The sequence below is a fragment of the Chlorocebus sabaeus genome, chromosome 11 (assembly GCF_047675955.1).
Source record: "Chlorocebus sabaeus isolate Y175 chromosome 11, mChlSab1.0.hap1, whole genome shotgun sequence".
Lineage (NCBI taxonomy): Eukaryota > Metazoa > Chordata > Mammalia > Primates > Cercopithecidae > Chlorocebus > Chlorocebus sabaeus.
This window is the reverse complement of record NC_132914.1, coordinates 109,828,609-110,116,966: the sequence shown is the minus strand read 5'-3', so window position 1 is coordinate 110,116,966 and position 288,358 is coordinate 109,828,609. Positions and strand designations below refer to the sequence as shown.

The following is a 288,358-nucleotide window of genomic DNA, read 5'->3' as shown; positions in this document are numbered from 1 at the left end:
GTTAACCAAACAGCCTCTAGAACCCCATTATGAGGGCTTCATACCTGCTAGACATCTGTCCTTGGGAACATCATCTGCCCTCTTTGCGCCTCAATTTCCCCATCTGTAAGCTGGGGAAAGTGGCAGCTCTTTCATAGGATTAGCTTGATGATTAAATAATACCTGCAAAGTGCTTAGAAGCAGGGGGCACAGGTCATCTTTTGAGGCTCTGTCCCTTTCCCCTTGTTCTCAGTGACCGGGGAACTCAGATTCAGGGAGAGGAGCAGAGGAGAAAGAGACTCAGAGAGGAAACTGACTTGCTCAGGGACACAGCAAAGCAGGGACCTAACTGGACTCAGGTTTTGGTCTGCTTCTGTGTAAACACAGGCCCCGGAGTGGTCAGCGGGTGGGAGCCTCTGTGTGTCCAGTTTCTCAGCACACTTGTGGACAGCCGTGGGACCATATGAGGCACTTGCCAAGCCCCTCAAAGGCAAGAAAGCACGCCCCAAGTGCGTGAGCCAGAAAGGAGAGATACATGCAACTCCTGTGCCCAGAGCTTTGAAAACAAAACTCGCAGAGAACTCCCAGACAGCTGCCTTGGCCCAGAAAGAATAATTCACAGAGAAGGCAAACATCTTCAAGATGTCAGGTGGGGGACCAGGGCCCTTCCATGCTGGGATGGTTAATTTTATGTGTCAAGTTGGCTGAGCCCAGGTACCCAGATATTTGGTCAAACATCCTAGATCTTATTGTGAAGGTATTTTTTAAGATGAGGTTAGCATTTACATTGGTAGACTTTTTTTCTGAGTAAAGCGGATTATCATCTGTAAGGTGGTGGGCCTCATTCCATCAGTTGAAGGCCTCAATAGAATAAAGACTGAGCTCGCTCAAGAAAGAGGGAATTCTGCTGCAGACTGCCTTGGCCTCCACTTGCAGCAGCAACTCCTTCCTGGGTCTCCCACCTGCCAGTCTACCCTGCCGATTTTGGATTTGCCAGCCTCCACATTCACATGAGCCAATTCCTTAAAATAAATACCTCAAAATAAATATACATACCCTGTTGGTTCTGGAAAACCTCAATTAATGCTCATGCTCATTAAGGGCCTTCCCTGCCCTTATCCAACTTCTACTGCAACACTGAGAGGTAGGCAGGCTGGGCAGGAGTAGTCTTAAGGCTCCTTTCTCACATGAGAACGTGGAGGCTCAGAGAGGTGGAAACATTTGCTCAGCAAGTTGTCTGGCTAGGTTCTAACACTAACAACCGCCTGACCCCAAAGCCTGTGCTTTATTTGTTATTTTAAAAAACACTTTATTTTGAAGTAATTTGAAACGCTGAGAAAATTTACAAGATGCACACAAAGAACTTCCTTAGACTTTTTACCCATCATATTTCTACCACATTTGCCCCTCATTTTCTTGCTATTTATACATTTTAGGAGGCTTTTGTTTTGTTTTGTTTTTGAGACAGAGTCTTGCTCTGTCGCCCAGGCTGGAGTGCAGTGGCGTGATTGTAGCTCACTGCAGCCTTACCCTCCCAAGCTCAAGCAATCTTCCTACTTCAGCCTCCTGAGTAGCTGGGACTATAGGCATGCACCACCATGCCTGGCTAAATTTTTTAAATTTTTTGGTAGAAACGGGGGTTTCTACCAACATGTCACCATGTTGCCCAGGCTGGGTTTGAACTCCTGGCCTCAAGCGATCTTCCCAACTCAGCAACCCAAAGTGCTGGGATTGCAGGCATGAGCCACCATGCCCAGCCCTTCATGAGTATTTTTATTCCTGAACGATTTGAGTCCATGTTGCATGATTTATGTCCCTTTACTCCTAAATGCTTCAACCTGTATCTCTTAAGTACAAGAATATTGTGTTACAGAAGTACAGAACAATGGTCCAATTCAGAATTTTAGCATTGATGTAATGCCATCATCTCTTATAACATATATAATAAATATAATTTTATATAATTTATATAATATATAATTTATATAATATAGATAAGTATATATTTATTATATAAATATTGCATAAATATATATTTTGAGACAGAGTCTCACTGTCACCCAGGTTGGAGTACAGTGGCACAATCTCAGCTCACTGTAGCCTCAACCTCTCAGGCTTAAGTGATCCTCTTGCCTCAGCCTCCTGAGTGGCTGGGACTACAGGCACACACCACCATGTCTGGCCAATTTTTGTATTTTTTGTACAGGTAGGGTCTCACTATGTTGCCCAGGCTGATCTTGAACTCCTGGGCTCAAGGGATCTGCCTGTCTCAGCCTCCCAAAGTGGTAGGATTACAGGCATAAGCCACTGCATCCAGCCATAAATATATTCTTATACTGAAAATTTTACCAATTATTCCAATACTTTTCTTTATAGCATCCCCCCTGCCAACATCTAGGCTCACACATGACATTTAGCTGAAGTATGTGACAGACATGTTTCCTGGGAAGCCCACTAGGAAAACAATGGGGATTTTTTTTTTTTTTTTTTTTTTGAGACGGAGTCTAGCTCTGTCGCCCAGACTGGAGTGCAGTGGCACAATCTCGGCTCACTGCAAGCTCCGCCTCCTGGGTTCACTCCACTCTCCTGCCTCAGCCTCCTGAGTAGCTGGGACTACAGGTGCCCTCCACCACGCCCGGCTAATTTTTTGTATTTTTTTTTTTTTAGTAGAGACAGGGTTTCACCGTGTTAGCCAGGATGGTCTTGATCTCCTGACCTTGTGATCCACCCACCTTGGCCTCCCAAATTGCTGGGATTACAGGCGTGAGCCACCGCGCCTGGCCAATGGTGATGTTTTTACTGGGGGAAGTTTCCTCGGTGTTCATTCTTGAGGTATTTTAATGGTGTAAGTTGAGTAATTCCCTGCTTGTGGCCCATCTAGTCTGTCCCTATGGACACCAAGATTTAAGGGTCATCTCCATGTTCTGTAGGCCAGGCCCTCCTGGCCAATCCTGGGCCCTACCACTCATGGTGAGGACTGTGTCCCCTAACAGGTGCTATCTCCTGGCCTCTGTTACTCCAGGGTTCCACCATCCCCTTTGCTATCAGTGAGCCTAGCTCCCAAGGGTCCTCACCCATCATCCTGTGATGGCATCTCTTGCAGAAGAGGCTCTCTGAGCTTCTCTGTGATGCTGGCTGGTGTCCTCTTCTTGGTCCACTCCTCGTGGCCTTGGTAAAGGGGAATCTTGGTTCCCTGGGTCTTATGCAGCCTTCCCAAGCATTCTCACTTCCCTGACCTTTCATGTCATCTGCCACCATCTCCCCTGCAATTCTGGCATTTGGATCTCACTCAGCATGACGTCCTACTTTTTCTCCTCTTCTAGGAGCCCTCCTGGCAGCAAGTTCACACCTGCTCCTGGAGTCCTTGCCAGGGTGTGCAGCCCTGAACTTCCAAGACTTCCGAATCAATAAACCCTTTCTTATCTGGCCTCACACTACAACCCCTTGATCGAGTACCCTCAAGGTCCACTCCTGCACATACTTACCCGACTTCTGCTGGTCATGCTGGCTTGGCTCTCCAGCTACTTTGGGATACAGGCCCTTTCCTCCCCTGTGAGGCCCATCACATCCCTGGCTGGTTTATGCTGGAATTTAAGCCTAGTCACAACCCTTGTGGGCAGGAGAGGAGGTGGGCATAGGGACAAACATCTTGTGGATGAGATGCCTCCGTAGGGTTTCCAAGCAAGGGAGGAGGGTTAGCTCTTAACAGGGAGGGATGGATGGGTCACTTCTACAGCTCTCAGGAGTCAGAGGAATCTGGGGATTCAAGATTCTCAGTGGGACCGGGGTGGTGGCTCTTGCCTATAATCCCAGCACTATGGGAGGCTGAGGTGGGCAGATCACTTGAGGTCAGGAGTTCAAGACCAGCCTGGTCAACATGGTGAAACCCTGTCTCTACTAATAATACAAAAATTAGTCAGGCGTGGTGGCATGTGCCTGTAGTCCCAGCTACTCGGGAGGCTGAGGCAGGAGAACCACTTGAACCTGGGAAGTGGAGGGTGCAGTGAGCCGAGACTGTGCCACTGCACTCCAGCCTGGGTAACAGAGCAAGACACTGTCTCAAAAAAAAAAAAAAAAAAAAAGATTCTCAGTGGCATCACCCTGAATGTCCCCATTCTATGTGTCAAGGCCCTATTCTTTTTTACCATGTAGGGTCCTGACCACATTGAGCAGACCTGATTATTTTGACAGCATATCATCACTTTCTCATCTACCCACTAGGATGGCTATAATCAACATAATCAATGAGTGTTGGCAAGGATACAGAGAAACTGGAACTTCCATTCACTGCCAGGGGTGGGTGTGTATAAATGGTGCAGCCACTGTGGAAAACAGTATGGCAGTTCTCAAATGGCTAAATGTAAGAGTTATCACGTGATCCAGAAATTCCACTCCTAGGTATACATGAGGGTTAATTTTATGTGTCTACCGGACGGGGTTAAGGGATGCCCAGATGGCTGGTAAAATGTTATTTCTGGATATATCTGTGACCATGTTCCTGGAAGAGATTACTATTTGAATCTGTAGACTGAGCAGAGAAGACAGCCCTCACCAGGGTGAGTGCGCATTTTCCAATCCACTGGAGGCCTGAATAGAACAAAAAGAGGAACAGCAATATTTTTCTCCCTGCGTGAGCTGAGGCATCTGTCTTCTCCTGTCCTCGGATATTGATGCTCCTGGTTCTTAGCCTTTCAGACTTGGATTGGGACTTATTCCAGCAATCTCCTGGTTCTCAGCCTTCTGAATTGGTCTGAAACTACAACCACTGGCCTTCCTGAGTCTCCAGCTTGCAGATGGTGGATCACAGAACTTCTCAGACTCCATAATCACACAAGTCAAACCTTCATGATAAATCTCTTTCTATATATCTCTCTCTATTCTAATGGCGCGGTTTCTCTGGAGAACTCTGATTAATACAGCACACAGATGCTCCTTGGCTTGTGATGGGGTCATCAATTGTGGACCGCCTTTTATACCCAAGAAAAATGAAAACATATGTCCGCACAAAATCTCATACAAGAGTGTCCATAGCAGCTATTAGTCATAATAGCAAAAAATGCAGCAAAATAACAAAAAAATGGAGAGTATCCAAATACCTATCAGTGGAAGACGGCTAAACAAAATGTAGTCCATTTATGCAGTGGAAATGTCATTCGGTAATAAAAAGGAATGAAACACCAACATATACTATAACACGAATGAATCTTGAAAACATGTTAAGTTAAAGAAGCCAGACACAAAAGACCACATATTGTATCATGCCATTTATATGAAATATTTGCAATAGATGAAATACACAGCAGATTGGCGGTTTCTAGGGATTAGGGAGAGAATGGGTTGGAGGAATGGGGAATGACTGCTAATGGGTTTCAGGGTTTCCTTTTAGGGTGATGAAAATGTCTGGAATTACTATGATGAATGCATCTGTGATATGGCTCTAGTTATGAATATGCTGAATATAAGTTTTATGAATAGACACCAAGTATAAATCTTACGAATATACTCACACCACTGAATTGTACACTTTAAAAGGGTGAGAGCTTTATGGTATTGACTTATATCTCAATAAAAACTTTTTAAAAATTAAACACACACACGCACACACCAATTTCTTTGGAGTCCTGCATTTCTTAGGATTCGGTTCTGGACTTGATCTTCACTTTCTCTGCCTTCTGGCTGCAAGAAATGCAAGCCTCTTTCACCACCAAGGAGGCCCTCTGGCTCTCTCACTTAGCTTTCAATTGCTGATTGATTGCATTTAGCTTTTTATTACTTTTTTCCCCAGAGTCTTGGAGAGAGTCACCCAATGCACTGGTCTGTTTATTTACGTACCAGCGCTATGCTGTTTAAATATCAGAGGCTTCATAGTATGTTTTAATATTGGCTAAGACTAGGCCCTGCTCAGCACTCTTCTTTTCCTGTGTTTTCCTAGCTATTGTGTGTGTATTTTTCCATAAGAACTTTAGTGTCAACTTATCTGGTTCCATAGAAAAGCGTATGTGGGTGTTTTTAGGGTGACAAGTCTATCAATCAACTCAGGGAGAACTGACATCTTTATGCAGTCAAGTCTTTCTACCCAAGGGTGTGGCTAGACCGGGAAGCCCCCAAAAGTTCCAGTGGGGCCAATATGTCAACACCAGGGTGGCCATTGCCAAAGACTGAGGGCCTGGAATGAAATACACCCCTTTTCAGATCAGCGAGGCCTCCTCTCTGCCCTGCCCAGATGACAACCACTCCTTGTATCATGCACCTGAGCTGCCCTGGTTCCCACCATGTCATAATTACCCTAGTTCTGGAGCCATTTTACGGGGAGGCCCAGAGTCTGTGTGGTGAGAATGGAAGGCACCCAACTGCGACCCGCCACCTGGTCTACTCAGGAGCATCACTGGCTTGCGACACCCAGGCCAGGGCCACTCTGCTGCTGGACACCTTGGCAGAGCAGGTCGCTGCTGCCCACTAGAGCTGACCCTGAGCTCTTGGATGTGTGTGTGGCAGCAGCCAGGGCCAATCCAAGAGGTGGAGGTTGGGGTCCTGAGAGTTCTAGCCTTGGATTACTAGGCAGTATCGATGAGGCGAGTCTAAGAAGGTGCCCTTAGTGTTGGTTCAGCACCAAGATGGGGGACAGGGATGGAGGCCGTCACTATGGCACAGGTATTAGAAGCCCTGTCCTCTGTCCCTTCACCGACTCTAATCTCTGTAGGCTGAGCCAAGCAGGGCAGAGAACAGGCTCTAGGTGAATCAGAGGAGCTGCCCTTGGTCGCTCTCCTCTCTCCAAGAATGACAATAACGAGGGAAGGCTCTTTCCATCCCATTCAATCTAGCATTCTTAGCAGGTAAGTTTTAACAGTGGTTTGTTAAGAGTCAGGCTGTCTAAGACACTCCCGTGGGGCAGAGAAGGGATGTTCAGTGGCTTCCTTTCTTTGTTTCCTGTTCCTTCCTCTGAGATAGACCCACTCCCTCATCCACCCAACAGACGGCCAGGATGCATCTGCTGGGGACTCCGCCCCTTGGCACTTGGAACCCATTCAATCATACATGTCTCAGACTCCTCTGCAGCCAGAGTTCTGGCTGTAATTTAGATTCTGCTAAGAAAGGGCGGTGGGATCTGTCTTCCCGCAGCTCTGGCAGCTGGCCATCCCTGATGGATGTTTGTGGTTGCAGGAATCTAACCTAGGTTTCGACTCCAGTTTTGTGCATGTGAGGCAGTGATGGCAGGGGCAGTGGTGGCATTAGCAGCAGCAGTGGCGGCTCTCTGACCCCTGATTCGGCTACAGTGGTCTAATCTTGAAACCAATAGTCTGGTGGTGACCTCTGCCTTCTGCTCCTCCAGCCTTTCCAGTGATTTAGATAAAATCCTTTCTGCCTAAGATTCCTGGAGTGTTTTCTGTTTTCTGGGCTGAACCTTGACTAGTGTGGACACTGTTGTTGGACTTGAGGTGAGGAGAGCCTCCTGGATGGACCTGGTGGCCTTGCTCTGGAGGGCAGAGAGAAAAAGGCTGAGCATGGCTGTTTGGCCACTGGCTCAGGTTTAGGCTCCAGGGATGCAGAATCTCAGCATGTTAGGAGAGAAAACAGGAACGCAATAAAAATTCAAGAAGGCAAACTGAGCCACAGCATCAAGCTGTGTAAACTAGGGAGGAGTGCAGCATAACAGGTGAAGAAAAGGAGGCCTCCCATGAAGAGGCATCCAATTAGTTGTCCAATAAGAGGGTCCCAATAGCATGCATGTCCCAACTCCCTCTGTCTGCGTCTGTGGCAGACAAAGTAAGCCAATATGGGCATACTCTCCTGCTAGCAACTGAGCTCAGAGGGCTCCTCAAGAGCCCAGACATACACTGTAAACCTATGAGCACCTTCTCTTTTCTGCATCCAGTGCAGACACTGCTAATCAATCACGGCACTTGTACCACCACTTTCCTCTGCTGCATCCATGGCAGACATCACTAATTGATTAGATAATTCTTCTCAGCTAATTGGCTATTCTTTAAAACCCTTCAGAATATAAGGCTCCAGGTAGCCAGTACCAAATGGCTGTGGCAGATAAATGAGATGGAAACTCTCTGCCATCCCTATATAAAGTATTTAGATTTGGGAAGAAGGAGGGGCCAGTGGGAGGAAGGGTTGGATTGTAGCAGGAGGAAGGATGTGAGCTAATTTGCATGGGCAGAGAGGAGTCAGGGAGGAGGGGGCATTCTCAGCTGGGTGGGAAGCAGCAGTGGTCGTGGGAAGCAGGATAGAGTCAAGGCAGTGATAGAGAAGCTGCAAATGCAGGCTGGTGTCAAACCATGGAGTCCGGATCCTAGTGTGCAAGTCATGGGAAGCAGGGGAGTGTGTGAGCTGGGAGAGCAGATTCACTAAAACACACATGCATACATGGGTACACACACACACACACACACACACACACACACACACAATCTCTCTCGTCTGGCAGGGGACCCTGAATTTCCTTATGCTGAGGGCTGGTGTCCATCTTCTCTTCATCCAGTAGGACCACTGATTTTCTTGACTTCACACAGCAGCCTAGGGAAGTATTATAGGAGATGTTGGTAACCCCATCCTTTCTGCAGAAGCTGAGACCACATAGCCAGATGGGAAAATGGAAGCACAGGGGCACACCTGGGGCCATCACTGGGTCCTGCCCATTTAGGAGGAGTCATGTCCCTCTCCTGGCCATGCTCCCCGCTCACCCGCAAAGGGTACTTCCTTTGACACCACAGATCTCTCACCTTCACTGGCCATGGCTGGATGGGGATGCCATTCCGTCCCACGCAGCACAGGGCAGACATGCAGGCTGCAGCTTCCTTGGCCAGCAGGTCCCAGCGGGCACTGTGGCCCAGGTTGCCTGTCGGGTCAGCCGGATCCAGGATGATAGGCCTGTAATTCCCACCCAGGGTCAGTCTTATTCCTGGCAACATCTCAGTGTCCACCTGTGGCACCGATTGGACTATTTTCCCTTTTCACCTAACACTTTGCAGGGGCTAGGGCCAGGCTCAGAGATTCCTCAGAGCTCCCAGCACACACTAAGGGCAGGTATAGAAAATAAGACATACATGGCCACTTTGCCATTCTGTATTCAGGCAAACATTACTAACCAACCACAGTGCTACCGCTTACCCCTTCCTTATTCAGGGGAGGCATTGTTAATCAATCACAGCACTGGTTCCACAGCTTTCCCTTCCTGCATCCATGATACAGGTTGAGTATCTCTTATCTAAAATGCTTGGGACCAGAAGTGTTTTGGATTTCGAATTTTTTCAGATTTTGGACTCTTCGCTTACCAGTTAAGAATCCCTAATTTGAAAATCCAAAATGCCCCAATGAGCATTTTCCTTGAGCATTTTTTTTGGTGGTCAAAAAGCTTCAAATTCTGGGGCATTTTCAGATTTTGAATTTTTGCATTTGGGATGCTCAACCTTTGTTCACCACTAGTTGGTTAGCCCACTTTTTCCAGCTGCGTCAAATTACAACCTCAGAAGCTTTTTCCACACGTCATTCTAAGTAGCCACTACCCACTGACTGGAGATGCATCCTGAGTTTGCAAAAGCATCTCTGTTACCTCTGTACCCATTTCCGAGGTAGGCAAAATCCCAAAGAATGAAACATGCTTATGGCACCTGGGTGGGTTCACAGGTAGGGTGGTCAGATTTAACAAATGCAAATACAAGGCTGGGCACAGTGGCTCATGCCTGTAATCCTGGAACTTTGGGAGGCCAAGGCGGGCGGGTCACTTGAGGCCAGGAGTTCGAGACCAGCCTGGCCAACATGGTGAAACCCCTGTCTCTACTAAAAATACAAAAATTAGCTGGCCATGGTGGTGTGTGCCTGTGGTCCCAGCTACTCAGAAGGCTAAGGAAGAAGAATTGCTTGAACCCGGGAGGCGGAGGTTGCAGTGAGCCAAGATCACACCATTGCACTCCAGCCTGGGCGACAAAAATAAACAGACAAACAACAACCACCACCAAACCAGGATGCCCAGTAAAATTTGATTTTCAGATAAACATTGAATAATTTTTAAGCATAATTATGTCTCATATATGGCATTGGGCATACTTACACTAAGAAGTTATTCATTGTTTATCTGAAACTCAAATTTAACTTGAGGTCTTGCATTTTATCTGGCAACCCTATTCCTGGGTGACCACCAAATTGACTGCTTGTCCCTCAGGTCCTAAGAATATAACTTCTAGAAAGGACTCAGTTCCAGGAAGAGTGTTTTCCTGTCTCTGCTCTGCAATCTAGAAAGTGGGGAGAGTGAGTGATCCCAGGTCTGAAATTCCGGAACATTGGGGGTAGACCCAAACCTGGGCTTCTGAAGCTGCTGTTTCAGGAAGTCTCCAACAGTCTTGTCCTCGGTGTTGTAGTTGATGGTCCAGTAGACACAGAGCTGGCGATACTGGGTGACCAGCTCCAGGACCGTGCGGAAGCCCTCAGCCATGTTGAACTGGGGGTCCTTCCCGCCCTGCTCCCAGGCGTACACAGTCAGGAGTTCCAGCCCATGCTTTGGGGGTAGGGAGCCTCTCCCCTTGGAGATCTTGTGACACTGGAGGACGAGGACAAAGATGTGTTGGTTTATATTGGCACTGAGGAGGTACAGAAGGGACTATTCTGGACTTGACAAAGCAACCCCAAAACTTTTATTGAGCACTACATGTGCCAGATACCTTGCTATGCATTATCCCGTCATACCTTGCAACATAGTTTTATCACCCCCATCTTACAGATAAGAAAACTAAGGTCCCACAGCTGAGATATAGCACTCTTTCTGCTCTGCTCCACCAACCCAGGTTCCTGGCCAGGGCTGGGCCCTGCCTCCTCCCAGGAAAGTGCTTCAGAGGCAGAGCCTAGGGCTGCTGGGGAAGGTGGCCCACCCATGTGCCGAACCTGCTGGTACCAGTGCTTCACCAGACGGATCAGGCTCTTCAGCTTGGTAGGGCGAGAGATGATGAAGTCCCGCTGCAGCTCTGTGAAGCAGGTGGAGTACTCGCCTGCATTGCTGTAGCTGTGGATGAGGTCGACGTAGACTTGAGAGCTGGGCCTGGAGCCAGAGACCAGCTGGCCTGGAGGTGGGGAGACGGTTACCATCACTCTGGTTCCCACAGTGTCCCAATGGGGCCAACTTAGAAAGAGCTTCTGAGATCTCCTACCTCTTGGGTGTTTTCCTGAGGGGGGTCTGGGATCCACTGGCAGGCCACAGGGTGTTTTTAGGTGGAACACAGATGTGGCATGACCCACGTTAAATCGCTGGTGACAGTCTTACTCCCTTTTCTGCTCCCTTTCAAACCATCTGCTTACCTGTCTTGGAAAAAGTCTCAGCTGGGAGCTAGTCTGTCTTTAACACCTCTCTAATACTTGCTTATCTTTCTCTCTAACTGGGGGAGGGGAGGCCTCAGTCTTACAACCTCCTGCAGGTAACAGAGCTACATTCTGGTTACATTGCACTTAAAGGCATTCCTTAATATCCAAATTCTCGCTCTCCGAACTGAGGAACTGAATAGATTCAGATAAATTTCTGGGCTGGGTGCAGTGGCTTACGTCTGTAATCCCAGCACTCTGGAAGGCCACTGCAGGAGGATCATATGAAGCCTGGAGTTTCAGATCAGCCTGGGCAACATAGTGAGATCTCCATCTCTACAAAAAATTCTATAAATTAACCAGGCGTAGTGGTATGCACCTCTAGTCCCAGCTTCTCAGGAGGCTAGGGCGGGAGGATCACTTGAGCCCAGGAGTTCGAAGCTGCATTAAGTCATGATCACCCCACTGCACTCCAGGCTGGGTGATAAAGTAAGACCCTGTCTCTTAAAACAAAATTCTGCATGAATCCCTCCCTTGGCTACCTGCTCCCTCAAACTCAGAAACTAAATAAATTCAGATACAAGGGATTTTCTCACTCTGAAAACTGCTAACCAAACTGAGAGTTGAAGAGATATGAAGAGAGTTGTGTCTATTTTGTTCAAGGCTTTATTTCTGGTCCCTGGAAGAGCACTGGGCACAGAGTAGATGCATGTATTGAATGAACTGAATGAATAGATCTGCAGCAGGTGGAGGAGGTGGATGGCACACAAACCACTCAAAGCTTGGAATGTGCAAGAAACATCAGTGTCCTTACTGTCAGATGTGAGATAAAGACACTGGGGCTCAGGATGGGGAAGTCCCTTGTTCAAGGTCATCTAGTATATTGGTGGAATTGCTGGGACTAGAACCCAGCTTGAAGCCACTGTTAGCCCACAGAGTGCCTGTGCAAATTAGAAAAAGGTGCTCTCTTCTTTAGATACTTTGCAGGAAAGTTGTGATGAACATACACAACTACAGTGCCTGCAATGATGGGAACAGATGTGGCCTGGTTGTGCACTGTGCAACCTCTACAACTGTGCATGGCAGGCCTGCCTCTGTATTTTCCCCTCTCAGGTCTATGCCAGGGCACCTCACCTAGGGCGTCAAAGGCTGGCAGCACGTCAAAGTCCACACTCTGGTCCAGCATCGTCTGGGATGTCAGTGAGAAGCTCAGCACACGGGGATTCTCCCATTTGGAGACTTCAAACTTGACCTCGAACTGCTGCTCCCGTTGACATGCCTCCAGCTGGGCTCGGATCTCAGATATAATCTCGGCCCGCTTGTTCCCCTGCTCAGTGAACTGGCTGAAGCAGCTGAGGAACACCACGAGGTCGGCGTCTGAGCGGCCTCGCAGGGCTGTGCCTTTGGCTGAAGAGCCACCCTGGAGAGGACATGGCAGGTGGCTCAACCCTTGAAGCACGGCTTGGCATCCTTTTGCCTGTGGGTTCTGGACTATGAGTTAGAAAACCTACTGTGTGACTTTTGACAAGTCACCTAACCTCTCTGTTACATCTTTAATCTGGTATGACTGTAAGAAAAAGAAGCGTGCAGGAGGTAAGTTTAAACCCTTCAACAAATGCAAAATTTCTCACTCCATCATGTTTTCTGACTGGAGAAGATTTGAGAAGTGTTTTGTTTGTTGGTTGTTTTTTTGGGCCTGAAGCTCCCAAGCCTGTCTGCACCTGGAAGGCTTTTACAAATGACCAACGGCTGGCTCCCACCCCACAGGACAGTGATTTAAGTTTTCCTGGGTTGGGGCTTGGTCATCAGCATATTTTTTAAAAACTGTGATTCCAAGGTCAAGCCAGGGAAGCCAGGGTTGAGAACCAGTGAGCCAAGCCACTCTCCTCAAGTGTTAGAAATCAGGAAGGTGAGGATCAGAGAAGGGAAGGTACATGCCTATGGTCACACAGCAAACCAGCATCCCTGGCACTGTTCACTGGTTGACTTTATGCTAACACTCTTTCTGAGCCGATCTGGGTCTCACTTGTCTCTCCAACTGTGGACTAAGGCTGTATCCAGTGCCGTGGACAGTGTGACCTTTTGTACACCCCCAGTGTCCTTTCCACCTGGGATCAGCATCCTGGTGTTCTATGGAGGGACCACCCCTACCCCACACTCAGCCCATGAGGTCTAGGCGGGGGCCACTTCACTGTGTGACCCGGTCTTGGCCATCCAGAGCATCATGTCTCCCTAGTCCCAGTAATTAGTTTGGGGGGTGATAGGTTACCCAAGGCAAGCCAATGAGACTCAATTCCAAGACTTTTATTTGGATTTTAAGAAAAAACAAATTCCCCTTTCTGGAAGCTTAGAGCTGCCAAAGACCACCATATGTTAAGGGCCTATCCAAGACATTAAAAAGCAAAACCAAGAACTGGAGAGAAAAACTGAGTCCTGAGGATGCTGCCTGGTCTCCCGTATCTAGCTATGCCTGTAAGCAGCCCTACCCCCAGACTTTCCAGTTACATCAGTCAGTACATTCCTTTGCTGCCTCTTTCGAGTTGGGTGTCACTAGCAACCAAAAAAGACTTGTTGGACATATCTGGGCCCTCTCTCTGCCATCCCCCCATGATCACTTTCTGGCTCTTTCTCTATGCCTGGCTTTTTGCTGGTTGCTACGAGGGCGGAAGTGGGTCAGGCCTGGCCCTGGGCTGGGAGAGATCACCAGCTTGCAGGACATTGCTTGCCTACAGCTCTCTGAGGACTCACCTTGACCACCTTGATCACTTTGATGGGAGAATTCCGGAAGCAGTTTTCCTTCAGAAATGAACAGATGGTATCAACAGCCTTGTTCACCTGGGCCAGGAACTGGCGGTTGGGCTGGAGAAATTCACTGATGAATTTGTCGAGGTCTCCAGCTGGGGTTTGGTAAAGGAGGGCTGGCTGCAGAGAGAATCCAGGCAGGGCCAGCTTGAGACGGGACTCCTAGTGCTCACCCAAGCCCTGCCCCTTGATGTCCTCTGAGGACAAGACTCCCACTGTCTCCCATGTCGCTCTTTCCTTCTCAGCTGGTAGGTAGGTTCTGAGGTAGCATCAGAAGGACCTGAGATTGAATTTTGGTTCTAGCATCAATACACAGTCTCAGTTTCCCCATGTTTAAATGAGTGCAATAATGAAGCCTGAGTCTCAATGGATTGTCTTGAGTATCAAACGCTGGTTATGAGACCCTGCTGCAAAATAGTAAAAGTGATAAAATCATGTCCTTTTGGGAGCTGCAAGCGGCTTATGTCTCAGTTTTCCTAGAAGCAGGGCCCATGGTGGGAATTCTTGTGGATATGATTAATTGGGGCAGTGCTTGGAGGAGAAGTGGAACAAGGGCAGCAGCAGAGGGCAGAGAAGAGTCTCAGCAAAGCTGGGTGCTCAACCAGAGACAAGTGTTTGCCTGATCCCACAGGGAGCCCTGGACCGTGAATTGTATCAGAGTCGGTTCCGCCTGGAGACAAAGTTGGGCCTTTTGTAACCCTGTGTCACTCAGGCACTGGCTGGGACGTAGCAATCTGTGCATTTCACGGAAGGCAAGTCTCCAGAGAAGGGGTGGCTATGAGTTGTCAGGAACCAACACTCCTAGCAGCGGGGGATGGGTGCACCGGCAGGTTAAGGGAACCTGACTAGAAGGCAGGGGCAGGGCCCCCTGCCCCCCAGGACCCTCTGTCTTACCATCACATCCCAGGGCGGCATAGATGTCCCATCTCTACTCAGAAAGCAGGCCTGCATCCCCAGCACTGCTGCTTCCTGGGCCAACAGCTCCCAGCTACCCTGGCCCACATTCCAGGTGGGATCAGCAGGATCCAGGACCAGAGGTCTGGGGGCACAGCAAGAGGGTGGGTGGGGAAGGTGGGAGTCAGTGAAAGACGAGGTGGGTGGAAGGGCTGAAAAGGGGTGTGAGGGCTGGAAAGAGTGTCAGGACCTCAGGGTTGGCTCAGTCTTGCCCAAATGCAGAAGCAGTCTCAATTGGCTGCCTTGGTTGGAAAGCTATTGGGTGGCCCCTTCAACTGAGAAATACTATTTTATCATGCTAATAAAACTGGCCCTGGTTTCTTTTGGGACTCCTTATGTCCACATTTCCTCAGCAAAGAGTCCAGAGGGAAGCAGAGTGAGGAGCGGGATTCCCACCCCAAACCCTACCTTGGACCCCTCCTGGATGACTGACTCCAGGGTGACGGTGGGGAGGAGAAGTATAATTAAGCCAGGCAAAGGGAAGCGGGTCTTCACCTGGGTTTTCGGAGCTGGCCAAGAAGGTGCATTCTCATGTCTGGGTCCTCAGTGCTATAGTTGACCGTCCAGTAGACACAGAGCTGCTGATGCTGCTGCACGAGCCCTAGCACTGTCCGGAAGCCTTGGGCCATGTCGAAACAGTCCTTCCCGCAGCCCTGCTCCCAGGCGAAGATGGTGAGGAGCTCCAGGGCATAGGCTGGGGGCAGAGAGGCAGGGGCTGGCCGTTTTCTTTTGTTCTGAGCCACAACCTGTGTCACCCAAGGTCAAGATGCGTGATTAGTGGATGTGAGCTGAGTGTGGCCATAAGCACTTGGGGCAGGAAGGGAATATAGAAAACAGAAGTGCAGAAAGAATAGAAACTTGCTGATGCTTCTCATTTTACAGGTGAGTAAACTGAGGTTCAGAGGAGGGTAGTGACTTGTCTAAGGTCATACAGTGAGACTGAGAGCTCAGATGTGGCTTTTGCCCAGTATCTCCCCTCAAGGAATTTGGAAATTTGAAACATCTTGAGTGTGTAACTCTAATTGAAGATGGAAGCATTGACGAATCCATCCATCACCAGCCTTTAGGAATATTTTAACATTCATCACATAGCATAGGGTGGTTGTACAGGAATAGGGGCTGCAATGTATCCATCTTGGTATCCCAGTGTCCATCACAAGAGTTAGTAATAGCAGGTGCTCGATAGATGTTTGTTGAATATAGGGATGCATGAATGCAAGTCAGAATTCAGAGAAGTACTTAGTAAGGGAACTCCGAAGGATGCTCAGAATTTAGTGCAACTCAAAAGAGGTAGCAAGGCTGGGGCGCGGTGGCTCACACCTGTAATTCTAGCACTTTGGGAGGCCAAGGTGGGTGGATTACTTGAGCTCAGAAGTTAGAGACTAACCTGGGCAACATGGTAAGACTCCTGTCTCTACAAAAAGTACAAAAGTCAGCCAGGTGTAGTAGTGCATGCCTGTAGTCTTAGCTACTTGGGGGGCTGAGGCAGGAGGATTGCTTGAGCCCAGAAGGTTGAGGCTGCAGTGAGCTGTAATAGTGCCACTGCACTCCAGCGTGGGTGACAAAGTGAGACCCTTTCTCAAAAAAAAAAAAAAAAAAAAAAAAAAAAAAGAAAAGAAGAAAAAAAAGGCTGTGAAAGATTGTATTGGCTGATGTAACCCAAAAGCCCTGGAGTAGACTGCTTTCAGGCACAGGTTGATCCAGGAGCCCATAAGGAGTCATCAGCTTTTCTGTTCAGATCTTTTCTGTTCAAGTGCTCTGGTTTTTCTGTCTTGGACAGGTCCTTACCATATGGTGGTCACTGCCAGCTCTAGGCTTCCAGAAAGGGGAGTTTTCTTTTCCAAAAATAGAGATGTGGTGGGGGTATCATAAGCAAAAGTTTGGAGGTGGGAGAAAATCAGAGAAAACATTTGCAGTGTCAAAAGAGAGAAGTGGATGGGCTAAAGAGGGACAGTGAACCCCAGGTACAAGAAATGAGGACTTTAGAGTTGACGGAGAAAAGATTTTTTCTAACAGTGACTTCCAGATCCGGGCAGGAAATGGAGGATGGAGGAGGCCGGTCCTTTTGCTTTGGATGACCAATAAGAAGCCAAGGAGGCCGGGGGCGGTGGCTCAAGCCTGTAATCCCAGCACTTTGGGAGGCCGAGACGGGCGGATCACGAGGTCAGGAGATCGAGACCATCCTGGCTAACACGGTGAAACCCCGTCTCTACTAAAAAATACAAAAAAACTAGCCGGGCGAGGTGGCGGGTGCCTGCAGTCCCAGCTATTCAGGAGGCTGAGGCAGGAGAATGGCGTAAACCTGGGAGGCGGAGCTTGCAGTGAGTGAGTCGAGATCCGGCCGCTGCACTCCAGCCTGGGAGACAGAGCGAGACTCCGTCTCAAAAAAAAAAAAAAAAAAAAAAAAAAAGAAGCCAAGGAGGGGAGACGTGGGTGTAGGGGAGGAACTGATTGGCTGGGGTGGTTGCCATGACAGTGGCGGCTTCCTGGGAGGAGCCAGGGGCAACTCACCTGGCGGTACCAGTGCTTCACCAGCAGAATCAGGTTCTTCAACTTGGCGGGGCGAATGTTCACGAAGTTCCTCCGCAGCTCTGCGAAGCAGGCCTTATGTTCGCCCTCCTGGCAGCCACTGCTGAGGAGCCTCGAGTAGACCTGGGGATTTGGTTTGGTGCCAGAACTGAGCTGCCCTGTAGAAGTTTGAAACACCCTGAGTGTGCAACTCCAATCGCAGACAGCAGCATTTACCAACCCATCCATTCACCAGCCTTTATGAACATTCTAACATTAATCACCTAACATTGTAATCAGTAATACACTATAATATTGAATAACAATCAGAGCTATCATTTCTTTCAGTATCAATTCTGTACTGGATGCTTTTTAATAATTTTTGCTAATCCATCCGGTAACTGCACGGTGGATAATCTTCTATTTATTTATTTTTTAAAAATTTTCCCTGAAAGCTGAAAGATGGATAATCTTGACCCAGAAAAGCTGTGTCACATAGTGGTTAAAGGAGTGAGCTTTGGAGACAGATAAGCCTGGGTTCAAATCCAAGCTGTGTGATTTTTACCTCTTTGGGTATAGTTTCCTCATCTGTAAAAGGGGGATCATAAATAGCACCTGTCCTTCTAAGGTTATTGTAAGAATCAATTGAAATCTACATGTGAAGTGCTTAGAACAGTGTGTAGAATACATCATGTGCTCAATAAGCAGTAATTATTGCTATTATTAACGTTATCTTCCAGAAGAAGAAAAACAAGACAAAGAGAGGAAGCTACAATTGAGTCTCATCCCTCACTTTCGTAAGGCTGGCCTCTAAAATAAATGCCTTCTTCATGAAAAGTGACTGCAAAAGGTTATCCACTGGCAGAGAGGGGCTTTAAGGAAGCTTGTTGCTAGGGCTCTGGGTGGGGGAAAAAAGAAAATCCCCTGTGAGAAACTGCGACCCCCATCCTGTGCTAGATGTGGATGTGAAGTCCAAATGTACAGTATCTGCATGGCGAGGAAATCCCAGACTGTTGAATTAATGCATAATCTAGCCTGGGAATTAGTGAAACTCTTGGAGTCCAGGTAGAAGCGAAATGAAAACTTGGTCCCACGGGGAATATTCTCCAACCCAGGGCACAAGGAACCTCCACAGGAAAAGCAAAGACAACAAAAGCTCCACAAACCCCAAAGATCAGTTCACAATAAAAAATTACGAACCATATGAAGAAATGATTGACCATGAGGGAGAGTCAGGTGACACAGCAAATGGGAAAATTAGCACCTCAAGAATTTGAGTTAATTGGACAATCTGAGACACTAAAATAAGCATGTTGGAAGTTATTAAAGACATCAAAGACACTGAAACTACAGTGAAAGAATTGAAGCCTATGAACAAATAACAGATTGATTTAAGAAACAGAGAAACACAACTTCTAGAGGTGAAAAGTCATTGAAATAAAAAAAATTAGGGATAAGCAGCAGAGTAGACATTATTTTAATAGAGTTTATAAACCAGAAGACAGGTCCAAGACACTGAAATACAGGCAGCCCTGACAGACAAAGAGATGGGAACAATGAGAGAAATGACAAGCGGCCAGGCGCACTGGTTCACACCTCTAATCCCAGCACTTTGGGAGGCTGAGGAGGGCAGATCACGAGGTCAGGAGATAGAGACCATCCTAGCTAACACGGTGAAACCCCGTCTCTGCTAAAAAAACAAATACAAAAAAATTAGCCGGGCTTGGTAGCGGGCGCCTGTAGTCCCAGCTTCTCAGGAGGCTGAGGCAGGAGAATGGCGTGAACCCGGGAGGCGGTGGAGCTTGCAGTGAGCGAGATCGCACCACTGAACTCCAGCCTGGGCGACAGAGCGAGACTCCGTCTCAAAAAAAAAAAAAAGAGAGAGAGAGAGATGAAAAGCCATGGAGGATGAGATAAGAAACTATCTAACAGGAGTTCCAGAAGTAGAGAATAGAGAAAATAGGGGAGAGGCAGTATTCGAAGAGCTATTGGAAGACATCTCCCTAAAACTAAAGGAAGAATTGAGCTCTCAGATTCAGGAGGGACAGCACATTTCAAAGAGGACACATTAAAAAGAAATCCATACACAGATACATCAAAGAGAAGCTGAAGAATACTATGAACCAAGAGAAAGTCTTAAAAGCCAACAAAAGGGAAATCAAAACAAAATGAACAAACAAAAAACCACGAACACAAACAAAAAAACAGATCGTTAACAACAAAAAATCAACAACTGACAGAGACTTCTCATCAGCAACAACAGGTAAGAAGACAGCACAACTAAGGAAAACAAGTGTCAAGCATTCCATTCGAGCATGGAGGTGAAACAGAAAGGGCTTTAGACAAAGTCTGAGAAAAACTTGTCACTCATAAACCCTTTCTGAAAAAGTACTAAAAGATGTATTTCTGTAAGAAGGAAAATGAATCCAGAAGGAAGAACTGGAAATCAAGTAGCAATGGTGAAAAAATTTGTTAATTATATTAATAGGTTTTAATTTGCACAGACTGTGAAAACAAAAACAAAAGAAACAGTTTCCCCTATTATTAGTGACTGGTAGTTTAGTTCCAAGATACTATTAAACCCATGTAAATTATTATATCATTGTTGCTTGTTTCATTTTTGTCTTTTAGCTTTGTGCTGCTTATAAAGGGTACAATTTAATAACACGTACTAGGAAATAAAGAGTGGAGAGGGTACATCAGGAAAATGCCGACAAAAGAGGACTGTGGCTCTGTTAATATCAGACAAAAGGCTTTAAGACAAAGATAACGTTGAGAAGTAATGAAGATTATTACTTAATGATAAAAAGTACAATCCAATAAAGTATAATAATTATGTGCGTATATGTTCTCAATAACATAGCCTCGAAATATTAGAAGCAAAACTTCACAGAATTGCAAGGAACAATGGATAAGTCTCCATTCTGAGTAGGAGATTTTAAGATATCTTGCTCAGAAATTGAGAGACTAAACAAAAAATTATCTGAGCAAAAGGTCATAAGCTAGATCTAAAGAACCTATATAGAAGTCTGCATTCAGCAATGAAAGCATGCGATCCTTTTTTTTTTTTTTTTGAGATGGAGTCTCACTCTGTCTCTCAGGCTGGAGTGCAGTGGTGCAATCTCAGCTCACTGCAACCTCCACCTCCCAGGTTCAAGTAATTTTCCTGCCTCAGTCTCCCGAGTAGCTGGGATTACAGGTGCATGCCACCACTCCAGGCTATTTTTTTTTTTTATTTTTATTTTTAGTGGAGACAGGGTTTCACTATGGCCAGGCTGGTCTCAAACTCCTGAACTCAAGTGACCCACCCGCCTTGGCCTCCCAAAGTGCTGGGATTACAGGTGTGATCCACCATGTCTGGCTGGAAAGCATGCATTCTTTTCAACCATGGGCAACCTAAGAAATGCCAACAAATTCCAAATAATTGATATCACATGTTTTCTGACTACAGTTTTAAAAAAGATAATAAGTAAATGTCAAAAGCAAACAAAACCCCAAAACATTCATTTGGAAAGCTACTTCCGAATATTCATGGATGAAACAACAAATGATGTCATAATTAAAAGTACAAAATATTTAGACCGGAATGAGGATAAAAATTATACATGTCAAACAAAAGATTTACCCTGTAGCTAAAGTGGTACTGAAAGGGAAATCAGTAGCTTTAATTGCGTTGACTAAAACTGACAATTACTAAGCTAAGATTCACCTCCAAAAGTCAAAAAAAAAAAAAAAAAAAAAAAAAAGAACCATAAAGTAAACCCTTTAAAATAAGGAAGAAAATTATAACATGAGAAATTCGATAAGATTACTAATATCCCCATTGGTATTATCCTCATTTTACAGATGAGGACACAAAGACATATTTTTATCTTAACTCAAGCACAGGTATATTACGAAGAATGCAAAAATCACATCAATGTTTTCAAGATAAAATACAAGATTTTGCAGAAATCTGGTTTTGTCCCCAGGCCCCTACTGCTAGCCACATGTCCACTTGGCTTAGCTTTTGGGAATATTTGTGGAAGGGCTGAGCAGTAACTGCTCTAGGCAGTGGCTGAGGGAAACTACCAGATGCCTGTGGGAGGGCCAAGCATCTTGACAGCAGGACCACAGATCCAGGAGGAACTGGGCTTTCTCTGCCTTTGTCTGGCACAAGTCCAATATGTTTAGTCCCCAAACTGAGGCTGAGAGAGGGGTAGAGGCTGGCCCAGGTCACATAGCAAGTCGGTGGCTGGGCTAGAATTGGAAATCCTGTGTTGTTCCCAGTGATCTTGCCCCCAACCCTGGAACAGTCCAGGAACCCCTCACCTAGGACATCGAAGGCAGGCACCAGGCTAACATCCATCCAGTCTTCAAGATCTATGGATGTCAGGCGGAACTGCAGGGCCCCAGGCACGCTCTGCTCAGGAAACTTGAGGCTCAGACCAGGGACTGGGTTCTGCCACCAGGATTCCAGCAATGCCCGCATCTCACTAAGGATCTCTGCACGGCGGGCCCTCTGGTCCACGTAGCTCTTGAAGCAGTCGAGGAAGATGACAAGTTCAGAATCACAGCCACCCTTGAGAGCTGTGCCCCGGCCAGAGGAGCCTCCCTGGGCAGAGAAAAATAACTCAGAATTTCATACTGTCCAATTCTAGTGGCCTTGCAACCTGGCAGGCGACTTAAGTGAGGTGAGGGTGCTGGGGAGAGACTGTGGCCACATGGCTCTAGATGTTGAAGCCACGCGGGAATGTGGGTCCAGGGTAGCCAGGCTTGAGATTTCAAGAGAAGCAATTTTAATATGTAAATCCATGATTTTTTTTTCCATAGAAACAGGGTCTTGTTCTGTCACCCAGGCTGGAATGCAGTGACATAATCATGCTCACTGTGGCCTTGAACTCCTGGGCTCGAGTGATCCTCCTGCCTCAGCCTCTCAAGTAGTTGAGACTACAGGCACATGCCACCATGACTGGCTAGTTTTTACATTTTTTTTTTTTAAAGAGACGGGGTCTTGCTATGTTGCCCAGGCTGGAGTGCAGTGGTTATTCACAGACACGATTATAGCTCACTGCAGCTTGGAACTCCTGGGCTCGAGTGATCTTCCTGCCTCAGCTTCCCAAGTATCTGAGACTACAGGCATGCACCACCGTGCTGGGCTAAATCCATAATTTTTATTTTAGTTTTATTTTTGAGACAAAGTCTTGCTCTGTTGCCTAGGCTGGAGTGCTGTGGCACTATCTCAGCTCACTGCAACCTCCATCTCACGAGTTCAAGTGATTCTCCCACCTCAGCCTCCTGAGTAGCTGGGACTACAGGTGTGCACCACCACGCCCGGCTAATTTTTGTATTTTTAGTAGAGATGGGGTTTCATCATGTTGGCCAGGCTGGTCTCGAATTTCTAACCTGAAGTGATCTGTCCTCCTTGACCTCCCAAAGTGCTAGGATTACAGGCCAAGTAAGCCACCGTGCCAGGCCTATAGCCATGATTTTTAAATGTTGGCAACTAACTTTTTAAAAACTCAAGACCGCAGGCAAAACGAATTCTGCTTTGCAGAACACACGTTCGCAATCTTTGCTCAGAATGGGTACAGAACTGTGGTATGACTCAATTTCTGAGACCTGTGTGATCAGTGTTTCTTTCGGCAAAGCTTCCAACCTGAGGATTTGGAAAAGAAACTCCTAAACATTGTCAGAGCCACTGTTCTGTGTCTGGGATCTGACGTCTCTACTCTCACTTCCAACACAAAACAACTGTGATGTAGTTACAGGTGGTTGCAGATATGGGGAGTGAGGCTCAGACGGTGAAATGAGTTACACAGCCAATAAACAGCAAGAACCAGGATGGAGCCCTCCAGGAGCAAGTCTTGCCCCAAACTGGGACCCCCTATTTATCCCGATGATTAGGCCAGTCCTTTTACTTCCAGCTCCCACAATGTGGGGGCTGCTGACAAAGTGGGAAGAGGGAATATTACAGGCTGGGCACTTCCTGCACGTTTCACACACTTTCATCTCATTGAACCTTCCTCACAGCCCCGGAAGGAAGGTACCAATTTACAAAAGAGGAAGTAAAAGCACAGTGCTCACTTTATAAAGGAGGAAATGAAAGCACACGGAGATTGTGCTCGAGACCCCGCCCCCCCGCCTGCCATACCCCTTTCCAGGGAAGCTAAGGATGCCAGGACTTTCTCTTACTGCACAGAAATCCCTCCTGTCCATCTCCGACGTAGAAACGGGACTTCCCACCTCCTAGGCAACAAGCTGAGAGTCACTTCCCAAGCTGAGAGTCACCTCCCAAGCTGAGAGTCACCTCCCAAGCTGAGAGTCAGCCCCAGGAAACCACTAGGTGCTCTGAGGCCATTTCTACTCTGCGTTTTCACTCCCTCTCCTGACAACCTCCAAATCTGCTTTAGCACACCCAGGTTCCCTCGGTCCATCCACTCCTGGTACCCCCGAATTTACCCTGAGGATAAGGTAGCTCAGGACTTGTCTCCTCCCTGAATCTGCGAGTGTCCTGGGATCACAGTGGCAGTGTGGCTGTATTTAAGTGACAAAAAGTGACCTGGAGCCGGGGCAACATGGTGAAATCCCATCTCTACAAAACATGCAAAAATTACCTGGGCACGGTGGCTCACACCGGTAATCCCAGCACTTTGAGAGGCCAAGGCAAGTTGATCACTTGAGCCCAAGAGTTCCAACCAGCCTGGGCAACACGGCAAAACTCTATCTCTATTTAAAAAATGCGAATAATTAGCCAGGAGTGGTAGAGTGCGCCTGTAGTGCCAGCTACTTGGGAGGCTGAGGTATGAGAATAACTTGAGCCTGGGAGGCGGAGGTTGCAGTGAGCCAAGATCGTGCTACTGCACTCCAGCCTGGGTGACACAGCGAGATCCTGTCTCAAAGAAAAAAAAAAGTGACTCAGAGCAGTAGTTTGGCGTTTAGCCTCAGTTTCCCTATCCATAAAACAGGTACAATAATACCTACCTCACTGAATGTGGGGATGAAACGAGGTAATACTCATTTAATGAGATAATTTTCATTGTTATTTGGTAATGTCTCGATAAATTGGGCTATTCTGGCTGTTACAGAGTATTATTACTTCTGTATCCTTAGGGTCTGGCATAGTGTGAGGCCCCCAGCCTGTCTGAATGACTGGGTGAGTGAGTGAGTGAGTGAGTGAGTGAATGAAAACGGATGAGAGGCAGCCTCTGAGAACAGAGATGCAGGAATCAGGCTACTTGGATTTGAATTCTGGCTGGGCCTCTTACGGGATTGGATATGTCACTGTGCCGCTTTGTGCCTCAGTTTCTCCATCTGTCAAGCAGACTTGAGAGTACCTACGTGGCTCGTATGTTCAGGGGAATTAGCACAGGGCTGGCACATTGGAAGTGTTTGTTAAAGAAATGAATGAGAGGTGCACAAGTGGATAAAAGCCACCCCCACCTTAAGGCTATGTGAGGCTTAAGCGTCCTCCCAGGACTGTCCCCTTTGGACACATAAAGACCCCCGAGGCGGCACCTCACCTTGACGATTTTCAGCACCCGCGGGGCAGGAGCTCCGGGGCGGCCCCTGCGCTCCCTCAAGGCAGCGTCCAGGGCGCCCAGGGCGCGCCGCGCCGTCTCTGTGAACTCCTTCCGCGGCTGCAGCCTTGTGGCCACGAACCTGTCCAGCTCGCTGGCCGGGGTGCGGTACAAGTCCATGGCCACCTGCCGCAGCTGCAAGGGGAAGCAGGGCTCTGGCGCGGCCTTCAGATTTCTGGTTTCCCTGCTCGGCTCTCTGCACCACGTCCAGCTCGCCAGGACCTAGGTCCTCTGTCTCGGGAGTGGCGTGAAATGGGGAGCGGCACTGCAGGTCCTGTCTTCCTTAGGTTTCACTCCTCCTCCCCAAACTTGGTAAATTCCCTGCTTTCAGTTTCGTTTCTTTCTAGCAGCTCCTGGATCTGGCACGCGCTTCCTGGTTCCCTTACCAGCTACGACTTCCTCTCCTTCCTCTCCTTGCTTCCAGCCGTCCCTGCAACCACCAGCTGCAACGAACTAATCACAACCTAACAAAGTATCTTGACAGAAGCAGGTCCACAGAACGTATGGGTACATACTGAGTAACATACTCTGAGCATTTCAGAAATGTGCAGGTTTTACATGAAAAAAAAAAAAAATTCAGGATTTAATAAACGGAGAACTCCTGTGTTGCTGTCTGGCTGAGGGATGTGTTCTAAACACCACTACCACCACCAATGATAAATAAAGCACACTTGGAGACTCTCACTGACTCCTCCCAACGACCATGGTGTAGCTGCTATTATCATCACCCATTTGACAGATGAGGAAGTCAAGGTACAGAGGAACTAGGTAACTGTCCAAGGTAACACAGCTGGAAAGTTGTCTGACTGGGTTCAAACCCAGCCCAAGCCCACAGAGCTGCCTTCTTCAGAAGCCAACTCTTCCTAAATAATTTATATGTGTAATGCAGTTCCAATAAAAATTCCATTTTTAAAAACTTCAAACACACGATCTAAAGTCTGTCTGCAAGAATTAAAAATTATTTTGGAGGAGAAGGGAGGAAGGAAAGTCAGTCAGTTTAGAATGGTACCTTGCACAACAACACTACATATTAAAACATTGTAAAGCTGCAATAGCAAAGTCCTCTTGGAACTGGCACAAAGCTAAGCCGACTGTAAGCTATAAGCTGCAGAGTGGAGATTTGAATCCAGGACCATTGCGCTTCTATCTTCATGGCCTGTCTCCTCCTTTTTCTGCTTATTTCTTGCTGCTTCTCCACCCAGGTTCCCAGAGACTGCACGCCTGAGCTCTCTTCCAGGCCTGGTCCAAGCCGTAGCCTATCTTCTCCTCCTCATCTTACTAAAAAACTCACGGTCCTCTCTCCTGTCTGCTCCGGGACCCGCATTTACTCTGCCTCTGGGTACGTTTCAGGTAGTAGTCTTAACTGACGTCTTAACTGACGTCTTAACTGACGTCGCATGTTAACTGAAAGGAAATAGATAGGATTAGAGTGTGAATTTCAGAGGTCATGGTCAACTAGAGGGAGAGACGCTGGGTCTGTAGTATGTACATCACAACATACGTAGTATGCAGTATTTTGAGTAGTGAATGCTGCATCACTTGAAATATTCAAGTATGGGAAGGAGACTATTTTGTAGGCTAGGTGTTGTGGCGGGGATTTAAGTCAAGGGATTCAGCAAGATTTTCATGCTTGTCCATTAATCACAGTCTTCTTCCTGAGTCACAGGCCACTTTAGAAACTTTCTATTCAAGATAGTGGATTGAACACAAGCTCAAAATTCTATTAAAATAGCAGCAAAGATATATTAAAAGCATAATGGAAATCAACAGGGTTGGAAACTGAGAAAAAATGGAGTCAAGGGAACAGGACATTTGAGGCATTTTTAGAAGATGGAACGCAGAAGGGTCAATATTGGGTCAGGATGGTGGACTGAACATATACACAAGCCTTCAACGTTCATCCCAGGCCTCTAGAGGTGGCAGGAAAGAGATGGAAAAACTTTAATAATGTCGCTGGGTCCTAACCAGAGGTGCCCTAGATAAACTGGAAACTGAGATCCCTGACAGAGATACAGGATTGGATGAAGGAGGAAATTGCAGCCAAAACGCATAAAGGAGGGGGTACCTATGCAGAGTGGAAAGGATCTGAGGAGCTGCAGGCTCTAGGCAGTGGATTGAAGGAGAAGAGACCCTAGGTTAACTGTCACGGTTGTCAGTTGTGCTGTCATAGTAATGGCAGCCTCTAAAGACATGCGGTCTCCCGCCCCAACCTTTCTGTGTTGAGTAACACAGAAGTGCAGCAGAGGTGCCTGTTTAAGGAGGGAGCAGTGAGGGTGGGGCAGAGAGGCAGGGAAGTGCCCAGCATACCTGGCCACATCCGGAAAGAACAGGAAGCCCTGTATGCAGAAGACTCGTTCCTGGCACTTCCCCTTTTCTCACCTCTGCCTCCAGATGCAGTAAGAAGGTACCAGCTTCACGGGGAGACAAGCAGAACATCCCCAGTGAGCAAAAAGCACACATCCAAAGGTGCCAGATTATTTTGGGAGATTGAATGCTATGGACATAAAAACTCACATGTAAGGACATTAAAATAATCAATAAAGGAGAAGGAGTCTTCTATGGTCTGAATTTGTCCCCCAAAATTCATGTGTTGGAAACTTACTCCCCAGTGCAGCACTTGGGAAGTGGGGTCTCACAGGAGGTGTTTGTATCATGAGGGCTCTGCCGACATGAATGGATTATGGCCACTATGGAAAGAGCTTGCAGGAATGGGTTCATTCTCTTCTGCTTTTCTGCCATGTGAGGACATAGCGTTCCTCCCCTCCAAAAGACACAGCATGTTTCAAGGTGTCATCCTGGAAGCATAGAGACCAGGCCTTAACCTGCTGAAGCCTTTATCTTGCACTTCTCAGCCTCCGGAACTGTGATAAATAAATTTCTGTTCTTTGCTAATTACCTAGTGGCTTTCTGTTTTAGAAGTACAAATTGCACTAAGATGGTCTTAGAAATATATAATTAACATCCTCAGAGGGGTTAGGTATTATATCCATTATAATTATTCATTGTATTCATAATTATTCATCATATCCATGAAATAAGAACAGTTATGAAAATCAACAACCACCACCATCATATTGGAAGTGAAAAAATAATGCAAAATAAAACCAAAGATGAACAGAAAAACCAAACCTTCTCCATAGATGGGCTGAATAAATATACCTGAAGATAAAATTGGTAAACTGGAAGATGGAATGGAGGAAATTACCCAAGATTACAGGAAAGGAGGACATAGAAAAGAAAGGTATAAAAGACAACTTATGAGATGTGGAAAACAGATCCAGTCCTTATTCTTATAAATATTTATTGAGGCCGGGTGTGGTGGCACACACTTCTAATCCCAGCACTTTGGGAGGCCAAGGTGGGTGGATCACCTGAGGTCAGGAGTTCGAGACTGGCCTGGCCAACATGGTGAAACCCCGTCTCTACTAAAAATACAAAAATTAGCTGGGCATGGTGGCAGTCACCTGTAATCCCAGCTACTCAGGAGTCTGAGGCAGGAGAACCACTTAAACCCCGGAGGCAGAGGTTGCAGTGAGCTGAGATCGTACCATTGCACTCTAGTCTGGATGACAAGAGTGAAACTCTGGCTCAAAAAGAAAATAAATAAATAAATAAATAAATATTGAGTGTTTTCTTTATGGTAGGCCCTTGTCTAGCACAGAACATGTGTGGTAAGTGAAAAGGCCTCTGCTCTCATGGAATTTATATTCTAACAAGAAAAGATATACAAAAAATTAATAAGCAAATAAATGAGAAAACGTTGGATTCATGGTTAGATAAAATCTTAAGCAGAGGGTGTTTCTTGGGGCTCTTGGAATTAGAAGGCATATCTGGACAGGTTGGGTGTAACAAAATGTCTCAGAATGTCTGTTACACATTCTGTTACTTAGTACTGTCAAACATATTGGTTGATACAGTAGCAAATCATCTACTGTTCTCCTTGGAAAACTATTGCTTATTGCCTATGTGTAAAAGGTGCCAGTATCCACCCACAGATACTCTGTCTTTTTGCCTGTCTGCTTAGCCAACTCACTCACCACCTTGTACTGTCCCAGGAAGAAATTGCCACTGGTTTCTTTTTCAAAAAGAGTCTTCTTTCTTCCTTCCTTTCCTTCCTTTCCTTCCCTCCCTTCCCTTCCTTCCTTCCTTCCTTCCTTCCTTCCTTCCTTCCTTCCTTCCTTCCTTCCTTCCTTCTCCTTTCCTTTTTTTTTTTTTGACAGCGTCTCGCTCTGTCACCCAGGCTGGGGTGCAGCAGTGCACTCTTGGCTCACTGCAACCTCTGCCTCCTGGGTTTAAGAGATTCTCCTGCTTCAGCCTCCCAAGTAGCTGGGATTACAGGTGACTGCCACCATGTCTGGCTAATTTTTGTATTTTTAGTAGAGACGGGGTTTCACTATGTTGGCCAGGGTGGTCTCGAACTCCTGACCTCAGGTAATCCACCCACCTTGGCTTCCCAAAGTGCTGGGATTACAGGCATGAGCCACCGTGACCGGCAGAAAAAGAATCTTCTGATGCATCAAAAGAATAAGATGGATTCATGGATGGATAGAAGGATGAAGAAATTGTAGATATTCTATCAAGCAAGTGCAGTAAAACATGAATTGTAAAATCTATGTGGTGAGTATGTGAGTGTTCGCTGCAAAATTCTTTCAATGTGGCTATTTGCTTGGAAATTTTTCTTAATGAACTGTTGGAAGAAACTGGCAAACTATGACCCAAGGGCCGCATCTGGTCCAGCCTCGACTTGTTTTTGTACTTTTTTTTTTTTTTTTTTTTTTTGACAGAGTCTCGCTCTGTAGCCCAGGATGGAGTGCATGGCAGGATCTTGCGTCACTGCAACCTCCACCTCACTGGTTCAAGCGATTCTCCTGCCTCAGCCTCCTGAGTAGCTGGGATTACAGGCACCTGCCACCACACCTGGCTAATTTTTGTATTTTTCCTAGAGACAGGGTTTCACCATCTTGACCAGGCTGATCTCGAACTCCTGACCACAAGTGATCTGCCTGCCTCAGCCTCCCAAAGTGTTGGGATTATAGGTGTGAGCCACTGCACCCGGCTGTTGTACTTTTTAACACATTTAAATGGTTAAGAAAAAAATCAATAGAAGAATATTAAAAATAAAAGAAGAATATTTTGTGATGTGAAAATTATGAAATTCAGTGCCCATAAACAGAGTTGAATTGAAATGCCGCTACACCCATTTGTTTATATGTTGTCTATGGTTGCTTGCATTATAGCAACAGCAGAGATGAAAAGTCCAACTGAGGTTGGATGGCCCATAACGCCTAAAATATTTACTGTATTGCCCTTCACAGGAAAACTTGGCCAATCTAGCAATCGCTGGGCACGTAGGCGGGACTTAATGATAGCTGCAGTGATTCTCATTTCACAATTCTGTTTTGTTCTTCTACATCAACACTAAGAAACCTTACTCATGACACTTATGATTTTCAAAAAATATTTTATTTAATCAGCTGGCAGTACATGGGGGTTGAGAGCAGGGGTAGAGTGAGGTTCAAGGGGGGAGCCATTGACCAAGGAGGGAACGACAGTAAGACAGTGTGTTCTTCCAGGAGCTGATGCCACTTGGAGTCACAGTGCTTGAGAAATTGCGTAATAGGCTGGAAATGGCAGATTTCTATGTTGATTCTTCATCACAACTAGGAATTATGTGCATTACCTCCATTTAACAGATTATGAAACTGAGGCTCAGAGGAGCTAAGTGACTTGCCTGGGACTGTACAGCAAAGCAGGGCAGGGAATGTGTGCCTATGGAGCTTAATTAAATGGACAAGGAAGCACTAAGACAGCAGGGTAGAAATTAAGAGCATAGGCTTTGAAGGCTGGCAGTTTAGAGTTTGCATACCAGCTCTGCCACTCACCAGTTGTGTGACTTTGGGCACAATGACTTCAACCTGTCTGAACCTCAATTCTCTTATCTGTAGCAACGGGGAAATAATGCATTCATAGGTTTAGCAAAGTGGCTGGCATCAGATAAGCACTGAGTAAATAGCAGTTGTTTTGTTTTTATTACTTTTATGTTACTGTGTTTTTTGTTTGTTTGTTTTTGTTTGTTTGTTTGAGATGGAGTCTTGCTCTGTTGCCCAGGTTGGAGTGCAGTGGCACAAACTCAGCTCACTGCAACCACCACTCCCCAGGTTCAAGCGATTCTCCTGCCTCAGCCTCCTGATTAGCTGGGATTACAGGGGCTGGCCATGATGCTCCGCTAAATTTCATATTCTTAGTAGATATGTGGTTTCACCATGTTGGCCAGGCTGGTCTCGAACTCCTGGCCTCAAGTGATCTGCCGACCTTGGCCTCCCAAAGTGCTGGAATTATAGGCATGAGCCACCGTGCCTGGCCATGTCATTGTTTTTATGATGATTATTAAAATTAAACCACAGCATCCTTTTCAGTCATACATAGCTAACTCAAGACTGAGATCCCACTATTTGTGTAAATCTACCTAGTATTTTTTTCTTAAATTTTATTTTTTAATGAGGGAGAGAGAAAGAAAGAAGGAGAGAGGGAGGAAGAGAGGGAGGGAGTTCACATGTATGCATATGGGGGCATTGAAAGCAGAGCTGGAAATAGATGCTAATTTTAAGTAGAGAGAGAGGTTGGGTTGCAATTAATTTTATGAGACGTCTGTTTATTATTGAAGATTTTCCTTGCTGTGATTCCTGCCTCCCTAAGCAACCTGGAAAATATAGGATAATGAGGCTCCTCTTGTCTGCTGCAAATTCACCACATGTTCACTAATTATTGGTGTAGTGCCTTCTGCCAACCGGTGTCAGGTTTACCTGAAAATGAAAAAAGGAGTGTGTGCTCACTCTCATATTAAGCAGCCTGTCTGCCCAGAGAGCATCAGTGAGAAAAGCCTATAGAAGCATCTCCGCTCTGGCAGTCAGGAGACCCTAGGTTTTTTTCGTGTTGTTTTGCTGTGCAGTCCCAGGCGAGTCACTTAGCTTCTCTGAGCCTCAGTTTTATTATCTGTCAAATGAAGAGAATGCAGGGCAACAGTTTTAGATGTTTTGGAGTCAGATGGTCTTGAGTTTGAGTCTGGAACCTATCTGTACCACATGAGCAAATGAGTGCCCTCTTCTGAGTCTGTTTCCTCATCATTGAAATGGATTTTATTTATCAAACAATTACCAGATGCCAGGTATCATTCCAAACACTTTATAAATATTAACTCTTTTTTTTTTTTTTTTTTTTGAGACGGAGTCTCGCTCTGTCGCCCAGGCTGGGGTGCAGTGGCCGGATCTCAGCTCACTGAAAGCTCTGCCTCCTGAGTTTACGCCATTCTCCTGCCTCAGCCTCCTGAGTAGCTGGGACTACAGGCACCCGCCACCTCGCCCGGCTAGTTTTTTGTATTTTTTAGTAGAGACGGGGTTTCACCGTGTTAGCCAGGATGGTCTCGATCTCCTGACCTCATGATCCGCCCGTCTCGGCCTCCCAAAGTGCTGGGATTATAGGCTTGAGCCACCGCGCCCGGCCAATATTAACTCATTTAATCCTTGTACAAATCCTATGAGGTAGATGCTATTGTTAGGTTCCTTTTAGAGATAGGGAAACAGCATAGAGAGGTTAGGAAATTAGCCCTATGTCACAGAGTTGGTAATTGGTAGAGCCAGGATTTGAACCCAGGCAGTTGGACTCTAGATTCCTTGCTTTTAGCTCCTTTCTCCTTCCATCATGCTCCTCCACCTCACAAGGTTGTGATGTGAGAATAAAATGAAATAATGAATGTAAGCTCCCTAGCGTGTGTCTGGAAAGTTGTAAATGTCAGTAAGTGGAGACTGCAATGGTTATGGTTATGCCTATTAGTGGAATGAGCTACCCAGGATGCCCCAAAACAAAAGTAAATACAATTCCAGACTGCATGAACAGAAGGCCCAGAAAAAGCATCTCTTTATGTGTGTGGGTATGTGTGGAAATGGTGACCCAGAGACTTTGGCCAAGATGGTGTAAATATGGAACCCATCAGTGAAAAATCTGGGGTTGGAAGCCAACCATCCTATTTTCCCGAAAACCAGTATATCCAGAAATGTCGATCAGCAGCCAGCTAACCAAGGAGAGTGTGTGTGTTAGAGAAGAGAGAAAGAGAAAGAGCTCCCTGAATGAATGTGTGTTTCACTGAGTGAATGTGTGATGTCAGGGTGTGGGATACTCCCAGGGGAACATAACATTTGAAGGCACACAGTTTGATGGAGTTGATGCCTGCATCAGCAGCCTGTTGCTATTAAAATGAACCCTCATTTTGTTCAGATTTATTCTGGCACTAGGCTCAATATGTCACTTTATACAGTGATCCTGAGTTCAGTGGATTTGCCTATGGTCAGCACAAACCCAAACCAGGAGGGACAGGCATCCACAGTTGTGAGGCTGTCCCTTTAGGCATGATACAGTCTTTGGTCTTCAAGTCATAGGATTCAGTTCAGTAAATGCAAAAGTGTCTGTAATTTTGGACAAGCTACAACTATGCTGGATTCTGTTTCCAGCATCCTTGCTCCCAAACATAGATGGTTGCTGTGAACTGTGATGTGACCTCTGACAACTTCTCCCTACATTAACACAGTGGAAAAAAAATCAGAAAATCTGATAATTCTTGCTTGATATAAGTGAAAAAGACACTTATACTGCATCTGAGCCATGCTGCAGCTTGGGCGACTGTTTGTTACAGCAGCTAATGTTATCCTAACTAATACATTAAACTTTGTCCCATGTGATATACCAAGATCATAGTAGTCCTGCCATAATCATGCACGTTCTATAGAGTAAGGTTGATTTTAGTACAAAGCTGTCATGTGGGAGACTGTGGAGACCTCACCATTTGTGGGAGAGAGCAAAGATGGTGAATAGAAGTCTCCTATGGCCAAACACAAGATCTTTACTTTCACAGGATTCTGGGAGTCACATGGCTAAGAGTAGGGAGAAAGGCACTTCTTAAATTCACCGAAGATCTTATGCTCTGAATGATGTGTGACCAGAGAATTAGAATTGTTGCTAATTTCAGGTATATAGTGATGTTGTGGGAAGTCAGGGACCCCGAACAGAGGGAACTGCTAAAGTCGTGACAGAAGAATATAAATTGTGAAGATTTCATGGTCATGTATCATTTCCTCAATCAATACTCTTATAATTTCCTAGGTCTATCTTTACTTTAATCTCTTAATCCTGTCATCTTCATAAGCTGAGGATGTATGTCACCTCAGGACCCTGTGATGATTGCGTTAACTGCACAAATTGTTCGTAAAGCATGTGTGTTTGAACTATATGAAATCTGGGCACCTTGAAAAAAGAACAGGATAACAGCGATGTTCAGGGAACAGGGGAGATAACCATTAAGTCTGACTGCCTGGGAACCAGGCAGGACAGAGCCTTATTTCTCTTATTACTGAAAATGGGTAAGAGAAGTATCACTGAACTCTTTCCCAATAAGGAATGTTAATAATTAACAGCCCTGGGAAAAGAATGCATTCCCAGTGTGGGGTCTCTAAAATGGATGCTCTGGGAGTGTCTGCTTTATGCTGTTGCAGATAAGGGATGAAATACGTCCTGGCCTCCTGCAGCGCCCTCAGGCTTGCTAGGATTAGGAAATTCCAGCCTGGTAAATTCTAGTCAGACCAGTTCTCTGCTCTTGAACCCTGTTAAGATGTTTATCAATGACAATGCGTGCACAGCGGGACATGAAACTTCATTAGTAATTCTAGTTTCACCCTGACCTTGTGATCTAACCCTGACCTTCTGCCCTATGATCTTTTTGTTGCCCTTGAAGCATGTGATCTCTGTGACCCACACCTATTCGTACACTCTTTCCCCTTTGAAAATTGCTAACAAAAACTTGCTGGTTTTACGGCTCAGGGGGCATCATGGAACCTGCTGACATGTGATATCTCCCCTGGACACCCAGCTTTAAAATTTCTCCCTTTTGTACTCTTGCCCTTTATTTCTCAGACCAGCCAACACTTAGGGAAAATAGAAAAGAATCTACTTTGAAATATCGGGGGCTGGTTTCCCCTGACACAGTATGATATTCAAGCATCATGTCATACTCCTCAAACACATGCATTTTTTTATTAACATAAAATTTTAGGCCGGGTGCAGTTGTTCATGCCTCTGTAATTACAGAATGCTGGGAGGTGGAGGCAGAAGGATTGCTTGAGCCCAGGAGTGCAAGACCAGCCTGGGTACCTCACTATACCTGGGTATACTGAGAACTGGCCATTGCCCCCCACAGGCTCCTGCCATCAGATTTATTAGCCCTCTAATAAATTATTAGATCATTTATTAGATAATTATAAGATAAATAGAAGTCTATTGATTAGACCACTCATAAATAGTGCCTGTTACCTCATCAGACAATTGTCCCTGAGGAGTCTCTTGCTCATCTTTGCAACCCCAGCACTGAGCCAGAACATGGCCCATGGCAGACCTTTGAGAAATATTTTTTGAATAATCATCATAATAAGCTCTAACTTCCTTCAGGATAAGCTATATGTGAGGTACTGGCATAAATCCATTATCCAATAGCTCATTCAGTTCTCTCTATAACACTAAGAGCCACAATTGCACCCAGATTTATTTATGGATTTATTTATTTACTTATTTCTGAGACAGGGTCTTGTTCTGTTGCCCAGGCTGGAGTGCAGTGGCTAGATCATGGCTCACTGCAGCCTTGATTAATGATGGGCTTAAGCAATTCTTCCTCCTCAGTCTCCTGAGTAGCTAGGACTACAGGCATGAGCCACCACACCTGGCTAATTTTTTTTATTTTTATAGAGACAGGATTTCACTCTGGTACCCAGGCTGGTCTTGAACTCCTGGGCTCAAGCAATCCTCCTGCCTTGGCCTCCCAAAGCATGACCTCCCATTTGACAGAGGAGAGTCTGTTTCACCAAGGAGTTAGGTAAGTGACTTGACGTCTCATAAGATTCAGAAGCAGGATTTGAGCCCAGGCAGTCTGACTCCAGAGCCCTGGGTTTGATCTGCCTGAAGGGAAGTTTGGAGAGGGGCAATACTGGCCTGTGGCTGGCTGGGAGAGGGGACCCTGGCACCTCACAGACAGGTGTGAAGGCTGTGCAAGGAGGGGATTTGTGTGAGGAAAAGGGGGAGGGTCTGGGAGAGTTCATGCAGGGCCTCAAAGATAGTGGTACATCAAAATTCACCCCCTCATTGAGCTAGGAGACCTAACATGAAGCTGAGTGTGCAGAGTTCACCCATCAACCCTGGACCTCAAACTTGACATTGAACGTTTCCTCATTTTGAACACTTCTACTGTGTCCTAATTTCTTCCGTGAACTTCACTCTCATTTCTGTTGTCTAAACGTTAATTCTTCTTAGTTTTGTTTTCTCATCAGGGAGGAGCTGAGGAAATTTATCTCTGGGGGCTCAGAAATTTCCAGCTCAGGTGCTTCAATTTTATATGATAGTTTCCCTTGTCCTTACACACTTGCTCCTCTGTTTCCAAATCTTGTGAATTTGTCCTTGAACCAGCAGCTCCAAACAACAGCACCCCAGAGCTTTCTGTACCCTGTGCCTTCCAACTTTGCATAAACTATCAGAGCTTAGCTGAGAGAAATACTTGTCAAAAGCTTATTTATTTATTTTTTTTTGCAAGAAAAGTGTCTTTATTATTTCCCATGGCCACAGAAAATTAAGAAAAGTATAAAGATCACCTGTAATGCTATAGCCAACTATCACCACTGAAAACGTTTAAATCTCCCATGAACCAACCATTACAAAATGAAATTAAAGAAAGTGTGCCAAGTATGATAGTACTGAAACAAATACCTAGGAATACATATGACAAAAACCATGAGAGACCTCTCCAGGGAAAATGATAAAACGTTGTCACTGTCACTAAAGAACACTAAACTTAATGAAAAGAAACTCCAAGTTCATGGGTCAGAATCATCAAATTCTATAGGGATCTATATATCTATATATATAATATAGATGTTATTCTTCCCAAGCAAATCTGTGTAATTCTAATCAAATGCCTCCCCATATTTTGGGAGGAGCTTAACAAATTGAGTATAAAATTAATGTAGAAATAAAAAGGGCCAAGAGGAACCAAAGACTTGATAAAAAGAGAACAGAGTTCTCCCAAAGATACTAAGAATTATAAGGCTATAGTAATTAAGACAAGGTTGTATTAACTCAAGGACACAAAGAATCGACCAATGGAAAAGAGCAGAGTCCAGAAACAGACTGCCACTTAGAGGGACTCTGGGAATATTTAAGAGGTGGTTTTGCAAAGAAGTGGAGAGAGCATGGTCCCTTCAACAAAGGCTGCTGGGATAACTGAGCATCCACATTGGAAGAACTGGAACTGAACCCCTTCCTCACAGGCCGTATGAACATAAATGCCTTTTGTTGTCTGTGCGTTTGGTGTCACATCCATGAAATCACTGGGAAGACCAATGTCATGAAGTTTTCCCCATGTTTTCTTCTAGTAGTTTCAGTTTCAGGTCTTATGTTTAAGTCTTTAATCCATTTTGAGTTGATTTTGTGTGTGGTGTAAGGTAAGGGTCCAGTTTTATTCTTTTGCATGTGGACATTCAGCTTTCCAGATATCATTTGTTGAGGACACTGTCCTTTCCCCATTGGGTATTCTTAGCAGTCTTGTCAAAGATCAGGTGGCCATGTATGCAAAGCACAGGCAGCAAAAGCAAAAATAGGCAACTGGGACTACATCAGACTAAAAAGCTTCTGCATAGCAAGGGAAACAACAGGCTGCAAAGACAATCTATGGAATGAAGATAATATTTACAAACCATACAACTAATAAGGGTTAACCTCCACAATATGTAAGGAATTCCTACAACTCACTAGCAAAAAAATTAATAACCTGATTTAAAAATGGGCTAAGGATTGGAATAGATCTTTCTCCAAAGAAGACATACAAATGGATAATGGGTATATGAAAAGATAGCCAATGTCACTAATTATCAGAGAAATACAAATCAAAATCACAATGCAGTATCACCTTACCCCTGGTAGGATGGCTATCATTTTTTAAAGAAATGAACAAAAGATAACAAGTGTGAGGATGTAGAGAGATGGGAACTCTTGCACACTGTTGGTGAGCCACTGTGAAAAACAGTATGGAGGTTCCTCAAAAAATTAGAAATAGAACTACTGCTGGGCGCGGTGACTCACAACTGTAATTCCAGCACTTTGGGAGGCCGAGGTGGGCAGATCATGAGGTCGGGAGATTGGGACCATCCTGGCCAACACAGTGAAGCCCCATCTCTACTAAAAAATACAAAAAATTAGCCGGGCATGGTGGCGGGTGCCTGTAGTCCCAGCTACTTGGGAGCTTGAGGCGGGAGAATGGTGTGAACCCGGAAGATGGAGCTTGCAGTGAGCCGAGATCGCGTCACTGCACTCCAGCCTGGGCGACAGAGCAAGACTCTGTCTTGAAAAAAAGAAAAAAAAAAATTGAACTACCATATGTTGCAGCAATACCACTTCTGAGTATTTATCAAAAAGAATTGAAATCAGGATATCAAAAAGATAACTTGCATTCCCATATTTACTGCAGCACTATTCACAATAATCCAGTGGAAACAACCTAAGCAGGAGGCAGAGTCCCCTTGGGAAAGGACCCTGTGACACCATAGCATATATAGTAATGGTTTCCCCCAAAGGACCTATAGCCATTTATTCAGAGGATGATAACACTGGAAAAGGGGAATCACTCAACATTTCTAAGACTGTTGAGCAGAGGATCAACATTGATAACGATGCATGAAAACCCAAAGCGTCATCATATTCTGTCCTCATCAGAGTAGGGGTATATAGGAGCCAAGAATGAAAAATGGAGCCCTGGCCAAGTCAGGCTTGTAATATGCCCACTGTGTCTATGGACCGACCTGGTGATCATTTCCCTGTCCCCTCAATGTATATTCAAAAAGGACATGCTTGGTAAAAGACACTACCCCACATTGGCCTGAGTGTTAAGTGAGGGCTATCACAGTGAGGAAGGTCATGGGGATACCTTTGAAAATGTCACCTCCCTGGCCAGGATAGTAAATCAAAACCGCTATTACATCTCAGAGCCAGGGAAGTACAGAAATTAGCACCTTCTTATTAAATCCTAAAGGGCTCTGCAACTGGTATAGACTTCAGTGTAAGTTACCGCTCTACTTGGGCCACACCAGCCTGGCAGGCCCCATGGGGTCCAAAGTGTTGGTCATGGGAAAAGATGTCATTCAGAGATTATGGCAATATCTAATTAGAGAATTATAACACAGACCCCTCCAGGACTCTGGAGCAAGCCCATGTCATTTTCAGCAAAAATGTCTATGCCCTTTGAAAAACAATCCTGGGGCACTCCTGGGTGCTGTTGTAGATGGAAGGCTGATCATGTGGCCATGTGGCTCTTTGATCAAACAACCGATTACTGATTCCATAAACCTGCTGTTGGTTGTGGCACTGCTATAAAATGAAACACTCTCAAAAGGCAACATAAGTGCATTTTCCATATGGTAAAATACAATGAAACCATTACATTGGGATATCCACACTCGCCTATTGGCATGGAGTGTGCGATGATAGATTTTATGTGACAACTTGACTGGGCTAAGGCTGCCCAGATAGCTGGTAAAACATCATTTCTGGGTGTTTCTGTGAGGGTGTTTCTGAAAGAGATTCACATTTGAATCAGTAGACTGGCATCATCTAATCCAGTCTACAAATAGGACAAAAAGACCGAGGAAGGGTGAATGTGTGCTCAGGTTGAGCTGGGACATTCATCTTTCACTGCCCTTCAACATTGGTGCTTCTGGTTCTCATGGTGCCAGAGCAGGAAAACATAGGAATTCAATGAATGAGGACACATTGAGACCATACTGCAGTGATTAAGAACATGAGCTTTAGAGAGAGAAGGATTAGGGGTTCAAGTTCAGACTCTGCCCCTGACCAGCTGGGCGATCCTGGGCAAGCACTGCAACCTCTTAGAACCTCAAGTTATTCCACTTACTATTATGAGAATAACAACAAAACCCATCTCACAGGGGCAAAACCCATCTCACAGGGGTGCTGGGGGACTAAATGGAAGAATATAATCTGGACAGACCAAAGACTACTTGCCAGCCACCCAAGTGACCGACAACTCAGGTGATCAGAGCATTCAAGTTATTTTGTGAGTATTTATGAGAGTTTTATATTTTAGAGTATTATGAATGATATGCTGATTCTTGGTCCCAAGGACAGTGTAACAATGTGGCAATGTAAGTCAGTATAGTCGAATCTTTAATCCAGTGATTTACCTTGGAGGGCAGAGCTGTCCAATAGAAATACATAATATAATGCAAGCCACATGTGTGATTTCACATTTTCTAATAAACACAATTAAAAAGGGAAAAGAAAGAGATGAAGCTCATTTGATTTAACTCAAATATATTTAAAAATTGTCATTTCAGCACACAATTAAACAAATTACCAGTTGGCAAGAACTTGGCCTTCTTTTCATTTGTACTAAGTCTTTGTAACCAAGTATGTATCTTGCACTGGCAGCACACATAGATTTAGACTAGCTATGTTTTAAGCATTTGATACATGTGGCTAGTGGCTGCTGTGTCACATAGAGAGGTTCTAGAATTTTTCTCAGAGATATGCAGAAAGGATAAATCAAGGATGCTTATTTCAGAATTACTAGTAATAGGAAAACCATCTAATATTAAGATGTTTTGCACAAATGTCAACTCCATAAGGACAGGGATTTTTTTTTTTTTTTTTTTTACTTAAAAAATTCTGGAAGCCTTGGCTCTGCAGGGTCATGAGGACAGGGATTTCTGTCTGCTTTTGTGCATTGCTATGTTCCCAGTGCCCAGAGCTATGCTTGGCACATAGTAAGTGCTCAATAAATACTTCTTGTTGAATCAATGTATACACACACGTGCGCACACACACACACACACCTAGATAGGCATCTGTACTTCTTGGCGGCTCTGTGCCTTGAAGTTAATAAACACCCAATAAATGGTATTTGCTTTATTTTTATTGTTATTGATAATACATCAGACATAACCCTCCCATCAGGTTCACAGAAGAAAGTCAAGGCTGGAATTTCATTCTCTTATCTAAATCTCTCTGTTCTCTCTCAGGGAATATTTTCAGAGAATAGGTGGAATGAAGCGAGGCTGTAGGGAATGTTATCTATGATAGGAGAGAGGACATAGAAGGCTAGGAGTCAGGAGACCTGGGTTCTGTCCTGGATTATACACCAGCTCACTGAGGACTTTTGTCCTCTCTGGATCAAGCGTCCCACCTGGAAATGAAGGGGCTGGTCCAGATAACACTGGAGCCCTTTTCCCTAAGATGCACTGGCATTCAGAGGATGGTGCATGTCCAGTTCTCTTCTGCCTGTCGAGTGGATGCTGCCTGGAGTGTGCTGGGGCTATGAGAGAAATGAGGGCACTCATATGTTTGGATGTAACCATGTTGCTGATACATCCTGGGATCGTAGGACTCATCGTCTTCACTGTCGCTTTCAGCCTGAAAGGGTGAGACACATGATCTCATCAGGGAGTCTTCCTACCTTGCAGCTGGAGTCAGTGAGCATTTACAGTGGACACTGTGACATGTCATCTGGATCCCCCTTTGAGGAAAGACTAACAAACCCCAGCTGCTGGGATGGTGGGCAGCAGACAGACTTCAGCCCTCAGCCCGTTTAGGGGTTGCCTCAGCTGCAGAGAGTGTTTTGCTCAAGGCCATGCCCTTTTCCAGGTGCCCAGGCATAGTGAGTGGTCCATGTAGGGGTGTAGAGGCCTGGCCACTTCTGTCGCCGTGGGGCAGCTCTAAAGGCCATTCCAGCTCCAGGGCTGTCCTTGAAGTTGGCTGAAGCTGGCATTTGCTTTGCATCCCTGTTCACTTCTCCCTATACTCTTTCCTTCTTTCTTCCTATCCTTTCTTCCCCTCCTTTCCCTGAGTGCTGGTTCCAGTGGCTCTCCCCCAGAACATCCTGCACACTAAATTCCATCCACACTAAATTCCATTTCTAGCCATCTGCAACATCATCAATCCCCTGGAATCAGATAGATTCCTGCTTCGAGGTGGAAAGATCCAAGACTGGGTCCTTTGCCCCTATTTAGCCCAAGGCACTCAGCTGCTCAGAGTCTCCCACTGGTCAGATGAAAGGTGAGGATGAGACAAGGCTGGCTGTTTAGCACCGTGACATAAGCACTGGCTTTAGAGTCCACTGAGTTTGAATCCCATTTCCACCACTCGTGATGTCCTTGAGCAAGTGACCTCACCTCTCTGAGCCTTTGTCTCATCTGTAAGATGGGAACGATAGAAAACATACCTCATGGGACTTTTCAAATGACTAAAAACAGAATGTCCATTCGACTCAGCAATCCCACTACTGAGTATCTACCCAAGGGAAAAGAAATCATTATATCAAAAGACACCTGCACTCATATGTTTATCGCAGTGCTATTCACAATAGCAAAGTCATGGAATCAACTTAAGTGCCCATCAGTATGGACTGGATAAAGAAAATGTGGTATATCTACACCATGGAATATTATGCAGCCATAAGAAAGAATGAAATCATGGGTGCAGCTGGAGGCCATTATCCTAAGTGAATTAACCCAGAAACAGAAAACCAAATACTTAACATCTGCTAAAGATGGGAACAATAGACACTAGAGACTCCAAAAGGGAGGAGGGAGGGAGAAGGGCAAGGGTTGAAAAAACTCCTTTTGGGTACTCTGTTCACTAATTGGGTGACAGGATCAATAAAGGCCCAAATTCCACCATTACACAATATAGCTGTGTAACAAATGGCACATGTGCCATCTGAACCTAAAATAATAAAAATTTAAAAAAAAAACATGCCTCATGGGATTGTTGTGAATATTTAAAGAGATAGTGTATATTAAAGGGCTTAGGACAGAACCTGAGCCCGAAGCAGACAGTCAGTAAATGGTGCTACAGATTATTATTATTACTTTTAGGGGAATGAACTCTGGACAAGGGATGTGAAGATTCCAGAAACCCTCAATTGTGACCAAAATGACTGTTAAATATGGAGCACAGCCTGGAACTATATGAATACAAATGGCCTTGGCAAGAGGTAAGTTCTTTGGAAAGAATGGTCTCCAGCTATATGTCTCAAGCTGCGTGGAGAGGGGCAGGGATGAATGGCAGGGAGGAAGCAGGAGGTCTCACCAGCAGAATCCAGGGGCTCACGGGGGACCCATCCCAATTCTCAAAGCATGGGTAATTCAGCCAGGCCTCAGCCTCTTGTGCCAGCTGCCTCCAACCCGTTGGGTCTCCACCACCCAGGTTTCCTGTAGGGTCCGCCGGGTCCAGAATCACAGGCCTGCAGAGCAACATTTAGAGAGGGACAGGTGAGAAGCTGGGGCTCAGTCCAGGGAGTCCAGATGCTCCTTGGAGAGCAAAATAGTAGCCTGGGATGGACTAGGACTCAGAGCACGAGGAAGGGCTCCCTGGGGTATGTCCCCAGCGCCCTATTCCCCAGGGGGCCGTGAGCATGAGGAGAAGGAGCCTTGCACTTGTGCCTGACAGATGTGGGTTTGAATCCCACCTCTGCCCTTTATGAGTGATGTGCCCTTGAGTAGGTCACTTGAACTCTCTAAACCTCAGGATTCTTATCTGTAAAATGGAGATAGTTCCACATACGTATCTCAAAGGCTATGGTGTGAGGATAGAAAAAGCCCAGTTATGTGAAATGCTCAGCACAGTGACTACAACATAACATACATGTCAGTAACATTGATAATAATTTTTACTATTATATTAGCATGTGTTAGTCTTACAGCAAGCTTTCAATGCCTGGGAGCAATTACTATCACTGTTGTTGCTGCTGTTCTTATTTCAGTTCAAATTCCAGCTATTTTACTCATTTTCTGTTAAGGGTTGGACAAGCTCTTTACCTCTCAGAACCTCAGTTTACTCACCTGTAAAATGATAGTGCCTGCCTCACAGGGTTTGAGGTAGGTGTTTAAATCAGGTGGCAGTAGTAAAATGCTCAGTACGAATGACAGGCAAGAGGAGATTCTCACTAAGTGGGGAGCCCTCCCATCTTCTCCATTTCCAAGGCACAGTACCTGTGTCCAGGTGTTTGTTTACATAGGGGAGCTAAGCCACGTGGGGATAGCATACCTAGGTTTCCTGAGCTGCCTGCTCAGGTACTTTCCAATAATGGGGTTTTGAAAGTCATAATACTTTGTCCAGTAGACGCAGAGTTGCTGGTAGTTTATGACTAATTCCAAGACTGTCCGAAATCCCCGGGCTGTGTTGAAATATGTTTCCATGCTCCCTTGCTCCCAAGCATAGACTGTCAGGAGCTCCAGGGCATACTGAGGTGGCAGCTTCCCAAGCTTCTTCTTACACTGAGAAGAGGAAAAACAATCAGAAAAAAAAATTGGTTTGCTCAACTTTTGTGTAAAGTCCATTTCTCATGGGTCAAATCCAGCCTGCCACCGGTTTTTATAAAGTTTCCTTGGAACAAATCCAGGCTCATTCATTTATGTATAGTTTATGACTGCATTCATGCTACAAAGGCAGGGTTAAGTAGCTGCAACAGAGGCTGTGCAGTCCACAAAGTCTAAAATATTTACTCTCTAGCCCTTTGTTTTTTTTAAAAAAGTGTGCTGGCCCCTTGTCAAGAGTGCTGGATTCTTATTGATGTGAGTTTGAATCCTGGCTTCACCATTGTCCGATTCTAAGTTGATGACTTAAGACTCACAGAACTCATTATTTTCATCTGCTAAGTGAGTGGTCATAATAGCACCTATCTTATAAGGATACTATGAAAATTAACTGAGAAGAAGGACTTGTAAGTTCCTAAGAAATGCACAGAAGCAAATGAAGTTCTTTCTGGAGGAGTATACATAATCCAAAATCTGAAATTATTTCACACATAATTTTCAAATACAATGACCAGCACATATGCAACCAGGCACAAAAGGAAACAAAACACTAAGAGTTATGACCAACAGAAAAAAGAGAAATAGTAATAAACTTACAAAACTTTAAATATTGAAAGACTGAATACAGACTTTAAAATAACTAGGAACCCTACAAGGAAAACTACAAAACATTGCTGAAAGAATTCATAGACGACACAGACAGATGGAAACACATCCCATGCTCATGAATGGGTAGAATCAATATCGTGAAAATGAGCATACTGCCAAAAACAATCTACAAATTCAATGCAATTCCCATCAAAATACCATCATCATTCTTCACAGAACTAGAAAAAACAATCCTAAAATTCATATGGAACCAAAAAAGAGCCCACATAGCCAAAACAAGGCTAAGTAAAAAGAACAAATCTGGAGGCATTACATTACTAGACTTTAAACTATACTATAAGGCCATAGTCACCAAAACAACATGGTACTGGTATAAAAATAGTCACATAGACCAATGGAACAGAACAGAGAACCCAGAAATAAAGCTAAACACTTACAGCCACTGATCTTCAACAAACCAAACAAAAACATAAAGTGGGGAAAGGACGCCCTATTCAACAAATGATCCTGGGATAATTGGCAAGTTGCATGTAAAAGAATGAAACTGAATCCTCACCTCTGCCTTTATATAAAAATCAACTCAAAATGAATCAAATACTTAAATCTAAGACCTGAAACCATAAAGATTCTAGAAGATAACATCCAAAAAACCCTTCTACACATTGGCTTAGGCAAAGACTTCATGACAAAGAACCCAAAAGCAAATGCAACAAAAATAAAGATAAATAGATGGGACTTAATTAAACTAAAAAGCTTCTGCAAAACAAAAGAAATAATTAGCAGAGTTAACAGACAGCCCACAGAATGGGAGAAAATCTTCACAATCTATACATCCAACTGATATCCAGAATCTACAAAGAACTCAGACGAATCAGTAAGGAAAAAACAAACAACCCCATCAAAAAGTGGGCTAAGGACATGAACAGGGAATTCTCAAACGAAGATATACAAATACCAACAAGCATATGGAAAAATGCTCAACATCCCTAATTATCAGGGAAATGCAAATCAAAACCACAGTGTGATACCACCTCACTCCTGCAAGAGTGGTCATAATAAAAAATAAAAAAATAATAGATGTTGGTCTGGATGTGGGGAAAAGGGAACACTTTTACACTATTGGTGGGAATGTAAACTCATACAACCACTATGGAAAACAGTGTGGAGATTCCTTATAGAACTAAAAGTAGATCTACCATTTGATCCAGCAAACCCAATAGTAGGTATCCACTCAGAGGAAAAGAAGTCATTATACAAAAAAGATACTTGCACACACATGTTTATAACACCCCAATTTGCAATTGCAAAAATATGGAACCAACCCAAATGCCCATCAATCAATGAGTGGATAAAGAAAATGTTAAACACACACATACACATGCATACACCATGGAATACTACTCAACCATAAAAAGGAACAAAATAATGGCATTCACAGCAACTTGGATGGAATTGGATACTACTATTTTAAGTAAGTAACTCAGGAATGGAAAACCAAACATTGTATGTTCTCACATATGTGGGAGCTAAGCTATGAGGAAGCAAAGGCATAAGAATGATACATGGGACTTGGGGAACTTTGGGGAAAAGGTGGGGGGTGGCAAGGGTTAAAAGATTACACATTGGGTACAATGTACACTGTTTGGGTGATGGGTGTACCAAAATCTCGGAAATCACCACTAAAGAACTTATTCATGTAACCAAACACCACCTGTTCCCCCAAAAACCTATTGAAATAGAAAAATTAAAAAAACATAGTTGTCTCTCTGTGATCAGTGGTTTGAATGAGGACAGGAAAGGAGAGGTATCAGGTATCAGAGCCATATATGTATACACATGAATCTGTGTGTGCTCATGTTACAGAAAAGAAGTGCAAATAAAACATAAGATTAACAAATAATAAAAATTAAAAATAAAATAAGTAGGAATATCATGTTCACAGGATAAAATAAGAACTTTCAATAGTTAGCAGGGAATTAAAAGCCATAAGAAGTAACATGGTAGATACAAAAATATGAAATAGAAATTTTAGGATAAAAATGGCAACTGTAATTAATAGTGCAACAGCAAATTAGATATAGCTAAAGAGAAAATTAGTTAATTGGAAGGTAGATTAGAAGAAACTATTCAGAATAAAGCATGGAAAAATAGACAAAAAGATGAAAAATACAGAACAGAGTATAGAGATATGAAAGATACAGTAGGATCTAACATACATTTAATTGGAATTCCGGAAGGTGAGGAGAGAATGAGGGAGAATCAATCTTTTAGAAGGATGGCTGAGAAGTTTCAAAACTGATTAAAGATATCTATCCACAGATTCAGGACTCTTAAAGGAATCCCTATCAGGACAAATAATAGGAACCCATCATTGAGACACAGCAGACTGAAGCTAAACAAAATCAAAGACAAAGAGAAAACTTTTACATGCAGCCAGAGGAATAAGATAGGTTACCTACAAAAGAGCTGCAGTAAAGACTGGCAACTGACTTTTTAATGATGACAGTTGAAGATGGAATGATATATTTAATGTACTGAAATGACCACCCAGCAAAAGCACCCTTCAACAATGAAGGCAAAAGCATGACATTTTCAGACAAAAACTGAGAGAGTTTACTACCAATAGACCATCATCAAAAGAAATCCCAAAGGATGTATGGTCATTTAGGAAAATTACCCCAGATGGAATGTTAGAGGTGTAAGAAAGAATGAATAGTGAAGAAAGTGGTAAATCTGTGAGTAGATTAATTAAACATTTGGCTGTAAAACAATAATAATACTTCGAGGCACTTGAAAATATAAAGAGACTTGAAATATACAAGAAATGTAGCATACAAGTTGGAGGTGGTGATGATGGTGGTTAGTGGAGTTAAAATACTGTAATCTTGTCTTGTTTTAAAGGAGAAAAGCATCAAGAAAGAAAGAAAAAGACAACCCTTGGCTGTGCAGGACTCTCATAATCATTGTACAGCAATTAGTATTCCTCCCTTCTTTCCACTAAATGTAAGTAGCACCCATGTCCTCCCATTACCACGGTTACCAAAAACACCCTCATTAATTTTCAATATGTCCCTGGGGGCAGTGCTGCTTTTGTCAAGAACTGCTTTTGTAAGTTCTACAATGCTCAGGCTCCATGATTAAAATTCATGGAACAGCAAACACTTAGAAGTCTAGCAACTAAATGATTGTCTTTTTTTTTTTTTTTACCTAGAGGTGTTACTTTTAAATTGAAAAATGTATCCCTGATTATTTTCATTCATTCATTCATTCATTCATTCATTCATTCATTCAAGAAATATATATTGAATGCCTATTATTATCAGGCAAACTCTTAAGTCAGTAGACCGAAATTTGAGTTTTTGTTTGTTTGTTTGTTTGAGGCAAGATCTTGCTCTGTCATACAGACTGGAGTGCAGTAGCACAGTCTTGACTTACTGTAACCACCTCCTCCCAGGCTCAAGCGATCCTCCCACCTCAGCCTCCCCAGTAGCTGGGACTGCAGGTGCTCACCATCACATCTGGCTAAATTTTTAGTTTATTTTGTAGAGATGAGGTTTTGCCATGTTGCTCAGGCTAGTCTTGAACTCCTGGGCTCAAGCAATCCACCTGCCTTGGCCTCCCAAAGTGCTGGGATTACTGGTGTGAGCTACCACGCCCAGCCAAATTCAAATTTTACTTCTGCTACTTATTGGCCGAATAAGCCATGTGACCCAAGGAGTTTCTCTTGTTGCAAAATGGGTTTCATAATAATACCTAACCTTATCTAACTTACAGAATCACTGCTAAAGTTGACTAAGATGCAGGGCATTTAAAAGTGAACAGAAAATTGTATCACATCTGCAAAACATAGATAAGCTAAGCACATAATACATGTTAGTTTTTATTATGTGTACTCTTGTGGTGGCTAAAAGATGCCACATTAATCAGGACCGACTATATGCCATGTTACTGTAGCTGTGGCATGCTACTCATTGCAGATGAGAAAGCAGAAATAACAGAAAGGTTAAGTTGCTTACTTAAGGCCAGCTAGCCAGTAAGTGGGAGGAAAGAGCATCTGAACATATATTTGTTTGAAACTCTTGTTTTAACTTATCCACCTTCTGAAGAGTGTGGTTGACTCTCTCTCTTTCTTTGCCTCTCTCTCTCTCTCTCTCTGTGTGTGTATGTGTGTGTGTGTGTGTAGCATTGATTCATTTATTCAACAATTATTTACACCTATTATGCACCAGGCTGTTTTAAGTTCTGGGGATATAGCAGTGAACAGAACACCAAAATCCCTTCCTTCCTCTCTTCCTTCCCTTTCATTCTCCCTTCTGTTGCAGCCTCCTCCCTCTACCTCTCCACCTCTTTTTCCTTTCTCTCCTCTTTCCCTCCCTCTGTTTCCCTCCACCACTTCCCCTCCTCTTTCCTTCACTCCCTTCTTTCTCTGCTCCTCCAACCCCCGCTCTACTCCCAGTTGAGACAGGACCTGCCAGGCCTGGTAGGAGGGCCATACATTTTGGTACCAGTGCTTGACTAGGCGGATGAGGCTCTTGAGCTTGGGGGGGCGCTGCTTCAGGAAGTTTCTCTGTAGTTCTGTGAAGCAGGTGGAGAACTCGCCCTCTTTCTGCAGGGAGACGCACTCCTCGATGAGCTCAACATAGATTTGGGGGTCAGGTTTATAGCCGCCAGTCAACTGACCTGTTCGGGCAAAACCCACAATTTAGGTGTCAGCTCTTCTCAGAAGTTCCTTCAGTCACTCTGAGGGGACAATCTCCCTGGCCATGGGATTTGATTGGAAAGTGCAACAAACCCAGGACTGGGAATCCTGAGGTCCATTCCCGATCCTCCCTCCTGCCCTCTCCACTGCCATCACCCCATCCAAGCCACCACATCACTCGCTGGAACTATGGCAGCAACCTCTTTACAGGTTCCCCCACAGCCTGTTCTCAACCTGGCACCTAGAGAGAACTTTTAAAATCTGATCATGCTGCTTCCTGCATCCCACAACATCTGGAATTTTAAAACCCAGAGTCCTTATGGTGGCCAATGATGTCTAGTGTGATCTGGTCTCCGGAACCTCTCTCACCTCACCTCCTCTCTTGCTTCCTTTGCCCACTTTCTACTTCTTTGACTTTTTCTCTCTTCTTCAAATGTGCCACGGTCACTGCTGCTGCAGGGCCTCTGTACTTGCCGTTCCCCTTCCCAGAACCTCCAGATCTTCCCAAGTTTCACTCCTTCTCATCACTCAGGCTCAGGGACCCTCCCTCCGGATCCTGTCTAAAAAAGCCCCCTAACTCCCATGGCTGTCTATTGTTTCATCCTACTTCGTTTTTGTTTTTTTTTTTTTTCCCAAGATGGAGTCTCGCTGTGTTGCCCAGGCTGGAGTGCAATGGCATGATCTTGGCTCATTGCAGCCTCCATCTCTTGGGTTCAAGCAATTCTCCTGCCTCAGCCTCCCAAGTAGCTACGATTACAGGCGCGCACCACCATGCCCAGCTAATTTTTGTATTTTTAGTAGAGATGAGATTTCACCATGTTGGCCAGGCTGGTCTTGAACTCCTGACCTCAAGTGATCCCCCTACTTTGGCCTCCCAAAGTGCTGAGATTACAGGTGTGAGCTACTGTGACCAGCCTTCTCCCTCTTGTCTTTTACAACCATTGTACTCTAGCCCCCAACACAGGAGATGGCACAAATGAGAGAATCCAAAACTTTCTCACACCCTGGTGTCTTTGGAGTGTCAGCCTTTTATTTTTATGGCTGCCCTAGCACTAAAGGAAACTGTGACAGTACCTTTAATTAAGTACTAATTACTTGATAATTAATCACTAATTATTGTTTAATGACCAACTATTAATTAGTAGCCACTAATCAGTAAGTTCAAACAATTTAATAGTAGCTGTTTGTTTGGTTTGTGACAGACGTCATTGCATTTCCCTCAACGAATTAAAATCTGAACTATTCCGTGTCCCTCTCTGAGTTCACTGTGGTGTTCTGAGGCGCCTTCATATACAGCTGGGAAATTCATAGTTTTGATTGATTGACTGATTGAGACAGGGTGCTGCTCTTGCTCTGTGCCCAGGATGGAGTGCAGTGGCACATTCGTGGCTCACTGACACCTTGAACCCTTGGCTGTCCTCATGTGATCGTTCAGTCTCAGCGTCCTGAATAGCTGCGACCACAGGCATGTACCACCACACTTGGCTAATGTTTTAAAATTTTTAGTAGAGATGAGGTTTCACTTTGTTGCCCAGGCTGGTCTTGAGCTCCTGGGGTCAAGCGACCCTCCCGCCTCAATCTCCCAAAGTGTTGGAATTACAAGCATGAGCCACCACACTTGGCTGGAAGTTCCTATTTTTGAACACCTATTACTTATCAGAGCTGAACGTAGATGATCATTTACCAGTTAAAATAATGATATGATATAGGCAGTGTGGTTTTACCAAATCTCCTGATGTGGCGAGGGAGCCTCTGAGAGGTTACACTTCCTGTCCAAATGTTTCTGCAGATTATAAATATCTATCTCCCAACGTGCTGCATACGTTTGATGAGATCTCATGTTGTGACAAAGATGAAAGTAACATGAACTTTAAGCCACATCTTTGCTGCCTGATTTTAGAAAGATAAAATTCACACATTTTGCCATAAACAGAACCAGTAAGCCTTGCAGATGTTCTGTAAGAAACGTCTTTGTCCTCACATTATGCCAATTTGCTGTTTAGTGTCTCTCCTGTGATAGATCAGGACCGTATTCATTCTTGCCCTGGAAGAGATCCTAAGGTCTCCTCCCACCCTGCTTTAGAGGGATGCCCTGTTGGGGCAAAAAGCTCTCAAGCTGTGGGAGATTTCTGCTCAGAAATGGGAAGAGGGAGAAAAAGAAGCTGGGAGCTCTCACCCAGGGCATCAAAGGCAGGCAGCACATCGAACTCCACCCCCTCCCCGAGCTGGGGCGAACTCAGCACGAAGCTGAGCGCGCGGGGATTGTCCCAGCGTGGAGCCTGGACCTCAAACTTCACGGAAAATGCTCTCTCTCTTTGACAGGCTTTCAGCTGTTTCCTAATTTCCTGGATGAACTCTCCCCGGCGATTTAACTGATCCTGAAAAGTCGTGAGAGGACTGAGGAAGACAACCAGGTCAGCGTCAGATCGGCCTCTGAGGGAGGTGCCTTTGCCAGAGGAGCCACCCTGAAAAAGAAGACAAGAATAATAACTGACATTAGTGAGGCAAACCTCCCTAAATAAAATGACAGGAGCAATCACTAACATTATGGAGCATTAGCCACTGTCCTGAAGGCATCGCATGTCTTAAACTCCTATGATGCTCGCAATGATGCTATGATTTGGGTGCCATTATCATTAGTCCCCATTTTACAGATGGGAAATGGATGCTCAGTGAGATAATATATCAGCCCCATCGCCCAGCTAGTAGGTGGCAGATACAATTCAAACCTGGGGGCCTTCTTCCAGGATCTGTGTTCTTTTCCCATTGTCCTTTACTATGCCCAAGAGTACCTTATGCTGGGTGGTTCACACTTACTATTTCACTTAATCTGCACGGCCCTGTGAGGTGTTGAGGGGAAGAGGAGGAAAAATCAGTTAGGTAAACGGTCAAGGCTGGGCCCTGGAGGAGCGGCCTGCCTGAAACTGGCGCATGAAGTGGGGCTTACCTGAAACAAAGCCACAGTCATACGTACAAGAGAAGCGACGCTTTGTGCTTTTGCCTAGAGACATACCCACAGCTGCATAAGGTAAGGGGAGTTGCACAGCTTTACTGACAACAAGTTTCTCAAACAGTTACAGGGAAGAGAGCAGTTTCTTGTAAAAGTTTTTTGCATTCATCTGCGATCCGGCAATCCACTCAGACTTCCCTCTCCACAGCAGAGAGAGCTTTCTTCTTTTGCTTACTGAACTTTTGCTCCAAGTTCACCTTTGTGTCCATGTTCCTTAATTTTCTTGGATGCAGGACAAAGAACCTTGGGTACTAATTCAGACAATGAGAAGCTGCTACATTAAGGTGCATTGGCAAGACTGCAACAGTATGGGGGATTATGGCTGAGGAAACTGGGACACAGAGCAGTTAAGTGACTCGCTCAAGATCTTGCAGCCAGCAGGTGCTATTTGTTTTCAAAACATATGATTCTTCACTGCAGAAATGGTGAGCCCCTAGCCTGGCCACTAATTAGCCAGCGGTTTACCAGAGCTGGGCTTCAGTTTCCCTTTTTCTGAAATGGGCATGGCCTAGGACAGTGGTTCATAAACTTTAATGGGAAGGTCGGGGGGAGGGTCACTTGTTAATAATAGGGATGTAGCATTTCACCTCAGAATCTATTTTATCATACTGTGTGGATAAATAAGAAACCACCAGCCCAGAAGATCTCAGCTGTCTGTACTCACATTTGCACCCTGGGTTCTAGGTTTCCCTCTCTCTCTCTCTCTGTCTCTCTCTCTCTCTTTTTGTTTTCTCTCTCTCATTCTCAATCTCAACTCTTGTGCATTCAGCCACCCCTCCCCTGGCCAGGCAGGCCTGGACTTACCTTTACCACCTTGGACACACGTACAGGGTAGGAGCTACCTCGGAAGCACCTTTCCTTCAGGAACCCACAGATGATGTCAATGGCATGGTTGATTTGCGTGCGAAAATGCGTGTCTGGCAAGAGATAGTCTTCAATGAACTTGTCCAGAGATTTGGCTGGGGTTTTTCTGAGATCCATCATCGACAGGAGAGACAGTGGCAACAGAACTGGCTCCCAGACCTGTTCACTTTTATCTCTTCTGCTGACTGAGCCTGGGCTGCTGTTGGTTTCGTTTTCCTCGTTTCCTCGGAAGGGAGGAGCCGTCTTTTCATTATCCTTTTGCAAATCAGGCATTCCCCTGATTCCAGTGCTGAATTTCATCTGCTTGCTTTCTGCTTCCTGAAACTTACCCTTTGTCCTTAAAGCAGCAACTAGCAGCCCAGCCTTTCTCTGAACTCTATTCTGGAAATGCATTTTAACCCCCAGCCAACATAAATCATATTTAACAGATTTTGTGTTTCCTTCTTTATCTTTTTGTTGTTGTTGATGAAATCATTTCACAGTTGTCTGTGGTATTTTCCAGCAATTCATGCCCATTGCAAAAAGAAAAAAGTCAGAGAAATCAGGAAGTGGAAAGATCATCTATGATTCTAAAACTACAAAATTGCCTCTATAAACATTTTGATATAGAGCTTTCCAGATTTTTTTTTATGTTAACACACACACAAACACAGGTCTCTTTTCTTTTTCTTAAGAATGGTATTATACTATGCTTTTTTCCCTTTCAATTAGTAGATTTTTACTTTATTATCTTTTGGAGACAGGATCTTGCTTTGTTACCCAGGCTGGAGTGCAGGGGCATGATCATGACTCACTGCAACCTCAACCTCCTGGATTCAAGCGATCCTCCTGCCTCAGCCTCCTGAATACCTGGGACTACAGGCATGCGTTATTGCACCCAGCTCAGTTTCTATTTTTTGTAGAGATAAGGTCTTGCTATGTTGCCCAGGTTGGATTTTGTTTCTCACAGCAGTGTTAGGCTTACAGAAAAATTGAGCTGAATGTGCAGAGAGTTCCGTAAGAGCTCTCTCCTTCTGCCAATAAGTTCCTCTATTATTAACAGTGTGTGATACATTTGTTACAATTGATGAATTGATATTAATACATCATAATTAACAAAAGTCCATTTACATTAAGGTTTACATTAAGGTTCACTCTTGTGTCCTGCAGTTCTGTGGGTTTTGCCAAACATAACAGGTCATGTATCCACCATTATAGCATCATGCAGGATAGTTCTGAGATAGGAGGTGGGACTCAGCTTCAGAGGTGGGGCTTGACTCAGGGCCAGATTGAAGACTGGCTGGCATGAGCACCAGCACCATGAACAGTTTCTTCATTCCCTGGCAATGACCCAGAAGTTACCACCCTTCTTCTAGAAATTTCTGAATAACCTGCCTTTACTTTGAATGTATTTAAAAGTGGGTATGAAAGTGACTGTAGAACTGCCCTGAGCTGCTGCTCTCCAAGCACTGCCTGTGGGGTGGCCCTGCTCTGAGTCACAGAGCTATAACCCTGCTGCCTCAGTAAACCTTTTTCTTCCTCCTCTAGCTCACCCTTGAATTCTTTCCTGGACAAAGCCAAGAACCTTCCTGTACGACGTCCCAATTTTGGGGCTCCCCTGCCCTGCTGTGCCTCACCTGTTCATCCCTCTCTGAGTTAGATCTTTCTTCTCCTAATATACGCATTCAGCGCTATAAATTTCCCTCTAAACACTACTTTCACTACATCCCACACTTTTTGATAGGCTGCTTTTTCATTTTAATTTAATTCAAAATCTGTTTATTTATTTTGTTGAGACGGGGTTTCACGCTGTTGCCCAGGCTGGGGTGCAGTGGCACAATCTTAGCTCACTGCAGCCTTGACCTCCCGGGCTTAGGCGATCCTCCCACCTCAGCCTCCCAAGTAGCTGGGACTACAGGTGCATGGCACCATGCCTGGCTAATTTTTGTGTTTTTTGTGGAGACGGGGTTTCCGCATGTGGCCCAATCTGGTTTCGAACTCCTGGGCTCAAGCGATCTGTCTGCCTCAGCCTCCCAAAGTGCTGGGATTATAGGCGTAAGCCACTGAGCCTGGCCCAAAATATTTAAAAATCTCTCTTGAGACTTCTTCCTTGCCCCATGTGTTATTTAGAGGTGTGTTCTTTAATCTCCATATATTGTGGAATTTTCCAGCTATCTTTCTTTCATGGATTTCTTTTTCAATTCCATTGTAGCAAAGAGCATGCTTTGTATGACATATCTCTGTTGAAATTTGTTACAGTGTGTTTTCTAACCCAGAACATGATCTATCTTGGTGAATGTTCTGTGTGAGTTTGAGAAGAATGTGTTTCCTGTTTTTTGTTGGATTAAATATTTTGTAAATGCCAACTATCTTTCTTATAACCCCTTAACCTCTTAACCACATTATTCATGAGTTGACACACTCCACTCCTACTGTATAAGATGTTGACTTTGGCCTAAGACTAAATGTCACCTTGGGGGTGGGGTGCTGTCTTTACAATACTCACTTCATTTACCAGTTGAAGATTCTTGCTGCACTCTATGCAAAAGTTAGGCCGAGTATGATAAAGCAAACCACTCATACCATGATTCACCTTTAGTAAAAATGGGAAACTAGAAAAACATTATGTTTCAAAAACTATAGTGCACCTGTTGTTACATTCTAGTCTTGCCTAATGTTTTTCAATTTTTATTATTTTCTATAGTTTGGACTGAATTCTAATTTTTCTTGGCTACAAGTCTCCAAAATAATGTTTTAAATTTTTTCCTTCTTTTTTCCCCATTTTCCCTAATTTGGAGTCACTGAAAACTAAGTTGTGCTTTTATAAAGCCCTGCAAACTGGAGCTAGACAACTTAAACCTCAGAAAAAAATAACGACATATTTACAGACAGAAGCTACTTTCATACTTATTTGCTGATGTGTGAACTTCGGAGTACTCTGGCCTGTATCTTGATTTTCCAGGATTGTTCTTTTGTGTGTTGTTGCTGTTTTCCCTTCCTCTTCCTATTTCCTCTTCATAGGACATGAGACTTTACAACCTTCTAAAAATGAGCTTTCCTAATAACTCGGGACCTACCCCTGTAGCAATAAACCATCTTAGCCAAGTTTCATCCTCAGATGAAACCTGAGAGTAGAGACTCATTTTCTTCTAAAATGCTTTCTCTGAAATATTTTTAAAAACAAAAGGGAGGAAACGTGAGAGGAAAATATCTTGGGGCCCCAAAATCACTCAGCTAAAGGGAAAAGCTGGGAACTGCTCAGGGCAAACCTGCCTCCTGTTCTATTCAAAGTCACCCCTCTGCTCACTGACATAAATGCATTTTGGATTGCCCCCTTCAGAGAGGCTAATCAGAAACTCAAAAGAAACGCAAAAGAAGGCAACCATTTGTGTCTTATATACCTTGGAATCCCACTCCCCGCTTTGAGTTGCCCTGCCTTTCCAAACCAAACCGGTGTTCATCTTACATATGTTGATTGATGTCTTATGTCTCCCTAAAATGTACAAAACCAAACTGTGATCTGACCGCCTTGGGCACGTGTCATCAGGGCCTCCTGAGGCTCTGTTATGGGTGTGCGTCCTCAACCTTGGCAAAATAAACTTTCTAAACTAACTGAAAAAAAAAAAAAAAGATTCTGGCCGGAAGCAGTGACTCAGGCCTGTAATCCCAGCACTTTAGGAGGTGGAGGCAGGAGGCTCACTTGAGCTCAGGAGTTTGAGACCAGCTTAGGCAACATAACTAGATGCTGTCTCTAAGTAAATAAATAAATAAGACTTTGCTCCCATAGTGAGACCCTGTCTCTAAATAAATAAATAAAATTTTGTTTGCTCCATAATGTCCTCATGGCAATTGCAGTTGTCAAATATTTTTGATTAAAAAAAAATACACACACACACACACACACACACACGCGCGCGCGCACACAGATGAGTGGAAGAGAGAGCTGTCCTTAGGAAACCAACATCAAATTTTTTGAAAAGATGCAATAAAGGCAAGCATTGCATAGAATTAGCTAAGAGTGACATGATCCCATAGAAGATTGAGAAAATAAGTTGGAACAAATCCACTTATGTCCAGGATTATGCCCTCATGCCTTTGCAGGTGGCTTTAAATTATTGTTTCCTTTAAAAAAACAGAAACAGGAAACTATAGACCACTCATTCTTGTGCTTTGAGAGAAAGATAGGGCGGGACTCCAGTCAGTGGGCCTGTCCTCAGCAAAAAGGTCTTGGTCTTTAACTAATTTGATTAGGAAACAAAGGCACATTTGTGGGGTGTAACAATTAACATAGAGAATCATGATACTCTAATGTCTACCTGTGTAGTCAGAGAACAAAAAGGGAAAGTGACTTATTCAAGGTCACACAGCAGATATGGACAAGAGCCAAGCAAAAGATACCTCTTTTTTTTTTTTTTTTTTTTTTTTAAACAGAGTCTCGCTCTTTTGCCCAGGCTGGAGTGCAGTGGCACAGTCTTGGCTCACTGCAACCTCCGCCTCCTGGGATCAAGCAATTCTCCTCCCTCAGCCTCCTGAGTAGCTGGGATTACAGGTGCCTGCCACCACGCCCAGCTAATTTTTGTATTTTTAGTAGAGACAAGGTTTCACCATGTTGGCCAGGCTGGTCTCGAACTCCTGACCTTGTGATCCACCCACCTCAGCCTCCCAAAGTGCTGGGATTACTGGCATGAGCCACTGCACCCAGCCAAAAGATACCTCTTATATGCATACTTTTGCTTTCACGGTGCTCTTTTAAAAAAGTATTATTATTTTTATTTATTTATTTCTTGAGATGGAGTTTTGCTCTTGTTGCCTAGGCTGGTGTGCCATGGCACGATCTCAGCTCACTGCAACCTCTGCCTCCCAGGTTCAAGTGATTCTCCTGCCTCAGCCTCCCGAGTAGCAAGGATTATAGGTGCCCGCCACCACGCCTGGCTAATTTTTTGTATTTTTAGTAGAGACAGGATTTCACCATATTGGCCAGGCTGGTCTTGAACTCCTGACCTCAGGTGATCCACCCACCTGGCCTCCCAAAGTGCTGGGATTACAGGCGTGAGCCACCGTGCCCGGTCAAAAATTATTTTTAATTATTATGAATACATAATAGTTGTACATATTTATGGGGTGCATGCAATATTTTGGACACAGGTGTATGATGTGTCACGATCACATCAGGGTAATTGGGGTGTCCATCACCTTGAATGGCTTGCTTAACCTCATCAAGCCAATGTCCCTGGCGGATCTGATTGAGCTGAGCAGGGGTCAGCCTGGCAGGTTTCAGAGCACTGAGTGTTTAATCCACTTGGCCGTAAGCCCAGCCGCGATTGGGCCTGCACTGCTTTCACCAGGAACCACCAGCCCTGTGACCTGCCCCTTTTCCTGGCCTCCCCTTTGTCATCCCTGATGGGAGACTAGACCTCAGCAACTTGGTCTTGCTTCTGACTCCTACTCGGAACAAACATCTCTAGCTGTTGGCTGAATTTCTGTGGGCACCAGCAGGAAAGTCTGCCCCCATCTGTGCAGGGACCTTGGCGATCTGATTTCTGCCTCACCTGAACCTCACCCACTTTCGGCTGCAATGTCCTGTGTTCAACCAATGCCAGTTCAAGAGCATTTTCCCTGTATGCAAGCTGTGCGAGGGAGCCCAAGTTTAGGGGCTGGCAAGTGGAGGTGGCACTTGTCAAGTCTCTACTATGTGCCAGGGACTCTCGATGGACTGTACCATTAACATCTCTCAGCAACTCTTTGAAATATGTATGACTCCAGTTGAGGAAACGGATACTCAGTGAGGCTAAATGACTTGGCCAAGTTCCCATAGCTAGAAAGTGTCAGTCAGAATTTGAATGCTGGACTTAATTAAAATTTTGGCTGGTGTTCTTTTCGGGGCAGATGCTTTCCAACACACCATATAGCCACTTACAGAGTGTTTTACTTCAGTGGGGTCAGCCAGGGGTCGGGGTTGGGAGCAGCACAATTAGCTAGACCAGGTGTACTAATATTTATGAAAACTTTCCTCCTATGTATTCATCTCAGTCTGTTAGGCATGTCTGCATATAAATGAAAATCAAGCAATTTAAGCACGGAAATTAGGCTTCTTTTTAACCGCCAGCCATGACTGACTGGTGGTGGCTCCCTGGAACACTGGGTTGAGAGGGACTCAGAGGCTGCTTGTAGGTTCTGTAGGAAAGATGCCGTATTGATCAGTGATGTCTGCCAGGAGCACAGGGAGAATGGCAAGTGTCTCCAGCTGTTCCTGCAAGGCTGATTAGCACCTCTCTCCACCTAGTGGCAGCTAGCTAAATTGCCACCAGGATAAGCTGATCAACTCTTTGGGTAGTGGTTTTCAAAGTCATGATGAAGGTGGAAATCACAAGGCATCAACCAGGAAATACTTTCTTTTTTTTTTTTTTTTTTTTTTCTTTTTTGAGGTGGCATCTCACTCTGTCGCCCAGGCTGGAGTGCAGTGGTATGATCTCAGCTCACTGCAACCTCCACCTGCCAGGTTCAAGTGATTCTCCTGCCTCAGCCACCCGAGTACCTGGGACTGTAGGTGCCTGCCACCACACCCGGCTAATTTTCGTATTTTTAGTAGAGATGGGGTTTCACCATGTTGGCCGGACTGGTCTCGAACGCTTGACCTCAAGTGATCCACCCACCTCGGCCTCCCAAAGTGCTGGGATTATAGGCACGAGCTGCTGTTCCCAGCCAGGAAATAGTTTCAACTATACACCTTGTCCTCGGGGTTTAGCAGAATCTGTGGGGAGGTATGGGGAACATGCGTAGTTTGAAAAGAAATCTCCCAAGTGAGACTAACATGCCAGCTTCTGCTTTTGAGGGCACAACAAGGAAATGGTCTCACGGAAAAGAGAAATATCTGTGGGATCGAATTGATAGCTCCTTCCTGAAGTAAGCAACATTACTGATAAATTGCTTAAGCACTTTGGGGATGGATTACAGTGTGATTCAGAATTCGAGAGGCCGGGTGTGGTGGCTCACACCTGTAATCCCAGAACTTTGGGTAGCCAAGGCAGGTGGATCACCTGGGGTCAGGAGTTTGAGACCAGCCTGGCCAACATGGCAAAACCCTGTCTGTACTAAAAATACAAAAATTATCCAGGTGTGGCGGCAGGCACCTGTAATCCCAGCTACTCAGGAGGCTGAGGCAGGAGAATCGCTTGAACCCCGGAGGTGGAGGTTGCAGTGAGCCAACATTGCACCACTGCACTCCAGTCTGGGCAACAGAGGGAGACTCAGTCAAAAAAAAAAAAAAAAAAAAAAAAAAAAGATTTTTTTTTTCTGGAAAGTTAGTTACTGATTCAGTTTACCTTCAGGACTATTGAGAGTCTCCAATGAGAGACTCATTGTAGGTTGGAAGGTGCTAGAATGCAAGGGAGGCATTTGATGGTCCATGCTCATCAATCAGTGTGTTAAGGACACTGGACTCTGGGAGTCCAACAATCAAACTCCTTTCCTGGCATTGCCTTTGTGAAACATTGGACATGGCATTTTCTTCTCTGGACCTTGGTTTCTTCATCTGTCTAAAAAGCGAGTTGATTGAACTAGGTTGCGGCTGAATTTTGTGTTCTCTTTTAGCTTTGGCAATTTCTGATTCTGCGACCACCTGGGACTTTTTCCAGGTCTTGTAGCAGCAGGAGGAGGATGAGGATGTTGCCTTCCTGTTTATTGGGCACCAGCAACAAGTATTCTTCTAAAAGGGTTTGGAGTCAGCCAAGTTACCTTAGGCACACCTGCCCAAGATGAAATCCACCAGAAAGCAAACTCCTCGTGGGCAGAGAACACATCTGTCCCCAGTGGCTGGAACATAGTAGATGCTCATTAAATACTAACTATCAGAATAGCATATGTCCTGGTGGGGAGGAAGACTTTGCAGAAACCAGAAAGGAAAAATGCAGACCACTTGTTTTCCTGGATGTTCCTACTTTATTTTTGGCTACATCATCACAAAGAAAGATGCTGGGTGGTTGTGCATGCACCGGAGGACATGTGTGTATTCTAGGCAGGGAGGTGGTTACATTTGTCAGGAAGAGCGTGCCCCCAGACTAGGGGCACTGTGAGCTTGCTGCATGCTGATTCCAGCGCCTGCACCAGCATCAGGCTTGGGCGACACAGCCAGCATGCTGTCTCCTAAGGGGAAATGGGAAGGGAGGTGGGCTGAGAGTAGGTGCCAACAGGGACTAATGGGGAAAGATAGGGTCAAAAGGAAGGGTGGTGGCCAGGAAGCTGTTGGCCACTTTGGGGAAGGTGAAGAGCTCGATGTTTAGAAAATGGTTATTCAAGGCAAGAGATGAGTCCTCCCATGAATTGTGCAGGGAGCTGAGGGTGGAGGGCGTTGAAAAGTTAAGAGATGTGAGTTGGGGGAAAGTGAGAGTTTCAGTGTCTGTCTGATGCTTCTGTAGAGAATGTCAGGGGTTTGGGATGACTGGGGGTGCTTTTCATGAGGGAAGACCTCATTGAAATTGGGAAAATCAAATCTTTCTCTCAGGGCACTGAAGATGCCTGACCTCAACCTCAAGTGTGTAATGTTTGCCCACACTGCATTTTCCTCCTTTTTAAAATATATATTTTTTATAGGAAGAAAGTGAAAGATTGATGATAAGCCCAAAGCTTTTGGCATCAGGCCTGTCTCTCTCCATTGTTCCATAACCATGATGTTATTTGATTCTCCCAGGAAGCTCAGTAAAGAGAGTGCGGGAGACAGAGAGACAGACAAAGAGAGACAGAGAGACTGGGGGCGGTTCTGAGTGAAAGACAGGACGCAAGAGAGTCAATGAAACAGAGTCAAAGGGCACTGGGGAGGAGGGTAACCTGTTCATTTACCTAAGAGCAGAGAAAGGAGAAAGGCTGGAGGCTTTGGATGAGGCTCCCTCAGACCCATAGCCCTGGTCTTCTAAATGCCTCCTGTGCCCACCCAGGGAGCCCATGGAGAGCCCCTCTATGGGGCATCTACACAGCTCAAGGGATGCTGCCACGCACCCAGGGCAGTGCCAGCCACTGGCCCAAGCCCTGGGAATGTCTGGCTCTGCCAACAGGAGAAGTGGGCCACTTAAGAAGTGTGGGCCCAAGTGAAATCTCAGATTTGGGCCAGTTTCTCAGTTTCCTGGTCAGGCTGGTGAGAGGAAGGAGGTGAGGCTGGGTTAACATACACTTTTTTGCTGTTGTTTTTGCGGTGTTACTGCTTTAGAGAGAGAGAAAGGCAAAGGGGAGAAAGGCAGGGAGAGAAAGGAGAAAGCAGAGGCTGAGAAAGACAGAATCTACTATGATGAAAGGGAAAGAAGAGGGAGGAGGAGAAAAGGTGACAGAGGAAGGGATTTTTGTTGTCGTTTGTTTTTGTTTTGCTAGGAAGCACACAGGTGACACTCAGAAAGAGGAGAGCGTCCAAGCCCCTTGGTGAATTCTGTGCATTTGCATCTTGGTGCACTTGGAGCAGGGAGGGTGTGTTCCTGAACACAGCAGTCTGTTTTCCTGGCAATCAGGGTGTGCATCTCAGGGGGCAGTGGGAGCCTGGAGCCTCTATTTCTGCCCCAATGCTTGTCCTCACAGCATTGTCCGGGTCTGCTGACAACTGAGAGTATACGGAGACACGACACAGGGAATGAAAGGGAGGGGGTGTGTGTGTGTGTGTATGTGTGCATGTGTGTGTGTGTTCAAGGCTAGGAGGGTCTACAAACAGTCCTAAATGATGAAGAACCTTTGTAATTTACCCAAACTGAGAGGTTATTAAATGATCAACCTCTTTGTAAACATCTCCCCAACCCCATCCCCATTGCTCCATCCCAGGGACCAGAGAGGGGCTATATTCAGAGCCCACATCCCAGCATCAGGGAGGAGGGAGTCTTTGGCAGCAGTGCCCAACATGACGGGGGCTCAAAGGCAGGCTCAGGGAGATCAGCAGGGTATGGGGGGAGGTAGGCATAGAGAAGAGAGATCAGGGTGCGGTGGGCAGCTGGGGCAGGCTGGGGGGGACCCGGGACATGGAGTTGGGGACCTGGGCACTAGCCTAATCACTTGACACGTGGTTCTCATTCTGTAGCTGGTGCCAGCGCTCTATCTTCTTGTCTTTATTTTTCAGACACTCGTACCAGTGTTTTAAGCGCTCTCCCTTAGCAGAGATCCCCAGCTGGCAGCCTCCTGGAGGATAAATGGGAAAATAGGAGCAGGTGGTCAGAATAGAGGTCATTCTAGACCCAAATGTGTAGTTGGGGGAAAAACTGTACCAAGCAGTGACCCCCAGCAACTTGGGATCCATACTCTACAGAGAGTTGTTGTTATAATGTTGTTGTTGTTGTTGTTACTACTGGCCTTCTCTGCCTCAGGAACCTGCAATGGCTCCCTACTGTTCCACCAAGTCATAATTTCACTGTCGATTTTTAAAGACTTTTTACAAATCACCCTTCTACTCACTGAAACTTATCTCCCACTGCATCTGGGAACTCATCGTCTGTTTCCAAAGAGTTTCATTATCCTGCTCAATCCTGTCTTTACCCCTTAGCTGAAGCTCTGTCCCTTGCCTGGAGTCCCCACCCGCCTGCTTCATCTTTAATTGATTTTCTTCCTCATGATTCAGAGAGGAACTAAAAAATTAAAAATTTTATCCTGGACATGCAAATAAATTAAGAATTCTTTTGCACCCTCCTTTCTGCAGAGAACGCACATCTCTCCTATGGTTTAATTACCCCACTGGATGTGATTTGTTCAACAAATAATCAAGTTTTCTAAGCCCTTTCATGTAAAGACATCCCCAAATTGGACCAAAGTCAGGACCATGGGTCTCAAATTAGCATTTGAACAATGTGGTTGCCAAAAGCAAAGCAGTGACCTCAACTCTCTGTAGCCCTGGATAAGGCTCTCCTGTTCTTGGGAGGACAGAAGAGGGCGTTTTCTCTGGAGTTAGGAACACTCACCGATGTAATCATTGGACTTGCCGATGTCATAGTCCCAGACCGAGATGTCCAGTGACTTCTTTGCCAGGTCACTGTGTTTGATGTCATAGAAAAACTCCTGGATGCAACAGAGGAAGACATGTGAGTACAAGCTCTCTGAACCCACAGCACTAGGAGGTAAGAGGCGGGGTCCTGGAGGTCATGGGTCAAGGAGAGAAGCTTGAGCTGGCATTCTGGGAGCAAGGAGGTCTTCCTGCTCTGATCCTCTGCCCAGGTCCAGTGATTCCCTTCCAACAAACACTCTATGTAACAAAGCACTGTCATCCTCTTGTCAGTGAATTCTCTGCTTGACATTGGGAAGGCTGGTGAGGTTTTTCTAATAGAGCTCAAGTTTCCTTGTAGGTAAATGGCCATGAACTCAGTCCTTCCCCTCTCGTAGCTTCTGAAGGGGCATCCCTTTTTTTATTGCTTAGAGATTTAAAAGTAGTTGAAGTGGCCAGGCACAGTGGCTCACGCCTATAAGCCCAGCACTTTGGGAGGCCGAGGTGGCAGATCATTTGAGGTCAGGAGTTCGAGATCAGCCTGACCAACATGGTGAAACCCCATCTCTACTAAAAATATGAAAATTAGCCAGGCATGATGGTGGACACCTGTAATTGCAGCTATTTGGGAAGCTGAGGCAGGAGAATCGCTTGAACCAGGGAGGTGGAGGTTGCAGTGAGCCGAGATCGTGCCACTGCACTTCAGCCTGGGTGACAAACAAGACTCCATCTCAAAAAAAAAAAAAAAAAAAATAGCTTTTCTGCCTAATTACAAAATTCATTTATGGTCATTGCTGAAACAAAGAAGAACCTCCCCCCACCAATTCCCTGTAACCCAACTACCCAAGAATAACCACTGTCAACATTCCCCCACGTGTGTTCACAGTGATGTATAAATTTTTTGTTAATTAAGTAATGCTGAACATACAGTATTGTCACTTCCTTTTTCATTTACAACTTTGGGCAAAAACCAACTTAGCATATTCTCAAATATTCTTCAAACATTTTTCTACATCATTGTTTCAAATGGCTCCATTTAATGGCTATGTGGCCATGTGGCTATGTGGCTATGTGGCTGTGTGGCTGTGTGGTTGTGTGGCTCTGTGGCTCTGTGACTATGTGGCTCTGTGGCTCTGTGACTATGTGGCTCTGTGGCTGTGTGACTGTGTGGCTGTGTGGTTGTGTGGCTCTGTGGCTGTGTGGCTCTGTGGCTCTGTGGTTGTGTGGCTCTGTGGCTCTGTGACTATGTGGCTCTGTGGCTGTGTGGCTGTGTTTTACAAAGCTCAAACTTATGGCTGTGTGGCTGTGTGGCCATGTGGCCATAACCTAAGCCCTAACAGTTGGGTATTTAAGTTATTTCCAATTTTTCACTATCATCAAAAATACCATAAAAGTCACCCTTGTAGCAGCTGGGTGTGGTGGCTCATGTGTATAATCCCAGCACTTTGAGAGGCCAAGGCTGGGTAGATCTCTTGAGGCCAGGAGTTCGAGACCAGCCTGGCAAACATAGTGAAATCCAGTCTTTACTAAAAATGCAAAAAATTAGCCAGGTATGTGGTGCACACTTGTAATCCCAGCTACTTGGGAGTCTGAGGCAGGAGAATTGTTTGAGCCCAGAAGGTGAAGGTTGCAGTGAGCTGAGATCGCACCACTGCACTCCAGCCTGGGTGATAGAGCGAGATCCTGTCTCAAAAAAAAAAAAAAAAAAAAAAAATCACTCTTGTAGCTATATCATCGCATAGGTTTTAAAAAAAAAAAGTAACCCTTGTAGCTAAATCATTATGTATGTCCATGATGATTTACTTAGAATAGATTTTGAGAAGTAAATGTTTGAGTTTGTAACATTTTAAGATGGAGAATAGTGGCTATACTTGCTTTGTATATGTATATACATTTCAGAAATTGATAATATATTTGCTTCATAAGAAACGAAGTAGGTGCCAACAAGGCTGGGGTAGGAGGGGGATTTTCATTGGATACCCCTTTGTGCTTTCTGAATTTTGAAATATGTGACTGCACTACCTATCCTCCAAATAAGTGGAATTTAACTTTTAACATCTGACAGTTTTGAAAGTGTTTTAGCAAACTTTCCTTCAGAGGTTTGCTTTATCTCCAGTAGTGTGTGGCTTTTCCCACATGCTCACCAACGCTGAGGACCAACATTGAAAAATATTTTTGCATCAGTTTGTTATGCGATATGGTGTCTGGTCTTGATTCACGGCTGAGTTTATTCAGATTTCACGTTTTGTGGCTTACTCAGATTCCAGGAGAGTATAGGGCAGGACAGCTACAAATGGCTCCTTATTCAAAATCCATGATATGAGTTAGGAAATCAGGGGTTCAGCTGAAAGAGGGGCCCAGAGAGGAAGGGCTGAGCTGACTGCTCAGTGATTATTCTGAACTCTGTTTACACAGCACATTCCCCATGTGGGTGCATATGGGCACATGTTTTTCTTTTTCTTTTTCTTTTTTTTTTTAAAGCAAACAATACTAAACCTATTGTGCTGTAACTTCCCTTTCCCACTTTGCAATATGTGATTAAAATCAATATTAGCCAGCTCTGCCCCAACATCAGATCTCAGGAGCAGGGCAGAGAAAGGAGATTCAGTGGGTAGAACAGCACCCAGGGCTGCTCCAGGCAGGCATGGAGCATGAACATGGACTCATTCCTGCTCTGGGCATGGAGCGAGGCTCAGGGATGTGACTCTGGGCTCAGAGCTGGTGTCTCATGGCACTTTGAGACACTTGTCATGGCACTTCTTTGTCTTTATTTAGGTCTAGATCAGAACCATACATGTAGTTTAGATTAGAACTCATTTAGTCTTCCACTCTTTCCTCCATTCAATCCTTCATTAATTTCACAGATATTTCTGGATCCCTACTGTCTGACAGGCTTGCCCACAGAAAAGTTAAATCCAGATTTCAACTGGATTTGGAAACTAGAGGGATGCACAGTGTCTGGAAACATAGAGGAAGCAAATCTACAGGAGGTAATTCTTATGCTGAGTCCTGAAGGATGAGTAGGAGTTTTCCAGAGAGGAAGAGAGGGAGAGGATAGTCCAGGAAAAGGGAGCAGCAGGTGTGAAGAGACCTGCATGGAGGTGGGTGTCACTTGAGGAGGGGGTGTATAGATAAGGCAGGGATTTAGGTGAGTTTGAAAGGGCTTGATTGTCATGCTAAGAAATTCTAGAGCCATTGTTGAGTTATTGAAGCAAGGGGATGACAAATTCAGATTTGTATTTTACAAAGCTCAAACTTATGTGGCAGAGGTGCCAAGCACACAGAAATGAGTCAGGAGTCTACTGCAATCGTCCAGGCCTGAAATGTCAGGGTCTGAGGCAAGACAGCAGCAGTGAGAAGGGAGAGGAAGGAGCACATTCAATGGGTGTCCAAGCAGTGGTTTCAATAGGACTTGATGCACTGGACGGACATGAGGAGTGAAGGACAGGGCATTGTCAACGGGGTGGATGGTAAAGAGCATCACTGTACTGATTTACTCCCCCGAATTTCAGTATTAGAGACTACTTGAATTGGTGAAGATGTTGGAGACGAGTTAGTTCAATCTCTTCCCAAACACTGCTTCCTTCCTATGACATTCCTAATCTGTGGGCTTTTGTCTTAGGCTTGATTTCTTCCAGTGACAAGGAACTCATTCCTGCTTCTTTAGATAATTCAATCTGATCTATCACAGAAAGGGTTTTTTTTTTTTTTTTTTTTTTTTTTTTTTTTACTGTGACTTACAACCTTCTAGTAGGAATCTGTGCCTCTCTAACACACAGCAAGTATCCCAGAGCATGATAAAGAATGGGGCAGCCTTACCTCATTGAATTCGGGATTCAGGGTTTTCTTTTTAATTTGAGTCTTGTGTTTGGCCTTCTTTCCCATGTCCGGTTTCAGCCAGCTGGGAGGAGACACAAATGCTATTATAGATGACGTTTAATGAATAAGAACAGCCTCTTGACCCCAAAGGCCCCTTCTTTATCAGGATGAATTGATGAATAAATCGGAAAGGGATCAACACTGATATGACCAATGTGCATTAGAGCATCTGCTTGGTACCTGGCACTTGACTGAGCACCTTAGGCATATTTAATCCCCACATGACCCTAGGCGGTAGAACTATAACCACTCAGTTTACAGACACAGAAAATGAGATCCAGAGAGGCTGAAGTGTGCCCTAGCTCACACAGCTGGGATTGAATCCAGATGTTACATCTAGAGTCTGTGTTCTTAGCGTGCTCACTTTCTCCCCATAAATCAAATTGATGGTCATGCTGGTGGTGCCTGGCATTTTGCCATCTATCCCACCTTTGGCTGCCCCCAATTCCTACAGAGATGCTGGGTGTATGCACAGAAAGAGGAAGATGCAAATCTAATTATTGTCACTCCACTTTCAAAACTATGTACTGGATTCCTTTTGAACTCAGGGGAGAGTTCAAAATCCTTCATGTGGCCTTAGGACCCTGCGTGTTGGGTTTCTGCTCCATCCCAGCCTAACCTTACGTCATCTTCCTCACCCCACTCCTTACTTCTCCTTTCCACCCAAGCGCCTTTGAGCAAACTGTTTCTTCTGCCTACAGGGCTCTTTTCCAGTAAGGCCCAATGTCTAGTATATAGTAGGTATTCAATCAATATATTCTGGGTGAGGCTGGGTATGATGGCTTGTGCCTGTAATCTCTGCACTTTAGGAGGCCAAAGCGGGAAGATCACTTGAGCCCAGGAGTTCCAGACCAGCCTGGGCAACATAGCGAGAGCCTGTCTCTGTAAAAAATAACAAAAATTATGTGGGCACAGTGCTGTATGCCTGCAGTCCCAGGTACTCAGGAGGCTGAGATGGAAGGATCTCTTGAGTCCCAGAGTTTGAGGCTGCAGTGAGCTATGATCACACCACTGCACTATAGCCTGGATGGTAGAGTGAGACCCTGTCTCTTAAAAAAAAGAGAGAGAGAAAAAAAAACACAAACCAAACCAAACAAAATATTTCCTGGGTGAGTAAACACAATGGGCTAAACACTCCTAAGGGCTAAGACATTTGGATTCTGATTCAGGTTGTCACCAGATGAGCAGCTTTAAACGTGAGTGTAATTTCACTGTGCCTCCGTTTCTTGACCTGTAAAGAGGGCGAACATCTCATTCTCATCTACAGAAGTGATTTTGAGGCTTTTTTTTTTTTTTTTTTTTTTTTTGAGATGGAGTCTCACTCTGTTGCCCAGGCTGGAGTGCAGTGGCGTGATCTCGGCTCACTGCAAACTCCATCTCCCGGGTTCACGCCATTCTCCTGCCTCAGCCTCCCGAGTAGCTGGGACTACAAGTGCCCGCCACCATGCCAGGCTAATTTTTTTGTATTTTTAGTAGAGATGGGGTTTCACTGTGTTAGCCAGGATGGTCTCGATCTCCTGACCTCGTGATCCACCCACCTCGGTCTCCCAAAGGGCTGGGATTACAGGCGTAAGCCACCGCACCCGGCCGAGGATAATTTTTAAGAAGAGACAAAAATGAGGAATTAAAAGTTACCAAAGAGCTAAGCAAAAATAATGGGAAGTTCTGCTTTTTAAAAATCTTTATTAGATCAGAAACTACTTAGTGGTCTCCCATTTCTTCTCCCATAACTGCACCCAGTAGGTCAGCTGCTTCACTGGTGACCACGGCAATTCCACTTCTTCTGGAAGGATTGGGTGGGTGGGGGAGGGGGTGGTAGGGAGAATTATTTAAGAAAACCCATCTGCACATGGCTGGCTGCTAATGGAGTGCTGGACAGCACCCCTCGAGCTCATTTTCTCTCTTGGGTCATATGAGGAAATAAAATCAAATTACTCTTGGAAACCAAACTTGTCCCTGACATGTGCGTTCTTTGTTAACTAGACCTTCATTCAAAGGAGATCTGAAAGACAGCCCACATGAATCTGTTCTTTGCCCATGGACTAAAGGGAAGTATTGCTTTCTGCTATCAGAGGCAATGGAGGTGGGGGGAGTGTCTCCCAACTGGAGAGAACATTAGTAAATACTATTTGCCATGACAGTGATGGTCATGCCAGGACAGTGATGGTGGTTTTTTATAACCATAATGGCAGGTATTTATTGAGCATTTACTGTGTACCAGACCCCTTGAAAATCTACCTCTCAGCTTGCATTCTCCAATTGCAGGGGGTAAAATTGACGAACGAGCTACTGGGCTCTGCATTCATGATGTTCTTGCTGAAGCCACGCTTCCCACAAGCTATTCTTAGCCAATAACTGACCCTGGCAGGGACGCTAGGCAGTCCCATTTCTGGGAAATGCAGGACTCCTCTGATGGGTGACTGTGCTCAAGGATTCTACATCACCTTGGATGAAACAGTGCAGCTTCCTTGGAGCTACACTGTAGCCTAAGATTGTTTCTACCCACACTTCCTTCCTTCTCTGCTCCACAGGGATCACACCTGCAGCAAGATCTGTGGTCTCTATGGCTCCCCTCTGGATTCCCCCTTATCTTCTCTGCAGGCATTTCCCCAACAAATCTCTTGTACAGCTTATCTTCTCTTGGTGTTTCCTTCTTGGAGGACCTGAACTAATACACAGTATTACTCTGTCCATTTTGCAGATGAGGACATTGAGGCCTAGAGATGTTAAGCCATGAGCCCCAGGTCACATGGTTAAAGCATACTGGAGACTCCATGCTCCATGGAGATCCATATCCACAGAAACATACATGTTGCTGCCCCAAGGCCAGCAGAATTCTACTGAGGTGCTAAACATTTCTGTACCAGGCTCAATTCTGGTTGCTTCCTTTGTGCTATCTCATTTGAGCCCTGAGCCCACTCTTGGAGATAAGTGGAACTCTTGTCTCTGTTTTACCAATGAAGAAACTGAGTGAGAAGCTAAGTAACTTGCTTAGAGTCCACAGCCAGCAACTGGCAGAGATGAGTTGGGCCTGATGTCAGACACAGCGGTGGCTCTGAGATTGCACTTGGCAGACCTCCAGCTACAGGAAGCGTAACTGACCAAGACCCTGGGTGCAGTCCTTGGAAGTCCATGACATATTTGTGCCAACGCCATGCTCCCAGTCAATGACTGGGCCTGGCAGGGATGCTAAAGTCGGGCCACTCCTATGAGACACAGGACATGTCTGATGGCCAGTTTTGGCTTGAGGACTCCCTGGTGGCCTTACTGAACTTGTATCTGGAATACTTCTCTCCAACTTCCCTACCTATTCCCCTCATCAGGTCAGACTTGCATTGTAGTCTAACATCTCTCCCTTTCTCCCCTGACTCCCCCCAGTCTTCCTGGAATGAGCATTTCCCCTGATAAGCCCCTTGTCTGCTTAATCCTATTTTGGCATCTTCTCAGAGGATGTGGACTAACACAGATAACAGAGTCTTTTTATTCTCCGTGATTGAGATTACTGGAATAGACCCCAGATCGAAGGCATTTTTTTTTTTTTTTCTGAGCATTTCCAGAATGACACTGGAAAACGCCAGATGGCCTCTTTGGGGGTGGACGTCTGAGCAGTGTGAGGGGTGTGCGGCCAACTCCTGGGAGCTACAAATGGGGCTACGACAGCTAATCAGCATCATTGTAGAGCCATCAGCAGGCCCTCGAGAGGACAGAGTCACAAAACTTTGCATGTGGGCAAGTGACACACCAGTTTGACTGCCTGAGACTCCAGACCCACATACTTGCCAGTTCTAGGCATTTGTTTCACTGTGACCTTGGGCAGGTTCCTTGCCCTCTTTGGGTCTCAATGTACAACAATCCTGGGGAAACTCTCTGGTTCTCCTCTTCCAAGGATCCAGGACTCCTTTGGGGCCCACCTGTAGCCCCAAGGCATTGACTTACAGCTTGACAAATGGGTCTGAGTAGCCATTAGCGTCCATGGCAGCCAGGTGCACACAGCGTATGATACCCACAATGAGGCCTCCCTGCTGGGTGCTGTACATGAGAGAGACCAGGATCTTGCCACGCTCCTCGATGTCACCAACACGCTCCACCTGCTGCATTGGGGGAAAAGGCAATGTGGGCCTTGGAGGGGAGGGGCCAGGCAATGTAAATGGCGAGCATTAGGAAAGAACCTATGAAGGGCAGGCAGAGCTCCACCAGCTCTAGGGAGCCAGCACCAAGGACAGCAGATGGCCTAACCTCCAAGGAGGAGCCAAAGGTGAAAGTTGGGGACCAGTCTCAGGCACATGGGGACCAATGGCTTCACTTTGACTTAGACATGGACGAACTCTGACTGTGAGCACAGATTAAACTTACTCCTGGTCACTGATTGGCTTTGGCTCTAACCCAGGACTGACCCTTGACCCTGGCCCCAGACAGATTCTTGCCTCTGCTCTGAGACTCCCTTAATGCAACCAGTCTTCTTAAAGGGCAGTCCCTGGAGTCATATGAGGGACCCAGGCAGACAACATGAAGGCTTAGTTCGGTTTCTACCAGGCACACAGCTCAAAGAATGCACCCACTCCAAGAAAGGAGTGGGCCATTGCTCTAGTCAGTAGAATTGTCTACAGAGCATCTGACAACAAGGCCAAAAACCTGGTGGGCATTCTAGGTATGAGAGAAAAGGGTTGCCCCCTCCTCAGAGGCTTAAGTGTGGAGAGGATGTCCCTTGTCTCATGCTCAAACAACTTGGGCAAAGGGTCTCTCTCAAAGCAAATCAACTCCAGGGTGGTTGCAAGAGAATGGGTGAGGAAGGGGCCAGGGAGGGAGAGAAGAGGAAGATGCTAGCCCAGCCCAGCACAGACCCCGACTGTGGCTTCAATTCCTTCTCAGTGCTCACCTCCTCCTCATAAAGGGCCATGCCTCGGGCTGACCCGGTGGTCCCAGCACGTTTCATCTGAAAAGAAGAAAACAAATAAAAGATAACATTGTCTATGGAGCTCATCTTCCTGCACAAGAAGGACCAGAAACCCCTCACACTTCCATTAGCATCCAGAGCCATGGAAGTGGGTTCTTAAGCTACTGTGGCCCTCCTGTGTTCTCCCTTTTGGCTGAAATTTATAAAACACAGTCATATGGCAAGCTATGTGAATGTATAACAACCTATGATATAGGTTCTGTTACAATTCCAATTTTACAAATGAGGATCCTGAGGGTCCAAGTAGTTAAGCCCCTTATGCAAGGTTACACAGCCAGTAAGTATCAGAGCTCTCCACACACAAACAGAAAAGATTTCATTTTCTCTGGTTGAAGTGGCTCAGGGGTCTTGGGGTCTGACCCACCAGGTGCTTTTCCCCTTCATGGCCCCTGGGGCCCTTTTGCTGAACTCTAAGGTTCTGGGAAACAGAGTTAGAAAACCATTGGTTAAATCCAACCTCCCCACTTTGGAAAGGAGGAAACCTGAGGTCCAGAGGGGAGGGGCCCTCAGTGGGATATAATGGGGGAAAATGGTGGTGCAAGGGTTAAGGTTTAATGGCAAAGAGCAAAAGAAGATGATCAGTAGTATTCTGCGGCTGCTACAGCCCTCTGGCTGTCCTGCACCTTCATGTTTCTGGGGCTGGCTGTGTCCACCATAGCAAGATGGGCAAACCCAAAGGCTGATGACCCAGGCAAGGGCCTGGCCATTGTCCTGGTCAACTGGACTCATGGAGTTGGAGAAAGAAGAGAATCCTTAAGACCCAGCTGTCACCAGGCAAAAGCCCAGAAGAAATGCCTCGCTCCTAGGGATGTCTTTAAGGATTTATTTTGAGCCTGGAATTCAGTAGAAATCCTTCCTTGCAATTTTCCTTGTTGAGCCTTGTTCCTTTGCCTGAGTTATAAAACTACGGCATGGCATGCAGATACTCCATCCTCAGGCTGGCCATCTGGTGAGAAGATGCTGCAGGATTTCCCCTCCTGCACCCCATAGCTTCCCTGTGGAGAGCAGGCAGGCTGCCCAGAGAGACCAGGGGTGCTGGTGTTGTAGGAGAGCGGGGCTCTGGCCAGTGCCCAGAGACTTTGGAGACTTGCTACCCTCTCCGGGCCCAAGTTGGCCCACACTTAAGGCAAGGCAGCCTGAATTATGTCTAAAAATATAGATTGTTGAGTCCTACCCTACCCCACTAAAACAGAATCCCCATGGGGGACCCCCACAAATCTTAGTTTGTAAAGCTCTGGTTTTAAAATCCCCCGGTTAATTCTGAGGTGCAACCCCATTGCAGAACCTCATTTTGATCCCTGTTATTTTCCTCAAAGAGCAAGAATTACATCTGACAACAATGACAATTCTAATACTTCATATGTATTGTCACATTCAATCCTTAAAAGATCCTATGAGGTTAGCACCACAGTATCCCATTTTACAGATGAGACATCTGAGGCCCAGAGAAATTAAATAATCTGCCTCAGGTTATACCCTAAGTGGCAGAGCCAGAATTCACACCTGAGAGTCTGACTGCAGAGCCCATACTCTTAAACTCTAGGCTATGCTTCCTCCTATTTATCTACATGGTGCTTTCTGACTTCATGACTGACAGGTGGGTAAGCATTATTTCCTACACTAACAACTGTTAATTTATGAGTGCTCACTATGCGCTAAGTTCTAGTTCAATTATGTTATTTTTTAAAACACAACCCTCCCAAGAGGCAGGTACTGTTATAACACCCACATTACAGACAAGAACACCGAGGCTTGGAGTGGTGCAGCCCCCTGGCCAAGGCCATAGAGCAGCAAGTGGCAGAGCTGGCTCTGAACCCAGGAATCCCGCACTGCCCCTATCATGTTGTCCATCCAGTTTGGCCAAGAAAAACTCATGTTCAAAGTGATGCTGACACAGGGTTTGTGAAAGGCAGAGAGAGCATACAGCCTGAGGTTGTGAGCTGGAATCTTGACTCTCCTCTGCAGACCTGCTGCAGTGCCTCTGCTACCCAATACCCTGTGGATCTATTTCCCCCAATTCAGACCCAGAGGAAGGCAGCCCCTCCAATCTCCCCTCCTCCCATCAGATCCTCAGGGTAAAGTCACTCACAGGAATCACTCGCTCTAGGCAGATGTTGAAATTCTTCCTCTGGTTGGGCTTCAGTTTCTTGAGAGAGAATCTGGTCTCACCAATAAATTCATTGTGGCCAAATTTGTCCTCATCACAGACAGAGATCCTGCCACCAACACAAGGGGTAGAGAGAGAAACAGGAACAAATATTGAGATCCTGCTGTGTGCCAAGAGCTGCAGCTGATGCTGGTAAGGAATGTGTGATGTACATGGAAATAATATGATTTCCTATTTATTTATTACTGGGCCAAGTACCTTTAATTTCTTCTTTATTGCAGTATAACTGACATGCAGTAAAGCACATAAATTTAGTTTACAGCTTGATGAATTCTTGCATATGCATATACCCATGTAATTCCCACACAGGTCAAGATATAAAACATTCCAGAGACTGAAAGACCCTCAGGATCCTTTCTAGTCACTGCCTTTCTCAAAGATAGCCACTCTCTTGCCTCTGGCCACATGAAGTCATTTGTCTGGTTTTTGACCTTCATATAAATGGAATGATATAGACTCTTTTATGTTGGCTTCTCTTGCTTAAGATTATGTCTGTGAGAAGCATCCATGCACAGTATAACTTATCTTTTTTATCACTGTATAGTATTCCACTGTGTGAATATACCATAATAATTCTGCTGTTGATACAGGTTTTTTCTAGTTTTGAGTTATTATGAATAATGCTGTTATGGAATATTTATGTTCATGTCTTTCAGTATATACTTGTACATATTCCTATTGAGTATTTTCCTAGGAGTAGGGTTGCTGGCCATGGACTAGGCATAAGTTTAGCTTCAGTACAAATTTCAAAACAGTTTTCCAAGGTGGTTCCACCAATTATGTCCCTACCAGCAGTTTATAGAGGTTCTGGTCACTCTTTATTCCCTTTGACTTCAATTATGTTAGTCTCTAATTTTAGCCTTTCTGGATGGGTCATAGTATGTCACTGTAGTTTTAATTTACATTTCCCTGATGACTAAAAAGTTGAGCCCCTTTTCATATACTTTATGGCCATTTGAGCATCCTCTTTTGCAAAGTCAGGCTAGGAACTTTTCTCATTTAATTTTTCCTCTTTCAAAACAACTGCATTTACCATTTAGAGAAGATACTGGGGCCCAGAAAGATTAAATAACTTTTCCCTAATAAGAGGTGGAGCCAGGGTTTGAATCCAGGTCTCCCTGTGTCCTATAGTAATATATTGTCTTTTGTTATCTACCTTACACAGCATTGAGTAATAGTGGCACAAAATGGGCAGGTCATAAGAAATGTCCCTTAGGACAAGAGTCTCCAACTCCCAGGCCACAGACCAGTACCAGTCTGTGGCCTGTTAGAAACCTGGCTGCAAAGGAGGAGGTAAGCAGAGGTTGGCAAGCACTACTGCTTCAGCTCCACCTCCTGTCAGATCCACTGATTCTTATAGAATCAGCACTAGATTCTTATAGAAGCATAAACACTTTTGTGAACTGCACATGTGAGGGATCTAGTTTGCATGCTCCTTATGAGAATCTAATGCCAGATGATCCAAGGTGGAACAGTTTCATCCTGTAACCTTCCTTCTCCCTACCCCAGTCCATGGAAAAACTGTCTTCCACAAAACTCTTCCCTGGTGCCGGAAAGTTTGGGAACTGCCGCCATAGGAGACGAAAAGGACCAGTCATGGCATGATAATTTATCCTGACATATACTAAGAGAGGAAAGGACTTATTGTCCTCCAGTGGCATGGGAGGCATTCTTGGGGGACAGGAAGGGACTGTAAAGGTATCACACTCCTTGACCACCAACATTAGTTGAACAAATGTTCAAAGTCCTGGAGGGCCCGAACACCCTCGTAGCTGAGTCCTGCACTGTATAACACTGGAGAAGAAACTCGTCTCTACTGAACTAGTTGGGGCGTAAACAATATCATCCTTCTTCAGGGCAATGCATCTCCAAAGACATAAGAGAATAATCACTGCTTTTGACCCTGTCACACCACTTATAGGAATTTACCTCAAATATATAATAAGGCAAGTACAAAAATATTTAACTACAATGGTCCAAAAAACAGTTAGAAAGAATAAATGAGATCTAGTATTTGATAGCACAACCGGGTGACTATAGTCAATAATTTAATTGTACATTTAAAAATAGTGAAAAGAGTATAATTCAATTGTTTATAACACAGGGATAAATGCTTGAGGTGATTAAAAAACCCATTTATTTTAATCCATTTAAAAAACTAATGAAACACGATTATTACACATGGTATGCCTGTATCAAATTATCCTATATACTTCATGAATATTAATATATACGCCTACTATGTACCTACAAAAACTTAGAAATATATTTAACTACAAAGATGTTTGTCACAATATTGTTTGTAACTATGAAGAAAGCAGAAATAACAAATACTGTACAATAGAGGAACTGCTTAAGAAAATTATGAAATAACCATCAAATGTAATGGTGTACATTAGAGAAAGTGTTGTACTTAGTCATTAGGGAAATTTGAAACCACAACGTAACACCAGTGCACACCTACCAGAAAGGCCAAAATGAAAAAGTGTTGATGAGGCTGTGAAGCAACTGGAACTCCCATGCATGGCTGAAGGGAGTGCACACTGGCACAGCCACTATGGAAAACTGGAAGTTACTACTAAAGCTGGACATACACATATCTTATGGCTCAATCATTACACTTCTAGGTATATATGCAAAGGAAATGAGTGCACCTGTGTACCTAGAAACAGCTACTAGAATGTTCCTAGCAGCACTATTTGTAATAGCCCCAAACTAGAAACCACCCAAATATATCAACAGTAAACTGGATAAATAAAACTGTGTTATATTCATGCAATAAAATACTAAACAGCAACAAGAACGATCTACAACTACACACAACTTAGATGAATACACAGGTAGAATGTTAAATGAAAGAATATAGATACAAAAGAGCAACACAATACAATTTCATTTATATAAAGTACAAAAGCAGACAAAATTAACTTGTTCTGTTAGATGTTAGGATATTGAATACCCCAGGGGAGTATTCAATAGGAAGGGGCCACAGTGGGGGGCTTCTGCAGCCTAGGAATGTTCCGTTCCTTAAGCCCAGTATGTTCACTATTGTGAAAATTCATCAATCTGTGCACTTATAATATGTGCATTATGCTAAATGAATGTTATACCACAATAAAAATATTTACTTAGAATAATGTTGCAGCCAATTTGGAAAGCAGTTTGCATGTCTTGTAAAATTGTTTTGAAAAAATCACATATCCCATGATCCAGTAATAATTCTCTTTGGTTTCTGCCCTAAGGAAACACTCATATGTACACAAGGGAGAATGAAGTTGCTCATTGCAACTTTGTTTGTAGTAGAGAAAAGCTGGAAACAATTTAAATGCCCACCTGTAGGGAATTGGCTAAATAAACTGGTAAACATTTACACAAAAATTTAAAACATGCCAAATAATACTGTACATTGTTTATAGACACATAATTATGAAGTATAAGACACACTTGAGAATGACACTCCAATAATTCAGGATGGTGTTTAGCTCTTGGGAGAGAAGGAAGAGGACAGGACAGGGTGGGATATAGAATATACAAAAGGAGCTTCAACTTGCATAGGAGTGCTTTATTTCTTAAAAAAACAGCTGATGCAAACACAGCAAAATAGCAAGATTTTTAACAGATCAAGTATTGGGTGGGTTCATGGATGTTTGTTTTAGTATATGCTACACTTTTCTATTCATCTGTAATATTTAAGAATAAGGACATTTAAAAAAGTCTGTGATAAATACATTCTATAGAATATTCTGAGGCAGTTAAAAATTAGGTAGATTTAAACGTTTTTTCACGGCTATAACACCAAGATATATTGTTAAGAATAAAAGGCAAGTTCCATATACATATATATATACATATATATATATATCTCCATTACTTCTAATGGCAAAAACTGCAATTACTTTCACACCAGCCTAATAATTCAACATTGTAGAAGAATATGAAATGGTATCAATGTATTCTTGAGTGATACAGATATATTAATGGGATGATCCATTGTAATACACATTTTTATAAGCACTCAATTTTATTAGGAAAAAACTTTCACATACACACCCACACATGCACCCACACCCCACACACACCCTGAACGAACAGATACCAAGATGTTAACAGTAAACAGTTTCAACTTATCTGTATTTTCCAAAATTTATACCAAAAATATATATCATTTTTTGGTAAAAGTAAACAAGCAAGAAAAAAAATAAACTATGCAGAGACCTTTTTAGAGTGAGGCCCTGAGGGCCTCACCCGAATTCTCAGTTCCACCCACCCTGAGTCTCCCCTTCACCTCCCTTTCTGCCCTCTGCCTGGCAGGTACCTGAGGGTCTTCCTCTGCATGTCCTCATCGGTGATGCCGTGATAGACGAGGGTCTCATTCCAGACGGGGTTCCGGGTATTCCGCAGAGTTTTTGTACGAAGCTTGTTGGACTAGAGCCCCAGAGAGATGGAGAGAGACACCTACTTCAGTGGGGAGCCAGTTCTGGAACCCCATCGTTTGGGCTGACATGGGGTGGGTGGGTGGTTTTCCCCGTAGGAGTATCCAGGGGCTTAGTTATTCCCAAATGCATGTTCTCAGGGAGTGGGGGACATCCTCTAGGATCATGGCCACAGAAAAATGGATCAATGCTTGACACTGGGTCCCCTCTCCCTCCATGCACTGAGCCTCCTCCTTGAACTTTCCCTTAAGAAAGCAGAGACGTCTTCCTTTGAGAAGAAATCATTTATAGGTCAGGGAGTCCGAAACGAGAGTCACCCATTCCCATCTGGGCAGGGGATATTGGGATGGCTCTCTCTGTTCCCCCCAAATAGTACCCTTCATGCCTAAAATTCCTTAGAGGGGCCAACAGTTTTCATTTTACTCTGAGACAGAGAAGGCTAGAAATGCAACTATGCCCAGAAGAGGTGGGCTGGTGACAAATCTCATTCATGCTAACATGCAAATGATTCACATTAGATTCTTCAGCACAGCAGTTTTGGTTATTAGGAGTGGGTAAAGGAGGGCATCTAGAGGAGAAGCAAACATCACTGGGGAATGAGGAGGAGCAGGGGCCAAACACTTCATCATTTGACCATGGCCAGGTGATGAACTGTCTTTCCTTGATCCAAAGAAGTGTGAGACAAAGAGTGTGTGTGTGTGTGTGTGTGTGTGTGTGTTGAGTGTGGGGGGCGGTGTGCACGTGCGTATACGTGTCCTCTTTTGTCTCATGGAGCATTTGGTACTTGCAGGGGTATTTAACAGGCATTTTCTGAAGATCATTTGACAGATGTACTGTCACCTTTGCCTTTAGAACGTCTATGTCAAATTAATACAAAGCACAAAACAAAACCCAGGCAGCCACACTTCCATTTCCAGCCATGTACTCTGGGTGGGCCAATCCCCAGAGAGGAGATTTCACCCCAGAGCAAAGCAATGCTCAGCCCGTGAGCTGGAGGGGAGAGAAGGGTGGGAGGGCCAGGGCTTCAGAGAATATTCTCCGAAGGGCTTAGTCCTGAAATGTGCAGAGAGTAGCTCATTTCTATTGAGACATGAGGAGTGTGTGGTTGGGGGTATAAAATGTATGACGGAGGTGAGCCAGAGCCAGCAGTGGGAGAGCTGCTGAAGGTGTTCGAGCAGATGAAGGGCATCATCAGGGCATCTGCTTCTCTTCTGGCATTGGCAGCTCCCCAGATTCCAGGTTTCTGAGTTGGAGAAATGGGCAGAGCCCCTGCCCAAGGGAGAATGACCCCTGGAACATACTTTACTTGCTCTGCAATGGCTTTGCTACTCACAGAATGAGGTGGGGTTAGGGATTTGGGGCAGATAAGGGCTATTTTAGGCTCTGAACTGAGAACCCTGGGTATCTGCCAGGGCCCATGCACCCGGTTTGCAGAGAAGCCCAGGCCATATGGTACCTTGCTGGCTCCCGGCAGGAGGTGCAGCTTAACATAGGGATCAGCCAAGCCATTTGAATCCATGGGCTTCAGGCCCTGCAAAAGAAGGAGGCAATGGTGTGAGGGCCTCAGGAGGGCCCAGTGCTCAGCTGTCATCGGCAATGGGCACAGCCCCCTGGCATCTGTCCTGCCTGTTGGTCCACCCTGTGTGCTTCCTTCTCCAAAGAGAGAGAAGGGAAATGCAGTATCATGGAAAGAGTGCTGGGACAGGAGACAGGGTTTCAAACCTGGCCATGTCACTTCCTGGCTATGTGACCTTAGGCAAGTTTCTTAACCTATCTGAGCCTCAGTTTCCCCACCTGTCAAATGGGGATGAGAACAGTACCTGCTTCATAAAGTGCTGAGATTTAAATGCAATTCCACCTGCAAAGTGCTGGATCAAGGCTGGATTGTTATTGCTAGGATGGGAGGAGATGTCCCAGAAGAGTAAAGGCAAGGTTAGGGGAAGGAGGAGACTCCTACATTCTGGCCCTGACCCCTGCATTATCTTCTGAAACTTCAGTGTCTCCATCCATCAGGGCTGGGATGAGGCTCAGATGAGATACTATAAGGAAGTTTGGGGTAAGTAGAAATTAAGTTGATTTGTTAAAATGAGCAATCTCCAAATTCCTGGGGCTTAGACATACTCTGTCCATCCTCTACGTTCAGACCAGGCAGATGTCCCACCTCTGGGGTCCTGTCATCCCACTGCACAGCACTTATACCATGCACAATTGACCATGAACAACACGGGTGTGAACTGTGTGGGTCCACTTACATGAGGATTTTCTTCCACCTCTGCCACCCCCGAGATGGCAAGACCAACCCCTCCTCTTCCTTGTCCTCCTCAGCCTACTAACATGAAGACCATGAGGATGAAGACCTTCCTGATGATCCCCTTCCACTTAATGAATAGTAAATACATTTTCTCTTCCTTAGGATGTTCTCAATCAACATTGAATTTTCTCTCTGCTAGCTTACTTTATTGTAAGAATACAGTACATAATACCTAAAGTATACAAAAGATGTGTTCACTGATTGTTTATGTTGTCAGAAAGGCTTCCAGGCAACAGTAGGCTAGTAGTAGTTAAGTTTTTAGGGAATCAAAAGTTATACCATAGATTTTCAGCTGCACAGGGATTCACTGAACTCCCACATTGTTCAAGGTCAACTGTATTGTGTCCAGTGATCTTAGATCTTGTTTCCCCCCTTGTTCAATGGGGCTGGCAGCAACTCCTGCTTCATGGGGCTCTTAGAGGATTAAATGGGATCTTGCTGTAAAGATCAGCTCCATCTCTTATGAGCTGTGTGACCTCAGGCTTTAACTTCCTAGACCTGTTTCCCCATCTGTACAATGGGGCTATTAAGAATCCCTACCTCAGAAGTTTCTATGAAAAGGAAACAAAATAATATATGCACTTACTTCACTGCGTTATTGGCGGGGGTGGAGGGGCAGTGTTAAGTGCATCTAAGTGCTTGCCATAGTGACAATAAATAGGTGTCCAACAAATGCTGATGCATACTTGGTGCCCAATAAATGCCGATATATTATAGGTGCCCAATAAATGCTGCTACATAACAAGTGTCCAATAAATGCTGACACATAATTGGTACTCAATAAAGAAGTGACTTGGGCAAAGTAATGTATTGGTCTAGGAGTTATGTTAAGCATTTTGTACCTCATTTATCATTCAAATTGAGACATTTGAAGAGTGAAAAAGGAAGCACTTAATTATTATGGCAAGGCAACAGGCACAGAAGGGAACTGTCCTGGAAAAACTGGAACGTGTGCCCACCACTATCCTTATGGGAGAGACACTACTATTATCCCTGATTTACAAATAGGCACACTGAGACACAGAGGGGTTAAGTCACTTCCCCCAAGTCACACAGCTAGGAATGGTCAGGGCTGGTATCTGAACCCAAGAAGCCTGGTTCCTGAGCCCCTGCTTGTTTTTCTGTGTGGCCCAGGCTTGGGGCTTTGCAGGGGAGGGGTGCAACCCTAGTCAATTACTTTCTGGGGTTTGCACTGGCTGCACCCAGCTTTTTCCCCTGGGGTCTGGAATCAAGTCAGCTCACTCCTCCGGAGCCTGCAGCAAGGCTGTCCCGCCCCCTTGGAAGCCCATTTTAGTGTCCCTGTGTCTCGGCTGCTGCTCCAGCGTGACAGCTGCTTCAGCAGAAGGGGCCTCAGGCAGACACAGAGATGAGGCCGTTCCATGGATATGTCAGCTGTGGAGCCAGGCTGTCATCTCCTCCCGGGCAGAACCTCCACCATCCCCTTCAGAGACACTGCTGGCCCAGGCAGATAGAGGCCGACTCTGCCCTTGAAGCCTGGCTGCATGTCCTCCCAGGAAGTGGCTGCAGATAAGTGAAACCCCTCTGGGACCATCCCTGGAGGAGGAAGGCCTCCCAGAAAGGAATTCGCCTAATTACTGTGACTCTTCTCATCACCGTCACTATCATCGATAGACAAACAACAACAGGAGACAGGCCTGGTTACCCGTCCCCATCTGAGTCTCCTAGCCACGCCAGAGCATCCTGAGAGGTCCCCTGCTTGGTCCCCATCACCCACCTTGGCCTTAATGATGGTGCACTGCAGGGAGCTGTTGTCCTGGTCGTAGAGAAGGCTGAATTCCAGGGCACCCAGCGTGGCTGAAGGGGGCAGAGACAGGAACCAAGATAACGAACATTCAGTCACTCAGCAAACATTTCCTGAGCACTTACTGTGTGCCCAGGCTGGGCTATGAAGTGAGACTACAGAAGAGAGGAAAACTCAGTTTTTGCTGTGAGTAGCTCATCTTGGTAGACCCTGCACTACCTTAGAGCGCTCAGGACATCTGTGATCATTTCATCATCTGTGCACTTGCCTAGGTAATAATACCTTTCTGTCCTGATAGATTGAGAACCCCATGAGGGCAATAGCTGGGATTATCTTGTTGACTGCTATGTTCAACACACGGCCCATAGTCGTAAGTGCTCACTTATTTGCTGAAGGAATAAATGAGTCTCAGCATTTGCTGTTCCCTCTGCCTGGAATGCTCTCCCTCTAGATCCTCATATGGCTTTCTCAGCTTAAATGTCACCTCCTCAGAGAAGCCTTCCTTGATCACTCTCTAAAGTAGCTACCATCGTAGTCACTCAATATATTTTATTTCCTTTATGGTGCTCTGTCTCCACTCGAAATGCATTCATTGGTATGTTAACTGTCTCTCTTCACTTGAACGTAAGCTTCAGGAGAATAGCTGGCATGTCTATCTTTTTATTTTCCCATGATATCCCCAGCATCTAGAACAGTTAGAGGCACTTAGTACATGCTCAATAAGCCCTTGTCAAATATAGAGATGAGTGAGTATGTGAAGAGTACAGGGTACAGAGACAGGTTTGTAATAAACTACTGGGATAAGTTAAAAACAGGGATGGACATGAGGCTGGGAGGACTCATCTATGCTTGGTGGGTTGAGGACATTTAAGGCTGATGGAAGGAGCAGTAGCCAGTTTTCCAGGGAAAGACCAGGATGAGGGAAAGCAGAAGGGTGCATAGACAGGGCATTTTCAGAGCAGAACCAGCCTGTGGCTGACAAGGTGGGTGGACTCCTCTCACTTCTTTCTCCTGAGACCGCAGACCCATGACCCATGGGAGAGCACAGGGCACGAAGGGGGACAGCTGATGTTCCATGCAGGCCTGGCCTCTGATCTGCTACAGCTGTGTGATTGGCCACCAGCCCCTCCTTGCACTGACTGGATGTGCTTGGACAAGTCCCTCAACCTCTCAGAGCCTCATCTCTCAATCTGTAAAATGGGAGTCATAAAAGCAACTATGCCCAGGCTCGTAGGGAAGATTAAATGGGCAAATGCACAGAGTACACTCAGAATAGTGCCCAGCACAAAACGAGTGCCCAACACGTGTTGGCTTTTATTACCTCTGATGTCCATAACGCATAATAACAATTCCTCATGTGTGTTTAGCCTTATGTAATAATGATTTCCATTTTATGAAGCACCTTCCCAGAAGGTATCTCAGTTTATCTGTCCCGTAGCCCAGGGGGAGGTGGTGCTGTGCTTTTCATCTTACAGTGAGGAGAAATGACATGGCAGGCCAAGACCATGTTGCTGGTCACAGCCTTTGATCTGGTCCTTCTGTGTGGATCCAGTTTTTCCACTTGATCAGAAACAACTGGTAATGTCCCTACCTACCAACATACATTGGATGCAGACACTTGCCATTTCTGCCTCCCTCCAGCTCACAAAGGCTGCCCCAGGCATACCTGGTGAGGGTGGGGGTGTTGTGGGGAAATGTCACTGGTGTGTGTGTGTGTGTGTGTGTCTGTGTGCCTCCCTGGAACTTGTGGCCTGGTTGGGATAAGTACACTGTAGGCATTTTAAAAGGATGCAAAAGAAGATGCCCAGTAAATTTGAAATAATGATTAATAAATTACTTTCAGAAGATACACATTAAAGAGTTTTAAAAACTGTTAAAATATGCATTCACACCTAGGACCAAAACTACTGAGTTATATAATAATTCTGTGTTTAACATCTTGAGGAACTAGTAGACTGAACATCGAGAATATAGTTAATGCCACCGAACTGCAGTCTTTAAAATGATTTAAATGGTACCATTGATGTTATTTGTATTTCACCACAATAAAAAATACATGTAGCACTTAACCTTTAGGAAGTTGATATTTTGTGAATTTAGAAACACAAATCTGCACTTCTGTCACTTGGTTAATATGTTTATTAGGTCTGGCATCTTAGGGGTCTGGGGATAGACAGGGCTGTCCCTGAGCCATTCCTGTTTTTCTGGGCTTGGCTTCTGAAGTGATTTTTCCAAGATACCTCTCCCTTAGGCACCACCTACTTGCTTCATCCGAATCGTAGCTGTTGGCTTCCTCCTCCTCCTCCTCTGGGGGTGGCGGCTGGCGGGTTGCGGCAGGTTGGGGGGCAGCTGCAGATGCCTGGGAATAGGGCCCGGAGGGGTGGCTCATTCGGTCCTCTCTGGCTCCAACTGCTGGGTAGCCCCCAACTCCCCCTGTTCTCTCCTCTCGGGGTGGGGCAGCGGTTCCGGGGTCGCTCAGAGCCACCTCTGCAGGGAGATAAGGACAGGAAACATGCAGCTGAGTCCCTGTTTCATAACAGCAGCACCTAGGGACATTTTTAAAAGATGCAGATTCCCGGCTCCACCCAGAATCAGTGGACATGCAGTGGGGCCTTGGGATCTGTGTTTGACAATAAGCCCCTCAGGCTGATTCAGATGTAGGCAAAACAGACCTCGTGGGGGTACAAATCAATGGTGTGGACTCTGGAGCCCAGACAGCCTGGGTTTGAATCTTGCCGTGTGACCTGCAGCAAATTACTTAATGTCTCTGAGCCTCAGTTTCTTTATCTGTAAAATGGAAATTATAGTATCTGAAACTCCTCAAATAATAGTATTTTTTTAATGAACAAATATAAGTGCAGCACTTAAAACAGTGCCTGGTGCCTGAGAAAGCAAAAAGTATCTCGTAGCTATGACTGATACATATGATGGCGATGCATATCGATGATATATGTTAACAGTAATCACTGTCGCTCAGTGTGGGCTTAGTATATTCCAGGCAACCCACCAAGGTTTTCTATGTATTCGTTTGTTTAATCCCCCCAACAATTCTGTGAGGTAGGTCCTAGTATTATTCCCATTTTATAAATAAGGAAACTGAGGCTCAGGGAAGCTAAGTAACTTGCCCAAAGTCACACAGCCAGGAAGTGAAGGGGCAGGGATTTGAACCCAGGTAGTCTATGCTCTAAACTATACATGTTGGCATTTCTATCTAGCTAACCTTAGTACGGACTATCTAGAGTTTTAGACTCGGGGGGTTGTTCAGGTCTCATCCAACAGGTCTCAGGGTACAGGCTGAGCCAAGTTCTGCAGCTGCCTGCTCACTCTCAGGGAGGTAGGGGAGAGGTGGCCACTTGGGCAGGCATGGGAGGAAGCAGATACTTGCCTGGCTTCTGATCTGGAAAGCGTCCTGCTGGCCCAGGACCCGGTCTGCTGCCTCCTGGGGTCCCTGAGCAGAGAGAAGAGAGAAAGAGAGATGCAGCAGAGGGGGTGGCATCATTTGGGGGTTCGCCTTTTTCTTTTCATTTCACAGGGGTGGACACAGGCCCGAAGGCAGAAAGGTACCCGAGGCTGCAGGAACAGTCCCACTGGGAGGGGAGCTTTTGGACTTAGAAAGGCCTGGATCCAAGCCCCAGTGCTGTGGGAACTTCCTGAGCCTTGACTTGCTGCTCTGTGAAATGGGGGTGTTGGTCTTTGAGGTGGGAAACACTGGCGAATGAGGCGCCATCACTTTCTGCACTGGGTGGGTAAGATGCTCCCCGCCTCCTCCTCCTGCTCCCTGCCCAGCTTCTTGACCCAGGGGATTACTCGTTCTAAGGGTGTTAGAAGAGCATGGGATTTAGTTGTGGCTGCAGCTTTGCAGAAAACCCAGCATGCTCTGCAAGCTGGTATAGGGGTCACAGCCCAGTGACAGCCTGGGCAGGTGCTAGCAGGCAAGTGGCAGGTACCTGGCTGCCCAGGTTGAGGTGGTGCTGGGCTCTGCACTGAGCCTGGGGCAGGTCTGGAGGCCTGGACTGAGTTGGCCCGTCTCAAACCTGCAGAGGAAAGAAAAGAAAACAGCCATTGTGTGTCACACACACAGAGCAGAAAGTAGCTTGGGACTGCTCAGCTGGCACTGTGGGGTGAGCCCCTTGGACTTTCGCTGGAGGCAGCTCCTCACTCGCTCAGCTCTTTCTGACTCTTCTGCCTTCGGTGTGTTCTTTCCTCTCAATACTCAGACTCTGGTGAGTCCCAGCAGCAGCACAGATGTTAAAAAGCACAGGTTCTATAATCCTCCTTCCACCTGTGTGACCTTGCTCAAGTGACCTGTCCTCTCTGGGCCTCAGTTTCCTCACCTGGTATATGGAGATAATCACCTAGCTGATAGAGCTGTGGGGAAGATACAATGATACAAACAGGCAATGCTCAGAACAGTACTTGGCATGTACTAAAGACTCGACACATGTCAGGTGGTGAGATTATTTCATTATTATTGAAAGAATGTGTCTCTATCTTCATAGGGACTTGGCTTTGCCTTCCTGCTGTTTCCTATATGGGCTGTGTGACCTTGGGCTGGTCACTCACTCTCTCTGAACCTTAGATGCCCCATGGAGGCAACAGTTCCACTTAACTCATAATAGTAATGAATTAACATTTATTTAGTGCTTGCCATGTGCCAGGAACTTTACATATAAGAACTTCTTTAATTTCTACACTAATAACCGCTAATAACTTTATGGGATGGGGCCTTATTGTCTCCATTTTACAGATGGGGAAACTGAGGCACAGAGAAGTTACTGAGCTCATCTAATGTCTCTTGGCTGGTTAGTGCAGAGCCAGGGTTTGAATGCTGGCAGTTGGTCTCTGGAGTCTGTGCCAGAGACCCTTACATGAATGGAATAATGTGTGCAGCAGTTTCTGGTACCCAGAAGGTGTGATGTTCTGGGAAGAAAGCCCTGCCCTGTCTTACTTCACTGGGCTAGATGCCGTCTTTCCTGAATCCAGCACTTTTGGCTGGATGGATGCTTGAATACACATAACAGAGGGTGCTTTACCACCTCTTCCTGGGAGCTTATGAGTCACCAAGTCTTGTCCCAGGTTCCTATGTTAGCACTGCCATTTGTTTGTTCATTTGAGGCCTCGTTCATTTGTTCATTCATTCATTCATTCATTCATTCATTCAACAAGCATCCACTGGGTATCTACCAACTGCCAATCCCTGTGCTAAGATGGACAAAACACCATCTTATATCCTCCAGGAGTGCACAGCCCAGTCACAGGAAGGAGACAGACACTGAAATGATGAGTTTATGAGGCAACAATAGCCAACAGTCATTGAGTTCTTCAAATGCACCCCTCATGGGCTACATGAACGTCACCTCATGGAAGCTTCACAACTCAATGCCATGCATGGTATTGTGTTTCCAATTTTGCAGTTGAGGTAGTGGGGGTTAAATATGCCCAAGGTCACATAACCAGGAAGCCCCTAAGGTAGGACTTCTGTCCAAGTCTATCTCAGATCTTGTTGAATGTATAAATGACACCTGAAGTCCATCAACAATAGAATAAGCTACTCCAAGAGGAAAGGAGTCCCCCCTTACAGAGAGTATGTGGGTGATCAAACCCCTTTCAGAATCCTCTGAAGGGATTTCCACACTGCGTGTGAGGGAGGACCTGAGATTCCAGGATTAAGCCCTGGAACAAGGGAGTTTTACTGATAATTTGTTTTACTGAGCTGCTCTCAGTCCCTCAAGTGGAACTTATAACAGACCAGCTAGGAGCATTGGCTCTGCACGTGAACTGCCTGGGTTAAACACCAGCCCTGCTATTACTTTTATGTGAGCTTGAGATTGTTTTAACCTCTCTTTGCTGCATCTATTATGTGAAGACGACTACAATAGTACCTATCCAAAAAGAGTTGTTGATTGCATCAATATGGCCCATGCAAAGGGTTTAATCACATACGTGGCAGAGAGTAGATGCTCAATAAGTTTGAGTTGCTATTATGATTATTAATTCAAATATGGAAGCACTTGAGAGCCTATAATCAATTAGGAATCTTAGTATAGGCTGGAAAATGATGGGAAAGAGATAAAATTATGTTAGATGCTCCAAATATTTGGAAACATAATAAATTAATGGAGAGAGACATGTCCCTGGTATTATGACGGAAAGTGATTCAGGCTATAATGCTTTAGACAGTGGTAAGTCCTGCATTAGGGCTGCGTCTCACTACCCTGGGAGCTCAGAGAGGGTAGCAGCTAACACAGCTCAAGGTGGAGCAGGTGGATGCTAGAAGCTAGACCAGGGGAACATTTACATTGACTCCTGAGGGACAGGGGATTCAAATCCAGTTCAGAAATGTCCTATGACCGTCTTTGTCTTCAGAAGACAAAATAATATAGATGTTAAAAGCAGGATCTGATATGCGGAAATTAACTCGAAGTGGATCAAAGACCCAAACATAAGGGCTAAAACTATAAAACTCTTCGAAGAAAACATAAAGGAACTTCTTCAGGATCTTAGATTAGGCAATGATTTCTTAGATACGACACTAAAAACACAGGCAAGAAAAGAAAAAAAAAAAGATAAACTGTGCTTCATCAAAATAAAAGTCTTCTGTGCATCAAATGACACTATAAAAGAGTGAAAAAACAACCCATAAAATAAGAGAAAAATGTGTAAATTATATATCTGATAAGATATTAATATCCAGAATACATAAAGAACTTCTATGACTCAACAACAAAAGACAAACTATCCAATTTAAAATGTGTTCAAAGGACTTGAATAGCTGTCTCTCCAGGGAAAATACACAAATGTCCAAAAGCACATGAAAAGATGCTCAATATCACTAATCATGAGGGAAATGCAAGTCAAAACCACAAGGAGATGCCACTTCACACTCATTGGGATGACTATTATTAAAAAGAAAAACAAAACCCAGAGAACAACAGATATTGATGAGGACATGAAGAAATGAGAACCCTTGTGCATTGTTGGTGGGAATATAAAAATGTCTCAGCCACCATGGAAAACGGTATGGTGGTTCCTCAAAAAATTAAACACGGAATTACCATAGGATCCAGCAACTTCACTTCTAGGTATATACTCAGAAGAATGGAATGCAACAGATATTTGTATGTCAGGCACACAATGACATCATTTACAACAGCTAAAAGGTTGAAACAACCCAAACTTCCATCGATGGGTGAATGGATAAACAAAATGTAGCATATATATGTGTATATATATACACACTATATATATGTATATATACATGTATATACATACACACCACTATATATAGTATATGTACTGTATGTATAGACACTATATATACATACAATATAATTACAACATATACTATATATTGTATATTATATTATATATTATATATACTGTGTTTCTATATATTCTATTGTATATATGTATACTCTATTATGTGTGTCTATCTGTATACTATATAAATACACAATAGAATATTGTGTATTCTTAATTTATGCCCAGTGTTCCATTATTGGAACGCTAAACTTGTAGGAGTTATTTATATCCTACTACTCAAAGTTGCCGTCAAGGTCTGATTTTTTACAAAAAAAAAATTGCAACCTCCAGCATAAATGGGTTAAAAAGGAAAGAAATTCTGACACACACTACAACACGGATGAAGACATTAAGCTAGGTGAAATAAGCCAGTCATGAAAGGACAAATTCTGTATGATTCTACTGATACGCAGTACCTAGAGTAGTTAAAACCATAGATACAGAATCAAGAATAGTGGTTACCAGGGGCTGGGCAGAGAGAAGAGTGTGGAATTATTATTTAATGGGTACAAAGTTTCAGTTTGGAATGACAAAAAAGTTCTGCAGCTGCATAGTGGCATAGCTGTGAACCATGTGAATGTACTTTACACCACCGAATTGTACACATGAAAATGGTTAAAATGGTAGATTTTAGGTTATATATATTTTACAACAATCAAAAAATAATTTTAAAAGGCATCACCAAAGGAAATTTAACCTCTGGAAGAGAAAAGAAAAAGTACAGGCTTTGATGTTGGACATACATGGAATTAATTCTCATTCTAACCAGTTATCAGCTGTGTGACCTAGGGCAAGTGGCTTCACCTCTCTGAGGCTCAGTTTTTCCATTCCGTAAAATGTGAATAACAGAAGTCTCATGTGGATTTTCGAGTTGTGGCAAACATTAAATGAGACAATATATGTAAAAGAACTTGAGATGGCATTTGGCACATAGTAAACACTCTATAAATATTTCGTGATGTTGAGGATCTGAGAAATTCCTTTCTCTGTTCATCTAAACCATAGGTTCATTGTTGGGGGAGGTCTGGGTAGATGATGAAGCACAAGGTATGTGCCCAGCTCTGTTGCCAATAAGAGGAAGTGAAGTGCTAAGCTCCAAACACACAATGCAGGAAGAGAAGACCAGACGTCAACATGGGACCTAAATATTCAGCCAATCTGACTTAGACCCAGACGCAGCCCCCTCCTGCAAAAGAAATGAAGCTGCTTTGAGGTCTCAGACAAGGAGCTATGGAACAAAGATGTTTCACTATGGTAGACATTTCCTTCAAAGTCCCGTGCTCACTGACTCCCACCAATGGGCACTCTTGCCAAATAAACCCACCATGAGTGAGGCCAGAAATGTGAGGTACCCAATACGAGCGCCTGTCAGTGACATCCTGGCCATGCTGACCTATGCCATATGCCCAGACAGCAGAGGCCATTGCCAAGGGGAGAGTTGGAGAGATCTTTGAGAGTGAAGCATCCTTACTTTGTTCAAAGCCTAGGGGCATTTTTCCCCCAGGTTTTTTTTGTTTTTGTTTTTTGTTTTTTTTTTTTTTAGGCGGGGACAAAAACATCATGTTTTCTGACATATGGTATTACATCAAGAAAAGGATCTAACCAAAATTATGGATGAGCTAGAGCCAGAATTGTTTCTGAATCCTGTCTTTCCTCTACTGTAGACTAGAACCAGTATCTAGAATAGAACATGGCACACAGTAGGTACTCAGTAAGTGCTGCCTAAGTAAATGAATAAAAACACAGTCCCCCTCATTCTTTTTGAGTCTCCCTATTCAGAGAACTGTCTCTGGATTTGCCCATCTTGCTCACCTGCTGGGCTCCGGCTGGAGTCTCCAGCACCTCCGCTGTGGTCCCAGCTCTCTGAATCCCGGCTAGATGAGCCCATTCGTGCCTCAGAGGCCCTGCGCACGGGAGGCCCATAGCTTCCTCGCCCGGGAGCAGAGGCCGGGTCAGGGCCTGGAAAGAAGAGCATGAATTGAATGGAGAAAGGGCATCGAGGGAATTAGGCCAATTCCTGTCTCAAATGACAAAATAGAGTCAGCAGAACCCACCTGTCTTCTGACCTGGGCCCCTCCTATCTTCACTGTCACCTGGAGAAAGAAAACACAAATTATGAGGATTCCTGGTTTTCTGGTGTCTGGAAAACCAGAACTTAAGAAGCCTACAAAGGGGTTCATTGACTATTACCCAAGAATATGTTTCAAAAATTAAAAGTCTTCCTCCCAACTTCCCCTTTGATCTAGCTCCTGTTTACAATTTCACTTTTTTTTTTTGCATGCATAAACACATACGAGCATACACAGGCTTTATAAAGAATAATTATGCTATACAACCTTCTCAGCCTAGAAGAACTAGGAAGAAGGAATCTTTTAGTGGTGAAAACTGGGGACTCCTCAGGAATGCAATATATGTTGACAATTTGGTGATTCTCTGCAAGGAGTAGAAATTGCTCATGCCTTGTCAGGAAGAAAACATTTGTTGAATGCCTTTTAGGTGGCAGGCATTGTGCTAAGTACTTTGATAAGTTATCTTACGAAAAATGCAGATGGACACTTCAATATTTGAAACCTTCAACTATACCCTTCCTTTCAGAAGCACTGCCTGCCCTCAATCTGGAATTGTCATTTAGTCCAGATTTTATCACTTAGTGTCAATTGAAATTATCGCAAGGGCTTTATCTGGTCAGTCCTCGTGGTCTAGTCCAACTAAAATGTATTTTTACTATGGTTGTTTCTTAAAATTTTTACTGTTTTGCTTCTCCCTCTTAATCATTTTAATAATTAATCATAATACTTGGATAATAGTGATAATGTCAATAGTAGCAATTTGGTAATAGTAGCAGTAATTTTCTTTTACTGATTTCCTTCTATTTATCTTTCACTTTTAATTAGTCCAAGTCAGACTTGCTTATGGATAGTAGGAGAAATATTAGGGTCCAGGAAGGCCTTCTCAGCAAGCCAAGTATTCTCCCAGGCTCCAGTGTGATCTTGGTGGTGAGAGTCTCTCTCAGTTCCTAATTTTAATCTCTACCTCTTGTACACTAGATATTCCACCAGGAATGACAGCGAAGCCTCTGGGCAGCTTGGCATTGCTGGAGAATTCCTTGTGCTACCCTCCTGATAAGAATTTATGGTGAACTATGAAGGAGATATAGAAGTCCTAGAACCAAGTCCAGAAGCTGACTGTCCAACAACTGGATGGAAACACAGACATGATGTCAGGCCATCCCTCAGGTAGACCAGTTGGCTAAGATCTGTCCTTGGTCCTGAAAGAAGCACCTGCTTTGTCCTACCTCGAACTGGAGCCCGGGCCGGGTGCTTGGGCTCAGGAGCAGGCTGTTCAGGGGCAACAGGCTCACTGACAGGCTGCTGGGGCTTGGTCTTCTTTATAGGCATAGGCTGTGGGAGGAGCTGTTTGGGGAAGCCTTTGAAGAACCATGCTCCAGAACGCTTCCACACCTGGGGAGGAGAGACAGGGATTGAAGATGTGGCAACCAAGCACTGTTGCTCTTACCTTCATGAGTGCCCATTTTCATCTTTCCTCCTCGTCCAAAGCACACTGACACAATAGCCAGCACACTTTTCTCACTACTACAGAGCCCTGCACAATTCATACTTATTCAGTCCATCCACCCTGAACACTCAGTAGAAAGGGCTTGAGTTTACCCATGGAGAAAGTGGAGTTTGGGGGCCGGGTGCGGTGGCTCAAGCCTGTAATCCCAGCACTTTGGGAGGCCAAGACTGGTGGATCACAAGGTCAGGAGATTGAGACCATCCTGGTTAACACGGTGAAACCCTGTCTCCACTAAAAGATACAAAAATATAGCCGGGCGAGGTGGCGGGAGCCTGTAGTCCCAGCTACTCAGGAGGCTGAGGCAGGGGAATGGCGTGAACCTGGGAGGAGGAGCTTGCAGTGAGCTGAGATCCGGCCACTGCACTCCAGCCTGGGCGACAGAGCAAGACTCCGTCTCAAAAACAAGAAAAAGAAAAAGAAAAAAAAAGAAAGAAACTGGAGTTTGAATGGAGAAAATGGAATATCCAAAATCTTAAGGATGGGTCCAACAGTACACAGCCAGAGAATGGAAAAACAAGGGCTCAACTTCAAGTCTTCCATCTCTTAAATGTGGCATGCTCTCCACTACACTGGTTGCTGTAAACAGGGTGATCTACCTACAACTTCCCCAAGACCTCTGGCCTTTCTCCTGGCCCTGGGGGTCAGGATAGAGCAGCACACCTAGGATGGTGTGTGAAACATCTTCCATTGCCCAGTCAGATTCATTCTCCACCCTGCTCTGTGCCCCAGGAGGCTGACCAGTATGTACTGCACTAACTGGACTCCACGAAATAAACTTTGACCTCTGTCTTCAGGTTTATTTGGTCAAGGAGAGCACCAGGGATTACAACAAAGCCTCTTGAAAGCTTGGATTGCTGAAGAGTTCTCCGGACAAATAAAGAGTTTGTAGTTAAGAGGAGGGTGGGACTATGGTATTTATTTCCTTGGCTCCCCACAACCCACCACTAGTTGGACAGTGACTGCATTCCTGTTAGGCTACACCTATCTTCCAGTCTGGTAACCACTCCCTCCTCTATCTCTTCAGTCTTAGGAGGGGAAACAGCATCCCTGTTTTTGCTCGTGCTAGGGTGACTCATCAACCCTTGTTGATTCCTCTTAGCTCTGCCTGGACCTTTGTCAATAACACCTTCATCAAGCCCTGGATTAACCTACTGAAGTGTGCCAATGCTTTCCTGCCAGGCCCCTGACAGATACTGAGGAGAACATGGTTATTGAAACATGGTCTCAAAGGCAGAACTCTGTAGCAGTGGGTGGGGGATGAAGAAATTGGAAGAAGGAGAAAGGACTTAATTGGGGTAAGATGAGTAAGAAGCAAAACTGGGGAAGAGAAGGATGCCATGGGAGAAAGAAAGAGGGACAAAGTAAAGAGAAATTGCCGAAAAAAGGATGTGAAGTATGAGAAACAACAAAATGAGGAAAAGGGAGAAAAAAGTGTAAGGATTAGAGGAAGAAAAGAACTCAAACAAGAGAAGAGTATGAGGAAAGAAAAAATGGAAATAAGAAATGGAATAGAGACACAGAAAGGAAAGATGTTGGGAGAGGAAGACTCATAAGACTCATAAGACTCAGAGAAATGGGGTCAAAGAAAGAGCAGAGGCCAGAGGGCAATGAACAGAGAGGGAAGAAAAGAGGATGGGAAGGAAGGAAAAAAAGTCACAGAAGCAGAGGAGGAGAAAAGAAATTCCTCCAAATAGTGTGAGGTTGTTCTGTCAATGTTCACTGCTGAGCTGGCTCCTTTCATACCAACCTCCTAAGGCACCTCTTAAGCTGGCCAAGAAAGGAGGGTGATCTAGGCACCAGATGGGACCAGGGCACTCACCTCCCTCTGCTCAATGCAGATTTTGCAGAGCCACACAGAATGCAGGCGGTTGTTGGTCTCCACTCCGCACTTGGTGCAGACATTCTGTGGATGAAACACAGGCAACACACTCAGATGAGCCATGCTCATGGGAGGCACGGCAATGTCACCCCCTGCTTTCTCTTGGTGGATGTAAAGAGGAAGAACTTGCCTCCATTTCTCACACTTCCTTCCATGAGCAAGGCCAGTTAGAACAAAACTCCAATTTGAGTCTTATTTCCAGTAACAAGAACTTGAGTCATTCCCAAGCACTGGATGAAGGAATTCTCTAAGTGTCCCTGTGGGATCTGAATTTTCATCATCCACACAGGGGAAATCACTGACATACTTTTTTTCCAAAGACAAATGACCATATATCCATTTCGTGTCTTAATTTATTTCCTCTTTATTTCCAAAATGGACCTGACACAACCTAGACTATGACTAGAAGTTTAACTCCCCAAGGAGAAGAAAGTTATCTGAGAAAATGCCCCATGACTGTGTGATGGAATACTATATTTTTTATTGAATTTCCTAGAAGTTAAGACAATTAGGAAAACTTAATGGGTCATAAAATTCTCACTTTTGAGTTGACTGGCAAGTTTTTCAGAATAGATAAACTCTTCCCAAAATTTCATTCTACATGTCAAATGTGACATCAAGCTGGAGATGATGACATTATAGATGTCTCCAGCTGGGTTGTTCAACTGAACTCTTGGAGTCTGGCAGACCCCAGGACAGTTGTATCTCTGCTCCCAAGCTGTCAAGTGCAGACAGTTGAAGGAAAGGTTAGAGGGTGAACAGAGTTCAGAAAGACTCCCCTTTGAGAACAAATGCTTTGGAAGCTAAATGATTCTAACTTGGCTAAACAGAGGCTTTCTAAGTTTCTTGTATCATAACCCAGGATACGAGAAAACTGAAAGCACTCCACATACACACAAGTATAAACATGTGCTTAGCATGCTCTTTAAACTGACACATAACTTGCTAAGGTATAACCAGGATAGCTGCAGTCTCAATCATAGCTCATGTCCTGCCACAGGCTCCCTAGTTCACCCTGGATGGACCTCAGCTCTAAGAGACAGAAGGATCAGAGTGGCTTCCCAGGAGGAACCAGGATCAGGGTTACTTTGGAAGACAGTAGGGCATGGAAGCATCCCAGAAAAAAACCGTAACCTGGCAAGTGATCTTCAGGATCCAAGTTACACCCCCCAAGACCCAGTGACCCCTACAGCTGGAGCCTAGGACTTTCCCCTCTGCAGGTGCTGCACAGGGAAGAAGGGATAAGAGGATGATGGTACCTTCTTACAGTCCTCACATACTACACAGGCAGAGCCCAGCATCCCCAGCTGTTCTCCACACAGTATGCAGCGGTTCACCCCATCCCCAGCCACGTTCTTCCTCATGTTTTCCAGGCGGTCCACCAGGCGCCTGGAAGCAGAGACAAGGTAAATAAGGACCTTGTAGGACTGGGGACCACCAGCATACCCCACAGTGTCAGGTTTATGGTTTTCACCTTCTTTGAGTCACACGCTCTTGTGCATCTGATGACAGTTGTAAACTCTTCCCCAGGAAAAGACACATGCACATAAAATTCTGACACATTTTCAGAATACCAAAGACCCCCTCCCAAACCCCTCAAAGTCCCACCTGTTCTACCGACTTTGGATTAAGAACCTTATCTAGTCCTTTCTATCTCCTGTCACCTCCTCCCAGAAACTGCCTTCTGAGTGCTAGATTTATTTAGATCTATTTATCTGTCTCCATGATGTCTTCACTTGGATGTCTTCACAAGCATCTCAAACTTATGCTTTCAAACTCAACTTTTCATCTTGGCTGTTCTCCATCCCCAGCTCCAGCAAACCTGCCTCCCAGTCTTGGGAAATGTCGCCACCATCTACATACTTACTCAAACCAGAAACCTTGTGGGGGGCCTTCCTTGACCCCCTCCTCTCCTGACATTCAATGACCCAACCAAATTCTTGGGCCCCACCCCAGCCCAACTGAATTAGAAATTCTGCCCCGAAATTGTCAAGTGCAGACAGTTTAAGGAAAGGGTAGAGGGTGAACAGAACGCAGGAAGGCTCCCCTTTGAAAACGAATGCCCTGGAAGCTAAACAGCCATTCTAATTTGGCTGGATAGAGGTCCAGCAATCTGCATTTTATGAGTCCTCCAAGGTATCCTGACGCATGCTCAAGAATGGCTTTGAGAATCATTGCTCTAGTTACACTGATCTTTCAATTTCAGTTCTGTCTGCTTTAGCATCAGAGCACATTCAGTTCCTTGTACCTGGAACAAACACACACATTTGTGATCTCTCTCTGTTGCACATACACACACTTTTATATTTTCCCTGCCTAGAGTGTCCTCAATTTTTTTTTTTTTTTTTTTTGAGACAGAGTCTCACTCTGTCACCCAAGCTGGAGTGCAGTGGCATGATCTCGGCTCACTGCAACCTCTGCCTCCCGGGTTCAAGCAATTCTCCTGCCTCAGCCTCCCGAGTAGCCGGGACTACAGGCACACATGGCCATGCTGGGCTAATTTTTGTATTTTTAGTAGAGACGGGATTTCACCATGTTGGTCAGGATGGTCTTGATCTCCTGACCTCATGATCTGCCTGCCTCAGCCTCCCAAAGTGCTAGGATTACAGGCATGAGCCACCGCGCCTGGTCCAAGTGTCCTCATTCTTTAGAATAGCACTCCCTCTTGAGAGCCTCCTCAGACTACCAATTTTATCCACTCTACTAGCAACCTGGTACTTCCTCATAGCATTAGCTACCTTTGGAATTAGCTACAGGGATTATCTGCATTAAGTAATTAGCTGATTGTGAAATAATCTCTGGTTTGTTGCAGGGCTATGAGTTCCCCCGGGCCAGGCACCTTGTCTGTTCTGTTCCCTGCTGTGTGCCCAGTGCTGGATCAGTGCCTAGGCTGTAGTGAGGATTTGTATATGCTGGTTGAATCAATGAATGAATGAATAAGAGCAGCTCACTCCCCACACATGTATCTAGCAAAAGTAAGCGCCTTGAGTGTCAAGCCATGCATAATAACAGCTTACAATTCAGTGGTACTCACTATATGCTTAGCATGGCATGGAGTGCATTGCCACCCACTTCCAGGAGGGAGGTACTACCATTTATGCCATTTTGCAGGTGAAGAAAGTGGCACAGGGAAGCTAAATGACTTACCCAAGGTCACACAGCTAGGAAGCGGCAGAGCCAAAACTAGAACCCATAACTGGACTTGGTGGCTCACGCCTGTGATCCCAACACTTTGGGAGGTCAAGTTGGGTGGATCACCTGAGGCCAGGAGTTCGAGACCAGGCTGACCAACATGGTGAAACTCCATCTCTACTAAAAATACAAAAAAATTAGCTGGGTGTGGTGGTGTGCATCTGTAGTCCGAGCTACTCAAGAGGCTGAGGCAGGAGAACTGCTTGGACCCAGGAGGCGGAGGTTGTAGTGAGCCGAGATGGCGCCACTGCACTCCAGCCTGGGTGACAGAGCGAGACTCTGTCTCAAACAACAACAAAAAACCCCCTAGAACCCATGTCTCATATGCATGACCCCAGCACTTCTTAAGTTTAATGTGCACGCAGATGACACGGGGATCTCTTAAAATGCAGATTCTGAAACACCAGGTCTGAGGTGGGGCCTGAGGTGCTGCATTTCTAGAAAGCTCCCAGGTGGTGCCACATGATGCCACTGGTTTCAGACCACACACTGAATGACGACTGTGGTATCCTGTTTCCACTTCGGCGTTTTTTTGTTGGCGGGGGGTCACTTCCCACAGCTTGAAGCCATCTCCTTGCCCATCCCTCAAATAAGGACTCCTTCTAGACACACAGCCAGTGAACCCAGATAGAGCTGGACCCCACCCACCCCTCCATGGGCTGGGTCCCAGCTGTGTACATACATGGCAGGGGAGAGCTGATGGGAGGGACTGGGGCGTCACAGCACCCAGAGGGCCCCTGGTAGCCCTGCCTGGCAGGCACCTAATGCTGACTCTCCCCATGGCCCTCGTTGCTCTTGCCACACCCTCAAAGTGCTCCGAGTTACAATGCTATAAATAGCAGCTTCTCCCTTTGTGTTCCATTCGAGAGAGGTGCTGCCCTGCCCAATGAGGCAAAGGCAGCCTGCAGGCTCTGGAGCCTCCGCTGTGACCCAGATTGCACAGAACCACTTGAGGAGGCACGATGCGCAGAGCTGAAGACAGCATACTCTTCTCGATTCTTCCTCATTTTCCCCCCAGCCACCCCATCTTCCCTAAAAGTTATTTCTATAGGATGATGGGAGCGGGCAGGAACCAGGAACAAGCTCCCAGTCCACAGTCTCAGAACTCCTGTAATAACAGTAGCTGGTGTTTACTGAGCACTTACTATGGGCCAGGCACAGACTTTTATTTAAATTTTATTTTCTCATTTTATTTATGTAGTGTTACTATTATTTTTAGAGATAGGGCCTTGCTGTGTCACCCAGGCCAGAGTGCAATGGTGTGATCACAGCTCACTGCAGCACTAACCTCCTGACTTCAAGTAGTCCTCCTGCCTCAGTCTCCCAAGTAGCTGAGCTGGGACTACAGGCATGCACCACCATGCCTGGCTAATTTTTTTTTTTTTTTTGAGTGAGTCTCACTCTGTGGCCCAGGCTGGAGTGCAGGGGTATGATCTCGCATGCCTGGCTAATTAAAAAATTTTTTTGTAGAGATGGGGTCTCACTATGTTGCTTAGGCTGGTCTCAAACTCATGGCCTCAAATGATCCTCTTGCCTTAGCTTCCCAAAGCATTGGGATTACAGATGTGAGCCCTCCACAGGGATTTTCTTAATGACTCCTCCCAGTCACACTAGAAGCTGAGGATTACTTTTGTTTCCATTTACTACATGAGAAAACTGAGACACAGAAAGGTTAAGTGGTTTATGCCAGTTACACAGCTAAGAAGTGGTGAAAGCTGGGACTCAGACCCAGGCAGTCGGCTCCCAAGTCCCTGTTCTTAGCTGCTACACCATGCTGCTGTGCACACAGCCATGTGCCATGTAGAGCCATGGGGATCGCCTTGAACAGGCCAACCTCCACCCTGCTCGATTTCCCTGCCTTTCCCTCACCAAAGGCCCCTCAATCATTAGTAAGCACCAAGCTGCACATATGCAGTTACCCTGGCTGGTTCCAGCCCATCCACCTCTCACTGCCCGAGGTTGGGACAAGCCAACCAATGCTCCATCACTGTGTTTCTCCAAAGAACCCTCAACATGCGGCTGACAGATCTTGATTTTAGCCTGGGCTTTTGCCTCTCTGGACTTGTTTCCTCATCTGGAAAATAGGAGGCATTGGGTTGCATAGGTGGTTGTCAAACTGTGCTTCATGGTACCCCGAGGGTTTCATAGAGCCAGTTCAGGGGCCAACCTCTGTGGCAGCATGGTGGGAGAGAATTTGAGGGGTTACCACACCTCATTCCATACAGAGCATGTCTGCATTGATCTCTTTTGTTTGTTTGGGCTGTTGAATTAGATTTCCTTTAGAAAGTTGGTTCCAGGGTTTTAAAAAAACAGTTTGAAGTTGACTAGAGCTGTTAAATGTCAGGATGCCTTTCAATGCCATAGAATTATAAAATTTTACGAGACAATGAAGTGGGCTCATGGAGGCAGGGGATGGCAGTTGCATGGAGACATTTTTCTTATACACAGTTGCTCCCAACTATTTTCACCTTCATCAGCTGCCTTAGTCGGAAAATGGATTGTGTTCTTCTCACTCTACCATTGGGGTCTCAGAGCACAGAGAGAGTGGGCCGCTAGCCTGGGTCACTCAGCCACAGCTAGAATCTGGTTCTCTGCTTCAGTCAATCATCTTTGCTTTCCATGAATCCCCACAGCCTCCTGCCTCAAGTCAAGCTTTGCCAAAGCAGCTCAGGAAGAGGGCGTGGGACAAATCCAATTCTAAACCGCATTGTGCTTTAAGGAAACTTAAAAGGGTTTTCTGCCTCTTCCTGGAAAATGAAGGCTGTAGACTTGCCTGTCACTTGCAAACCCACACTGCAGCCTCCCCACCTAGTGCCTGTTCCTTTCACCATTAACTCCTGGATGCCAAAAGGCCTGATGAACACACGTTATTCAGGGAGTGTCTCATTATCTCCTATCAGCAGCAGCAAATGGCACAGAAATGCAACAGAACTAAGATTATTACTCAAATGTCTCAGCTGAGGGACCCTCATTATTCATGAATTTAGTACAGACCAATAAAGAGGATGCATGTGAGGTGGGAACACGCAAATCCTCCTTCTCCCTCAGAAGATCAGGAATGATCAGGGAGCTTCCTGCAGCCTGCCTGTTAGGGCACCCTGCTGCCTCAAATGCTGCAGCCACAAAATGGAAGACCCCAACAGCCTAAGACTTTAAACTAGGGAATAAAACTTTGCAAGAAGCCAAGTCAAAATTGGGTCATGGTGGACCATGTGTCACAAGTGGGTCTTTATCCTAGTGATAAAACATTTCAGCATCTTCACCCCAGAAGTAAGATGTTTTTACCAGTCTTGGCAGGGAAGCCCTAGATGTGTAAGGGAGACGCTCTCTACCCTCACTGCATGTCAATCAGCCAGTGTTAAGAAAAACACCAGCGCCCGGCCCTGACTCTAAACCTTCTCAGCTATGGATCTAATTCTGCCTGGATATCAGTATTTAAGCATGAAGTCCTGTTGAGAGCCACTGTGTGGGGGAAATATTACCAAAATGTATGGTATATCTAGATCATCTGGGGAGAATGTTCAATATTCAGAGAATAATTCTATGGGGTTGCGGGAGGCCTAGCAACCTGCATTTTAAAGCGGCTCCCTGTTTGAGTCTGCTGGTGAATTCCTGGCTACACTTTAAGAAATACGAAAGGAGGTGGTGAGGCACATCCCATGGAAATACATTCTTCTTGCTGTGTTAAGTGGGAAAAAAACAAAAACCCAGAGTGCAGGATTGTGAACAGGGTGTGAGTTTGGGTTTGAAACGTGCTCACCTGAACATCTCCATTGTGTGCACCCAAATATGTATATATACATCATGAAGGAAACACATCAAGATATTCACAGCGATTATCACCAGGTAATGAGGGATTATGGATAATTTTCACTTCCCTCTTTAATGCACCCAACTCACTGGACTCCTCCTCTATACTCTCTTGACTTTCTTAAAATGAGCATGTATTACTTTTACATCGGAGAAGAAAGTGCATTTTTGAAGATGGAGATCATGTGGCCAATGGTTAAAAGACATGGGTTTGAATCCTACCTCTTTTCCAGTCAATGACCTTGAGAAAACCTCTTCTAATAAGAGAGGTTAGAAGAGCTGCAGCTCAAGTTTCCTCTCATGTGCAGCATTCTGAATTCTCAGATCCTGAGAGAGAAACACTGAGATTTCTCCTTCTTTTTTTTTTTGAAATGGAAGGACCCTTGATGACTAAGAGTAGACCTTGTCTGCATTGGCTGCCTGGTGTTATTTGCCTGCCTGGTTTTGTTTACCTATCTAATGTCTCCATCCCTTTCTCTCACATGAAGTGCCCAATTAGCTGAACCCTGTAAGTGGCTGACACCCACTACTATGTCTCTACATGCCTGATTAACTTTATGATGACTACTCACACCTGGCATCCTGAGAACATCCATCACCAGGCTAGGTGCTTAAGGTGAGCTGTTGGTTACTCAGTGAAGTCGGGCGGGCACATCCCAATTCCCAGGATGCTCTCAGAGGCACCAGGAGTATGTAGGAGTATGTCCCCTCCTCTGGGCACCAATGGATGGACTCTGGAGGTGGTGGGAAGCAGGTTCCCAACTTGGTCTGGCCTTGCTATCCCAATGGAGGCAGACGGGCTATTCATTCACTTGACAAACATTTATAGAGCACCTACTATGTGCCTAGTAGACAGTGAGGATGTAACGGTAGCAAAACAACAAGATCACTGCCCTCATGGAGCTGGTGTTCAAGTGAGAGATCGGACATTGTTTAAAAAATCATGTGGCCGGGTGCAGTGACTCACGCCTGTAATCCCAGTACTTTGGGAGGCCGAGGCGGGTGTATCCCGTCAGGAGATCGAGACCATCCTGGCTAACATGGTGAAACCCTGTCTCTACTAAAGATACAAAAAAAAAAGAAAATTAGCCAGGCGTGGTGGCAGGTGCCTCTACTCCCAGCTACTTGGGAGGCTGAGGCAGGAGAATGGCATGAACCCGGGAGGCAGGGCTTACAGTGAGCCAAGACTGCGCCACTGCACTCCAGCCTGGACGACAGAGCAAGACTCCGTCTCAAAAAAAAAAAAAAAAAATCACGTAAATTGCCATAACCATCATAAGTCCCCTGAAGGACAAGTATGAGCAGCTTTGAGAACTCACAAGAGAGAGACAGGAACAGTCAGGACGGGTCCTCAGAGAAACCAAGGAATAGCATATGCGAAGGAAGTGAGAGGTGCTCAGCATGGCTGGGAGGCTGAATGGTGGGAGATGAGGCTGGAGAGATGGCAGGGACCACTCCATGCAGGGTCTTTTATTGAAGAGTGATGGGACAGCATGTAAGGGCTTTCAGTGGAGGAGACTCAACCTCCCACCCCGCCTTTTTTTTTTTTTTTTTTTTTTTTTGAGACAGGGTCTGGCTCTGTCACCCGGGCTGGAGTGCAGTGGCTTGATCATAGCTCACTGCAGCCTCAAACTCCTGGGCTCAAGCAATCTTCCCACCTCAGCCTTTCAAGTAGCTGTGACTATAGGTGTGTGCCACTATGTCCGGCTATTATTTTTTATTTTTTATAGAGATGAGGTCTCAATATATTGCTTAGGCTTGTCTTGAATTCCCGGGCTCAATCAAGCAATCTTCCCACCAAAGTGCTGGGATTACAGGTATTAGATACCATGCCCAGCCCCATTTAGAGACAACACTTGAACAAATGAATGGAGCCCTTGGGAGGCTTGGTGCAGTGAGGGTTTCAGATGCTGCAGCTGTTCCAGGTAGAATGAAGCAGGCAGGTTTCTGGTCTTTCTCCACACATGGAGCTGAGCAGGTCCTTTGAAACTACAAGGTTGGTCCAAATGGGTCTAACTCAATGGTGGTAAAAGAGCATATCAGAAGGAGGGCCACAAAATGTCACTGCATGCCAGCAGGTTTCAAGGAATCACTCGCTGTATTAGCTTTCTGTGGCTGCTGGAACGAACTATCACAACTGAGGGGCTTAGACCATATACATTTATCTTAGCAGCTCTAGAGGTCAAGGCTAAAGTCGAGGCATTGACAGGGCTTCATTCCTTCTGGAGGCTCTAGGAGAGCATCTGTTCCCAGGCCTTTTCCAGTTTCTAGAAGTCAGCTGCATTCTTTGGCTCATGGCCCCTTCCTCCATTTTCAAAACCAGCAGTAGGGCATCTTTTAATCTCTCCGTGACTCTGATCTTCCTGTTCCCTCTCACAGGAAACCCTTGTGATGACATGGGGTCCACCTGGATAATCCAGGATACTCTCCCCATCTCAAGATTCACAACTATCACATCTGCAAAGACCCTTTTGCCACTGGAGGTAGCATACGCACAAGCTCCAGGGATTGGAATGTGGACATTTTGGGGGAGGCCATTGTTTTGCCTACCACACCCACATTTTTGCCCCATCAAGTCACCCAGAGCCTGATTTGGGTCTGAATCCAACTTTAGCCCTCCTCTGCAGAACAATTCCTCCCTGACTGGCTGTGGATGTCAGACAAGTCAAGCTTCTGACTCTGTGAGGTTCCAATCGCTTTCTTCAGGTATTTACATGCAGCCCCAAGAAAGCATAGACTCCCTATACACAGGCACGCCAACACAGACACAGACACACACACACCCCTGCAGACGTGCACACTTTCAGTTACGATGCAGGGGTTGGGGTGCCAATTCTGGAGTGAGCTTGCCTGGCCCCATATCTGGACTTCGCCACTTCCTAGCTCTGTGACCCCAGGAAAGCTACTTAACCTTTCTGAGCTTCAATTTCTTTATCTGTAAATTAGGGAAAACAAAGCCCTTACCTCTTAGGATTGTTGCAAAGGTAAAATGAGATAGTTTTTTTTAGTTTATAAAATGCCCGGAACATGGTAACGATTCAGTAATGGTTGCTGCTAATTATTTATTCTGGAAATTTGTGGGTTTTATATATCCCTGTACTCACTTTTTTTCTGGGTATCCAGGATGCTATCATCTGCCTGTGAAATCTGTCTTTCTAAAGCGTTTAAAGGGGCTGCGTTGATTAGAAATTTATAGGACTCAAGTGCCTATCTCTAAACACACACACACACACACACACACACACACAGATGACACATGCACCCACACATATACACCTACAGGCACGCCTGCAGAGGCACGTGTACATACGGCTATGAGTGCGCATGCACATACACACACACACGCACATGTATTAGAACCTACATGCAAGAATACACTTTTACATGCATGTCTGTACACACTGTGCTCTTACAGAGAGATCAGATCCAATCAGCTGCCTTCTTCGAGTAAGGTCATAAGCCCAGGACCGACCTCTGCTTATTTCTGATGCTCAACCTCCCACAAAAAGCCCCAAACTGACCTCAGAAACATTCAAGGAACTACTTTTGAGCTTTCCTGTACTGCTGCAACATCTTGATGAATGTTGAGGAAAAGGTTAATGGATGTACAATTGTGCCAGAAAGTAGGCTTCATGTGGTGTGCAGCAGAGCCTGGGAAAGACACCCTGCTTTCCCCAGTGTGATGGGTCTATGTGCCAATCTCTGAATCAGCAGAGGAAATGGCTAAAAGCTGGGGTTCCACCAACTCATGGGACAGAGCCAGAGCAGCTGCCTTTAGAAGCAGTGGTTGACCACGATTTCACCATTCAGAAAAACGCAGCAAAGTGGGAGAATGGGTACGATGTCATGTTGTCCTTCTCTGTCTCTCTCTGATCTTTGCCTCTTTCTCTGTCTCTGTCTCTGTATCTGTCTCTGTCTCTCTCTCTCTCACACACACACAGACACACACACCACACACACATACCACACACCACACCATCAATTCCAGAATCCCTGCTCGCTCTTCACCTCACCCTAATTGCCAAGTAGGGGGATATTACTGTTGAGTTTATTAAAGTTGGCACTTTCTGAAGTCAAAATTGGACCATCTGCTGTGAATGGGGAAATGGCTGCTCTGATGGGGGCTGGCCTGAGGCTCTAATGCCAGGGTCTCTCAGGAACCTGTCCTTAAATGACTGAGCTGCTCCATCAGGAAGCCACATGCCGGCATGCAGGGCATGTGCATTTCAGACTCATTAATTCTCCCTGTTGTTTGTTACTGTCACCACCTGGGGAGCCCTAGATCTCAGTCTCCTTGAGGGATTGGTGAATGGGATTCCTGCCTGGGCCTCGGCACTTTGGGGAAAGAGGTCACCTCGGTTCAGAGTTGGAGACGAGGGAGCCAAGAAAGACCACTGGAGGGCTCAGCTGGGCTAGTGCAGTCCATGCTGGGCAAGGTGCTGTGTCATGACACACCCAGGAACAGCAATAGTTGTGGTTGCTGTTTCCGAGTGTTTACTGTGCCAGGTGCTGTGCTAAGTACTCTGTATGCATTGTTTTCCTTAAGCCATCAACAATCTGGGAGAGAAGCTCTATTATTCACTCCCATTTTACAGATGGGGAAACTAAGGCACACAGAGGGGAACTCACTTGCCCAAGTGTACACAGCTCAAGAGTGGAAGAACTGGATCTGGAAGTTAGGTCCAGCTGCCCAGATGCTAGAACGACATCTTTGTTTCATGTCAGTGCTTTGGTTGGGGTTCTTTCTGACCCCTCTCCCTGCTCTTTCCTGTCATGAAAAATAGAGTTGGGAAAATGTGGTGCTGAGGCCTGAAGGGGCCAAGGGTCACTGTGGTAAACAGGAATGAACTGTTCAACTGAATGAAGAAACATATGAAATGATCAATTAACTTCGATAAATGTTTGAGATATCCTATAATTACTTCTCTGAATCCCCAAAATCGTCCATCAATTGCCTTTCCCACCTGTACTCCCCAAAAGCAATAGGATAAAGTGGAAAGACAAATTCAAGTTCAAAGTCTGGTTTGGCCACATAAAGGCTGTGTGCCTCTGGGCAAGTGGCTTAACTTCCCTGAGCTTTGGTTTACTCAGCTGTAAAGCAGAGATGATTGTCTCTCAGCGAGGACATTATGAGGATTAAAGGAAATATATGATATTTGAAAGTTCCTAGCACAGGGCTTGGAGATAAATGTTTGTTTCTCTATGGAATAGCAGAATAGGAGCCCAATCCTGGAGCCAGCCAGCCTGGATTTATAATCCCAGTCCCCCCACTTATTAACTGTGTGACTCTGGGCAATCTGCTAAACCTCTCTGTTCTTCAGTTTCCTCGTCTGTGAAATGGGAATGATTGTAATATATTCTATTGCATAGGATTCCTGTGAAGATTACATAAATGAATCTACATAAAGCTCTGAGCACAGTGCTGGCACATGATGCCAATAAAAGCGGTTTCTTATGATTATTTTGCTAGAAGTTGAGTATGATTGCAAGAAAATCACAGTCCGTTTCATCTCCCATTCCTTCTCCACCAACAAAAGGACTAGAGCAGTGGTTCTCAACAGGGGGTGACTTTGCCCCTTGGGGGCATTGAGCAGTGTCTGGAGACATTTTTAGTTGTTGCAACTGGGTAGGGAGTTAAACCAGGCATCTTAGTGGGTAGAGACCAGAGATGCTGCTGAACAGTCTACAATGCAAAAAACAGCCCCCACAAAGAGAATTATCTGTCCCCAAACATAAATAGTACTGAACCTGGGAAGCCCTGGGATAGAGGGATTTGAAGACTACCCCGTCCAACTTCCCATTTTACAGATGAGGTCAGGGAGGCCATGAGGGAGGCCGTAAGGGTAAAGTGGTTTGATAAGCATCTTAGTTGGGTTTATGGTTCACTGAGTATACATTATTCATTCAACATGTATTTGTTCTCTCTTTTATGGCAGGCATCGAGCTAATTAAGGAATCCAGAAAACTTCTATTTTGATCTTTTTTTTTTTTTTAGACAGTCTTGCTCTGTTGCCCAGGCTGGAGTGTAGTGGTATGATCTAGGTGGCTCACTGAGACCTCTGCCTCCCAGGTTCAAGCAATTCTGCTGCCTCAGCCTCCCAAGTAAAAAAATCTTTGCTTTTGTATGAAAAAAGAAAAATTCCCCAAATGTCTTGATTGGGTTAAGTTACTTTCCTTAATGTGTTGCACGTCTTTTCTTTCTTTCTTTCTTTCTTTCTTTCTTTCTTTCTTTCTTTCTTTCTTTCTTTCTTTCTTTCTTTCTTTCTTTCCTTCTTTCTTTCTTTCTTTCCTTTCTTTTTTTCTTTTTTCTTTTTTGAGACAGAGTCTCTCTCTGTCACCCAGGCTGGAGTGCACTGTCACGATCTCGGCTCATTGCCACCTCTGCCTCCTGAGTTAAATGATTCTTGTGCCTCAGCCTCCCGGGTAGCTGGAATTACAGGCATGTGCCACCACACTCAGCTAATTTTTGTATTTTTAGTAGAGATGGGATTTCACCATGTTGGCCAGACTGGTCTCAAACTCCTGGCCTCAATTGATCCCCCCGCCTCAGCCTCCCAAAGTGCTGGGATTACAGGCATGAGCTACTATGCCCAACCGTATTTTCATCTTATACAAACAGATTCTATAACATGTTAGGGCTAGCTGGACATTGGAAAAAGCACTGGTCCGATCCCTGAGAAAACTGAGGTACTACTCAATAATTCCCAACACTGGGGGGTTCAGAGTCCCCCCAGACTTGATGAAATCTATGTTTCTTGAGAAAAAAATGCACATAGACACATACATAAATATGTTGATATTATCAGAATGCCCACAAGTCCCTGATCCCATCCATAGAATGTTTAAGACTTTAGGTTTAAATGTGGGAGAGGAGTCCTCCTTTAGAAAGAGGAGAGTATGACCTGGCTTATGGTCGGCTTGTCAAGCCATAGGACAGATGTCTGCCTAATTAGACGTAGCAAGTTCCAGGCATCATTATTCACTTCTCCCTCTGTCTATATTTTGGAAAAAATATGTGCCAAAAACACAGGGGAAGGTGGAATCAAGATGGGAAGGTGATAGGGGTGTGACAGATCCTGTCAACAAGAAGTCTCTCTGACTTCCTCCTCCATCACGGCGTGTGGATGCCAAGGTTAATGACAAATCCTAATTACTTTTTTGGGTCCATCTGTTTAAGGAAGCTGACCTCGAATGGAATCCACCCAGCTGCCAGTCCCTTCACAGGCAAGTATGTGAGCAAATGCCTTTGAGAGGCTCTGGACAGACAGAAACAGAATAAGGATAAAGAGGGCCTTACCAATGCCAGGGAGAGAGGTGGAAATGCAAACCAATTTTGGAGGCAAACGTCTAATTCCAAACTTAATACATTCTAAAAGTCCTGTGAGTAACCTAGGTGTGGCTTTGCAACTCACAACGGGGCCCTTTTATGCTCAGGAGAAGTACTCAGCAGCCACGTGTGTCTAGCCTGGCACCTCTGACCACTGCTGATAGGATGAGGGGCGGGCATCTAGGGCGAGCTAGGTCAATCAGAGTTCCTTCTCTGGGAATTTGGGATTGAGACTAAGAAGAGCTATAAAAACTGGGAGGCTCTAGCTAGCATGGTTATATTTTCTAATATGTGGGATGAGAAGTAGGCCTTTCATGAGGCTAGGCTGTGTTCTTGTCCTCAGATCCCTGGAGAGATGTATGAACCCTTATATTAAATTTCTCTTTCTGCATAATGGGATAAAGATAGCCACCAGTAATGCCTTCCTCCTCTGCATGCACATGACAGTTATCATATAAGGAGATAGGATCTATTTCCTGTCCTCAATAGAAAGTGATACCTGCCAGTTCCAGACCTCACTGTTAAGAGACCCGGCAACACCTATCTTTGTTCCCTTGGGATCCAACTGCCATGTAAAGGATCTCAGGCCAGACTAATGAATAAGAAAGGATGAAATGCAAAGAGAGGGGCTACCTGAAGAGCACCAAGGTACAGACATGGGAGTAAAGCTTTCTTGTACCTTCCAGCCTGGCTGAACCACCAGCTGAATGCAGCTGAGTGAGCAAACCCAGCCCATGTCCCCTGGAACAGAAAACCTGCCCAGCAGAGCTCTATCTGAATCCTTAACCCATAAAATCATGAAAAATAATACACTGTTTTGCTCTAAGCCACAAAGTTTTGGGTGGTTTGTTATGTTGCAATAGATGACTGAAACAACCTAGCTGGAATTAGTTTCCTTTCTTGTAAGCAAAGTGTCCTAACTAATATAGAAAGTCTGTAGCAGTCGGGCATGCAAAATAAACTCTGAAATCCCACTTGGCACTTATATAAGAAATGTGGGGGCAAAATGAGGTTGGTTAATGAGTTTCTCTTCTGGCCATCCTCTCTCCCTCCTGGGATGCTGAAGAGAACAGAGCTGGGTTGTGAGCTAAGTGGTGAGTGAAGATTTAGATTCCTCCTGGCAGAAGCACATGAGCTCCATGGAATGAAGCGGCTCTGGGTTGCTATGCATGGCCTGGGGTTCCCTGGGGCAGCTAACTCTTGCAAAACTGCCCCAGGGAGGCAATGCTTCCTGGGAAGCCTGAGGGCATTTCTCTCCTGGAACTCTCAGAACCACAGCAGCATGCATACTAGCCCTGGCAGCTTTGGAAGGTACGGACAGGTTAATAAGAGCTGGAAATAATCATTGGGCCAGCACAGAAAGGGTTTCAGCTTCCAGTTCTCAAAATGTCCCCTCCAAACCTGAGTAATTAAAATTTCCATGCTCTGCAGAGCCTAGGAATTTGGGAACACATCTTCAGGAAAAACATCTGAGACATTTAAGAGCATAGTTCCGAGAGTCAGCCAAATAGGGATGTGTACCTTGCCTGCATATAACCTTGGGCAAATAACCTAAGTTGGCTGAGCTTCAGTTTCCTCACCTGCAAAATGGGGATAATAATAGCTTACTTGACAGGGTTGAGAGGAGCAGTTAATGAGTTAATTCAAATGAAGTTTTTAGACATGGGCTTGGCACATAGTAAGTGCTTAATAAATGACACCCATCATGATGATTATTTATCATGCTTATTAACAGGGATTTCGTAACTCTCCCAGACAGCTTTCACTCAGGTAATAAAAAAGAACATTCAGCATCGTAGGGCTGATGTCCAGACCCAGTAAGGGACAGAGCTACATCGGAAATTTTAACATAGAAGGAGCTCATTTACTCTGAGAGGTACAGCCAACAGTAGGGTGTGAGGCCCCTCACCAGACACCCCCAAAATACTGTAGAGTCTGCGCAGAAAGAATCCTGAGAAAGAGACTGAGTCATTTGATGGATGGGGAAACTGAGATTCCTAGAGCTCACTAACTGAGATCCTCATGTTCTGCAATGGGAGCCCCAGTTAGCACCCCCATTTTCAGTTTGGCTCCATGTCTGATGTTTCACTTGGCTTTCATCTGACTCCTCTCTGATCCCTTCCCAGGGAAGTGTGGGTGGAACAGTAATCAGGGCAGGTTTGAGCTTATAAGACACAAATAGCATTGGGTTTGCCTCTGGCGATGCTACCAGCAAGGGCTGGCTGCAGGAAGGGTGCTGTGGAACAACCACAGCCAGAATCTTCCGGGACTGTCCTCCCCACTCTGGGAAGCCAGGCAGAAAACACACTGTCTCAGCAAGTCTTTGGGACATTCTGTCACCAAAGACTTGGCCCAAGCTCCCCTGGAAGCCTCTCAAATCTCCTTCAGGGGAAGCCAGGGGCTGCTAGAGTTTCAGGACTTGCCAAACAGGAGTCTCAGGGCAGACTTCTAGAACAAAGGCTTCAGCTAGTGTCAACAATCAGTTTTCTCTTAAAAAAACAAACAAACCTCACAATTAAATAATTGCCACTATTTATTAAGCATGTACTTTGTACAAGGCACCATAATAATCCTTTGCATGCTAATTAAATACTCACCTAGATGTATGTGATAATGTTATCCCCATTTTGCAGATGAGAAAACTGAGGCACAGGGAGGTAAAGTGGCTTATCTAAGGGCACACAGCGGGTAAGTGGCAGAACTGGAATTTGGATCGAGGTCTCCCTGACTTGGCAACCCCAGTTCTTAACCACAATGCTCTGCCACCATGTCACCAGGTTGGTAGGGAGAATACAGCAGGACATTGAAGATAAAACAGGGACCCCATTTACCCTGTTCTATATCATTTAAGCTGGGATCTGCTCAGTCCACAAAGACCTGCTTAACCTGACCCCCAGAGGCAGCCCAGTGGCCATGTTGATACAACAGGGCTTGGCACGCCTGGCTGCAGTTGATTGGACAAGGGATAGTATCTGACATAAGACAGTCAGAGTACTTTCCCTGGGAATTTGGACCCTGGATAAGACTATAAACCCCCAAGCCTCTTGGCCACAGGCAATGTAGAAAGAAGTTAGGAGACAGCCTCATCTTCCATGTTCATTCATTCACTCACAAATATTTTGCTGTGCACCTGTTATACACCAGGCTTTGGGAATACAGCAGTGAACAAAACCGGCAAAAATATCTATCCTTAGGAATCTTAATCTGTTGGGGAGAGACATACAATAGTTAAAGAAAATATGTGAAATATAAAATGTGATAGCTGGTGATAAGTGCCACGCAAGAAAAAGGTTGAGCAGAGTTCTTGTTTTCACTGTTTACCTTTAACATACATACATTTCCTTCCCTCATGACTGAGGCCCATCATTGTATGAAGACACACACATATGCACACACACACATGCACACACACATACATGCACATGTGCACACACACATGCACATACACGCACACACGCATGCATACATGCATACACACACGCATACAAACTGCCAGCCTGGAGAACTTTCCACTCCTGAAATATCTTTTAAAAAGCAAAGCAAAATAAAAACCTAACCCCATCAGCAAGCCTCTCAGACCCATCTGCTTGGTGACCACCTGAGGAGGCTGACAGAGGGTCAAGTGTGAAGCTGACACATCCTGTGACACATCCTGAGGTTTGTTTGTCACTTGTCAACAACACCTCTGATTTCCCCAGCCTGCCCTAAGTGCAATTATCTGGATCAAATTAAAGGCACCCACTTCCTGCATCCCCAGAGCATCATTTTCCATCCAAGAACCTCATTAACCCCCGGCTGAGGGTCTGGATAGGGAGATCAGTGGGCACCTCAGTGCCCAAATCCGTTGTAAGCAGTTGGCAATGGCTGCCCCCGGCAGGAGGGCTTGGGGAGGGGCACAGGGTGGCGGTGGTGTCCCAGCATCCTGCCTTCCCATTTCCTGTTTGATATTTGGATCTAGGAAGACTACTCCAATGGCCTCTCTGTATCCCGGCAGCCAAAGTCTCCATTTATACCAAAAGCTCCCCAAACACATACCCTCACTCCCTTCTCTAAGTTGTTCTCCCTCCCCGATGATGCCCCACACGTTCCCCAGTCCCCCAGCTCCAGCCCACACCCATGCCACTCCTTGCTCTCTGGTATTGTCCCTGCTCATTGATTTTGTCACTCTCATCCACTCATCACACATCCTTCCTATAAGCCTTGCTTCTCTTCCAAACATGTTTTCATTATCCCCTCCCTCTGAGCCCCACTTTCCCCTCCTTCCTACCATTTATCAAACACATAGTGTCACCAGAGCCTGGGTCAGGAACTGTGCATGCATCACCTCAATGCTTACAAGAGTCTTATAGGATAATTATTGTTATTTCCCCCATTCTGCCAGTGAGCAAACTAGGGCTCAGAGAGGTTAAGCAACTTGCCCAAGATCCACAGTAGGCAAGTAGGGAGCTGGCATGGGACCCCGGGTTCTTGGAGTCCGGACCCATCAGGTTAACCTCTGCTTCCTCACTCACATGCTGTCTGACCCTTATAGGACTGGTTTCTCCAATTGTCTTATATAACTAATTTCAAACATGCTCTCTCTTTTACACACTCTTTTTTACCTACTCTCTGCCCTCCTAACCTTGCCCTCAGCTGTACCTTCTGACACCTACATGGCTCTCATTTCTAGAACACATCCCTATGCAGCTGTGATTAGCTGAGACACCTCATGCTCACACCCACCCCACTTCTTGAAGCCTCCAATGACATCTCCCCTTTCCCTATCACAATACCCCTCCCCCTGCCCCTTCTTCAATGCACCCTCAGGCAAGAAACTCCTCACTCGCAGCCCACTCTCTCCTCTAGTCCCTTTTCTCTTCTCCCAACTCTCCCCCCTCATGCAACAAAGCCAGTGGGGAAGTCGGAGGGGGTGCAGGGAGGTGGCCCCATAAGTCACAAATGGCAAAGCCCAGAGGCAGCCCAGCACACCCTCCTGCCTTAGCGGCTCTGGGGTGAATCGGAAGTGTAAGCCTCACCCGATTCGCTCCTGCTCCATCTCTTCCATTTTCTCAGCTCGAGCAATCACCCTGTTGATGATTTCTTTCTCCTCATCGGTCAGCTCTTCCTGCTTCCTCTGCCTGTCAGGCTGACCACTGGGGTGGATGGACCAGCCTGCCTGGAGCCTGAAAAGAAATTTGGGAAGGTGTGAGGGTGGAGGAAAAATAGTAGTTCAAATTCCTGCTAGGAAACTCACTGCCTGGGAAACTGTGAGCAAAAGGATTATAGCTCTCAGAGCCTCAGTCTGCTCCTCTGTGCAATGGGACACACATACTTCCCTCTTAGGCTTCTGATGAGTTTATTTTGCTTATATGCTTAGTACACAGTAGATACTCCATGACATTGTCAAGCAAGCTCATGGAAACCTGGAGAGTAAAGATATTTCAGAAAAGATTCTGGAACAGTAGACTTCTGTCAGCCTGACAGGCAGAGTCTGAAGCCCTGGGTCCCAGGTTGACCACAGCATCTGCCTGGCAGAGAGATGGCTTTTGGGGGCCACAGAGTGTTTTAAAATAAGTTTAAACTGGTTGCCAACTAGGTTGTAAAAATCTCTTGAATTCACATAAATGTCTAGATTTCCAGCCTCAAAGGCTCTTGTAACATTTTGGGTTCTATCTTGTGTTCTTTTTGCCTTTTCTTGTCTTTTTAAGCGAACACTGACATAACATCTATTGGTGCCCACATTACCTAATTATCTCTCACACATGCCCACTGTGTGCCCGCATCAGCTTATTATCTCTCATGCAAGTCCCCCGTGTGCCTGCATTACCTCATTTAATCCTCACATCACCCCTACAAGGCAGGGGCTGTTTGTGTCCTTATTTCCTGGTGAGGAGGCTGAGGCAAGGGGAAATTAGAGCACTTGCCTAAGGTTGTGTGGCTGACAAGTGGCAGCAGCAGGATTCAGACCCGAGCATCCTGCATATTTACCCTCCACAAGATGGAAAGAATGGGACCTGTGCCCGGCAGTGGTTCAGAGAATCGGAGGCTGCTGGGAGCAGAGTTAAGGCTGTGGTCTATGACAAATTAGTATCCTCTCCACTAACACCATGGTCCACGCCCCAAGGCTCTGAGGTGTATCACTGGAGCGGAAGGCAGGGTTGAACACCGCTAGAAATTCTTGTCCCTATGAGGGAAAAAAATCAGGAACTCTGAATCCTCAGGAGCCAGCCCTGCATTAGCTGCCAGCCTTGGTCCCTTCTGCTAGCCTAACCACAGCAGCAGGCATGAAATTGCCTTTTGACATTGGAGGCTGGAAATTAAAAGCCCATCTTCCTCCCTCCTCCCCCTCTTCTGCCATCCCCCTACCTTAGCTAGCTTGCTCTGAAGAGCAGAGAAGGAAGAGTTTGAAGGAAAAGGGAAGCAGATATCTTGGGGCAAGTCTTGTTTCCAGAAAGGGAAGGAGGACGTGGCCTGGGGAAATTCTGCTGGAAACACACCTTGCCTTCCCACGTGTGGCCTTGGATGGGACACCTCTGGGATGAGCACATGCTAACACTGCTCAAACCCCTTGCTCAGAACTCTCCAGTGGTGTCTCATTGACTTAGAATAAAACCCAGAACTAGGCAGAAGTGATGGTTGTACAACATTGCGAAGATACTGAATGCCACTGAATTGTATGCTTTACAGTGATTACTTTTATGGTATGTGAATTTTACCTTAATAAAATAAAATCCAGACTTCTTGCTTATTCTGCAAAGTCCTACCTGGTCTGTCCTTTACCTGTGCCTCTGTCCTCATTGCCCCTTGCTCCCCCTGGTCACTAGGCTCCAGCCGCACTGGCCTCTCTGCTCAATCTTAAACACCCAAGTCTTCTTTTTGTCTCATGTCCTTTGTACTTGCTGTTCCCCCTGCCAGGACACTTATCTCCCTGGATCTTTCCTCTCATCATCCTGGTCTCAGAGAGGCTGTCTTTGATCTCTCATTGCCCTGGTTCACTTTCTCCATTGCACCCGTCTCTAGCTGAAGTTATCTTTCAAATTTTTTCTTGTTATATATTTATTACCCCTTTATCTCCCACCAGAACATAGATTACAGGATGGCACGGAGCTTGTCTGGCCCTGGTTCTCTATTGTGTCCGTGGCATTTAGATCATTCTCTGACAGCAAGTACATAAAAAGAGGTTTTGAATAAGACCTGGTCCCTGGAGGCCAAAGGAGATGTTAAATGCCTAATTATACAGGTGACATGCAGGGAGACTGAAGCAATGGAGGTTACTCATCCTAGAGATTGGGCAGAACTTCTTGAGGAAGCGAGGAGAATTCATTGTGATCCTGGTGAAGATGAAGCTTTGGGGCCCCCTGTTTGCACAGGCACCTCCTGAGGCCCTAGGATGGGCCCTAGCAATGGTCATGTGATTAGGAAAGTTTGCAGAAGCAAGGTGGTTCTCTTTTTGATCTTGAAGAGGGCCCCTTAAGTATATAAGCTTTGGGCCCCACAAAGCTATGGCTGACTTCTGCTGAGACATCAAAGATAAGCTAAAGGGGTGATGGAAGGTAGGGGAGAGATTGAGTCTGGCAAAGGGCACCAAACTTTCTTTGCAAAAGCTGAAGTAGAGCAAGCAGGCAGCATGCTGGAGGGAAAGAAGACCAGTATGATGACCAGCCTCTAGGATGGTCCCCAGAGGTCCCTGCCTCCTGTTATTCATACTCTCCTGTGTGTAGTCCCCTCCCATGCTGAATCAAGGCTGATCCGGTGTGACCAACTAAATACAGTGGAAGTGATGCTGTGTGGCTTCCAAACCATAAAAGACACTGAAGCGTCCACCATGGCCAGCCACCTTGTTGTGAGGACACTTAAACAGCTCCATGGAGAGGCCCACTTGGAGGGGAACTGAGGCCCCCAGCCAACAGCGAGCACCAAACTGCCAGCTATGTGAGTGGCTCCTCGTTCCCCTATGAAGCCTTCAGATAACTGCTGCCCCAGGTGACATGTCTGCAGCTGTATGAATGACCTTGTGCCAGGGCTGCCCAGCCAAGCCACCCTCCAATTCCTACTCACAGAAACTGTGAGGGATAATCAATGGTTTCTGTAATTTTAAGCCACTTTTTTGAGATGATTTGTTATCAGATAACTAGGAAACCCAGCCCAGCAGGAGGATAGAGATAGACTGGTAGCACCCACCCCACAGTGTCTGGATTCATGTTCTATTGCTGCATGACACATTCTTACAAATGTAGGGGCTTAAACTAACACACATTTATTTTCTCACAGTTTCTGGGGGTCAGGAGTCTGGGCTTGGCTTAACCGGGTCTTCTGCTCAGGATTTCACAAGGATGCAATCATGGTATGGGCTGGGCCGTGTTCTCATCTGGAGGCTTGAAAGGGGAAGAATTAGCTTCTAAGCAAAAATTCATTGGCAGAATTACTTTGCTCGCAGCTGTATGACCCAGGGCCATGGCCTTTTGTTGGCTGTTGAGAGAGTCCCTACCCAAGGTCCTAGAGGCTGCCTACATTTCCTAATCATGTGGACCTCTCTGATCCCATTGTGTGGGCCACTTCCTTCATCAAGTCCACAAGGAGAATCTCTAGCTCCTGTCACCCAAGACAGAGTCTTATATAATATAATGTGATCCCAAGAGTGACAGCTCATCCCCTTTGCTGTATTCTATAGGCTAGAAGCAAGGCTCAGGTCCTGCCCACACTCAGGGTCAGGGCATTACACAAAGGCATGAACACCAAGAGGTGGGGATCACTTTGAAGTCTGCCTGCTGTGGCATTCCTGGCAGATATCCTTTCATCCTTGCTTGAATGCCTCCTGTGATGGAGGCCTCACTCTCTTTATGCAGAGTCTGTGCCATGCTGTTGGGAAGATCTTCCATTTGGTGTGCCAATGCCCCTCAGCCTGCTGTTTCTTCCTGTTACTTTTAAAGGATACAGTGGACTCCTGTATAATGAAGATCACCTACCCTTCCCAAAGAGCCCCAGTCATAACGGAATTCAGCCATTCCCAAGTCTCATCAGTTTTCCATGGAAATGGACACTTCACCTGCCCCTATTCTCCCTTATTTGCCGCCGCATCTCTTCCTGGATTTCTCTGTTGATCCTCCTTTATTTTCTGCCATTACAAAGCAGCTCAGTGACCAAAACTGAACACATGTGAGATTCTAGGCCTAGTCCCCAGTGAAGACCCTCCAAGGACACATTCCTGCAGCTCACAATCTGGTCAGGAGCCAGCCTGACCTGAAGTCAATGGCTCACACCCCACCACCACACCATTGCCAGTGTTACTGTGCACAGGAAATGCAAGCATCTGAACACACATGGCTCCAGAGACATAAGCAGGGCTGGGGGTCCCCAAGAGGCCCCGCCTAGGATAATTGCCTCCATCTGCAGACTGCAGATGAGCAGCCCTGCGGGAGGGTGCTGGCACCTTTCCAAACCCTTCCCCCATCCTCTGCTCCAGAACACGTAGTTGACAAACAGCTCATCGTGTTCGAAAATGTCGCCGATTGGTCTCAGTGGGAATCTGCAAGCCTCCTGTGGATTTTCATGTTTTAATTCCAGAAGCAAACAGACAGAAACAAGATCAGTTTTTCAGACCAAAGCTTTTGCTCTCAGGGGACAGAATGGGCTTGTCTAGGTCTTCCTGAGTCGAGGAGCGATGTGAGCACAAGGTCGTCAAGAATAGGGTCCTTGGGATAAGACCCTTGCCAAGGGCTTCTGGACACAGGATGGCAGCTCTGTGTCCCTAAGACCAGAGCCAGAGTCCAGCGTTGGGATCTTGTTAAAGACCGAAGCCAGAGACCAAAGTATTGTTCCCCTTGGACAAGTTAGAGAATTGTATCCAATCCAGAAAATACCCAGTGGGCCTACTATGTGCTAATTTGAACCCTTGTTGACTTGGCAGAGTTAATGAGTGGAATCCTGGGTCTGACACTTGTTGTCAGTATGTGCTGGGCCTCTGCTCTGCTTTGAACATCAGTTTCCTGGTCTGTTAATTGAGAATGTTAATAGGGCATGCATCACAGGGTCCTTGGGAAGATTAAATATGAAAGTGCACGCCAAGTGCCCAGGAAACAGCAGCCCTTGCTATTGTGACCATCCTTTTAATCTACCAGGATGCCCTAACTTTTTAGTGAGGGATGAATTGCGCCAGGAACTTTGCAAGCAAACTGAGATGTGCTCCACAGTTTCGTGGGACTGCCTCTCCAGGTGAGTGCTGGCATTTTTCACAGTAACTCATTAGCTAGCTGCTGGCAGAGTAGCCCTTCAACCTAAGCAGACCTGGTGGCTGCCTACAATGACAGCCCTGGCTGCTATAAAGATACAGTAACCTAAGAGAGGGGATGCAGGAGTAGGCTTTGGGGTCATATAGCTCTGATTTCTTTTCTGGCACTGCCCTCCCTGCCTGGATATGCAACCTTAGGAACAAGTTACATAGCATCTCTGAGTCTTAGTTTCCTCATCTGTTAAAGGGAATACGTACTAGTGAGCTCATCAAGCTCATATGAGGGTCAACTAGACCATGTATAAAAAGTGTTTAGCGTAGATCCTAGGACTTGGTAAATGCTCCAAAAAGGTGAACTTGTGTTTTCTTTATCTTCTTATTAAATATTTTTGGTATGAAACTGTGTCTCAAATCCTTGCCACAGTGGCAATTCAGTGAAAAATTACCTAATAGCACTGCACATATAGTGGGCACTGAATCTGAATGAAAGAAAGAATGAATAAATAGAATGTTTTGATAGGGAGGAGTAGGGAAGACGGATGGGAAGACAGTGACCCAGGGTGGGAAGAAACCAATGGAATGGAACAAAACGTGCAGCCTGGATCACTGACTGGCATTTGAAATCAGGAAGCTCTTTGACATCTTAAAGCCATGGTAGTAGGAGTGTCCAAATCAATTCCTTGCCCATCTGCACAAACGTGAGCCTAGTTGATTTAGCTATTCAGGAGAGAGAGAGACAGAGAGACAGAGAAAGAGAGAGAGAGAGAACGAGAGAGAGAGAGAAAGAGATAAGAGAGAGACCAACTAACCTAGCTGACTTTAAGTGGCAGGAATGAATGCTGGAGAAAATGAACTTTCAGAAACACCCTTCCTGGACCAATCCTTCCTGCAGCTCCCAGATTTCCTTTCTCAATCGGATACGCTAACCCCAGACCAGAATCTACTGAGATATTAGGATGCAATGGAAAACAAAGCAAAACAAAACAAAACAAATCAAACTTGAGCTTTAGATTCAGAACAATCTGCATTCAAACCCTGGCACTGTGTGACTTAGGGGAAAGTATTTTATCCCTCTGGACTCTAATCTCCATCTGTCAAATGGAGTTAGTAATAATATTTATGTCATAGGGTTTACATTTAATGTCTTGTTGAATTTTTGCAATACCTTTGAGGTAAACATTATTCTCCTCTCGAGTATACCAAGGTTCAGAGAGGTTAATCACTTGCCTAAGGCCGCACAGCTTGAAGTAGCAAAGCCAACTCCAGGGGGGATGTCCTGTGCTCTGAGCCACCATGCTATCCTGCCTTTCTAAAAGGCAGCCAGATGGTCCAATCTCACGTTCTATCTCCCAGGCCATAGTCAACTCTTCCAGATCCCCTACCCCCCTCATCTTAATTATTCGTGGCTCTTCAGTTTAGAGGAAGCTTGAATCTCAGGAACTTTTGACTGTTGGTTCCAAATATCTTTTTGTATATTTTTTCCAATGAGGTGTGTTTTGTTTTGTTTTGTTTTGTTTTTAAGAGACAAGGCCTTGTTATGTTGTCCATGCTGGATTTGAGCTCCTGAGCTTAAGCAATCCTCCCACCTCAGCCTTCCAAGTAGCTGGGACTAGAGGTGTGCATCACCACATGAAGCTTAATAGGGCTTCATTCTGAGCATCACAGTAGATTGGTCTAATTAGGGGAATGTAAAGTATAGAGACACCAAGAGCCCATCACTGGCTTAAAATGCTGATGGTATGTGTGATGTGAATGGGGATGGAAACAAGCACGTTCCCCCAGATGATGAAGAACTTGGGGGCTCTCTAGGGCCTGTCTACCACTAGCTAATCTGCAAAGAACAATGTGCCACGTCCTGGCTGCAGGAAGAAATGCTCAGAGCTGCCTTGGAGGTGGAAGCAGTGAATTGGTTGTATGCCCCTACCCAAAATACACCTATTATTTTAGAAGGCACCTTACTGCCCACTCCAGAACCTGAACACCTTTACTGGGAAAAGATAACATAAACCCTATCTGGGTACTGGTCTGAACCTATAAAAGCCTCTGGGCAGTGCAGAGGGGTGGCCTGTGATAGAGTTCATCACTTCTCAAACTTTAGCATGCCTAAGATTCACTTGGTGAGCTAGCCAGAATGCAGATTTCTGGGCCCTTTGCCGAAATTTGGGTTCAGAAGGTCTGGGGTGGGACTTGAGAATTTGCATTTCCAGGAGAGGAAGGAATAAAGTTGGGATGGTTAATGGGTACAAAAATACTCGTAGATAGAAGGAATAAGATCTAATATTTGGTAGCACAATGAATAGGATGACTATAATTAACAATATTTTATTGTATATTCAAAATAACTAGAAGATTAGAATTAAAATGTTCTCAACACAAATAAATGATAAATGTTTGAGGTGATACGTATTTCAATTACCCTGATTTGATTATTCCACATTGTATATAGGTACCAAAATATCACATGTACCCCAAAAATATGTAAACTATTTTATGTCAATAAAAAAATTTAAAAATTTAGAAAGAAAAAAAGAGACAAACATTGGGGAAAAAAATTAATATGTAGTATTTTAGTAAAAGCATGAAATATGCTTTATTGTAAGGATGGCCCCAATATTTCACTCTTCTCTGTATACATGCCATGTGAATTTGAAATGGATCACCGGAAAGTCAGGGTCTATTTTCTCTTCTTTCTTTTTGAGATTGTGTCTCACTTGGTCGCCCAGGCTGGAGTGCAGTGGCACAATCTTGGCTCACTGCAACCTCCACCTCCTGGGTTCAAGTAATTCTCCTGCATCAGCCTCCTGAGTAGCTGGGACTACAGGCGTGCACCACCATGCCCAGGTAGTTTTTTGTGTTTTTAATAGAGACAGAATTTCACCACGTTGGCCAGGCTGGTCTCAAATTCCTGACCTCAAGCGATCTGCCCACCTCGGCCTCCCAAAGTGCTAGGATTCCGGGCATGAGCCACCACGCCTGGCTCTAGCATCTGTTTTGCTACTCCTTAAATCTAGCCCAGACTTAGGACTTGCTGTGGGCAATAAAATGCAGGGGAGTGATGTTGCACTAGTCCAGAGGCAATGCCTCCAAAGGCCTTGTGTGTTTCTGTTTACTCTTATACCCTGCCATCACCATGGGAAAACCCAGGATATCCTGTTGGAAGGTGACACATGTGATATCATGTTGGAAGAAATGTATCATTCCAGACATGGTCATCTTAGATCAGCCAACCCTTTGATGCATAAATGAGCCTAGCCAAAGTCCATAGAGTCAGTTACCAAGCCCAGATGCCTGAGAACAAGTAACTGTTCTAAGCCACTCAGTTTTAAGATGGTTTGTTACACAGCAAAAGCTAACTGATACATTTTTCACCATGGCAAAAAAAAAAGAAAGAAAAAAAAGAGTGAAACTTGTTAGACTTTCTACACTTATTTTACAGTTTACCATTATGTTAAATCCCAGTTGTATAATGTTTACCATACTATTTTTAATGCTTTCAGCCACTAAAGGTCTTTATCCAGCTCCACTCTTATCTGTCTCAAATATTTGGCTTCTGAATAAAGTATTATTCAAAGAAAGACTTTCACTGCTAAGAAAAAGTCTAAAGACCACTGTAGGTAACCTGCTCATTTTCCCAGATGCCTGAGACTCACAAGGAGAAAGGGAATTGCCGAGAATCATGAGTAGAGAGAGGATGGTCCAGGACTTGAGAAACCAGCCTTCTCGATGTGCTTCATCTGCTACCAGAAGGCACCTGCTCAGGTGTACCACGAGGGGGTCAGAATGAAGCCACCCACCAAGGCCAGCATCAGTGGACCCCGACACAAAAGGAAATTAGCCCCAACTCAAGATGGAAGCCCCTCATAGACGTTTCCCCATGAAATACTGCAAAGGGCAGCCTCCCATATCTTTCCTGCCTCCCACCTTGATTCTTCATTGCATGCACACAATAGTCACATAATAAATACTCTCCAGATGTCCCTATTAATAAATTATAACTCCCTAAAGGAGTGGGATGATAGAAAAGCTGTCGGGGCATGAAAGCTCTGAAGCATTCAACAGCAGAGGTGTGCAGAAAATTAATCCTTTTTCTTTTCTTTCTTCTTCTCTCCCTGCCTTCCCCTTGGATGCCAACATGGGCAGGTGTCTGCAGGAAGTCTCTTTAGAGCACAGTGAATGGGATTTTAATGAATCCTGAAGGAAAGGAGGGGCAGCTACACCACAGAATGTTTTGCCCATGACTAGCTGGTATAAAGGCCGCTTTGGATGAAATTTACCCCATCCAGACTAATGGGGGGTGCAGAAGGGATGCTGTGGGTCCCTCACGTCCTCAGAATGCCAAGGGGACCTGGGGCTCCTGTTAACCTTTTTAGCCAGACTGAATTCCATTCTGTTCTTATAAAATCCCACGTTGTCTCTCACAGTTGGGCTTGGCAGATGCCGTGTCCCCCACTGGGAGCTCCTCTGTCTCCTCCACCTAGTGCTCCTCCCTCTCCTGGTCTCAGCTTACACATCACTTCTTCCAGGAAGCTCTCCATCATCACCCTCAGGTCTGAGCTAGGTGACTGTCTTTGTGCTCCACAGTCCACTGTGATTCTATGATTATAGCTCCGCACATACCGGAGTGTATTTGTTGGTGACTGGCCCTTTATTTGTTTGTAGACTCCACTAGACATACCTTCATACTTGGCTAGCTGCGTCCCTGGTGCTTAGCATGGTGCTTGGTATTTAGTAGGTACACGGTGTAAGTGTTTATTAATAGAGGAAGGGAGGAAGGAAGGGAGGGAGGGAGGAAGAAAGGGAGGGAGGGAGGGGGGAAGGAGAGAGGGAGGGAAGGGAGGAGGGAGGGAGGGGAGGATCTTGGGGATGAAGGACAGAGGGGAAGAGGATGAACATGCTACCTTTCAACCTGCAGCATTCGTGAAACCTCTAAGAGACTTGAGAGCCTCTGGAGTCATGAACTTCTCTCTTGTGATGTTCATATTTGTAATCTGACAATGACCCAGCATCTCTCTCCAGCATGTCTGAATAATATACTCATGATTTCATAGAAAGCAGATCTTGCCTGTCCAGGGTCCTGTCAGCCAACAACAGAGCTTATAGAGCATTCAAATAGTCTTTACAAGGCAGCTTGTTGAAAGCTCTCATCTGACAGATGGAGAAACTGAGGCACAGGGCAGGGAGAAGAGTTTTCCTGGGTCTCCTGGCTACATATTAGCTGTGATAACTAAATCTTTAGAGCATTCTGGGTCTGATAATGTGGTTATTTGGGTCCAAAAAGGCTGGAAAAGTTGTGCAAGAGTTGTGTCTATATAAAAATAAGTTGTGTCTATATAAACATAAGGGTAAGGCAAGGCTGTAATTCACACCTTCATCTAACTTTGCTTGGTTAAGCTTTACAGTTGATGAAGCTTCCTGCAAACATCTCATTTGATCCCACCACCAGCCAGTGAGGAGGGAGGGGCAGGGTTACTGTGCCTATTTTACAAACAAGATAACCAACGCTCAAGGAGGTGAAGGGCTGTGTCCCAGGCCACAGGGACCGTGAGTCCCAGAGTCCCATGATTGCGGGGAGGGGAGGTAAAAATGACTTTCCATAGTTTCTGAATGTGTGCACGCAACTGAAGATGGGGCTGCTTTGCAGTCTGGCTGCTCATTTATTGGACCCGGCATCCAATCTGTCATGCGTATTTAGGAAATGAATCCAATTAAAAACACAAAAGTTGTGAGAAAAGATAGGGCCTCTGCGTCAAAGGTATTTTGCTGGGAAATCAGGATGACCTCTGATGAGGTGACAAAGACCAAATGTACAGCACATAACAATCCAGAGCCCTGCCCTGTTCATCATCATCTTTTATTCATGGTAGCAGGTATTAGAGTTAACATTTTCCTTATCGCAGAACAGTGCTCCCCAGCAAAATGTTGCAGAAACAAGGGCGCTGAGTGGCCAATAAACTTGCTGAAATCCTACACATCACTAACAAGAATTGAGGGTTAAGAAATGTCTTGTATCCTTTTATCAAGTTTGGTATGAGTTGTTTTTTTATTTTATTTTTTAAATATTTTTTCCTAAGGTGGGTGTGGGTATTTTTTATATTTTAGCTTTTTAAAAAAATATTTAAAATTTGCTAGTTCCTTTTTTAACTATCTCTCTTCAGGGGCAAGCCACCTTGATCAGAGAAAGAGATAAAATACAGTTTGTAAAAAAAAATAAATAAATAAGTGTTATAAAATACTCACTGTTCTTTATCACTGAAGGAAGGCAGAGTAAGGAGAGAAAGAAAAAAAATGAATAAAGTTAGGTAAGAAATCGTCACAATATCAACACTGTCTGGACGCAACTCACATAGTTTGAATAATAATGACCTACTTCCATTTTGTTTCAGCCATTATCTAAAACAAGGCTGCTTCAACATAGCGTTATGAAATCCACATCTTTGATTAAATTGACCAGCCAGTTTGGCTTATTAATTAACTAAGCTGATCATGTATGTATTTGAATAATGGTTTGAGGCACTAAAAAAAAATCACTCAATGATCTCATGGCCATCATCTTTCTTGGTTTCTGTTATTGCAAACACTGGGGGACAAGGACCACACTAGGTAGAGCAATGGGCCCTGAACAGTAGACCTTGTAGTTCCCCAGTTTGGGAAAGCAAGTTCTTCCACTCTAGACTGGAGACCAGCATCTCCATTTACGAGGCATGCAACCAAAAGCAGGTCATATCGTCTCTTTGTGCCTCAGTTTCCACCTCCCATGTCTGGCACTCTCTGGTTTGCAGACTTGAATGCTAGACAGAAGTATCAACTGTCAAAGACCAGCATTTCTCCCCATATATTCTTAACATGAAGAACTGAACCATTGCCCTAACCAAGCAAGGAGTAGACGCATTCATTTCTCTCAAATTCCCCTGTTGTTGGTTTCAAACGTGATCATTAAATTCAAGGACGGTGAGAGAGGAAGACATTTGAAAATAACAAAAGCAGGAAGCATGTCTGGCTAGCCAGCAGTTAATTATGACTAGATTTGTTAATTTACTGGAGAAAGACATTATAAGTGTCTGCATTACTTCACCACCACTGCAACAGACTAGATAGCATGTGTGATGACTGTAATTCACCCATTAGCATTTATTGGAAAATAATTTTAATATCTGAAGAAAAGGCAGCAGCAATCAAGCCAGCCAGATGCATTCAGAATGCCAACATGTTTCATGGGAGCCCAGGAACGCTTTAATGAAATGGCATCCAGACTGTTTGGATAATTTTAATGTAATTGTAAGGCAAATTGTTTGGCTTCATATCGACTAAAGTAAACTCTGATGGATGAGATTTTAATTAACTGACATTTCTTAAATAAAATAAATATTTTACCCCATCCACCCTTCAGGCAACTGTTTATCTTACAGAGACACACTTTCTGGCTGAGGAAATATTCTCTGCAAAATAAGTTTGGCTCCAAGAAGACATCGTGAAAAGGGCTTTGGAAACTAGCAATTTCCTATGAAAAAGGAAACCAACAGAGTTCAATAGTGTCTTCAAAACAGTAAAACTTGTAGAACTGGAGGAGGTATTAGATGGAAGTAGTAAACAGACATGAGACATTTGCTTTGGAGTACCTGGGTGGACTAAATATTCAGAAAGACCCTTCACCAATATAAAATTAGATCCTAGAAAAATTAAAGCAAACTTTAAAAAAAATGCAGCTCTGGGATTTCTAGAAAGTAAGGAAATTCTCCAAACGAATAAACCAAATAGATTTAATTAAAATAAAAAACTTTTTCTCTTCAAAAGACTCTGTTATGGAAAAGGAAAGGTAAGTAACAGACTTGGAGAGAGTATCTGCAACATGGATATCCACAAGGGATTTTATCTCTAACATAAGGAAACTTGTAAAACTTAATAAGAAGAAGATGAATTACCTGATTTTAAAACTGGACAAAAGATTTGAAAAGATACTTCAACAAAGATTTATACAAATGGAAAAAATTTATATTAGTATGTCTAACATCATTAATTATTAGGGAAATGCAAATTAAAACCACAATGAACCACTATACACACACCAAGAAGGTTAAAATTAGAAAGACTGATCATACCAAGTGCTGCTGAGGTGGTAGGGAAGTTGGAACTGTCATCCACTTCTGGTGGAAATTTTAAATAATACAATAAACTGAAAAACAGTTTGACAGTTTCTTAAAAAGTTAAACCAGCATCTACCATATGACTGAAACACTCCACTCTTAGGTAATCACCCCAAAGAAATGAAAGTATGTGTCTATACAAAGTTTTATTTGTACTAGCCCAAACCCACTGTTCATCAACGGATGAATGAGTAAATGAACTGTGGCATATTCACATAATGGAATAATATTCAGAAATTAAAAGAAACAAATATTGATATATAAAACAATATGATTGGATCTCAAAATAATTACACTGAGTGAAAGAAGACAGATAGCTCCCTTATACAAAGGGTACACACTGGATGATTCCATTTATATGAAGTTCCAGAAAAAGCAAACAAATTTATTGCTAAATAGTGATGACTTAGGGATGGGTCGGGAGAGGGAGGGATAAGAAGGAGGAACTATAAAGGGTAACAAGGAAGTTTTGGCAATGGATGTATATGTTCATTATCTTGATTATTGTGATGATTTCATGGGTATACACATGTTTTTTATGGCTGATGGTGGCTCATGCCAGTAATTCCAGCATTTTGGGAGGCCAAGGCTAGAGGATCACTGGAGTCCAGGAGTTTGGAACCAGCCTGGGCAACATAGCAAGACCTTGTCTTTATTTTAAAAAAAAACTTATCCAGATGCAGTGATGTGCACCCACAGTCCCAGGTTCTCAGGAAGCCAAGATGGGAGGATTGCTTGAACCTGGGGGATCAAAGCTATAGTGAGCTGTGGTTGTGCTATTGCACTCTGGCCTATGCAATAGAGTGAGATACTGTCTCTAAAAAAATAAAAATATAAAATTATCAAATTGTACTTTAAATTACCCTAATTGTGTACTGTTGAAGGTATATTAATTATACTTCTATAAGCATATTTTAAAAAAGGAAATTCAGCAAACTGAATCCAGAACAGGGAGCTGTGAGCAATAAACCAATGCAAATACCAACATTACATTCCAGGGGCTGACGTGGAGATCCTGACAGGTGCAGAAGCTGAATTGGAGATACTCACATGGAGCCAGGACCCTCAAAGGGAGCAAAAGTGTTTCTGGATGACCAGAGCATCTCACTCCTGGCAGAAGCAAGTGTAAATACCTCTGAAGAAAAATGTTCCCAAGGTAGGTCCCTAGGATTCTCACAGACTGAGCATTCAAAGTGCAAGTAATTATGAGTGAAAATCTGCAGGAAAGACAAACAACAGACCTACATGGTCAGAGGCTTCAGGCAGTGGTGTGCTGGTAAATGTTTAACAACTGACTCTCTGGGGAAAGAGCCCCGTGGAGGCTGATTTCAAATGCCAACATGATGTGACTAAATGAAAAGCTGGGAATAAATGTACAGCAGCATACCTTTATATAGTATTTCCACCTTACAGGCATAATAGACATAAATAACAGAGAATATCAAAATGTAGTAAAACAGGTCAGGTGCAGTGGCTCACACCTGTAATCCCAGCATTTTGGGAGGCCAAGATGGGCGGATCACCTGAGGTCAGGAGTTCAAGACCAGCCTGGCCAACATGGTGAAACCCCGTTGGGAGGGAGACAAAAGAATCGCTTGAACCTGGGAGGTGAAGGTTGCAGTGAGCCAAGATCGTGCCACTGCACTCCAGCCTAGGCAAAAGAGCAAGACTCTGTCTCAAAAAAAAAGATAGTGAAATAATTGAAACGTGTTTAATTTTGAATATTTATCACCATTGTGTGTAATATGATTTAACTATAAATATACATTTATTCATTTCAGGGAAAGGGTCTCTTTCTGTTACCCAAGCTGGAGTGCAGTGGCATAATCATAGTTCACTGCAGCCTCGAACTCCTGGGTTCAAGCAATTCTCCTGCTTCAGCGTCCTGAGTAGTTGAGACCACAGGCATGCACCACCACATCCAGCTAATTTTTAAATTTGTTGTAGAGATAGTCTCACTGTGTTGGCCAGGCTGGTCTCAAACTCCTGGCCTCAAGTGATCCTCCCACCTTGGCCTCCCAAATTGCTGGGATTATAGGTGTGAGCCACAGTTCCTGGCTAATACATATCTTAATTTTTAATAATGGCCATATTTATTAACTGGCTCACAAAATTCCTAAAAATTTAACATCCATTCTAATGAGCTTTTATGGTACATATCCAGCATGCCACTGAATCAGGTATAATTATTAGATACAGAATGTGAAGTTACTGTATGTGAAATACTTAAAGAAATTAAATGTGGATTAAAACAAGCAAGAGTCAAGAGACTAAAAATGGTTAGGAAGATACTAAAAAGAATGAAAAATAATTTTAGAAATAAAATATGTAACTGCTAAACTCTAAAATACAATGGGTGGTTTAATGGCCAATTAATATGCTTTAAGACAGAGTATAGCCAGGATGAAAGACGTGAAGAAATTACCCAAAATACAGCAGAGAGGTAAAGAGATATAAAATATGAAAGAGAGAACAGACAGAGCAAGACCCCAACTCAAAGAAAAAAGTGAGACAGAGAATAAGCAACATGGAGGTCTAATATTTATCTAATCAGATTCCAGATAGGGAAAATAGGGAGAACCGAAGAAAGAAAAATATTTCAAGAGATAATGCTGAGAATTTTCTAGAACTAGAAAATTTCTAGATTTTTCATGTTGAAAAACATGAATCCACTGTTTCAGGAAGCACAACACACACCAAGTAGAAAAAAACAATAAGAAAGATACACTTAAGCACATCGTTCTACAGAACATCAAAAAGAAGGTCTTACGTGGAGAGAAAAATCATCTACAGAGGAAGGGCAATTTGTTGACTTAAGACTCTTAACAGACACTTGAAAGCACAACCAATCCTTCAAAGTCCACCTAGAATGCTGCAACCTTCAAGAACAAGGGATAAATCGATGTTTTAAGATACACACAGTCTGAGAGAGCTTACCAACAGAATTTTACCAAATGAAAAGCTGTACTTCAGGAAGAAGTAAAGTGGCCCCAAGAAGGACCAAGATTCAGGAAGATTTGAACATTGAACCAGAAAACTAGAAGACAGGAAAAAAATTTTTTTAAATGCCAGTATAAAATAATAATGTCTAATATATGGAGTTAAATAAAGGATTAAACTAAGATACTAGAGAAGAGTCGTATGTAGGTAAGGAGGGTCGGAATTAAGATGTTGTTACAGTGTTTTAAGCACCTTGTGTTACCTAGAGGAAGACGTTGAGACAGTGCGTAACTCCAGACATGATTAGCTATGAATGGTAATACTTTAAGGATAGCCATGGAAATCGTAGGAATGAACCACATGACTTTGAAACCAATAACGAGAAAAGTAGAATTTGTAAACCCCCAAGCCCAGTTAACCAATTAATAAAAATAAAAGGCAAGGAGAGAAACAAAAGAACCATAGAAAAGGAGAGACCAAAACAACAAGAGAGTAGAAAAGTTAAACTATATAATAGATCAGCAAACTATAGGCTACAGGCCAAATACAGTCAGCTGCCTGTTTTTATTTAAAAAAAAAACAAAAACAAACAAACAAAAAAAACCATTTTCATTGATGTGCATGTTGCCTATGGCTGATTTTGCACTACAGTGAAAGTGGAGTTGTTGCAATGGAGACTTTATGGCCAGAAAAGCCTGAAATATTTACTATTTGGTCCTTTATAGAAAGAGTTTGCTGATAATTACAGTATCTGTAAATGGATTAAAATCATCACCTAAAAGACAAAGATTACCGCACTGAATTAAACAATAACAAAAGAAAAAAAATCTGGCTAAAAATATCCTTTATATTCTCTTACCTGAAATGTAAGAGGACTAAAAGATTAAAAATAAAAGGATAAAAAAATACTAAAGAGAGCTGATGTTGTTTTTTAATATCACAAAAGGGAGTTTAGGACAAAAAAATCATTATTAGAGATAAAGAGAGACATTACATAATGATAAAAGGTTCAACTTTTCAGTAATATAGGTCAACTCCAAACCTGTAGCCATCTCACAAAACCACAAGGAGAAACTGACAGATCCATGGTAACTGAAGGAGATTTCAGCATAATACAAGTAGACTAAAAAGCCATAAATGTAAAAACATGTTATAAACACAATTAATAATCTCATTTTGATATGTGAGTGACCTTACAAACTATAATTATAGAATGCACATTTTTCTTATGTACTCATTGAGCATAGCCCAAGATCTGGTTATAAGCCAAATCTTAACACATTTCAAAGATGAAGTATCATATGGGTCATATTCTCCAACCGAAATGCCATTAAATTTGAGTTTAATAACGAAAATAGTAATAAGTTAAGAATCCTCAAACATCTAGAAATTTTTAAATATACCTCTAAGTCACTCTTGGGTTAAAGTAGAAATCATAAGAGAAATTTTAAAATACATAGAAATGAGAAACAATGAAAATACTATATGTTGAAGCTTGTGGGATCATTTGAATGTGGTACTTTGTCGATCATATTTATAATTACTAATATTAGAAAAAAGGGAAGTTTTATATTAATGAGGTAAGTACACAACCCAAGTATTTAGAAAGTAATAGAACACACTTAAGAAAATGAGAAAGGATTATTTAATAGAAATTAGAACAAAAATTAATCAGACAGTAAATGACAGGGCAATATTAAATAATAAGAAAGGCATTCCCATTTCAATCTCCTTTCCAACCTCACGTACTTCAAGGAGAAAGTGCTCATATGATTTTAACACTTCTCTATCACTTGCTAGTTGCCTTTTTAAGTGGGAAGCAAGTCTCAGGCTCAGAGCCTCTGTGAGGCTACAGTTTATAGCTAGAATGTAATAACATTGTTTTTTTTAAATTATTTGTCTTCATGGTTACCTTTGTTCATAGAAAGCATGAACTAATTATCCACTTACATCCATTTGTGATTAAAAAAAACTCTTGTTAGAGTGCTTACATTTTATAAGTAGCCAATTAAGAGAAAATAACAATAATGATATTTCATAGATGAGGAAAAAATTGTAAAAGTGGTGCTCGAATGACCAAGTTTAGGGAAACACTGCTCTCCAACAAGGAAAAATCTTTGCTAAAAAGCCTTTGTAGGCTAGGGGTAGTGGCTCATACCTGTAATCCCAGCATTTTGGGAGACCAAGGCAGGAGGATCACTTGAGCCCAGGAGTTTGAGACCAGGCGGTCAACATAGCAAGACCCTATCTCTACAAAAAGAAATTAAAATTAGCCAGGCATGGTGGTGCATGCCTGTAGTCCAAGCTACTCAGGAGGCTGAGACAAGAGGATTGCTTGAGCCCGGGAGGTCAAGGCAATAAGTTATGATTGCACCACTACGTTTCAGCCTGGGCAACGGAGCAAGACCCTGTCTCAAATTTAAAAAAAAAAAAAAAAAAAAAAAAAAAAAGCCTTTCTCCATTCTTTGGGCAAGCCACAACAACTACACCCTGACACTTATTCTTGTTACAAAAATAACCATATCTTCAACTATCCTGCCCAGAATTTAAACTCTTAAACTGACCCTAAAATACTGTCTAACAAAAGATTGACAGAAGTCCACAGTTAAGGAAACTTAGAGGTCATCTATTCCAGGGAGACCAGCTGGGATGGGTGGGTAACAGAAATGTCCAAAGTAGGCCAGGTATTGGAGACCAACAAGGAATGATGGGGACTGTGGAAAACTGGAGAGATCTTGTCAGTCTAAATATATGAGCTGCTACTTATCTTCTGCTGAACTGTTGGCAAAATTGCGGTCCAGTATTGTCAGGTCTTCTGATATTTTGAAGTCATGTCAGAAATCTGGACTTTCATGTGAAATCTCCCAATTTTTACATGATCAGGCCCAAAATATAAAAAAGAAAAAAACCATACACACACACTTCTGCAAGTCAGAGTCTGCCAGGTTGTAATCTCTGATCTAGTGCAACTTCCTTATTTGACCGATGAGGGAACTAGGACCCCGAGAGGGGAAGGTATTCGCCTATTATCCCACAGTAAATTAGCTCATATCCAGAACTAGAACCCAAGTCTGGTTCTGACCACCAGGTCAGTTCTCTCTCCAGTCCACCAGGCCACCTAATCTACGGAGCATGAAACTCAGGATTTAATCTGTTCTTCCAACCTTGCAAAATAGTCAAACTACGGGAAACATTTTCATGACTGAACTCCCATTAGGTTCCTCTCCCCCTTCCTCAGGGAAGGAAGCTATTCCTTCTTTTTTTAAAGCGTAGAACTGTCAAAACCTCATCGACTCAAAACAAGCCACTCCCAGGAACATGCAGCAACTTACTTTGATTGAAGCGGCCGGTCACTGGGGTACATCCAACGGTTAGAACTGTTGCTGAACACGGTGTCAGTCATGGTAGACGTCTAGTGCTCCTGGAAAACATTAATCCAGAGAGGACATCACCCCATCATTCAGCCACTCCTTAGTTCTCAAGTCCCTGCTTTATGCCACACACCCAGTGAGATAGAGAAGAAAGAACTAAATCTAGTTTCTCCATTTTTCAGATGGGGAATCTGAGATCCTAAGGGGGAAAAGTGTCTTGCTGGAAGTCACAGCTACCCCGTGGCAAGAAATGGACCAGAGGGAAGAACCCCTCACCTAAATCCAAGCTCCTCCATACACTGTTGTGGGGATGTTGAGGGAAGGCCACCACACCCCCAGCAGTGTGTGGGCCAGAGTTCTTAACTCGAATCCAGGGTGTTTCTACTAAGCAAGTCATCTGACTTAGTTGTTGTGGCGTCATCCCTGCCTTTTTTTTTTTTTTTTCATTTTCTTTTTCTTTCTTTCTTCTTTTTTTTTTTTTTTTTTTAAATTATACTTTAAGTTCCGGGATGCATGTGCAGAACGTGCAGGTTTGTTACATAGGTATACACGTGCCATGGTGGTTTGCTGCACCCATCAACCCATCATCTACATTAGGTATTTCTCCTAATGCTATCCCTCCCCTGGCCCCCCACCCCAGGACAGGCCCCGGTGTGTGATGTTCCCCTTCCTGCGTCCATGTGTCGCTGCCTTTTTTAAAAAAAATACTCTATATCCAAACTATCAGAAAATGGTATTGGCTTGATCTTTAAAATAGATTTAGGATCTGCCTACTCCTTTCAGCCTGCATCGCTACTATGCTGATGCAAACTGCCACTATCCCTGCCTGACTTAATGCAATTGACTCTCCTTGGTCTTTCTCCATCTACCCTTGTCCCATTTCATTCAGTATTCATAATAACCACAAAGTAGAGACACCCCAGTATTCACCAGCTGATGAGCAGATTAACAAAATGTGGTATATCCATGCAATGCAGGATTGTTCCACCATAAAAACAGATATGGTATTGACATATGCTATAATGTAGGTGAACCTTGAAAACATGATGCTAAGTGAAAGAAGGCAGACACAAAACGCCATATATTGTGAGATTCCACCTATATAAAGTATACAGAATAGGAACATCTATAAAAGATTAAAATGAGATCAGTGGTTGCCCAGGCTGGGGGAGGTGCTGGGGGTGCAGGGTTTCTTTGTAAGGACAGTGAAAATATTCTAAAGTTGATTATGGTGATGGATCCACAACTCTGTGAGAATACCAAAAGCCATGGAATTGCCCACTTTAAATGGGTGAATTATATTATCTGTGAGTTATATCTCAATAAAACTGAAAAAATAAAATGGTGCCACCACTTTGGAAAACTGTTTGGCAGTATCTGTTAAGCTAAAAGTCCATCTACCATGTGGCCCAGGAATTCTACTCAGGTACACACCCCAGAAATATGCTCAGGTATATACCCAGGAAAAAAGTGCTTATGTTCTAAGACATGTACAAGAATGTTTATAGCAGCTTTATTCATAATAGCTTAACACTGGAAACAATCCAAATGCCCATCAACAGAGAGCAGATAAGGCCGTTGTGGTTTATTTGTACAGTGGAATGCTGGTGAGCAATGACAGACAAGCTTCTGATACAGTAACGCCATGTAACGCCATGGATGAACCCATAGATGTTATGTTTAGTGAAAGATGCCAGGAACAAAGAGAACACACTGTCTGATTATATTAACACAAGAGTTAAGAAAAGACAAAGCTATTTGGTGGTGACAGAAATCAGGGCAAATAAATTGCTTACTTTGGGGAGGCTATTGATTCAGAAGGGGCAGGAGGGGGCCTCCGTGGGGTGAAGATATTCCATATCTTGATCTGGGTGGCCACTAACCAGGTATATACATCTGCAAAAGCCATCAAGCTAAACTCTTAAGATGTGTGTACTTCATGTCCTTCCCTTCATCCCCCAAAAAGCAAGTCAGCTATGTCACTCTTTTGCTCAAGTCTTCAATGGCTCCCTGTTGCTCCTAGACTAAAATCTAAACCCCTTAGCACAGCCTGGCTCCCTGCAGCCTCCTTCTCTTTTCCTCCCACTCTTCTCACGCCCTCTTTCCCAGCCCCAAAGGCCTTCCTGCTGCTCCCTCGATATCCCCCCCCCCAAATTCCCACTTGCTCTTCCCTCAGCCTGGAAGCCTTCCTGCAGATGCTTGTTCGGCTCACTCTCTCCCTTTGTGTAGGTTTGTTCCTAAATGCCACCTCCTCCAAGAGGGCCTCCCTGACCACTCAGTTTAAAATAGCTCCTATAGGGGGGTCACTGTAGGGAGATCTTCAGGATAAATAGCTAATGCATGCAGAGCTTAATACCTAGGTGAGGAGCTGATAGGTGCAACAAACTACCACGGCACACATTTACCTGAGTAACAAAGCTGCACATCCTGCACATGTACCCTGGAAGTTAAAATAAAATATATGTATTTTTGAAAAATAAAATTATCTAAATAAATAAAATAGTTCTTCCTCCCGCTTCTCCACTCTGGCCTCCTTTACTCCGATTTATTTTTCTTCCTAGCTCTTATCACTAGCCCAATTTAATACCAGTTGTTTATGTTTATGTTTGTGTCTTTGCTTAGAGTTTGAATCCCCCTGCTAATATGTGCATACCTTTTTCCATTTTGTTCACTGCTTAGTCTCAAACACTAGCATAGTGTCTGGCACCTAGACGGTACGTAATGAAAATTTGCTGAATGTGCGGAAGAGTCTCCATCAACACTGTCAGAGCGGCTGAACTCAGCCAGGCTTCAGTTCTCTCTGAACCTGCCCCCGACCCCACCCCTCTGAAGGTCTCGCCAAGAGTCAGAGGGAAGAGACCACATGGAGATTGCAGTAATTATTTTAAAAACAAATAGAAAGCAGATCAGCATGTCTAGGGGGTCCTGATTTCCCTGTAGGTCTTGTTGTCTGTGATGCTAAATAGATGAGAACTTGGGAGGTGAACACACAGTGGCCTCCCTCTCCTGTCCTGTATCTTTGTAGTTATTCAGTCTTTGTGTGGGAGAAACCGGAGGGGAATGCTGGTTGGACCCGTAGCAGAGAAGGTCCCTTACACTAAAGCTATTTCATCTGCTCCCATGTGGTTAACACAATCTTCCCAGATTAATGTGGGCATTTCATTGTTTCCACTTCAAAAACAGAAAGGAGAGACAGCTCCTGTTGTGAAGGAAATTTGCTGAAAAAGAACTTTAATGTCTCATTATTGCCTGTGGTGAGAGCTGAGCAGACTTCCCTGGAGCCCCCCACCTGGAGGACCCCTGGCCCCTGCTGAGTGCAAAGAGGCTCAGTCCCTGAGCATGAGCTTCCTCGGCTGCTGTTGGTCTAGAAAGCTGAACCTGTAACTGAAGGTTTCATCTGCTGCTTTGCAGCAGAGAGAAGACACTGGCCTTGGAGACCCTGGGAGGAAGGTAGGTCTGGGGTAAGGGAGACACATGATCACCTCCCAGGAACTCTGATCTCCAACTTCCATCATCCTCAGGGCAGCATCTGGCCTGCTCGCACTCTCCTTTGTTCAGTCATGCACACCAGGGCTGTGTTTCCCACTAAAATTCCACCTGCAAAGTCTAAACTCACTGGTTGACCAGCCAGTGGAAACCACCTAGCTCCATCCCTCCAGGCCAAAAGCCACCCTGGACAGCCCTGGTTATTTCAGCTTGGCCACTTGGGGCTCTCAATGCACTTAACATCCCAGGATTGGACTCTTTATCTACTGCTTACCCCAGTCTACCAGGCCCGGACCAGAAGAGGAAAATGTTCAAGCAATCAATGATATTTGAACAACTAGAGAAATAGGCCCTGGGAAAGGAGGGCATGTGTCCACCGGCAGTTCTGGGATGGAGGTGGGGATGCAGCTGGGCGGAGGTACCCTAATAGTCACTGTTGATTCCTCATCTGGATCCCCCCTACAGCTGGTGCATCCTCCCATTCCCCACCTCTAGGAGTATTAGCCACGAAGGGCTACACTAAGGGCTTATAGCAGCACCATTTTCCAGAGAATCGCCCTCACCCAACAGGAGCTGCTTTGCCCGGAGATACCAAGGAGCAGCACAAAGCCAGTGGCTAATGAACAAGAGGAGGGTAGAAAAATACAGCCCCTTTCTCCCAGGGTAAGATGGCTTTGTGCCACCATCACACTCCAGAGCTCCCCAAGGATGGGGCTGAGGCCAGATTTCAGGTGAAGCCACGCCCTCACCTAGCTTCCTCTGCTGCCCTTTCCTGCTTTCCTCATTCCCTAGCAGGTTCCTCCTCGGAGCATCCCCTGAGTCTATCACTAGTACAGGAATGCACATCTCAGGTTCTGCTACTAGGGAACTTGACCTTGTGTGGGAGGAGACAGGAGAATCTTAGGGAAGCATGGTTCTGCTCCATGAGCTCATTACATCACCCCTAGTGGTCACACAGCCATTTTCTAATCCAACACAGCATGATCCTAAAATGCTCTCCTAAGATGTTTTCCTACCGGCCTGCAGATGATACTTCATGAAGGCCAACTCTTCATGAGGAGTTGAGGGTGAGTCAACAGAAATGGAGACAGTCTACTGGTGAACCTCAGACATTCTCAAATCACTCCCCACTTTCCCATCACTCACTACAGAGAAACCATCGTCATAATAGACTGGAGGCCTGAGGCCCAGGGAGGACCAGAAGAAGGAAACCAACCATGGATACAAGAAGCAAAAGTATAAATGTAAGTGTCACATAAATAGTGCCAATTTCCAGCCCTAGGACCACTGCAGAAGCTTGGCGTCGCTGAGCTGATAAGTTTAAGTAAGCACCAGTCACACTCCCTAGCACACAGCAGACACTTGTAAAGTGGGAATTCTCTTTTCCTGCTTCTCCTATACTTACTGTGTACAGGATGATGACTTACCATTTTTTGAGTACCTACTGTGCACCAAATTCCATACCTACATTATTTGCTTTACTCCTTACAATCCTACTCCAAGGTAGATGGTATTATCCTCATTTTACAGGTAAGAAAATTCAGGCTCAGGGTGGCTAAGCCACTTGCTCAAAATCACACAGCTACCAAGTAGCAGAACTGGGGTTTGAACCCTGACTCCAAAGCCCATGTGCTTACTCACTACTCTGTTCACACCCGTTCATTACCCCTGGGCTTTGGATTGTTGGGTTCTGATGAGTATCTAGAGGATTGGTGATTGTCCATTCCTGGCCCTCTGGCCCCTGGGTGCATTCTCACCTCTCAGCCTCAGAGACAAACAGATACCTACCCCTCCACCCCACCTCAGCCCTCTCCCAGGCGACTCTGAGAGATCACATACTTTGGCTTGGGTAAGGCCAAGGCAGTGGCTTAAATCCAGCCCTGCAGCTGCAACTTCAGAAGCATAAAATGACTTCCTCTCCTGAAACCAGAGACTTCAGCTCTTCTTTCTAAGCTGGACAGAAACTCCCCTACAGTCCTTGTACAAACTCTAAAGAATCATCTACTTTCAGTAACAAAAGAAGCAAAAACAACAACTGAAAGTTCAGATATCAAGGGCTTACTCCACACTAAGCACCTTTCAAGTTTATCTCCTCGATCCTCGCAATAGCCTTATGAGGTGTGTGCTCTTCTTATTTCATTTTACAGATGGGATAACTGAGTCAAGGAAAGTTTGAGTGAACTTTCCAAGGTCCTGCTTAAATTCCTTCAATCAATCTAAACCTCTAATAATAAGCACTGGATAGTTGGATGAATCTGAATCTTAGACTGAATCTTAGACCTGGAATCTCAGACTGCCACAAAGACTCTGTCCTAACCCCAGATAACCCAGATTCCAGGGTCCTCCCTTCTCCTCCTTTGCCATTGGTTCTGCCTGCTTCTCCCCTGGCTCTCTTTAGCATTGCTTGCTAAGGAACAGCAGTTGCATCCCCCAGAATCTCCAAGGTTTTCTGCTAGTTGTAGTTGAATGGAAAAAACAACACAAAGCCTATTCCGTTTCTGAGCTGCTGTGGCAGGTGTCTGAACGTGACCCAGCGGGGTTGGGCTGGCAAGGGTTTTATGCAGCACTTCAGGGCACTGCAGGGAACCGGCAGGAGCTGCAGCTGTCTGCGTGGAGTTCAATGCCACAGTTGGCCTCCCTATTCCAATGGTCTTGGAATTAAACCAGATGCTTTGCAGCAGAACCTACAGCCACAAGTTTGGACAATGCCCAGACAGTTCCATCTCTCGATCTCTTTCCTTGCCCCTCCTCTCTTCCCCTGAGTGCAGTATATCACTGCTCAATTAGGTATCTGGAAAAACTCACTGTGACTATTTGATGGGGTGGGAAATGTACTTAAACAAAGGGCCTCAAATTGGGAGAAGCAGGATTGTCCATGAGCAAAATCCAGGCTGAAAATGTTTTGTTTGGCCCATGAAGGATTTTTTTAAGGGTAAAATTCAATCAATATTTTAAAAGCACAGGATTTAATTAAAAACACAGATTGCCAGCTTCTCTTGGGAAATCAGAAGAATTAAAAAATATTTATGAAACATTTACTATTACTATGTGCCAGACACTGTTCTAGGCACAGGAGATATAACATTAAAACGAACAAAGACAAAAATTATTGTCCCCATGGAACATGCCTTCTAGTAGGGAAGACTGACAATAAGCAAACAAGTAGAATATTAAATGTGTCAGCTGGTGGTGACTGCTTTAGAGAAAAATAAAAGAGGGAGGGTGATTGGGAATTGGGGGGAAGAAGTGTGGTTTTAAACAGGTGGTCAGAGGGAGCCTTACTGAGAGATGCTATTTGAGCTAAGACCCAAAGTGGGTAATAAACTGAGCCACAAGGCCATCTCGGGGAGAGCATTTCAGGCTGAGGAAAAAGTAAGTGCGAAGGCCCTGGGGCAGGCATGTGCTTGGTAAATTGGAGAAATGGCAAGGAAAACAGAGTGGTTGGAGTGAAGAGAGCAAGAAGGAGCTGAGATCAAAGTGGTGGTAGGGGAGGCATGTAAGCTTCCACCCTGAGAGATACAGGAGACACAGAAAGCCTCTGAACAATGATGCAAGCTGAGTATATTCTATTCCATCTCAAATATGCATCCAGATTTGACTATTTTCCAGGCTGTTGGGATTTCTACACACCCTCACTATGACAAGGACACTTGGAACACCAAAGAGAAAGATGGCGATCTCCTGCTTTGTCTACTGTGGTTGATGGACTGAGTGCCCCTTCACTTGCCTGCCCACTGGTGATTCCTGCCTTCTTTCATGGGACCCCAGCAGCCCTTACACATCCAGTCCCATCCAGATGGTATAGGCTGCTGTTGGCTTCTCCTTGTTCCTAGAGCGACAAGAGCTTGGCTCCTTCCCTGCCAAACTGGTTGGTGCCAGAGACAAGGACAGAGACAGGCCTGGGAAGTCCTAGAGACAAAGGCGACTTTGTGTTCCTGGCCTTGAAACAACAAAGCAAACTCACGGTCCCCTCCATATGGTTCTCCCATTGCCATATAGCAATAACGGATGTTGCCTGCCATGAGCCTTTAAGTAATCCCACAGGACAGTCCCCATTTCACAGATTTTACAGTAGGCACAGAGTTCATCCTCCACTGCTCTGCCCTTACAAGCTGCATGGTCTTGGGCAGATACACAATGTCTGTGGGCCTGTTTCCTCATTGATAAAATGAGTATGGTCATCCCAGCACTACCTACTTCATCATAATGGCTACTTAGGTTGTGCCTGGCCCTGGGCTAAATGCTTGCCATGGATGGCTTCATTTAACTCTCCCAAACACCCATTAAGGAAGGCACAAGTATTATCTCCATTTTGCAGATGGAGATACTGAGGCTTAGAAGGGTAAGTGACTTACCCACTCAGCTGGCGACCAGCAGATCTGGGATTTGTACCTACAGGATCTGATGCCAGGTTGCATGTTTAATCACTCTACTATGCTGCCTCCAGGACTGTTGTGAAGAGTGGGATTTGAAGATGAAGGCAAGAGAGACAACGTGGTACTTGGAACATAGTATGTGTTCAGTAAACATTAATTATTGTCACTATTGTCATTATCTCCATCATCATCCATCAGTGTTTGTTCTCTCCAGCAGCTAAAATGGACCATAACTTCCATGGTGTGATTGGAAAAGCACTAAATGCTTCCATAGCTTTCATGGTGCTCCAAATTTCCTCCACCATCACTGCTCCCTAAAGGTGCATCTGGTTCCCTCTTTCTCCCCTAGCTCAGGAAACAGAGAGGTAAGCTCACTGCAGATGGCGTGTATTGATCACAAAACATAGCCCCATGTATTCTTCTGTATCCCTGTCCTTTTCAGCTCCTACCATCCAGCAGTGAAATCTATTTCCCCACCCACGGAATCTGAGTTGGCTCTGAGACTTTCTGTGGCCAATGGCACACTAGAAGATGTGTTGCATTAGAGGCTTGGAAATACTAGCCCTTCAGAGCCTGGTCTCTTTTGCTACTTTTTAGCAACCCTGCAGTCACCATATGAGAAACCAGACTAGCCTGCTGGAGGATGAGCTATCACAAGGCAGGAGGCTACAGCTGTCCAAGCTACTATGGCTGCCCTGTCACATACCAGTCAGTCCCAGCCAACATACAGGATGACCACAGACACACGAACAAGCCCAGCCAAGATCATCCAAGTTTGGCCTAACTGAACCCAGCTGAACTCAACTCAACTGCCAACAAAGAGAATCATAAGGTAAATAAATGGTTGTTGTTCTAAGCCACTATTTTGTGGGGTGGTTTGTTACACAGCAAAAACTGGCTGGTGAAGCAGCCTCTTGCAGTGAGACAATTGCTGGTTTCAGACCCAAAGCACTGGGATCCAATCTTACCTCCCCTTTTTATTCTCTGCATGACTTTAAGCAAGTTTTGCATCTGTAAAATGAGGATGTAAAAATTCCTATTCTTGATCAGGCATGGTGGCTCACACCTGTAATCCCAGTGTTTGAGAGGCTGAGGTGGGCGGATCACTTGAGGCTGGGAGTTCGAGACCAGCCTTGCCAACATGATGAAACCCTCTCTGTACTAAGAATACAAAAAAATTAGCTGGGCATGGTGGTGCATGCCTGAAATCCCAGCTACTCAGGAGGCTGAGGCACAAGAATCACTTGAACCCAGAAGGTAGAGGTTGCAGTGAGCCGAGATCATGCCACTGCACTCCAGCCTGGGTGAGAGAGTGAGACTCCATCTCAAATATTTGTATATATTCTTCTTATGCCTATCTTGCAGGGTTGTTGGGAAGAACCAATGAGTTAATTCATGTGAGGGGGTCTTGTAATCTAAAGTGTTTTCCAAGTATAAGTCAGGGAGGACACTGTTAGTGTTATTTGAGGGCAGAACTGGGGAGAGAAACAAAGGTCTAAATCCTAGGTGTTTGCTTAAGCCTGAGTGAGACACTGCAGTGGATGTCTAGGGTAGACATCTATTGTTTTTCCCTATCCAGCATTTATCTGGATAGCCTTTTGTTAGGTAAAGTCACCCCAACTGTGTTTTGGGAAACCATTCACTCTCAGTATTGATCTGTGTGGTCCAGGTGGGGCTCATCCAACCCTAGTCCTTAGAGGTGGGCCAATGACCTGTGCCTGGCCCATCAGTGTATTATACTCCCTAGGCTGCTGTGACTGGTTCAAGGATAGGTACACGACCTGAGTTGGTCTTTTGCTGGAACTATGTGGAAAGAAGCATTCTCTTTCCACTGGGCTGCTAAACTGATAGAACAACGCAGATAGCAGTCTGTAGCTGCTATTGATAACTTTTGTCAACACACAATAAAAGCCTGGAAAAGGATAAAAGCAGAGCTGGGAGATAGAGACTGATTCCTGATGATGCTGTTGGAATGCTGGATCCAGCCATACCTGAATCTATCAATCTATCATGGCCTTTTTGGCTACTATGGACCAGTATGTCCCCTCCCCACCCTCTTTATTTATTTATTTATTTTCTTCTTAATTCGAGAAGTCAAATTCAAATCCAATGTGAATCAAATTCCTGCCATTTTCCTGAGTTTTCTCTGTGTATCTTCTGGGTGAGACCAAGCTACCTTGCAGCAAACAGGGATTCCAAAGACAATCAGAATTGACTGAGGCATGGAGAAAAATACACCTTCAGCAACCCCCTTGAATCCTTCCCTCCTCTACCTCAGAGGCACTGCCATCCAAGCTCCTTGGAGAACAGAAAGTGTTTCTAATAAATCCCCACCAAGGCCCGCTGAGACCCTACAACGACAATTAAAATTCAGGGACAATAAACAACACTAATTAAAAGCAAAACTAAGTACTTAATAAGACAAATGAGGTGGCAGTATTAAAAGTCAGGATGAGAGAGCTGGCATTAATTAAAAGCAAAGACTAATTTCTTCCCTCCTCTAAAAAGGCTGCGTGTAGGGGGGTGAGTGCACGCACACACACCTGTGCATTTCTAGACAAGATTTATATTTTGTAAATGTATAAAATTCCCTGGGAGCCGACAGACTGTGGGATTGGTGCTGCCTGGGGTGGGGGTGGGGTGTCTTCCCAGAGAAGGGAACATTTGGGCTGGACCTTGAAGGCTGAGCTGGGACGTGTAAGAATAAAGGATGGAGGAAAGGATGGCGAAGTGAGTAAACAGGGTTCAGAGGCTGCAATGGGCATGAAACACTTAGGGAATAGAAGGACCCATGGGGATGGATCCTGGGTAGATTGAAGACAGGGAGGAAGGGGAAACAGGGCTAAAAAGAGAAAGTGGGGCCAGTGCTGAATCCCTATTTCTGTGGATCAGAAATGATAGTGCATAGCATCTCCACTCAGCCAACCCCAACTTCCATTCGAAGATCCAGAGGCTAAGATCCCCTGCTCTTAGCAGACAGCTCAGCAAGGTGACTAAGGGTATGGGTTTGGAGTTCAAGTCCATTCTGCCATTTATGAGCCAGGTCACCTTGGGCAAATTTACTCACCTTCCAACACCTCAGTTTCCTCATCTGTAAAGCAGGGACAAAAACAGAACCCACCTCTAAATGGAACTATGAGGATTAAATGAAATCACTTCTCTGAAGTCCTTAGTCTAGAGCCTGGCACAAAGCACGCCCTTGTCAAGTGGAAGCTATCCTTAATTTATTATGAATAATAATCTCAGTCATGTTTTCCTAAGAGATGGGAGTCCATTTCCTGTACTGGAATGAAATATCTCAGGCTTTCTGAAACCAGAGTAAGTACATGGAGGAAAACAATAATGGATTATGGAAATAAACACAATAGTAATACACTAATAATAATATAATAATTCTCAAGCATGGGTCATTTGTTGAGCACCATCGTTGCCTTTAGTGTTAATGACTAAATGTTTCTGGCCTTCTACTGTGTGGTGAGATTGGCCCTCCCTTTCCCTGGGGAAGCTGGGAGTGGCTACATGACCTGTTTTGGCCAAAGAAGGTTTCCAAGTGGAAGCTTCAAAGCCAGTGCATACTTCACCACATTACCCTTTTCCCATCTTGACAATCATGTTTGTATGAAGACAGAGCCTTCCTCAGCCTGGGTCCCAGCTCTGAAGACATCCCCTGCTATCTCACCATATCCAAGTAGCATGAGTGAGAAACAAATCAGAAACTTTGGAAATGGTTAACACAGCACAACCTAACCCAGTCTGTCTGTGTTTTCTACGGGCCAGGAGCTGCACTAAATGTTTCACATGCAACGTCTTATTCTGTCTTGGTAATGATCATAGAAAACAGGATCTTTCATGACCCACTTTTACAGATTGGGAAACTGAAGCCCGGAGGGGTAAAGTCATTTGCTGGAAGATGTGCAGCCAGGAGGTTACAACAGGGTGTGCATTTGAAATGAGCCCACAGAAATAAATACAGTACATGACTCCACTGGAGGCAGGGCAGAGCATCCAGGATTGATTGACCTTCCTGAGGTGAATGTCTCCTGCTAGATAGGGGAACCCAAAACTCTTCCTTCCTCCCTGGGTTATGGGAGTCTCTGTGAGCCCTGTGTCTACAAAGCCTTAACACCAGACACCGATCAACAGAACACTCTTCACGGCTCCCTGCACGGTCCAGACAATTACCTAATTCCTTGATAAGGCGGAAACTTGCTTTTGTCATGCTGTTAATCTGGCTTATCTCTGCCCCAGCTACACTGTGGTAAGCAGGGAAAAGGCAAAGGCTCAGGATTGATTTCAGCACTCAACACATGCGCACACAGACACACTGGCCCCATACAGAAAATGTGATTAGACAGGTCTCCATATTAAAACGAGTCATTTAGCTTAATGGCCCCTGGCTGCCACTCAGGCCCAGGCTGCAGTGAAATTCATTCTGATTAAAACTCAGCTGGAGTTGACTTCTCTGCAGCTCTAAATCTGATCATGCCACGGAAGGCCACAAACGGCGTCCTGCTCCCTCCTCTGCCTCAGGGACAGGACGCTCACAGCAGAGAGGGGCATTATTCTCCTTAAAAAGAATGGCAGCAGTCCTGGTCCTCACATCTGAGGAGCATTTTCACACATTTTACATGGGAGAAATAGCATTCCCATTTTATAGGCCAGGAAATTGAGGCCAAGGTTTGTCAAGGTCATGCTGGTAGCAGGTGGAATATCCAATGACTCAAATATGGGTTTCTTATAAATGAGGCTCCTGCCCATCCTGCTCTATTATTTGTTGGGTTAAACATATTAATTTGCTATTTTTATAGTACAAAAATGCTTGCATAATGGCAGCATCATGTGGTTCAACTTAATAATAAAGTAGCTTTGCTGGATAATTTCTATTTGCTCCTCCAGACCCATTCATCCTCCATCCTGCTCTGTGCCCTGGGAGGCTGACCCATGTGGGAGCACTAGCAGGCTCCCTGGCCCTCTGGCTTCTGGTTGGGTTTGTCTAATGGGAGGCACCAGCAGGAGACTGAAGGGAGGGAGGAGAGACAGGCTGGGGTATATTCTTCTGAAGGTCATAGCTCTTGTCAGGAGGACCTCTCCACCCAGTCCTTTCTCTCCTGCATCCACTTATGTTTCCTCCCAGCCCCTCCAAGCCTAGAGATGGTAAGGACTTGCCCAGATAACACAGCTAACAATTGACAGCGCCCCACTTGGAGTCTCAGTCTCAGCAGTGTGGCTCCAGAACATGTGCTCTTGGCCAGCTCACTATCCTGCCCTGAGGGTCTGCATTTCACAGTTCTGCAGAGGTGAGACGTAGTGTAGAAATGAACAACACCAGTCTTCAGGTAGGCAGTTTTCACATACAACCTTATTTTATCGTCACCACTATCCTGTGAGGTAGGCTCCAAAGTTATTCCCATTTCTGACACTCAGAGGGGTGAATTAACTTACCCAAGATGACCAGAAAGGAGTGGTGGAGCCAGTGAGTTATAAACCCAGATGTTCTCCCTTTAATACCAGCAGCCTTAACCGCTAGTCTAGATAACCACTCTTACAACCCGGCCACCTAGCCAGACCTGGAACCACTGAGTAAAAGGTATGGTAAGAGAGAATCTGGCATGAGATAAGAAACAGCTTTCTGAGGAGGCCTGCCCAAGATGGCCAAAGAGGAACAGCTCCAGCCTCCAGCTCCCAGCGTGAGCGACACAGAAGATGGGTGATTTCTGCATTTTCAACTGAGGTACCAGGTTCGTCTCACTGGGGCATGTCGGATAGTTGGCACTGGTCCACAGGTGCAGCCCAACCAGCGAGAGCTGAAGCAGGGCGGGGCATTGCCTCACCTGGGAAGCGCAAGGGGGAAGGAAATTCCTTTTCCTAGACAAAGGAAATTGAGACACACAACACCTGGAAAATCGGGTAACTCCCACCCTAATACTGCGCTTTTCCAAGGGTCTTAGCAAATGGCACACCAGGAGATTATATCTCACACCTGGCCCAGAGGGTCCCACACCCACGGAGCCTCCCTCATTGCCAGCACAGCAGTCTGAGATCTAACTGCAAGGTGGCAGCGAGACTGGGGGAGGGGCGCCCGCCATTGCTGAGGCTTAAGTAGGTAAACAAAGCCTCCGGGAAGCTTGAACTGGGTGGAGCCCACCACAGCTCAAGGAGGCCTGCCTGCCTCTGTAGACTCCACCTCTGGGGACAGGGCATAGCTAAACAAAAAGTAGCAGAAACTTCGGCAGAGGTAAATGTCCCTGTCTGACAGCTTTGAAGAGAGCAATGGATCTCCCAGTATGGAGGTTGAGATCTGAGAATGGACAGACTGCCTGCTCAAGTGGGTCCCTGACCCCTGAGTAGCCTAACTGGGAGACATCCCCCACTAGGTGCAGACCAACACCTCACACCTCAACACGGCTGGGTACACCCCTGAGACGAAGCTTCCAGAGCAAGAATCAGACAGCAACACTCGCTGTTCAGCAATATTCTATCTTCTGCAGCCTCCGCTGCTGATACCCAGGCAAACAGGGTCTGGAGTGGACCTCAGGCAAACTCCAACAGACCTGCAGTTGAGGGTCCTGACTGTTAGAAGGAAAACTAACAAACAGAAAGGACACCCACACCAAAACCCCATCAGTACATCACCATCATCAGAGACCAAAGGCAGATAAAACCACAAAGATGGGGAAAAAGCAATGCAGAAAAGCTGGAAATTCAAAAAATCAGAGCGCATCTCCCCCTCCAAAGGAATGCAGCTCATCGCCAGCAACGGAACAAAGCTGGATGGAGAATGACTTTGATGAGTTGAGAGAAGAAGGCTTCAGTCGATCAAACTTCTCAGAGCTAAAGGAGGAACTATGTAACCAGCACAAAGAAACTAAAAACCTTGAAAAAAGATTTGATGAATGGCTAACTAGAATAACCAACGTAGAGAAGTCCTTAAAAGAACTGACAGAGATGAAAACCATAACACGAGGACTACGTGACAAATGCACAAGCTTCAGTAATTGACTCAATCAACTGGGAGAAAGAGTATCAGCGATTGAAGATCAAATGAATGAAATGAAGCAAGAAGAGAAGTGTAGAGAAAACAAGAGTAAAAAGAAATGAACAAAGCCTCCAAGAAATATGGGATTATGTGAAAAGACCAAATCTACATCTGATTGGTGTGCCTGAAAGTGACGGGGAAAATGGAACCAAGTTGGAAAACACTCTTCAGGATATCATCCAGGAGAACTTCCCCAACCTAGTAAGGCAGGCCAACATTGAAATTCAGGAAATACAGAGAATGCCACAAAGATACTCCTCGAGAAGAGCAACTCCAAGACACATAATTGTCTGATTCACCAAAGTTGAAATGAAGGAAAAAATGTTAAGGGCAGCCAGAGAGAAAGGTCGGGTTACCCACAAAGGGAAGCCCATAAGACTAACAGCAGATCTCTTGGCAGAAACTCTCCAAGCCAGAAGAGAGTGGGGCCCATATTTAACATTCTTAAAGAAAAGAATTTTCAACCCAGAATTTCATATCCAGCCAAACTAAGTTTCATAAGTGAAGGAGAAATAAAATCCTTTACAGACAAGCAAATGCTTAGAGATTTTGTCACCACCAGGCCTGCCCTACAAGAAATCCTGAAGGAAACACTAAACATGGAAAGGAACAACCGGTACCAGCCATTGCAAAAACATGCCAAAATGTAAAGTCCATTGATGCTAGGAAGAAACTGCATCAACTAATGAGCAAAATAACCAGCTAATATCATAATGACAGGATCAAGTTCACACATAACAATATTAACCTTAAATGTAAATGGACTAAATGCCCCAATTAAAAGACACAGACTGGCGAATTGGATAAAGAGTCAAGACCCATCAGTTTGCTGTATTCAGGAGACCCATCTCACATACAGAGACACACATAGGCTCAAAATAAAGAGATGGAGGAAGATCTACCAAGCAAATGGAAAACAAAAAAAAGCAGAAGTTGCAATCCTAGTCTCTGATAAAACAGACTTTAAACCATCAAAGATCAAAAGAGACAAAGAAGGCCATAACATAACGGTAAAGGGATCAATTCATCAGGAAGAGCTAATTATCCTAAATATATATGCACCCAATACAGGAGCACTCAGATTCATAAAGCATGTCCTTAGAGACTTACAAAGAGACTTAGACTCCCATACAATAATAATGGGAAACTTTAACACCCCACTGTCAACATTAGACAGATCAACAAGACAGAAAGTTAACAAGGATATCCAGGAATTGAACTCAACTCTGCACCAAACGGACCTAATAGACATCTACAGAACTCTCCACCCCAAATCAACAGAATATACATTCTTCTCAGCACCACATTGCACTTATTCCAAAATTGACCACATAGTTAGAAGTAAAGCACTCCTTAGCAAATGTAAAAGAACAGAAATTATAACAAACTGTCTCTCAGACCACAGTGAAACCATACTAGAACTCAGGACTAAGAAACTCAATCAAAACCGCTCAACTACATAGACACTGAACAACCTGCTCCTGAATGACTACTGGGTATATAATGAAATGAAGGCAGAAATAAAGATGTTCTTTGAAACCAATGAGAACAAAGATACAACATACCAGAATCTCTGGGACACATTTAAAGCAGTGTGTAGAGGTAAATTTATAGCACTAAATGCCCACAAGAGAAAGCAGGAAAGATCTAAAATTGACACCCTAACATCACAATTAAAAGAACTAGAGAAGCAAGAGCAAACACATTCAAAAGCTAGCAGAAGGCAAGAAATAACTAAGATAAGAGCAGAACTGAAGGAGATAGAGACACAAAAAACCCTCCAAAAAATCATTGAATCCAGGAGCTGGTTTTTTGAAAAGATCAACAAAATTGATAGACCACTAGCAAGACTAATAAAGAAGAAAAGAGAGAAGAATCAAATAGATGCAATAAAAAATGATAAAGGGGATATCACCACCGACCCCACAGAAATACAAACTACCATCAGAGAATACTATAAACACCTCTTTGCAAATAAACTAGAAAACCTAGAAGAAAGGGATAATTTCCTGGACACTTACACTCTCCCAAAACTAAACCAGGAAGAAGTTGAATCCCTGAATAGACCAATAGCAGGCTCTGAAATTGAGGCAATAATTCATAGCCCACCAACCAAAAAAAGTCCAGGACCAGACGGATTCACAGCCAAATTCTACCAGAGGTACAAGGAGGAGTTGGTACCAATCCTTCTGAAACTATTCCAATCAATAGAAAACGAGGGACTCCTCCCTAACTCATTTTACGAGGCCAACATCATCCTGATACCACAGCCTGACAGAGATACAACAAAAAAAGAGAATTTTAGAACAATATCCCTGATGAACATCGATGCAAAAATCCTCAATAAAATACTGGCAAACAGAATCCAGCAGCACATCAAAACGCTTATCCACCATGATCAAGTGGGCTTCATCCCTGGGATGCAAGGCTGGTTCAACATATGCAAATCAATAAACATAATCCAGCATATAAACAGAACCAAAGACAAAAACTACATTATTATCTCAATAGATGCAGAAAAGGCCTTTGACAAAATTCAACAGCCCTTCATGCTAAAAAACTCTCAATAAATTCGGTATCGATGGAATGTATCTCAAAATAATAAGAGCTATTTATGACAAACCCACAGCCAATATCATACTGAATGGGCAAAAACTGGAAGCATTCCCTTTGAAAACTGGCACAAGACAGGGATGCCCTCTCTCACCACTCCTATTCAACATAGTGTTGGAAGTTCTGGCGAGGGCAATCAGGCAAAAGAAAGAAAGAAAGGGTAATCCGTTAGGAAAAGAAGAAGTCAAATTGTCCCTGTTTGCAGATGACATGATTGTATATTGAGAAAACCCCATTGTCTCAGCCCAAAATCTCCTTAAGCTGATAAGCAACTTCAGCAAAGTCTTACGATACAAAATCAATGTGCAAAAATCACAAGCATTCTTATACACCAATAACAGACAAACAGAGAGCCAAATCATGAATGAACTCCCATTCACAATAGCTTCAAAGAGAATAAAATACCTAGGAATCCAACTTACAAGGGATGTAATGGACTTCTTCAAGGAGAACTACAAACCACTGCTCAGTGAAATAAAAGAGGACACAAACAAATGGAAGAACATACCATGCTCATGGATAGGAAGAATCAATATTGTGAAAATGGCCATACTGCCCAAGGTAATTTATAGATTCAAGGCCATCCCCATTAAGCTACCAATGACTTTCTTCACAGAATTGGAAAAAACTGCTTTAAAGTTCATATGGAACCAAAAAAGACCCCGCATTGCCAAGACAATCCTAAACCAAAAGAACCAAGCTGGAGGCATCATGCTACCTGACTTCAAACTACACTACAAGGCTACAGTAACCAAAACAGCACAGTACTGGTCTAAAACAGAGATATAGTCCAATGGAACAGAACAGAGCCCTCAGAAATACCACACATCTATAGCCATCTGATCTTTGACAAACCTGACAAAAACAAGAAATGGGGAAAGGATCCCCTATTTAATAAATGGTGCTGGGAAAATTGGCTAGCCATAAATAGAAAGCTGAAACTGGATCCTTTCCTTACTCCTTATACAAAAATTAATTCAAGATGGATTACAGACTTAAATTTTAGGCCTAAAACCATAAAAACCCTAGAAGAAAACCTAGGTAATACTATTCAGGACATAGACATGGGCAAGGACTTCATGTCTAAAACACCAAAAGCAATGGTAACAAAAGCCAAAATTGACAAATGGGATCTAATTAAACCAAAGAGCTTCTGCATAGCAAAAGAAACTACCATCAGAGTGAACAGGCAACCTACAGAACGGGAGATAATTTTTGCAATCTACTCATCTGACAAAGGGCTAATACCCAGAACCTATAAAGAACTCAATCTAATTTACAAGAAAAAAACAAACAACTCCATCAAAAATTGGGCAACGGATATGAACAGACACTTTTCAAAAGAAGACATTCATACAGCCAACACACACATGAAAAAAATGCTCATCATCACTCGCCATCAGAGAAATACAAATCAAAACCACAATGAGATACCATCTCACAACAGTTAGAATGGCAATCATTAAAAAATCAGGAAACAACAGGTGCTGGAGAGGATGTGGAGAAATAGGAACACTTTTACACTGTTGGTGGGACTGTAAACTAGTTCAACCATTGTGGAAAACAGTATGGCGATTCCTCAAGGATCTAGAACTAGAAATACCATTTGGCCCAGCCATCCCATTACTGGGTATATACCCAAAGGATTACAAGTCATGAAGCTATAAAGACACATGCACACGTATGTTTATTGCGGCACTATTCACAATAGCAAAGACTTGGAATCAACCCAAATGTCCATCAGTGACAGACTGATTAAGAAAATGTGGCACACACACACCACGGAATACTATGTGGCCATAGAAAAGGATGAGTTCATGTCCTTTGTAGGGACATGGATGCAACTGGTAACCATCATTCTCAGCAAACTATTGCAAGAACAGAAAACCAAATGCCGCATGTTCTCACTCATAGGTGGGCATTGAACAATGAGATCACTTGGACACAGGAAGGGGAACATCACACATTGGGTCCTATTGTGGGGAGGGGGTAGAGGGGAGGGATAGCATTAGGAGATATACCTAATGTAAATGACAAGTTAATGGGTGCAGCACACCAACATGGCACATGTACACATATGTAACAAACCTGCATGTTGTGCACATGTACCCTAGAACTTAAAGTATAATAATAATAATAAAAAAGAAACAGCTTTCTAACCATCAGACCCATCAAAATGGAGACATACTACTTTGATAGATAATAGGCTCCCCATCATTGGAGGTAATCGAGCACAAACAGCAAAACCACTTGTTGGGGCTGTCAAAAAGAGGGCGATGAGCTTTCCTGAAACTACCCCTTTCTGTATTTGAAAAGGAATGGCTCAAGTTCACAGACTTTTCCCTCTCATATGTGGTTAAATTCCCCACGGGAATTTAACGGGGCATTTGACTTGGCCTGACCCTCTGATCAAGCCAGAAGAACTAGTTCCTGGTTACACAACAGAAAGCTGAAGTATCCTGGCCTAACATAGGCCAGGGAAGGGCTCTTCTTGTCTTCTCACTTTGCTACAAACACACGCACATACACACACTCACATCCCCACCCACGCCCCACATCCTCCCCTACACACTCGTGCACACTCCCACATAAATACACCGCACACACACACACACACACACTCACCTTACTCCCACATAACACGCCCCACATCCTAGTTTACTCCATACCCACCATACCTGCGCTGCAACCACTCTCAACTCCACTATACACATATACACACACACACAATCATACAAACATGACACCCTCATTTTCACCCACAGTACAAATTTCAACACACCATCTCCCATCAAGGGCAGTGAGCAAGAGCCCAGGCTTTAGAGTTACACAGACAGACCTGTGTTCAACCCCCAGCTAAGCAGGCTGAGCCTGGGCAAATTACTTAACTTTTCAGAGCTTCTGTTCCCTCATCTGTAATGTGGGGGATGTAGCAGCACCCACTTCATGGGGTTGTTTGAGGTTGCAGCAAAAAGTAACACAGCGAGCACCTAGTCCTGTACCAGCCCAGGCAAAACCCTCACTAGGCATCGCCCAGGTGTTCTTCCAGAACCCCTCCTCTCCTGAATCTCATTTTAGCACAGTCTCTAACCACAGGAAGTACACTTTCTGCCTCACACAGTCTAGCTGTGTTCACTTCCCTGGGGTGTGAATTTTAAGAAATCCAAGGCCACTTTAGAAAAAGTGAAAAGCTTCTCTTAGTTCTCATGAATAATAGATCTTCAAGGCCTGCCTCTATCCATTCCCTTCTCCTTTCCAGGCACCAGGTGGGGGAAAGAAACAGAAAATAAAACCTTGGCCAGTATTGGCTGGAGAACATGAATGGACCACAATCTTCCTCTTCTTCTCTTCTTGCCCCCATGAAAACAACCCTCAAAACATTAGGTACTGTAGATGAAGAACTCTGCAATTTACAAAGCCCTTGGTCTCCCCAGTCACCTAGGCGGGCGGGTGTTACGACTCAAATCACTGGAGGCAAAAGAGTGCAGAGGCTGAGAGGTGCTGAGCTGTCAGGATTCAAGTCCTCACTCTGCCTCTCTCTAGTTATGTGATGTTAAGATGGTTACTTAACCTCTCTATGCCTTTCTTTCATTAAGGATGATAGCAGTACCTATCTTATAGGGACGTTAAAGGATTAAATGAGTTAGTACTTGTAAAGTGCTTAGAACAATGCCTGACTCATGGTTAAATAAAGAGGATGAAGTTACCCTTGTCGTCATCTCCAGATATCAAGCCTGCCAAATAGAGCTATAATGGTAGTTATCACTTACTGCATGCCAGGGATTGCACTAAGTAATTTGTATACATTGGCTCAAAGAAGGTTTGCGAAGAGAGAGAAATCAGAAGGCCAGAGCTGTAGTTCAGCACCATAGACAGCAGCACATACACATTACTCTTTTCCTCCTCTCCCCAGTTTTAGGGAATGAATAAATATACAAAGGGATTTTTCTGTGTGTGGGGTGGGGGGGGGGGGGGAGGAGGGGAGAGAGAGAGAGAATGAATCAGAAATTGATACACTTTCTACAAGCTGGAATCCACAAACCATGTACCATTTTGACTTGACTTACTCTTCTCCTTGAGATTCATGCAGCTATCAAGATGGCATAGAATGGTGTAAAACTTTTTTCACACCCTGAAATGTTGGTTTCTCCCTGTAAGCCCTACAATCCTAGCTCAACTCTCATCTGTCCCATAATGCCTTCTTCAATCCACTCTTTCTCCTCTGAATTTTTAACATATTTGGGATTCAGAAGTTCATGGCTTAGCCTTCGCTGGTTCAAGAAATCATCCTCCACAAGACTGAAAGTTCCATGGAGGTATGGGGAGTGGACATGAGTTCCTCCTTCTCCTGGTACTAACACCGTGGTTTGGTTTTGTTTTTAAAGGAACCATCTTTTCCCTCAGACCATGGTGTTCTGGTCTCAATTCTTAGCTCCAGGGGTTCTCACATGACTCTGGCCTCACCAGTCAGCATATCCCCCCTTGTTACTACATATAATTGACTCAAAGTTGGATTAGTTCCCCAATCCAAACCAATTAGATTCAATGCTTAGACTTTTGTTGCAATCCCAGAAAGGAGAGGCTCTTTTTTTTCTACTAAACTAAAGTTGGATGAGGCAAACTTGGACTTGGTGGGTTCTACCAGGGGGAGAAGTCTGCCTGAAAGGGAGGCCAACCCAGAAGAAAGCCGAATGATGAGATGGTGAGAACTCAGTTCTAGCCTATTGTTGAGCCTCTGGATCCAGTCATGCCTCCACCATGAGGGGACCCTTCGATCACATTAGCAAATAAATGGTATCACTTGAACTAGTTTGAGTAAGGTTTGCAATCAACATAGTCATGATGAATGCAGAGACATACACACACACAGTCAATACTCATTATTTGTGAATTCCATATTTGCAAATTTGCCTACTTGCTAAAATTTGGAACCCCCAAAATCAATACCTGTGACCCTTTCATGGTCATTCACAGACATGCACAGAGTGACCAAAATGTTTGCGTCACCTCATATGCATGCTCCTAGCTGAAGGTAAACAAAGCAGGTCTCCACCTTGTTTCAGCTCCTATGCTGTAATCAAGTCTCTTTTCTGGGGGGGGTCTATTTAGTTCCACACTTTTTTTGCATTTTTGCACTTTTTGTTGGTAATTTTGCTGCTTAAAAATGGTCCCCAAGCATAGTGCTATTGAGTGTTCCTAGGAGCAGGAAGGCTGTGATGTGCCTTACAGAGAAAATAATGCATATGATACAATTTGTTCAGAGCTTTCGAACTGAACAAAGGCCTCATGCTATTGGCCACAAGTTCAGTGTTAATGGAATCAACAGTATATTAAATGAGAGTCTTCACACAGAAATACACATAAAACAAGGTTATGTATTGATCAGTTGAAGATATTGGAAGCCTGTTAATGGAATCAATAGCGTATTAAATGAGGTGTCTTTAAACAGAAACACACATAAAACAAGGCTATTGATCAGTTGAAGATACTGGAACCAAAACTCGTAGGAACCCAACCCTGTATTTCTCCTAGGACAATGTGGTTCAGTACTAGATCAGTGTTTGTGGCAACTTTGCAGAACATAACTATCATGAGTAACGGGAATTGATTCCCTCTCTCTCTCTTTACCTCTAGATTCCCTCTCTCTCTCTTTACCTCTACATATATACACACACACACATATATATGTATACACACAAAAAATGTATTATATGTAAAACAAATAACATAGTATAAAGTATTATATACATAATACTATACAATATACAAATGTATGCAGTACTAGATTAATCAAAAGGCATTTTTACAGTTTCACTTTTCCTCTTACAATGAAGAATAGTAAGTGGGACCGATGTTAGCAATTTAGGCTGTTATCTATTTTATTTTTCCAAATATGGTGGAGTCAAGGAGCAGATAATAAGATAGTTGATGCAAATAGCCAATTTGGGAGGAAAAGTGCCAGGAACATACAATATACCATCCTTAGGGGTTGTTTTGGGGTCAACTTCTCCCACAAGAAACTAACAGTGCATTTCGACCCAGTTCCTCTGCCATCACTTTTGTGGGGGCAGAAGGAGGTAAAGTGGAAGAAGAGAAACCTGCCAAGAGTGAACACATTGGATTGGGGATTTACGAGGGACAGAAAACTCACAGGGATCATCCAGCACATGGCCTTTCTGGAGTCTGATCAGATAACGAACCAGGGCCGAGCAGTAAATGGGTTTATAAGTGTACTGTCAATCTCCAGCATCCGCAGAGCATGCTCAGAAGTGGAAGGTCTGCAGCGAGCTAAGGGTGAGTGAGGGGTAGTTGCAAGTGGTTCATCCCCAGCCAGGCTGCCAGTTTAGTTTCTACAATAAAATTGGTCACTGATGGGGGCTGCATTTGAGGGTTTAGGAGGGTTCCCATCTTTCAAAGCTGAGGACAAGTGAGGACTGAGTTCATTTGGCCCCGATTTTCAGCTCTTTCTTGAGGAAAGAAAGGAAAACTTGAAGGTCATTTCCTTCTTAAAGAAGTGCTGAGACTTTGCAGATAGATTTATTTCTTAGTTTGGAGTCCGAAGAATCAAGAAAGGAAGCTGAAATGTCCCCAGCCAGCCTGTTTACTTTTTCACGTAGTTCTTGTTCATTGAGGAATCTGGGTATACCGACGCCATAGAAATGGAGTACCAAGCTCTTATCATATAGAACTGAAGCCAGCAGGAGGAGGCAGTGTGGTAAGGGTCAGAATTTATAGGTAAGAGGAGGCGGGGAAAGGTGATGTTCAACTCTGCCTTAAGCCACTTCACCCCATGTTTCTGGAGATACTTTTAGTGCCTCTCCTTAGTAATTACCTTTCCTAGAGAGTCTAGGGACCTGTATGACATGCAGTGGTTAACTCCAGAGCTAGTCCTGGCTCTGCCCCTTGCTAACCTGGAACTCGGCAAGTTCCTTAACCTCTGTGCCTCCCTTTCCTTGTCTGGAAAATGCTGGTTATAATTGTACCCTCTTCCCAGGGCTGGTGGAAAAAGGGGATGAAATGAGGCATGCAGAGCTCCTGGCATGGTGCTGGCTCATAGCAAATACTCAAAAACTGGTAACTCTTACTGTGGAGTAACAATATGCTAGCATGTAGTCCTCATTGCCAACCATAGCCCATAAGGTTTGAATCTATACCTATTTTCCCTTGTTTTTTTCTGCCCTTAGCGCTTCATGTCAACCTCTCCTCTCTCAGGGACAGTCGGCCGGGCGCGGTGGCTCAAGCCTGTAATCCCAGCACTTTGGGAGGCCGAGACGGGCGGATCACGAGGTCAGGAGATCGAGACCATCCTGGCTAATACGGTGAAACCCCGTCTCTACTAAAAATACAAAAAACTAGGCGGGCGAGGTGGCGGGCGCCTGTAGTCCCAGCTACTCCGGAGGCTGAGGCAGGAGAATGGCGTAAACCCGGGAGGCGGAGCTTGCAGTGAGCTGAGATCCGGCCACTGCAGTCCAGCCCGGGCTACAGAGCAAGACTCCGTCTCAAAAAAAATAAATAAATAAAATAAAATGCTTGTATAGTGAGAGTTCTTGTGGCCCCAGATCCCCATGATGAGAAGAGGCAGAAGAGGCCACCAGAAGGAAATGGTCAAGAATGGTCAAAAGATACTGACATAGCCCAGGAAACTCTCATGAGCTCCCATTGACAGAACATACAACCACCCTCAAATGTTTCACAAAACAAGAGCATTTGTTTTAAGCCTTATGATTTTGTTGCAAGTCCCATCCTTAGTTTGGGAAGTTTAGGGTCCATTATACAGATGCCAACATTGAGGATCTGTGAGCTAAGATAATGCACCAAAGTCAGGCAGGTGGTGAACAGTCACATCCTAGTTCTGCCCTAGGATCACCTTGGAGGCAGGGTTAAAATGTCAATGCAAGGACCCCATCCAAACCAACTAAAGAAGAAACTCTAGAGCTGAGTCCTGGCATAGCTATGCTTCTAAAGTTCCCCAGGTGTTTATAATGCATAGCCAGGGCCAAGAGCCACCTGCCTGCAATCCCACCCTTCCTTCAAGCCAGTGCACCTCAAACTTGAAAGCACATGAGAATCACCTGGAGGGCTCCTTAAGGCACACATTCATACCAGCTCCCCAGACCCAGAGCTTCTGATTCAGGAGGTCTGGAACAGAGCCCAAGAATTTGTATTTCTAGTAAGTTCCAGGCAATACTGGTACTGCTGATCTGTGGATCGCATTCTGAGAACCGCCACTTTACGCAATGCTAGAAAATCAAACCCAGGAGACTAAATGTTCTGGTTCATGGTTTCCCTTCTAGCAACGCTGTCCTGTCCTGAATCAGAGCCAGTAACTCAGGCGTGCTGCTCAACCTCTACCAGAAACTGGGGAAAGTCAGGGGAGGCTGAGGGCTTGCTGCCTTTCCGTTTTCTTGTTTCTTTCCTTTTAAAAAATAATCCACCACTTAAGAGACTGCCCCTGAGCACTTACTGCTTGCTCTTCCACCAGCGGCCCAAGCCCTTGCCTGCAATGCAGGTCTTCTTAAATATTGAATAAGCCTGCCGCTCCACCAGCTGCCGCGGCTGGGGCTGAGGTAATGTTGATATTGACAAAGGCTTAATGTGATTAATCAGGTTAGAAAGATCAGGCTGCGGAGCTGGTTTCATAAAAGACCTTCATGTTCTTCTCCATCACCAAAATCCCCAGAGCCTCCACACTTTCCCTGCCCATCCTGCATCCCTTCTAAGGCTTGGGGATTTTCCCCTCTTTGCTGGTGTTGCTGTTTAATGACCCATTAGGTTAGTTAGAGTCATCTGGAGAGAGGGTAAGGTTTTGAATAAGCGCAAAGATCATTAGGTTGATATCGTTAGTGTTTATTTATCCAACAGATACTTACTGAGCACCTACTCCATGCCAGACACTAGGTGACAGTGTACTGGAGATATAGTGGTAAATAGAACAGTCAAATTATCCTGTTGTGGTGGCGCTGACATTCTAGTGGGGGGAAATAGGCGATTGACAAAATAAATAATTAAAGTAGATAGCAGGTACACAGTGCCAAGTGCCAGGAGGGAAAATGGAGAAGGAGGAGGTAGAGTTCTGGGGAGGGAGGTGCAATTTTAAATAAGATGACATTTGAAGAAAGATCTGAAAGAGGTGGGTAGTGGACAGAAGGTGGAAAGAATTAACAGGACCTTTTCCAGAACATCAAGCTCAGAGATTTCATCATCCTCATCAAAATAACAGTGACTAATGTTTGCTGAGCACCTACAAAGTGCCAAGCCTTGGTCCAAGCAAACACAATATATTGACTTGGTAAATTCCCAAAACAACCCAATAAGGTAGTTGTTATTGTTATCTTCATTTCCCAGATGAGGAAACTGAGATGCAGAGAGATTTAGTAACTCGTTCAAGACCACAGAGCAGCAGAGCTGGAACCTGAACCCAGGTAGATGAGCAATTATTTCTACCCCCTTCCTCTACTCTGAGCCCCCTGCTTCTCAGGAAGGGGCCTCACATCTGCGGTAGATTGCAGAACAAAATCTCCCTCTGGGTAGAGAGGGGTCCTATTGTCTTCTTCATTTCCAGGGAGTTGGTGCTATGAAGAGTGGAGGATAGAGGGTTCAGTCTGTAAATGCAGCCCTTTCTGGACCAGTTTGAAGTTTTCATCAAGCCTCCCCAACTTTGCGCCTTTGTGTGAACCCTGCGCTGCAGGCAGGATGGCCTTTTCAAAATATGGATCACATCAGGTCACCCTTCTGCTTGTGACACCCCATGGCTCTCAGAATCAAGACAAATTGCTTGATTTGTCTTGATTGCATGGCCCTGCAGGCACTACCCGCCTCATCTCACACCCGCCTCATCTCACACTCTAACCATGCTGGCCTTCTTTCAGATCCTGCACTGCTACCTCAGGGCCTTTGCACATATTGCTCCCACTGCCAAGAACACTATTCTTTTCTCCTCTCTTTACTCAATTAACTCCTATTCATCCTTCAGATCTCAGGTCAAACATCACTTCCTCTGGGAAGCCCTCCAAGATTAGGTCAAATTTCTTTGTGAATTGTGCCCCTCTCTTTAGAATCTTTGCCTTCATTTATCATTATACAGCTATTTTAATCATTTTCTGCCTGCTCACGGGAAGATACCACATCTAAATTGTTTCCTACTACATCCCAACACTGAGCACAGTGCCTATCACATACTATAAACGACCAACTAGAAGAGGAGGATTCCCCCCAACCAAATATTCCTCAGAAAACAAAAAATCAGCTCCTTCTTTTTGTTTATTTATTTTTTTTTAATGTTTGAGATGGAGTCTCCCTCCGTCACCCAGGCTGGAGTGCAGTGGTATGATCTCGACTCACTACAACCTCCACCTCCCGGGTTTAAGCAATGCCTCAGCCTCCTGAGTAGCTGGGATTACAGGCACCTGCCACTATGCCTGGCTAATTGTTGCATTTTTAGTAGAGACAGAGTTTCACCATGTTGGCCAAGCTGGTCTCGAACTCCTGGTCTCAAGTGATCTGCCTACCTCAGCCTCCCAAAGTGCTGGGATTACAGGTGTGAGCCACTGTGCTAGGATGAAAATCACTTTCTGTCCAGGTTCTTCAAACGTTTTTCACACTGTTAAGCATTCTCTTTCCTCCCAATTTGCTTTCTTTTTAATAACAAAATAGTTTAAGCAAATTCTTTCTCAATTTTTTCAACCATCATGCAACTCCAAGTGGTATCTCTTCCTTTCCTATTTGTCAGCAAAAGGTATTTGCAGTAAGTGACTTTTACCAAAGTTATAAAACCTTCCTTATTTTCCTGGTTTCATTATTTCCTCAATATGTATCGGTGGTGAAAGAACAGTTGTATGGATGAATTGCTTATTTTATATAACCATGTGGTTCTAAGTATGTGAGTACAATACAATTAACGAATCAAATACTAATAGACATTTGACAAGTCCACTTATATCCCTAATGGGTTATTTATTCAAGTTGAGCAGAAAATTTTTTGGAGGGAGAGACAGATTCATCATTTTCTTGGGAAAATATGAACATTGTAGGTTATATTTGGGGCTGTGATTTACATGCTAGTAGATGGTCAATAAATATTTATCAAATGAATAGATGAATAATTGTATGTAGGTTGAGGGAGGTCCCACCTAGCAATTCACCTAGACATTCACTTCCGAATTATTTTCTTTTTTAAAAAATGAACATGTACTTTTAACCTCACACAACTGCCCTCTAACGTACATTTGGGTCTCAACGAGCAAACTCTGTCTTAGGAATATTATCTTCAGTTGGGCTCCAGAAGGCAAAACAATCAAGAGTGATGGGACTCAGGCTTAAGTCAAATCAGGAAGGATGACCTCGCTAACTGGCCCTTTCTGACAATGCACAGGGCACCTCTACGGGTGCAGAGTCCTCTCACTGGAGAAACTCAAGCCCATTTCCCAGGCAGTGAAAAAGAGGATTCATCCTCCTCCCAGAATGATCCATGAATCATTCCTGAATCACTCCGGAAACTTTTTACACTGCAGATTCCTGGTGTGACCCTAAACCTTCTGAATCAGAATTTCTAGGGATAGGTCTTGAGCATCTGCATTAAAAAAAAAATACCCCAGGAGATTCATACACACACTAAAATGTTATAACCACTAAGGTTTGTGATTGGACAAAAATAGCACCCAGACATTTGAATTTCTTAGATGAGTAAAATTTTCTTCCAAATTTAGGGCTATCCACTTGCACTGTTGTTGTTTTTATGTACAAAAAAGGGGCACCAATCTTTTGTTAAAAAAATGCTACCATACATTGCCAATGTTTTGTTTTTTAAAAATATATTTTAACGTTAAATGAGCAGAAAAGAGATAACGTCAGGACAAATGTTTGTTTGGTTTTTTTCCCTAGGAAAACTCGATCGGCAACATTTTGCCCACCTATAAATGCCTAGTTCTTCTCCTTTTGCCAGGGTCAGTGGAAACTTTGTCACAGGCCAGATCTGAGTTTGGAAACCACCAGCGTAAGCAAAGAAACTTCAGGAGCCTTTCTGAATTAGGAAAATCCAAAGATGAAAGAAAGAGTGTGTATTGGCTGCCACGAAGTAATGATGACAATGAGAGTGTCCTAAGAGGTCCATATGTAGGAACCCATTTGATCTTTACAAGAACCCTAGAAGATATCTTCTGTTATTAACAGCATCTCCACTCTGCAGCTGGAAGAAACTTAAGTACAGGGGGCTGTGGTAATCAGTCAAGTCTGCACAGCTAGGAAGGGGTGAAGTGGAGACTTGGGCCCAGGGAGCCTGGCTTTCCGTGCTGAGGTCCTAACTGTTGTGGTGTATCACCAGGCAGCCAGCTGTCACGAGGGCCACACATGCCTGATGCACACATGCATCCCAGGCTTCAACCAACCAATGGATGGGGCTAAAGAACAGAGAGCCCAACGGTTTGCTGATGGCTCATATAGGGGTGTGGTTTCAACTTTCCACCCTCTAGGAAGCAAGCACTGTTGGGTGGTCTGTGGCTTGGAGCAGGTGCAGTGACCACTTGCACCCACCTGGAAGTGCTCACAGCCCCACCTGATGGGATCCACCGGGAAGGATCCTGAGACCACCAAATTCACTGTCTGTTTTTTTTCCAGCCTGTCTGTGACTGTGGTTGGCCCGGTGGATCCACTATGCTTTGGAGCTTTATGGCTTGGCCACTGTCATCCCTGACGACTGAACCTGGTTTTTGTTCCTAACTAATCTTGTGATCTTGGGAAATTGGTTTGCCTCTATGGGGCACAGTTCCTTCATCTGTAATGGAGGAAGTAATTCCAACTCTCCTCTTCAAAAAGTTATTGTGAAAAAAAAAACTGAATCTAAAAGTAATGTTTAAAAAAAAAATTCAAGTCCTATACAATAACAAACAACTTGCCATGTATCCAGCAGTGTCTGAGTGCTTCATGTTGTATTAACTCATGGAATTCTCACAGCCACTCTATGAGGGAGGTACCATTATTATTCCCATCTTTCAGATGAGTAAACGGAGGCCAGAGAGGCCAAGTAACTTGCCCAGGATCACAGGATGGCAAGTATCACAGCTGGAATTCCAATCCAGGTGGTCTGGGGACAGCAGCTGTGCTTCTAAGGACTGTGCATACTGCCTCTTCCTGGCCAGTGTGCCCAATCCTTTACTGGAATGATATCCATGCATTGGATCCAAGCTGGAAGGAGCTAAAGACCAGAGAATCGATTTCTGTAGAGCTTTATTATTTACTTTTTAAAAAGCACTTTTAAGTTGCTTTATCTTCACAATTGCAAATAGTAAGTAGACAGTGTAAATTGGGGGTACTGAGGTCTCCTTATCTTCTATTGCCTGTGTCCTTGTCTGAAAAATGGTAATAATAATAATAACAATAATAATAATGATAATAATGATGTCTCCTTCCCAAGGCTTCATGAGGACTAAAGGAGGTCAGTCATGTACCCCAAAGGGCACGGCAGTCCACACAGAGTGCTCTGTGACTCCATGAAGAAGCATATGGACATCTATGGGCCTTAATTCATGCTCTCCCTGATCATTCATTCTCTCCCTCTCTATCTGGAAGAGAAGGAAAGGATGAATTATCAGGCACATCTGGAACTTGTGCCCAAATGGATAGACTCTTAACTCAGTGCCCTTTCTAGCAATAGGGTGATGTAATGCTGGAAGCAGGTCAGGAGCCCCTCTGGGCATCAGTTGGTGACCTGGGGCTGCCCTCACAGTTGGTGTCAACCAGAAATGACCACCCCATAGTGACCAGTTGGGAAAAAGGCTCCCATCCAGACCTGCTGCCATGACAACCAGAGGAAGAATTTTCCGATCTGGAGTCTTCTCAATCCCAGGCTTTGGATAGCTTCTGGGGGCCTCTTTGGCCACTCAAGGACTCCCACTTCCAGCCGCTGTAGCATTTTACCCTCTGAGCATGTTCAGGACAAAATGAGCCTTTCTGCTTTCACCCGTCTATTCCCAGAGGCAACTTCGGCGTTACATGAGGAAACCCAGACTCTGGGGAGAGGACAGAGGCCCTGAGGAGAGGACAGAGGCCCTGAGGAGAGGACAGAGGCCTTGTGGAGAGGACAGAGGCCCTGAGGAGAGGACAGAGGCCCTGAGGAGAGGACAGAGGCCCTGAGGAGAGGACAGAGGCCTTGTGGAGAGGACAGAGGCCCTGAGGAGAGGACAGAGGCCTTGTGGAGAGGACAGAGGCCCTGAGGAGAGGACAGAGGCCCTGAGGAGAGGACAGAGGCCCTGAGGAGAGGACAGAGGCCCTGAGGAGAGGACAGAGGCCTTGTGGAGAGGACAGAGGCCCTGGGGAGTAGACAGAGGTGGTGAGGAGCCAGTGTGGCTACCCCAGATGGGAGCAGGGTCTCTCCACACAGAGTGGGAAGTAGCCATTTAAGGGGGGGTGGGGGCAACGTCTCAGCCTGAGCCAGGGACCACTCCCAAACACACACATGGGCACTCACACATTCCCACACACACCAGTCACACACACATGCTCACACCATACCCCCTACGTTCACAGTACCACATACACACACTCACACACATACGCACACAGCACAGCAGGCAGACCCAGCCGAACTTGGAAGGGATAAAAATATCTATTTACCTAACCTCCCAGGAGACTGTTTTAAAAAAGTTTCATCACACAATGCACATTAGCCATCATCTTATTTCACTCTCAAGCAGGTTTATAAAATGAATACTAGTGTTATCCCTCATCTTACAGAAGAAGAAACCGAGGCTCCAGAGACTAAGTCACTTTGGCAAAGGTCACACAGCCAGTGGGTAGCAGAGGCAGGATTCGAACCCATGTCCACCCAGCTCCAGAACCAGCTGCTCTCTCCTGCCTCCCTCTACGCATGCGTGGTGTCTGATGTCATGAGGATACTTAGCATTTGTTAGGCAAAGAATCAAAGTGAAAGAGTGAAGCGTCCACCTGTGTTGCCCAAACGATCATTAAATCTCTATTAAAATGAGTCTTCCTGTCCTGAAAGAATCCCAGCTGGCCAGTGCAGGGAAAAAAATTTTCAGAAATACTCTGGGTTGCTGGAGGGAAACTCATATAAGAAAAATGGAGAACAAACTGGGGGATTGATGCCTTGGAGAAAAGCAACAATTAGAAGCAAAAGATTAGATGCCCACCTTGCAACATGGATGGATCTTAAAGACATACTGCTGAGTGGAAAAGAAGTGAGAACTTATGAGAGCTATAAAAATACGTGTTTTGAAGGGACATATACAAGCAAAAGAAATACGCATAAGCAGAGTAGAATAGGGTTGTCTATGAATGACGGGGAATGGGGTATGAGGCAAAGAGAATAAATAATGAAAAACGGAGGAAGAGATGCGCAAGGATCAATGATGGCTGTGTACCAGGAAGGAAAAAATAACTCAACTCTCATCATCTCACACCCTAACAAAGATTCTTCTAATCTATGAAGCACAAGAGTCCTCTGTGAATAACAGAGAGGCTACAAATGAGGCCAGTTCCCCTCTCATTATAATCAAAAGCACAGTCCCCCTCCGGATCACCAACACGAGTGTACACCACTTATTTCTTCCTCGGGAGCTTTCCTCGAAGCACTTATCCATTCTTCAGATGAGAAGACATGACTTGACCCCTCTGCAGAAGTTGGCCAAGGCTGGCTACATAGTCCTGCCCGGTCAGATAAACCCTTCCAAGGAAAAGAAAAAGGAAGAAAGAAAATCTACAGAAACAGTGGTAGGTTCTATCTGAAAGGCAAGCCTGCTGCTTGCTCTGTGTGAAGAGTCTCCTTCCCCGCCAAGGGCCCAGCTCCTGCTCCAAATGCTGGTTTCTCCTGCTTTCGTCCTTAGGTGCAAGCCCAGTCTGGCTGGTTCTTTTCTGAATGGGCCTAGCTAACTCCCGGAACAATAGGTAGGTCTCTAAAGATCAGAGAGGAAGCTGCAGACACCAGAAGCTCATGTCTTCCATCACATCCAGCAGCCTTTCCCACAGCCCCTAGAGAAAGGCTTGGCCAGACACCCCAGCTGGCCACTTCATGGGGTGTCATCGCCTTCGCCAACTTACAATATCCTGCTTCATGCTGATAGATTAATCCAGCCATTACTCATGGGAGAGAGAGAGGAAAAAAAAAAAAACCCAAGCTGCTGCTTTTTCTTCCGGGGAGAAGGGAACTGTGCATTTTAGCCAGCAGGGAATGGGCATTTGTGGAGCTCCCTGAAAGGCCTTGACTCTGCACACACTACTGGGGCCTTGCCTCGTAAGCCATTGGCCCTTGGTTACAGCCAAGGCCCCTCTCCATGTACCTAGAATCACAAGCGCTGCACCATTGCCAGGAATAGGTCCCGTCCCACTGGAGTGGACCCTGATTCCTCTGGCCTTCTCCCCTTAAGTCTGATCCATCAGTAAAGCCTGTCTGCACTCGTGCAGAATTCACCCCAAATGTTGCCACCTTCTTATCTGCCACCACCTGGTCCCTGCCCCATCACAGCTCCCCTCACTGCTCCCCTGGCTTCCACCCCATCTCCCATGCTCCCTTCTCCACTCAGAGACCAAAGCAATCATTACCAACATTGTAAATTAGGTCACATCACTCTGGCATAAAACCCTCCCTGCAAAATAAAATCAGACCCAGACTCCTTGGCTACCCTAGGAGGTCCTGCCTAACCAGGGCCCTGTCTCCCTTTGTCCCTGCCATGTGACCCTCACCCCACTCACACCAGCCATCTGTCCTTCATGGACACCACAGTTGTCTCTGCTTTTGCACTTACTGCCCCCACCTCGCAGGTGTGGCTCATCCTCCCTTCACCCTCTATGCATGGCTGTTTACTCCTAGAAACTCGGCCTCTGCTGGCTGCCCTTTTTATAAATTAGTCTCGCCCCTCTGCCCCCCAACCCATCACTTGTCATTCTCCATCGAGTCTTCCTATCTCCTTCCTTCATGGCACTTCATGTGGTCTGGAGTTTTCTTGTTTATGCGTTTGTTTATTGGTTTTGCCACCCACTGGGCTGTCGGCTCCAGGGGGCAGGGAACTCTGGCTCCCTCACTGCTGAGTCTGCAGTGCCTAGAACAGTGTACAAGACTTGTCTGGAAAGGAGGGAATGGCGGAATGAGTCTGCAGAGAGCAGGTGTTCTCTAAGTGTGGTCCCTGGGCCAGCAGCATCAACACTGCCTGGGAACTCATTTGGTGTGCAAATTCTTGGCCTCCATCCTAGTCCCACTGAATCAGAAACTCTGTTTTAACAACTCCTGCAAGGGGTTCTGATACAGGTTCAAGTTTGAGAAGCTCGGGCATTGAACCATCTGCAGTCTCTACCCGATAACCCCCGGGTGACCAATGAGCGAATAACTAGCTGGGTGGTCAGTCTGGTCAGGGACAGGGGTTAGGTAAGGTGAAAGGAGTAAGTCTCCTGCCCCTGATTGACCTCTGAGCTCTGAGGGACAGGCCTTTGTGTGTCTAGATAGTCCATGCCGGAGCCACGCAGAGATTGCCAAGCCTAGGAGGGCTTCAGAACCACTGTGTGCCACCAGAGCAGGAAGGCAGGCAACTCACCCAGAAAGCTGAATCTTTGGCCTTCTGAAAATTCTACAAAACTCCAAGCATTTGGCTTGGAGGTAAGATGACCAACTCATCACACAGTTTGCCCAGGCCTCTCTCCATTCTTTTTTGTTGTTGGTTTGTTTTGTTTTAGACACAGGGTCTCACTCTGTCACCCAGGCTGTAGTACAGTGGCACAACCACAGCTCACCGCAGCCTCAACCTCCTGGGCTCAAGTGATCCTCCTATCTCAGCCTCCCAAGTAGCTAGGACTATAGGCGTGTGCCACCATGCCCAGCTAATTGTTTAACTTTTTTGTAGAGACAGAAGTCTCACATGTTGCCCAGGCTGGTCTCAAACTCCTGGCTTCAAGCGATCTTCCTGCCCTGGCTTCCCAGAGTGCAGGGATTACAAGTGCAGGCCATCGTGCCTGGTCTGCCTCTCAGTTTTAACACAACGTCCTATATCCCAGAACCCCCTTCAGCTCCAGGCAAAGCTGAATGGTTGGTGACCCTACTTGGAGCCCTCATCACCTGGAGTCTCAGGAATTCACAGATGCATTTCCTTGACAAGTAATTTCTGTGTGTCTTAAAGATGGGACGAGGAAGGCAGAGGAGTTAGGAGAGGAGGAAGATGGAGAGAGAGAGAGAAAAGAAAAGGAGGAGAGGCCAGGGGCAGAGGAGAGGGAAAGGGAGAGAGGGAAAGACGGGGAGAAAAGAGAGACTGCAAGGAGAAAGTAGGGAATTATTTAAAGGGTGGGAAAAGTAAGGAAACAGGGGCAGGGAAAAGAATAGAGAGCGGGAGAGATAAAGACAGAGACTTAGGAACTTAGCACCACAGTGACAGAGGAAAAACATAGGCAGGCAGAGAGGGAAAGGGGAAAGGGGGCAGGGAGGAAGATGTGCAATGGAGCGGACCACACAGATGCTGTTTGGCAGCACCTTGCATGAGAAGCCTTCCAACAAACTTCGAGAAACCATCTCTCTTCTCCGCAGCCTCAGAACACCACCCTACCATCAATGGCTGGCACCAAAACCTGCTTACATAATATGTTCTCTGCTGAAAACTGCTTCCATTCACAAGTCACCACTCGTCATTGTGTAGGTGCATTAAAGAGGAAGACAAGGAAAAGAAAGAGAGGAAAAAGAAAAAGGCAGCTGAATGAACTCACTCAGATTATATTGAGAGATGAGAAGATACTTCCCCCCTCGCTCTCTAAATAACTCCTTCACGAACCAAACATCATTATGATGCTGTCAGATGAGTTTCCTCTTGTTGATTAATTGCAGGGGGTGGTAAAAAACCCAGCTTCCTGAGGCATGTTATCTTGCTCACTGGATGGATTACTAAACCAGAGTCTGACAGGGCTCCGTTACAATGAGATTTAAGCATGTGTTATATCATTAAAACCAATGACAGCAAGACAATTACTTCGAGGAAACCACAGTGACATTGCATACAGCAGCCTGGGCCCTCAGCACTGCTGCCTCCCCTCTTTTGCTGGCCCAAATGGGGAGCAGTGTTGGGCTAAGAAGAATCATTTTTGGCTGGGTGCAGTGGCTCACGGCTGGAATCCCAGCAATTTGGGAGGCCGCGACAGGAGGATATCAAGGAGTTTGAGACCAGCCTGGGCAACACAGGGAGACCTCCATTTCACAAAAAAATTAAACAATTAGCCCAGCATGGTCATGCCTGTAGTTCCAGCTACTTGGGAGACTCGGACAAGAGGATTGCTTGAGCCCAGGAGTTCCAGGCTGTAGTGAGCTATGATCATTATGCCACTGCACTCCAGCCTGGGTGACAGAGCAAGATCCTATCTCAAAAAAAAAAAAAAAAAAAAAAAAAAAAAAAATCGTTGTTCCCTCTCAAAGCCACTGCTTGCAAATCCCAAAGACCTGGCCTGGTTGGACAGCTGATTACGAAGGCCTTGCCACAAACCTACCTGAGAAACTGAGTTCTGGGGTCCTGCCTAGCAAAAAGTGACTCCTTGGAATTGTCTGAGGTTAGCAGGGAAGGGGAGCAACATGCTAGATCCAGGTCGTGCTCCTGTGGGATTCAGTAGCAGAAAGGAAATAGTATGTGCAGGAGGCAATGGGCCTGCTCTTACCCTGCTCAGCCCCTTGGGGGATGATGGCGGCAGCTTGGCAAAATGTTAGAAGCTTACAACATACTTAGAACTGTTATAGTTAACACCTGTAAAAGTATTTTGCATTTTTTTAAAAAATGCCTTCACTTACAGCAGTGGGAGCCCTCCACTCAGAGTTTCTGGTGCAGCAAGCCTGGATGGAACCCAAGAATTTGCCCTCCTAACAAGTTCCCAGGTGATGCTGATACTGCTTCAGGGTGGGGAGAACCACACTGAGAACCACTGAGTTAGATGGACCACCTGATTCAGGCTAATCAGGTGACTCCGGGCATCAAGAGCTTTTTATCCCCCCAACAGAATGTAAATCCAGCAACATCCCCCTTTCTCTGTCCTTTGCCCCTCTTTTGCCTGCAAGTCTAGTAATGCAGCCCCCTCCCCCTGCTCCAAGAAACCAAGCCTGCTTCACTTTTAGGAAAGGCTCTTATAGTTTCTCATTAAAGTGTAAATGACTAATAAGGCTGGATGCATTAACTTACTCCAAAGCATCTGCTCTTTAACCAAGAGCAGACCCTTAAGAAAAAGAATAAAACTTGAATGATGGAAATTTCAGGTATCAGTAAACTGAATGTCTTCAGGTGACTCAGGGAGCCCTCTTTGTGCCACACCCTCCCGCCAAAAGATCACATTATGTAGGTAGGCACTTACTTTATCTAAGCCCCAAAAGGGATCGTGTCTTTTTTTTTGAGATGGAGTCTTGTCCCAGGCTGGAGTGCAGTGGTGTGATCTCGACTCACGGCAACATCTATCTCCCAGGTTCAAGCGATTCTCTTGCCTCAGCCACCCAAATAGCTGGGGTTACAGGCACACACCACCACACCCAGCTAATTTTTGTATTTTTAGTAGAGATCGGGTTTTACCATGTTGACCAGGCTGGTCTTGAACTGCTGACCTCAAGTAACCCACCCACCTTGGCCTGCCAAAGGGCTGGGATTACAGGCATGAACCACCCCACCTGGCCAGGATTGTGTCTTTATTGCCATTTTATTCCCAATGCCCATCATGGTTCCAGGCATACTGTAGGTATTCAATAAATGTGCAATGCATGATAAATAGCAATGGGCACTCTGGCAGGAAGAGAGAGAGGCCTGTCCTTTCCCTGTAGCAAATCTGAGACAGGAGCCAAGTCCTTTCAAACCTTTCACCAATGACTCATCATAATCAACAAACACTAACTGAGTACCTACTGTGTGCAGGCCTCTGGCTGGACCACAAGCCCCAAACTGACATGTTTGCTAGTAAATTAATTGAGCTTCATTCATTCATTCATTCACTCAGTAAGTCATTGCTGAGCACCTGCTGTGTGCTGACCCAGACACCAAAAAATGAAGACAGCACAGCCTTGGCCCTTAAGGATCTCACCCTGTAGCACCTGAGGACTCCTACAAAGAAGCGCTGTAGCAGGAAAAGCACTTCCCAGGGAAGGGAAGGAAGGCTCAGGTTTCCTAGAGAAAATACATTGCTCAGAGCTTATAACCTGGGATGATTCAGCAAAAACCTCCCAGGGACTTGAAGGAACAAAAGACTGAGTGGTCAACAGGACTTCTTCTGCTAGAACTCTTCTCTGGGGCCTAACCCCCAGGCTCATGACTCCCCTGTTAGTTGTTCAGAGCCTCACAAGCCAGAGAGGGAGTCATTATGCTCATTTCACAGAAGAAGAAACTGAGTTCTGGGGACCTCCACCAACTGGGGAACTGCAGTGGGGAACAAGAGGAGCTGGCAGCTCCTGTCTCCAAGCTTTGTCCTCCCTCTTGTGAGTCACACAGCTACACAACTAGCCCAAAGAACTCACCTTCCTTTACCTCACCCTGCTCTTGTTTCGGTCAGGGGTGATTTTGCTGTTACCATCACCAACATCGCCCCCATTACGAACATCTGTTGGACATTTACTCCTTGCCAGGCTCAGTATAAAGTGATCATGAACTCTTAAAATTCTCACAACTGCATTCTTATTCCCATTTTGTAGATGGGGAAATTGAGGTCCAGAGAGGTGAAGTGACACAACCAGAAAGTGCTAGGACCAGGATCTAAGCCTAGGAAATTTATTTCCAGAGCCCATCCTCTTAATCCCTATATTATGCTACCCCAATAAACCTAACTGAAGCAACTGAGGCTCAGAGAGGTTGAGGGCCTTGCCTGAAATTACACAGCAAGGAAATGTCAGAGTCAAAATTAGAAATAAGATCTGACTGCCCCCAGAGCCCACACTGTAGCCCATGGCTGGTTAAGGAGGCAGACAGGTGTGAGGCACAGAAAGAAGGGGGCTATTTCTGCAGTGCCTCCTTCACTCTCTCAGCACGTCAAGGCTCTCCATCCTGGGTGGCAGCTGAATTATTTAAAATCATCAGCTTCAGCCCACCATGACTGGGTCCCAGAATTATTTTTATCCCAGATTATGGCCACAGCTCTTAACAGAAATAAACCACACTGTTTTCTTCTCGTTGCCTTCACTTCAATTCCTGACTTATCTGCAATTACAATCAGCTCCCCACTGAATGAGGGTGAAGGGCAGAAGACAGGTCCATGTGTCATGGTGGTTTTCATTGAAAAGCCATAAACTCTGTAGGACCCATTCACAGAGAGGGGAAGAGTTAGAGCATCATATCACATCCTACAAGGAAAGCCCAACAGCAGCCACCGCAACCGAATGCACATCTTCAGACAAAGCAGCCAGTGTCTGTACAGGGCAGTAAGAAGGAGAAAGGCAGAGTGAGCTGGGGGAACTGACTTTCCAGGCTACCCCTGTGGAATCACAGAATCTCTGGCTGCTGCCTCTCTCCTGCCAACCAGAAAGGAAATGTCCACATTTATCTCCATGGCTAAGCTTCCTGATTACCAGCACGGGCTGGAGAGACACTGCTGAACATCCTTCCTCTGTGCCTCAGGCTGGATGGGGGGAGTAGGGACTGCTGGAGCCAGGAGTGAGGGGATGATGCCTTGGTCTTCATAATTGTGGGTTTATATGTTGCTGCCATAACTTACTGTGTGGTCTTACGCAAATTGTTTTTCTTCTCTGGGCCCCCCGGAAAGGGTTAAACTAAATCAGAGGTTCTGAACTTGAGGGGCTGCTCACATGGGCATTACAGAGGATCCACCAACCCCCGATGTTGTGTGTTGTGTGTATACACATCTTTTCAGAGCAGAGACTCTCCAAGGGGTCCTTGCTGCTACTCCTGAGAAGAGTCTCTATGGAGCCTTCAAGTGCTGCAAAATCTACATCTCTGTGCCTCTGAGGCCATAAATAAAGCAGACCCCTTTCCAGCTGAGCTCAGGATTCTAGAAATCTGGCAAAGTTCTCACAAGAGACTCCCCCATCCCCATTCACCCCAAACAGGGCCTCTCCCCGACACAGGATAAATTCTCAAGCACAGTGCTAACCCTTCCTAGAAATGTGGGCGTGTGCAGTCACTCACACTCACACACATACCTATCTCAGAATCAGAGAACCCCAGAACTGGAAGGGGACTTAGGGCCACCCAGACAGACTGCCCCATTGCATAGATGGGGAAACCAAGGCCCAGAAAGGGGAGACAGCTGGGACTGGAACCCAGGTTTCCTGACCCAAGTCCAAAGCTCTTTCCAGAAGCTTCTGTTTCCCTCTCCCTGGTGCACCACAATGCACCACTTCAAATGTGACGGGGAAGGAGGGAGGGCGGCCTCTTGGATCTTGGCCAACCCTAAGGAAGTGAGGCAGCGGCGAGATATTTGGGAAGTGTCCACATCTGGGCACCCAAGTCTTAGCTATCCCAGCTGGGCTGGCATGTACCGATTGACTAAACCAGTTGTTAAAAGTATTAAAACGTTAAAATAAAATAAAAATATGAAAATATTAAAATTAAATGGGGAGGCTCCCCTGAGGCCTCTGTGGCTCTCTTGACAGCCCCCTAAGATCCCCCCAAACCTCTCCATAATCTAGCAATTAAAAGATTAACACTCAGTACAGCAGGGCTCCCTTAAGATCCCCTATTCCAGGACCCTAGCCATTCTGATCAATTAGTACCAAATTTCAATACTTTAAATATCACCCATAGCCAGATCTGTGGTTCTTTATTCGAACAAAATTTCCATACATTCATTATTCACACTCAAGGCTTCCCAGTGAGGAATCTAAGGCAACTTCCTCCTCAAGGTCACCCAGCAAGGGAAACTAGGAAGAGAAGTTAGGGATTTTGAGGACCAAATCTTTGGCACTAACCACCGGACTACCCTACCCTTCTGCCTCATATGTCCTTCCTGAGCAGGCACATGCTCTGGGATTTCAGCATCTCTTCTTGGCTATGGGGCTAGAGAAAAAAGGAGTGAGTGAACCCTGCTTATATTTCAGGGTTGCCAATCTCTGACTGTTGTTTTATTCCTCCCACCTCCAAGAGCAAGAATCTAAAAAGGAAATCCTTGGGGGTGCAGAACACTGAGGTGGCCCCTGAGATAATAGCAAAGATGCTAAAAATAAGGGCATTCATTTCCAGAAAAGTAGATGTAATCAAAGCAGAAAGCAAGGTGAAATCCCCTTTTGATGGGTCACAGATTAGCATCAAAGGCATTTCAAAATTAAATGTGAGCTTTTGGATTCAGTTTCAAGGTACTTCCACTTCCCACTCACTAACAGGTTGGTGCAGCCTTTCCCCATCAGGATCTTGGAAAAAGAAACTAGTGCAGGGGGATGGTCTACCCTGGAACAAAACTGAAGCTGGAACCTGGAATCTTTCCCCAGAATTCGAACAAGCTTTGTTCCCCTCCTTCCTTCTGAGACGAACTCAAGGATAGAATCTCCCAAGCTAGTGCCAGGATGCTCCCCCAAACAATCACTTACAGGTTACGCCACCTGTGAAAATAAAACATCATCTCCTCTGCAGGCAGTGGTTGCTCCCTTCTGGCCAGCCTGACCACTCATCCTAAGCAGAGTGTGGCCCTTTCCTGGCTCCCAGGTCTCCCATCTCAGGAAATCGAGAACAGCCAACCTCGCAAAAACCATCACAATTAAATTATTCAGCTCTTCCTGGAATTGGGTACAATCTAAGCTCTGTCCTGTGCAAATCTTACCCAGTGTGCTCAGGCAAGAGTTACCCTTCCAGTCTCAGGTGACCCCCTCCCCTCCAGGGATAAGCACTCACTTGCTAAGTCAGAATACCCAGAGTCCCTCCATGCCAGACTAGCCACCCCCACAAAGGGTTAACTCTTTCAGAGAACTGCCGGCTACTTTCACCAGGTTCTGCTGCAAAGGAGAGGGCAAACTGGGCAGAAGCCACAATCCTGATCGCATTGCCTACAACATGAGGACATTTTACCCCCTCCCTGGGCACTAAGCCAAAATCTCATTTGGCTTTGGGATGCCGCTTAGGTGATAAAACACTGCAGAATGTAGGCAAATAAGCATAGTCGTTCCTCGATACCCTTCTCCTCCCAACTACCCTTTACCCCACCAGCTCATGCACACACATCACAATTGGGATTCTAATACCCCTAGCCCATCTGCACAACCAAGGAGAATATCACTTACCGCGACGCGGGAGGATTGCAGGGGGAAAGGGTGAACCAAATTCTTGCCAACTCCTCCCTTCCCTGCCGGGTAGGAAGACGCTAAGTCTCAATGACTTGGTTCAAAAGCTCAGCGGAGGTGCCTGAAAGAAAATTGTTCATTTGACTCTCCTACTCTTCCCAAAATAAAATCAAAGCACCAGTGCACACACGCAGACACACAGACACATCAACTACCCCTAAATCATGCAGGACCAAGACAAAAAGAAATACCACTGCCAGAAGCGGAGAAAACTCGGACCAGCCAGTGAGTCAGTGGACAAGGGACAGTGGCTCCCTCAGACTGTCCTCCACATGCCTCTCTCTCTCTCTCTCTCTCTCTCTCTCTCTCTCTCTCTCTCTCTCTCTCTCTCTCTCTCTCTCTCTCTCCTTCTGCCTTCCTTTCCAGTTCGCGTAGGCAACTCCGGGCTGCTGGCAGTAGACGAATCAATTGCTTCCCCAGAGCCGGTTTCTGCCGCGGCTGCCACCACTACTGCAAAGCCCTGTGTGAGCAAGGGAAGCGGGGCGGCAGCTTCCCAGTGCAGGGGGAACCGAGCGGGAACCAAGCCTGCCTCCCACCCGTGATTTATGTGTGCGGTGCCTGGAGAAAGAAAGGTGGGAGGCCGGGAGGGGAGGTTGGGCGCACCAGAGATCCCAGCTGGTCGAAACGGCAACCAGGGGATTGGCGGTCAGCACCACGGACAGCGCTAAGATGCGGTGGAGGAGGAGATGGGCGGGAAGCGAACCCCTAGGCAGAGAAGTTAAGTAATTGGATGGTTAGAGCAGAGAAGGGGAAGTCCGGAGGGGTGGGGGACGGGACTTCTCGACATCACACAGTCTAGTCGGTGACAGCTTACCTACCACACACTTGTTCTAATACCGTCGCTCACTCTCAGAGCAAAGGAGCTATAACTTCGCCGCCCCTGTCTCCCACACGCCCCCAGTCCTGCATTGCTCCTCTCTGCTCAGACAAGAGTTTGGCCCCAGTGTGCGGGGCTCCCTAAGTGGTTTTTCCCCTCAAAATTTTGCCCAGCTGACCTGTCCTCACCCCCATTGCTGCAGATTTCTGACCTGTACCTGGAGTTTCTCAGAATTCGGGGCAGAAAAGCTGAGGCGTAAGAAACGGAAATTTCTAAGGGGCGGGATGGCTTAGTTGAATAAGCACTTGACAATTTTCTGGAAGCCAGATACAGCCCCCTTACAACCCTAGAAAGTCATTTAATGTTTCCAAGTCCCATCTGTAAAAATGATAGTATAATGACCTCATTTTTCCTAAAGATAGGAAGCAAGAGGTTAAAATGCAACAATAAGAATACTCAAGCTGTGAACCACCATGATTTCATGATCCATAACCTGTCCTGCAACACAAATGTTTGGACAGAGCAATAAAGGAATTGACAGCCCACCTAGGATGGCATGGGCCAACCTCACCCTTCAGCATGTGGTTTGAGTGGAATGAAGGGAAATTTTAAGTCTAAATCAGACCATTGAGCCTTGGCCAAAGACCCTTCCCTGAAAGATCCAGACTGGCTTTCTGAAATGAAATCACTATATGGACAATGAAATAAAAGTATCAAAAGGGGAAATATGTAAAGAGGAATGGATTCCCATGGCTCCCAGTGCCCCAGCACTCAAGCGTCCTATTCCTGCTAACTTTGGGAAAGGGCTCATGTTGGAAAAAGGCCAGGAAATATCAAACAGAACAAGATCTGCTTAGAACTTCTCTGCAAAGTGAAGGAGAACTCTCTCTATTGGAGACTCACATCTAAAGCTTCCCATCCAGATGGCCCAGGGTTAACTACCACATTTGTCACTTACTTCTCCCCATGAGACACAGGAGTTAAAATGAAAACATTTAGAGCTTCATTTTAAAAACAATTTTTCAAGACAGTGTCTCTGCCAGGTGCGGTGGCTCACACTTGTAATCCCAGCACTTTGGGAGGCTGAGGTAGGTGGATCACCTAAGGTCAGGAGTTCGAGATCAGCCTGGCCAATGTGATGAAACCCCATCTCTACTAAAAATACAAAAAAACAGCCGGGCATGGTAGGGTGCACCTGTAATCCCAGCTACTCGGGAGGTGGAGGCAGAAGAATCACGTGAACCTAGGAGGTGGAGGCTGCAGTGAGCCGAGGTTGCACCATTGCACTCCAGCCTGGGCAACGAGAGTGAAATTCCATCTCAAAGAAAAAAAACAAAAAAGATAATGTCTCACTTTGTCACCCAAGCTGTAGTGCAGTGGTGCAATCATAGCTCACTGAAACCTTGAACTCATGGGCTCAAGTGATCCTCCCACCCCAGCCTCTCCAGTAGCTAGGACTAAAGGTGCACATGAACATACCCTGCTAATTATTATTTTTTTTATTTTTTGCAGAGATGGGTCTCACTATATTGCCCTGGATGGTCTTGAACTCCTGGCCTCAAATGATCCTCCTACCTCAGCATCCCAAAGTACTGGGATTACAGGTGTGAACCACTGCATCTGGCCTAGAGCTTCATTTTATAGATGGTGATAATGATGATGATGATGGTGGTGGTGGTGGTGGTGGTAGTAATTGTCATCATGACGGTAATCATGGTGATGATTATAGTGATAGTGTTGATTGAAAATTATTATGCTGATGATGTTGATGGTGATGATTATGGTGCTGGTGGTGGTGACAATTATGGCAGCTATTGAAAACCTACTGTGTGCCAGCCCTTCTGCTAGGAACTTTACATGTATCATCTTCCGAAGTCCTCACCATAACCCTTTCAGGGCACTAGTATTATTCCCATCTTGCAAGTGAGAAAACTTAGAATCAAGAGATAAAATTCCTTGCCCAAGGCTTCACAGTAAGTTATAGACATTGCATTCAAACTCAGGGTTGTATGATTCCAAAGAACATGCTCCAGGATGTCTCTCTCAGAGTCCATTTCAAATGCATTCTACAAGTTTGAGGGAAAAATTTCATGGAATATCTTCTGGGATGATCCTGTGACATAAATTCAGTGTCCTCACTTTACAGATGGAGAAACTGGGAACAGAGAGGAGAAGTGACTTGTCCATAGTCAAAGAGCTAGGAAGTAGCAGAGTTGAGTATAGAATGTAAGCCTTTCAGATGCCAGGACCTGTGGTCTATTGCCTAGGGTAGTCCCAGGCACATATGAAACCCTCAATAGACAATTTCATTTGTTTTATTTGAGAGAGAGTCTCGCTCTGTCACACAGGCTGGAGTGCAGTGGTGAGATCTCGGCTCACTGCAACCTCCACCTCCTGGGTTCAAGAGGTTTTCATGCCTCAACCACCCAAATAACTGGGACTACAAGCATGCACCCCACGCCTGGCTAATTTTTGTATTTTTAGTAGAGACAGGGTTTCTCCATGTTGGTCAGGCTGGTCTCAAACTCCTGACCTCAAGCGACCCACCCACATCGACCTCCCAAAGTGCTGGGATTACAGGTATGAGCCACCACACCTGGCTGCCTCAATAAACATTTGAAGAGTGATTCAAGAAGCCCAAGGAGAAATGAAAGTCATCTAGGATCTGGTGGTGGAATCAGAACTCAAATAGTTCCCAGGCCTCTTGGCTTCCAATCCCAAAGAATTTCTCACAGCTTCTCTGGCCATTAGGCATGTATTCTGGGAGGGCCTCTCATGAATTCAGCTCTCCCTTAGGGAATGCCAATAGCTACCAGCTGCTGCATACCTAGACACCTGCATGCGTCAGGCATTGTACTAAGCACTTTACAGTGATTATCCCCACACTTCACAACGACCTGAAGTGGGTGCTGTTATTGTCCCATTTGCAGACAAGAAGACGAAGGTTCAGACAGATGATGTGAAGCCCCCAAGCTCACACAACCAGGGAGCAGCAGAGGCAGCGATGCAAATCTCAGGTCTGTCTGACTCCAAAGTCTGTGTTTTCATGACCCTGTCAGTTTTTCCTAAACCAGCCCCCCTAGAGACCCTGTGGAAATGAAAAGAGGCCTCAACTGACCCTCTACTCTGGTTTCAACTAGAACAGTTAGTGGTGCTTTTAACTGTTTTGCATACTGGGCATCTGCCCAAGCCTTCATTGAAACAAGGACTTTGCAGCAAAATTAAAAAATAATAATATGGTTGAAACCGGAACTCTGCACCCTCTCTGGTGAGCATGCCATCTAGGAACTAGCCTTGCCTTGTGAGGGGACCTTGCCCCACCCTGCCCACCTCCCTGGTCACCACTGCCAAACCCCTTTTCTGTCCCCGGTGCTTCTGTAGAGCCCTTTGTTCAAAGAACCAGCTGCTGCTGTAAGCTCCACCAGCCTGTAGCACTGCAGCAGGGAGACACATCGAAACCCAGACTCCTCAAGGCTGAGCCCAGCCAGGCTCTGACGCTCTTGAGGCTTCATTCAACGATAGAACATTGTGAAGATTCCTCAGGCCCCAATTCAGCAAGCTGCCTTGCTCTACCCTTGTTTTATGGAGCAGAGGCAGCCCAGTAAGACATTCCATCACCCCAAAGAGGATGGGAAATGATGATGGTAGTAATAGCTACAGCAACAAATGTTACCCACTACCTCCTGCACAATTCGTATATGTGCAGCAGCATCATCTCCTCCTCCCAAAAATCCTGTTTCAGGATGATAATGGTTTCATTTCTGTTTTATGAAACTGAGACTCCTAAAACAACTAGCCTGAGGCCATTGAGTTCATAAGTGGTGAGATTGGAATTTGAACCAAGACCCTGTGAATTTATGATCATTATGCTATCTGGCATTCCTAATTCCTAATCATCTCTCCTTTTGCAGGGGGCATGTGCTTACTATTTAGCAGGTGCCCTGCTTTATCTCCCCAGCACTATTTATGACTGACAACAGAGAAAGGAGGTTGTGCTGCGCTATTTACCCATTTTCAAGATGAGGAAATCAGACATGGAGAGCTCAAGTGACTTGCCCAAGATAACACAGCTAGGAAGAGGGGGAGAATGGGGTGTGAATCTGAACAGTTTATCTCAAAGTCTTCTGTGCTTTTCTGTCTCCCAAGGAAATGGTCACTGAGATAGCCCAGAAAAAGACAATGCTCCCATTTCACTTAGCAAGTGTGGTAGACAAAATAATGGCCCCAAAAGTTGTCCACATTTTCATCCCCAAAAGGGGTTAATAGATTACCTTAAGTGGCAAACGGGACTTTGCAGGAGTGATTAAGTTGAGGATCTTGAGGTGGGGAGATTATCCTGGGTTATTTGGGTGAATCCAATGTAATCACAAGGGTCCCTACAGGAGGGAGGTCGGAGGGCCAGAGTCAGAGAGGAAAGGTGTTGATGGAAGTATAGGGGGAGAGAGAGAAAGAGAGAGGGGGAGAGAGAGAAAGAGAGGTAGGGAGAGGTATGAAGATGCTTTGTTACTGGTCTTGAAGACGGCGGAAGAAGCTACCAGGTAAGTAATGCGGGCAGGCTCTAGAAAATGGAAAAGGTGAGGAAAAGAGTTTCCCTGAGAGCCTCCAGAATGAACACAACCCCACGACTGACACCTTGGTTTGAGGAATTCTGACCTCCAGGACTGTAAGATAATTAATCTGTGTTGTCATCAGCCACAAAGTTTGCGGTTACTTGTTACAGCAGCATAGGAAACCAATATAGCAAGTCTGCCTGGGGACCCTACATTAAGAAACCCAGAGCAAATCAGCTTTAGGAGTCATGACTGAACTCCCTCTGAGACAAAGAACCCAATGCTTCAATCATACTGCAACCTGTTCTGAACAATACCATGTGCGTGCCCTACAAGAGAAAGGACACATGCTCAAAGCTTTAGCCTGAACACTGGGCTTTGTCGCTGGATGACACTGCTAGGGCATCCATGCCTTCTTCACTCCCTCCTCCTTCTCCTTTAAGAGCCTCCAGGGAAATGCTACTGTCAGGGACACAAAAGGGAAGAAATGTCACAGGGCAGCTTTCCAGGAGCACAACTCATCACAGGGAATCAAAGATAGAATAAGTAAATGAAACAGAGAGATTGGTGTGCAAGGAAAAGAGAGAAAGAACATGAGACAGAAAGAGAGAGAAAGGATTGCTGGGTCCCTGAGATTGGCCTGTGTGCACTGACAAATCCCTTCCCACAGGCAAAAAGGGAAACACAGGGAGGCCCACTAACCTCCTTAGGAAAAGACACAGTAGGACTTGGCGAAGCAAGCTTTCAAGACAAGTCAACAAGTCTTATTTATTAATCAGTCAATTCTGCGTTATCAGGCAAGGCTCTGCCAGGGGAAGGGAACTTGGACTTGCCTTCTCCGATATTCAGAGCTTGATTTCAGCTCCCCTACTTCCCAGTTTGGGACCTTGGCATGTCACTGGCATGCTCCGAACCTCAGTCTCCTCAACTGTAAAATGGGATCACAATACCTTCCCCACCCATCTCCTGAAGCAGCCAGGATGTTTCACTGAGCTAATGAATAGGAGTGAGTTCCATATACTCTAAATGATGAATAGCAGCTACCATTTACTAAGTGTCTACTGTGTGCTGCGTGCTTATCCAGACTCCTATCCTCAAGGAATGTAGTTAAAATGTCCAGCCGAAAATGACCATAAGTAAGGGGAAAAGGACAGCAACAGCAGAGATGGCATAGTGCAATGGTTAAGAGGCCAGGTTCTAGAGCTAGGCTGCCAGTGTTCAAATCTGACTCTGCTACATGCAAACTGTGACCTTGAGAAAGTTACTAAACCTCTCTTTGCCGCAGTTTCTCTATCTGCAAAGCAAATGATAGCACTTCCTCATATGGTTGTTGTTAGGATCACATTAGCTAATATATGTTAAAGCACTTAGAGTAGAGCCCAGCATATAGGCAGCCCCACGCCTGTCATCTTTATTCATTATCATTGCCATTGTGATTATTACTTATTATGGAAGAGAGGTATCTTCCAAAGAGCGATACATGCTGTGCTGAGATCCAAAAGGTGAAGTTAGGTGGTCTAAGGATGTTTATTTTTTCAGTGTTCAGATGTTACATTTTTACTTTAAAGTACATTAGAAAATTATTATATTCCCACTTACAGCAGTGGCATAATGTCATTTCCATCACCTCCATAGCATTATCTGCCCTGAAATCTGAAAATCAGTCAGTCCTGAAATCATTCTTCTGGGTATGCTAAGTTTGCCTAACTACCCTCTGCCCCCTGCCATGCAGCCGTATCTTTTTTTTTTTTTTTTTTTTTTTTGAGATGGAGTTTTGCTCTTGTTGCCCAGGCTGGAGTTCAATGGTGCAATCTCGGCTCACTGCAACCTCCGCTTCCGGGTTCAAGTGATTCTCCTGTCTCAGCCTCCCAAGTAGCTGGGATTACAGGCATGCACCACCATGCCTGGCTAATTTTGTACTTTCAGTAGAGATGGGGTTTCTCCATGTTGGTAAAGCTGGTCTCAAACTCCCAAACTCAGGTGATCCGCCCTCCTCGGCCTCCCAAAGTGCTGAGATTATAGGCTTGAACCACCTCACCCAACCACAGTTGTGTCTCTTAAGGGCAGCTTCCCAGTTAAGCCAGTAAGTACCAAAACACAATCTTAGGCCAAAAGAATAAAGTAAGCACGTAGGACCTTTCCTCTCCCAGGTGCTCTCCAGAATCGGAATCTGTTTCTAGCCTGTAACAAACACTTACTGAAGGCTGACTGTATTTTCCTCATCTGAACTCCTGCAACAAAACCTCACCTTCTCCCTGTGTCCACCCTACATATAACTGGCTCCCCCACCAGACTGGACATTCCAAGAACACAGCCCGATGTTGTGTATTTCTGAGTTCTCAAGGGCCAAAACAAATCTGATGCTTGGTCAATATTGAATAAACAAATTATTCTTAGAACTGTTGATGCTTGCAACTTTTGTCTTCCTGGAATCTCATAAAACTTACTGGTATCTGACCACCCCAGATTGCATGTTTAGTTACCATAAATGAGATACGACCATAGTTCACAGAATTCTGCAAAGAGCCCCTTATCTTCAAAATGCTGCTGTCTTTGAACAATTTTAGGGGGACCTAGGCTAGATCACCTCAGAAGAGCAATACTGGAGTGGCTGCTGCAGGGAGAAGACTGAATAAGATGGGAGAGGCTGGAAAACCTGCCTGGGGGTGAGGTTGGACCTGAGCTGGCCTGAATTCGAACAAGTGAAAAGAACAGTAAGGAATAGCAGCTTGAGGAGAAAGTTCAGATGCCTTTATGCCCACTAAGGTATTAAGGTTGAAGGGGCCTGATATTTGCTGGAAGATTCTACATTTTCTACCCACCCCCACCCCAGCTTTATTGAATCTACATTTTCAAAAGGAGCTTTAAGCTCTGATGGGAAATGAATGAATTCATAAAGGAGTGACCCCAGGCAGTGTGACTGGAGATGGGGAAGTCAGAGGGAGATCTATTTCCAGGGAGGTCTTTCAAAGCACTCCTCCAAGAAGATCCTCTCGAGACCCTAGTTTGCTTTTCCCTGGAAATGAGTAAACCAGATTCCTCATCTCTGCGGGGGATATATAACTGTCAAACCTCCTAGAAATAAGCTAGTATTAAGGAGGGAGCAGAGGAAAAGCTGGCTTCCCACTTAGTGGCTAAGACACTCACCAAGCGCCTAGCAGAATAATTGAGAGGGCGCTGGCTTCGAGTCCCACCTTTTCCACTTGCCGGTTGTGTGAGCTTGGGCAAGTCACTTTACCTCTCCGTGCCTTAGCCTCATTGTCTGTAAAATGAGGATACTAATAACAATATGTACAACATTCATTTCTTGGGATTATTCAGTGAGATAAAATATACAAAGGGCTTGGCACATAGTAGGTGCCCAACACATTAGCTACTACTATTATTATTACCTTCACTTTATTCATTTTTTTATTGTTATTCTATGTCAGATGCTGGACATACCAAAATGACTAAGACTCCACCCTTCCAAGCTACCGGCCAACGGAGATACAGAATAATGTGACAGGAGTGTGACAAGTGTGGCAAGAGTTTTAAAAGGGATGTGGGACACAGAGCACAGAGAATGTTTCTTTCTATTATGCAAGTGAGGTGGGAAGAGATTGGACAAGGTTAACTCCACAGGAGACCAGGGAAGTGGGGTAGGGGTTTGGGGGGATGCAACATAACCAGTCTCTCAATGCCCTGAGCACCTCTTCTTCCCTACTCCAGTGCTGACTCCAACATCTGGGGAGTTTCTCTCCTCCAAGGAGATTTCTCAGCCTCACACTTACGTAATCCTAACGTGACACAACAGATATCCAGCAGGCTTGAAGAACAGAGAGACGAGCTCACCCCACGATTCCCACTTGGCCAAGTAGGGAAGGCAGTGACAAGTGTTGCAGAAATGGTGAGAGCCCATCTCTCAGGCAGCAGATTAGCAAGCAGATGAGCTGACGGGCAGGTGGCAAGGGAAACGGGCACAGCCTCTCTGGAGGGTGATCTAACACTGTGTGTCCAAAATCTTAAGACATTACACATACCTACCAGGTGACCCATGAGACTCTGTCCAGGAATTTAACCTAAGGAAATAATTCAATGTATGTGCAGAGATGATCATCACAGAATCTCTTACAATAATGACAAATTGGAAACAAGCAAAGTGTCTGACAACAGGGGGTCATTTAAATAAATAGTGGCATATCCCATACCAGGGGAAGTGAAGCAGCTCCACACCAGAATAGTCTTGTTATAACCATGAAAAGCTGTAATCTCTTTATTAAAAAGAAAATAAGGAGAAATAGAAAATATGACTCCATTCATAAGTACGGTCCCTGGGGAAGAGAGAAATACTAAAAGTCCCTTCCACATGCATTTCCTATTCTTCCTTCAAGATCCTGGTCAGTAACTCAACTATTCACTCAACAAGCATATGCTGAAGACTGATTTATGCCTGGTACTAAGAACACAGAAAGACGGAAAAGTAATACCATCCCTGTTCTTGCCAAGCTTAGAGATCAAAAGGTCACCTCCTCCAAGGAGATCTCCCTGATTACACCAGTCCAGATTGAAGCTCCTCTTTTCTGATTTCTGGTAGTCTCCCCAGAGTTTATGAAGGATGATAACAGCAAATTCCCAAGACTTCAGCTAAGTTCTTTACATTCAGGATATTGTTTAACACTCAGAGCGACCCTGGAAAATAGATCCTAAAATTAATCCCCATTTCTCAGATGAGAAGACTGAGCCTCATGCATTAGCAGGTAATCAAGCAGGGGCTTAGCTCACATTCGTCCCATGTCAGAGCCTATGCTCCTAAGCATTGTGTTGCATTGAGTAAACACTGAAGGGCCTACACGGGACAGGAACAGAGTATCTATCCACTCTCCCCAGGACCCATCCCGAACTGCTCCCAATATGGTTGGATCCTCCTCTTCTCTGCCCCCATGGCACATAACTCAGCTTCCATAATAGCCTGTCTCCTTCCATCATGATCCCCAGTGTGGGGAAGTGGGAGAGACATCTGACCACCCTGAACTGCATATTTAGTTATTGGCAATGGAATATGTCAGTTACTAAAGGATTCTGCAAGAAGCTCCGTGTTTTCTAGATGCTTCCCTCTTTGAATACAAAGACCTGGAGTAGATCATCATCCCAGATCAACGCCAGAATTGCTGGCTATAGCTGTTCCTTGAGGACAGAAACCATGTCTGTCTTGTGTATCTAACATGATGGCCTGGCACAGAATAAATACCAAATAAGTAGCTGATGAATGAACGAATGATTGAGTGGATAAATGAATGGATGAAAACGGCACCATTTTACAAGTCAATTATTTCCTAGGTGAGAGGTTCTTCCTCTGGGCCAATGCCAATAGCTCATTGATCCTCCACCAACATGACCACACCCAGGAAACTACAAAGAAACTGAACAGAGGGAAATTCAGGCCCCCCATTCACCCAAGGACTCTCTCATGGTCCTGAGCCACACAGAAGAGGAGGCTTGGGGAAAAAAATGGGAAGCGATGGTTGCAGGGAGGAGATCAGCTGCAATCTCCTGACCAGAGTTGATGGTTCTAAAGTCGCAGCCACGTGGACCATTCCTGTTTAATCACATGACAAACCCAAGAACCACTCGCTAGCCCTTTCCAGCAGAGTAAATGAACAGAGAGAAAATCCCAGGGGACACAAGTCTGGCTGCACTTGGAAATGCCTGTTGGTTTTTCAAGGGAACCAGGTAAGTTACAGAGGATATGGTTTTTGTTTGCTTCCCTTTGAGATGGAGTCTTACTCTGTCACCCAGGCTGGAGTGTAGTGATCTTTGCTCACTACAACCTCCCCATCCTGGGCTCAAGCGATTCTTCTGTCTCAGCCTCCCCAGTAGCCGGGACTATAGGCATGCGCCACCAGGCCTGGCTAATTTTTTTTTTTTTTTTTTTTTTTTTATAGTACTAGTAGAGACAGGGTTTCACCATGTTGGCCAGGCTGGTCTCAAACTCTTGACCTCAGGTGATCCGCCCGCCTCAGCCTCCCAAAGTGCTGGGATTACAGCTTGAGCCACCATGCCCGGCTACCAGAGGATAATTTAATAAGTTTCAAGTCATTCTTAACTCAGTCTTGCAGGGTATCGAAACACAAAATTGTGTCTCCTTGTTGGCCATCCTGACACCCCCATAGGGAGCCGCAGGGAAAGGAAGCAGAGGTTCTGAGACACTCCACCTTCATTGGTAAAATGGAGGAACAGTGTCTACTGCCTAGATGTTTGTAAGGATAAAACAGGATTAAAACACAGGAAAGGGCCCATGTGGAGCTCAGCAAATAGCACGTGTTCAACAAATGCCTGCTGAATCTGAAGGCAATAAAAATCATCATGAAAATGCCAGTGTTATCTGGAAGAAATACTCCTTTCTAATTTGCAAGATTACGTTTATCCCCTTATCCTTAACAGGGGAAAGAGATTTGAGAGAAAGGACACAGGATAGGTAAGTTTTGAAGGGAGAAGAGAAAACCTAGGGGACACGAGATGTTTTCACAAAAATGAGGCCTACAGAGGGAAAGAACAGGCACTGGGGACTCCAAAAGCAGGGAGAGTGGGAGGGGTGAGGATTGAAAAATTACCCATGGGGTATATTTTTCACTTTTTGGGTGATGGTTACACTAGAAGCCCAAACCTAACCATAATGCAATACATCCATGTAACAAACCTGCCCATGTACCCCTTCAATCAATAAATTTTTTTTAAAAAGATGAAGCTTGAAGCCAACATGAGCCCCCAAAAGAGAGGTATTATGAGAGTGCTGGTTACACAAAGGGGAGAAAAGGAAGAACAGACAAGGAATACAGAAAGAGATACTGAAGGAAAAGTTTGCCAGTTTCACTGAAGACCTCAGCAGGGCTGTGTTCACTCTGAAGACTCTGGGGACGAATCTGTTCCAGGCCTCTCTCCCAGCTTCTGGCAGTGGCCGACAGTTCTTGGAGTTCCTTGGCTTGTGGCTGCTTCACTCCAATCTCTGCCACCACCACCCCATGGGCTTCTTCTCTCTGTCTCTTTTATGTCTGTGTCCATTTCTCTCTTTGTATGACGACGTCAATCATTTGGATTTAGGGCTCACCCTAATCCAGTATGACCTCATCTTAACCTGAGTGTTTATATCTGCAAGGACTCCATTTCTAAATAAGGTCACATTCTGAGGTTCTGGGTAGACATGGATTTTAGGGGGACATTATTCAACCTCCCGTACAGTGGAGGTGTGATGGGTATGGAGATGGTGGTCAGGGTGTGAGTCCACTTCCTCACTAACTAGTGAAGCCCCCTAGAAGAAATCATAATCAGCCCTGCCTCCCCTTCTCCATCTATACAATGGAATGGGGTGATGATCACATTATCAAACTAAGCCGACAGCTAAAAAATCACCTTTTAATCTATATGATACTGTATGAATATGAGTTATTATATAGTGGCCATGAGAAAGTACCTCGCAGACCTGCAGCTACAGGAAGCTTAATTGGCTGAAGGCCCCAGCTGCTGCACTCTCAAATCCACCAGTGCGAATGAGGCCATGCTTCCCATGGGCAGCTCCCAGTGAATAACAGAATACTGCAGGGATACTAAAACCGCCCTCTCTCTGGGAGACATAGGACTCCTCCGACAGAGACTTTGGCTGGAGACTCCTCGACGCCTTGCTAAAGTGCCTTTAGGCCGCATGAGAGTCTAGGACACTTGCTCCCAGCCTTCTTTCCCTCTCCCCTTCATTTGGGGGTCCAGTGGCTCCTTACGCCTTCTCTGGCTGCCTCCCTATTTTCTCCCATCAGCCTTTCCCTTAATTAAATCCTAGCACATCTATTCCTGTCCTGGTGCCTGTTTCCTGGAGGACCCAGACTAGCACATTGTCCCAAAGACTTTCTGCTACCTTTTCCAGGTGAGCATGCATTCCCTGTTACTGATTGTCCTTCTGGTAAACCACCCCTTCCCCACAGTCAGTCCATTAGGGTGGAGGTTTGGGTGGAGCTGATGCCTCCCTATACTCCAGGAGTTAGCACATGTCCATGCCTAATTAATCCATCTGTCTCATCCCCTGGCCACAATGATTAGTGCGAAGAAGGGCATGTGGCCCAACGCAAGCCAATGAGATTCCTATCTGAAACTTTTGCAGGCATTCTTAGGAAAGAGGCATATCATTTTCACTGGGGTTGCTAAGCTGCTACAATGTAAGCTTGGGGCTGCCAAGTGTCTTCTTTGTATCCTCCAGCCTGAAGTTGAGGCCTATGCAAAAGAGAGAGAGCAATGTAAGAAACTGATTCCTGATGCCATTATATGAGCACCTGAATCCAGCCATGCCTGAAGCCCCCATACTTTTCCATAATGTAAGACAATACATTCCCCTGCCTTTTGTTAGTGTCATTTTGCTTTGCTTTAGCCTATGTGAATTGTGTTCCAACTAAAAAATTTAAATTCATATATTTCCTGACATTATTCTTCAAAGTGATGGCCAGAGAATGAGATTATGGCTTCTGGAACTACAAAGTCAAGTAAACATCGAGGATGGGCAAAATGGATTCTTTTAATTCTATGTGTGAACTACTTTCAGGGTGTCAGAAGGATTAAAGAGAAAAAAGAAACAACCAAAGAAGCATCAGTGGGAGCCAGTTTGGCTTTAGGCTGCTTTTTAAAGAAAGCCTCTCCATAATTAGGATTTCCAAATATAATCTCTCTCTCATTTGACAGAACCCAATACCTAGACAGCTACTTCTAAAAATAAGGGAAACTAAAATCTGTTTTTTGATGAATCACTAACACATTTCATCTCTGGCTCTTCTTGTGTTTGGGGAAGGAACTCAAAAGAAGGTGTTTCCCTTCTTTTAAAAAATTAAGATTGGTAGGAATTTCTGTCAATAAATTTGTTATGCTCTTCTCCCCAAATGTGAATTCTTTCTGTAAATGCTGGTGCCTCCCATATGGAAGAGAAGCTGATGTCAGGCCTATGAATTCACCACTGTTGAGGTTTATCCTACATGACAAAAAGCATTTTGGAGATTCTTTCCTTGTCAATAAACAGGAGCTCCAACAAAGCCAAGGCCCAGCAATACCTTTTCTCCTAGCTCAGCCAAAAAAGCACCCATCCTGCTGCGGTATTGTGAGCAGGACTATAGAATTTAGCAGAATTGCAGCCTGCGCTCATTTCTGACTCAAGGCTCAATCTCTCTCCTTTGGAAGTAAAAATAAACAATATCCTATTCACGTTCAGCTGCTAGCATCATTAATTAACATAAGGAAACCAAACCTCACTAGGCAATTAATTCCCCTTTCTTGAGTAAATGCAGATGGCAAACAGAGGGTCTGTCTCATGTCAGGACCCTTCTGCCCCTACTTCAGAGGTATCTCCATCCCTGGCACAGCTTTGATGGCAAAAAGCAGAGGCACCTACATGTTCTTTAAATAGATCGCTGCCTTGCTGCCTTGACAGTTAATGGCCAAAGGATGCTAACACACAGTGGCATCTGCATTCACAAAATCAAGGAAGTTTTCCATCAACCGACTTGCTCTTTTAATAAGAGAAAAAGCAATCAGGCATGGAGAAGCAGAAGCTACTAGGGGATTTGAACCTCTGAACTGCATTGAGCAGATGCACAGGGATAAGGAAGACCCAAATTAATAATAACATTAACATTGATGATCACAACAGCAGCAGCAGCAATGGCTAATATTTGCTGAGTGTCTCCTGCAAGCCTGACTCAAAATCACTGCTTTATATGCATGATCTCACTGAATTCTCACAATAACTCTAAGAAGTAGGTGCTAATATTATCACTGCATAACTAGATGAGTGTGGTAGATTGGTTGCAAAAATGGCCTTAATTCTTCCCTTCTCTGTACCCATGCCCCTTGCAATGTGACTTCACATTGCAATGTAATTTTGTAGCTCTGCCCATCAAGAGATGGAGTTAACTTCTCCAACCTTTGAATTGAGTTTGACCTGTGCTTCCTTTGGCCAATAGAATGCTATGAGCCTGGACTTTAAGAGGTCTTGCACTTTCTCTCTCTCTCTCTCTCTCTCTCTCTCTCTCTCTCTCTCTCTCTCTCTCATCCCTTCCTCTACCATGACATTAATCCAAGCTAGCCTGCTGGAAGATGAGAAGCCACATAAGATAGAACCAAGGCTTCCTAACCAGGGCCATCTTACACCAGCCAGTTCCCAGAGACTCACCAACTAATTGCAGACCCATCATCAAGCTGAGCAAGATTAGCCAAGTTCCTCCCAGATCAGCATGACTGCCCAGCCAACCCATAGACTAGTGAGCAATAAGAGTGTGTTTATTGTTATATGTTATATATACGGGGGTTTTGTAGTTGTTTCTTACACAGCACTCTTGTAGTAATAGATAACTGATACAATGAGGAAACTAAGTCATAGAGAGATTAAAGTGACTTCTTAGTAGACTTCTTCACTCATAGTAGGTATTCAATAAATATTAGTTAAATGAGTAAATGAATGATTAAATGATTTGGAAACCAAGTCCAGGTCTGTCTGACACCATGGTCTGGGCATTTGACCATAAGCTATACCAGAATGTACATTTCTATCCTATGCCAGTTTCTTCCCTTTTAAAAACCACCCAACACCGTACCTGACCCAATAAATCCTCTTTACTTTCGTTTCTCCCTCACCCCTGATTTCTCCTCAGCCAATTTAACATAATCCCTGCTTTAGTATAAAGTCCCCAGAGAAAGGGGGAAATGTAAGTAGAGATAAAAGACATGTTTGACACAATTATAATCTACCCCCGGAAAAGGACCATGTTTCATTGCAACCTTTCTCTGTATTTTATGTGTTAGATATAGCTGGATTTCCCCTACCACCACTGCCCCATTTTTTAACTTTATCTTTTAGCTAGTGAGTTTAGACCATTTGTATCTATGATGACTACTATATTTGAAGTTCATTCTGTCATCTGATTTTGTATTTTCTGTTTACTCTGCTTTGTCCATGGTTCCCTTCCCTGCCTTTCCTGTCTTCTATTTCTCCCACTGCTAGTTTAGAAGTTATGTTCTTTGCGTATTCTTTCAGTAGTTACCTTCCATTTTTTAATATGTTTATGTGACTCAATCTAAAATGAATCCATTTCTGCACCCTCATCCAAGACAATATAAAGGTCGTAGAGCAGTTGAATTCTAATCTCTCTCCACTGACATACACATCTAGCACTGTCTTTCTCTATCCCTCAAAGTAGTTGCCCCTGGATTCCCAGGATCTAACACAGTGCCTGGCACATGGTACATTCACAGCAAATTCTTGGTTGAAGAATGGATCCTTAGCATCTGCTTATTATTACACTTAAACATATGTTATGTTCCCTTTTTTTTGGTATTCATGTTTGTTTTATTCGATAGCTTTTGTTTTTTTCCAAACTTTTTTTCATTTTTTGTTTTTGTTTATAGTTCTGGGGTACACATGCAAGATGTGCAGCTTTGTTACACAGGTAAACATGTGCCATAATGGTTTACTGCACCGATCAACCCATCACCTAGGTATTAAGCCCAGCGTGCATTAGCCATCCTTCCAAATACTCCCCCTCCCCTTAACCCCACCCCTCAACAGGCCCCACTGTGTGTTGTTCCCATATGCTATGTTCTTATAGATAATTTTATATTCTTCAAAGGATTTTCTTTTTTTATTTTTATTTTTATTTTAAGTTCTGGGGTACATGTGCAGGTTGGGCAGGTTTGTTACATATGTAAACATGTGCCATGGTGGTTTGCTGCACAGATCATCCCATCACTGAGGTATTAAGCCCAGCATGCACTGGCTATTTTTCCTACTGCTCTCTTCCCTCTACCTCACCCCGTGACCTGCCCCAGTGTGTGTTGCTCCCCTCCCTGTGTCCATGTGTTGTCATTGTTCAGCTCCCACTTATAAGTGAGAACACGTGGTGTTTGGTTTTCTGTTCCTGCGTTAGTTTGCTGAGGATAACGGCTTCCAGCTTCATCCATGTACCTGCAAAGGATACAAACTTGTTCCTTTTTAAGGCTGCCTACAAAGGATTTTCATTCTCACCAACCCAAATCTTTCAAAGTAACAAGTGGAGCTATTATAATGAGGATGTGAGGCTAAGAAACTTGGTGTCTTGAGAGAGTCACAAACCAAGGAGAGGAAGCTCCAGAGAACCCAGTTCTCCAGACTCTCAACCCGGTGCTCTCATCCATATCCAGGACACTGGCAGCTGGATAAGGTTTAATGTTCTCTTTCCATAAATATTTTAGTTACATTTAATCAGCAGAATACATTATGTGTCAGTGACAATCTGGGAACTTCTCTTTGATGCCTAAGAGAATTCCCCAATCGTTCCAACCATTTGTTCTTATTTTAAAAATTTTAATCCAAAATATCTATCTATCTCTATACATATGCATATACAGATATACCTCTCTATATATCTGTGTGTATATTTATTATTATTGGACAGCATGGCTTGTTCCTTTGTCAGGACATGCTATGTCCATCTTCTTGTTTCTTGGCATCCTTTACTTCCTACTACCTTTTTCTTTCTCTTTTTTTTTCTTTTGCCCAGGCTGGAGTGTAGTGGCATAATCTCGGCTCACTGCAACCTCCGCCTCCCGGGCTCAAGTGATTGTCCTGCCTCAGCCTCCCGAGTAGTAGCTGGGATTACAGGCATGAGCCTCTATGCCCAGCTAGTTTTTTTTTTTTTTTTTTTTTGAGGCGGAGTCTTGCTCTGTCGCCCAGGCTGGAGTGCAGTGGCACTATCTCGGCTCACTGCAAGCTCCGCCTCCTGGGTTCACGCCATTCTCCTGCCTCAGCCTCCCAAGTAGCTGGGACTACAGGCGCCTGCCACCACGCCCGGCTACTTTTTTTGTATTTTTAGTAGAGACGGGGTTTCACCGTGTTAGCCAGGATGGTCTCGATCTCCTGACTTCGTAGTTTTTATATTTTTAGTAGAGACAGGGGTGCCACCATGTTGGCCAGGCTGGTCTCAAACTCCTGACCTCAGGTGACCCGCCTGCCTCGGCCTCCCAAAGTGCTGGGATTACAGGTGTGAGCCACCATGTCTGGCCCCTACTGCCTGTCTTTACAAAGCATTCTTGTGATTTGACTTTTCCTTCCCAGCAGCAGCTTCAGTCCTGCTCCCACCCCGACCTCTCACTGTGGTCCATTAGTGAGGCGGGCAATGAAATCATTTTATCCACCAACACCAGGAAATGCAAAAATGGAATGTTGAATATAAACATCGACTTAAAAAAATACACCCCTGGCCGGGTGTGGTGGCTCAAGCCTGTAATCCCAGCACTTTGGGAGGCCTAGACAGGCAGATCACGAGGTCAGGAGATCGAGACCATCCTGGCTAACACGGTGAAACCCCGTCTCTACTAAAAAATACAAAAAACTAGCCGGGCGAGGTGGTGGGCGCCTGTAGTCCCAGCTACTCAGGAGGCTGAGGCAGGAGAATGGCATGAACGCAGGAGGCGGAGCTTGCAGTGAGCTGAGATCCGGCCACTGCACTCCAGCCTGGGCGACAGAGCGAGACTCTGTCTCAAAAAAAAAAAAAAAAAATACAGCCCTACCCTCTGCAAAGAGCTTTAATCATTCTCTCCAGGGGATTAAAATATTTCAAAGTAGCAAATGAAAACTAATTTAATCTCTCCATTTAAATATGTTTCATCAGCCTATACTTATTTTTTTAAAAAGATGACATTGCTGAAAGTGAGAAAAAAAAAAACAAATAAATTCAATTTGTATTAGCAATCAAAACTTCACAATTTCAAAGCTGGGGTCAGGCCCCGTAATGGAAAAGGAAGGGGGATCTTTCCTGCACCAAGGAATCATGTCCACTGTCATTAAGTTTTATTTCTCTTTTACTTTGGCAAAACCCCATCCTTTAACAAAAGGGATGGGGTTATACATTTTCTCCTCCCATTTACATTTCTGTGCAAGCCCAGTTCACAACACAAAATCATGGAACCAACCCAAATGCCCATCAATCAACAAGTGTATGAAGAAATTGTGATATATATATACACACACACACTATATACATAATGCATATATATAGACCATGTATATATAATATATATGATGGAATACTATGCAGCCATAAAAAACGAATGAATTAACAGCATTTGCAGTGACCTGGATAAGACTGGAGACTACTATTGTAAGTGAAGGAACTCAGCAATGGAAAACCAAACATTATATGTTCTCACTGGTAAGTGGGAGCTAAGCTATGAGGACACAAAGGTGTAAGAATGATACAGTGGACTTTGGAGACTTGAGGGGAAGAGTGGGAGGGAGTGAGGGATAAAAGACTACAAATATGGTGCAGTGTATACTGCTCGGGTGATGGGTGAACCAAAATCTCACAAATCACCACTAAAGAACTTACTTATGTAACCCAATACCACCTATACCCCAATAGCTTATGAAAAATATATAAATTAATTAATTAAAAATAAATAAATTTCTGTGCAAGCCTAAGAGAATGATGCCCCAAATGACAATATTACTAATAATAAATAATAATCACTAATAATTATTGAGCACTTACCACGCACCAACCACTTCTCTAAGTACTTGACATGTGATATAACACATTCAATGTCCTCACAACTCTTGTGTGGTGGGCACCATTGTTATTCCCATTTTCCAGAAGAGAAAACAGGCAAAGAGAGAGATGACATACCTAGGGGGTGGAAGAGGCAGGACTTTAGTGCAGGGACTCTGTCTCTGGTGGCCATGGTCCTAACTGCTCCATGGTACAGTCCTCAAGGCCACCCCGTTACTGTCCCCTGAGGTAATCATTGCCCCGGCTATCTTCTGTTTATCTTTCAGACCCCTCTCTGCCCTTGTCCACTGGGCCCGGGGAGGTTGGTCCATGTGGACTGCATCTTCAGGCTCCTTGTCCACTGGGTTAAGCCAATGGCAAGCCCTGGCAGGAGAGGAGGGGGTAAGAGGAAGGAGTGGTTGGGGCATTCATTCCCTTGCTTTCTTCCTGAGTTGTCACTATGCGCTGACCAAGTCTCTGGGCCAAATGCCACAGCTCCTCTCAGGTGGCCCCTCCATACAACTTTCTCTTTCAAGGTCCAGGCGACTTCTCCTGCACTTCACAACAACATAGCCATGGCCCCCTGCTGGTGCAAGTCCCCAGGCTGCTGCACCACCTACTGCAGATCCCCTACGCCTATTGACGCCTCTGTAAACAGGCCCTTTCACACTCTGCAGACTTCTGGCGTTGAGTGTCTCTCTGCTCCTGCCAAGCCCCTGGCTAACATGCCTGTCCAGGATAATTCATCAGAACTTCTTGACTATCAGTTCCCAGGCAGCCAAGAGCCTCAGTCACCAAAGGAAAACAGACTATTGGTACCCTTAGGAAATGGGCATCGGTTCATGCCTCTCCTGATACAAAATGAGAACATAGCTAAGTCATTCTTCCTCTAATTATCTATTGAGTGCCTTCTAGGTATTAGACGCTGCACTGGGGATACATTTGTGGATGGAACAACCAAGGCTGTTCTCCCTCACAGAGGGAGAGAATCAGAGGGAGAATCGGGTCATGAACAGAAGAGCAAAAAACCCGGACAGTGTGATGACTGTGGTAAACGTGACAAAGGAAGAGAATGGCACACCACAAGAGCTTCTGATATTTAGACCTGAAGGATGAGTAAAGGAGATGGCTAAGCAGTGTGTGTGTGTGTGTGTGTGTGTGTGTGTGTGTGTCTGTGTACGGTAGTTAGGGGCATACAGTATTCCACACAGAAGAAATAATGCATATAAAGGCCCCAGGGTCAGCAAGACTTAAAGAAAGGTGATTGGGACAAAAGTCACGTAGAGTATAACCTTAGCTATTGTTTCTAGCACCCCCAGGCACCAGCAGGCACCAGCACCAGCAGCCAGGCTTTCCACAGCCCCCGAGGGGGCACTTAGAAAAGTAAGGAGGGGGGCATTACCACTATTGCAGTGACTAGGAGGTTGCTCCTGGCATTTCGTGTCTGGGGCCAAGGATTCTAAATGCCCTGTAATGCACAGGATAACCCCTCGCCTTGGAGACCAGTGCTGCCCTAAATGTAAATAGTGCCCCCTTTGTAAAATAATGTCATCAGCAACTCATCCCTGAGGCCCTCTAAGGAGAGGCCCTCTGTGCCAGCTCTGATACCAGCAGGAAGTGAGGAGGGATTGGGTGACCTGCAGGGAGAGGTACAGAAGTGGATGTGCATCAGAACATTTTTCTCACAGGATAAAACCAGGAGCATAAGGGAAGGAGTGAAGAGCAAGTAAGAGAGGGCTTAAGGAATTTTCTTTTTCATTTTGGAATGAGAAGTAAACATGAGAGAAGAACATTCTAGAAAGTAGCTGTCATCATTGTAGGGCAATGTTTTCAAACTCTTTAGACCAAGACTCACAGTAAAAATTATACGTTTATGTAATAACTCAGTTTATACACACACACGCGCAAATGTGTGACTTATGTGACTGAAGCCAGAGTTTCACAAAACTACACTGGCCCTCAAGTAAGTGATGTTCTTTGTATTTTTTTTACAAAGTGATGTCTTTGTAAGTGATGTTCTTTGACATTTTCTATTCTATGCTGACTTCTACCCACTAGATAGGTAGGATTTTACAACTTACTAAATAGATTTCATGTCTATTTAGAAACAAACTAGGTGAGCGTATTTTAAAGATTAGAAATGTGACAACACATTGTGTTGGTAAGCATATGAAGAAGTGAACCATCTTGGATACTCTTAGTGAGAGTGAAAATTAATGAAATTCCATCAATAGGCTATTTGGCAGTACTTATATCAATACTTTAAATGCATATCTCTTTGACACAGCACTTCTATTTCCAGGAATTTCTTACAGATTTATTCAAACATATGCCCAAAGATGGATGTAAAAGTATATTTATTGCAGCATTGTTTGTAGTGACATCAGATGGGAAGCAATATAAATGTCCATCTAAAGGGGACTGGATAAATGAATTATGGAACATCTTTATTATAGAATACTAAGCAACTGTGAAAATAAATGAGGCAAGTTTAAACAAACTGAATTGGAACAAGATCCAAAGTGTTTCATATAGCTGAAAAAGCAAAAGCGATATACTGATAATTCTTGAGGCCAAATGGTAAGTACAGAGGGATTTATCACACTATCCTCTCCTGTACATGTTTGAATTTTTCCATAATTAAAAAATTTAAAAGACAAGTGTCCAAACTATATGCTCAGTATGCTACTATTTGTATTTAAGCAGATTCACTTAAATAGGTAACAGGACACATATGAGACTGGAAGTAGACAGGGTCTCTAGCAAGAAAATTAGGGAACAGGGCCGGGCGCGGTGGCTCAAGCCTGTAATCCCAGCACTTTGGGAGGCTGAGACGGGTGGATCACGAGGTCAGGAGATCGAGACCATCCTGGCTAACACGGTGAAACCCCGTCTCTACTAAAAAATACAAAAAACTAGCCGGGTGACGTGGCGGGCGCCTGTAGAGTCCCAGCTACTCGGGAGGCTGAGGCAGGAGAATGGCGTAAACCTGGGAGGTGGAGCTTGCAGTGAGCTGAGATCCGGCCACTGCACTCTAGCCTGGGTGACAGAGCAAGACTCCGTCTCAAAAAAAAAAAAAAAAAAAAAAAGAAAATTAGGGAACAGATGTGGGGGAAAGGGTTAACCTGTATTCTTTCTCCTCCTTTAATTTGCAACCACTTGTACCTTTCCTCTCTGTGTGTATATGCATAATTTAAAATAACATAGACACAAAACTGGCTTGCCAATCTCAACAAGGAGAAACACAATTTTATTTGAAATCAAAATAATCAAAATAATACCTGAAAGCAACAAACAAACAAATTCACTGAAAATAATATACTTCTAAATCTGACCCCTGCCCCAAGCCCCACCACCACACTACCGTTGGGGGCATCCCAAGCATTCAAGTAAAACATGCAATTGTGTTCAATTATATTTTCTGTCAAGCTGTTGTTTCTTTGAATGAAGATGGAACAAAGACTGGGCCACATGAGACCCCAGTTATAGCTGGGTAATTACTGGAAATGATTTAAAGTTTAACTTATTTAAGTCCTCTACTTTAAGAATGACAGAATTGCCAGACATGAGCCTAGCAATTGCAACACTTTGGGAGGCCAAAGCAGGTGAATCACTTAAGCCTAGGAGTTCGAGTCTAACCTAGGCAACATGGTGAAACCTCATTTTTACCAAAAACAAAAATCAGCCAGGCGTGGTGGTTTACGCCTGTAATCCCAGCTACTCAGGAGGCTGAGGTGGGAAGATCACTTGAGCCAGGGAGGCAGAAGTTGTAGTGAGCCAAGATTGAGCCAGGGAGGCAGAAGTTGTAGTGAGCCAAGATCTTGCCACTGCACTCCAGCCTGAGTGACAGAGCAAAACTTGTCTCAAAAAAACAAAACAAAACAAACAAAAACAAAAAAAGAGAAAGAAACAAAAAGAAATTCTAAAATAAATAAATAAATAAAAGAATGATAGAATTATGAACCAATCACTCCATTTCTCAGTGTCTGCCTGAGGGGAGGCTGGAACAAAGATGTGCATTACAATCTGGTCTGTAATAGGGAAAAACTGAAAATAGCATAAACATTCAATAATACCAAAATGACTAAATAAGTCATGATACATCTGTATTATGGGATGCCATGAAGCTATTTAACAATATCAGAAATATATATATATTAATGTGGAAAGAACTCCAAGACACAATGTTGGGTGAAAAGGTACAATATTATAGTATCTGTTCAGTTATTGAAGACACACAGTCACAAAACAATACTGTATGTTAACATACAAATGCATACAGATCATCTGGAAATATATACATCTATCATATGACAGGATACTTCAGGGACACCAAGGAGTTGTGGCCAAAGAGGATGTGAGCCTTAATATGTAAATCTCATTTTTTATAAGAATGTACTTCTGTATTACTTGTGTGATCACACATTATTTCAGAATGTACCCTTCAGTAAAGGGTTCAGAAAGAATAGCCTGACCCCAGTCCATGTGGTCAGTGAACTTAAGAGTTATTTTTCGAATCTAAAGTCTAGAATCTGCCTCCCAATCTAAGAGTTCTTTCCACTACCAATTAGTTCCTCATCTTAATTTTGAAATCAACAAAAATTACATTTCCTACTCAAGAGAGAATAAGGCAGGACTTTCAGTCCCACCAGACACCAATGAGGAGATAAATGTTTTTATGCACTAAACGTAACATGGTTAGATCTCTTCAAGGTTAGCTAAGACAATTAATTTCAAAGCCTTCCAACTGACATCAATACACAAATTGGCTTCCACGTCAGCTCTAGAAAACTAATCTCATTACAGTGAAGAATTCAGTAGCAGGTTTGGTCTTGTTACTTTAAAAAAGACAATTTACTTCAAAGTGAGATGAAACTATTTTCTAGAGCAACTTCATAATCATACCACAAGAATAACATTTGTCTCTAAAACCAGCACCCAGTGGGGATAAACTGGAAGGAAGGAAGAAGCCTCAAAGAGGCATCAAGTTAAAATCTGCAAGAGACACCCACGAGAGGAAAAGGAAAAGACTGAAGGTCTCAGAAAGTTTATTATAGGTTACCATAACAGCTAACATTTATTTATTCAGTCAAAAAATATTGAATACTGACTGTGCCAGGCACTGTGCTAGGTACTAGGAATACAGTCATGAAGAAGACACAGAAATCCTGTGATCACGGGGCTAACACGAACATGAAGCTGGCATTAAACATAAGAGTAACAGGAAACAATAACCTGGGAAGGTTAATAGGGTGTACCAGGGTAGGAGGGTTTTTTGTCTTTTATATAAGTTATTTTATTTTTTTTTTTTTTTGAGACTGGGTCTTGCTTTGTTGCCCAGGCTGGAGTGCAGTGGAGCAATCCTGGCTCACTGCAGCCTCAAATCCCTGGGCTCAAATGATCCTCCCTCCTTAGCCCCTTGAGCAGCTAGAATTACAGATGTGTGCCACCATGCCCAGCTAACTTTTATATTTTTGTAGCGATAGGGCCTTGCTAAGTTTCCCAGGCTGGACTCCAACTCCTGGCTTCAAGCAGTCCTCCCACATCAGCCTCCAAGACTGCTGAGATTATAGGCATTAACCACTGTACCCAGCCCTCTATTTATATAGTGAGTGGTCGGCGAAAGTCTCAATGAGAAGATGATGCTTGAGCAAACACCTGAAGGAGGCCAAAGAGCAAGGCCAAACAGCTCTACAGGAAGTGTGTTTAAGGCAGAGGGAATGTAAGTGCAAAGGCCCTGAGGCAGAGACATGCCTGGCACAGGTTTGAGGAGCAGCAATAGGCCAATGTGGCTGGAACAGAGAGAACAAGGGGAGAATCCCAGAAGAAGAGAGAGGAAGCCAAGAGCCAGGTGGTGGAGAGTGCAATAGGCCACTGTAACGACCTTGGCTTTTACTCCGAGACAGAGCCCTTGAAGAGTTTAGAGGGCAGGAGTGACATGAACTCACACACCACTGAATATTCTGATGGGGAGCAAGGGGAGAGGTGGGAAAACCAGTGAGGTCACTACAATAATCCAGGGGAAAGATGGTTTATCATGTGGTTACTGTGAGTTAGGGACTTTGCATACCATATCTTTTATTTTATTTTTTAAATTGACACATAATTCACATACCATAACATTCATCATTTTAGAGTGTACGATTCAGTTGTTTTCAGTATATTTACAAGATTGTACAACCGTTACCACTATCTAATTCGAGAGCATTGTATCATCCCCAAAAGACACCCCATATCCATTAGCAGTCACTCCCTATTCTCTCTCCTCCCAGCCCCTGGCAACCACTAATCTACTTTCTGTCTCTATGGATTTCCCTCTTCTGGACATTTTATACAAATGAAATCATATAACATGTGGCCTTTTGCAGCAGGCTTCTTTCACTTAGCATGATTTTTTTAAGGTTCATCATGATGTAGCATATGTCCATGCTTCAGTTCTTCTGATGGCTGAATAATACACTCCATCTTATTAAATTCCCACCAAAGTCCTGTGAGGATGCTACGATTACTGTCATACCCAGTTTTCAGATAAGGGAACTGTAGCACAGAGAGGTCAAGTCACTTGCCCAAGGACAAACCAGAGAGCAGAAGGGCTGGGATTTGAACTTGGAAGTCTGACAGCAGTGCTAGCCCACTGGACTGTTTTGTTAACTGCCTTATTGAATGGTGGCATCACTAAAGCTCCTAGCCAGGCCCTCACTGGACTGGGGAAACGGAGGCCCCGATTTCATACAGAGTCAGGCAGAGCTGTGACTGAGACCCGAATGCCACACCATGCTGTTCAGTGTAGGTTCCACACCAGCATCCCGTTGTTTCCCAAGTGGGCCCTTCTCATCCTGGGTGGTGCCAGATAAGATGGGGGAGAGTGGATCTGCCAGAGGGTGAGATCAAGGAGGACAATATGCGGTGGGAGAGGATGCCAATAGTGTTGCTGTCCCCACAGCTGACCTCAAAAACATCAGCTCAGCTCAACAAATACTATGCCTCTACTGTGGACTAGATACGGTGGTCAGTAAGACACGGTCCCTGCCCTTAAAAAGTTCCCAGGGCCACTGGGGAAACCACTATCCTGATATTATATCAAAGAGGAAGCTGTAGGGCCCCTGTCTTTGCCATCTTTGCATGAGTGAGGAGCCTGGCACGGCACTGGGTACGCAGCATTCTGCCAACAGACATTTCTGAGGAGCATCTACATCCTTGGAACGTCATCCACCCTCCTCAGCTCTTTCTCATTAACCCTGTTTCACCTATAACCCTCCTTGAAATGCGCCATTGTATGTGCTCTGGGAGCCCCAGCCACATACGTTTGGGAAAGAGGTGATCACCCCACTCACCCAGGTCCAATCAGATTTCTGCTGCTGGGGGTTTGAATTTTGGATATAGACGAGCTATGCTGCTCCATAGCGAGGAGCGGCAAATGCTGTCAGAGCTCCATGCAGACTTATCCCCTTGGATCCCTTTATCATTGTTGTGACTCAGGGTGACACAGAGAGCCTAACATGTCTGGGAGTTCCCTTAAACTATGACTGACAGGTGTAGGAATAAATACTCCAGCTCCCTCACCTCCTAATGAGGACAACACCCAGGCATGACTGTAGTATCTACAGTGCCTCCTGCGGGTTTAAGCCAAGCTTGCCTTCCTTAGGATGGCTTGGCACCACCCCCTTTCCTCCCCTTGTGATACCTTTTCTCTATTCCCCTGCCAGTCTCCCATGGGAACACTCCCTAATCAATCTTTTTCACATGTTTCAGGGTCTACACCTGGGAACCAGCCTAAGACCAGGGGTTGAGGTGAGCTAGAGAGTCATGTAATAATCACTAGCCTTTCTTGAGTACTTCCTATGTACCAGGTAGTTATAAGCACTTCACACATATTTACTCATTTATCTCACAATATCCCTACGAGGCAGGTGCTATTACTGTCCCAAGTTCACAGATAAGGAAAATGAGGTGTTTGGTGTCGCCATCCATACAACATGAGTATGGAACGAGTTCAAGTTCACACAGCTAGGAAGCGGCAGAGCTGAAATCTGAACCCAGGCAATCTGAGTCCAACTCTGGGCTCTCAACTTCTAGATGATCTACTTCTCTTGTGTAGGCTTGGGGAGCAAGAGCTGGCATTTGGGGGTGCCATGAAGGACCAAATACAAGCAGATTCATGGAGAGGTGGTATCTATCTACAGAGAATAAAATGAAGCAGAGAAGCACTGAGAGTATGTCTATGGGGAAGGGTCCACGGTGACAGTTAGGACTTTTGAGTTGTAATGAAGCCCAGCCATAGTTCCTGCCATTGAGTTCTAAAAGGTTCTAAAAGGTTTTCCTGGTTTCCTGTAACAACCTCCATTTTCATCTGAGCTAATATGAATGGACCGCTGCTCCTTGGAGCTAAATCAATTCCCATAATTGCCCAATCAATGGGTACTAAGATGAGTGAGGTGTGGTTCCAGTCCTGCAAAGGTCTATGGTCCAGCCTCAGTGTGAAGATTTCAGTTATTTTTAAGCCAGTATTTATGGAAGGTTTATATGGAAAATTACATGAAGCAGTACATTGAACATTTTACAGGCATTGAGTCATTTCATTCCATGAAGTGGATGCTATAATTCACTCCATTTTACAGATAAAGAAATCAAGGCTCAGAAATGCTACGTCCCTTATGAAAGATCACAATGTAATATGGAACAAACCCAGGACTTCAGCTCAGGTCTGATAGGCACTAAGGACCACAGTTTGGGCTTTCCTGCATTGCTTGTTCATGCTTTGTTTTGTGAGGTACAGTGGGGAACTGTGGGGTCTTTACTTAACCAAATCTACTCTTGTGGGCAAAAATAACTCACAAGTCAATCATAACTTGTCAGAGCCAAAATTCAGGCAGCCTACCTTTCTTCTGGAAAACTGGAGTTTGGGCATAAAATAGCAATCTTACACACACACACACACACACGCACGCACCATGACTGAAACATTGTACCTTTCTCCCTGCCACTCCCATGATCGATATCTCTTGACTCCCCACAGATATGCTCCCCCCTGACTAGTTGGGACCATGCAGACATGCAGCAGGAGTGTTTGATGAATGGAGAACATTTAGTGAACACAGAGTCTTCAGGAAGAGGTGGCATTCCTCCCTCACAACAGCAGCTGAAAAATTTCTTTACAAGCCAAACAAAGCCCCTTTATGGCTCGGACAATTATACAGAAGCAGCTTGCTCCTAATAGTTTGAGGAACAGGTTAATACCAGTCAGACACCAACCAGGAAAATAGATATCACGCTAAGTATTTCAAGCAGATGAAACTTAATGCAGGAAATTGGCTATGGGGTGATGAAAAAGGTCAGAAGCTAAGAGGGGACGGTGAAGTCACCCAGAGATTAGCTACATCAAGAAGCCACAATTGTCTGGGTAGACAGAGGGAGAAGGAGGTAATGCCAGAGCCCAGGGGCCAGGGCCATAAGGTAAAAGCTGAAACTGTAGAGATATAGCCATTGCAAAAAAAAAAAAGTCTCTCAGGTAGGGAGAGACAGGGAAGGTGGAGAGGGGTAGATGAAATAAATAAAAATATTTTACCCTAAAAAATATTGCTTTGAAATGGCTGCCACAGGCCCAGCAGACTAGAAAGGACCTGCAAAGTTATCTTTTGTTGGGGAAATCTGTAGAGAATCTACATTAATGCAGCCAGATCTTCCCTAGTCTGGATCTAGGAAAGATTAACTGAGAGTTTTATACCTTCAAAGGTGTGAAAGAAACATTTATCACCTATTCCCTCTGAGGGTTGCTACCTGTGAAGTTTTATCTACATAACAAGACCACCTTTGCTAGTCAAGCTTCCTCTTCTCGCACTCCTATAACCTGTCTTTCCAGTAAAACCTGACTTACTACCTTAACTTGTGTTTGGTCATTCTCTGAGCCTGCATTCTTTCTTAACCTCAAGTTGGTACGTAAGCTCCTGTACCTCATTGAGGGGCTAGGTCTTCATTCTGAAGGCTACTGAATTAAATAAATTGGTATGCCTTTTCTCCTGTTCATCTACCTCATGCCAGTGATTTTTAGCAAACCTTCCAGGTTCTACATGGAGAAAGTAGTGAGAGATAAGGAACCTGGAAATGTCCCAGGTTCTCTCTTCCTTTTGCCCTCAAATATCCTGCCAACGTCTTCTACTGGCTGCCCTCAGGCAGAAGATGGGGAGCCTGGAAATGCTGCCTAAAGGGGTTGTCCTCCCCCATGATAACAGGACAGGGGAGGGAGAGCAGAGGACCTAAGGGAACACAGGCCCGGACCACCACACACTTGCTTCATTCATTCATAAACCAAAAATAAAATCCCAAGCCCCTCAACCACCTAAATGAACCCTTCTCTCAGCTAAGGGCATTCCAAAGTTAACCTGAAAAACTAGTTCAGGCCATGGTGGGAAGCGCAGGTTTGACATGCTTCATTATAACCTCCTCCGTCTTGAAATTCAGGCACAGCTGACCAACAGTAACACCAACACAGACATTAAGACTGACAGAAAAGCTGATAAGAAACATTTACAATCTATTCTCTCTGAAGCCTACTACCTAGAAGCTTCATCTGCATAATAAAACTTGGTCTCCACAACCCCTTATCTTAACCCAGACATTTCTTTCTATTGATTCCAGGTCTTTAGATAATAACTTTCTCAACCAATTGCTGGAAAATCTTTGAATCCACCTATGACCTGGAAGCCCTCACTTCAAGTTGTCCCACCTTTCTTGACCTAACCAAAGTACATCTCACATGTATTGATTGATATCTTATGTCTCCCTAAAATGTATAAAGCCAAGTTGTAGCCCAAATACTTTGGGCACATGTTCTCAGGATCTCCTGAGGGCTATATCATGGGACATTGGTCACTCATATTTGGCTCAGAATAAATCTCTTCAAGTATTTTACAGAGTTTGACTCTTGTCATGGACACATTCATTCATTCGGTGAATATTCGTTGAATGCCCACCATGTCCTAGATACTGTGCTAGATGCCCAGAGCCCAACACTAATAATGCACAGATCCTTCCTTGAGGGAGAGTTACTTACAATTCTATGAACTGTGGGCTAATAGCAAGACACCATATGGTTTACAGTCCTCACTGAGATGACATTGCAGTTTCATCTTAGACGATGAAAGGGGTTTGCCATCTGTGTGGAGCACCTACTGTTTTTATCCGCCCAGTACCCAACATTCTTTGGGGAATGAGCTTTGACCCACCTCAGTCCCTCTGATCGCCTAGAGGATGATCACATGAGCCAATCTGTCCAATCAGCATATTCCTTCTTCCTGGCCACAGTGATTGGATGGAGGATGAGCACATGACTAAAATGGGTCCAATGAGAAGACATCTCAGACTGTTTGGAACCTTAAATAGAAAGGAGCTCTCTTTCGCCTGGTGTTGCTGCAGTGGATGGAGGTATGTCAGAACAGTTGATCACCTTGCCCCTAGCAAGAATGGCTGTACTTAAGAATGAAGCCAACACAAAGGGAAATCGATCTGAGAGAAACAAAAAGTCCTGATAGTATAATATGAATCCCTGGATCCCCATATCTGAGGCCAGTAACACTAGATTCTTCAGTTATTTGAACAAATAGACATTTTTTTCTGCTTCAGCCACTTTATATTTGATTTATGTCACTTCTAATTTTAAAAAGCCTTGAATGATAAGATTGGGGGAAGACAAAGGAAATGGGCTTTGCAAGGAGAAGCAGGAAAGAGAGTGGTGTATTCAGGGAACCACAAATAGTTTGATGTGCCTGAAGGATAGGTTTCTGTAAAAAGAAATAGGAAATGAGTCTGGGAAGGTCAATGTGAACCTAAAGATCCCTGAGCCTTAAATGGAGGAGGCTAAACGTCCTCCAAGTAATAGAAAGTTCTACAACTTTCTATTTTTACATTAAATAATTGGCAAAAGTTCAGGGCATCTCCATACTCAGTATTGTGCCCAGACTTTGGGGAGTACAAAAGAGATGGTTCCATCTCTCAGGTAGCTTATAATTTAGTTGGGGAAATACAAGGTAAAAGTGGGAAAACTATAGCAGATAATGTAATATAGTGAATATTTATTGAACATTTATGACAGATGCTGCATTGTGTTTGCATAGTCATTTTTCACTGATTCCACACATATTTCTATGAAGTAAGTGCTAATCGCCTGGTTTTATTGACGAGGAAACTATGGCTCAGAGAGTTTGCATTACTTGCCTATGCTTGCAGTTTGGAAATGCCAGAGCCAGAATTTGAACCCAAGCAGTTTGTGGAGTCCAAACCATTCTGCCAAGTGGTCCATTGAGTTATAGGTGGAATAAGAAAGGTAAACATGAAAGGGAGTCCAAATGTCAAGCACAGACTCTATAGCCAGACTGTCTGTGGTTTTGCCCCTGGTTTCATAATGGAAGACAGCCCCTCAGAGGCACAGCTGTGGGTCATAGGTCTACATGGCAAACAGCACTTCTGTCCCTCAACGGGTGTCCTTGTGGGCTCAGGGGTGACCTGACCCTGCTGAGAAGTCAGACAAATGGGCCCCCTGTCCAGGGGAATGGGAAATTGAATGCAAGAGGAAGGAGAAGCAGGCAGCTTCCAGGAGCCCCGCCTCTTGCAACACACCTCCCCACTCCCAGTTTTTCCTGGATGGCACCACTTTTTCCATGATTCTAACTGTCTCCTGACTGGTACTGTGATCTTGACAGCCCACTCCAGTTCCCAATGAACAGGGCTCACATCATAGTGTAGCCTGCTGGCAGAAAGAGGGGAGTTGCTTTATATTTTTGGAGAGGGTGGAGGAGAGTAGATTCTGAAACCTATCCATTGCCTACCTACTACATTCCCTCATACTCTTAGAATGCACATGCATATGAATACACACACGGGCGCAGGCACACATTGCTCTCTATTGATGTAAATTATGCCCATACTTCAAAGCCTCCTGAAATCTTACCTCTTGTGATAAGCCTTCTTGAGTACCCAAAATGGAATCCCCTTGTCTTAGAACTCCATGAATCAGAATCACTTAGAGAAAGCAAGATAAAAGAGATTACATGACCTGAGTTCACAGGGCATATAAGTGTCAATGCTGCAACTGGATTCCAAGTTTCCTCATACCTTCCTCCAGACCATTTGTCTTCCTTGAGACCCGTAACTCTAATTATTTGTATGCCCCAGTGGACACCTTTCAACACCTTGAAATACCTTTAATCTCAAGGATGGCAAAGAGTGTTCATTATATCAGTGTTGATTGATTGGCTGTGGCTGTCTGGAGCATTGTGTTGAAAGGAATGCAGTGGGTTGGGGGCGGGGGTCATCATTGTGTTGAGAAGGATGCAGAGGATCACTGTGTTGAGAAGGATGCAGAGGGCCGTAACTGATTACCGATGGCTGCCATGGGCGGAGAACGGAGACTGATGTCCCACATGCCATGGATTTGCCATCTCTTCTTCCTTTCAGAAGCTTCTCCCAAATATCCCTGGCAGAATTAGCTGCTCGTTGACCTGGATTCCCATACCACCAAGTAAACATGTTCACTCAGGAGCCATTTATACATGCCTAGACCCTCAGTCAGTGCCTTGCCTGAACCCAAAGCAGGTCCTCAAAGACTATCTGAATGTCGCACTGTTCAGATATGTTCATTATAACTTCACAAGTGTACGTCATCTTTGACAACTAGATTGCAACTTTTCATGGGAACCAGCATCATACTGCACTGTATTTGATATTCTCCTACCATGCCTAGCATAGTGCTGAACACATACTTAATTTAATTTGCTATCAGTTGCTAAACGTTTACTACATACTATAGGCTATGACATGGACTTCCTATATATTACCATATTCGTCCCTCTCTATGCCCTAGAAGGTTGTACAAAAGAAGACAATGAGGCTCAGAGAGGTTATTCGACTTGCCCAAGGTCACACAGCCAGTAAGCAGCAGAGCTAGGATTTAAATCTGGGTCTCCGTGAATGCAATTTTGGCTAATTGATCATCATTACAACAAAAAATGGTGGTCAGTGGGGAGGTAATGAGAATGCCCACGCTTAAAATCTAGAGACTGATGTGGGGTTCAAGGTGTATTTTATCTTATTAAATGCGGTGTTTCAGCTCAGAGCTTCCTCAGGTTTGTCAAAGTCTAAGCCAGGCTGCAGCGGCTGCTGTACTGTGAATATCCGCACTGCCCAGACTTGGGCCGGCTGGTTCAGCCGACGTGACTCAGCACCTGGAAACATATGCTTCTTTAAATAGATCTTGCTCTCAGCTGGTTCTCAGAGCTGATCAATGACTTACCTGTCATTGGAAGGAACCTAGAGAGGTGTCCTGGGGTGTGCTGAGCTGCTGTGCTGGAGCAGAGCAGAGGGACATATGCACCAGAAGAGATGTAGTTGTGGCTGTGACCCTGCCAGAGTTAGAATGGCTGGGGAAGACACCTGAAGCAGGGGCTAGACAACCCCCTCATAGCCCCTGCTGCTGAGGGTTCAAGGTTCCTCATTTGTCCACACCTATCCTTTAATCTCACCTTTTGGAGTTAGGGACCATGCCCCTGCAGTTTTGTGAAGCGAGCAGAAAACAAGGTGGACCAGGGGCAGGAGATCTGTGTTCAAATACCAGCTTTACCACCTTCAGCTGTGCAACCTTGGGCAAGTCCTTCACTTTCCTGTCCTCTCATTCATCAAGCAGCACTCTCTAATTACAAATGCACAACAGGAGGCAGAAGACAACCTGATTGTTCTCAATGGAGGATCACCCGAATGACTTATGGTTCATCCAAACCAGGAAACGAAGGCTCCTCAGACCATAGAGGCAATTGTCATGCACTGAAATGGAACCCTCTCCAAACAAGGTGTGGGACAATGACCTGCCTTCTGTGTGTTTTCAGTGGCGTCCTATTTAACATGTATGCCAGTATATTCATAGAATAACTCCAAAAGGATGCATACACACACACACAAACACACACACACACAGACACACACACGAATGGAGGATTCAAGACTTATTTTTTACACCGTGGTGTTTTGTTTTGTTTGAATTCTCACTGTTTCATGCTTCCAAAACAATTTCTAAGGCAGCGACCACAATCACACAAATGTGTTCAATTGAAAACAGGGTGGGGCTATAGAAACATCGCTAAACTGGGGCACAAAAAGTCCAGGTCTAAAACATCACTAAACTGGGGCACAAAAAGTCCAGGTCTAAAACATCACTAAACTGGGGCACAAAAAAATCCAGGTTTATTTCCAGTGACCACAAGCTGTGTGGGTTTTGGAAAACCCTCTAGGATCTCTGAGCTTTAGTTTATGCTTTTTATTAAGAGGATTTATTCATGACCAGGAAGCGCCATATTCCTGTCCTCCTGGGTTGGTAAAAAGATCAAATATGGGACAACTTGGAAAGCACAATGGGACACCTATCTGTAAGACACATATTGTTATTAATACTGTCTTACTCCTGTAAAACAGAGGAGTGAGCCTACAACTAGATACACATAGGTGACTTCCTCTGTTAAGGCATTTTTTTCAAGTGCATTGTAGTATTTTGTGTGACTTTTGAATCACATGAGTACTGGTTTGGAGCTCAGAAAAACTAGGTTGAAAGCCCAGCTCAATCACTGACTAGCTTGAACAAGTGACTTAAAATCCAAAGTCTCGTTTATTGGTAAAATGATGATAGCAAAAAATCCATAGGGATATTGTGAAAATTAAATGAAATAGCAATTTGAACATTTAGCATAGAGTTCTCACATAGTAGGTGCTCAATAAACAGTGGGTTTTTCTTTTAAACCTTCCTCACACTCATCCCATAAGCCATTTTGCTTTTAGGATCTAGATGTCACATATGCAATGTTTAGAAACCCCCACCTCTGAAGGAAAATGAGTTTACTTTCTGTCTTAACAGAGGTTCTCTAGAAAACAGAGCCCAGGCAAAAGCATTCTGGACTGACACTGTATTGGGGAATGCAATCCCAGGGAAGCAAGAGTGAGGGAAAAAAAGGGAGACAAAAGGAAGTGTATTATGGAGCTGGTCAGTTGCCTGGTACTGCAGATGTCTTCAAAGAAGCTGCATCTTTGAACCACCCATTTAGAGCCAGGAATAATTTATCCACCAGCTCTCATCTTCCATTGGTCAAAGCTCTCCCCCAGCTCCCCTACACTTCTGGATTTCATACGAGTGGGTAGCAACTGGATTCTACAGTGCTTCCTGCCTTGGTGGAACAGGAAAATTCCAGGGCAGAAGGGAGAGGTGTACAGCACTAGCATGAGGGGAGGTAATTCTGGGCTATTTCCATGAGTGATATAAGGGACTAGAGAAGCTGCCACAGCAGGATGGTGGCAACATTGTCTTTAAGACAGTGAGAACACAAGCTGTTACTAGCTCACTCTGGCCAGAAAGTGAGGCAGGTACATGGCTCCCAAAAAGTACACAAGCTGAGTGTAACACCTTCCATCCAGGTGAGAGCCCAGATTCACCTCTTAATGTTCCCAATAGGATGTCAACCTACTCGTCTGGTATCTAAAGCCTATAGACCCAGTCTCTACCACCCATCTCAGAGAAGGAGGGAGGTCTTCTTAGCCCTGGGAGAGGGCTCTGTATACAGTTCTATACAGTTTTATGCCTTTATTATGTTTAATTGACATATCATAATTGTACATATTTATGGGGTAGAGTGTGTTATTTTAGCTTGCAAGTATAGTAATTTTTTTAATTTTAAAAAATGTGATGTCTCAATACATGTACACAATGTGTAATGACCAAATCGGGGTAATCAGCATATTCACACCTCAAACTTTTATCATTTCTTTGTGTTGGGAACATTCAAGATCCTCTCTTTTAGTTATTTGAGAATATATAATAACTTGTTAATTATAGTAGTCCTCCACTCCCATTGAATGTCCTACTGAGGTCCATGACAGTCCCTGGAATTTCTCAACTCTTTGCCCCAGAAGGCTACTAACTTGGATCTTGTTACCTCAGCCTCTTGCAGAGCTGTCCATCAGGAAAGGCATTTAAATGTGAGATCTTGGGCTTTTTAATCAAAGAACGCGATGAAAAGTCACAGCCTTGCCAAATCTATTCTTGCATCTGTCCAGTTTTATTTGGGACGTTGAACCATAGTATTCAGTGTCCTCTATTTAAACTCATTTTATTTCATTCATTTGTCTATTCAGCAAATATGTATTGAGGGAATCAATAAGAAAAAGACAGTCTAAGAGAAAGATGGCAAAGGGTAATGAATAGAGAGTTCATAGAAAAGAAAACACACATGTCTCATATGCATTTGAAAAGATGCTCAGTCTCACTCAAATAAGAGAAATGCAAAGTAAAACTACACTGAAATAGTATTTTCCCCATCAGGTGGGCAAAAAAAATGGAAAGGTTAATAATACACTTTGCTGGCAAGGCTGTGGGGAACTGGGTATTCTCAGATATTACTGGTAGGAGTGTTCCTATTCAGTGTAGTTTGACAATATCTATCAAAATTATGAATGCATATATTTTTTGACACAACAATTCCTCTTCTGGGAATTTATCCTAACGAAATGTTTGGACTTGCACAAAATGATGTATATGCAGGGTTATTCACTGAAGAAGTATAAGAGCTAGATATTGGGAACAACCTAGATTTCTTTGAATAGGAGATTAGTGTACCCAAACATTAGTATTCTATACAGTTTTTTGCTTTTATTATGTTTAATTTACATATCATAATTGTACATATTTATGGGGTACAGTGTGATATTTTAGCTTGCAAGTAGGGTAAAAAAATTTTAATTTTAAAAAGTGTGGGCTGGGCGTGGTGGCTCACATCTGTAATCCCAGCACTTTGGGAGGCCAAGGTGGGCAAATCACCTCAGGTCGGTAGTTCAAGACCAGCCTGACCAACAAGGTGACACCCTGTCTCTACCAAAAATACAAAATTGGCTGGGCGTGGTGGTGCATACCTGTAATCCCAGCTACTCTGGAGGCTGAGGCAGGAGAATTGCTTGAACCAGGGAGGCGGAGGTTGTGGTGAGTGAGATCACACCATTGTACTCCAGCCTGGGCAACAAGAACAAAACTCCATCTCAAAAAAAGAAAGAAAAAAGAAAAAGCGTGATGTCAATAATACATTACACATGTATACAATGTGTAATGACCAATACAGTGTATCCTCACCTAGAACATTTATCATTTCTTTGTGTTGGGAACATTCAAAATTCTCTTTTAGTTATTTGAGGTTATACAATAAATTGTTATTAATTATAGTCACCCCATATTTCTCCACACTTAGTTCTCCTGTCTGGCAGTACTTTTGTATCAGTTAACCAGCCTTTGACTCTCTACCCCATGTACCATTTTTTAAAAAGATATGATGAGATTTACTGATTTAGAAAAATTTACATGACATATTAGCAAATAACAAGGCATAAAGGATATGGCATTCTCCCAGTAATGCTGCCTAATAAATCACTGCAAAACTTTTTAAAAAAGTAATTGTTTATTCTCACGCTCATAGATCTGAGAGCTAATTGGGGCTCTGCTGATCTTGGCAGGGCTCAGCAGGGTGGCTCTTCTCTCATCTGCAAGCTACAGATGCTGTTTAGTCTGTTCCTCTCTTTTCATTCAAGGGCTAGGATGAAGGGATAATAGTTAACCAGGGCATGCTCTTCTCATGAGGGATCATGGAGCTCAAGAGGGCAAGACCAATCACACAAAAACATTTCAAGACTCTCACGTTATCAGCTAACATCCCATTGCCAAAACAAGTCACATGACCAAGTCCAAAGTCAAGGAGCAAAGAACATTCTACCCAGCATGAGCTCTGGCAAGGGTGTGCCTGTATAACACCATCAGAGAGTGAAGGATTAGGGCCAATAACTCAATAGTACTTAAACAGACACATATGTGTGTATTTAACTAGGTATGCATATATATATATATATATTTTTTTTTTCAATGTTACTTATCTTTGCATGAAGTTATCCTGGAATAAACTATAACAATGACCCCCTGGAGTAGGGGACTGGGAAGAAGTGAGAACTAGATGAATAAAAGGTAAGGAGGAAGACATTCCACTGTATACCTTTTGATATTTTAAAAATCAGGTGAATGGTCCACCTGTGCCAAAAGAATTAATTAAAAAGACCCATTGAGGACCTACTAAGTGCCAGCACTAGGCTAGGTGTTGGGGATAAAGTTGTCAATAAGCAGATCCAGTTACTACCTTGAGGGAGAAAACAGCAAAGCAGTGCTTTTTCAACCCTGGCTACCACCAGAACCACCTGGGATGCTTTTAAAAAATACTGGTATCAGCTCCACTCCCAGAGATTCTGGTGTAATTAGTTTGAAGCAGAAACAGGCATTGTTATTTTTGAAAGGTCCTGGGTGATTTTAGTGTGAAGCCACGGTTGAGAATAATTAGTTTAGTAAGAGGAGACAGATTTAAATAGATAATCATACAACTAGGTGACCATACTTGTACTAAGCAAGCCAAACGAAAAATACAGGGAGAGATTTCTTATGGTACTAAGAAAGGTTTTGCTTTCCTTGAGTAATTAGATTCTTCCCTCTCTTTGTTATTGAAAAGTATAAAACTTGACATATCTCCCTTTTCACTTTGGCAGCCAGGAAACTCAGTACCAAATTTGAAGCTCACGTGGAACAATTCCTGAAATCCATATTGCCTATACATGTGGTCTTTTCCTCGAACCAAATTCCTACCCTTACTTATTTTTTTCATTGAATATAAATCTCTAGTTCTATTTTGTCATTTGTTCATGGTTTGTGTTCTTAGGTCTTCAATCTTTTATGCTGTAGAGGAATTAAATTATCAATAATACAATAATAAGAATGCCTTCTGTTTATTTGCTTGGCACCTATTATGCTACAGGAACTAAGGCAGGTGCTTTAGATGTTTTATTTCCAGTTGTTTAAAAACACACACACAGAGAAGAGGGTGTTCATTTTACAGATGATAAACTGAGGCTCAAAGCAGTTAAGAGCGTGTCTAGAGTCACAGAGCAGTAAGTGGACAGGATGCTGAATTAATATCCTACTTCTACTATAACAAATTACCACAAACTTGGTGACTTAAGACAACACAGATTTATTATCCTACAGTTCTGACAGTCAGAAGTCAAGTGGATTGTCAGTGCTGCGCTCCTTCTGCAGGCTCTAGGGGAGAATCATTTCCATGACTTTTCCAGCTTCTAGAGGATGCCTACACACCTTGACTCACGGTGGAACATAACTCTGGCCTCTCTTGTCATTGTCACTTCTGCGGCTGCGAACTCTGACCCTCCTGCCTCTCCTATATAAACATCATTGTAATCCATGATAATCTTCCCACCTCAAAACCTTTAACTTTACTGCATCTTCAAAGTCCCTTCTGCCACATAAGATAACATATTCACAGGTTCCAGAAATTAGGGCATAGACATCTTTGGAGGGCCATTGTCCAGCCAATCATAACTAGGATTCAAACTTACATCTTTCTAACCCCCAGACCTTGCTCTTTTCACTATTCTTTGTTGCCTCTGAAAAATCTGGGACTTATTTCTGTGAAATCATCAATCTTAGGACTTTCCTGGGTCTAACAAGAGAAAGGAGCATATTTCTCTGCAGATCAGGCAAAAAACAGGAATAATACTTTATTTTTCACCAGAGAGAAATTTCCCCCATTTCCAGTTAGAGCTAGCAGGACCATTTGCAAAGTAGGGCATCTGAGATCAGCACCCATCACCCTCTGCGGTTAGCCAGGTGGGGCTTCAGGAAGTGGCTCACTTCAGTTTTCTGCATTACTTGTTTCCTTATTTATTGCCTCCCCCGTGTGTACCGCATAACCCAAAAGAGTATCTCAGAGCCCAAAAGAGCCCAGCACAGAGCTGGCATTCCTTTGATGAATGCAAACTCCAAAGTTGCCCTGATTGAATGGATAAGATTTGACCTGGGTACAAAATTTGAAACTTGGGGATTAATGAAGTGGGCTCTGCCAGAATCCTTCATCTTTGGGAGGGGTTGACATGAAAGCTGAGGTCAGGGCCATAATGGAAAAGCAGGAGTGGAATCGTATTTGTTTGTCTAGCTGGGGCCCTTCTGAGAACAGAGATTACATCTCTTGAGCATTCCACGAGAAACAGTCTGAATCGATCGTGCTTAGACATCAATAACAATCCACCTATGAAAAATTATCCCACAAGGGCACAAAGATAGATGTACAAGGATATTCACTGCACTGTTTATAACAGCAAAAAATAAAATAAAATAAAATAAAAAAAACTTGACACCACCCAAATGTTCATCTAAAGGGGGTTGGGGAAATAAATGATCATACAGTCTCAATGATGGGAACTTGTACAGCTATTAAAAGAATGGGATAGATGAGGAAAGAGGCTGAAGATATATTGCAAAATGAAAAAAGTAAGTTGCAAGGAAGTCTATATAGCATGGTCCTATGTTTTTAAAAAATATATATTTATCAAAACTCATCAAATTCTGTACTTGGTGACCTGTGTGTTTTTTACTTATATGAATTATATGTTAATAGAAAAATATATGTATACATTCTAGTTATTGATTTGAAGAAGCAAATTTTTTTTAATTATTTTTTGAAATTGAGACTTTCCTTCTCAAAAAAAAAAAAAAAAAAAAAAGACTTGCCTGCTCATATAATGCAATATTTATGTTTTGTTGAAAGGTTAAGTCAAAGAAGTGGCTTACCAATGATTGTGGTTTTGAACAGAAGACATACAAGAGATATGTATTAGCATATACATAGAAAATAAACACAGGAGATAAGTTTATGCATTGACAAGCTAAAAATACACACATTTTGAAATTAGGGGTGAGTAACAGGGTGAGGGTGGAAGATGCAGGAACTAAGTAATAAGTTTCTATAATTGAATTTTTTGTTAGGAACACATATTACTAGTAACAAGAAACAAAGGTTACGAAAAAATCCTTTCTGTGAGCCATACCATTTGTGGGAAATAGTGAAAACACATCTTATGTTTAGGAAAATGAGGGGCATTTAATAATTTAGCAACTCAGGAGAATTGGACCTCGTTTGTGTTTTGAAAATATAAAAAATTGGCATTTTCTGATTACAAAGGTCATATGTGCTCATTGTATAATTAAATACCTAAATAACGTGAAAAGAAAGGCTTGAAACTTACCCCTAACACCACATCCTATCCCCAAAGGGAGCAAATCTTAACATTGGGGTATATACCCAATCTTGCAAAAGCAACACTAATCTTTATGTACTGCTTTAAATTTAAATTTATTGATTTTGTCTTACAATATGTAAAAAGCATCTTTGCATGACAATAATATTACAATACATGTCATCATTTTAATAACCCCAGTTATTAAACTATAGTCATACTATAATTGGTTAAAGATTTATGTTGCTTCCAATTTTTTGCCAATTTAAACATTGGTACAAACAAAATTCTCATACATATATTTTTATTTAAAAACTTTTTTTAAAAAATAGGAACAGGGTCTTACTATGTTGCCTAGGCTGGTTCAAACTCCTGGGCTCAAGCAGTCCTCCTGCCTCAGCCTCCCAAAGTGTTGGGATTACAGACATGAGCCACCATGCCCAGCCTCATACATATATTTTTAGGCATTTATCTGACTCTTATGCACATTCTTAAGGCTTTTGATCCTTGTGACCACCTTGTCTCTCCATAAAGGGAATAATAACTAGTATTAATATATGTTGAGCATGGAGTGCATGCTAGGCCTTGTACTCCTTTACCTCTGAACAATACTATAAGGCTGGTATTTTTATTATCCTTCATTTTATAGATGGGTAAACTGAGGCTAAAAGAGGTATGTAACCTTTCAACATCACACAACTACAAACCAGCAGAACCAAGAACAAAAGTCGGATCTGTCTGCTTCCAAAAGACAAACTCACAATCACAGCACTGTGCTGTCTGCTATGCATATGGCTTCCAGAATAGTTCTGTCATTTCATTATCCCACCAACATCATATGATGAAGCCCACATCCTCATTTCACCTCCCTCGCCCAGGCTGAGCATGTGTGTGTGAATCACGTAGGGAGTGTGCATTTACAAGCAACAGAAAACTCAACAACAGGGTTAAATAATAAAGTGATTCATTGGCTCAAATAACCAAAAGTCCTAAGGAAGGCCACGTGTCAAGGATGACTTGATTCAGCAGCTCACTGGTGAGACAAGAATTCAGGTTTTGTTTCTTTTCCCTGGCTTCTGTGGTGCTGGCTTCATCTTCCATCTGTCTCTCCATGGTTTCAAGATGCTCCCCAACAACTTCCAAGGCTCTGGGCTTTAATTCCCCAGGTCCAGACAAGGGGAGAGAAGGCTGACTTTGGATGCCATCTCAGAAGAATGAGCTCCTCATTGGCCTAACTTGTCCTAGCTCCTCACTGGCCTAACTTGTCCATATGCTCTCCCTGAACCCATAACTGTGGCCAGGGATAGGATTATAACAATCAGTTTAGACCTAGATCCTGGAGTGAAGGTAGATTTATCATCCTCCAAAAGCTAAATAGGAAACATGTGGAACAAAAATTAAGGCATGTATCAAGAGGGGAGTTGGCTATTGGGCATAACAGTATCCTCTCTTATGCACCACCTATCTCTTGGGCCTTACCGTTGCAGTGCATCCTACTGGCCTCTCTACTGTCACTCATGTCAAGGAGAAGTATCAGGAAATTAACTTACCTAGGAGCAACCTTCAACCAATGATGATAGAATAGGTGTATAAATACCCCAGTTCCCTCACTCCTTAGATGGAACAACTGAGGTGCATGTTCTACAGTGGCTCTCAGGTTTGCCCAGTGGGATTAAGTTCCAGTTGTCCTCAGTAGTAACTGGGTTGGTGACTCACCCTATTTGTCTCCCTTCTCTTACTTTCTTATGTCCCCACTCCCCGCCTAGTGTTTCCTGGGACCACATTCCCAATAAACCACTTACACTTGGATCTCTGACTTGGGGGTCTATTTTGTAGGAACCCAAACTAAGACAGTGAGACAACTACAAAATCCACTACATTATTACTCATGGCCTTTGTCTACTTTGAGCACATTCTACAAAGATAAAATTGCAGTGCTGTGAGGCTTATAATAGATGTTCATGCAGTGGCTCTCCCTGCTGACGAGAGAACCATATCTACCTCCAAGCTATCTCCTTCACCTTCAGTGTGAAGGAGAAAGGAGGCCCCCTTCCTTCAGAAACCACTTTGCATGCACAACTACCTCAACAGTGACCAGACAGGAATGCATTATTAAGCATCCCATCGAGACACTGTCCTGCAGATACAGACATCTGGACTCCTTGGTGAGGTTCCTTAAAAAAAAAAAAGAGAGAGAGAGAGAGAACTCTAATTCAGCCTATGGTGAATCAGAGTTTTTAATATATCTCTTTCTGGGAGCATTTGCTATAAACAAACTATTAGTCTGGTAGAGAGATAAAAAAGAAACTCTTCTTTAAAAGATGTCAGACATTAATGTTTAAGCTCTCTTCTAAAAGATGTAATCTCTCCTTTCCCACCTGTTAATGGGATTTGTATGACAATAATTTATTTACTGATTTAATTAATTGCCATATAGCTTTGCATGGCTGGATGCAGCATTGGCAAATGGCTGATTTCTATCAGGAAAAGACATGTCAGTAGCTTTATTTCAGGGACGAGTCATAAACTAAGCAGATTTCTACCTCAGAAATGACCCTTTTCAAAAGAGAAAACGCTGGATCTTTAAAATGGGACGTAATTCTGAGAGACAGAGAGTAGAAAGGGAACTGAAATATGACTGAGTTCAATTGCCTCCTTTTACAGATGAGAGCTGGGAAGGAAAAATGTCCTATCTCTAAGATTACTGAGTTAATGCAAGCCCAGGGAAGCACCCCACACCCTGACTTCTGGTTCAGAGCTCATCCCACTACATCGTCTGCCCACATCCAAGAACACTGATGAAATCAACAGAATCTATTTCTGTTTCCAGTGGGCTGGGCTGGGGGCTGTTGGATCAAATGGATTGAAGGCAGAGACAGGAAAAGTGCCCAGCCTAGAATGGCCTTGACAACACATCACTCTCTCTCTCAAAGGAGCCTGACTCTAGAAAAAGCTGAAATTCTTGAGATAATGCACAGAAGGTTACTCAGATGATAGAATATACAAATGCCTTTCAGCTTCCAGGTAGGCAACAAATGGGAGAAGGGATGGGCAGTAAACATAAAGAAGAACATGAAAACATCCTCGAGGATCCCAGTGTTGCCAAATCATCTGATTTTTCAAGAGAGACCAAAAGTCCGAAGTATGATATGGCATGTTCCAGCTTTTAAATCTTGGGAATTGGCATAATTTAAAAAAATTAAGCCCCATAGAAGGCAAACAAAACATGTCATCCACCAAAATATTAGTCTGTAGCCTCTGGCACAGTATGTCAACATCTGTTGGCACATCTGGTCATTCATGCATGCATGTATTCATTTATTCAGGGTCAATGGCAGTGGTCCCTAAATCTTTCTACATATTAGGACCATCTAGGAAGCTTAAAAATCCCAGTGCCAAAGTCCCACACCATAGCAATTATACAAGAATGTTCAAGAGTGGGAGCAAGCCAGGCATGGTGGCTCATACCTGTCATCCCAACACTTTGAGATGCCAAGGTGGGAGGATCACTTGAGGCCAGGAGTTTAAGACCAGCCTGAGCAATGTAGTAAGACCCCATCTCTACAAAAAATTTTAAAATTAGCTAAGCATGGTGGCATGTGCCAGTAGTCCTAGCCACTCAGGAGGCTGAAGCAGGAGGATCCCTTGAGTCCATGAGTTTAAGGCTGCTGTGAGCTATGATTGCAACATTGTACTTCTGCCTGGGCAACAGAGCAAAGTGCTATCTCAAAAAAAAAAAAAAAAAGTGGGGGAGTGAGGTGATGGTGGAAGTCAAACATTAGGATGTTTTAAATATTCCACATGATTCCAATGTATAGCCATACACGTCTGGGAACTACGGATCTATAATGAGTCAGGCTGTTCATCAGGCACTAGAGACACAAGGATGACTGCACAGACATGTTCTCTGCCCTCATAGGACTTACAGTCCAGTGAGCAATTCACACAGGCATCTAGATGTGGCAGAGGCTGCCAACTGCCCAGCAAGTCTTTTCTCCCCTTCTCCCAGGGCACACACTGGACTGCATTTCCCAGCCTTCCTTGCAGTTAGACGGAGCCACCTGTCTCCATCAGAATGTGAGTTGAAGGCCTGTGTGTGTCTTCCAGGTTGGCCCCCAAAATCCAGCTGCTTCTCTATGCTCTTTAATGTCTGCTGCAAGAAGCAGCTCCTGCCTGCCAGGTGTTGAGGATGGCAGAGCTGCTGTCAGCCCAGGCCAATGGGTCCATGAATAACTGTAAGGACCACTTGTTGACCTGGAGCAGTCACCCTGGACTGTTTCACATAAAAGAAATAAACTTCTTTATTTCTGATGCCTTCGGATTGTTGTTGAGGTCTTGTTACAGCAGCCTAAGCCACAACTAAGTGATTACAACAGAGATAAGAACTATGACAGTGGTAGGGCAGGGTGCTATGGGGGCACAGACCCAGATGGAGGGAGATCAGAACAGACCTACTATTGATTCATTTACTTATTCATTCAACAAATATTGACTGAGCACTTGCTATGTGCCGGGCGCTGTTCTAGATGCAATTAATTCAATGAGCAAATAAGTTATAGTCATAGAAATCTCATGAAAAGGCACTAGGGATACAGCAGTGTCTCAGTCTGTTTAGGCTGCCATAAGAGCTTTAAAAATAACAGAAATTTATTTCTTATAGTTCTGGAGGCTGGAAAGTCCAAGATCAAAGCACCAGCAGGTTTGATGTCTGATGAGTACCCACTTCCTGGTTCATAAATGGCCGTTTTTCACTGTGTCCTCACATGGTGGAAGGGCAAGGGGTCTCTCTCGGGCCTCTTTCATAAGAGCACTAATCCCACTCATGAGGGCTCCAGCCCATGATCTAACCACCTCCCAAAGGTCCCACTACCTAACACCATAACCTTGAAAGTTAGAATTTCAACACAGGAATTTGGGGTGGGGAGTGGTGTGGTAGGTGGGAGGAAGGAGAGGACACAAACCTGCAGACCATAGCAAGCAGTGAAAAAAAAAAACCAAAAATCATTGCCCTTGTGGAGTTTAGGATTCTCAAAGTATAAGGTGAAATTTAAACTCAGACCTAAAGGATGAATAACATAGGCAGAAATTTGGGAAGGGGGCACAGACACCACCGCTCCCAGAAAGTAGAAGAACACCTGCAATGGCTGGGAGGGTGGAAGAAGGTGGCATCCAAGGGACACTTCAAGGAATTGATCCTGGCTGGGATACAGAATGGGAAGCTGGGGAAAGAGGTGGGGAGAGAGGTGAGACAGAGAGAGACTGAGACAGAGGCAGCTGACTGGCAGAAACAAAGACACAGAGAACACGAGACAGAGAAACTGCCAGAGACAGACCCAAGACAGACAGACAGAGAACAGAGCCGAAAGACCTGGCAGAGAAGGAGACAGGTCTTACCGAGCCACCTTCCTCTGATCCTACACCCGCGCAGGTCTTATTTTACACAAGAGACAGATGTTCGCATTTTAGTTAAGCTGACTCTTTGGTTGGTGGAGAAGGTAAATATTTGCTCTCCTACAACTCCCAGCAATTCTTCCTATACAAGAAGGGCATCGTTAATTAGCCTGAGAGCAGCCTTAGGCTTGGCTCAGCTGAGATCACGGTGAGGTTTGCTCCCTCAACACGTAGGGCTTGGGTTGAGTGATGGAGGGCAGGGTGGGTATTGGGAGGTCTGGCTTCTACACCTTCCCTGACTCTGGGTGGTGGCTGTGGAGTCTGTGCCTTTGCTTCTTCATTTGTCACATGAGCCTCTACATCCCTCCTCTGACATTCTGTGGCAGCACTTATCAAAGTGTGTGATCATGCATTTAATTGCGACATTGTTTAATGTATGTTTGCTACAGGAGAGCTTGAGAACAAGTTGTGTTTGTCTTGTTCGTGGATGAATGCATAGTAGGTGTTCAAGAGCATTAATTTGCTAAAGGAAACGAGGGAGGGATAAAAGAAGGTAAAAAGGAAAGTGGGAGGAAGAGAGGGAGGGAAAGAAAAAAGATGTTAAACACACATAGTACTATGACAAGGAAGAACAGGTTGCAAGGGGACTTAACCTCATCTGAATTCACTCTTTAAGAAGAGAAAACTGCAAGATGAGTCTTAAATGACCTTCCTGGATTTCTCTGGGGAAGCTCATAAACGCTCCTGCCTCTTAAAGAGGCATCTACAGTTCCACAACCACAAAAAGAGGAAGGAGAGAGACTGACATATAGAAATGACCACCACCAGGAAACCACAGAATTGGAGGCCACCTCCCCTGACCCTGCGGTGCACCCCATTGCTGGAGGATGGCCATTGCTGGAAGATGAGCTAGATGGGGATGGAGTGAGCAGTCAGACTCCCCGAACACTCACTCCTCTCCCTCCTCCTTAGGGCAGACGTCTGTGATTTTGCTCCTTTCTAGCTAAAACTGAAGATTTCCAGACAGTTGAAGCCTTTGGATTTTCAAATGATAAGATGAGCTGAATTCACACTGGGAACAAATGATGAAGCAATAGCTCACCTGGCAAAAACAACCAGTGGGAGATCAGCTTGCATGGATTGTAATGGCTCCATGAGTCCCTGTCAATACACACAAATGTGAATAAAATGAATCATTGGAGGGTGGGAAGAAGAGAAGCTCTAAGCCAACTAAGAACTGCAAAAGGAATGATGGAGTTAGAAAACCCTCAAAGGATGCTGAAACCAATGAATGAAAGTGTGATGAACAGCAATATATTTATTAGTCTCGAAGTATCTCCCCACAAATCACTTATTCATTACAAAGGGGGAAACTGTATCTTTACAGTGGCAAAACCTATTAACCATAAGTGATCAACTTCACCAGGAATAAGACAAACGAATAGCAGGTGCCTCCAGATACAATGCACCAGGGAGAATTCAGATCATTTCTGCATCATCCCTGCCAAAAATGCACAACCTGAATCTAAACACAGGGAAGGATCAGGGAAGCTCACATTGAGGGCCTGGAAGCTTCAAAGATGTCAAAGTCAAGAAACAAAGGCCAAGAACTGCTCCAGAGGAAATGTTAAGAAGACATGACAACTCAATACAATGCACAATCCTGGATTAGATCTTGGACAGAGAATAAAGAGAAGATTACTGGGACAGTTGAAACACTTTGAAAATAAGCTGTGGATTAGATGATAACGTTGGAGGGATGGTAAATTCCCTGCTTTTGAAAACTGAACTGTGGCAATGTAAGAGAATGTCTTTCTTCCTGGGATACACACGCTTGAGGTGTTTAGAGGTTAAAACAAAACAAAACAAAACAAAACTGAAAGAAGAATCCAAACATCAGAGCACAGAGTAAAGGCTGGTTTCTGGAGTCAGGGAACTGTGTTCAAATCCCAGCTCTGTCTCCCCTGACTGTGCGACCTTGTCAAGCCCCTTGACTCTCTGAGCCTCAGTTTCCTCATCCGTAGAATGGGGCTAATAGTGCCTTTCTTTATAGGATTCTTGCAAAGATTTGATGAGATGACCCCCTGCAAGGCCTGAGAATAGTCTCTGGCACACATAAATTCTTGATAAATGTTAGAAGCAGCTATACATCTCAAAGTCCCAGAGTTGTGGAAATCCTCAGAGTTTTCCAGCTCAACTCCCCTCCCAAATATGGGTCTCCAGATGAATGCTGTCCATGAAAAGAAGCAGGATTTTAAATACTGCGGAGTCAGAGTTGTGAGGGCTCTAGTCTCACTCTTTTGTTTTACAAATAGAAAACTGAAGCCTGGCGGGGTGTGGTGGTACTTTGGGAGGCCAAGGCGGGTGGATCACTTGAGGTCAGGAGTTTGAGATCAGCCAGGCCCACATGGTGAAACCCTGTCTCTACTAAAAATACAAAAATTAGCCAGGCATGGTAGCAGGTGCCTGTAATCCCAGCTACTCGGGAGGCTGGGGCAGGAGAATTGCTTGAACCTAGGAGACAGAGGTTTCAGTGAGCTGAGATCGCACCACTGCATTCCAGCCTAGGCGACAGAGTAAGACTCTGTCTTGAAAAAAAAAAAGAAGGAAAGAAAGAAAGAAAACTGAAGCCTGGAACAGTCAAGGTCAAGTGGCTTGCCAAGTTCAGTATGACTCACCAAAATTTTAATTAACGCCTACTATGTGCCAGGCCAGTGCTACACTGTGGGGGTTACAAAGATAATCAGGCTCAGAGCCTGAGGGTGAAAGTGTGTGTGCACACAATTAAAAAGTGTTGATGGAAGCAAATCAGAAGAAAATCTTCCCCACATCACCCCATGAAATCTTAGCAGTCCCCAAACCTGTATTTTCAAAATTCCTGTCTCCACATATTTGCCCAAAGCCTCCTCTTACTGGAACATCAAATCTTTTCCCATTTCTTGCCACAAATCTTGTCATGCTCTTACTTAACACCTTCAGTGACTCCCTATTGCCCTTGGGGGGAAAAAAAAACACCCTAAACTCCTATTCAGGATGTCCTTCATCCAGCCCAACTACTCAAAACAGCCCTATAAGCAGACTGATGAGCCACAACACTTACCGAACACCTACCATGTGCGAGTCCCCATGAGGCTGCTGGGAGGATACAGAGAATAGTTTGTTGGCTTTGTTGTTAGCAGCTTACACAGTAGCCAGGGAGCAGACATGCTTGCAGAGTGAGCAACACCAGACAGTGTGGAGCTGGGTTTCTCCAAGTGTAGTCTCTACGGAGAAACCCCTGCATCTCTCTGATAGGAAACTAATATTGCAGGTGGGATGCATGATACCCAGTGACACAGCTAGAGTCGTTCCTGCAGCGAAGGTGATGTGGTTTGGTCTGCCTGTGGGAACCAAGGTGAACAAATGTGGAGCCTGGAGTGTTCCATGCTGTGGTAGGCAAAATACTGCTGCTCCTCCCCGCCCACCCCTAAGAGGTCCACGTCCTAATCCCCAGAACCTGTGACTATGTTACCTTGCCTGGTCAAAGAGACCTTGCAAGATGTGATTTGCAAGAGGTCAAGATGCGGAGATGATTCTCTGTTATCTGGAGGCAACTTTAAGTGTAATCACAAGTGTCTGAATAAGACAGAGGCAGAGAGAGATTTGACCACAGAAGACGAAGTAGGACATGGGATGGCAGAAGCAAGAGGTTGGAGGGATAGGATTGCTGGGGGACCAGGAGCTGAGGAATATGCGCAGCCGCTAGAAGCTGAAAAAGGCAGGGAAGCAAATTCTCCTCCCCTAGAACTTCCAGGAGGAACACAGCCCTGCCAACACCTTGATTTTAGCCCTAGGAGGCCCATTCTGGACTGCTGACCTTCACAGTTATAAGACGATAATACATATGTATTAGTTCAAGTGACTAAGTGTGTAGTAATTTATTACAGCAGCCATAAGAAGCTAATACACAAGCCATGTGCGACCCCAAGATCTTCTGGTCCTCACCATGCTGGGATGTCAGGTGCAGCATTTACCCAGCAATAAACCTGACTTTCTCCCCCAGCACTGACAACAAGCCCAGGATTCTCCACTCTTTCTTGTTGGTTTCCCTGAACTCTACTCATTGTTTTGAAAACAGCCCTGAGTTAAATTCTCCTCAGATAACCCAGTCTGAGAATGCCAACTGTTTCCTGCTGGGACCTTAGCTCTCATCAATCTCAATGCCTAATGAAGTCCCAAAGCTCAACTCCTAAATATCTGCACATTCCAGAACATTCTTGTCCCTACATTTCCTCATGTCTCAAAAGCTGATTTCCTCATGGCCCTCTCAGTACCCTGGTTCCTGCTGCTATAGAGACTTCTTCAGATACATGAACTTCATATACAACATTTCCTCTCCAATTTCCCAGAAGAATCTACCCACAGCAAGAATGCCTTAATAATGCCCTCTTTAACTGAATATTCCACAGGGAGCCCAAAGAAGAGATATATATCACGGTAACATGAACAACTGCTAGTGGACACTGTAAACATCACCAATCCCAAAATTTCTACTGGGATTTCACTTGGACTTTCAACTCTCACAGGTGTCAACTAGTGAAAAAAATCAAGCTTTTAAAGAATTAAAGTTAGCTTTATCCAGAAGTCTTACTGAGGGCTGTGGACTGAAGGAAGCCTATAGCCAGGGAATGGTTAGAGAGCTCTATCAGACTGCTCTGGTACAGTATATTAGCCCACTGCTTATATACAGGTGGTAGAGGTTTAGTACGTGCAAAATCACATCCAAGTTGGATGTAACAGTACATCTGGTTATACATTATAGAGGCACAATCGCTAACCCCATAAGATGAAATTTTATGTGTAGGAAAAGGCAAGGAGTAGGGTCGCTTATCTTTTAAGGAATCTAGTGACTCAGGTGAAAGACATGGGGGGTGCTGTGTGATGTATCCTCTTTTGTCTTCAACACATGTTTCCAGAGAGTTGGATGTCATCACAGAGTCAGAGGTTTCTGACATTAGGCTAGCAAGCAGAAATGAGCAGACATGGCTTTTTACATTTGCTACTTGATCTCACACAGCTCTCTCTCCAACTTTCTGAGGCCTCTCTTGTCCTCCCAGCTCTATCCCCTTCCACTGAAGCTTTGGAGTGAGACCTGTGACATGAGGGTCAAAAGCTCACTCTCTCCCCAAACTCTCACTAAAGCAGTCTTCTAAACAAAGACGGCTCCATGTCTACATGGAATTCTAATAGGAGGGAAAAAACAAAAATGTTTTTTACCCTCTATACAAAAGTAGTGTGAATTTGGAGTCTGGAGATTGATGGGTCACTAGACAAGATCAAGGAGTAATCCAAACTGAGAGAAGCTGAGATAAGAGAGCTGGAGGAAGTGAAAAGCCCCAGCCATATGGCAGCACAGGGGAGCCCAAGAGGAAAGGCAATTGATGAGAAAATTCCTATGGTGGGAGAGCCTAAGGAAATGTACAACGTTGACTATTCCATTTTAACTTGTTTTCTGTTTTGTCTTGAGCCGTGGTCCAGATCAGCCATTTTCAAGCCTTCAGTAAAAGCCTGCTACACATAAGTTGCCAGAACATCTGGGGATGTTCTGAGGCATGGGGTGGGCAATGTTTAAAGTAAGGTGAAGAGGAGACAACAGCTTCAGGAGGCAAGACACCACACACCACATGGACCCATCTAGAATTCCACACGAGAAGTGACTGGGAGTGCAAAAGCCCTTTGAGATTCCCAGATATATCCAAGAAGGCACTGGACATCCTACAATACGTGAAATGGGAGCTTGGACCATTTTGATTCTGATTTTAAAGTGACAGACAAGTGGAGGTGTGGAGGAACAGGAGACATCCCACATGTAGATGGCACTTTCAGACTTTGAACCTTAACACTAATGGCCAAGGTCTCAAAAATCATGATGCAAAATGGAACTCAGCGCCTGAATGGCTGCTGAACTGTGGTGTTAATTACATGTCTGCAAGACATTGAGAAGGCTAAAATTAGCCAACAATCTGATATGTTGACATTTGGCATCAGTAACTGAAGCTTCTATGAAAGACAGATTTATAAGATGAGCTTCTGTTTCATGATGACACACAGGCTTTCAGGAGCCTCAAGAAATTCTGAAAGTTCAGCATTTTCTCTGCATCCACTTGACTATGCATGGTGCTGAGAAAAGGTGCTGGCTTGCCCACTCCTTGAGGTGAAAGAGAGGAGGAAGAGAGAAGGGCAGAAGCTGTTAGACTAAGCTCCCAGGCTTAGTCATTGGAGTGTATTTTTCTGGTGATATTCATTAATATGCATACCCAGAACCAACACTTTTCAAAAAAGTGAAACAAAATAAAGCTCTCTGGCTAACTATAGAATTCATTATGCTGCTTAAATTGTTGCGGGAAATGCATGCCTAAGGTCTCCAAGCTGGGAAAACTTTTTATTATATGCCAGAAACTGAGCCAAGAGTTTAACTAAAATTAACTCATTTGATCCTCACAAATACCTTCGGTGGAAGGTACTATTATTATCCCCTTTTTACAGATAGGGAAATCAAGTCTAAAAGAAGCAGTCACTTAGCTGGCGTCTCTGTCAAAATCAAATCAAGAAATCCGAAACTGTTTCAAGTATTTACGACAGAGAGAATTTAATGCAGGGGATTGGTTACATGGGTAAGGAGGGAGCTGAGGCTATAGAGGAGGGTGAGGCCACCCAGAGACTAGCAACAGCAGAAAGTGGTTACTACCCAAGGCTGGGGGGATGAAGGGAGAAGGTAGGCTTCCTAGAGCCTTGGGGCCAGTGTCACCCAGTAGATGCTGGAAACTTAGAGGAGTCAACAAACCTTCCAGAGGCAGAGAGGGAAGGGGAGAAATTCCTTGGTCTTTCCTTCCTTCTGCCTTCTCCTGTAATGCCATTGCCTCCCATTGGACAAACCCAGCAGGAAGCCAGGTGACAAAGAAGTTTGGAAGATGTGGGCTGCAGGGGTGTGGCCCCTGTAATCAGAAAAGAACAGAGGACAGATACATAAGGCCAAGACCAGGACAGCTGGTAAGTGCCTTAGCCAGAATTTGAACCCAGGTCTAATCCAAAATCAAATAAACCACAGCTCCTTGCGTGGAAGAACATAACATCCAACTGTAAATTTCTTCAAGGTGACACCTGTCATTCCACGTGGAAATAGGGGAGGCCAGATGACCTTCTCAGATTCTGGGCAATGTTCCCTGTTAAGGGCAGGCATAAGGGCATGAGTTCCCACAGGCATGAGTTCCAACCCCAGCTCAGGTGCTGGCTCCTCGTGTGACTTTAAGCAAATGACCTCACCTCCCTGAACCTCAGTTTCCTCCACTGGAAAATGGAGGATAGAATTACACACTTCACAAAGTTGATCTAAAATTTACAGAGCAGTTGAGTTCATGCAGGTGTTAAAAAAAAAAAAAAAAAAAAAAAAACAAATTCCTACCATTGCCATCAACAACATTATGTAACCTACAGATTTCTCATTTAACTCACAGAATTATCACTTCACTTACAACCTGGGTGTCCTCCTGAGGAGGCAAGGTTGGCAGAGAAGAAATGAATTCCTCAGTCCCATCTTCAAAGCTGTCCTGGGCATTCTGTCAGAGGCCTCTTGGCTTTCAAGCAAACCTATCCAAGTTCATTAACAGTTACAAGCTGCTCCCTGGGAAGGAATACCTGGAGATCCTGCAAAGTCTGTTTATTCTGGCCTGTTCTCCTTAGTGCATGCATTTACCTCATACTGCGACCCTACTTTGCTTTCATTAGAAAATTATTCATTAGGGGAAAAAAGAGAGAAAACCAAATACCTAGGCAAACAAACCCAACTCCCAGGGCTTGCAGATCTGTTATGAGCCTTTGGTTTGGAAGGCATCAGGGAAATGCAAGCCACAATTAGGATTATGAAATGTATGATATGGGCACAAGTTCAGCATGGAGTTGGCTGAACTGCTCTGCTGTGATGGGACGGGTTTAATTTGTTCAGCACAAAACCATCCGGTGAGTCATCTGCTCTTTTTGATTGAGCTGGAGGTAGTGCAGCTCCCCAAACAACAAACACCACTACTCACCTTCTAGGGGACCCTTCCCGCCCCCTTCTACACCCATGCAGTGGAGGTGACAGAGAATAGAACCATCTAAATGTTACTCAAAATGTGGTCTAGAAAGTGCTTACTCCCTTAGTGGGTTAAGTAGTACCCCCTGCAAAATGCATGTCCACCAGGGATTTCAGAATGCGACCTTATTTGGAAATAAGGTATCTGCAGATGTCATTAGTTAAGATGAGGAGTACTGGGTCAGGGTGGGCCATAAACCCAAAAATGTGTGTCCTTATAAGAAAAGGAAAGAGTGGTGCATGCCTATAGTCCCTGCTACTCAGGAGGCTGAGGTGGGAGGATCACTTGAGCCTAGGAGGTTGAGGCTGCAGTGAGCTGAGATCACACTGCTGTACTCCAGCCTGGGTGACAGAGTGAGACCCTGTCGCTAAAAAAATAAATAAATAAATTAACTAACTAAAAAAGAAGAGGAATGAATACACAGGGATATACACAAGGAAGAAGGCCAGGTGATGACGGAGGCAGAGATTTGAGGCAAAGCTACAAGGCAAGCAATGCCAAGGATTGCTGGGAACCAACAGAAGCTGGAAGAGACCAGGAAAGACTTCATCCAAAGTCTCAGAGGGAGCACGGCCCTCACTGCCGCTCCATTTCAGACTTCAGAACTGTAAGAATACATTTCTGTTGTTTTAAGCCACACAGTTCGTGGTAACTTGTTAAAGCAGCCTCAGGAAACTAAGACATTAATAACAATTTTGGTACTTAGCTCCTCACAGATCAGCAACAGTTTATGGACCAGCACCGGTCCACGGACCACACTTGAAGTAGCTCTCTATTTGGATTTAGGCTCTGTCTTTCTCCAGCTGTTGGATTCGGTCCAGGGAAACTCTTCTTCACATCCTTAACCCTGGGTCTATACTTAATGGCAATCCCTAAGGATAATGATGCATACAGCATTCATACCGTAATCGATTAGTGGTGGCTGCCTGGAGAAGGAGTCTATGGCTCAGAGGGGAAAAAGACTGCAGGATCAACTAGCCATGTCTGCCTGGGATTGAAATGGGAAGTCATGGCATGTCTATGCTATCCAAACAGTCCTCGAATATTCCACATTCTCTTTGGGGAAGATGCCTTTGGGAGCTATCATTCAAGAATACATCTAAAAATAATAGTAATAATGACGGTGATAGACTCATAGAGTCTTACTATGTGTTGTTTTATATACATGAATTCATTCCACTTTCATAATAACCCTATGAGGTACATATTATTATTATCCCCATTTTACAAGTGGGGAAACTGAGGCTAAGTGAGCCATGGACTCAAGCAGTCTGGTCCAGAGTCCTCAATATCATCCACTATGTCTGTATATTCATCCCTTAGCATAATATCTATAAACAACTCACTTTATAAAGAAGTAGCTTTTTTTTTTTTTTTTTGAGACCCTGTCTCAAATGCGCAGGAGTGCAGTGGCACCATCTCAGCTCACTGCAGCCTCCACCTCCCAGACTCAAGCCATCCTTCCACCTCAGCCTCCTGAGTAGCTAGGATCTCAAGTGTGCATCACCATGCCTAGATAATTTTTGTAATTTTTGTAGAGACTGGGTCTCAATATATTGCCCAGGCTGGTCTTGAACTCCTGGGCTCAAGTGATCCTCCCGTCTTGGCCTCTCAACGTGCTGGGGTTACAGGTATGAGCCACTGTGCCCGGCCAGGAGTACTTTTTTTAAGTAGCCTAAATTTACATATGTTGAGCCTCAAGAGAGATTCCCCCACTATGTCCACCTATCCATGTCTGCCTGCCATTTGTGACCCTCAAATTGCAAGCCTTTCTGAAAGAGAGAGCCCCAGAGGGAGAAAAATAACAATAACAAGAGTAGCTAACATATATTAAGCACCCAGTATGTGTCAGCCCTATTCTGACAGCTTTAAATCTTTAAGGCATTTAATACGCACAGTCCCATGAGGTGGTCACTGTTCTTATCCCAAGAGTTGTTAATTGCCCTTGGCTTTATGAAATTGCACATTTCTAGACAGCTGCAGTGCTCATACTCCATGTCTCATTTCTCCATGTGTTCACCAAATATTTATGCAGCACTTACTATGTGCCAGGCCAATGCAAGATGCTGAAGAAGACAAAGTCCCAGCCTGAAGGGGCTTTTGGTCCAGTAAGGGGATAGTCAGGAAACAAATAAGTACAACACAGTGAGACAAGATTCCCCGGACAAGGTGTCAGGTAAACATAGAAGAAGCTGCTAAACACTGACTAAGCAATCGTTCTCAAACAGAGGCGGTTTTGTCCCTCAGGGACATTGGGCAATGTCTGGAGGTACTTTCAGTTGTCACAATTGGTGGGGGTAGTGCTACTAGAATCTAGTGGATAGAGGCCAGGGATGATACACAACAGCTTACAATGCCCAGGAAAGCTCCCACAACCGAGAAGTGTCCAAAACGTTGTAAGGTTGAGAAACCGCACTGTAAATGAGTCAAAGTCAAGACAAATTTGAGCTGGACTTTTAAGGATGTGTAGGGGTTTAGAAGAGGGGGAAAAGCATTCCAGGCATAGGGAACAGCCTATGCAAAGTCAAGAAGAAAGTAAAGGGCAAGGCACGTTTAGAGAACATGTCTCAGGATGTCCTCCCAGGGAACAATGGGAACAATCTCAAATGGGAACCGTGTAGCATGAGTAATAAAGTAGGGTGGGAATAGATCCCAGTGGGTCCCAGGAAGCAGTATACATTTCATCCTCTAAGCAATGAGGAGCCACTTAAGGTATTTGAGCAGAATGGACAATAAGCAGGTCAGAACTGAAGAAAGGCTTGTGGGGAGGTGGGGAACACCAAGGTCAGGACACCATGAAGCCAGGCTGCTCCACACCATCTCCGTCCCAGTGTCTAGTGAATCCTAAATTCTGGTGCCTAACTCTGGCAGGCCCAAGTGCAAAGCATCATTCTGCATCCCAGACTCGGCCAGGCACAGATTCAAAAAACAATTAGCCTCCGCTGATATGGCAGTGATGAAATCTTAACTCCAGCAGGCAAGGGCACAGCAAGTTTCCAAACCTCTGCCCTGGGGCATTTCTAGCCATTTTTATCTGGGGAGGCTTTTTCTGCTAGGTTTAACTAGGGAGGTAAGAAGATGACCTAATTTGAGTTCTTAGAGGCTCACACACTCAAAATTAAGTTTCTAAGGTTCTGTCCCTGACATCTCTCCATGCCTTTTCCTTTTTTTTCTATTGACTTCTCTGCAAAGTGCTTTAGGGTCCCAGTGGAATTTACAAGCCTTACAGCTTCCCAGAGTTTACCTCCCAGCGAATCCGGCCGGTGGCCATTTTTGCTGTCAGCCAGGATAATCGATACTATGCTCTCAAATCGTGTTTCTTTCTTGGGCAATTTTCCTGAGGCTGTTATCTCTGCTCTGTGACACCCAGGACTGCAAATGGCAGTCAGAGAAGAGTTTTGGTTTGGGAGCTTGTGTCAGAGGTGTTTGAACCAGAGTGACTCCATCTTGAATAGGGGCTGGGTAAAATAAGGTTGAGACCTACTGAGCTGCATTCCCAGGAGGTTAAGCATTCTGAGTCACAGGATGAGATAGAAGGTCAACACAAGATACAGGTCACGAAGTCCTTGCTGATAAAACAGCATACAGTAAAGAAGTCAGCTAAAACCCACCAAAACCAAGATGGTGACAAAAGGGACCTCTGGTCGTCCTCACTGTTCATTATACACTAATTATAATGGATTAGCATACTAAAAGACACTCCCACCAGCGTCATGACAGTTTATAGATGCCATGGCAACATCAGGAAGATACCCTATATGGTCTGAAAAGGAGAGGAAGCCTCAGTTCTGGGAATTCCTCACCCCTTTCCCAGAAAACTCATGAATAATCCATCCCTTGTTTAGCATATGATCAAGAAGTAAATATCCTTAGTCCAGCAGCCCAAGCTACTGCTCCGCCTATGGAGTAGCCATTCTTTACTCCTTTACTTTCTTAATAAACTTGCTTTCACTTTATGGACTCACCCTTAATTCTTTCTTAAGCAAGGTCCAAGAACCCTCTCTTGGGGTCTGGATCAGGACCCCTTTCCGGTAACACTTGGACTGATATTCACCATGTATAGTCATATGTCCTGTAATGATGGGGATATGTTCCGAGAAATGTACTCTTAGGTAATTTGGTCATTGTGCAAACATCATAGAGTGTATTCACACAAACTTAGAGGTATAGCCTACTACACACTTAGGCTATAGGGTAGAGCCTATTGCTTTCAGGCTATAAACCTGTACAGCATGTTATTGTACTGAACACTGTAGGCAATTGTAACACAATGGTAAGTATTTGTGTGTCTAAACTTATCTAAGCATAGAAAAGGTACACTGAAAATATGGTAGTACAATTTTATGGTACCACCATCATATATGAGGTCCATCATTGACCAAAACATCATTATGCAGCTCATGACTGTACTCGGGCAAGTGACTTCCCCCTTTGGACCTTGTTTTCTTCATTTGTATAATGGGAATAATAAGGTATCTAATTCAAAGAGCTGTGTAGAGACCACAGATGTGAATTGCTTAGTACAGTGGTTGGCACTTAATAAACGTTCAATAGATTAATATAGTAATAATATTATTGTTACCAGAGCCACCTAAAACTGCATGACCTTTTACACTCTCCTATTCTTTGCTAGAAATTATGAAACCACATGAGAAAAAGGTAGAAGGGAATGAAAAGTCATACAGATCCTTCCCTGCATCTGCCGTGTCCACTCTGTGCTGGGTTCTTGTTTGCACATCCGCTTGTCTTTAATCCTCACGTGGCAGCCGCAGAGAAGTGCTGCTTCTATCTTCCTTTAGAAAAGAATTTCCTTCCATTGCAAAGAGAACCTTCAGGATCTGCTGCAGCATTTGAGCCAAGACCACCTTCTTTTCAGGTAGCCCCAGCCAATGACTGGGCATGGCAGGGGTACTAAGACCTCGTCACTTCTGCCCAATTTGAGGCTTCTTCATTGGGCTGTCTTTTGATGGGAGCTCCCTGTTGGGTGGGCCAAGACTTCAAGCCTGCATCATGAGCTGAAGGCTTCCCCTGCACACTCCTGCTTCAACCCCTTTATCTTTCACAGGCATTAACCCCCAGTAAGCCTCTTGCACCCCTTACTCTGTGTCTGCTTCCAAGAAGGCCTAACACACCTCACAACCAACTCTTAATGTTGTATGTGTGTATGATGCTGGTGTGAGTATGTGTGTGCAGATATGTGTGTGCCAGTATGGGTGTATACACACAGGAATGTGTGTGGGTGTTTGTGCAGGTGTGTGAAAGTATGTGTTCAGTTGTGTGTATATGCAGGTATGTGTGCAGGTGTGTGTGTACAGGTGTGTGTGCAAATCTGTGCAGGTGCATTTGGAGCTTGTTTCCGTGTCTGTAGCACAGGCTCATGCTTGAAACTTGCAAAGCATGAGGTTCTTATCTCAAACATGAGACGCTTGAGTGCCGGGGGGGTGTGTCAGAGCCTAGCACGGTACCCAGCTCATTGCAGGAGCAGCTTGAGGCATATTTGTGAAATGAATGACTACATTGATAACTGTAATGCAATATTCAAATCAGACAGTAGTCTGCATCTTACAGAAGAGAAAAACATTCCCAAAGTCCAATTTCCTTTTAATCTTCTTAATGACAGCAATAGCCAACATCTACTGAGGGTTTTGATGGTTGCAGTTACACACTCTAGATCCACCTTCATGGAAGAGCACACTATGTCAACTGCAGAGCCACCTTACCCAAAGCCACACACCTCCCAGGTACTCAACGGATGCTGAGTATACAAACCCAACCATCTTGAACCAACTCAGGACACCTCTCGAGGGCCATTCTAGCTCCAGGGCTCTCTGTGGGGTCAGCTGAAGCAATGACTGGACTGCCATTGCAGCTCAATGTCTCCCACTACCTTATTCTGCTCCCTTCATCTCCTTCCCACTGGGGTGGATCCCAAGAGCTCTCTTTATTAAACATCCTGCATGCCCATCTCCCCACAAAGCCATTTCTTGGGGAACCCAGCCTGTGTTAATGAGGGTGCCCAGAACATTCACATGCATGGACTCATCAGATTCTCACTACAATCCTAGAAGGTAGGAATTATTAATCCCATGTTACAGGTAAGAAATACGAGGCCCAAAATATCACATGGCCAGCAAATGGAGAGCGGGGATGCCAGCCCAAGTGTGCTGGACTTCGAAGCCTAAGATTCTAAATCTTTGGAAATGAGTGTTTCCATCCTCCACCTCCAAACGGAGTCTCTAAACTGAGTTCAGCTCTCAGAAGTAGCCAAGGTAATAGAGAGCTGCCTGACACCCCAGAACCCAGCTTTTCCCTTGGGCATCACTCTGAGGAGCCTCCACGGGATCCAGCATGAACCAAGAACACCAATCAGAGAACCCTAAAGTTCATGCTTCCAGAAACGCTTGTTTGCAATTAGATCGCCAGAAAGGTCATTTTGAAAGAAGTCATTGCTGAGTTGATAATGAGTTTAAAAGGATGTTTAATCAAACATAGTTATCTGATCGAAGCTGGAACCTGAGAAATGAGCCCGAGACTTCCCAGCCCACTGAAAGCCTGTCAAAACAATCAAGAAAACACACAAATTACGTAGCTTCTTTATGGATTTTTTGCGGAAGGGGGGCATCTCACTGGGCAAGAGAAAGAGAGAGAAAAATGTATAAGGACTGAACCAATTTGATTGAAATATTTGCTGTCTTTGGGGCCAAAAAAGAAAAACAAAACACCTGTCTCCATAATTAAATGTCATTTTTGTAGAAGATTTAATTAGAAAGCCATCAAGGGAGAAATCCCCCAAATGGGTTTGACATGATACTAGTATCTGAAACTGCTAAATTAGAAGTGAGAGGAAGGGCAAGATGGCACAAACTGCACAGGCCAGGAAAAACCCAGGAGGCTGTTGAGGGTCTCTTCAACAGAGCAGATTGGAATAAAGGAAATTAAGAAAACTTATTCTGATTTGCCATTTGTTACAAACTCTCCCAAAGGCATTCACAGGTGATTAAGCTTTTAGAAGACAGGCATTTCCTCTAAATTTAATAGAAATAGAGAGCTGGACATTTATTGAGGCTCAAAAGCTGCATAACAGGTCATATATTTTGTGGATTGGCATTTATTAGCATGCACTGAAAGATGTATAAAATGATTGTCACTTTTGGACTGCCTAACATACATTTTTGAATCTTCAAAAAGACAGAGAATAGAAACTTATACATGTATTCATTGACTTATTCTTCTCTCCCTCTTTCTCCTGCCTCTCTTTCTCCCTCTCTCTCTTTCTCTGATTCACACACGCACACACCATAAAATGAAATGAACTATAGAACTTAGAACTTCCCACCTTTCATACTGTAAAACACTTCATTCTCCTCCTATCCACAATATTTAGCATCTCAACACACAGCCAACACTAACACAGAGCTCCTAGAGAGGATCCCTCTGGAACACGGCTCAGCTATTTTCTTATAGGAAATTGCAGAGAATTTCATAGCAGTGCAGTGTCCCCCTTTCTGTTCAGTCAGTCACCAGGGAGGCTGTAGCAGCCTACAAAAGCTGGTAAATGGCAGAGATCTGAGCCTCCAGTGTGCCCTGTAAGCCAGCCCTGGAACAATGGCCAGGGCTGGCCTCATTTCCTGGGATGTTCTTTGCTCCGTGGCATCAGAAGCCCTTTCAATGGCTCTTGTTTCCTTCTTCAGTGGCATAGGGACGGAAATGGCCAGAGAGCCTACTTCCATTCACGTTGGTTAACTGCCCACAAAATGTGAAGGTCTTGGCCAGGTATTTTCACGGGTTGTGGATGAGAAAGTTAAAGCCCCATGTCACCACTTGGGGATCTTCAAAAGCAGGCACTGAAATGGAGTTTGGGGTGCAAACTGTTTCCTAGGGATCGACACTTATAAAAAGAACAAGGAGGAAGCAGGACTGGGTGGAGAGAGATGTTGGAGGCACTGGCCTTGCACAGCCTCGGCCAACCCCATGGGAAGCTCTGGAGCAAATACGGTCGCTGGAAGTTTTCCTGCATTGAGCTGACACAGCCAAGCCTTTATACCATACCCCTACCTGGCTCAGATGCAGAGACTGACTTCCCAGAGAAAGGCATGACGTTGGGCAAGTGACTTTCTGCAGCTGAGGCTACCCCTGATGGAGCTGACAGCTGGAGACCGTCGGTCGAGTGCACTCCCTGCAGCTGGACAGCAAGTCTGATGGTGCATATCCATGTTGACCTCAACCAGTGCATTGGTCTCCTCGGGCTGCAGGATCACCCTACCACAGGCTGGGGGGCTTACACAACAGAAATGCATTGTCTCACAATCGGAAGCTAGAATTCCAAGATCAAGGTGTCGACCAGGTTGCTTCCTTCTGAGAGCTGTAAGGGAAGGATCTGTTCCATCCTTCCCTGCTGGCTTCTGGTGATTGCCAGAAATTATTGGCATTCCTTAGTTTCTGCTGTATCACCCTAATCTCTGCCTTCATGTTCACATGGTGTTCTGTGTGTGTGTGTGTGTGTACATCTCCAAGTTTTCCCTTTTTTATAAGGACAGCAGTCATATTGGATTAGGGGCCCATCACACTCCAGCTATAACCTCTTCGGAATGAATTATATCTGCAACACTATTTCCAATAAGGTCACACTCTGAAGTATTAGGGGTTAGGACTTGAGCCTATGAATTTGGCGGGGTTGGGGAAATAACTCAACATATAACACACAGAAAGGCTAAATAACATGCCCATGTCCATGCAGGACGTGAGTAGCAGAATCACAATGGAAAGCAAGGCCCTTTGGCTTTTAAGCCAGTGGTATAGGTAAAACTGCAGCTAGCTGGACTACAAGTTATGTATCAAGCTTAGCAGTTCACTGTCCTCCACTCTATTAAAGCAACTAGTCAATACTTATGACTTAGTGGATTCCTCTTATTACTCAGTGTGATGCCTATGTGACATAGTTGAATTTCTACGGTGTCCTAACTCTGCTTATCCTTAAGAAACAAAACACCTGAGATTTTAAAAAAAAAAATTCCCTTTGTATGCCGAGTGCAGTGGCTCACACCTGTAATCCCAGCACTTTGGGAGGCCAAGGCAGGTGGATTGCTTGAGCCCAGGAGTTTAAGACCAGCCCGTGCAACATGGTGAAACCCCATCTCTACAAAAAAATGCAAACATTAGCCAAGTTTGGTAACACACATACATCAACTAGGCGACTGAGATAGGAGGATTTCAGTCCCCTAGCTGGGTCTGCAGGTATGTGCCACCAAATGGGAGGGAACCTGAACCTAGGAGGTCAAGGCTGCAGTGAGCCATGATTGTATCACCACACTCCAGCCTGGGTGACAGAGCAAAACCCTGTCTCAAAAAAAAGAAAAAGTTCCCTTTGTAATCAGACCAACTAAGACTGGTTAGAGCCAAAATTGCTGACCAAATGACTTCAAAAAGATCTCAGGCTCCATTATCATCTCATTTCCATGCTAAGTGACACTCCATCTAGCACCATGACAGTTGACAATCACTATGACAATGATCAGAAGAAGTCATAAAAAGACAGAAAGGAAGGCAGCGCTCTGGTTCTGGGAAGTTCCCTGCCCACTTCCAGAAAAGACATGAATATTCCTCCCCTTGCTTTTAGTGTTCAAACCCTTCATTAGAGAAATGGTATATTTTAACCCCCTCACCCTTACCTGTTAAGAAGTTGGTTTGTGAGCCATGCTCCTGCTTCTCAATTCCATAGCCATTGAATAGTCAGCACTGCTTAACACGCACTTTCAGTTTTGGGTATTTGCTTTGTTTGGTGTATGACACCAAATAAGGAAAGACCCCATCTTTTGGGGGACTGGCTTTGTCAGTAACACTGCCACATCCAAGGTGGGTAGTAAATTCTTTTAAGGTTAAATATTACAGTCTAATACTTAATAACCACCTAGAAGGCATTGAGTCTTAAGTCTTTATGGTTCTGAGAACATTTTGGTTTCATATTGAAAGCTATGACAGCCAGAAAAATGCTTATATAAACACACACAAAACATTTTTGCATGCAAAATGTGTTCATCTGATGCCCGTCCATGATTATAAGGGTTATGTTCCTCCTGCCAAAGGATGAATTGGAAAAAAAAATAGAAGCTTTAAAGGGATTTCAAGATGCTATGAAAATATGAAGGAGAAATTAAAGCTGGGATCTGCCAACTTTACCCCACAAATCTGGGGCAGGGTCTTCCACAAGTCTAATGGCTTGGGAACACAGAAGGAAATTGGTGATAAATTGTCATGCTTCCATGATTTGCCACTTCCCCACCTTTTGTTCCCAGCATAGAAGGAAAGTTGTGTTTCTTGAATAGAGTAAAAATCCACACACAGCACCCCACCCTTGAAAGGATCTTACTTGCATTTGAATGTAAACCCACATCAAGTTTTCCCCCTTGAACATGAGTGTAAAGGAGAAAACTGGTGCCTTTCCGGAGTAACTTGGTTTTCCTCTTCTTCCATAGGTCTACTTTACATATTCATGAGTTTTTATATATTGGACTATTGGGCTGAGGTTGGGCTTCAAGATAAACTATTGTAGGGGAAGAAACTGTCATCCCAGGAGAAAAGTTAGTGGTTTCTAAATCAGTGAAGATTTTGATTATCAACAAAAGAAGCTTGCTCAAATTGGCTTAAGTAAAATAGACACTGTGTGGTTTCATTTAAGTTACTAATGTGGTCTTCAGGCAAGGTTTAACCTAGGAACACAAAGTATATCATCAAGATTCTTTTCTTTCTAATCCCTAGACTGACTTCACTACTTGATTATATTCTTTGACGCCATGCAATGCTTCCAGTATTTTCAGGGTTCTATCCATCCAAGTTTAAGTTTCTTTCCATGAGAAAGAAACACCTATCATTCTGTAGTTTCAGCAAAAGTCTCATGGTAGTGGTCATGTTAGAAAATGCATATATATATATATATATATATATTTTTTTTTTTTTTTTTTTGAGACAGAGTCTTGCTCTGTTGCCCAAGCTGGAGGCACTGGCGCAATCTCAGCTCACTGCAGATTCCACCTCCCAGGTTCCAGCAATTCTCCTGCCTCAGCCTCCCAGGTAGCTGAGATTACAGGCACGTGCCACCTGTAATCCCAACACGTGGGATTGATAAAACACAACACCTGTTCAATATGTCTCTTTGATATTAAAATTGTCTATAATTTGATACTAGGGTCTAAAATTCTGCTCAGGGAGCCAAGAGTGAAGATAATGGGTGAACACTGATTTCTTTCTAGATTTGTCACCTTACCTGAGAAAGGCTCATTTCTCATTTCTTTTTTATTTTATTTTATTTATTTATTTATCGGAGATGGAGTCTGGCTCAGTTGCCCCTTCTAGAGTGCAGTGGTGCAATCTTGGCTCACTGCAAACTCTGCCTCCCAGGTTCAAGTGATTCTCCTGCCTCAGCCTCCCAAGTAGCTGGAATTACAGGCATGTGCCACCACACTCAGCTAATTTTTGTAAATTTAGTAGAGACAGGGTTTCACCGTGTTGGCCAGGCTCGTCTCGAACTCCTGACCTCAGGTGATCTGCCTGCCTCGGACTCCCAAAGTGCTAGGATTACAGGCGTGAGCCACTGCACCCAGCCAGAAAATGCCTTTATATTTTAGAGATGCAAACTACAATACTTTGGCAAATATCTGGGTTTGCTTTAAGAAATCTTAGGAATAAGAGAAATAAGGGGAAAAAATGAAGTAAGTGTGGCCAAACTTTTATAATTATTGAATCTGGGTGACGGGTGTTTGGGGGTTCCCTTTAGTATTATTTCTGCTTTCTGCTGGTTTACAAATTTTCATAATAAAGGTATATTTCAAGAATCATTAGAGAGGGGTGAATACAGTATTCACTGTTTGGGTGCTGGGTACACTCAAAGCCCAGACTTCACCACCACGTAATATTTGCATGTAAGAAATCACACCTTCATGCCTGTAATCCCAGCACTTTGGGAGGCTGAAGCAGACAGATCACCTGAGGTCAGGAGTTCAAGACCAGCCTGGCCAACATGGCAAAACCCTGTCTCTACTAAAAATACAAAAATTAGCCAGTGTGGTGGCACGCACCTGTAATCCCAGCTACTCAGGAGCCTGAGGCAGGAGAACCACTTGAACCAGGGAGGTGGAGGTTGCAATGAGCTGAGACTATGCCACTGCACTCCAGCCTGGGAAACAAAATAAGACTCCAACCCCACCCCCAAAAAAAAGGCTGAGCACAGTGGCTCACGCCTGCAATCCCAGCACTTTGGGAGGCCGAGGCGGGTGGATCATGAGCTTAGGAGATCAAGACCATCCTGGCTAACACAGTGAAACCCCGTCTCTAATAAATACACAAAAAATTAGCCAGGCGTGGTCGTGGGCGCCTGTAGTCCCAGCTACTGGGGAGTCTGAGGCAGGAGAATGGCGTGAACCCGGGAGGCGAAGCTTGCAGTGAGCCAAGCTCGCGCCACTGCACTCCAGCCTGAGTGACAGAGCAAGACTCTGTCTCAAAAAAAAAAAAAAAAAAAAAAAAAAAAAAAAAAAATCTACGTTCGTCTTCCCTAAATATATCAAAATTTTAAAATAATTTTAAAGTCATCACATTGCAGGTAGCTCCAATTTGATCACAGGTCTATCCCTGAACCAATCACTGTGGCCATAAGAACACAAACCTCTGATTGGTCACACTAAATTTATTTCCCACTCCTGAGTAGAGGACAGAGCTGATGTCACCTGAAGCACCCCTAAGCAGCTAATCAAGGAGTTGTTACTAGAGCAAAGATGAAAAGATGCAAGGAGCAAAACAACTGGTGTCTACCACGACTCACACTGTCTCAAGCAGCAATGGCTCTGGCTCCACGAAAGCTGATGGGGGCCTTTTTCACACTTGGCATCACAAGCACTCCTTCCTTTCTCCCTTCTTCCCCCCTTCGCCACCACTTTCTCAAGAAGTCAGGGAGGTGGCACAACGAGGTCGTGGGGAAAGTGCCTCCTCAAAAGCAGAAGATGCATTTATTCATTAAAACGTTTTTTTTTTCTTTTTTTTTTTCTTTTTTCTGAGACAAAGTCTTGCTCTGTCGCCTAGGCTGGAGTGCAGTGGCATAATCTCAGTTCACTGCAACCTCTGCCTTTCGGGTTCAAGCAATTCTCCTGCCTCAGCCTCCCAAGTAGCTGGGATTACAAGCGTATGCCACCACACCTGGCTAATTTTTGTATTTTTAGTGGAGACGGGGTTTCACCACGTTGGCCAGGCTGGTCTTGAACTCCTAACCTCAGGTCATCTTCTCACCTCGGCCTCCCAAAGTGTTGGGATTACAGGCATGAGCCAATTTTTTTTTTTTTTTTTTTTAAGACAGAGTCTTGTTCTGTCACCAAGGCTGGAGTGCAGTGGCACAATCTTGGCTCACTGCAACCTCCACCTCCCAGTTCAGACGATTCTCCCATCTCAGCCTCCTAAGTAGCTGGGACTACAGTCGCACATCACCATGCCTGGCTAATTTTTGTATTTTTAGTAGAGATGGGGTTTCACCACATTGGTCAGGCTGGTCTTGAACTCCTGAGCTCAAGAGATCCACCCAGCTTGGCCTCCCAAAGTGCTGGGATTTCAGGCATGAGCCACAGGGCCCAGCCTCATCAAAACATACGTATTGCTTACTTGCTATGTGCCAGGCACTGTGCTAGGCACTGAGAACACAGTGATGAACAACAATAACCTGGCTGGTGACTATAAACCTATAAGCAAGCGTTTTATATCACTGAGCCTGTTTTCTCATCTGTAAAGTAGGAACAGCAATATATATACAGTTGACTCTTGAACAACATGGGTTTGAACTGTGCAGGTTCATTTATATGACTTTTTTTCAATAAATATATTGGAAAAATTTTTTGGAGATCTGCAACCATTTGAATAAACTTGAAGATAAACTGCCAAAAAATATTTTAAAAATTGACCAGCCACACTGGCTCATGCCTGTAAGTCCAGCACTTTGGTAGGCTGGGGCAGGAAGATTGCTTGAGCCCAGAAGTTCAAGACCAGCCCGGGCAACTTAATGAGACCCTGTCTTTACCAAACGAAAAAAATTACTTTTACTTAGCCAGGCATGGTGGCATGTGCCTGTGGTCCCAGCTCCTCAGAAGGCTGAGGCAGGAGGATCACTTGAGCCCGGGAAGTTGAGGCTTCAGTGAGCCATGATCGCACCACTGCACAGCCTGGATGACAGAGCTAGGTAGACCCTGTCTCCAAAATAAAATCAAAAAACCAAAAAAACAAAAAATCAAAAAAATTTAGGGAAAAGTTAAGTATGTCATGAATGCATAAAATATACATAGATACTTGAGTATTTTATCATTTGTTACCATAAAATATACATAAATCTGTTATACAAATTTAGAACTTACTAAAACTTCTGCACACAAATACTTACAATGCATACATGGCACCACTGGCAGTTGAGAGAAATGTAAAGATGCAATATTAAACCATAACTGCATAACATTTACTGTCGTCCATACTGACTGTAATACTTTTGTAGCCACCTTCTATTGCTATTTCAATGAGCTCAAGTGTTGAGAGTATCCACCTAAAACGCCATGTGACAATGATCATCTCCAAGTGAACAGTGTATCTCTCCAGTAAATTGCGTATCACAGTAAAAAGTGATCTCTAGCGGTTCTCGTGGATTTTTCATCGTGTTTGGTGCCATACCATAAACCTTGAATAACTCCATGGGACCCATACAAAATGCCATTAGTGATGTTGGAAGTGTTCCCAAGAAGCAGAGAAAGGTCATGGCATTACAAGAAAAAGTCGAGTTGCAGAATATGCATCTTAGATTGAGGTCTGCAGCTGCAGTTGCCCACCATTTCAGACAGATGATTCATCTTGTAAACAGACTATGTAAGCTTACAGTATAGATCAATACAGTATAGTACTAGAAAAGTATTTTCTCTTCCTTATGGTTTTCTTAATTACATTTTCTTTTCTCTAGCTTACTTTATTGTAAGACTACAGTATATAATACATATCACATACAAAATATGTGTCAGCTGACTATGTCATCAGTAAGGCTTCTGGTCAACAGTAGGCTATTAGTAGTTAAGTTTTGAGGGAACCAAAAGTTATATACAATTTTGACTACACAGAGGGAGGGAGTTGTCCGTTCCCCTAATCCCCACACTGCTCAAGGGCCAACTGTATATACATACCAACGTCATCAGACCAGATCAGAGAAATGAGATAGATGAACAATTTTGGCAAATTGTAAAGTTATTATTTTTCCTCTGTCTCCCCCTTTTCCCTACTGATCCTCATAGTTCTTCTCTTGGTGTCTAATAAATGTGTCTCCTTGACACTGATATCAGTTAAGGTTCAATTTAGCAGCACATTAACAGTACCAAAATAATACTCAAACAAGATAAAGCTTATTTTGCATCTTGTATAAAATGAGTCCAGAGGTAGAGAGTACCAGGCTGCTATGGCAGCCCCACAGAGTCACCAGCAACCCAGGCTGTTTCTAGCCTTCTTCTCTGCCAACTCTAACATGTGGCTTTCATCTTCAAGACTGCTTCATGGTGACAACATAGCTGCTGCAGCCCCAACCACAACATCTACATTTCAGGAAGGAAGAACTGAAGAAAAGGAAATGGCCAAAGGGTTCCTATCTCCCATTTGGCCCAGCCTCCCTTAAAGAAATTTCCTGGCATCACCAACAATACTTCTACTTACATTTCACTGGCCACTCGTGTCCACAAGTGAAGTTGGAAAATAAAATTTTCAGCTGGGCATATTGATGCCCACCAACAACATAGGATTCTATTACTGATGAAGAAGTAGACTGAATATGGAGTTTAGGCAACTAGTAGAGTGTTCTACAACATTCCTTAGAATGTGCAGATACCAGAAATCATATTTTTTACATTATTAAATCATCTACTTATATAACCTTTTAACAACCAGAATTCTTTACTTCTGAATAAGAATTTGTATTTGGCCCATGCCCATTTAGTCTCACGCCTACCTACAGAACCTGATCAGGACACCATCTCTGAAGAGCTATGCATTCCTTTCCAAAGGAAACGATTCCAATAACCGACTCTCATGTGATCTCTGAGGCATGATGGGAGGTAGGAAAGCTTGCCATAAAAATCCAAGCCTAATGAGTAAAAGCTCTCCCAATCAGCCTTCAATCCATTTCCAGGGCAAACAGTCTTCTCCTCTGTAAATGAGGGTGGGGGGGATGGAAAATTTCTCTGCCTCTTTCAGCCCTGACATTCTATACACCTTTATAAAGTCCATTCATCAGATTACCATAGGTGCAGATAGATTTATCTCAAAAGAGTGTGGGGAAAGGGAGTTTCACTGCTATTTTCAAAATCCATTTCAAGTCTACTTAATAAGAGGTTTTTTTCTTTTGTTAATGGAACTTGGAAATGCATGAAAATTGGAGACATAAACTTCTGGATAAGAAGTATTAAAAGCTCCACTTTCCAGCTGCCTTATCATTTTCATTTCATTGGGTCATATGTAACTTGGGATTACAACATCTAATGTGGCCGTATCTCGAATGCAATTACCATTGCTATGGGGGGTTCCAATAAGTATGCACTACTGAGATTAGTAGCTCTTGCCAATGAGTTGAAATTTCTAAAGAAGGTAGATCACAACCAGAAAAAAAAAAATCCACTATCTAATCTTACTGCTCTATAATACTGTAGGCTACTTTATCTTTTTAATAAAGGAATATTATTTTGCTTATAATTGTTAGCCCAACAAAATTAAAATATTCAACTATAACAAGTACATTAATGCTTTCTAATAGATTCCTTGGAGTCTGATACATTCACAATCTGGCCCTCCATCTGTTTGCTTCCCTGAAATATTGCTATCCTGAGTAAATGCTGTTGTATATTTTTCTGCTGATCAATTTAAAGTTTAACATTCTTCCCTTTCCAAGGCTCAGATCCTTTCAGATCATTTTTTGTGACCTAAGCTGGCATATTTGGAGATTCACCAACTCCTTCAGGTCACTGAAATTCCAGGAAGGGCAATGAAGGAGTAATTTTCATGGTGGCTAATGTCAAGAGTAGATGTCTAGTTCATATCCACACCCCTGGAGAAGTTTATCCTACTGTTTAGAGCTTTGTTTTTAGCTGAAATTTATTGAACACTTGCTGTGTGCCAGAAACTATGCTAAATATCTTATATGCATCATTTCATTTAACTCTCTCAACAATACTGGAGTGTGAATACCATTATTACAACCATTGTCAGATGGATGAGAAACCAAAGTTCAAAGAGGCTAAGTCATTTGGTCAAGTCATAATCAGTAAATGGAGGAGCAAAGGTTTAAATCCAGGTCTTTCTGACTCCATAACCCAAGCTCTACACACTGTGATAGACTTAACTATTGCCCCAATTCTTCATCCTTTCCTGTAACCATGCCCTTTGCCATGTAACTTTGAGTTCCTCCCACAAAAGACCAAGTGTACTTCCCTACCTCTTGACTTCAGGTTCAACCATGTGATCTGACTTGCTCAATGTGATACCTGTATATATGACACAAGTATAGGATTGGAATATGCTTGCACAGTTGGGCTTGCTTTCTTTAAATTTTGCCAGTACCAAGAAAAGAACATGCTTGGGTGGCCTGCTAGTCCTAGGAAGAGGAAAAGAGACACATAGAAGAGAATCACTTCAGCCAACTTGTAAACTTATGAGCAAGAACCAAACATTTGTTGCACGTCACTGAGATTCGGAGGTTGTTTGTTACACAGCAATAGCAAACTGATACAAACACCATAATTTACTGTCTCCTGGTTATCAAAAATCTTCATTAAAACTGGAAGGAAAATCTTGTTCTTTTAATTTAGCATGAGCTACCAATATTTACAGAACAAAGAAACAATATAGCCACCAACATATGGAAGATATCATCTGCCTGCTGCAATCTGATAGGCTAAGATGTATTGACTGGCCGCCATGTCATCCATCATTATGTTCAGATGCCTAGCTTGATTACCTGACATGAAAAGTTTCAGGCTGACACTGAACTTTGCAGGATTTAATTGGTTCCTCCTGGAATCTCCAAAGACACACATAAACATGCATAGATGCATGAGAACATGTGTGTGTGCACACACCACACACACACACAAGGGCCTCCCTGCCAATCATGAAGAGGAGACAATTGTCAATCTTAAACTTCAGTCTGCTTCTCTGCCATAACAAAGAGATTCCAAAAACAACCTGAGTGCAGAATGACCCTGAAATATGTTGTGGGGACAGAAATTCTGACTTGTCTTTTTCTTCAGACTCTTTTGGTGCAATGAGGAGAAGGAAGAAAAAAAAAGCTATAGGCTCAAAGTTAAACCGACTCAGAAAAAAAAGCACATGATACATGAGGAGGAAGACTAATGAATAAAGATAGAAAAACAAGGTAGTGGTGAGATTCAGCATATACAAAGTTCTGCAGCAGTATCTAACATGACTTCTATCAGTATGACAAGGTGGGCAATCCCTTAGTCAAACATAAGAACACAGATTGGTCAACTTCTCCCATCTTCTCTGTTATAACCTCTTACCCCATAGTCAAAATGTATCAGTCAACTGCCCTAATTTATTGCATGCCATTCTTGTATGTAGATCAACCTATCCCAGAGAAGTTGTTAGTCATTTATTCATTCTACAAAACTTTATTGAATGTCTGCTACATGCTGGAGCTATGATGATAAGCAAGATACATATGGTCCCTGCCCTCATGCAGTGTTCAGTCTACTGGGGAAAACCATTAGACAAGCTCTTACATATAGCACAATGCATGTTATTGTTGGGGAATAAATGGTGCTCTCAAAATGCCATTTGGGAACAGCCTTGAAGTAATGACCATGGGGAACTGCTGCATAAATACTCCAGCTCCCTCACCTCTCAGATGGGATAACTGATGTATGCATTCTACATTGACTCAGAGTTTCCTTGCAGGATTAGTCTCTGGTGAATGGTTTGATAATGGATCCCTTTACTGAATGCCTTCTCATTCCTGTCTGATTTCTCCATTTCTCTACTAGTGTCAGATCCCAAGATATATATTTAGGAGATAATCCTAGGAAACGCTGGGGGATATAGAGCAAAGGTTTCTTAACCTCAGCACTACTGGCATTTGAAGATGACAATTTTTTGTTTTAGGGGAATGCCCTGTGTATTGTAGGATATTTAGCAGCTTTCTTCTACCTGCCAGATCCCAGTAGCACCCCTCCATTTGTGACAACCAAAAATGACATTGCCAAATGACCCCTGGGTGGTGAGAACCACTGGATGGAGCATTACAAATTTATCACCATCTCCAAGATGAAGCCTTACCAACATTAAGGTGAATCATAAATTCTGAGAAGAAAGAAACCAAAGATCTTCAGAAGATTCTTATTTCAAGGACAACAAATACATGGCACAGATGTGCCTATCATCTGGCTTGTATCCATGGCAAACATCACCAATCAATTCCTGCTCTCTTTCCTTCTAAGTCTGAAGAGGCTGCCACCTTCCTCTATGCAGGGCTACAGGCAGCCATTACCAATGGATTGAAGTTGGAATGAGAGAGTCACATGTACTACCATACTGTTGCTCTCTTTGCCACCCCTACATTGAATTACAATGTTAGAGAAGAGTCTCCACCTTCTTTCTGCCCCAACATGCAGTACATATAATCTACTCCCCTCAGCAATGCACAATGGCAATAGTTCTCAACTGAAGGATAGGGCCCACACTCCCCTATGGAAGAGTCAGAATCCTCCTGGGGAGAAAGAGTGCGTATGCATGTGCAATGAAACACTCCCACCACAAGTAATTTTGACAGCTCTGATTTGCATCCTACCCCCACCCCAACCCCCATCTGGGAATCATTGTTATAGACGTTAGACATAATTCCTTGGGAAGAAAATTTTTCTTTCCTTCTCTACATTTTTCCTTTAAGAAAATATGAGATTGTTACTTATTCATGGAGCCCTTGATTTATTCCATTTGCTTTCATAATCCAAATACAGATTTAAATATGTTTTTAACTTAATGCAACCTGAGTCATAGTGGTTTGGTTTCAATAGGTCAACATATACTGCTGGCTAATTGAAGGCAGATCTTTCTCAAGCCCTGGGCTAGAATAAATTTATTTCCCAAGTCTTTCCTTCCTTGGGAAAACTAAGAACTGCACCAGCCAGCACAGTTAGTAGGAAAAATAAATTCCCCCTTCCCCTTACCTGTGTGGATAGCAGAGGGGAAAGGGTTCAATTTGATAGTGAGAATCTAAGCTGGTGCTGAATTATGTAGAACGAATGTTGCCTGGAGAAGAGAAGAAAAACCATGCTTCAAAGCAGGGTCAAAATGCTTTCTAAATTGATAGCAGTACTACATGCCTATTAAAGTGACTATCAGCAACAACACAATGACAAGAGCTAGCAAGGACATGGAGCAACTAGAATCCTCATCCATTGCTGGGGGAAATACAAATGGTACACCCACCATGGAAAACAGTTTGGCAATTTGTGGTAAAGTTAAACATATGTTTCTCATGCATACCCGCAATCCTATTCATTGGTATTACTCCCCAAAAATGAAAACCTATATTAACACAAAATCAGTACAAAAATGTTTATAACTTTTTATTTACAGTTGCCCCAAACTGGAAACGACCAAAGTGTTCCTCCACCAGAGAATGAATAAACAGACCACAATGGAATACTATTGATCAATAAAAAAGAATGAGCTACTAATATACACAACAACATTGATGTATCTCAAATACATCATGCTAAATGAAAGAAGCCAGATTCAAAGGGATATATATTACATATATATTATACATAACACAGAAAATAGATATAATGAAAAGTAATGGCAAAAACCGCAATTACTTTTGCACCAACCTAATATATATTACAATATTTCATGTGTATGGCATTCTGGAAAAGGAAGAACTATAAGAATGAAGAACAGATCGATGGTTGCCAGAGGCTGAGGGTGAGAGAATGGGCAGCATGAGAGAATTTGGGATGGGGGTGGTGGTTCTGTATCTTGATTGAGGTAGTGGTTATGTCACTATGCATTTGTCAAAACTCATAGAACTGTGTACTGTTAAGAGTGAATTTTACTATCTATAAATTTAGAAATTAAAACTAAACAAATTAAGATTAGCCCTTCAATTGATTATACCATCCACAAATCCAAAATATCTTAAAATGCTTCTGTGAGCCTCATCTGGAAAATGGGGCTACATTATAGGCCGTCATAAGGGTTAAATGGGACGAAGAACACAAGTGTAGTAAGTCCACAGTGATTGATGTTTACTATTATTCATTTAATCAACTCTTATTCCAGGCAAAGCTCCAAGAATTAGAGTTACTTGCTTGTCTTGTCCACTAGGCTATAGACTTCTGCAGGACAGGGAATATGCCCAATGTGTACCTGTGCTCACCAGTGTCCAGTGTCATGCTTAGCACAGGAAAAAATAATAAATTTTCATCAAATTGAACTGTTATGGGCAGAGACCGCTAATTGTCCCCCAACATCTTTCTTCCCCTATTCAATAATAATCCAAAGTTTTAGCTGGAAACATGGCTGCCTAGCCAGAGACTACTGTTCCCAGCCTCCACTGCAGCTAGGTGTGGGCATGTGACTTGGTGTGGCCAATGAGACACGGGTGAAAGTGAGGGGTGCCCTTCCAAGTTGTGCCTTTAACAGAATGTTTGTGTTGCTGGCTAGAAAGCCAGAACTAGAGCCAATGCCTTCAACCCAGAGACAGAAGCGATACGTGAAGACAGCAGAGGCATCCATCCTCCTGTATCTAGAGACTACTACATGAGACAGAAAGAAATGAATTTATATCTTTCTGAATGCCACTGTTAAAGCAGGCAAACCAGTACACTAACTCATACAAATGGATGCTCACTGCACATATTGTTCTGCTCCTTCATTCAGTTGTTCAGCAATATTTAGTGAGTACCCCATTGTCAGAGGCATTCAAACCAGAGTGACTCCATCTTGTGTAGAGGATGGGTAACATAAGGCTGAGACCTACTGGGCTGCATTCCCAGGAGGTTAGGCATTCTCAGTCACAAGATGAGATAGGAGGTCGGCACAAGATATAGGTCATAAAGACCTTGCTGATAAAACTGCATGCAGTAAAGAAGCCAGCCAAAACCTACCAAAACCAAGATGGCAACAAAAGTAACCTCTGGTCATCCTCACTGTTCATTATACACTAATTATAATGCATTAGCATGCTAAGAGACACTCCCACTAGTGCCATAACAGTTCACAAATGCCATGGCAATATCAGGAAATTATCCTACATGGTCTGAAAATGGGAGGAACCCTCAGTTCTGGGAATTGCCCACCCCTTTCCTGGAAAACTCATGAATAATCCACCCCTTGTTTAGCATATAACCAAGAAATAACCATAAAAATGGGCAACCAGCTACCCTCAGGACTGTTCTTTTATTCCATTACTTTCTTAGTAAACTTGCTTTCACTTTACTGTATGGGCTTACTCTGAATTCTTTCTTGGGAGAGATCCAAGAACCCTCTCTTGGGGTCCAGATTGGGACCCCTTTCCAGTAACACCATGACAGCTGCTCTGGAATGCCAAGGGGTGTATGACTGGTCCCTGCTCGCTGTGAGCGCACCATGTAGTTGGGAAGAGAAAAATCTACAGCCAAGAAAAGTTTAATTGTTACATACAAATTAAAGTCTTGACATAATGCAAATAATGTCCTAACACCTTCATCGATTCAACTATTATTTGGTTACCTTCTAAATGCTAGGCACCGGTGTAGGTGCTAGGATTATTATAAGGAAGAGAACAGTGAGAGTCCCAGCTCTTACGGTGCTTACATTTGAGTAGAGAGGGGTAGAGGAAAAGGCAATACATAAATAAGCAAACAAATCAATAAGAAGTTGTCAAGCAGCAGTAAGTACCTTGAGGAAAATAGAACAATGTGATAGGACAGAGAGAGGGTCTGGGGGTTACAGGGAGTGGTTTTAGGGAGTGCTTATCAACGAAGTGGCATTTCAGTAGAGAGTTAATGATGAGAAGGAGCTAGGCAAGTGAATACCTGGAGAAAGGTGTAGGTAGAGGGAAGAGCTGGTTCAAAGTTACTAAGGCAGGTTTTGGTGGGTTGGGCCGGCTTCTTTCCCGCATGCAGTTTTATCAGCAAGGTCTTTATGACCTGTATCTTGTGTTGACCTCCTATCTCATATGCTTGAAATTCAGATAGAAGATCCATGTGGTAAAAGCATATGGAGATTTGGAAAAACTGTGTTAATATAAATATTCATTACATTGTTCAGCACGAGTATACATACGTAACAAACTTGCACGTTATGCACATGTACCCTAGAACTTAAAGTATAATAAAAAAGAAAAAGAAAAAAAATATTCATTACATAGTACAAACACTAAGAATTGTGAGTAAGGAGAAATCGGTGTGGATTAGATATATCAGAGAAGGCTTCCTGGAAGAGGTGGAACTTAAATTGGATGGAGATGCAGGAAAAGGATTTGGATCAGCAGAGAAGAAAAGGGAAGTAATTTTAGAAAAAGAGAAAGAAACGTGAGCAAAGTAGAGAAGCAAAAATAGACCTGCTATACTTTAAATGAATATGTGGATGGTTGATATGCGCATGCATTCCATTACTAGCCTTTCCTTATGGCAGACATTGCTAATCAACTGTAGCACTTTTCCTGCAGAGCCTGAGTGTGGCCTTAAACCCTCAACGATCACTCCATTGATTCCGATCAATCCAAGTGCCCTATGAGAAAAAACCTATGAATCTACCCTGAATTAATTTAAAGCTCCTTTTACTGCCCAGGAAAGATGGAAAGAGAAAATCCTGTACTTGAAAATAACATAATTGGGCTTTTATACTTTCTCACAAGCAACTCAATCAAACACCTCTTATTCAGCAGTATGCAAATATAGCTCTCCCTTCAGTCCTGCACAACCCAGAGACCTAGACCCAAAACGCAAACAAGGCTTTGCCCCTTCTGTTCTCACATAGGCACACTAATGCTGATGACTGTGCAAGCTGATTCTGTTTGATTAGAGCGAACCCTGGCTCCTGCATGCACCCTGACTCCTTCACAGTAACCTGTACGTCTTCTGACATCTTCCTGTGTATATCAGCTCCTCGTCTCATGAATCACATCCTAAACCATTTTCTTTGACATTTAAAGCCCTGCCTCAAGATGCACTGCTGTGACTATATGATCCAACTTCCAGGTACAGGCACCTTCCTAAAGGATGGCTGTTCCCAGGGGTCTGCAATACCTAGGAGGCTGCTCGTGTCCTGTCCAGCCTTCTGAATCCCATGGGATAGACACACTGGGACAGAATCTTAATGACATTTTCTGAGCACTTACTAGAGACCAAAACCTGTGCCAAACACTTCATGTACCAACCACCCATAGGCCTCATGTTATTCCATGAAGGGAGACCCTCTTATTACACCCATTTTACAGATGGGGAAACTGAGGCACACCGTGAGATTAGGCAACTTGGCGATGGTCGCCTAATAAATGCCGGAATCTGAACCCATGTCTCAGCCCCTGAAGCCAGCTGCCTTGTCTCATGAATTCAGTTCTCTCATTTCTCATCCAAGCCTCCTTCCCCTCCTGTAACAATAGCTAATTCGAAACAAAGAACAAAACTGATTTTAGCTCACACCCAACTTACACCATCCCTTGAGTCCTTTCAAACTGGGTGCCTCTCCCCCTTTAATTTATTCACGGAACAAATATTTATTGAACATCCACCATATGCCAGACACTGCCAGCTGGTGGGACTCTTTTCTGACTTTGTACCAAGAAATTATCTTACTCTGGCAAAAGCATGAGTCTCAAAACAGCAACACAGCTCCATTGTTTATTGTTAGGCTGCTTTTTTTTTTTTCCTGCAAATCTTGTGTAATCTCTCTCAATACAAATATTTTCCAAAAATATGGACTGAAACAAGCTTGGCTTGATGGTTGGGGAAAAGATTGTAAAAAAGAAATGTGCTCTCTTTTCTATGCACTGTTGATTTTACTACAAATCCTTTCAGCTACTTGGTTTTTGAAAATAACATTGAACTAGAGGGACACAGATCAACATGAATGAGTCTCGACCATGATATTGAGTGAAAAAAGCTAGTTGCAGAGGGATAAGTATACTTTATCATTTAAATAAAGGAATGTTCAAGACAATACAATAGGCTATATACAGTAGGTTATACACACACACACACACACACACACACAAAATATATATACACAAATACATGCCAGGCGTGGTGGCTCATGCCTATAATCCCAGCACTTTGAGAGGCCAAGGCATGAGGATCCCTTGAGCTCAGGAGTTCGAGACCAGCCTGGGCAACATGGTGAAACCCTTTCTCTACAAAAAAGTAAGGAGAAAGAAGAAAGAAGAAGAAGAAAAAGTGAGCTGGGTGTGGTGGTGCACAGTCCCAGCTACTCAGGAGGCTGAGATGGGAGGATCACATGAGCCCAGGAGTTTGAGGCTGCAGTGAGCCATGATCACACCACTGCACTCCAGTCAGGGCAACAGAGCGAGACTCTGTCTCAAAAACAAAACAAAACAAAAAAACAAACAAAATATATACACACACACACACACACACACACACACACACACAAGTAGGGGACTGATAAGCATCAAATTCAGAATGCAGGCTACTTCTGGTGGGGGCATGAGGGACATGTGATTGGGGGCAGGGCTGTGATTGCTTCAGTAGCATCTTAGTTCTTAAACTGGATGGTGAGTACATGGGTGTTCATTATGTTATTCTTTATACCTTTTTGTATGTCTGAATATTTTGTATATTTAAAATAACAATTTAAAAATAGATATCTGGATAATTTATGTGGTTTCTATTAGATTGAAACATAAGAAATTGCCAACATTTGACCATTTTTTTGACCCACAAAGGGACAGTTCCTATGTTCATAACAGAGTCTAGATCTACAACACATCAATTCATCCAAATCAACCTTTCTAATAAATCTTAGTTATGAATAATTAAGAATAGAAAATGTTGGTCTGGGTGGATTGTGTGCATGCATGCCTGCGTGTGTGCATGCGTGTGTGTGTGTGTGTGTTTTCTTTAACTCCCATTAAATACAGCATTCAGAGGACAGACCAAAATTAACCTAAGAACTAAAATGTACACAGGCCGGGCACGGTGGCTCATGCCTGCAATCCCAGCACTTTGGGATGCTGAGGCGGGCAGATCACCTGAGGTCAGGAGTTCGAGACCAGCCTGGCCAACATGGAGAAACCCCATCTCTACTAAAAATACAAAATTAGCCAGGTGTGGAGGTGCATGCCTGTAATCCCAGCTATTCAGGAGGCTGAGGTAGGAGAATTGGTTGAATCCAGGAGGCAGAGGTTGCGGTGAGCTGAAATCACGCCATTGCACTCCAGCCTGGGCAATAAGAGCAAAACTCTGTCTTTAAAAAAAAAAAAAAAAAAAAAAGTACAGAGAACGAGGAAAGAGAGATTGCAGCAAAAAGTGGACAGATGCAGCATTCTCCCCAGCAAGCAGTATGGGTTATCACTTCTACCTGCACTGGATAATAGAGCCCGCCCAATGAGATGCCCAGAAAAGCAGTCATTTATCATTGGTTAACAACCTGAAGTCCAGTGAGGCAAATTCATGGCCGTTGCAACCACATGGAAAGGAAAGCTTTAATTGAAGTATAAAACAGGCCACTCATTTCTGAAGTGCTTGAGTAAATTTCATTATCTTACACCCCCCAAAAAAACTTCTATGCCAAGTAATGCAACACACTGCAAGAACAGAGGAAGAATGAGAAAATTATATTGCATTGCTATCATTTCAACTTTTTCTCAATACTGTTCAACTGAAAGTTGTCCCCAAAGAGATGTGCTCCTTTTTTTTCTTCTCAAGGCTTTAAGGAAGAAACAAATAAACTTAGCAGAAAGGAGGAGGGAGGCCCAGGATTGCAGCACAAATGATCAAAGTGAACAAACTATGCTTATACAGGGCAATTTGGGTATGTACAAGAAACGCTCTGGGAGCTTATTAGAAATGCAAATTCCTGCCCCTGCCCCGGTTCTGACCCAGTAGGTCCAGGAATGAGCCTAAGAACTGTAAGTATTTAACAAGCACCTTGAGTGATTCAGATGTGGGGTGTGCACAGACCTCATCAAGAAAGAAATGTTGTGGTAGGAGGATCTGGCTACTCTAAAATTAATCTGAATTCTCCCAAACGCTGTTCTTGATCAAAGAAAGAATAGTTGTTGCTGCCTGCTTGGAGTTCTTCTGAACTTGAGAAAACATTCTAAGATAATGTATTGCATCTCTGAAGTGCCTACAGAATTGTTTCATTCACTTATCCATTCAACAAATATTTATTAAGCACCTACTATGTGCTAGGTGCTGTGTTACATAAGAGACTCATGTTCAAGATAAAAGGAAGGGAGAAAGGCAAAAAGAAAGGGTAACAAAAAATACGCAGAAACAGAAAAGAAAGGGAAGGGAAAGATTTTTAAGAAACATTTTTGAATCATCAGGCAGCCCACTGTGGAGACATAATATGTAATTTATAATGACTTCTTTACATATTTTCCTGCTGACTGTACCTGGATTCGCTTTGTTTTCTCTTCTGTATCTTAAGCTCCAGGCAAAACTATCTCATTTGTTATGTACAAGTGGAGACTGTGCACACTAGGGAAGCTCTTGCTTTTAGCCTCTGGGACCTTAAGGACATGTCACAACACTACAAATATGATTGGGCCTGAAAGGGAACTAGCAGAGGCCAGAGTGCTGTGGCCTGGGATCATGGAATGGCCGCCTGGGGACTTTATGGGGTACAAGGAGCAGCTTCCTGACTTCTCTCCTCCCGCAAGCTTTAAACCGCCCCTCCTACCCTCCTTGGCTTAATCTCAGCCAAACATTCCAACCTAAGAAAATCAACAGTCCCAGTTTGCCCAGGAAGAACGGGATTCTGGGATGTGGGACTTTCAGTGCTAAAACCATGGTCAAGAAAGGCAACCAGCCATGAACACAGGGCCTGGGGAAGCTACAAAAGGAGGAGGCTCTGGCTTTGGGCTGGTTTGTGGCCTTGGGCAAACAACTAAACATGTCTGAGCCTCAGTTTCCTCCTCTGTAAAGTGGGGGGATAATCAGCCTTCCACTGTGTTATTGTGAGGATTAAATGAACCTTCCTGCTTGCTGTGTTGTCTACTGGGAAGATTCTCTACTATCCGTGGTTCTTTGGTTGGAATGACCCACCTGTAACCTACAAGCTTGGTTTAAACAGCATTTTTTCAGATGTCCCAGATCCCACATTCAAATCACCAGTATATAGCACAGTGCCTGGCACATAGTAGGTGCTTAATAAACATTTGTGGAATAAACAAATAATGCATAGTGTGCACAGCACATGACACAAGAGTAATTCATTATTTATTTATTTATTCATTTTTTGGAGACAGGGCTTCACTCTGTCACCCAGGCTGGAGTGAGTGGTGTGAGCATGGCTCACTTCAACCTTGAACTCCCAGGCTGAAGTGATCCTCACACCTCAGCCTCCTGAGTAGCTGGAACTACAGACACATATCACTAACCCTGGCTAATTTTTTATTTTTTTATAGAGACAGGGTCTCACTTTGTTACCCAGTCTGGTCTCAAACTCCTGGCCTCAAGCAATCCTCCCACCTTGGCCTTTCAAAATGCTGGGATGAAAGGCGTGAGCCACTTCTCCCAGCCAAGAGTAAATATTTTTAATAGCTATTTTTATTATTAAAAGTATTTACTGGAACTAAGAGGGTGGTCATGTACCTAAACAGCTCACTTTTTAAACACCTACTATGGCAGATGTTCTAGTAGGTCTGTTTTTAAAAATCAAAATAAAATCACTTGTCACCTTTACCATACACACCCATCAAATGGAGCTGCATTTTAAGAGAGTAAGAGTTTTAGGGTTTTGGTGGCTGTATTGCCATAAAATTAAAGAATTATTTTGACAGAAACCTTATATAATAGTTGTTTATTTCATTTCTCTGTGTCCTGTATGCCTGAACTCCAATAAATGAGAGTAAAAATCAAACCAGTGATAGAGTTTTTATTTATTTTCCTATCTATAGCATTCTTTATAGGATCCAGATCTGGCAGGGAAAGAAAACAAAGAACAAAGGAAAAGAGAACTTGCCTGTGGGACTTTCCAGCCATCCCTTTCTCCTGGTACCTTTAGGTACTTCTATTTTCGCAGGAGGCTCCGATCCCCTGGGCTGCTGGATAATTCACTGAGGTCATGGAGATCAGACACATAGACATTCATCCACCAACAAACGCTTTCAGGCACGAACCAAGCTGCCTCCTGGGCACAGAGGTGGTGACTCTGCTCATCACTACAGAGGCACTGATGTCACTCGGTGTCCCTCTGGAGGAGCAAATGGACCCACAACCCCACTGCTTTGCTCCCCACCACCTCCTCCCACATGCTGGTCCTAACACTGTGCTGAGCACATGGTGGACTCTCCACAAACACTTGCTGCTTGATCCCTTGTACTCCCCCATTTTGGCATCTCATTAATGACCAGCCACTGCCTCTGAAGCCAATGCCAGGGCTGGCCCCATCTCTCTTCCCAGCAGGCTTGGAGATGCAGCCGTCTACCTGGACAGCCCAGAGAGGTTATGTGCCCCATTTCCCTTCCTGGTCCTGGAAGACTGCACTGTTAACACCATCTCCACAGGGTTAATGAGAATTACATGCCAGACTTAAGACAAAGTCTAAAGTCTATTGTTCCTATAGATGTTAGGAGCCCAAGACTTTCTGTTTGAGATGTTTTCAGAACAGTTGAAGCCAACTAGTCTGAAGACCCCACCAAGGAACCAAGTCACCATGAGAATGCGGTTTCTTCAGCTTCCCGTCCCATGACTTCAGCCTGTACTCGTTGACCAATCAACATCTTGACCCGCTACCCATCCAAACTCCTTAAAATTCTAGACCCAAATTCTTCATGGAGTTGGTTTGGAGCTTTCCTCCTATCTCCTCATTTGGTAGCCTTACAACTAAGACTTTCCCTGCTGCAACCCAGCATCTTGGCATATTGCCTTGCTGCACATCAGGCAATGGGCCTGGCACAATTACACCTTGACTGTCCCTAAAGAGAAAAGTAAATGAAGTTAGGATTAGCTATACTTCTTGAGAAATATCAAATATCTCCCTGCTCTGCAAATGTCCCCAAAGGCCTAGTCACATTCTGGGATGGCAAATACCCAATGATGTAAACAAAGCGAATATCACAATTGCTACAATTTATTAAATGCCATTTACATGGCAGGCACAGAGATAGGCAATATACTTGTATCTACATATTCTCATTTATCCTGACAATCCCTCTATCTGTGGTTAAGACCATAGGTTTTGAAGTCAGACAGATCTGGGTTTAAATCCCAACCCTGCAGCTTATTGGGTGATCTTGGAGAAGTGAGGCAATCTTCCTAGGCCCCAGTTTCCTCACCTGTAAAGTGAGGGTAAAACTACCTAACTAAAGGGGTTGGTGTGAGAAGTCAATGGCAGAATGTATCTAAACCAATTATCATAGTCGATGTTTAGGTAATGATGTTGGTAGTGATGGTCGAGGAGGAGAAGCGACAAAGCAGTTTGGAGAGGCTAATTAACTTACCTAGGGCCACACAGCTAATGAATGACAAATATGGGATTCAAGCCAGGTAAGCTCATTTTCAAAATATATTTTTTAGCATCAAAAGACTCTCTTCAATCATCTCACAACTCTGAGCATTTGCATCTTACCTCCTATAAGGCCCCATTCTAAGAAAGCTCAAAGAAACCCTCCGTGTGGCAAGAAGCACTGTGTAAAAACCCCTGCCCTCTCCACCGCCCCTTGGGTACAAAGCCCTTGCAGAGTATAAGTGATGTAGGTCATGGCTTGTTGGGATCCTCTGGCTTCCCTGGAGAAGCCAGCTGTTGCAGCTTCCCCAAATCAAGGGACTTGTCGACTACATGCTTGTCCTCCATAAATTGTGTGCTCGCTAGAAGGTCTCTACATCTGTGCAGGAGTAAGCTTAAGTCTGTTTCTGCTCAAATGTCAGTATGAGAGGACATCTTCTAGACTCCAAACCCTATCTCTCTATATAAAATTGAGCATTTCAAAGTTATTATTTGGGGTCATTCAGCTCTCCCATCCCTGGCTTAAGGAAAAAAAAAACAGATTTCTTTTCTGTTACTTGCAAACAAGAATCTTGAGTGAGACACTCTGTCAGGACCACTCATCCACCATCTTCACCTAGCTAAACCTCTATGCGTTATTCAAAGCTCTGTGTAAAAACCACTTCCTAAAGCCATTCTCATTTGTTGAAGTACCTGACTTTGGACAGGGTTTCTCCAGAAGCAGAGCAGGAGAATGAAATGTAAGTTCAAGCAGTTTGTTTGGAAAGTGATCCCAGTAAGCATCAGTAGGGGAGAGAGAAAAGGAGAAGGGAAGAGAAGGAAGACATCGAAGAGTGCATCCCTGAACCCATCCTTTGTGGGCAACTGGGACTTCGTTGCACTGAGGAGTTCTGGTACATGGTAAAAACATGTCTCAGAGCTATCCCACCTGAAGGGTGGGGAAGCTGGGGTATTTACACTCCTCTCATCTGTCATTGGTTGAGGGCCCTTCTGGGGACATTGACTCCATAGAAATTTTGCCTGAATCAAATGTGACAATCAAGATAAAGTTCTTTACAGTTAGTTGCATGCCGTCAGCACATGATAAAATGGTTACTGCCAAGGGGATATGGGAGAGGCACCAAAAGTGTCTGCTCTAGTCTCCATGGTATCTTTTGTCATTTTATCCTATACTTTTCTTTCATAGCACTATGCAACTGTCAAGAAATTCATAAATTTATTTGTTTGGGTCTGTTTCTCCCAACAAACTAGAAGCTCCATGAAATCAGGAACCACATCCATCATATTCCCAGCACCTAATAGAGTCTCAAGTCATAGTCATTGAATAATTGAACAAGAGAACAGATGGGTGGATGAATGGAGGGGTGGATGGATGGATGCACACAGTCACCTCTTTAAATTCTAACATGCTGTTGATAAACTTAGATTTTAAAACAGCAGTTAAGGAAGAAATATTACCTCTCAAAATATAAGCCTGAGATGTAAGACCCAATCTGAATTTCAATTTTAAAAAATGTGAAAAGAAAGTGCATCTTCAAATCAAGTTGTCTAAGCCTCTTCTTTATCCATGAGCACATAATTTTTTAAAGGATCTTAATTTCCTCGTGCATGAAATTGTATTCTACTTTTTTCCATACAATTTTCCATGGGTCTAAATCACCTTCATAATTATCACTGCAGTGGACACAAACAAAACTTTATTAAATTAAGAATAGTGTTTATTGTACCTTTGAACTATAAACATCATTGCACAAATTATTTTTTCTTCTTTTGAATTTCTTTAGAATACCTTTTAAGGAGTAGAGTTACTCTCTCTGAGTAGGTGGCAGGAATTTCTAGTTGTCTGTTTCCCAATATGTTCTCCTCTTTGTTCCATAAAAATGAATTTATAGCTGGACACAGGGCAGTCTATGATAAAGACTACATTTCCCAGACTCCCTTGCAGCTAAGTATGACCTGGTGACTGATTCCAGCCAATGGTATGCTAGCACAAGGGACACGTGCAACCTCTAAGTCATGCCCTTAAAGAGAAGGAGCAGATCCCTACATTTTCCTTTTTCTCCCTTTTAACTGGCTGGCATATGGACATGGTGGTGAGCCACATTGGACCCTGAGATCAAGAAGAACTCCCATGGTAAGATAACAGAAATGAAAAGACAGTTTCACCAAATAGAGCCTCCATACCAGATTGAACTTTTATTTGAGACAGAAACAAACTACCTAATTTAAAGTGCTGTTATTTTGGGTCTCTATTGCATTCAATTCTACCAGTCTCATTTTTATGGTTCTTAATCTCCAGATTCTTAGCATGATCCATTTAAAAGATATAATTATTGCAAAATTTGTGCAACTATCTATTGAATATAATGAGTAGGTTATTCAATCTCCACTATGCCCAAGCTCCCCAGGAATCCATTAGTAGTATACTCTCCCAGAGTCAGAATATTAAAGAGTTTCATAGCCAAATAAATTTTTGAAATGTTGGTCAAAACAAAGCATAATAACAGGATGTGTACCGGGTCTCTTCCTGCTGGTCCAGGATCGCAGGAGGTGAGCATCCCACACCAGCAAGACTGGAAGGCACCTTGGGGTAGGATCTCTGGGAAAAAAGGGATGATGGTAGCCCTATTGCTTTTCCAGTTTCTTAGATATATGGGTCCAGGGAGAAGTGGAACCCCACCCTCAAGGAAGCCACTCACACCACCTACTTAGAGACCACACTATCAGCTGTGGTCATCAGCACACAACTGAACCTTTGAGCAAAGGAACACCTTCCCTCTGTCTCTCCATCACCCAACACCATAGAGCTGGGCCTTGAAAAGTTGGGAGTGCCGAGCGTGGTGGCTCATGCCTGTAATCCCAGCATTTTGGGAGGCTGAGGTAGGTGGATCACCTGAAGTCAGGAGTTCAAGATCAGCTTGCCCAACATGGTGAAACCCCATCTCTACTAAAAATACAAAAATTAGCCAGGTGTGGTGGTTCATGCCTGTAGTCCTAGCTACTTGGGGGGTTGAGGCACGAGAATTGCTTGAACCCGGGAGGTGGAGGTTGCAGTGAGCTGAGATCATGCCACTGCACTCCAGCCTGGGCAACAGAGTGAAACCTAGTCTCAAAAAAAAAAAAAAAAAAAAAAAAAAAAGAAGAAGAAGAAGAGAAAAGATGGGAGGAAGCAAACACATTCAAACTAGCAGAAAGCAAGAAATAACTAAGATCAGAGCAGAACTGAAGGAGATAGAGACACAAAAAACCCTCGAAAAAATCAATGAATCCAGGAGTTGGTTTTTTGAAAAGATCAACAAAATTGATAGACCACTAGCAAGACTAATAAAGAAGAAAAGAGAGAAGAATCAAATTGACACAATAAAAAATGATAAAGGGGATATCACCACCGACCCCACAGAAATACAAACTACCATCAGAGAATACTATAAACACCTCTGTGCAAATAAACTAGAAAATCTAGAAGAAATGGATAATTTCCTGGACACTTACACTCTTCCAAGACTAAACCAGGAAGAAGTTGAATCCCTGAATAGACCAATAGCAGGCTCTGAAATTGAGGCAATAATTCATAGCCTACCAACCAAAAAAAGTCCAGGACCAGATGGATTCACAGCTGAATTCTACCACAGGTACAAGGAGGAGCTGGTACCATTCCTTCTGAAACTACTCCAATCAATAGAAAAAGAGGGAATCCTCCCTAACTCATTTTATGAGGCCAATATCATCCTGATACCAAAGCCTGGCAGAGACACAACAAAAAAAGAGAATTTTAGACCAATATCCCTGATGAACATCGATGCAAAAATCCTCAATAAAATACTGGCAAACTGAATCCAGCAGCACATCAAAAAGCTTATCCACCGTGACCAAGTGGGCTTCATCCCTGGGATGCAAGTCTGGTTCAACATATGCAAATCAATAAACGTAATCCAGCATATAAACACAACCAAAGACAAAAACCACATGATTATCTCAATAGATGCAGAAAAGACCTTTGACAAAATTCAACAGCCCTCATGCTAAAAACTCTCAATAAATTCAGTATTGGTGGAACATATCTCAAAATAATAAGAGCTATTTATGACAAACCCACAGCCAATATCATACTGAATGGGCAAAAACTGGAAGCATTCCCTTTGAAAACTGGCACAAGACAGGGATGCCCTCTCTCACCACTCCTATTCAACATAGTGTTGGAAGTTCTGGCTAGGGCAATCAGCCAAGAGAAAGAAAGAAAGGGTATTCAGTTAGGAAAAGAAGAAGTCAAATTGTCCCTGTTTGCAGATGACATGATTGTATATTGAGAAAACCCCATCACCTCAGCCCAAAATCTCCTTAAGCTGATAAGCAACTTCAGCAGAGTCTCAGGATATAAAATCAATGTGCAAAAATCACAAGCATTCTTATACACCAGTAACAGACAAACAGAGAGCCAAATCATGAAGGAACTTCCATTCACAATTGTTTCAAAGAGAATAAAATACCTAGGAATCCAACTTACAAGTGATGTAAAGGACCTCTTCAAGGAGAACTACAAACCACTGCTCAGTGAAATAAGAGGACACAAACAAATGGAAGAACATACCATGCTCATGGATAAGAAGAACCAATATCGTGAAAATGGCCATAATGCCCAAGGTAATTTATAGATTTAATGCCATCCCTATCAAGCTACCAATGAGTTTCTTCACAGAATTGGAAAAAACTGCTTTAAAGTTCATATGGAACCAAAAAAGAGCCCGCATTGCCAAGACAATCCTAAGTCAAAAGAACAAAGCTGGAGGCATCACACTACCTGACTTCAAACTACACTACAAGGCTACAGTAACCAAAACAGCATGGTACTGGTACCAAAACAGAGTTATAGACCAATGGAACAGAACAGAGTCCTCAGAAATAATACCACACATCTACAGCCATCTGATCTTTGACAAACCTGACAAAAACAAGAAATAGGGAAAGGATTCCCTATTTAATAAATGGTGCTGGGAGAATTGGCTAGCCATAAGTAGAAAGCTGAAACTGGATCCTTTCCTTACTCCTTATATGAAAATTAATTCAAGATGGATTAGAGACTTAAATGTTAGACCTAATACCATAAAAACCCTAGAAGAAAACCTAGGTAATACCATTCAGGACATAGGCATGGGCAAGGACTTCATGTCTAAAACACCAAAAGCAACGGCAACAAAAGCCAAAATTGACAAATGGGATCTAATTAAACTAAAGAGCTTCTGCATGGCAAAAGAAACTACCATCAGAGTGAACAGACAATCTACAGAATGGGAGAAAATTTTTGCAATCTACTCATCTGACAAAGGGCTAATATCCAGAACCTACAAAGAACTCAAACAAATTTACAAGAAAAAAACAAACAACCCCATCAAAAAGTGGGCAAGGGATATGAACAGACAGTTCTCAAAAGAAGACATGCATACCGCCAACAGACACATGAAAAAATGCTCATCATCACTGGTCATCAGAGAAATGCAAATCAAAACCACAATGAGATACCATCTCACACCAGTTAGAATGGCAATCATTAAAAAGTCAGGAAATAACAGGTGCTGGAGAGGATGTGGAGAAATAGGAACACTTTCACACTGTTGGTGGGATTGTAAACTAGTTCAACCATTATGGAAAACAGTATGGCGATTCCTCAAGGATCTAGAACTAGAAGTACCATATGACCCAGCCATCACATTACTGGGTATATATCCAAAGGATTATAAATCATGCAGCTATAAAGACACATGCACATGTATGTTCATTGCGGCACTATTCACAATAGCAAAGACTTGGAATCAACCCAAATGTCCATCAGTGACAGACTGGATTAAGAAAATGTGGCACATATACACCATGGAATACTATGCAGCCATAAAAATGATGAGTTTGTGTCCTTTGTAGGAACATGGATGCAGCTGGAAACCATCATTCTCAGCAAACTGTCGCAAGAACAGAAAACCAAACACCGCATGTTCTCACTCATAGGTGGGAACTGAACAATGAGATCACTTGGACTCGGGAAGGGGAACATCACACACTGGGGCCTATTATGGGAGGGGGGAGGGATTGCATTGGGAGTTATACCTGATGTAAAGGACGAGTTGATGGGTGCTGACAAGTTGATGAGTGCAGCACACCAAGATGGGACAAGTATACATATGTAACAAACCTGCACATTATGCACATGTACCCTACAACTTAAAGTATAAAAATAAATAAATAAATAAATAAATAAATAAATAAATAAATAAAATTTTTTTAAAAAGGCGGAAATGGAGTGAAGAGGGGGTGTCTCACTGCAGACTGTATGCCTTAACCTTCAACTCCAAACAGTTGAAGCTGTAGCTCAAGTCTGATCTGGGAGGAGAAGAAGATGAGATTTAAATTCAATTTGAGATTGTAATCGTAATAGGTTCATTGCCCAAAGCACGTGGCAAGTCAATATGCCAAGACACCAGGTTGCAGCAGAGAAGGAGGTTTAGTAGTAGGGCAGCTGAATGAGGACACAGGAGGAAACCTCAAATCATTCACCCCAAGGAATTTGGGGCCAGGGTTTTTAAAGGTTTTGGGTTGGGCAGAGATGTGGAGATCATGGATTGGTCAAAGAATGCAGGGTGAAGTCATGGGACAGGGAGATAAAGAAACTGTATTCCCATGCTGATTCAGCTCCTGTGTGGCGGTTTCTAAGCTGATTGGTGTCAGCATTTCCACTGGAATTCAGGATCTGCTTAAGCAATTCTTAAATAAAAGCCTTATCTAGTGCTATGTTACTCTCCGTTACAAGGAAGTGAGTCAAAGTGCAGCCTGATTAATACTTAATTATGACTATATTTCTGTCCAAAATTTGTGTTAACTTCATGAGAATGGCTTCAGTACTGCAGTTTTTTTTTTGTTTGTTTTTTTTTTTTTTTTTTTTTTTTTTTGAGGCGGAGTTTCGCTCTGTCGCCCAGGCTGGAGTGCAGTGGCCGGATCTCAGCTCACTGCAAGCTCCGCCTCCCGGGTTCACGCCATTCTCCTGCCTCAGCCTCCCGAGTAGCTGGGACTACAGGCGCCCGCCACCTCGCCCGGCTGTACTGCAGTTTTATACTAGAATGGACTTTTAGTAACTTAAATTAGCCCAAAAGTTGGAGAATCTGACTAAGGATGGGAAAAACTATTTTACAATGCTCAGCTGGAAGAATGGTGGGGAATAAATAAAATCTTTTCATTATTACATCCTGTGTATCATTTATCTATAGCCACAATAATGCTGCATAACAAACCCACAAATAATAAGTTTATTTTTCACACATCTTGTTCCACTGGGAGTTGGCTGATCCAGGTCGGACTCAACTCCACCTGTCTCTCATCTTTCTTGGACCAACAACTACCCCAAGCATGTCCTCAAGGCAATGGCAAAGGTGCAAAAGAACATGTGGAAACACACAAGTCCTCTTGAAAACAGGCTCAGAACTGGCACATCCTTGCTTCCTCGTCATTCTGTTGGCTAGAGCAAGTCACGTGGCCCAGGCTAGCGTCAGAGTGGACAAGTCCTACAAAACTAGATGGGAAAGGGAATGGTACAAGGAAGAGGGTAGAATTAAGGCAGTGATTCAGTCTACCACACCGTACTAAGCCATCACTGTTGAATTAACCTAATACGAAAGTTTGACCACTTTCTTTATTATCAGTATGACATGTCAGGTCCTTCAATATGCTAAGAAGAACTCCCAATCTCCAGTGATAGCATGTGTCATGCTTGACCGGCAGAACATTTTTTGGGGGCTCCTTGCAAAGAGTTTAGCAAAGGCTTCTATGAGTGGGGCCCAGACCCTTGGTCCAGCTCTTCCCTCTTCTCTTCAGTCACTCTTCTTTACTCCTCAGTTACAGCCATTCCTTTACTCTAGTCTATGGCTGCACGGCACAGGGTAAAGAGCATGAAGGCTGGAGACCTGTTCCCTAGCACCCATGCGGGCTTGGGGAAGCTGCTTAATCTCCCTGAGCATCAATGTCTTCATCTACAAGGCAGGCCATTGTACCTGCCTCAGTTTCCCTAGTGATAATCAAACTAGACCATCCAGGCAAAAGTGCTTTGTGAATAACTCCTGAGCTCCTGGGCAGATCTCTCATCCCAGCTCCTAATACTGGACTCTGACCATAGTTAACTCAAAGAGAATTTGTTGCAAGTCTCAACATCTGGCTATTTTCTTCAGCCTTGACATAGAACCAGAAGGGGAAGTTTGGGCCAAGAAGTGGGGAGTGGGAAGAGACGATGATGTTAGTTTCCTGGAATATTCTAAAACCTAAGAGAGTCTTCGTGTAGTTTCTGTCTATAAAGTGGAAAGGGAAACAAATACAAAATAACCCTGAAACTGAGCCAACTCATCTGCATCTGATGGCAACTTTTGTCCTCCAAACTTTTCCAGGCATACAGGCAGCTTAGTTGTTATACAGGCGGTGACTGTGCTTGCTAAAACCATCTAGTACTTATCCCAAGTGGAATCCCCTAACTCCTTCTGCTTTGCTCTTAATCCCAAAAATGGAGGTGATGGGGAAGGAAAGCTTATTTCTGATTAATAGCATGCAGTACATTTTGCAGCTAATGAAGTCATAGCTCAAATTATTTGAAATCATAATTGCAGGAATGTGGGCCCTGCTGTAAGTTTCTGGTTGGACACTGTCAACATAGAAAATGTGAAGATTGGTGCCTGCATCTCGGTTTTCCTTGCTTCTGACACACCACATCTCTTCTTTGTTGTGTTTCATTACTGTGTCTTTGTCTCAAGGCCTTGAACCACAGACCAGTTAGTGCTTGGAATTGGAATAGACATTAGAACTCACAGAGCTAAACCATAACATCTTACCCTCTCTATCACTCCCCAATATAAGACTGAAATAACCCACTCTGTTTTTGGCAAACGTCATCCCACACTCTGCGGAAATACCTCCAGCCACACAGAACTCACTAAATCTCAAGGCAGTGCCTTCTGTCATAGGATAGCTTCAGACTTGACCTTAGGTGAAACCATCACTCACCTTCTCATAGCTACCTTAGCCCTGATTCTGTTCACTGAGACCCCAGAAACCTTATTCCCTGTCTCTTATGGTTGTCCTGTGGATATAAGATAATAAGCGTAACATCTTCTCTCTGAGAAATTTTAGCCATCAGGTTTGAACTTTTTCAACTTCCCACATTGTACCAGAGTCACACCCCCATCCATCATTACACCTCTTCCTTACATCTAAAGAGTACAGTGACCTGTTTTTCTGTTCAAAACTCACCTTTCTACCTATACTCTCGACTCCATCTCTTCCTGCCCTCTCTGGCTTTGATGGTTGAAATAAACTTGAGAATCAATTTTTAAAAGAGAGAAAGGAAAGTTTGTATCCAAGTGTATATAACTTGAGAGACTGAATGAATGATGAAGTCATCGACTACAATAGGGAGAAAGAAGAATAGGTCTGGGAGGAAGATCATGAGTTCAGGGTGGGGCCATGCTGAGTTTGAGGTATCTGGGGACACCCAAGTGGAGAAGTCTAGCAGGCAGATAGACTTACGATCCTGAAGTTTGGGAGAGAGGGCTGTGCTGGGGATGGAGATGAAGGGATCATCAGCCTAGAGAAGATGGTTGGAGCATGAGAATGGATAAGATTGTCTGAAGAGGTATAAAGAGTAACAACGTCAGAGAATATCTTTGGGATGTTATTTTGGAGAACCTCAATTTTTAAGAGGTAGGCGAAGGATGAGACAAAGATTTGAAACGCCAAGGAATTCAAGAGAATTTCCTGAAACAAAATCCAAAGAAGCAAGTGTAGAGAAAAGGGGTGATCAATCATGTCAAATGCAATGGTAAAGTCCAGCAAAAGGGCATGTGGAAACTGTCCAACAAACTTGGCAATTAGCAGACCAGGTGTAGACTCAGAGAATGCAATTCCCATAGAGGGTTAGGGGCAGAAACCAACAGCAGTGGATGACAGAAGGTTGAAGGGAGTGGAAGTGAAGGTTGCAAAAATAGATTTCCCCATTTTTGAGAAGCTTACATGAGAATTGGAGGAGTTTCTGACTTAGGAGCGAAGATACAGTGGGTGGCTGTATGGCTAGTAAAGATGGTCTGACAAAAACTCTCCTCTCTCACCAATCTATAATATCTTAAAAATCATTATATTAAGAATTCACTTTGGGAAGCAGAGGCGGGTGGATCACTTGAGGCCAGGAGTTCGAGAACAGCCTGACCAACATGGTGAAACCCTATCTCTCCTAAAAACACGAAATTAGCTGGGAGTGGTTGCACATGCCTGTAATCCCAGCTACTTGGAAGGCTGAGGCAGGAGAATCACTTGAACCTGAGAGGCAGAGGTTGCAGGGAGCCACTCCAGCCTAGGCAACAAGAGTGAAAGTCTGTCTCAAAAGAAAAAAAAAAGAATTCATTAAAGATTTATTCCTTTAAGTCAGTGACTTGTTCTCCTTGGAAATGTTAAAAAAAAAAAAAAAAAAAAAAAAAAAAAAAAACTCAGCAGGGCTAACAGTCATTCAACAAACATTTATTGAACTCTTCTTCTGTGCCAGGCATATTGCTAGGCATTAGCGGTCATGAAATGGATAAGATATGAAAGTAAAAATAATTGTTAAATTAATTTCTGGCATTCTTAAGAAAAAAGCCAGAAACCCCACCAGCTCCTAGAAGTGTATGTAGACTTTCTTTCATGCATGTTTGACTTTTTATTTTTTACTTTTATATCAACCTTATCGAGGTATAATTTGCATACAATAAAACGAACAGATTTTAAGTGTACAGTGTGATGAGTTTTGACAAGTGAAACCACCACCCTAATCAAGAAAGAGAACATGTTTCCATCATCCCCACAAGTTCTTTACTGTTTCTTTGTCATCAAACCCACCCCCAGGCAACCACTTGTCTGCTTTCTATCACTACAGATCAGTTTTGCTTTTTCTACAGTTTCACATAAATGGAATTGTACTCTTTTCTGTCTGGCTACTTTTGCTCAACATAATGTTTATGAGATTTGCCCATGTGGTCATGTGCATCATTGGTTTATTTCTTTTTATTACTCAGTAGCATTCCTGTGGATGAATATCTCCCAATTTATGTATCCATTCATCTGTTGACAGACATCTGTGGTTGTCTCCAGGTTTGAGGAATTATGAATAAAGCTTCTCTAGACATTTCCAAAGAGATCTGGTCATGTTTTCCTTTGTCTTAGATAAATAATTTAGTTGTGTGACTGCTGGGTCATATAGTAACTATACTTTTTACCTTTAAAGACACTATTCAGGCTGGGCGCAGTGGCTCATGCCTGTAACCCCAGCACTTTGGGAGACCAAGACAGGAGGATTGCTAGAGCCTAGGAGTTTGACATCAGCCTGGGCAACGTGGTGAAACTCCATCTCTAGAAGAAATACAAAAATTAGCCAGGTGTGGTGACACATGCCCATAGTCCCAGCTACCTGGTTGGCTGAGGTAGGAGGATCACTTGAGCCCAGGAGGTCAAGGCTGCAGTGAGCTATAATCATACCACTGCATCCTGGGCAACAGAGCAAGATGAAGACGAAGATGGAGAAGGAGGAGGAGGAGGAGGAGGAGGAGGAGGAGAGGAGGAGAGGAAGAGGAAGAGGAAGAGGAAGAGGAAGAAGAAGAAGAAGAAGAAGAAGAAGAAGAAGAAGAGGAGGAGGAGGAGGAGGAGGAGGAGGAGGAGGAGAGGAGGAGGAGAGTGAAGGGGAAGGGGAAGGAGAAGGAGGAGAAGAAGGAGAAGGAGAAGAAGATTATCCTACCATTTTCTGCAGTGGCTACACCATCCCCTACAGTAATGTATGAGAATTCCAGTGGCTTCATATCCTTACCAACATTGGATATTAATTATCTGTTTTCAAAAGCCATCCCAGTGGGAATATATGTCCCATATCAGCTATGTGTTTTACAAATATAGTCTTTCAGTCTGTGGCTTGTCATCATTTTCTTAACAGTGTCTTTCAAAGTATAGAAGTTCTACATTTTTATGAAGTCAAATTTATCATTATTTTATGGTTTATGCTTTTTTGTCTTAGCTAAGAAATCTTTGTCTAACTCAAGGTCACAAAGATTTTTCTCCTTTTTTTTATTAGTAGTTATAGAGCTTTAGATTTTACATATAGGTCTCTGATCCATTTTGAGCTAATACTTGTATATGGTGTGTATTAATACATGGGTTGAAGTTCATTTATTTCTACATGGATATCCAATTGTCCTAGCACAATTTGTTGAAAAGACTATTATTTCTTCATTGGACTGTCTTGGCACCTTTGTTAAAAATTGACCAAATGTGTGGGTCTATTTCTCAACTATCTTATTTCATTTAACTATCTTTCTCTCCTTTTGCCAATGACATTTTATATTGACTACTGTAACTCTTTAATGAGTCTTGAAATCAAGTGGTATGAATCCTCCAACATTTTTTTTTTCAAAACTATTTTGGCTAATCTGGGTCCTTCTCACTTCCATATAACTTTTAGAATTTGTTTGTTAATATCTTTAAAAAAAGAAGTCTGTTTTTGAGATGGAATTTCACTCTTGTCACCCAGGCTGGAGTGCAGGGCCATGATCTCAGTTCACTGCAACCTCTGCCTCCTGGATTCAAGCGATTCTCATGCCTCAGCCTCCCGAGTAGCCAGGATTACAGGCATATGCCACCACGCCTGGCTAATTTTTGGATTTTTAGTAGAGACAGGGTTTCACCAATATGGCCAGGCTGGTCGCCAACTACTGACCTCGAGTGATCTGCCCGCCTCAGCCTCCCAAAGTGATGGGATTCAGGCGTGAGTCATCGTGCATGCCTGGCCCTGTTTGGATTTTGAGTGAAGATTAAGCCTATAAATCAATTTGGGAAGACTTGACATCTTGATAATATTGAGTCTTCCCATCCATAATAATAAATATGGAATATCTCTGCATTTATTTAGATTTTTCTTCATTTCTCTCAGCAATGGTTTAGTTTTCAGTGTAAAGATCTTTACAGCATTTTACATGTTTCTAAGCTTTTCATGTTCTTAGTACTATCATAGATAGTGTTGTTTTAAAATTTCATTTTGCAATACTTATTCCTAGTATATAGTAGTAAAATTAAATTTTTTATATTACCATTGCATCCTGCAACCTTGCTAAATTCTCTTATGAATCCTAGTCATTTTTCTAATTGATTCCTTAGGAATTTCTACATACATGATCATGTTGCCTGAAAATACAGTTTTATTTCTTCCTTTCTGAACTGTGTGCCTTTTTCTTTGCCTTGTTGCCATGGCTAGGACCTCAAATTCTGACCAGAAGTGGCAAAGGGGAATAATCTTGCTTGCTCCCATATTAAAGGAAAAGCTTTCGGTAGTCAGTTATTAAGTATGATATTACTTATAGATTTTTCATAGGTGCCCTCATGTATGCTTTTTAAAAATCTTAAATAGTATCATTGTTACTATTAATATTATAAAGAATAAGCATGTTTACTGTAAAAAAAATAAACGAGACCAAAGGGTATGACATAAAATGCTGAAGCCTTCTGATCCAGTCCTACCAATCTCCTAGGCAAAGTATTTGGATACTGAAAGAGGTAGAGTAGGAGAGAGATACAGTGGAGAGCAAAAAGAGAACAGATTTTGTTTTGAAGGAAAAAATTGCCTCACTATTTAAAATGAAAAATAACCTGAGTTATCTAGAGCTGCACATCTTTTTGATGGGGGAATCCTCTTCTCCTAGAGTACTATCTGAGCGCTTCATTCTGAGTTGTCTCTCTTCTCTGTATTCGCATCAAAAGGAATACTGTTCTCGGAGTCAGAAGAGTTGGAATGAGAAGGCCACACAACCTAGCAATGAAGAGTCTGAGCTTCAGAGTCAGGCCCACCAGAGGTCCCATCTTCACCAAAATTCTTACTAACGTATGGCCTCCCTGAACCTCCACTTGTACATCTGTTAAAAGGAATGATAATAGTTCAGGTCTCCTGGGAAACAGTGTAGAGATTTCTTGAAGAACTAAAAGCAGATCTTGAAGAACTAACCAGCAAACTCACTACTGAGTATCTACCCAAAGGAAAAGAAGTCATTATGTGAAAAACACACATACACTCACGTTTACAGCAGCACAATTTGCAATTGGCAAAGATATGGAACCAACCTAAGTGTCCATCAACCAACAAGTGGATAAAGAAAATGTGGCCTATATACACCATGGAATATTACTTGGCCAAAAAAGGAACAAAATAATGTCTTGTGCTGCAACTTGGATGGAGCTGGAGGCCATTATTCTAAGTCAGGTAACTCAGGAATGGAAAACCAAATATAGTATGTTCTCACTTATAAGTGGGAGCTAAACTATGAGGATGCAAAGTCATAAGAATGGTATCATGAACTTTGGGGCCTCGGGGAGAAGTCTGGGAGGGAGTGAGGGATAAAAGACTACATATTGGGTTCAGTATACACTGCTCAGATGATGGGTGCACCAAAATCTTAGAAATCACCACTAAAGAACTTATCCATGTAACCAAAAACCACCTGTACCCTCAAAACTACTGAAATAAAAATAATAATAAATGATAATTAATAGCAAAAAAAAAAAAAAAAACTACTCCAGGTCTCCTGGGATAGAGATGTAATACGTGAGAAGTACTACCTGGATGCAATATGTTAGCACTTTCCATGTGCACAGCAAATCTCCTATGAATGTGGGCAACTACTGGCCATCTTTGGGTCAATCTCTTAACCTCTTAATCTCCTGGACTCCATATAATGGGGATACCCCTACCTGCCTCCCAAGATTATGTGGAAATAAAATGATGGCATAAATATCAAAGACACAGCCAAGCAAGCAACAAAGTCAGGCTGGTACCCAGAGGTAGGAATCAGACTTGGCTTAAGATCCATTTGTTCCTTTCACTCAAAATCGATTTCCCAGTGAGCTATAGCACTTCCTCCTTTATTGATCAACCTCTGAGACTGGCCTATATTATTTTAGATAGGCAATACTCCCAATCTTTTAAAAAATATTTTTTAAAATGTGTTTACTCTGGAATAAACAAATTTCTTTTTTTCCTCCTTCAAAACTGTTAACCTTTCCAAATGAAGTTCCAAAATGAAAGCATGTTTGGTGAGCCACCCCATCCTGTGGATTTTGGTTAGGATATACACCAGAAGCAATACCAGTTATCTTAAGTCTATACATCCCTAATCCTTGTCTATGGATTAGGGTTGCCAAAATTTAGAAAATAAAAACACAGAACACCCAGTTAAATTTGAATTTCAAGTAAACAATGAATAATTGTGTATATAAGTATATCCCATACAGTATTTGGGACATACTTATGCTAAAAATTATCCATTGCTTATCTGAAATTCAAATGCAACTAGGATTCCTGTATTTTATGTAAAAACTCTGTATAGATTTCCTTCCCTAAATGCTGTATATAAAATTTCCAGCAAACAGATAGAAGGGATGAGAACTCAGTAGAAGTGAACAGCATAGATGGAGTGACTTCAGAATTTCACAATGGTGCTAGGTATTTTAGAGACTTTTCCTCACTTAATTGTCACTCACACATTTAACTAGAGCCCTGTGGGTTGGCATTATCTCCTGTTTTACCAGTGTTTACCAGTGAGGCCATCGATGATGAGAAAGATCAAGTAGCTTGTCTTAAATCTAAAGTAATTATCTAAGAGAGATTCATGGAAGAAGCGGCTATTTCAAGTAAACAGCATCTCCTCTCTCTCTCTCTCTCTCTCTCTCTCTGTGTGTGTGTGTGTGTGTGTGTGTGTGTGTGTGTGTGTATGTGTGTTTGTGTGTCTTTGTCTCTCTCTGTCTCTCTCTCTGTCTCTCTGTCTCTCTCTCTCTCTCTCTCTCTCTCTCTCTCTCTCCCCACCCCATCTGGTCCTTTCTTATGCTGCTGCTGCTGCATGATCATCTCAGCTTGGTGGCCAGCCAGTGGTAAGAGTATCACTTGGAAGAAATAAGAGGTCCCACTTGGGCCTTAAGACTAAGTCACTTGCCCCAGAGACCTGTACAGGTATGTGGCACTTGCCGGCTAATCACTAAGAGGACCTCTGCTTTCCCATTTGTCACTGCCCATCATGTGCCTAAAACCTCAGCTAAGAGGTGGAGTGGCTGGGCCACGCGGGATTCAGACACTCCCTGCATCCTCCCACCAAATTCCACCAAATTCTCAAAACAATGCCCAGCAATAATGGGTCAGGTTGGAGAAGAGAGTTGGGGCGGTGTTGCGAAGGAAGATGACAGAGAGCCATGGAAGAGCATCGGAGGCAAAGGAGGGCCACTTAGGTATGAACCAGGCAGCAGCAGCACTGAGAGGGCCAAGATGCTAACAAAATCTTATTGACCGGCTGATGAAACACTTTCAGCTTCAAGAGGAGTTTTCCTATAAGAGTGTGCAGAGCAAATTAGATACCAGTTAGAAAGCCATTGCAGGGTTCCTGGACTTCAATCAGCAAATATTTATAGGGCAAATCCTAACTGCTGAACATTAGTGCAAGGCACCGTCCTAGGTGCCAGGGGCACAATGGAGAACAAGAGGGAATAGGCTTTGCTCTCCTGGAGCTTATGTTCTAACAAGAGACAGATAAATGGCAAATAAACAAGTCAATAAGTAGGGACAATGATTTTAGGTGGCAGTAAGCATTTTGAAAAAAATAAACCTAGATAATGGGATGGCAAGGAGCAGGGGGCATCCCTAGAAAAGGTAATCAGGGAAGGAAAGTTTGGCTTGGGTCAAGATCCAGAAGCTCAGAAGGAGCCAGCCATGCAAAGATCCAGAGGGAGAGCATTCGAGACAGAAAACACAATAAACAAAAGGGCCTTGAAAAGAGAAGAGATGGGCCATGTGGCAGGAGCAAAGACAGTGAAGAGGAGAGGGCAAGCAGTTGAAATCAGACAGGTGGGAAAAAACAAATCATGTAGGCCTTGTAGACCAAGAAAGGCAGACTTATCCCAAGTGCAAGGTTGAGACGTTAGATGAAGAGGTAAGCAATGGCATCAGAAAGAAAGGTTCCAAAGATTACTCCAAAAATGGAGAAGTTGAGCTTTATGACAGGTGGGATGAGCAGGACCCAAGAGAAGTCTGAGTCAAAAGTGACCTCATGTCACCAGCCAGAGTGACAGCTGTGTCATGCACAAATGCTCTGCTTCTGATGTCAAAACCAATATAAGCCAAAGTAAATAGCATCCAATGGGTCACAGTACATCTGTAGACAGGACAAACCAATAAATTGCTGAAGGAAATGTCAATGACAGATTCAAAAGCTGATCCCTGAACAGTATGGTGTCAACATTTATTTTAAAAATCTGAGCAAGAGTCAAAAACCACGCTGCTCTATTTTTTCTGAATGAGCCAAGGGAAGTCTTGCATTAGACTCATGAATAGAAACCCAACAGAATGGCACCAAGACCTTTCTGGGTCTTGTCATTTCCAAACTCTTTGTATTCATTTGTGTTTTCCTATGTGCTCTCTGCTAGTCAACCCAAATGATTCTCGTCAGCATCAGGGGCAAGAGGAGGCATGGCAAGACCTGCATGGTGTTCATGCTCAGGATATCAATGTGTCTTCATGCTCCACAAGATTCACTCAATCACCAAAGACTATGGCTAATGATAGCACAGTAGCCCAGACTGAAGAAATGGGGCAAAAGAAAAACTGTGGCAAAGAGGATGTAGCTAAAAGGACAAATTCAAGGATGACCTGGGAACATCACTGACCTTCCCATTACCTCCCAATGCAGATTCATCCAGCATTTTCTCTACCCATTCAGTGGACACTACTGTGGTATAGAAAGTGGCTTTGAAATCAGACAAATTGGCATTCGCCCCCAGGCTCTGTCACTTTCTCAGTGCATGATCTTAAGCAAGTCTCTTAATCTTGCACTGTCCAATATGGTAGCCACTGGCCACAAGTGACTGTTGAGCACCTGAAATTTGGCTGGCCAGAACTGACTCACATTCAATTTCTTTTATTCTAATTGACACATAATAACTGTATGTATTTATGGGATGTATAGTGCTGATTTGACACATATAATATATAGTGATCAGCTCAAGGTTATTAGCATATTCATTATTTCAAAGATTTATCTTTTGTGTTGGGAACATTCAATATCCTCCTTTTAGCTATTTGAAACTCTATATTATTATTAACTATAATCATCCTTGTAGTGTTATAGAACACTAGAAATTATTCCTTCTATCTGACTGTAATTTTATATTCTTTAACAAATCTCTCCCCATCTCCATCTTTCCCCTACCCTTCCCAGCCTCTAATATCCACTGTTGTACTTTTCACTTCTTTGAGATCAACTTTAAGATTCTACATATGAATGAGAATGTGTTGTTTAATTTTCTGTTCCTGGCTTATTTCACTTAACATAGTACCCTCCAATTCCATCCGTTTCACTTTAAATAACAGAATTTCATTTCTTTTTATGGCTGAGTAGTATTCCACTGTGTATATATAACACATTTTTTAAAAATCCAATCATCTGTCACATTCTATTTCTATTGGACAGTGTACCTTGCCCTCACTGAACCTCAGTTTCTCATCTGTGAAATGGAATGATGGTGTCCAGCAATTAAAATCATTTTGAGAACTCAACGACATATTGCACTTAAAGTGGGATATCTGGAACTCAGGAGGCAGACAAAAATTAAATCTGTCCTATCACTACTTTTAGCTCCCAGGCCTTATCTCATTGAATGAGATATTCTCAAAATAGCTGTTTAAGGCAAGTAGAGTTATTCTCATTTTACAGATGCTAAGGCTAAGGGAAGGTAAATAATTTGGCTAAAGGTACATAGTGTCCAATTGAGACAGGATCCATAGGAAATTAAAGATGTTAGAAAATAATAGAGCTGTAAAAAATAATGGCACTAAGGGATGCAGTGTTCACCAAAAGGGTACTGTACTTCTGGACACAGAAAAATGTTCATAATATTTTCAAGTAAAAATAAAAGCAAGTTATTGCACCATATGCTCAGTAGGATCTCATTTTATAGGTGTGCACATGTAAATGCGGTAAATGGCCTTATTCCTCCCCCACTTCTCCTTTCAGTCCTCCCCCAAGAGATTTCTGGGCTTTTTTTTACACTGAAAGATGGTCATGATATTTCAGTGGAGGTGGGGAGCAAGGGATACAATGTGAACTACATGAGCCCATTTTGTCAGAATGTATAGATTTATATAGGGTAAGTACAATTACCCTCTCCTTTCCCGCCCCTTCAAGTATCCCCCCATGCTTATGGAATGAAGACAATCATGAGGCATTGTTGAGTGAAAAAGACAATGATTGTGCAATAAGCCTAATGTGATCCCATCTTGTAAAAAGAAATATTTGTATACATACAGCAAGTGGAAATCCATTTGCTCTTCTCTCTTCCCTTCCTTAACCCCACTCCTCCCCAAGAGGCAGAAACGCTGATCTCGTTGGGTCCAATTCCAATGGACATTGATTGTCTGTGTTTACCAGTGAGTGGGGAAGCTATGTTCTAACAAGCGTGTTCTTCTTACATCATGCTCTTTCATTGGTGGATTCTCATCTCTTCAGTCACCTGTCCCATGTGGTCAGAGGGATATAAGACTGCAGGATTCAGACTGGACTTGGGGAAGGACAAAGATCCCTTAATACATCTTGGTAGTAAGCCTTGTGCCCCAGCTTACCAAAAAGAGCCACACTGGGGTTTCAGCACAAGCCCAGCTAACTGTAACATGGCACTTTCTTCCCCCATTGTTTCGTGTCCGCTTCTTTCCATGGAGAACCTTGGGAGAAAAGGGGTGGCTGAGCCCCTTGGCTTACCAAGGTAACCAGATAGCACCTAAAGTTTCCCAAAGCTCACAATGGCCACTAACATGCACAGAAGAAAATTGGAAGGATATATTTCAAATGGATTTTTTAAATGATTGCTTCTTGGAAGTAAGATTATAATGTTTTACATTTTATTTTTATGCTTAACCATATTTTCCAACTTTTCTACAAACAGTATTTGTTACTTAAATGGAAAGAAAAACAATAAGAAGAACGATCGTTTATAACATTAAATGGGACAATCCCTGTGTTGTTAGTACTTCTTACATTTTTGGAAGATAACTAAAATATTCTAAAGGAAAATATCCCCTCCTCACTTTTCAGAAAAGCATCCGTCTCCTCTTTTACAAAGTGCATGGAACCCACGATTTCAGATCTGGGCTTCTCCATAGTGTAATATTCACAGAGCATAACCTTATCCCCAAAAAACCCAACTTTTGAGCTTAAGGTTTTATTACCTTATTTGCTTTTACAGATCTGTTGTCGAGATGTTTATTTTCAGCAATACAAGTGATCAGTTCTCTCCCTCTTCTCCCTACTCCTGCCCTCTTCCTGTCCCGCAGTGCCTTTGAATGGCCCAGGGGAAAAAATCCGCCTTCAGCAGAGGTGGACAGACCTCCCTGTTGTATTGTCTGCACCTGTGTTCAAGCATTGCTTGTGTTCTTATCTGTGTCCTGACTTATTTCAAATTGCAGAAAGTCATTGAAGAATTGTCTGACTCAAATTAATGCAAGTTTCCAGCTTATCATTAGAAATAATCCAATATCAAATGTCCCTATGAAAAGCCCAAACTCCAAATCAGAGCTTACAAATCAGCAGCCTGAGTTGGGGAATTTGGCCCACAAATGTTTTACTTAGCTTTGAATATATATGGTCTGCATAGTGCTTTAAATTGGAATTCATTACCCATACAGTACTTATAAATAGGGAGATTTTACTCCACAATTTGGATTCTCAGTTTCTCTTGAAAAATCTGAAGATACGGCAGTTCTCTGGGCACACGGAGCCACTTGGGAACCTCAAGTTGCAGCTAAGTAATAGGGCATGGGCTCTCCTGTTCACCATAGTCCTCACCACTCCCTATTGTCTCCCAATTCCACGGTCAAGTTTTGATTGCCATTTACCTTCTTACACATGGATCACTTCAGTCATTTAGATTACCTATCAGGCCTCTGTAGACATCTGAGTTTGCAACTTCTCATCTGAGTCAAATAAAGCAAATTCAGACACATTGTTTATTTGCTCTCACAAAATTATTTATATTACTCAAATTGCATGAGAAAAAGAAAAGTATGTGGAGTGGATGATAGCAAATCAGTCACAGTGTTAAAAGATCTAAATTTTAGTCTTTCTTAGTAAGTGTGCAACCACTTACTAGCAGGGAGGACTTGAATAAGATATATCCCCTCTCTGGGACTCAGCTCCTCCACTTATAAAATTTTATTTAACAAATACGTATTGAGCAGTTCTTGTATTCAAGGCATTCCACTAAGAAAAGATGGAGAGATGGGTTTTTTATAGGAATTGTGCTGATTTTAAAGAATGGCTGGAAATTCTTTGACATCCCTCCTAATGAAAGGTAGAATTTCTTCATTGATCAAATGCGAATTATAAAACCTACCTCAGTGAAGGACTGATCAAATGAGTCCATACAGATAAAATCCTGTACATAGCACCAACCCTCTACTAAGTAAAAGCTTGTTCCCATTGGTTTTTTTCCAGATTCATTTTTTTAAGTAGAGGATATCCTTATAGACCTGTGGGCTTTAGCAGGTATGTGTGTTCACCAGCCTTATTATACAGATATGGACACTAAAGAACAAGAACATGATGGAATATTCTTTGAAAAATGGATGATCATTAAAAACCACAATCCTTGAGGTTCACAGCTATGATTTAGATTCCAAACCACTTCTGATCCTCCCAATCTCTGGGAGTTCCTCTAAATCAGTGATTGCTAGCTCTCACTCCTAGATCACAGCATCTCTAATGAAAACCTTCTCCCCAAAAGAATGCATACTTGCCTTTATACACAACATTTTGACATAATCCTGGGGTACAAAATACTTGGAAATACTATTCCTCTAAAATTCCATGGACTAATGGTGCATAGACCTCAATTCAAAAATTTCCTATCTATAAGTGGAAGTGTCTGTCCTTCAGTTCTAGAAAGGATTTTGTGTTCTTTCAACAACACATTAAAGTCATAATATTTTCAATGTAAATGATTTCAGGGTATAACTATACATTTACATCCTGCTACATATTTTATATGAAGGTGATCAGAAATGACACTGAATAAGACTTTGGGGAATGCTAAACTATTTTGTGAGCTGTCCTTTTGGGCCTTGGGGGTAGACCACAGCATGATTGTTGAAGCTGGAATGTTTATATAAAGGGAGTAAATATTCCTACTCTGAATTATCCTAAAAAGTTTTGGATGGGCAAAGAAATGGGGTGGACCAGGGAAAGGAGGAACTTCTTGCTAACTCTGGTCTAAGGGACGTTGGCCCAGATACCAATGCATGAAAGAGTATGAGGTCACCTAGTGTCACTCAGAGGTGAAGAGGTTGGCGTCGAGCAAAGAACAACCCCACACGTTTCTTTCAGAAGCAATGGCATCAACAATCTGGCAGCAGGAGCAGGGAATGGATACAGGTCATCAGGTTTGGGTGGAGGATGGAAAATCAATTACACATGCTCATTCCTTTCCCCGCTTCAGTGATAGCACATATGGCAGACAGTACTCGCTGGCTGGTCCAACAGTCATCCCAAATCTCCTTCTCCCTGACCACCTAAGTCAGATTCTCATGTTCCCAGCCTCCTTTGCAGCAGGGATAACCATGTGATTCAGATCTGGCCAATAAGGGCCTCTGGGAAAGTCTTTGACTTCCAGACTGGCCAGTACAGCCCCTTTCCTCCTTCCTCCTTTGAAGTGGACATGCATCCCAGAGTTGTAGGGATCATCTTGGCAAGACTAAGGGACAAGCAAGAAGGTAAATATAGGCATGCTGAAGAGGCTAGAGAAGAGATAAAAAGAGCCTGGGTCCTTGATATACCCCACTGAAAAGCTGAACCAGTACCAGCAACTGCCTGTCTAGATTTCTTAAAAAGCAACTGCAGATTCTTTAAATAGTAAACTCTATTTGCTTCAACCACTGTTAGGTTTTTCTTTTACTTGCAGTCAAATGCTTTTTAAAAATGGGGTCTCACTCTGTCATTCTGGATGGAGTGGTGCAGTGGTGTAATTGTAGTTCGCTGCACCCCCGAACTCCTGGGCTCAAGCCATCCTCCCACTTCAGCCTCCCTAGTAGCTGGGACTACATGTGTGTGCCACCATGCCTAGTTAATTTTGTACTTTTTATTTTGGCAGAGACGGTGTCACGAACTTCTGGGCTCAAGCAATCCTCCCACATCAGCCTCCCAAAGCACTAGGATTACAGGCGTGAGCCACTGCACCCAGCCATTCCTTTATAATTCAGTCAGAAAACTGAAAAGGTATAGAACCATGGCATACCAGTGATCTATTGCTGCATAGTAAATCCCCGAAACTTAGTGACTTAAAACAACCACCATTAATTTAGCCCTTGATTCTGTAGAAGCCACTGAATGATCTCAGTTGGGCCCTGTCATACATCTGCAGTAGGCTGGGGAATTGGCTGGCGGCTGGCTGGTCCTGGATGGCCTCACTTGCATATCTGGAAGTTGACTGAAT

General features: G+C 44.0%; 3 protein-coding genes across 6 annotated transcripts; all 3 read right to left on the bottom strand.

Moving 5' to 3' along the window:
• Nucleotides 1-5,228: 5,228 nt before the first annotated feature.
• Nucleotides 5,229-25,611, bottom strand: OAS3 (2'-5'-oligoadenylate synthetase 3). Its single transcript, XM_008004795.3, has 11 exons — nt 25,041-25,611; nt 21,850-22,132; nt 17,542-17,717; nt 15,526-15,776; nt 14,971-15,115; nt 14,023-14,196; nt 12,409-12,694; nt 10,864-11,039; nt 10,284-10,522; nt 8,709-8,856; nt 5,229-8,502 (listed from the first exon to the last, which is right to left on the bottom strand). The coding sequence occupies exons 1-11, from the start codon at nt 25,215-25,217 to the stop codon at nt 8,491-8,493; spliced, it is 2,067 nt and encodes a 688-aa protein (XP_008002986.2). The 5' UTR covers nt 25,218-25,611; the 3' UTR covers nt 5,229-8,490.
• A 15,480-nt stretch (nt 25,612-41,091) lies between these two features.
• Nucleotides 41,092-53,909, bottom strand: OAS1 (2'-5'-oligoadenylate synthetase 1). Of its 2 annotated transcripts, none has more exons than XM_073021125.1 (6): nt 53,632-53,909; nt 51,994-52,282; nt 49,591-49,751; nt 44,241-44,470; nt 43,284-43,437; nt 41,092-41,606 (listed from the first exon to the last, which is right to left on the bottom strand). In XM_073021125.1, exons 1-6 carry the CDS (start codon nt 53,809-53,811, stop codon nt 41,442-41,444), a joined length of 1,179 nt encoding a protein of 392 aa, XP_072877226.1. In that variant the 5' UTR covers nt 53,812-53,909; the 3' UTR covers nt 41,092-41,441. The 2 variants fall into 2 exon arrangements, with proteins under 2 accessions (XP_072877226.1, XP_008002985.2); XM_008004794.3 differs by having other exon boundaries at nt 49,614-49,798; nt 53,632-53,904.
• Nucleotides 53,910-61,433: 7,524 nt separating this feature from the next.
• On the bottom strand, nt 61,434-254,424 carry RPH3A (rabphilin 3A). Of its 3 annotated transcripts, XM_073021122.1 has the most exons (21): nt 178,785-179,461; nt 178,534-178,654; nt 135,822-135,910; nt 116,217-116,363; nt 98,132-98,261; nt 96,813-96,896; nt 94,713-94,878; nt 93,472-93,510; nt 93,230-93,376; nt 88,063-88,149; nt 87,501-87,563; nt 86,378-86,602; nt 84,089-84,168; nt 81,499-81,573; nt 79,925-80,034; nt 75,532-75,658; nt 73,365-73,421; nt 72,425-72,579; nt 68,429-68,510; nt 64,590-64,686; nt 61,434-63,816 (listed from the first exon to the last, which is right to left on the bottom strand). In XM_073021122.1, the coding sequence occupies exons 3-21, from the start codon at nt 135,890-135,892 to the stop codon at nt 63,686-63,688; spliced, it is 2,073 nt and encodes a 690-aa protein (XP_072877223.1). In that variant the 5' UTR covers nt 135,893-135,910; nt 178,534-178,654; nt 178,785-179,461; the 3' UTR covers nt 61,434-63,685. The 3 variants fall into 3 exon arrangements, with proteins under 3 accessions (XP_072877223.1, XP_072877225.1, XP_072877224.1); XM_073021124.1 differs by lacking the exons at nt 178,534-178,654; nt 178,785-179,461 and adding an exon at nt 254,359-254,424; XM_073021123.1 differs by lacking the exon at nt 178,785-179,461 and having other exon boundaries at nt 178,534-178,772.
• Nucleotides 254,425-288,358: the final 33,934 nt, after the last annotated feature.

Excerpts from the sequence above, each read along its gene's own strand:
- OAS3 (XM_008004795.3), bottom strand. The coding sequence starts at position 25,217 with ATGGACTTGTACCGCACCCCGGCCAGCGAGCTGGACAGGTTCGTGGCC. Across the intron at positions 15,116-15,525 it reads GGCCAGCTCCGAAAACCCAG|ACCTCTGGTCCTGGATCCTG; the intron begins GTGAAGACCCGC and ends CTGTGCCCCCAG. Across the intron at positions 11,040-12,408 it reads GCCAGCCTTTGACGCCCTAG|GCCAGCTGGTCTCTGGCTCC; the intron begins GTGAGGTGCCCT and ends CCCCACCTCCAG.
- RPH3A (XM_073021124.1), bottom strand. The coding sequence starts at position 135,892 with ATGACTGACACCGTGTTCAGCAACAGTTCTAACCGTTGGATGTACCCC. Across the intron at positions 116,364-135,821 it reads GACCGGCCGCTTCAATCAAA|GCTCCAGGCAGGCTGGTCCA; the intron begins GTAAGTTGCTGC and ends ATTTCTTTTCAG. Across the intron at positions 86,603-87,500 it reads CTTTCCAGATCAGAAGCCAG|AGGTGGCTCTGAGCGACCCC; the intron begins GCAAGTATCTGC and ends ATCTCCCTGCAG.
- OAS1 (XM_008004794.3), bottom strand. The coding sequence starts at position 53,811 with ATGATGGATCTCAGAAAAACCCCAGCCAAATCTCTGGACAAGTTCATT. Across the intron at positions 52,283-53,631 it reads GTGTGTCCAAGGTGGTAAAG|GGTGGCTCCTCTGGCAAAGG; the intron begins GTAAGTCCAGGC and ends CTTCTTTTTCAG. Across the intron at positions 49,799-51,993 it reads GCCTGCCTTTGATGCCCTGG|GTCAGTTGACTGGCGGCTAT; the intron begins GTGAGAGCTCCC and ends TTGCCCGAACAG.